The sequence below is a fragment of the Odontesthes bonariensis genome, chromosome 4, assembly GCF_027942865.1.
Source record: "Odontesthes bonariensis isolate fOdoBon6 chromosome 4, fOdoBon6.hap1, whole genome shotgun sequence".
NCBI lineage: Eukaryota > Metazoa > Chordata > Actinopteri > Atheriniformes > Atherinopsidae > Odontesthes > Odontesthes bonariensis.
The window spans coordinates 15,822,036-16,068,209 of NC_134509.1; the positions used below are offsets into that span (position 1 = coordinate 15,822,036).

General features: G+C 40.7%; 8 protein-coding genes and 1 long non-coding RNA gene across 21 annotated transcripts; 2 read left to right on the plus strand and 7 right to left on the minus strand.

Moving 5' to 3' along the window:
• Positions 1 to 24,942: 24,942 nt before the first annotated feature.
• On the minus strand, positions 24,943 to 123,885 carry fbxw7 (F-box and WD repeat domain containing 7). 4 transcript variants are annotated; one of them, XM_075463172.1, is made up of 16 exons: positions 123,750 to 123,885; positions 123,409 to 123,588; positions 115,054 to 115,209; positions 108,266 to 108,342; positions 92,181 to 92,429; positions 91,413 to 91,949; positions 46,682 to 46,764; positions 45,614 to 45,755; positions 41,201 to 41,335; positions 37,745 to 37,868; positions 37,423 to 37,559; positions 36,828 to 36,941; positions 32,580 to 32,761; positions 30,966 to 31,191; positions 30,320 to 30,530; positions 24,943 to 27,491 (listed from the first exon to the last, which is right to left on the minus strand). In XM_075463172.1, the coding sequence occupies exons 5-16, from the start codon at positions 92,358 to 92,360 to the stop codon at positions 27,223 to 27,225; spliced, it is 2,340 nt and encodes a 779-aa protein (XP_075319287.1). In that variant the 5' UTR covers positions 92,361 to 92,429; positions 108,266 to 108,342; positions 115,054 to 115,209; positions 123,409 to 123,588; positions 123,750 to 123,885; the 3' UTR covers positions 24,943 to 27,222. The 4 variants fall into 4 exon arrangements, with proteins under 4 accessions (XP_075319287.1, XP_075319286.1, XP_075319288.1 ...); XM_075463171.1 differs by having other exon boundaries at positions 123,409 to 123,885; XM_075463173.1 differs by lacking the exons at positions 91,413 to 91,949; positions 92,181 to 92,429; positions 108,266 to 108,342; ... (1 more) ...; positions 123,409 to 123,588; positions 123,750 to 123,885 and adding an exon at positions 84,354 to 84,770.
• A 4,710-nt stretch (positions 123,886 to 128,595) lies between these two features.
• Positions 128,596 to 139,107, minus strand: tmem154 (transmembrane protein 154). Of its 3 annotated transcripts, none has more exons than XM_075463177.1 (8): positions 138,949 to 139,107; positions 138,095 to 138,211; positions 136,644 to 136,685; positions 136,511 to 136,555; positions 136,127 to 136,303; positions 135,410 to 135,464; positions 135,068 to 135,144; positions 128,596 to 129,496 (listed from the first exon to the last, which is right to left on the minus strand). In XM_075463177.1, exons 1-8 carry the CDS (start codon positions 139,037 to 139,039, stop codon positions 129,492 to 129,494), a joined length of 609 nt encoding a protein of 202 aa, XP_075319292.1. In that variant the 5' UTR covers positions 139,040 to 139,107; the 3' UTR covers positions 128,596 to 129,491. The 3 variants fall into 3 exon arrangements, with proteins under 3 accessions (XP_075319292.1, XP_075319291.1, XP_075319293.1); XM_075463176.1 differs by having other exon boundaries at positions 136,644 to 136,688; positions 138,949 to 139,104; XM_075463178.1 differs by having other exon boundaries at positions 136,127 to 136,252; positions 136,644 to 136,688; positions 138,949 to 139,103.
• Positions 139,108 to 145,770: 6,663 nt separating this feature from the next.
• Positions 145,771 to 148,644, minus strand: LOC142379304 (uncharacterized). The gene is made up of 3 exons (XM_075464445.1): positions 148,389 to 148,644; positions 147,378 to 147,537; positions 145,771 to 147,126 (listed from the first exon to the last, which is right to left on the minus strand). Exons 2-3 carry the CDS (start codon positions 147,535 to 147,537, stop codon positions 145,832 to 145,834), a joined length of 1,455 nt encoding a protein of 484 aa, XP_075320560.1. The 5' UTR covers positions 148,389 to 148,644; the 3' UTR covers positions 145,771 to 145,831.
• A 1,993-nt stretch (positions 148,645 to 150,637) lies between these two features.
• tma16 (translation machinery associated 16 homolog) lies at positions 150,638 to 155,260 on the plus strand. Its single transcript, XM_075463180.1, has 7 exons — positions 150,638 to 150,711; positions 150,806 to 150,906; positions 151,286 to 151,323; positions 151,413 to 151,497; positions 153,328 to 153,476; positions 153,571 to 153,613; positions 154,796 to 155,260. Exons 1-7 carry the CDS (start codon positions 150,709 to 150,711, stop codon positions 154,968 to 154,970), a joined length of 594 nt encoding a protein of 197 aa, XP_075319295.1. The 5' UTR covers positions 150,638 to 150,708; the 3' UTR covers positions 154,971 to 155,260.
• marchf1 (membrane-associated ring finger (C3HC4) 1) lies at positions 155,166 to 170,544 on the minus strand. Its single transcript, XM_075463179.1, has 7 exons — positions 170,155 to 170,544; positions 162,819 to 162,869; positions 162,212 to 162,285; positions 160,173 to 160,991; positions 159,832 to 160,012; positions 159,588 to 159,732; positions 155,166 to 157,021 (listed from the first exon to the last, which is right to left on the minus strand). The coding sequence occupies exons 1-7, from the start codon at positions 170,239 to 170,241 to the stop codon at positions 156,699 to 156,701; spliced, it is 1,680 nt and encodes a 559-aa protein (XP_075319294.1). The 5' UTR covers positions 170,242 to 170,544; the 3' UTR covers positions 155,166 to 156,698.
• Positions 170,545 to 173,023: 2,479 nt separating this feature from the next.
• On the plus strand, positions 173,024 to 180,345 carry LOC142379305 (uncharacterized). Its single transcript, XR_012769672.1, has 3 exons — positions 173,024 to 173,067; positions 173,153 to 173,287; positions 179,918 to 180,345. It is a non-coding gene; the product is annotated as an uncharacterized LOC142379305 (long non-coding RNA).
• A 10,255-nt stretch (positions 180,346 to 190,600) lies between these two features.
• Positions 190,601 to 201,182, minus strand: tmem192 (transmembrane protein 192). Of its 2 annotated transcripts, none has more exons than XM_075463182.1 (6): positions 201,059 to 201,182; positions 200,385 to 200,537; positions 199,757 to 200,018; positions 199,519 to 199,641; positions 192,139 to 192,244; positions 190,601 to 191,222 (listed from the first exon to the last, which is right to left on the minus strand). In XM_075463182.1, exons 1-6 carry the CDS (start codon positions 201,086 to 201,088, stop codon positions 191,108 to 191,110), a joined length of 789 nt encoding a protein of 262 aa, XP_075319297.1. In that variant the 5' UTR covers positions 201,089 to 201,182; the 3' UTR covers positions 190,601 to 191,107. The 2 variants fall into 2 exon arrangements, with proteins under 2 accessions (XP_075319297.1, XP_075319296.1); XM_075463181.1 differs by having other exon boundaries at positions 200,385 to 200,540.
• Positions 201,183 to 201,825: 643 nt separating this feature from the next.
• Positions 201,826 to 232,939, minus strand: LOC142378556 (uncharacterized). 7 transcript variants are annotated; one of them, XM_075463186.1, is made up of 31 exons: positions 232,538 to 232,939; positions 222,564 to 222,634; positions 222,397 to 222,466; positions 222,190 to 222,296; positions 222,046 to 222,076; positions 221,831 to 221,941; positions 220,235 to 220,362; positions 219,990 to 220,060; positions 218,397 to 218,598; positions 218,075 to 218,281; positions 217,300 to 217,608; positions 216,877 to 217,131; positions 214,646 to 214,903; positions 213,296 to 213,652; positions 212,831 to 213,160; positions 211,252 to 211,587; positions 211,017 to 211,052; positions 210,184 to 210,313; positions 209,955 to 210,103; positions 209,181 to 209,814; positions 208,416 to 208,736; positions 207,584 to 207,683; positions 207,440 to 207,465; positions 207,103 to 207,216; positions 206,845 to 206,937; positions 206,540 to 206,741; positions 206,314 to 206,413; positions 205,801 to 205,875; positions 205,574 to 205,682; positions 203,948 to 204,050; positions 201,826 to 203,202 (listed from the first exon to the last, which is right to left on the minus strand). In XM_075463186.1, exons 1-31 carry the CDS (start codon positions 232,649 to 232,651, stop codon positions 203,177 to 203,179), a joined length of 5,175 nt encoding a protein of 1,724 aa, XP_075319301.1. In that variant the 5' UTR covers positions 232,652 to 232,939; the 3' UTR covers positions 201,826 to 203,176. The 7 variants fall into 7 exon arrangements, with proteins under 7 accessions (XP_075319301.1, XP_075319300.1, XP_075319302.1 ...); XM_075463185.1 differs by having other exon boundaries at positions 211,252 to 211,584; positions 218,075 to 218,305; XM_075463187.1 differs by having other exon boundaries at positions 208,497 to 208,736; positions 218,075 to 218,305.
• Positions 232,940 to 234,316: 1,377 nt separating this feature from the next.
• On the minus strand, positions 234,317 to 239,672 carry uchl1 (ubiquitin carboxyl-terminal esterase L1 (ubiquitin thiolesterase)). Its single transcript, XM_075463191.1, has 8 exons — positions 239,554 to 239,672; positions 238,900 to 239,469; positions 238,275 to 238,416; positions 236,533 to 236,618; positions 236,162 to 236,209; positions 235,738 to 235,807; positions 235,608 to 235,666; positions 234,317 to 235,260 (listed from the first exon to the last, which is right to left on the minus strand). The coding sequence occupies exons 2-8, from the start codon at positions 239,035 to 239,037 to the stop codon at positions 235,177 to 235,179; spliced, it is 627 nt and encodes a 208-aa protein (XP_075319306.1). The 5' UTR covers positions 239,038 to 239,469; positions 239,554 to 239,672; the 3' UTR covers positions 234,317 to 235,176.
• Between the last annotated feature and the right edge of the window lie 6,502 nt (positions 239,673 to 246,174).

The window sequence follows — 246,174 nt, forward strand, 5'->3', positions numbered from 1 at the left end:
ATTGCATTCCTCAGGAGGAAAAACAGTTTGTCTACATATAGATTGGGATCTTCACTCCATATGTATTTCCAGTGCCCAATTCATGAGTGTACAACCCCAATTCCAAAGTAGTTGGTACATTGTATAAAATGTGAATAGGAATTAAAAGCAATTCGCAAATATATTAAATCAATATTTTATTAACAATAACACAAAGAAAACAAATTAAATGTTACATAAATTGTGGAAAAAGAAATGTTGCCATTTCAGGTGAAATATTTGCTCACCTTGAATTGATGGTAGCAACACGTCTCAAAAAAGTTGGGCCATGTTTACGACCGTATAGCGTCCCCTCTTTTTTGAACAGCCTGTAAATGTTTGAGGACTGAGGAGGAAAGCAGTTGTTGGAAGCCAACCAGAAATGTTGTCCCATTCTTGTCTGGTGTAGGATTCTAGTTGCTCAACAGTCCTGGGTCTTTGTTGCGTTTTGCATTATATGATGCATGAAATATTTTCAGTTGGTGAAAGGACTGGGCTGCAGGCAGACTAGTCCAGCCCCAGTACTCTACTACCATGAAGCTATGCGGTAGTAATAAATAACTTTCAGCATTGATGGTGCCTTCTTTTTTAGATTTGTAAGTTTCCACTTCCATAGGCACTAATGCATCCTCATACCAACAGAAATACAGTCCTTTGAACTGAGAGGTGGTAACAAGCTGGATGGTCCCTCTCCATTGAAGAAAATGTGACGTAGGCAATTTCCAAAAGTTTCAGATTTAGATTTTTCTGACTGCAAAACAGTTTCCCACTTTGAATTTTGGCCCAGAGAAGACAGCAGTGTTTCTGGATCATGTTCACATGTGGCTCCTTCTTTGCATGACAGAGCTTTAACCTGCATTTGCGGATGGTATGGTGAACAGTGTTTGCAGACAATGGGCCTCATTCACCAACAGTTCTTAAGAACAAATTTGTTCTCAAGTCCCACTTACACACTTCTGATGAAAAGTCTGGCATTCACCAATGTTTTCTCATCCAGGATTTGTTCTTAGGTAAGAACAAATCGCACGGACACTCAGGAGTACTCTTACAATTAATTAATCAATTAGTGGTTCAACCCTTTCTATATGCCATGTCGTGGCAATAAATCCGCTGGCCACACATTAAATAAAGTTTCCATATACAGCTGAAGAATAAGTCACAGTCAAGAGGGGAATTTATTCTATTGTTGGTCTTGTAACAAAATTCAAACTTCTGCTTCCAACCCCAAAAAACTCTTCCAAACTTTCTCATCCCTCCTCCAACCCCCACCCCCTCTCCCCTCCTCCTCCCTCCTCCCTGACGATTTCGCCGACTTCTTTGACAAGAAGGTTAACGATATCCGATCTTCCTTCCCTCACCTCCCACCTGTCTACACCACCCACACTTGTTGCTCTCCCACTCCTCCCTCTCTACCACCTTCTCCCTCTCCACCTCCCTATCTGTCCCACTTCTCTCCCCTCTCTGCAAATGAGGTCCTTCACCTTGTAACATCCAGCCGCCCCACCACATGTTCACTTGACCCAGTCCCTTCCCCTCTCCTTCATTCTGCTGCACCTGATCTTCTTCCTTACCTGACCCACCTCATTAACACATCTTTGACATCAGGCTCTTGTCCTTCTGCTTTCAAGACTGCCAGAGTCACTTCTCTTCTAAAGCAACCAGCTCTTGACCCTTCAGAGATCAAGAATTACAGACCGGTATCCCTTCTACCCTTTCTGTCCAAAACTCTTGAACGTGCTGTCTTTAAACAACTGTCCTCTTACCTCCACCAGAACAACCTCTTGGATCATACCAGTCCGGGTTCAAGGTGGGCCACTCACCTGAGACGGCCCTCCTAGCAGTAACCGAGTCACTCCAAACTGCTGGAGCTAACTCTCTCTCCTCTGTCCTGATTCTCCTGGACCTGTCTGCAGCATTTGACACAGTGAACCACGGCATCCTTCTCTCTACCCTGGAGGGAATGGGGGTTTCTGGCTTTGCACTCTCCATGTTCTCATCCTACCTGACAGATTGCTTCTACCAGGTCACACTGAGAGGGTCTGTGTCGAAGCCACGTAGGCTCACCACTGGGGTTCCCCAAGGTTCGGTCCTGGGTCCTCTTCTTTTCTCCCTCTACACATCGTCTCTTGGTTCTGTCATCCACTCCCATAACTTTTCCTACCACTGCTATGCAGACGACACCCAGCAGATTCTGTCTTTTCCCCCTTCTGACACCCAAGTGGAAGCACGCGTTGCTGCGTGCCTGGCAGACATCTCGGGGTGGATGTCGATGCACCACCTTAAGCTCAACCTGGACAAGACTGAGCTGGTGTTTCTCCCGGGGAAGGGCTGCCCGTTCCGAGATCTGTCTCCGTGGTGACATCAACCCGGACCGCGAGGAATCTGGGTGTGACCCTGGACGACTAACTGTCGTTCTCGCCAAACATCACATCAGTGACCCGTTCCTGCCGATTCCTCCTCTACAACATCCGGAGGATTCGCCCCTTTACCTGTGCAAAATTAGGAACATGTCATCAATCTGAGAACAAAGATGCAAATAATTTTGAAGTCTAAGAAGGCGTTCATGAGTTTTCTAAAAAAAATTCTTGAGAACAACTTAAGAAAGAATCTTCAGAAGATATTGGTGAATGAGGCCCATTGATTTCTGGCAGTGATCCTCAGCCCACGCAATGATTTCCATGAATCATCAGAATCACGCTGGTTAATGCAGTGTTGCCTGAATACTCAAAGTCTTCAGTTTCACATTGAGGAACATTATTTTGAAATTTCTCAACATTTGTTGATGCATTTTTTTGCAGATTTGCTAAAACTCTACCCATCTTTACTTCTGAGAGACTTTGCCTCTCCAATGTGTTCCTTTTTATGCCAAGTTATGGTACTTTCTTGTTGCCACTTAATGTAACCATAAGCAACATGTTCCTCCAGCTGTTTCTTCTTACTTCCACTTAGTTTTCCAGCCCTTTGTTGCTCTAATCCCAATTTTTTTAAGACATGTTGCTGCCATCAAATTTAGCTGGGGAGTATTTTTCATTCAATGACTGACTTTCAAAATTTGATGTTTTCACTGTTCTGTTGTGAATAAAACTTTGGCTTATTAGCTTAGCAAACCATTAACACCTTACTTAATGTCCTTTTTTGTGGTCAATGTTGCATCTACAACTTTTTTAAGCCTCCAAAATTCGGCAAAAATAAATACAATAATGCAGCTTTAAAAGCTCAAAAGAATCATCATATATACCTCTGAACCTCTCAAATTCTTTTTCTTTTATCATAAAGTTCACTGGTGAAGTTTGAGGCTTTACTTCCAGGTCTTTGCCTATGTTTGACACAGTTCAACAGCCTTAGTTTTTCACCTGACAGTCTATTTGTTCAACAAAAAACCCCACCTTCAATTCTATTTCACTACGGCTTTTAAACTGTCACTAAAATCCATCAGTCTCATGTATGACACACTTTCCTGTCCAACCTCTTTTCTCCTAGTCTTTTTCCTTTGCATTCTTCCACTTTCAGTATTTTTCAACATGCAGTTGAATCAGAGCAATTATCCACCTGTCACCCTGTAATAACAATGGTAAAAACAGAAAAACAAGCCCTTTCCCCTGCCTGCTTTTCAGTTTTCAGTATCAAAGATGACTGGAGAAGATGTGGATGGGAGCAGCTCTGACAGCACCACACACATACAGAAAGCTTGCACTGAAAGCTCTGTACAGTTACCACCCACTGCTGTCTCACAAGGGGAAAATGGCCCGGAAAAGTTCAGTTGGTGCTGGAAAACTGCACCAAAAAAACACCTTGATGACCTCTCAGCTCTCGGAATAGCTTGCTGTCACCTGGCTGGTAATTACCTGCCAATCATGGCAGTGGATGGACCTGCAAAAAGAAGGGAGTGGCAGTCAAAGATCAGGCCCAGTCACCGGGATAAAAAAAAAAAAAAAAAAGAAGAAAATTGAGGGTGACACAGAGAGGCTCATAATGATGCCTGTGAAGCAGACACAGCAGTCACAGCAGCAGGGGGAAACCGAGACAGTTGGGCTGGGAACGCACACCCTTGTTCCTCATCTGTGCCAGTTTGGGAGCTTTTATCTGGGTTCACCATTGTCTTCCATTTTAGGGCTCTTATATGCTTGTTATTGGATAAGACAACTGTAAGACAGTGGTGCTCTCTGCTCTTGAACAGATGCTTCCTACACAAAAGAAGTAGAGCAAGGACAGAAAACGAGATTAGGACTTTGAATAAGGATTTGTGATTGGCATAAGACAATATTTGAAATATTCAGTCGTATCAAGAATGCGTATGGAGGGTTGGTTGGTAGCATCATATTATCTTTATATTTTTCAGAAAAGACATTACAGTTCAACTCCTCATTCTGTTCTTCTGTGGGATTCATTATTTAAGGATCATCATCAATATTGCATTACTCATAGTTCCTGAAGTGTTGAATCTCAACTGCACATCAACTTTGACTTTCAGGCTCTGCCATCGAGTTTGTGTTGGCTCATGTAGACGACGGAAGCTCTCTCCTAAATGTTTTAAATCCAGATCTTTTTTTGGCTGCAAGTGTTGAATTTTGATGTCTGTGTGTAGATGAGCACAAGGGTCTTAAAGCTGCAGTCTGCAACTCTTTTTCAAGCATAATGCCTGGAACTGTCCGGGGATTCTGAAAGTAGTACATCAAATACCCCAATACAAAAAAAAAATGAGTTCTCTAGTTCCCCTATATGTCCCGCTAGGTCCCTCCAAAGCCAGCAGGTTTGTTTACAAAATTGCAGACCGGACCGGTAAGAGGTAACCAATCAGGTTACGAGCTGGGCTCTGCTGCCTGTCAATCACCGATTATGCATGCGCGATACAAGGTAGGCTCGTCCCCACGCTTATTTATCTAGACTATTGAACTTCATTACGGGCTAGTCTACTTACTGTGTCTTCCATGATCGCAAATGACAGGTGAGTTGATGAATGAGGAGTCGTGTACGCGAATCTGGCGTGCACGAGTTCTCATGTGTTTTGATGGGGCGGGACAGGAAGTTGAATAACTTTTTATTTTTCGGTTAAAAAATAAGCATTTCTTGCATTTTGCGACTACGGAGGTCACCGTTTTCAACTTCAAGCGTTCTGATAGATCATGTAAACCCTTAAAATGCCAAAAAATTAGGACTTTACGTATGACAACAACAAATCCTGCAGACTGCAGCTTTAAAGGAGAACTCCGGGGCATTTGAAGCGCAATCCCATTGCTAGAGGTTGTCAAATACTGACAGTAGGACACAGACTGGTGCAAATCGGCGCTCCCTGTGCGGCGATTGCGCTGTTTGCGCAGCCTGTCATGCTAACCAAATATGTGGTGGCCAAAGGGCAAGTGCTAAACCTTCCACGTAAAACAACAACTTGCACACTGCAGAATCGTCACACCACTTTATAAACCATCCGACAATAAAGTCACAAGCCTTACCATCAAAACCATATGCATGGTTCTCACATTACTGGCATGGGGACGTTACAAAACAACTTTATAAACAGCATGTCACTTACCTGTTGTTTGTATGCGCCCACATTTGAAAGCCCAAAAGAGTCAATGGACGATACTCCCATATACAAAGCAATTATCTTCTCTAGAAAAACTGCGTTCAAGTATTTAACAACAATACCATATACTGCTAGGTTAGCATTACTTCAAGTTGTTTCATGCCCAGTAATATTGTTGTAATGTTTTAAATAGTTTATCATGGCTGTTCTAGAGAAGATAATTGCTTCGTATCGTCCATTGACTCTTTTGGGCTTTCACATGCGCGCGCATACCAACAAGAGGTAAGTGACATGCTGTTTATAAAGTTGTTTTGTAACGTCCCCATGCCAGTAATGTGAGAACCATGCATATGGTTTTGATGGTAAGGCTTGTGACTTTATTGTCGGATGGTTTATAAAGTGGTGTTACGTTTCTGCAGTGTGCAAGTTGTTGTTTTACGTGGAAGGTTTAGAATTTGCCCCTTGGCCACCACGTATTTGGCTAGCATGACAGGCTGAGCAAACAGCGCAATCACCGCACAGGGAGCGCCGATTTGCACCAGTCTGTGTCCTACTGTCAGTATTTGACAACCTCTGGCAATGGGATTGCGCTTCAAATGCCCCGGAGTTCTCCTTTAAAATGTGTGGAACCAAAAGACTTTCTTTCCAGCTTTTCTTTTTCTAACAGCATTTAAGAATGAGGAAGACAGTGAGCTTTGAGAAAACCACAGTGCCAAACGCAAGGGGATATGCTGGTTCCTACCATTACGGTGACTGTGACATTAACGCCTATACTCAAAAATCAATTTGTGTAATGGTTCAAAAGGAGCTGAAACATACACAAAAAAAGAAATACTGCAAACACAAAGAAACCTGTCAAAAATAGGTGTAAGCTTTCTCTAAAGGGTGCACTGATGAGCTAAATGTGCTGGGACTTGGCTCTTGAATGTGTTTGATTTTGAGCCATTTATCCACACCTTCTGTAAATCGCCAGCTCTGCAGATCAACTAACAATTCACTGTAATGTTTTCAAAAAAGCACTTGTTGACTGACCACATGATGTCAAAGCCTGTAAAGGTTAGGTCAGAGCTTTGGCCATTGAACAGTCTCACACAGCCAGACCGCTCTGCACGGGGCTGTGTCAGTAGGGGTGAACATTACGACCACAATCATCTGATCTTAAGAGATCCTTGAAAGGGATCACCTCGGCAAATTGCAGTAGAGAACTTGTTTCGGTTGAACTGGTGGGCAAACATGCAAAAAAGTCCCTGTTAGACAGAGAATGCTGTAAAGCACTTTTGAAAAGATGAAGGAAGATGCAGGGGAGGAGAATGCCACTTAAAATGATCCAGCTGGCTGGATTTCAGCAGAGATCAACACGAGTGGACGCTGGAACTGCTTTTACTAGAAAGGAAGAGAGCAGCATTTTGCTCTCTTACCTATTAATGTGATGGAAGGAACAGGTTTGTGTGGGCAGTCTTGAGGGTGTCCAGGCGGGGAGCAGGTGGATGGATGGAGGACCAGTGACCTGTGACGGACTGTGGATGGACCTGCTGGAGCGCCAGGCGGAGCAAACAAAGGTTTGGCGATCGTAAACAATCAGACTGTTCCCCAAAGAGAAGTCATGAGAAGAGTTACTGAAACGGGACGACCACAAGCACAAGTACAGTCTTATCTTATTCCTGTGATACCAGTGTTACAAAAACCAAAAACAGCAACACAAAGAAGTCATTGAGGAACAACGAGGTACATTTAACCTCCAAGTTAATCACTCACTCATCTCTCTAAAGTCCTCTGGACTTGTGGCTTGAACTTAAAGCAAATCACATGTAAAAACAAGTGTCAGAAATATCTTTGAATTCCCATCAGTGCAGCAAATGGCCATGTTTAATTCATGGCTGTCCATCAATTATGCAGAAGCCAGTGCTTGAAACAGCTCTGAACATTGGCAGTTCACTAGAAACGATGGAAAAACCTACTAATCATTGTTTCCTTTGTTTGAAGTTGACGATTTTCTCATCGAAGACTGCTCTCCTGAGAAATGACATTGTTTCATTTTGAGCCATTTGGGTAGTTTAGACGTCTGTTATCATCTATCTCATTATGACCACTCTTCCTGCTTTCTTCTCTGCTCAGCTTGCCGACAAGCTACGTGTAATGGAGATGGGCAGAAGAGGCTTTGAACGTCACCCCCGAGCGCAGTGATATGAGAAAACTGAATAGCTGCATGTGAGAATTATGGTAATAGGTTCATTTGGACTTATGATAGTCTGAACATTGTTTTTCTTTTTTCTTCTTCTTCTTTTCTTTCTCATCTTCTTTGGCAGAATGCCGACAGGATATTGAGGATGGGTTGTTCTTGGAAGAAAATTAGGCTCTGTCTCACTGGTTTTACAGGGAGACGACGTCCCGTGACCCAATGGGGACTGTAAGATGAAATCCTTTTGTAACTACAATGTACAGCTCTGATATAAATTCTATGCAAAGAAGAGGATCCTGACCGTATTGATTAGATGAGTTGGTGCTTCTCAAGAGGCCTTAAACAAAGAAAAAATTCTCAAGCATGAACACTAATCCCCTCCTTCTTCTTCCTGTGTCTTCCCAACGTAATCTCATGACTGCTTGTAAAATAAGTATATTGGTCATTGGAAAAATGTGTGGCAGTTTCACAATAGAGGCTCAAATTTTCTACAATACCTAGACCTATGTTTTGCTCTTGCAGTTCCCTACAGCGATACAGCTCTCATGTTTTCTCTCCCTCAGCACCCAGGGGGGATCATTTCTCAACAAGCTTTAGTTTGCTGCAGACAGCTTTTGGAACACATACATGAAAAAAAGAGAGAGAAATATCCCACATATGTGCAGTCTTCACCGAGTGTTTACAATATCGATCCGCAGAAGAAAAACAACAGGAATAGATACCAGGAAATTAATTTCAGGGCAACACAGGCAAGTGGTAATTGATTGTATGCCTCCTGTGTTGCCGTGACGCTCACAGGAAGGCAGCGAAGTTTTATCTGAGGCACTGCGACATGAACATATATGCACCTAAAGCAGCAAGAAAAGATGTATGAGGAATACCAACAGAGGCTCCCTGGATCTTCAGGTAGAAATTAAAATCATAGAGGCTGACTTACTTGTCTCATTGTATCAAAGATTGCTCAACTCATCCTTTTCATTTTTCTTTCTGAATGGAAAAAATAAAGAGACAGAGAGGAACTCTGCTAGTCGTACAACTGTGATGGATGATTTAACGCATTTCTTGCTCTTAATATTTCTGTGCTGAAATACTGCATAAAAATAAATAGCTCACCACAAGTGTCCACAGCTTTGAAAATAAGCACTGGATTAACATCGTGAGCAATGTTTATGGATCTTTTATTAATGATGCTCCTCCCTAGCTGTCTGCTTCCTAATACAATATGTATGCATTGTTTTTCCTTCGTTTCCTCTGCCACTCTAAACAAACTCCAACTAATTACACTCGTGGCAAAATGAAAAATAAAAAAAACGATTTGGTTCGTTCAATTTGCAGGGAATGTCACTTCACTTTAAGCCTGATCAAAAATCTGAATAAAAGCCTCTCGTGAAGATCTGCCGCCACAGGGTTTGTTTGTGTCAAAATTCAAATGCATTCATGGGGAATCGGAGTCAAGCTGGAGTGCTTTAGCTGAGCTCAGTTCAGCCTCATTATAAGTTTTCAATTAGAGGCTGATTGAAGTCTGGGGCAAATAGAGATTAACAAACTCTTCAGCCAATGCAGGCCCGTTTAATCATTCCCTTTGGTTCTAGGGGAGGCGATGAATGAGAGAGGGTAATAAGTAGGCCTGTGGAATCCTGCAGCAACCGAAAACCCACTGAAATACGATGAAGTTAATCTACATTCCCTTAGTTTTAATAATTATTGACACTGAACTGTAATTACAAAGTTTAGAATACCTTCTAAAGTCAATACAAATAAGCACATTTTGTATAATCTGAACATTTAATGAATAGAATGAAGTCAAAGACTTTCATGAAGGGAAATGAAAAGGATTAATTCTGAACACCTATATGGGCACCTATTCGATAAATGTGAATTAATTCCTCAAACTAAATAAAAAGACTAAGCTGTTTCTTAATTGTTCAGTGTTAAGCGTTTTCTGTATTTTTCACCATATTAAAAGGGACTGATTGTTTCTAGTTTTTTCTCCTCACAGTAACAAATACAAGAGAGCGGTCCGAGAGCATCAGAAGTACTTTCATCAAAAACTGATAAATGCAAAGTCTACAAGGCAGTCATGACAGATTTTGAAATCCCTTTCAACTGTTTGTAATGTTATCAAGCTCTTTCACGGTCATAATAAAAATACGAAGACCCTGTGAAAAGTCTGTAAAAGCTGATGAAGCTTGTGAAAAACGCAAGCTGTATAGGAGTTTCAGACTCATCTAGAGTAGTCCGGAGGGCACTGAGTAGTTCGCACTGCACATGGAACCAAGTTGGAATAAGAGAGCAAATACCAGGTTGAAAGAAAGACATAAAGAAGCAAGACTGATGTTGAAAAACCTTTCTATCACATTTATTCTGGCATAAAGTTCTGAACACCAAAGTAGTGCTCTTTGGGAATTCAGTAGATCAGCTCGGAGGTGATAAAATGAAGACCATAAGGAAAAGAACAACCTATATGCAGTAAAACTTGATAGAGGCTTTTGTCATGCTGTGGTGCTACTTTGCTGCCTCTGAATGAAATGATAAGAGCACAAGACTGAAAAGACATTTTAGGGTACAATGTGTTTTCCATCGTCAGAAAACCAGGTGTGAAAGCAAGACCGCGGATCTCTGAGCTGAACAATGAATGATAAAATGTGCTGAAAAAGAAGAGTTTGACTACTTTAGTTGACCAGCACTGCATTTGTACAGTACTGTGTTTTTGTTGTTGTCATGTTGACCTAAAAACCTTAAGAGCATTTATACTTTATACAAATTCACACATAAATGAACACATCAGAGACGATATAAGGTTCAGTGTCTTGTGTAAGGACACTGAGACACATAGACAGGCAAAGCTGGAGATAAAATCACTGACCTTCTGATACGCAGATTGCTGCTCAATACAGCTGAGCTGTTTCACTTAATGTGTCCATCCATCCATCCATCCATCCATTTTATCTACCCGCCTAATCCAACTCAGGGTTGCAGGAGGGCCTATCCCAGGGCGAGAGTCAGGGTGTCTTCATGTGTGAGGGACTTAAATCCAAGTGAAAACTTTCAGAGAAATCTAAAATCTACCTTTGCAAAACAAGAGACTTTTTCAAACAAAAATGTTTCTACACATATGTTGTTTGTCCATTACAATTCGGTGCTCCATGACTCGACTCCACTCTTCTCTGCTTTGTTGTCTACTGCAGATAGATGTGCGTGCCCTTAGTGTGCGTGGCATCTGCTGTTTATCATCGTGATGCTATGTGACACTGCAGAGTCACAGAGACGGGACACAAAAATTTCTCTGTATGAGCGCAGAGTGATATCGCTTACCCAGCTCACTTCTGGTCAGTGGAGGAGAAAAAGAATGTGTGTAAATCTAAATCCACCTTGTACCGAGGTCCTCATCGCAGCAGGCTAGTTTCCTGTCCTCTCCACTGTAAATAAGAGCCACTAGACACCACAAAAAAAAAGTCTATTGTAATTCATGCAAAGTGAGATTTCTTTTGTGGACACTGATAAGATATCTCATGTTTAGAATGTTTTTCATTCATAACCCACGGTTTTGTAAACTGTGCGTATAGATTTCAAGATTTGTGCGCGTGTCTATTCTCTGTTTCTGCACAGGTAAGCCCAGAGGGGGAACACAGGCCCGGCATTATAACGTTTTTAAACCCCCATCTCCTCCAGGTGTTTAGTCTCTGACAAAAGATTAAAAGAAATGTCTTTTTTTAGGGCTTTGAGACACAGCAAAACTGCTGAAACAGGGTCACCGCTCTGCAGCTTCTCTGATTCAGACAAGATACGGTATGTTTGGTGATGTTAACTTGTCATCGTGTGTGCTGGCAGATCATCTCATTCCTCTCACTGTCTGACTGATGTCCCTCAACACTACCACCTTTCTCATTGGCAATGGCGAGCTGGAAGGAAGTCTAACATTCTATAAGGACGGATGTTTTGCTGTTACATGTGGGTGTTTTTCTTTTCTTTCTTTCTTTCACTTGAGTGAGCCTCGTCTCCTTTCCTCCTGCCCTCCCCTTGTCTGACAGAGCTGTCCTCTGATGCAGTTGGTGTAATAGCCCAGCTCAGACAACTCCCGGCTGCCAACAGCCTGCTGCTGATTCCTCCAATCCTTCTTCACAGTCATCTTATCCCGGTCCTCACCATCCCAAAGCTCTGGCAGTCACCTCCTGCACAGCAAACGTCCGCTGAATCCACGGCGTCTCCAGTATGTGTTTTGCAAACTGATCGCATACATCACGGTTCACCGAGGAGGCGTCCTGTCACCCAGCTTTGAGGGAGTGCTCTTTTGAGAGAAAGGAGCCTATTTCCATAAAATGTCTGATATGTATTCATCTTCTTGTTTTGTTGTTTTTGTGGTGAAGCCTCCACTTTTCTTCCAGCATCTTTTGCTCTGGTTATTTTTCTCACTCTCGTTTCAAACTTTAGTCTTCACATTTCATGTTCAGGGGCTTTGATCAGTTTTGTGTGATGCACATCATCATGCACTGGGTTTCTCACTGCCGGGGGCCACCATCATTATTATCAATGAAATTACACTCCAAAGCCATGAAATGTGCCAACATCCATATGAAATTTTCTTAAATATACATAAAAAACAACGTCCTGCCGGCTTTAAAAGGTGTGAGAGAGTCTTTGGATGATTTGCTTTATCTGGAGGTGAACACTCACCCTGACACTATTTGACAACTTGAGCTCAAACGCCAAACCTTTATATTCTGCTCCATCAGACGCTCTCAGCCTGCTCTCTGTTCTGTGTTACGCCTGCCTGTGTCTGACATCTTTCTCTCTTCTCATTTGCTCTTTTGAAGTCAGCTTCTCTCAACATTCTGATCTCTCCTAGACTTGTCATTAAGAGCAACACTCCCCTCCCTCTACTCTGCAAGTCTCATCTCACCCAGGGGAGTTTAAAACCTCACCCAGCGACAAGCTGAACATTCTCCCTGGGGGACCCGAAGAGTGAGACACTGATGTGATCCAAGCTTCTTGTGTCACTGTGGAGGACAGAAAGCAGCAGTCTTTTTCTACATTAGTGTCTAAATATATTCCCTTATAGAATGAGACCAATCTTTGATGTAAGACTAATTAATTGCAATTTCTAAAGGGGAAAAAGGAAGAACAAGGAAAATACTGTAGCTTTGGAAAATAATTAGCCAAAGCACAGAATTTTTTACGGTTGTGATCATCTGTTCCTCAAAATTGTCTTTTGTCAATTAAGGTAATTAGACCAAAATAAGAACAATGGGAATCAATAATGATTATACAACATTTCAAGGTAAATTAGTCATGGAGGATTTATCACATTGCTGGAGAAATACATCATATTGTGATAGCAGGCATTATATAGCAGAGCCCAATGACTGTAGTTCAGAGCAAGGTTATGAATTGCTTAAGTTAAGATAATCGATTGTCCAGCAGGTCGTAAAGTCACCCACAGCAATCTGTTTAATCAAGTAATTCCACATACTACCAAAGCCTTGTTCTGCAACAACAGATACAAGTTGATCATGACCTAAAGCCAGACTTGATGAAAGAAGATAACAGCAGTGCGACAGCTCTTGACATCCAGATCACAGCCTGTGGGAGTTCCAGTCAGTCGCTTTCAAACTGATTTGAGTTGAACAAACAAATGCACAGAGCGGGCCACCTTTCTTTGATTTCATTAAACAGCTGTAGGTGTCACATGGCAGCGGGATCGATTTGCATTTTCAATTTGAGAAAGAGGCGGCACTCAAATTATGCATGTGGCAGAGTGGAGAGAATTAATTATTTAAACCTTCTGATGTGCCACTGTGATCTTACTGTAGTCTTATTAACCTAAATGCTGCTCTGCACAACCAGCAGGTGATCTGTTGCACACAGATTCTATGGTAACACTGTGGAATCGGTGGGAACAAAGTGGATGCCCTCTGAATAAGCTGGCAATGCTGACACGGTTACCGAAATCACTTTTTTTTTCCTGCCAAGTAAAGAGGATTATTACAAGAAGATTTTGGTTTTACAGCTGTTTTAGTGACACAAAGTAAATAACTTTTCAGTATATCAAAGTAGGGCAACAGTTTAAAAAGAACAGATCATTTGGAGCCAAATATTTATTGCAAACATGCAGGCATGTAAGTATATGCTTTTTGGCAGCTTTAGACTTTAGATACAGGTGGTGGCAGAGTTAGTTAATGAGATGAAATGAGACAGAAAAAGAGGAGGGTTGCACAAAGGATGGTCTGAGAGCCAGCTTAAATGCAAAGCACAAGTAGCACAACAGTAGAAATAACCCTTATTTACCCTACAGACAGAATGGACAGCCCAGAGTCACTGAAGAATGTGCAGATTCATTTTTCCACAGTGTCACATTGTGAAATCAAAATGGTTAACTCTTCCTACTATTTTGTACGGGTAGCATTCACTCTATGTGATGGCTAAAAACAACCCAATTAAAAAAAAAAAAAAAAAAAAAGTAATCTCTAAACTCTGTTATGTTACTCAGAGAAGTGGGGGAATACTCTTGATTTCTGCCTCAATTTTTAAGTAACCCAGGAAAAGTACATCATGTGATATGCTGTAAACAGTGACAAGTAAAAGTACTCTTCCATATTTAGTTGACCCAAAAAGGGGCATGAAGTATACATCGTCCCACATCCTCTGCTGCTTTACATGTGGATGTATGAATCAGTACAATATTAATGGCCTAAAGCCAGAACCTAATCAACTTATTCAGTGAAGATGGCAGGTTGTGTCTAATTCCTTCGTAGAAAATAGACTTGGGGCATGCCACTGAAAGCAATGCAAATCAAAGATTTAGAAGTGGATGTGCTCTAAGATGACTGAAAGAAAAAAAGTGGGTCTACCACAGTTGCATACCACGTAAACACCGTTATGTACAACTATGGTATGTACCATTTTTACCTTATGGAAGACGGAAACTGCCATAATAAGAGATAAATACACAAAACATGGCTCAATAAATGAATTTTTATGTCAATAAGTGCAACTTCAATAAAACAAAATAGAATTTTATCCCATTAAGTTTATAGTTCTGCTTTAATTTTTGAACTGCATTCATTTAATTTTTAATTAATCTATTTATTTATTCTGCCATTTCATTTTAAACCTATTTATTCAATCAGTTTTTTTTTCACTTCTTGATATATATATATTTTTTTATCCCGGTATTAAATTCATATTTATTTCCCTTTACATTTTCTTTTTCCATTCATTGCCCAAAATAATTTACATTTGTATTTAATTTTCTTATTTTGATCATTGTCATTTTTCTTTATTCATATATATATATATATATATATATATTATTTTCGCTTTGAAACATCAAGCCCATGTGTTTCCTCAAGCCCAGTTATCTGCGGGTTCCCTTTTTACATTTCTCTGTCTCCTGTTTTATATATTCTTGTTTGTATTTTTGCTTCATTATGCAAATTATTTGGTGGGAATAGATGGTGAAATAAAATATAAAAGGAGGGTAATACAGAAATCAATACAAGATTTAGAAAAAGAAAGAAAGATGTGTTTTTCTGTTACCATACTGTGCAGTTGGTTGTTTTTAGGTGGATTTTTTAGCATTCTGTTGTTTTTTGCTTTGCTTCAGATAGTTTGCTGCCCACTGAAAACAGGCAGCACTGAGCCCAAATCAGTTAGACTTGTTTGGTAATTGAACAACTGGTGTACAACATTCATCCTTAAAACTGTCTGGAAAGAGACACCCTAACTCTCCATCCCACAAATTCCGAACGCTTTGTCGGCTTTTGCCATCAACAGGTTTTCAACTCATCCAAAGTGCAACCACCTGAACCATGACAGAATAGCTCAATTTTCTTCTTTTTTTAAAAAATTTTTGTATCTTCAACATCTCCATCTGCTTACCTGTGTTAGACACAACTTAGTAAAAGATTCTGCTCCTGGTCTGTGAAGCTGTTAATCGCCGGGAACCTAATTACATCTCTGACATGCTTCCAATTTATCAACCCAACAGCTTTCTCAGGTCACTGGACAGATGTCTCTCTCAAATTCCAAGAGCTCATTCTAAATCTGGCGATAGAAATCAGTGTTAATGCAACCAAAGCTCAGAACAGCCTGTATACTCATCTGAGATTTGCACAAATTCTTCATCAATCTAGCTTTTTATTCCTGCATGAGTTATGCCCATCTTTATCTGTTTTCACCATTTAATTATCTTTTAAAAAAAGCCCATTAAATTACTTTTGTTTCTGATTAGAAGGGTCAAAATAAAATAAAATACGCATACAGAACATATTCACTGATGCTGTCACCTCTAACAAAAATAATGATGTTGTTATTGTGTAAAACTTTACAGAAGCTAATTGCAGACTTGTATTAGTCCCATGTCAGACCGAAGTGTTGCGTCCGGAGGGATGGCGTGATCCTGATGAAAGCCTAACAACATGGCAGTCCTGAGAATCACTGCTGTGCAATATTTTGCAGATGGTGGGTATAATTAGTGTCCCTGTCTCTGGATGATATTTAACCTAGATAGAGTTAACCTTTTTTTTTTTTCAGTCTGTTCACTTAATTTGTGAATCTTGTTCAGTCTCGGGTGGATCCTTATCCTGCGCCACTGCCAGAACACCAAGTGGTTTGCTGAAACTGTGATTTTTCTTTTTTTAAAAAGGGGTGAAAATGGTGACAACTCAAAAAAGGATTGTAAAAATGTCTTCAAATACAATAAGCCAGCAGTCAATATCAGTACTTTCCTTGTATACACAAGCAATGCTTGCACTGTGTCCCACTCCTGTAAGAACTGGGTCAGTTGCGAATATAGCATGCAGGTATGCACACTTCCATGGTTCATTACAAAATTCTGGCACCGCCCACCCAGCAGTTTCAGTCTAGTAGTAGTACAGGGGGAGGGAAGACATTAAGCCCTGTGGGCCATGAGACTTTTGTGTAAGTCTATTTGATGTGTATTGCAGGAATATTCTGCTCAGTCTTTATTAGGGTTTTCTTCTGACAACCTGCTGACAGCTCGACTTGTTAAAAGCACTCATGGGAGTCATTAAACATTAGCGTTAAACATAGAATACTCCAAAGGACCTTTTACAGCCTGCAAATGTCGCTGTGTTGTTTTTTTCAACAGTAATATTTTTGACATCTGCTCAGGACTTTACACAGAAACCTATAAGTATTGTCATCACCTCCCAAACTGACAGTTTCCATCAGGATGGGGCTGGTGCTGGAGAACCTTCCAGCGTTAACTACAAACACCATCTCAGCACATTATATCACTGCTGTTCAACATCCAGTGTTTCAGTTTTGCCACCCACAGAGCTACTTGTGTCTTGTGTGAAGCATTTGTTTCAGTAGTTGCTCTGATTTCTCGTTGGTGCCAGAACTCTCTGCTGATGAGACAAGATCAGTCACTAATTAGATGATTATTTTTCAGGTTTTACACTTTTTAGTCCAACTTGAAAAAAAAAACATCAAATCGCTGAACTGGACAATTATCGCATGAATTTCCATCTCAATTTTAAGACCGATTCTTGCTGTTGGTAATGTTACCATTTTAGGGGTTAATTTGGGGTTCCAAACTCAAATACACCAGTAAAGATAATGTAGCTAAGTTCTGATAAACAGGAATGATCCTTTAAATCTTCAGACTCATTCGGTAGGTCGGGGCATTCGGGATCTGAGCTTTCTTTCTTACATGTCATCAGCATGTTCCAGAAGGGTTTGTCATGCCCAAGCTCTGCCTGTGGCACTCTCTCTCACTTGCCCAGTCAGTATCAGTGTCTCCCTGCCAAGCCACAGCAGGCTAAGACAGGCACTGGGGCCACGACCTCCAAACACACGAACACGAGCGCTTAACTGCTCAAACATGGAAAAAAGGACCACATTTGTCTGACACTGAATCACCTGAAACCTTAAAACTCCTGTTCTGTTTTCAAGCATAACATGAACATATTAGATCTGTCTCTGAGATACTCACACACTCTGTGTCCTCTGTAGCAGAAAATTGACCATATAATTATCACTTGAGGTGAATATGCTTACTCATCTCCACTGCAGATAAATGAGAGCACACACCGTTGCACACCTTGTGCTCATCAGTTACCCGAGTGAGACAGGTGGTGCTGGATAGTCAGCGTGCGCGCCCTCCCCATGGCAGAATGTGCTGGCATCCTCCCCTGCCATACTTTTGCTGCCTACGCACGCGAGCGTTGCAGATGGGCTCTGGGGTGGCGTGAAGCCGAATGATCTTCCACTGTATGAAAACACACTTTCACTGTGAACCATTTAAAGCCTACGGCAGCAAGGTCAAAGAACAGAGACGTGAAACACCGCTGAAGTCACCGTCCAATGAGCCATTTACTCTAGTGAGAGAAACATACGTTTAGGTAATTGATAAGCAAAACATTTCCTCTGAATAAGAGGATTCTCAGTTTTTCTCTGTCATGTCATCGTTGAATAAACCTGTTCTCATGACATGGGGCTGATAGCTAGTAGTGGTGAAATCTAAATGAGCAGTTTTTATCATTTATCAGCAGAATAATCAAAAGTTTAGTTAATAATGACAATAACAACAATGAAACACAGGCATAAATACTGTACATACAACTAATGAGACTACATTAGGACAATTACAGGCAAGGTTAGATTAGGATGTGTAAAACTATGCAGCAACATTCCCGCAGCAGAGATCATGACATAGAGAGAAGGTGGTGTGGAGGATTCAGAAAACAGCTACAAAGAAGAAGTTCAAAAAGAAAAAGAAAAACAGTGAGGCCTGCATGCTGAATTAAAAGGATGTAATAGATGACTTTTCATAGCAAAAAGCCAAAGGTGAACACCTGTAAGTTGAAGTTTGGTTTTGGCCTTATCTCACAAAGCTGACCTTGTCCTCACCTGTTTTCATCTACTGCCACTCAGTGTGATTTTATCTGAGGCGGTGCTCCCACCCCAGAGTTTGTCAAACAACCGCTGCTTTCATTTCTTAGTTTATTTTAAGCGTATGACATGCTGTTGTAGCTGGATATCTTGAAGTTGCATTTTGCACATTTGAGATCTGTGATAGCTCCTCTTAATTGGGAAAGAAAAAAAGAAAAAAGATAGAAATCTGGCTCTCAGTACGTACACTGACTCAATGGCATGACAAACTAACATCTACATCTGTCTGACCAATTTTTGTGCCTAGAGTTCAACGCAAACAAGGTGAAATGACTTGAAGCCATTTTGAACCTAATGCTGCCGTCAGCTCCCTTTAAAAGATACACATTTAATTTGTATTTAATTAATTGCTGCTAAAATGCTCACAGATACGGATCCTCTTTGGAAAAATAACAACAACAACAGTCTTCTACAGTTCACTGTTGAAATGCTGCATGACCTGACTTTCAGCAGGCATCACAACTTTGGACATTTTTTTAAGCTCTCCTGATTCATGTAACCCCAAATATGTCCTTGTTAAGTGTCTACACACTGGTGGGAAGCTGGGTAGCTCCACTGATTGAGTGCCCCAAGTGACTGACCTTTACTGCATGTCATCACTCTCTCTGGGCCTGCTTTCCTGTCAAATAAGTGACCTTAGTTTTCTTTAAATAAAGGTCACAAGTGCCAAAACAAATCCCTCTCTAAAATAAAAGTGCATAATCAAAAAAAAGGCTCCTGTCTTTGAATAGTTTATTTATCAACTTATTTATCAATGTATTCATGTATTTATTGATCCCTTTTTTTTCATTGTAATCTATGTGAGCTCATCCCTTAAGCTCTGTCTACAGTCATTCTTATGACCCCCGCACACCATACAGTAACCAGATTGTTTGGATGTTGTACTGTGAATCCTTTTCACAATCTGTGTGCGTGTGTATGGGGTGTTGAAGTCACATGACTCTCAAGCCTCATGACTGCCCTGCGACCTCAGGACTCAAGTGTGACACAGATGACCCTCAGGCAGCGATAAAAAAAGAGTTCTTAAATTCTATTCTTAAGTTCTATCTTAAAATGTATCAATAATGGAAATACTTATCAATCAGATTGACCACTTTTAATATGTTCAGTGTACTTCAGGACACGGTACAGTAAATATATCTGAAGCACTAGACTGTACCGATTCTGTAACTCGAAGCAAACGTCTTCTCAAAGTTTTACTAATTTTGTTTTTTCAGTGTTATCGCAACACTTGAATGTCAGTATATGAGAAATGTTGAGATCAAATATATATATTTCTTCTTTTTATCTTTGTTGAGGGACAAGTTAAAAACTCAGATTAGCACACGACGACCTTTCCCCAATATGTTGCATCAGATTTAACGGTTTAAAGAAGAAAATAGCCAATTCAACTGCCTTAAAGTAGTCCTTCCATGCACAAGGTTTCGCCTTATAGAGTATTCACTGACTAAAATATCAAAACCCTGAGAGCAATATTTGTTTGACAGCAGCATCAGATCAAACTGAAATCTTTAGAAGTCCTATACATCTTACATGTTTTTTTTAATTCACATTGATAGATTTGTAAATGATTGAGATGGAGATGTTGACTATAATTTGAATTACAAATGCGCTGACTCCTAGAGGCCTGACAATGATATGAATGAATGACCCCTGCAGTTTTACCTCCTGCTGTCAGCTTCTTGATAAGGAAGAAGTGGCAGTCAGGCATGAATCCCATCAGGACGGCCGAAGAGCTTCAGCAGATCTGACGTGCCTTCATGTTCACCTTGATGTTATTAACAGTGCCCAATTTATGAGGAGAAATAGGGAAACTGATATTTCTACTCCTGGTTCTCTCAAACAAGAATGGCTTTGACAGGTCTCATTATAACACAAGATTTCAAATTGATAGTTTTGCCACTGGCAAATTTGGCATTTCAACTGGGTTTTCAGGAGCGTCCTTTTTTTGTGCAAGAAATGCGTAAAGTAGGCAAACGTCACATGTCAAACTGGCACAAACACACAGTCTAAGATACAAGGCAGAGGCTACACGAACCTGCTGATGTGTCAGCCTTAAATGAGTGTGTTTATCCACAGGGCAAGTGTGAAGATTAATGACCAACACAAACATTAGGTCCCCAAAGGAAAAAAGTTGTTTCAGATCTGTATACAGATCAATGGTGCCCCAGCATTGTAACTCCATTCAGCATCATCTACCGACTGAGTGCTTTGGTGATTTAGTCCTCCTTTATCAGATCTCGTTCTGCAACAAATTTTCAAAAAGGGATTAAGTGGAGATGTGGAATCTACCACTGCTAATGCTACGGCCCTTGGAGAATGCGCTGAGGAGAGGAGCTGCGTTGCTGTAGGGCAGGATTACTGAACAAAGAGATGGAGGGATATGGCATGAAGTGCAAGAACGTCCCTCCGCCTCTTTGATCTTGGCATCCAAACCTTTAAATGCTTCCAGTGGCATCAAATTCAGCTCGGTTGGGGACCATCCCTCATTCGTTTCCATCTCTGGCGTGTTGTTTGTGACTGGATGAGTTACTGCTGAGGAGCGCAGCAAACCCTGCTTCATTCGAGCAGTGAGAGCAGAGAGAAGGGCTTTCATTCATCAACAGGCAGAGCAGTGCAATCTCGACAGTAAGGGTAACGTAGATAAATGGCTAATAACCTCAAGGAATGAGATGATTCATCACTTCATAATATTAAGTTCATTTAAGGGCTGCCAGTGCAGATACATCACTGTCTCCTATACGTCCCAACCATGTTGTTACAGATTGTGATCCGTTAATGTTTTTCAAGGAAAGGATATACTGTATAATAAATGTTTATTTAAGTAAGGCTGCAACTGAAATGATTCTTTTGTTAAAGTGTTATTATTTTGTGAGTAAATCAATGGAAAATAGAGTACATTTGTCTTGTTCCATTGTTTTAAAGTAGCTACTTTTACTCATTTGCATTTATACGGCTTCATACTTTTGCTCCTCTCGCCCACATTTGCCGCGTTGTGCCTCCTCATCCTGCTACTTTTTCATGTCAGGTATAGTCATGGTTTGTTTTTGAGCAAATGATTAATATGATAACTTTTGGGTGCTTGTGTAAACGGTTCACTGCTTTCAATGCACCATCGCGGGATTCTGTTGACCACCACTACAACCGGTTGGTTAGCCATCATCAGTTTATCACTCTGGGTCTTGAAGTCCAGCAACACGTTAGCTTTGTTATTCTCCACCACCTTTAGAGGCATCTCCTATTCTGACTTTGGGACTTCTAGCCCATACCAGGAGCAGCTGTTCCTGTACATTATTACAGCCACTCGGTTATAGCGTATGCTGTACCTGCCTGCATCTTACACCCATTTACTGTGTGCTGGACTGTCTCGGGGGGGATCTGTGCACAGCCTGCACCTGGTGTGGTAGAGCTAATATGTCTTTATACATGTTGTATAAATGTGTAGCTGTCAGATAAATATAGTAAGGTAAAAAGTATATGTTCGTCTGAAATATGGTGGAGAGGAAATATTGTAAATCACACGTGCTTCAGTTTCATACTTAAGTGAACTACTTAAATGAAAGTAACTTTTATGATTTAAGCAAGACATTCTGTCAATTTTGTATCCTCCTAAGTTAAAGCTAAACCCAAAGCTAAACCTAAAAACCAGTTGTGGAGCAGAGAAGCTGCATACACGACACGCAGCTCGATCCCAAGATCAAGCACACAGGATAACCTCGCCAACCACGGTGGAAGCTCCACCACGCGTCCATTCACGTGAGGATGTGCAGCACTTGCTGCTTTCACACAACACTGCCAGTGGACACTGAGCTCTATGGCTGGGCCAGAGACCATCCATCGCTAGGCAACAGGCAGGAGAGAATCTGCAGCACAGCACAGACTCAGCCACTGCCGCTGCTCGAGCTGCGTGGCCTCATGACAGATAACGGTCCTGGAAGACAAACAAAAAAAAAAACAGGGTCACATTCAGATTGTTCCCCAGTCACCTTCATGGCGCTTCAAATAAAGCAGAGAAGAGAATAAATGCAACGCGTTTTCTGGCTAAAACAAAAGTGGCGTTAAATTCTCCTTGCGGGTCGAAATCAAGAATTAAACCGAGAACTTAGAGGAAAATATCCCAGTTGACAGTCACACTTGACAGAATTACACCAGGATTAATCCCTGAAGTCTCCTCTGTCTCCCAGTTTGAAAGCTACAAAGACAACATTTCCAAAATGCTAATGTGTTGAATATTGATCTAATGTTATAACAGCAACCATGTACTTAGTCACATGTTTATGACCCAGAGACATTTGCCAATCTCCATTTTTTGTCAGTTTGGAGCAAACCGTGGTTGGTCCTTCTTCTAGATTGGGAACTGTTGTCATTCATCATTGTTCAACATATAATGCCGAGCCACGAGAGGAAAACTGGTCCATTCTATTGTCAACAAAGCCACAAAGTGTCTCGTGTCCATCGGAGTGCTCCTTCACAGCCCATTAACTATTAGGAACATGAAAACAAGAGGACTCATTCATTACATGAACATGAGCTCCGTAGTTTCTCCTTCCATCATCAACTTTAAGTAGAGCTGAAAATAATCACCAACAAATGCACTATTCACTTCTACTTCAGCTGTGTTTCTGGCAGGGGAGAGGAACTCATTAAACCTTCCTAAAAATGTAAATACAAATACAATGTCAAAGATGGAGGAGGCAACGGTGATGTCATCAGTTAGTTTGTTAAATGCAGCCCTTAAGTCAGAAATTAGGTGCACGCAAAGGCTCTGTAAATCAGGACACTTTGGAAGGCTGCTTGGTGGCAGCCAGTCGTCCATCCAAACAGACTCGCTCCGGTATCCATCCTCAAGCAGTTGTTCAAATGCAGCTGAGGCAGCTTGTTGGAAACAGCATATATCATTTTTTTTTCTTCTTTTAAATGCCTTGTTCCGTGCTTTAATTCAAGAAATGTTACTCTGTATTGGTCTGTAAAGATTTGATCTAATGTTCCATCATGTTTTGTCTGCCAGGTTCAAAGTATCATATTTTAAGGGTTGTCCTTCGATGGAATTTCTTCCAGTGTGTAAATAAGTTTAACGACATGACTGCATAGAAGAGGGCTTAAACACGAAGAGACCCACAGGTTTACAATCTGATATTTCGAAAGCCTTGAGTTCAATATTTTTGCTCTCACTTTCTATACTTCGAGCCCAGTTGGTTTTTAATCAGAACACTGCTCACACTGATCAGAATGAGTCAATTAAACAGGTAATACCATGTGAGAAATGCTTTCACCCGGTTTTTACTGGGAGTCGATTACAGCAGGAGATGCTTTAGATCCAGCGGGTTTCTGCCTTACTGTACTTTCGAGAACTTGGATGTCAGCTTAATAACTATGTTCTTCTTTTATATAAAGTCTACAAACTTGGACTCAAGGATGACCCAATTAGATTTCCATGGTCAAACGTTCCTGTGAACTCACAAGCACACCCGAAGCCATAACTCAAGAGCTCATACTCCGTGACGGCACTTCACATAAGCATCTAAAGTGTTTAGCTGATGACCTCACTGGGGTGACAAAGTCAGAGGAAACATTCATTGGCTCTTTTTTTCAAAAAAGAAGGGGGTGATGTGACAGATATTGTGATGCAGAACTGATTCCACCAACCTTGGGACCTGTGGTGACTGTATATTTCTGTTTTGCTGCTTTTTTTGTGTGCAAAGCATCCAGATCTCAGAATTTGGAACATTTGAACTTGAAAACAATGGATTTGGAAGCACTGCCGCATCATCTCATAAAGATGCACACTATCGCATCATCTTTATTTTACATGGCAACGCAAAACATGGCCGCGGTGGACAATGACCCTGAGGAAGACCTGGTCTCTGTGAATTCTTATTTGAATTCCTATGTTGAGCTATTGTCTCCTGCAACTTTGTGTCTCCGACTCTACTTCTCTGGCCAAAGATAAATACCTTTTATTAAATTTATTCCACTGTGATGGACTGGTGGCCTGTCCAGGGTTTACCCCGCCTCTCGCCCATTGACCGCTGGGATAGGCTCCAGCCCCCCCGCGACCCGACCGACGGATTCAGCGGTATAGAAAATGGATGGATGGATGGATAAATTTATTCCAAGTCCTCCTGACACGACTGGTTTCCCGTCATCTCGATCTTCCAATATCAAAGTCAACAAACGGTTACTCGTGAACATAAATAAAGTGAAAACAGTGTGAACACAACGTGAATGTTAAAGGATGACTGATGAATTCGGCCTAGGGAACCTGCAATGTGTGACTGAGGCTAAAATTATTCCCTTGTGGATGTATCAAACCAAATAATTTGCTTTATTGAACATATAAGATGCCTTTCACAGCGGTAACAAAAACAGACAACTGATATGCTTGAAATGAAAAAAGAAAAACCCACATTTTATTGCACTTAAGTTATAAGAAAATAAAATTCTAAGTGAATCAAACAAATACACAATCCCTTTCAGGTTTTTTTGTCTGTTTTCTTTTTTGCCAGGCAGTTTACATGAACTGAACAAAATAAAACACCTGCAACACATCTGATTTCTCAAACCAGATCATAAATTAAAACAGACGAAGAAAACAACAAGAGGAGATAGAGTGAGATTGTTTTTCCTTTTTTTTTTCTTCTTTTTTTAATATACAGTGTTATACCACTTTCACAGTTCAGCTTGAGTTGTGACTCCTGGAGATTGAGACGATTCTTGTTTGGCTACAATGTTTCTGTTCACGTTTGAGGCCTTTTGTGTTTTCCTTTTCCCTCCCCGCTCACAAAAGCCGCAGCCGCCCCGGTGATTTGAACTGCAACACATTAAGTAACACTAAGACTCTCGGCAGCTCTACCTGTCAGTTGATGATGTTCTCCTCTGTTGCTTCAGACATCTTTGAATGGAACAACAATCACACACAGATACGGACAGTTCTTTCATTCAACGTGTTAAAAATCAATACATCTGCTAGTTTGATATTTTTTCCTTTTCTTTTTTTTGCCAGTCCACACAGCATTTGTACATTTCCCCAAAGAACAGGCTGAGAAAGCTTTGTCCCAAGGAATGTGTTTACAAGTTGCCCATTAACACGCTAACACACACACTCATGCACGCACGCACGCACGCACGCCAACAGTGTACATCCCCTCGTTTCCTCTCTGCAAGCGATCCCATCAGTATCTGTCAGACACGCTTCCGCCTCTCAGCCTCGTAGAGGCACGTTTGGCTCAAGTTTCAGTGGCAAAAACAAACAAAATTTAAAAGGAAAAAAAAAAAAAAAAAAAAGTAGGATGTTATCTTGTCATTTTTGTGTTACTTTAAACATACAGAGTTCAACTTGGAATTTCGCCTGGGACTAAAACGTCACAGCAAATATAAGTTCCATCTCTTTTTTTTTCTTTTTTTTTTTCTTCATCTAGCAGCATGAAAACAGTTTGGCCACTCGGGGAAAAACGGTAGAGGGGAAGGGGTTGAGGAGTTCTCGGGGGGAATTAATCCACAGTGCTTAGAGCAAAGAACCTTCCTCTCATCATAGCACTGGTATTAAGGGAAACCACCTGAGCTGGACTCGGAAAAACTCTAAACAGCACTGATGTTCATGTGGAGACAGAGCTCCAAACCCAGGTATGTAGAAAACAGGCAGGAAGGACTAATAACTCATATAAAAACACAACAAACATAGTGACAAAGACAGCATATCTAAACAGAGTGGGTTTCTAATACTGGGATTTGAGCAAAGGAGAAAAAAAACAAAACCCTTTTCATATGATAAATCATAAAGGTATTGAAATTCACAGTTGTGTTTGTGTGCGATGCTGTGGAGAAATCAAACTGAGTGGAGAACAATAAGAACGGAAATGGAGTGAAAAGAAATGAGCCCGATTACAGGCTGAACCCTCCAAACGCTTCCTTTTTCTCCACTACATCAAGCAGCTCTTTAGGAGTAACTGTGTGTGAAAATTCACCTCTAACATCACCCATCTTCCTCAATCTTTACCCACGGCCAATGTTTTCCCACTTGCGAGTTGGCTGTTTGAGCGTTTGTGTGTGTCTGTGGGCGCACGCTGATGGGAGGGGATGTGGGGAGGGGAGAGGGGATTTTTAAAAAATAATATATCTCTGTACATCTCAAAATCTGTCAGGCTTGAGCGAAACCAAGTCTCTGTGTGAAGCCGACCCTGAACCGAAAAGGTGGAGAGTCGCTGCAGAAGAGTTCAGTCGTTCTTTTCTTTTCTCCTCGTCTTCCTCCCAGCCGATACGGGACAGAGCGGTTGTGCCTCCGGGCCCCGTCTCCATCCTGACCCCTCTGTGACTCCACCGCACACAGCTGGGACGGGGTCAAACGCAGGGGCTGAGCACATGAGGATCTGTGTCTTTGTCAGTAACATCTGCCCAAAATATGGGACGTGGGTGATAATAGTAGAAGACAGCAAAGCCCACTTTTTTCATTGTTGTGACTGCAGATTTTCCATGTTTGGGTGAAGAGTTCGGGGTGTTGGCTCTACGGTTTCCAGACACCTCGTCTCCCATTCCCCCTCAGTTCCTTCCTCTCACTCACTTTGTCCTACCCAAACATGTCCTTCTCTCACTTCATGTCCACGTCAAAGTCCAGCACCAGCAGCTTGGTTTCCTCTGTGCCGTTGCGGCTGCCTACTGCGCACACCAGCTTGGTGTTGGAGGCCCGGATGCGCCACACCACACCGCCGCTCCCGCCACTCTCCAAAGTCACCAGGTTGCGGATGAACTCGCCCGTCTTCAAGTCCCACAATTTAACAGTGCCATCATCAGAGCTGGTGATGACAAAGTTCTTGTTGAACTGGAGGCACGTCACTGCACTCTGGTGCTTGTGGGGACCTGAACACAACAACAATCAGATGGTTAAAGGGATGCAACACGAGGAATGAATTTTAATTTTACAGCCAAAACACGTCGGCTCTAAATCAAAATGATCTGCCATAGTTTCTTTCGGTAAATATTAGAGGTGCTGGACAACACCGACTCACCAAACAAGCATCGAGAGCTGCTAAAGCTTTTGTGAGAAGCACCCGAATAAAAAGATTATTTCTCTCTTAAAAGGTCGAAAAGGTTTTCATTAGTGATGGAGGTGTAAAGATGGACTTAAAGCTCTACAAGATGTTGGCCACCTTGCATGAAATGAGGATCACCTTCCAGTTCCATGAGCTAAGTTTAGGTCACAGTGACTTTAAAAAAAAGAAAGAAAAAAAAAATAAATAATTAAAATGGTTCAGCGAGCAAATTGCCTCTAACGAACAGTTTTACGGTGGAAAAACATGTCCTTGAACTCCACAGTACCTGGAGCAATTTGGTCAAAAGTAGCCACTTGTAATAAAGACCCTAATGTGGTGGAGCATTGTGAATCTGGGATTTGATAAAAAGTAGTTGGACCATAAGAGCCCAGAATAAAGGATAAAGAACTGACACCCTGTGAGGCTGTTGTGACAGAACAGCGAGGCTTCTGACTGCAGGCAGGCTTTAGGACGAGCTGCAGTATGATGCTGCGGCTCAGACCCGTCTCTGTCATGGGGGTTTAGCAGCTTCAGCTACACCTCCGCCTGGTCCATTTGTACGCTGGCAGGAGGCCACAGCTGAAGTGAAGAGTGGGTTAGGGGGAGGTTACTGTTGCTTTAGTTGGGACTGTAAATGAGCAGTTCATTGGGATTTCCATAAAAGCTAGAATATAATATTCAAATCAATTAGGCCAACGCAAAACACAAGCACAGAATAGAGTTTTGGAAAATTAACTACTTTTCAATGAGATAAAAAAAAAAAAAGAGAGAAATATTTCCAGATTTTCAGAGAAAATATTTTAAAATCTAACTGCAAGGAAGATTTCACATTTTCCATTTCCGTGTCTGGTTAGTTTAGTGACGGAGTAATTTACCTGAGAATTCAGCAGTGCTCTGCACCAACCCCCACCATGCCTGCATCTCACCTCCCTCGGCTCTACCCGTCACCACAACAAAGAAGCCTGCTCCATCATTACCTATATTCTCTCCAAATGAGTGATGGCCTTGTTGTCGGACTATTGTCTTATCAAAACGCACTAATGAGTGACAGAAATTGTCCGCTGACCTAATTAAATGACCTACAAAGTTCCCCGGGCCCCGGTCCTTTACTACTCGACTCCCTCATCGACGAGACAGGCATTCATCCACCTCCCCCCTCTTCATGTCCCTCCCCCTCGCTCTTCAGGCATCCTTTTGTTCAGCTGCTGTGCATGTTGGGCTTTGAAGAAACCAGCATACGCTGTTGTAATTTGCTAATGAGTGCATTTTGGGGAGGGGTACTACTAGCTGTCTCCCATTCAGCAAAGGATTTTCAACTTCCTGTGAGATACAAAGTATTGCTAATGGTGTTAACTACTCAGTCGCACACAAAAGAAGAGAGACTATAAAAAGGACCAGCGAGCTGACACGGTCTAGCCTCAGAACTACTACATGCACACACTTACAGGTTGTTTACTTTCAGATCAACATTCATACATCTGCACTATAGTTCAATCCATGTCAGGTTCTGCAGTCCGTAACTTGGGTCTGCTTTTCAGAGAATCATAATGATTGCGTCATCAAATAAATAAAAAGCAGCAGTTTTGAAAGCATCCTAATTAACTCCACTTCAACGACTGCAACCCTTCTTCTTTGTCTGACGCAGACAGCAGCTGAGAGGGTGAACCCAGATTACGCGTATCTAAAGTTGGCAGCAACTGCACTTGTAATGTAAGCTTGAGAAAACCAACAAGAATCCTTCAGCACACCACCAGTTCAACAAGGTTAACAATGTGGAAAAGTGATACTTTCAGCTGCTTTTATCCATACCTGCTGTGTTTTACACAGCCGCTGTAACCTTGTTAGGTTTATATACTGTAAAATTCTGGAATATAAGCTGCTACTTTTTTCCCCAGGCTTTGAGCACCACGGCTTATAATACGGCTAATATAAATATATATTTAAATTTATTTATTTATTTTAATGCCGCCAAAAACATTTTGCCTCTTAACATTAGACCAATAAAAATTAACGAATAGTTCAGTGGTCCAATGAAATTGTACGATAAATCAAACACACTTACACTACTGAGCTATTGTAAATTGGTCATTTGGCGATCAATCTGGCTGTTGAGGAAGGAAACAGAGCTGCTGCACGTAATCTTAGCATCAATGAGGCTGTTCAATTCGGACATTGAAGAAGATGACTTTGATGGTTTTAGTGCGCAGGAGGAAGATGCAGAAGGCGATCAATGACTTTTCCTGGTAGGCTTTTTTTTTTTTTTTTTTTTTTTTTTTTTAATTTTAAACCAGCCGTGTTACAGGCACTGTTTGTTTGTTTGTTACACCACGTATTTGTGCGTTACCGATAGGTATTTAAGTTAAAACCATCGGTGTTACAGGCACTGTTCGGGAAAAAACATATCACAATATGGACACCCGTCGCTAATAATCCGGTGTGGCCTATACAAGTAAAAAATGGATTTTCTTTTTAAAATTAGAGGGTGCGGCTTATATTCAGGGGCGCTCTATAGTTCTGAATTTACGGTAAATGGGTATGGTAATAGGACTTCGTTTTCAATTTCTTACCTGATTGTAAGCTGTAAATAAGAGTTTTTCCTCTGGTTCGATTTTTAGAACAAGGCATGAAGCAGCTCTCACACCACAGCAGACTCACCTTGCAGTGTTTGCAGGCACTGGCCCGTCTTGATGTCCCAGATCTTGACAGTGGAGTCTGCATTGCCTGAGACCAGAATGTTGTCTTTGAGCTCCATGCCGCTGGTGAGGGACTGATGTCCCGTTAGCGTGTGGATGCAGTTGCCCGTCTCCACGTCCCAGACCCTTATAGACGTATCCAGCGAGCCACTCACCACATGGATCCCATCAAACTACAGACAGAACAGATCAGCTGTAACAGGCTGATATTCAAGCTGTCAGCTCATGATAACTGCAGCTGTCACCCCAACTTACAGTTGACAGCAACAGCATCTTACTTGACGCGGCATTACCACTACCAAACTTAAGATCAAACTACTTGAAATTAATTCATGTTATTGATCTGTGGAAACTCGTGTTTTTGTCCAAGTTAAACACTTTAAAAGTGTAACAAAGAAGGGCTGCACAATAACCAATCTATCGGTGCAGCTGAGAGCCTCCAATTTAGCTGAAGTGCTCTGTCATAAAACAGTGTGGAAGGAAGACATCCTGAAAAAAAACCCATAATTCTTTTGTTGTGTGCATGTGTGTGTGTGTGTGTGTGTGTGTGTGTGTGTGCGCGTATGTGTGTGTATATCCACGTCGCATGTCTATACGAGGCTGCTCACCTGTAAGGAGTACACTCTGTTGGTGTGGCCCTGCAGTGTGTGGAGGCAGGTCTCTGTTTCTGGGTCCCACACTTTCACCATGAAGTCGTAGGCACCGCTGACCACCCGCCGCCCATCGTACTGCACGCAGCGCACCGCCGCCACATGACCCATGAGGACGTGTAAACACTGACCTGTCTCAATGTCCCAAACGCGAAGCGTAGCATCACGAGAGCCACTGACCACCCTGATAGCAAGCGCAGAAGAAACACAAAGACAACGTTGCTGTGGACGCGTTGCGACACAGAGAGTTTAAGCCGTTGTGATTTCATCGGATGTGTTCAAGTGGAGCTGAACTTCCCTTCTAAGGTCATATTTTTTCTAGCAAGCCGTGTGGAAAGATTAAACTCAACAAGGCCATATTCATACTGTGGCAGCTGCACTGACAGAATAATGAGGCTGTTATGAACATTTTCTTTCTTCTTCCGCGTCACGTTCATGTTCACACTTGAATGTACAGAAAACTCCTCTTTAAGTTGAGACATGTCTCCACTCAAGATGAAGAGGTTTAGGTCACATAAAAGCAAATTCTACTCGGGAGTTACTAGTCTTACATTTTTTCAAAATATTACAATTATAATTTAAAAATAAAAAATAAAAAAAATAGCACCGAATCTGGTTACTGAGGATTCTAGAAAAGCTCAGCAGAAACAGAAACCGTCGTCCATGATACGTCATCTCCCACGGGCTGTTTACACACGATAAAATAATGCTGTAGCCGCGCACAGCTCACGCTCTTTATTTAGTAAATGCCTCACAGCACTACATGGATGTAAATCACCTACATGTTATTCACTGTCTGCTGCTAACAGCCTTTCCGCTGAGTGAGTAATCAAATACTACACAAAAACCTCGGTGGCCCCTAAGGCGAGAGGAGCACTTTGAGTCTCCTGAGTGCGATACTGAGTGAATGAGTGAGCAGCAGTTCACAAGACGGCTCACAGGGTCTATTTAATCACTATGAAACTGCATGCTCACTTTCATAGATACAGTCCACTTTCAGTGCTGCAGTTGCTCTTTTTTCATGATTACGTCACGTGTTATCAATCGTGAGGAACAGTCATAGAAATGGTTCACTTGTTTCTCCTTCTTGTAGGACATTTCGTTTCACACTACAGTTTTTTTGTACTAATTACACAACGGATTGGATTAGCAAAAGAAGTCTTGAAAGAACGACCTTTATAGAGATCGATTATAGCTTCTTCCACTTTCTTTCAGTGTTTGTGCCAAACTATGTGGCTGCTAACTGTAGCTTTATATTTAGCAAGAGTATTCATAAAAATGAGGGGGGCGCAGGGCACATTTTATGATTAATAGAATAATTTTTTTCATTATCTTATTGTCAGGTCATGATTTTGGTCAAAAATGTAAAAGACTTTTAGTTCAATATCTCAGTATACAAAGATGCTCACAGGCAATATAAATGAACCAAGTATCAGTGAAATAGTAGTCTCCGATCATCTCTGAGTTTTCAAGGAAATCTTCAACACATAAAGAACAGCAAAGCCAAAAGCTGTGACAAAAGTGTTCATTCTAAACTTTCTGACAATGCTCGCGAATGAGATTGCTCCATACCTTTTCTCATGTAGGTGCATGCAGCGCACTGTTGAGGTATGCCCATAGAGGGTGTGGATACATTCTCCCGTCTCTGCGTTCCAGACCTTGAGTGTGCGATCAGTGGAGCCGCTGATGATAATGTTGTCTCGCATCTGGGAAGACCACACGCCCCCCGTGTGGCCCACCAACGTCCGCAGACACTGCAGGAGCACAGGAGCAGAGATCAGCGCATTCATCTCTGCTACTTGGTGGTTTGAAAGACATTCAGAGTCACTAAATTCATTCAAACCTCAGCTCAAATCGTCAAAATCTCATTTGGGATTTCATAACTGTATGAACTTATGCTGCCTTCAGGGTGGGGGAAAAGTTAAATTAAATTTATGCAACCTTTTACTGGAAAAAAGAGAGCTCATGCATGCTGCTGCTGTTCCGGGACAAAGTTTCTCTGAGGGCTGCATGAGCTTTTAAATTGCTTTTACTTATCTTATGGCAAAGCAGACGATTCATTCTTGTTGCTAAAAGGGTTGACAACCAGCCACAATAAACCATTGACCATTCATCCTTATTAGGGATGGTAGATTAGCTATTGATTACAGCAGTTATGGAAATCTTTCTGATCAATTGAATTTGCGTCTCCACAGTTTGTCCCACTTGTGGCCCCATTTAATTATCTGAAATGCATTAAATTGAAATTCTCTGGGGAGGGGAGCAAATTGTGGCGGTGGCTCTGGTTATCTGAGGTTCAGAGTGAAGCGTGGAGCTGAAGTGTACAACATGTGATCCCTGACTGCAGCTGATAAGCAACCGAGGAGTGAATGGCAGCGCAGGGAGAGAGGTTTTACTGCAGCCAATGAAGGATGAAGGAAGATGCTGCAGCAAGCCAGTCCTCTCTTCGTTCCGTTTGCGATGAACAGAATCATTAAATGTCAGGACCTTACAATCGATCAGTGATAAAAGTATCCCGTTTTATCATCATCAGCTGTTTGTGTGACGGACATGTTAGATCAGTGAGCAGGAGAATATTGCAAAGTAAGGAAGGAAAATATGTCCAATTTGTAGAATATTGTGATCTGTTATCAGAACGGTTTGAAACACAATTTACATTGAGCAAAGATTCACAAGCTGATTTGCACTTTATTTTACTGCAAATATAAGAATCCCAATTTTTTCTATTGAATCAATGACTTAGAAGTCTCTAGGAACAAGACTAAGTGTGATTAGAGCCTACTCAAACAGAGCGTAGGAAGACACAATGTCTGAAATGAAGGGCTTAAGCATCTTTATCTGTCTGCTCAAAAAATGTAAAATAAGCTTGTCCCCAGGAATGACGGAAGATTAGCACTCCTTTACTGAACCTGTGAAAGCCTATTTTCAACACACGAGGCGTTTCAAACAATGCTTTACATTGAAATCAAATCCTCTCTTTGTTTTGAGGAAAAAAAGAGGAAGAGCATCCGGTTCTGCAGCCATGTAGATGGACACAAAGAGGGACATTACACGAAAGGTTTTCCCTTTGTATGGAAAAATCCTCCTTGCTTGAACTTAGCAAGAAATATCAGAAGATACGGGTCACTGGGGTTAATGTGCTCATGCTTCGGTTAAATCAAACGGCCTTAGGTAAAGCCATCACATAATTACAGACTAACACCACATAATTAAAAAGATTAATGTGAGGATAATCTCACCTCAAAAGGAAATACAGCAAAAAAAAAAAAAAAAAAAAAAAGAGGTTACAGGTGTCACATGACAGTCTGTGGAAAATAACATCTGAGATAAAAATTTAAATCTCACTAGACAAGTACGGTGGCTGAATTTTCTTTTTTCTTTTGCAGCCTCCTTCTTTATTTTCTGTTGTGACACCTGAGCCTGCTGAGTCACCACAACGCTAACGGCCAAAAAAGTGAGAAACGGTGGTAGACGATGGCAGATAAATTAAATTAAGGCCTATGCTGCTTTGACAGCTGTGGCAACCCTTTGCTCTTTTACTTCTCTTGTGCTGCTGAAATGATGACGTGTATGATTTTGTTTGACTCCAGGCTGATGCACATATGTCACAGAAATACAGGTCGTCATGCTCTGCTTTCAGGCATCATCACAGAAGAGAGCCACGTCACAGCCACTGGAGAATAGAAGTCTTGATATAAGGGCATTTTCACCCATCCATGTAAAAATGATCCTTTAATTCAATAGAACTTAATTTCCCAAAACAGCTCAAATCTATAGAGCTTGTTAATTCGGACGCGGGGACGGTAAAGTGTGCGAGTTAGGACACAGCTGAAGCATCTGGCAGAGGACATCTCTCCCTGGATTCAACGGCGGTCCGCAGGTCTGCCATCTTAAATCTGCGTGACAGCCGAGGCTGTTGCTGACAGGCACCACCAAGGACACGCGCCGCACTGTTAAACACCCAGCAGCCACCTTTTGAGGCAGTGAGATCTGTGCGGCTGTTTGTGTGACTGGATGGAAAATTGACAGCTCCGGGGGCTGAAGCAAAGACAAGCAAAGACAAAAAGGTCCATCGACTAAAGACTAAAGCCTCGACAACCGCGATTTCTTAGATCGCAAATTCTGAACTCCATATGCAGGTTCTGTCCACTCGCGTGTTATTTTAATTAAGTTTTTGCAGTGCAATGCATTAGCCATAAAAAAAAAACAAAAAAAAAAACCTCCTACAGTTTTTACAGAGGTGTGATGCATTTACACAAAATGGCCTTGTATAATAATTTCCAAAATTGCCTCGTAGTGTGGGCTGATGAATCAAGGATCAAACATTTATCTGTCTTGGTGGTCGTTTAAGATTTTTAAGTTTTCGGTTCAACAAATAGCTGAACTGTTGGTTTGATGCAAAATTTGGCTAAAAACGCCAAGCGAGTATTCCCCATCATTGGGGAATCTTTCTGAGTTCTCTAAATTGTTCAACACAGGGTTTCTAAGTGTTCTCTGCCTTTCCTCTGGGATAACTCGTCTTCGCTGTAAACAATTTTTTTCTCCATTAATTTAAATCCTCAACCGACGCAGCAAGCTGCTGGAGGAACATTTTAAAGAAAAGGCAGACACATTTTCAGGCTAATGGCATCAAACTTCAAAGACAGAGAATTAAATCCCATTTCTTCATCTACGATGATCACCCTTTTGCCATCTTTTCTCTTATGGAATCAATTCTGACAGGACCTAAGCCCAAGTGTTAGTTGCAGAGCTGGGGAACGAGAAACTACAACTTTTACTGAAATTGGAGGCTGTGTCAGCAAGGTATAAAAATTAGAACAAATTCCTGCTACAGTCTATTGATTATAATCCTGACAACTCACAATATGAAGGTGAAAAAATATGCACTGTGAGCCATGAGGGGTATCATAAACTAACCGAGGGAAAACATAGCAATCGAGTCCGAACAATAAGCTGGCTGAAGACACTAAACAACGCTGACAGCACAGAGGAAATGTAAATGCAGGAGTTGGTAATGTCATTGTATTTTTACTTTAGTTTTACTGGCATCGACAGGCACTCCACCAAAATGGTTGACTGTGCCTAATTGGCTGTTCCTCTCCAGTGATGGATTCACTCGTTGAGAGCCAAGGATAAAGAGAAAAAATCCAAAGAGGGGATGTGTGCTCTGACTCCAGCATCCAAACAAATGGATTGAGGCTTAGCTCTTCTTTACGACCAATGTAAACACTACTACTCTACTCTAAGGCAGATATGCATCGTAGAAAAATCACACAGAATACACTTTGTGTCTGTGACGTCAGTCTGAACGCAGGAGGTTTGAGGCAGAGCAGAGCCTGCTGGTGATGTGACTCATCTCAGACTTCTGTCAGCGATATGGAGCCACTGAGGCTGTAACTTACCAGCCTGTCATCTAGATATTAGTGTTTGGGTTAAGGAGAGCCAGTCTGAGTTCTGTGCCTATTGGATGACCTTGGCAAAAATCTGTTCAGACCAGCAAATGCTGTGACTGATATGCGTGTAATCACAGGGTGGCTAAGAGCCAACCTAGCTTTGTGTTCCTTTCATCAGTGCTAAGGAACATTTCTGCTCTATTATATCATAAAAAAACAACAGAAAACTCGAGCAGAGGGGATTGCAGAATGTGAATTTCTTTAAGGGTTTTAAAGCTTTCTTTACATTTTTTGTCAATACTCCACATGACTTGTCCTTTGCTTTTAAAACCATAGTTGTAAAAAAATAAAAATAAAAATAAATAAATAAAGGAAATGATCTAAAACAGTTCAGAAATCACAAAGTAAAAAATGAGTCGATCTTTACCTTTCCCGTGATAGCTGACCAGACTTTCAGCGTGTTGTCGTCGGAGCCGCTGACTATGCGGTTGCCACAGAACTGGAGGCAGGTGATCACATGGTCATCGTGTCCTTTCAGCACCTTGAGACGAGACATAAGGAGAGATGCAATGAGGAGGCCAAGAAGAGGGCTGAATGTGAGATGACAAAGCAAATGACAAGAGCTGACACTGACAGTGACATGTCGCTGGGGCTTTCTACATCAAAGTGAAAACGAGATAAGAGGAAAATGTCAAAGTGCTGCAGGTGTGCAATGCTTTTGCAGAAGTGCTGAATGCTTCTGTGTTTATATGCAGTCTCTGCTGCTGGGTCACAGGATTGCTAGCTCAGCAAATAACAGAACCCACTGCATATGCAAAGGAGTACAAAGAGCACAGGAACCTAATTTATGCTAGTAATGGCCTAAAACGACCTGCGGCTTTTTCAAAATCAGCCATAGCCTTCATGGTTCATTAGGGATTTGCTTTAGCACGCTGGTCATGATTTATGGCAAACTTCTGCATAGGTGAAACACAAATAGAGACTACAGATGAAGGTGGGGGGGGGGTTGTTAGAAAGCCTACCTTGGGTGATTTGAGGTCCCCTCTCCTCCAGTTAGTGTCTATTCTGTGCTGCCTGATGTAGGCACTCTTCCAGGGGCTGTGAGTGAAGCCAGGTTTTGCAATTTTTCTCTTCTTCAGAAGCAGAGGCTCATCAATACCTTTTGGAGGAGAGAGAGAGAGTAGCTGAGTGGACGAAGAGACCCTTTTTTTCCAAAATAAAAGTTGGATTTTTAAAACTGGTGTAACTTTAAGCTCAACACAGACCACAGCAGTAGCTACAGACTACTGGGTGACAGCACGGTGTCTTTCTACCTTAAATCTGTCACAAAGATTTAAGACTAACCCTCTTCCTTGCATTTCTCCCTCCACAGCAGGTTGTCTTCTGCCAGGATGCGCCAGTAGCGACATGTCTGTGCCGCTTGGAGGAGGTCCTTCGGTTCGAGGAATGACAGCACATACAAAGCCAGCTGTTGACAGACAAGGAACATGTAGTTTGTGTAAAGGCACGCATACTTAAGAAGATGCAAGATGATTCTTTTTTTTTTTAGAACTGGCAAATTTAGGCTACGTGCCCACGACAACGGTAACGACAGATAAACGCAGAACATTTCGACAGATGTGCCTATCTTGCACACGGCGACGGCGTTTTTAGGAGTTCAAAACGGAGAAAACGCAAACGCCCTCCAGAGTGGAGATCTTGAAAACGATCCAACCTCTCGTCGCCGTAGGAGAAAACGCAGAAGTGCCTTTTTTGCACACGTTAAGTGGGTAGTTCTCCATTAACGACTCACATATCTCACTATATTTATTTTGGACACTCTCCCAATCCACATTATCCACTGCCTTCCTGGCTTTGTAGTTCAGTGTCGTGTTCAGGAGCAACTGGACCTCATCATCTGTCCAAACACAGTTTGAAGGCGAACTGTTGTTGATGCCGCGCTTCGCCATTTTCTTCTAACTGACGCGGAGGAAGTAGCCACAAAACAGGCATTTCTCATATTTATTAATATATAACAATATAACTCATAACAATACCAAAGGTATTGTTGCTACTGCCACCTACGTCTGGGGCGTGCATACTACATCGGCAAACTGCGAGTTTTATACGTTTTCCCTGTTCCCATGGGTAGACAGATATCCACCCCAAGACGCTCGTGAGAACGCAGATAAATTGTGGAGGAAAAAAACAGACATCTGCGTTTATGCTTCAGAGCGTTGTCGTGGGCACGTAGCCTGAATAGTATAAAGACCAGATGAAAAAGAACTTCAAGTAACTTAAATCACAACAACCTCAGAAAAAAGCAATCAAAATACACTGGCTGAGCAAAATATGCCCAATGTTCACAGCATCTGTCAAACTCAAGAGCAGAAAGCAACACTGTAAAGCCTGATGCTTACTCGGCGCAACCTCGCTTTGACCCATTCTTACTAGCTGGTCGCAAATGGCGCAAACGGTCACGTGACCCAAAATTCCGCCACGCCCCCCGTCGCAAGCTAAAAAATCCTCGCGCGTCGCAAGGGCGCGCACACAACTTTTTTTCTGACTTCGCGCGAGCTCAACCGGAAACAGCTGACCAAGAGAAAGGAAACATGAACACTGCAGAGACCGCGGTGACCGAGAGGGTGCGCCTCTACAAACATCTGTACGACACGTCTATGAAGTTACACTGGGACAACGTTGTCCCAAAGGACAACGTTTGACAACGTTTGACAAAGTTCGTCTTGTTGCAGCGGACGAACATTCCACCTTCTCTTCTGTTTTTGCCGCAGCCGCTTAGCTCTGAGATACATATACAGTTCTACACCCAGAGTAAATTCATTCCGCATCCGCATCAGATGTGCCAGCCTCTGCTGACGTGACACCACAGGTGGCATTGTGTATGCTTTCTTCGTATGCTTTTCTTCGTCCGGTTCTTTAGCTTGTTTCCTCAACAGTGACGCCCGCTGGTCTGGAGAGAACTGCAAATGTGACGCATACTCGGCGCAAACTGCGCTTATGAGCTGAAGGAACTGTGAAGGGGCTGGCGCTTTCGATGACGTCATTAATGGTTCTCGAGCCAGAACAGTTGCGCGGTTGCGCCGAGTAAGAATCAGGCTTTAGGACTGAGTTGAATTAGTGTTCCTGTCTGGACTAAACTAAATTTATATAAAACAATCTTCAATAAGCAGGTAAAAATGTCAGTGTTACAGTCTCTTAAGATAAACCCATTGAACATAAACAGAAAATCTGCTTTAAGGATTTCAAAATTTGGACTCCGGAATGACTCAAATAGCTACTTTATTTTCCAAGGCTTGTAGCACCCATGAGTCTGCCCATGATACAGACTCAACAACATACTGCAACAAATTCAGGGGTGGCGTCATAAATATCAGAACAGAGCAAAATGTCAAATGTAAAGTCTGCTAGTCAGTCCTCAGGTTCAGTCAGATTTCCTTTGAGGCAATCAGCCACCTGCTGACCAGCCCAAGCAAATGAATTCTTAGAGAGCACGCTACACGCCCTCTATGATTCCCTTTCACTCCTTTGAATTTCAACATTGTATGCTGTTCTTGACTGTGGGAATACAATTTAATGACTGTTTTTATTCAATTTGTGCTTATCTTTCTTTTTTAACATTATTACAACCCCTGCTGAAATGTCTATTTCAAGTGTACACTAATCTGGAGAGCTGGCAGCGAGTGAACATTTTAAGTTAATTTGACACAGAATTCAAAGCAAAGCCAACAAAACGATGGCTAAGTACGTGAAAGATTTATGCAAAAACCGAATTGTATTTCATGTCTGATTATTAATCATAATCCGTTTTACCAAAACTAGCTGGTGGTCTTAAATCATTACACCTTAAACAACAGTAAAGCAAAGGGCTTTCTCATTCCCTGTACATCTATAGGTGACAAATACACATTTATTTCAGAGTTTGAAGGGTTTCCTTTTTTCCTCACTCCTCAGGGTTCTCACTTGTTAAAGTATAGTTTTAGGTTTCCTTGAAGTCACTTGCCCAAGAAAGCCATCCAAAGTGCTATGAAGACACTTCAATAACCTAAAAGCCTGTTTGATCCAGCAATTCGTTACCAGGCTTGAGGATATTTTAGAACTTTGATGGAGACTGCTTTTAAAGTAAGGCACACAGTCTTCAGCAGAAAACTGCAATTCCAACTTTACCTACAATGTGACGACAGGGAGTGTCCTACAAAAAAAAAAAAAAAACACCCTGACACTCTCACCCAATATATCCCCCATCAACTCCAGCAGAGATCAAATGATCAAAAGATGTCAAAGCTAACAATATGTATAAAAACAAAAGAGAAAAGGTACATCTGAATTGGGAGGAGAGTCATTCCTTCTTGTGAGCACACATGAGGTAGTTTGTTTCTTTACCTCTGAATCAAGTGGTTCTGACACCTTGAAATCTTGCATCTTATTGCCTCACTCTATGCTACCGCTACCACCCCCCCCCCCACACACACATTCTCCTACCTGCCAGAAACGGTGTTATGCATTTGATCTGCAACACAACATACAGTTGATAGACGATCATTCTACAAGAATATTTCATGCAAACTAATCCATCAGTCTGACACTTCAGACTATTTGCATTTGTCAGTGATTCTGTAAAGCAGAAGCCAGACCTCAGCTATGGGTGTGTTAAAATGGTGGGGGATTAGAATGCAACAAGACTAAGGCCGAGGGAGTCCCTTGTTTCTGTCAGGTATGTCTGCTCAAGAACAAGCAGAAAGGACTCCTGCGGGAGTTCAGGCCAGGCATCCAGGTGATGCTAAGGAACAGAGCGCTACTCACCTCTTTGGGCAGCAGGGAGATGAAGTCTCGCTGAAACTGAGGCTCTATCACCTGCATCATATGCTTGACTTGTGTGGGCTCACAGCTGTCAATCAACTCATCCAGCGCCAACAGCTTCTCTGGGCCAGTCCAGCTCTGCAATGCACACATCAGAGAAAACGGTTAAAACATTATTTATAAGCCCGTGTTTGATGATCACAGCATAAAACACGACAGCTCTAAAGCTGGAGATAATACACCAGAAAATGCAAAACTGTAGCTGTCGTCAGTCGTGTACAACATATCAAAACTACATATGCTGTCTAAATCATTCAAATATTATGCCAGGAAAAATATGCAAAGCTCATCAGTCATTTCAAATTAAAAATGCGAGTCCTTGTTACACATAGGTAATATTTTTTTGTGCTAAAGATCTAGCAATCAAGTTGAATGCACTTGGCCTTTTTTAAACAGGTGCAAAGCTATTTTTTAGATATAGAAATATATAACACGTGTGCTGGTGAAGACCAAACAGTGACCCAAATGTTAAAAATCAGCTCTGCAGCAGTACCAGCTAGAGCTGTCCCAAACGATTATTTTTCAAACGATTAATCTAGAGATTATTTTTTCGATTAGTCGACTAATCTAACGACTAATTTTACGATTAATCTAACGATTGAGGCTCAACTTAAAAAATGATTTATGTAATTTAAATTGTCAACTTGTAATGCGTGTTTACTACTTGGAACTGGTTGCTACTAGATCGTGGAATTTCGACAGTCAACAGGTAGACTGGAACTACATAATGGCAGAGTATAAAATCCACCATCCGGTGTTAGCAAATAGATAACACAGAAGAAACATGTCGGGACTGGTAGCGCTAACAGCTTTAAACTAGGCAAACACGGGACCTGTTCTAGTCGTAATTAAACGACGTAAATTTTACGTCAGGAATATAACTAGACAACAACTCAACAGTCTAACGTAGCGTTTATTCAGAGAGGATCTTTGGTTTAGCCAACTGCAACTACTGCTACTGCTTGATAAATTAACATAAATGAAATCAACAGAACTTATGGTGTTTTGCTGCCATCCTGAAATAACCATTTAGCTCCTTCTCCGAGGTCGGGTCTTTTCTGGGTTCTATAGAACGCATCTGACGGAGGTGTTTGGTGGTCGGTAGCTACGTCCCATGTCATGCTGTCACGGCTGAAATGTTTCCTCATATGACACAGACACAACCGGCGGGTGTTTAATAAGTTAAACTTACACGTTGTCTCCTTTGTCTGCAGTGCTCTGCTCTCCTTTCTTACTTCATGAAATGAAAAAATTTCGCCTGCGTCTCCTGACTCTCTCTGTTCATGTCGACGAATTTATGACGTCGAATACGTCGACTATTTGACCCAGCTCTAGTATCAGCAGACAAAACTCTTAGTCTACGAGTCTCGTAATTACAGATAAGCCAAAGGAACCGAACTATTGTTAAAATAGTTTGTCAGTCTTCGTATTGTAAGGAAAGGAAATTTCATTTACCAACACATAACAACTCTGCAATCGTAGCGACTCTGTTAAAGGTAGCCGTAGATGATTATAGGCACAGAGTTTGAATTATACAGCAGCATAAACATCTAGCGTTTTTATGAAGCATCTTTTGCTGTCTGTAATTTCTATATCCACTCTGTGCTCCCTCTCTACAGACTTTAAATTAGTAAAATATACGGTATTTGGAAACTGGGCTGTCACAGGTGGCAATGCACTAGCTTGACACTGCCACTAGAATATCCGCTGCACGTCCACATTGCTGCACCCAACACAGGTGTAAATATGTAAAAGCGAACCAATAACAGCACTGGGGTGTTATGGGATGATTGTTCCAGCTCGAAGGCAATCTTTGACTGGAGCACTATGGAAACCTCCTGTCTTGTGCAGTGCGACTAACATATCAAAGTTTCCTCCTGCTCACACAGTAGCAGAGCGGCTTATGGCACCTGCATATTTCAACCAACACATCACTGGAGAAGCTGAACATCAGGACGCAGCATCTATCCAAACTATGAGAAGAACTCTGGGCTTATCTATTCGGCTCCAACATGTAGCTGTTTGACAGTTGGTGCTGAATAATACTCTAACTGCATGGTGAACCTAACAGCTGCAGCTGTTTTGCTCGGCGGAGTGCTCAACTCTAACAATAATTACAGGCTACAACACAGGGTGGAAAATCTGGCTCATGTACACCACCTGTAATTTGGCAGCTATAAGCTTTACCCAGAGGTGCTGGTTGTGACGTTGACCAGGAGGTTCAGCTTAAAAGTGTGAGCCACATCAAATTAAAAGTTAAACACTCTTCACTGATTTCTATGAGGGTGTAATCATTAGAGAATTTTGCACAAGTTCTTTACGGATTCGGAGTTTCCCCAGAGAAATCCGTTTCCCGTAACACAAACCAGCAATTACAGTAACGTACGTGATCTTAATGTCACCACTTGGACATTCAGAGACTTCAGGCCGGCTTATGGATGCACAAGTGTTAAGTTTCTGGTGTGGTGTTATGTTCGCTCTGCATTGGTGTTATGCGGAGGTTTGTTCGTCTACCTGCTAAAGCTGCTTTTAGCCACTGTGGTTAATGTCAAAATAATATGTAGGACAATGAAAAAGGTAAGTTATTCTTGTGTTTTGGGTTGTTGTTTGTCGTCTATCTTTTTACTACCGAGGAACAGACAGAAGTCACTGTGGACAAATGAAATGGGGTAAAAGTTTTTCTTCATCATAACTGCCAACTGCTGCCATTCTCTGACCTCTTCTGCGCATCTTTGTTGTTGTTTTTTTGCATTCTTCTTCTACATCTAATTCACAAATCAATTATAAACCCACCTATAGGGTTATCAAACAAGGGGTTTTGTTATTTTTGGAGGACTGAGTGCAAGTCCATGACGATAGGTTTGGCTTTGCAGCCATTAATCCACGATACTGCCAGAGTTGAGAGCTTTGTTAAAAGTATGAACATAAAACCACAAACCAGCCATTACTCTTTTGACCAACCAATCAATATAATTGGCCACTGACATAACAGACATAACATATAATACAAAGTATGTTCAGAAAACCTCATTTGATTTCATCATAATGTGAAACTCACAGATGTAAAAAAAAAAAAAAAAAAAAAAAAAAACAGTCGTTTCATCTTTTACAATCAAAATTCAACAGAAATGTTTAACTTCAATTCATTTCAAATTCACTTGAGAATTCAGGCATCAAGCTTGTCGTTTCAACACCTTTTACACAGCTTCTCTGCTCAGTCGGTTAGCTTTAGCTATAGATTTTCTAAGGTAGATTTCATTACATTTGGTTGCAGTTCGATTAACCTTTGATTACACTTTTCAATACTAAGCTAAAGTAAGTGGCTGCCGGCTGTATTGATATCTACAAACAACTGGAGAGGCATTAGCTTCCTCATTAAGTTGCCAGTTAACAGGCGAATACACCAATTTCTCCAAATAATGTTTGAATGTAACACAATGTTTCCATCATTATGGGTGTACCATTTCATATTTGAAACCCCCAGCTATTATCTGTACAGTAAGCCCTGCACATTCTTCTAGATGTGCTTCGGTCTATTCCAGAGGCTACATACAGGATGGGACTGGACTGGGGAATGTACAGAATGTAGTCTTGAGGTTTAGCTTCCTGTAACCTGCGGTGTAAGATTAAAGACTGAGGCAGGTCAGGCCTGAGGACGAATATACGCAGAATAAACACTGAAATGTCACAGGTTCAACCAGCCATTCAAAGATAATAAGTTTAAACTGTGTTAGATAATTCAATCTATGGCCACTTATTATCTGGAATCTGGTTTAAATGACATCTCATTTCATTCAGGTCCGAAATCATTAACACTGAAGACTAACAAGACAGACTTTTCAACTTCATGGCATTAGTGACAATATAGATAAATATATATAAAACATGATAACCTGTAATATGGAGACATTTATCCAGAATAATCTTATGTTTTTATCAACCAATGGTCTGTACAGTTATTAAGAGTATTGGTGCAGATCACTGAAGCGGCTCAAAATATGAAAAAATAACAAACATTAATGCCAAATTTGTTCGTCACCGAGATGAACAATACTGAAACTTTTAGGAGATCAGAGAGGACAACCTTTGATACAGAGTTGTAGCTCCACACCAGACTCTTTCTGATCTTAGAACTCTGCTTTTTAGTCTCAACAGGTACAGCTAATTTCAATTCCACGCTACAGTGCCTATGGTAATGTGTAGGGGGGAAACAACAAGGCAGCAATTAGCTCTGAGACTTAGTCAACAGCGATTGGACATAACACCTGCTTTTTGATGAGCTTTTTGCTTATGGGGTTTAGTGTCGCCAAAAGGAGGAAATAAAAGAAAGAAAAAACACAACTCTCAGGCGCTCACCTGAAATGTTCGGAGCCATTCTTGGAGACCCGTGGGTGGCTGGATGGAGGTGATTCGTCGTCTCTGTTGCCCCTGACCATTGGCTGTTCTGATGTGGCCAAATGTGGTGGGTGTGGCTGGACACGGGACAATTCCTGTTGGGCTGTTATGGAAAGGCAAAAACAAAACGCCTTAAAATCAACAGTGATATGAGACCTTTAAAAGCAAAGAGCTCACAGCAGGCATTAGAGGGATGTGTGAAAGCGATAATAAACACTTTGTGGGAGTGTTTCAGTTAGTTTTGCCACAACTTTTGCAAACATTTTAATACAATTGATTTGGACAGACATATCCAAAAGAATGCAAAAAGTTAGATAATTCAATGACGCACTGCTGCTGAGTTGCCTTAGCCTCCAAGATGCTCTTTACATTGGATCAAAACCCCCTTAAGGCTGTTTCAACACAAAACTTTACAAAGACAAGATTGTTTGCAGAGCTGCATACAATTAAGCCGGGCAGACCTAATAAGACTGGCAAACAAGTGTATATTTCTGAATCAGACACTTGGAAATGTGCAGAGTTGCAGATTTTTGTTCAACCACAGACACTCCTCTGGTGTCTGGATGTGAAAAGTGGAGCAACCATCCAGTGGGCACCCTCAATGCTCTGGACTCTGCTTGCTGAAAGCAAAATGGGAAGCTGGGGGTCGATTTCATTATTGATTCATTTTTAATGGGAGAGGAAGCTGAGAAGGAGCCAGTTACATAGCAACATTTACAGTTAAGTGGCTGTGTTCAGTGTGAATGTTAATGTAGCTACATGTGAACACGTGCATTAAATATTCAGCTCAAGAGAAACATCTGGGGCTGCTGGCTTGACGCTGCAGATACAATGGAACATGAAGCGTCCCTTCTGTTTGAGGACATATAAAGCATCTTTGTTGATACCACTTGGCATTTTTTTATTTATTCTCACAATAGGCTCAATTAGTATATGTGTGGGCCAGATGGGACACAAAGGCGGGAAGCTGCAGCACAAGGAAAATTGGTGCGGGGTGAAATGAGTGAAAAGCAGAATATCTTGTGGTACCTCGGATACTCTGGGCCTTTGCAGGGCTTTTTTCCTGAAGAGAAAGATCGGACCTCTGGGCCATGGTCCAACTTTCTCTTCATCTGCGAAAGAAAAGAGAAAAGAAAAAAGATTGGAAAACATCACTACATAACACTGAAAGTCTATTTAGGTCTGAATCGATGTCAAGTCATAGTTAAATAACAAGTTACTTCGTTAAAATTAAGTCTGAAATTCAGCATGTTGAAATACAGGCGACACAGTCTGGTAACTACTTTATGCTAATAGGAAATCAAACTTTAATGCATCAGCTACAGATTCTATTTACTAATATATTCCATAATAAGGCACAAAGAAATGACCCATCTGTCTTTGAGGCAGCTCAATATTATTTAATTATGATATGATAATAGCATACAAAGTAAGTGGATGTTCTACGTCTTTAACTTTAACATGAAAACCACAAGAAAAAACAACTGTGATCCCTGGGCAAGCAGACACACAGTAATATCCTGAGGCAAACAAAGCCATTCACATCCAAACTCCAAGGGTACAGCGTGTCCATGAGCACACCGTAACCACAAAATATGAAGACTCTTGCAGTGAGGGTACAGAGAGCATTCTTCAACAGTGTGACTCATACGATACGTCACAATCAAAAACAAGCAAGTCAGTTCTTTGTTATTCTCCATCACCTGCGTGTGCCTGCACCACCCAGTCCCCGTTACCACCTACCCTACAGTGCAAACAAAGGAGCCTGTGTAAAGGCCCGGGCAAGCCAATTTTCCTCATCCCATGCCTGCCACACTCTCTGGCAAGACTTCTCAACACACATGCAAGTGATCATCTCCCCGCCAGGCTCTGATGAATAAACAAGCAAGCTAAATAAATGAACACCGATTTTTAAATCTCTGGCCAAAATAAGATATACAATGTGACAGTCTGGCTTTGTTTGATTCATTTATCATTGTCGTGTTGAAGTGAAAGCTTTGCTAGGTTAGAAAGCAAAGCAACAGATTCTGCAGAGATAAATGAGAAAGGGAGATGTGTTTTCCCTTTTAAACTGTTGGTTAAAAAGGAGGAAAAGGAGGGGTTTAAAATCACAAAGTGGAGCCATCAGAAAGTCTGTTGTCTTTGAGCAATGGTCCAATACATTAAAATACTTTATTTACCACCTAACAAGACAAGCCACAAATAACAAGGGAAATCAAAGGAAGATGTGGCATTTACACTTAAAACAAAACAGCTGCCATTAGAACAAATTCATCAACAGATTTTTACAGCTCAGATATGATTTGGTCTCTCATGTGGCACATGGCATTTCTCTTCACACACACAATATCGTAGCACTTATGGCAAAGCAGTCTGTGTTCAAAAGCATCCGGCGACTTCTTGTTTACAGTTAAGGTCCGGCCCCATGTGCTGGCAACCTGTGCTAAAAATGTTCTCCTCTTGCCTGTGTACGGTGTAATTAGATGACGGCTTATAGAAACCAGAAACCAGATTCAAATTTAACTTACTTTCCTCCCCCATACAAACAATGCCCTTTTGATGCTCAGGTCTGTTATAGCAGTATTGTATGCTACACACAGGAAAACTGCACTGGACATTCGACTCCACGCTGTCTGGCTCTACAGTGGCATGATTACATGTCTATCTCAAGACGTGTACTTTTTTTTTTCTTTTTCTTTATCACTGTAATTTAGTGAGAGCACTAATCATCCTAAATTGAACGCAAGATTTGTGTGTGTGTGTGTCTGTGTTTGGGCTTCGGTGGCACGCATGAATGTTGAGAACAGCAAATCATAATGCAAGAAAATAGGTTTTGTTCTCTCAGTAACCTCTGAGGAGCTAAATAATAAGCAGGATAGCAGAGGCACCCATGAATTAGTAATCAATACGAGATCCCTATCGTAATATTGGATGAGAATTATAGATTCTGTCCACTAAAACAACCAACGCCTGAGGTTTTACAGCCACGTGTACATGATTAGCCCACCAGTATGCCCTGCAGGTTAAGTGCCCCCTGGACAATAGGCTGTCATCTGACTGATGATTTGTGATCATTTCATTACTATTCTGGTCATGTGTGAAGCTGCCGAGAGCTTCCAGAGAAGAGTCATGAAAAGCTCCAGTAATTCACGAGGAAATGGCATAGAAATGGCACCAGGAAAACAAAAACAATTTGAATCGTCCAAAGATTTCAAGAGCTAGAACACGACTGTTGCTTGTGATGGACTTGTCTCCAGGGAGTTAAGCGATAGTCACGGTTGTTAAGACCCGGCTCTTCAACCCGACGGCCTTGTTCTTAAAGTGGTGATCTCACTCCATTGGCAGTTCAGTAGCCAAGGAGAGCCTGGGTGTGTGTGTATGCATGCTGTGTGTGTGTGTGTGTGTGTGTGTGTGTGTGTGTGTGTGTGTGTGTGTGTGTGTTTCACACTGAAAGACAGGGGGAAAAAAGGTGGAGTACTGGCTTGCTTTTGAGTGTGTGAGCCTCTGTGTGAGAAAAGCTCAAACTATACGTGGGCATGGGGAGGAGAAGAAGAAGTACAACAGGATGTAGCCTCTCCTTGCGTTTCAGCCTGTGAAAAGGTAACCAGAAGACAAAGTGTAAATCACCACCAACGAGTAGTCTCTCCTCTACCCCCCTTGGCTTCCCCTTCCCTTTCTGGCCAAGAGCACGACAGATGGATACGGAGAGGGTTAATGATGTGTTAAAAACAGTGATCATGCTCACATTGTTCTGAGACTGCATTTTGCAGTATCAGTCACTTGAAAAACCTCAGATTTAAAAAAAAAAAAAAAAAATTAAAGCCTTTCAAATGGTCATCAAAGAGACACAAAAACACTTTCAACCTATTAACAGGCCATTTAGAAACGGACTGGCAAGTTGTAGGATATTTATTATTTTTTTTTTTTAAGAACTGAAAATGGCACTCGAACCAGAAGAATTTGTTTTGGATTTGTTCCTAAAAATAACGCTCCTTTTTCCGTTGCTGCCAGAATATGCAAAGAGCGGCACTAAAATATTCAAGCTCTGCAGGACAACTTCAAATCCTTGTTTATTACAATAAGTACATACACAAAACGGAGAGAACACAAAATGAGCACAATCTATAAAACGCTGCCCATCGATTGAGAAGGATAGTTTGTTACTTATTAGGAAAAACTGTTTAAAATCCCCAATCACAAGGGATTGGATTTTGATGATCCAATTTGTTTACATTGCAACTTTCTTAACTATGGCTTCCCTATTATCTTTTTGTTTGCAGTCTACATTCTTATTGAAGGGAACACAACCCAGGATAATGCACCCAACATCCTTGAGGAGATTGTGCTTTACGCTGACTGACACAGTGACCCATTATCTGTGGTTGGAGCCTGAGGCGAGTGCACAATGTCAGGGAAAAGGCTAGTCCAACAGGCAGAGGCAGACTGATAACATGGGAACATCTCAAGGAGTCACTTTGGTCAGTTCAAGAAAACCAGTGCTGCATAATGTAGAATTATAATAACCCTGCAAACTGGGCAGGACTGCAGGGGAACCCGACGGTCTGCGAGCTGGTATTTCCAGAAGTTAAAAGTCTGAACATACAGAAGTGCAAATTTGGGGGTGAAACCAATCATGTAAATACAGAATATATGTTACAGCAAAAGCACTTGTTTATGGGAACAGGGAGGACCCACAGTTGATACAGGTGCAGGGAGCTGAGCACTGCTGAGGCAAAATTGGATTCTTTGCCCTCTAACAAATGGTAAAATTCAACAGAAATGTGAACATATTGATATCTAGCACTGCAGGACGACAGGAGCCAAAGCAGAAAATAATTTACAAATAAAAATGGTAATCCCCGGAAAAAAAACCACACCGGCGGCGTTTATGTACACAGCTGAAGTTACTATGAGGGAAAGGATGCCGGATCTCACCGTGGTATTACAACATTTAACGGTGCGCTAACATAACATTAAGGCCCAGGCAATTAAAGAGCGGTCTCTGGGGGTCTGCTACACTGCTGTTCATCCTCCGCAGTGGCCGCACAATCTGCCGTGAGAGGCGCGTCAAAGATAATGTGGGCGACAGAGCGAGCCAAACATTCAATATTAAGACACGAGGATGTGTTGGAGGTGACACGGAGGTTGGTGCAAGCACAAATCCTACTCACTTTGTAGAAAATCATCTTTAAAGTGCCGTAGAACCCCATCCTTGTAATCCGGTGTTTTCCTTTTTCCTCCTCAGTGACAATCGGTGAAGTCCAAATGTGTGTGCGTGGTGGGGAGATCGCTCCGACAGTGTGAGGGCAGTGCACTCTCAGGTAAATCCGACGCCGTCTCTGATGTGAACATGCTCGGGCACGTCACCGGACTGGCGTGCGTGCAGTAGATTCCCACGGTAAAGGCATTCGAGAAAGGGGTGAAAAAGCTCCGCCGTATCACGTCGACTTGACAGGGGAGGAAGGGAGGGGGGGGGGAGCTAGGTCGACGGGGTGAACAATGCGATGCGACGATCCCGGAGGCTTGTGTGCCGCCGACCAGCCTCGCAGAGCAGGGAGTGATCAGATGAGAGAGGAAGAGGGTGACACTCGGCAGAAAGGGGAGGAGTGGACGGGGGAGCGCGTCAGAGCGCAGAGCAGTGCCCTCTTCCTCTGAAACAGGCTGCACGAAGGATCGGATTACAGCCTCCCCGTTGAAGGCGGCAGGAATGGTGCAGTCCTGCATTCAACACCGTGTGCAGCGCATCCTCTGCGATCAGAGAAACCCGGGGAAATAAATATATATATACATACATAGTATATATGCATGTATGTATGTAGGCGCAACAGCGGACGAGGCGGCACACAGGGACCGGGTGGGGGGGCGCACTTGTCGTAACTTCCGCATCATAGGTGGACCACACTTGTTGCAAAACCAAAATATCCCTCAAGAACAATTACAGCCCTGGTTTCATTCCAAATTCATCTAATTCTCACTTCTAAACTGCACTGCATCAAATACATTTTACTGAAGGGGGTGTACGTAAAGTAGGGGGACACTGCACTGTGCTTTATTGTCTCCAACCTTCATACTCGTGGTGGTTACTTATCTTCACAATAATATTGGATCGCTTTATAAAATATAAAAGCTACAATAAGCTACAAACTACAATACACTGCCGACTAGTCCCGTTGCTTTGTCAATAGAATGATAGAAAATGGTGGTTAAAACTTTTAGTTTGCCACAAATGGCTTCTTTTGAGAATAAACTGTGTGCTTGGCAGCTTCTGCAAACAGTCGTGCGAGAAAAATAAAAGTGAATTCTCTCATTTTGCAAAACTGATCAGAATTCCAAATTTTGAAATCCAACATTTAGTTAATTGCCGTCACCCAAAAGACAAACACAAACTACCGATTACCACCCAGAAGAGAAAATCACTACCTCATTAGTTCAGGTTAGTTCAACCTTAACCAACGACAGTTCAAGTCTCACTAATAATGATGGAGGGATACAACCACTTTAATAGTAAGCAGCAGTTAGCTGGAAACGTTATTCTACCCTTAAATTCAGATCTCTTATTTGCCACAATGTATTTTTGTGATGCGTTTTCGCCACCTTTACCAACAGCATGCAAGTTATCTGAATTTGTTTCCTTCTTTCCATCCCCTGCATCCAACACCATCCGACACACTCTGCTGCATGGAGGACAGTCGACATCCAAGTAAACAGATCACATGACTGAAAGCACGTGAATCGATCCATGTCTGCTGCACCTGCTTATTTGCAGGCCAATATTTGCATTTGCAGGGCTGACCCGCCTTCCCACTCAAGAAGACTGTGCAGCTTCACACGTCACTTTACAGCAGGTAAAAATCACAACCTCAAGATGGCAGCTTGAGTTTGAAAATAGTCTGCGGGTGAACGTAAACTGTCACAACCTTCAAATGTATTTTTCAAGGGAACCATCGAGTAAATCCCCTGTAATGGTGCCGCTTTAACCTTTTTTTTTTTAGCTATGCAAGATTAAAAACACCATGTCTTTGAGACATGGAAAACAAAGTGAAGCATATTTCTCCATGAAAACACCAGCCGCCATTTATAATCACTGATAATCATGCAACTAACACCTGGTTGGCGTCTCGGTTTGCCACAATATTTTTTTCTCTTTCAAAACGTTTTTGATGACCAATGCATACCAGCTGGAACAACGTCAACAGTTTCGAATGACATTCAATATTTGCCTCTCTTAACCTCACAAGACATGAGCATTAAATCAGTGCAGCAACAAAGAGGGCATGGGAAGGGCTGCATTCACTGGTGACGGAGCACTGAGATCTGGCTGCCTCCTGGACCTGGAGTTACTGTGTGACCTGGCACTAGTCAAACGAGGATTAGTAAAAAAAAAAAAAATAAATAAAAAATCTTTCCCAGTCTGATGGAGTGCCGCAGAGTTTTAGGACAAGATAAAAAAATGACTTCTGTGACAAGAGTACCCCTAAGGATCTTTTGCAGGGAGCAAATAAGCAAATAAGTATTTACTATAATTTCCTGAGCAGACATGGTAAGTGTGGTGGGACTTCGGCCCCATCGTCTCTTTCTTGCCCCAGTAACGCACATACAAAATTCAAAATAGACACTGGGCTGAACCAGACAGAGCCGCCGGAGCTTTGTCTGTGTGTGTTTAAGGTGATTCTCAAGAGGTAGGCCCTCATGATGCTCTATGCCGGTGCAACCTCTACACAGCACACTGGAATGCTTGGCATGCAAGAAGGGTTGCACTGTGGACTTTGAATGGGCCATGGCCCCCTTTGTTGCTCTCCATGTGCCCGTTAGTAAAGCATTAACAGACACCCCACCCCCCCACCTCTGCTGCCCTGATGCTGACCCCCTGCTTATCAAAACCAAAATCCTGCTGGTGAGATGTAAAGCTGCTCAAAGCAGGTGTTTTTTTTTTTTTTTTTTAAGCACATTCAATTTAATGAAGAAACACGTTCAGGTAACCCTCCCATCAGACACTGGCTCCTTCAGCTGCAGTATTTGAACAGCTGAGGGTGTATAAAAATACACTCATTACTTTGCAGCCCAGCAGATAGCTTGTGGGGAAATGCAAATGCTATCTCATTCGACTGTGCAAATAAGACAACTTCAATGTCAGTTTCAGCATACTGAATAAGATACTCTAAGTAGAGCATATCTGGATGTGTGCAAAATGCATGAGAACATTTTTTAGATCTTAAATCTTGAATCTTACCTTGAATCCAGCTTATTGATCGCCTATATTTGCATTAATAAACTGAATCCATAAATATCAACATCTGTTGATAGGTTACCAGCCTCACGCAGCAAAAAAAGCTAAATGTAATCACTCCATGGAAAGGTATTTTAAAGCTGAAGATCAAGAAGTAATTGCTAACAAATGACCTTAACAATAGATGAATTTAGAGCTGAAAAAGACAGTTGATGAGTCAGAGATTATTGATCAGCCAGAAGCAATCTATCAATCATAAAAAATGCCAAACAAAGACCGACTGTAGCTTCCTCAAATGTGATCCTCTTCAGGCTTTTCTAGTCTTCTCTAAAGACCAATTTCAGTTTAGGCTTGAGAATGGACTTAAAGGAATGAGCAAATAATCAAGAAACATGCAGATCAACAGAAAATAATGAGCTTTAAATTGTTATGAAACTTGTCTGAATCATTTTTGCTGAGTGACTATCTGAAAAGCCTTTTACGGAGGGGAAATATTTGTTTGACAGCTATCGAAGCAGGACAGGAGAGGTGTGACTGGAGTCATCGGTGGGAAAAAAGCCAAATAACGAGAGAAAGGAGGCTTTCTTGAGCAAATGTTTAATGTGAGGTGGTGAACTTGAAGGAGGCAAATACTTGTTGGGCGGTGATGCATCACTAAATGGGTCTGTGTCATTGTGTGATTATCCTCTGCAGAAAAAAAAAGAGAGCTTGGGGGGGTCTGCTTTGAATAGATTTTTCAGAAACGGTGAAGTGTGATCCAGGCTGGACAGATGCAATGCGTGTGGGGGAGGCTTGATGAAAAAGGAAACCATGGATCACAGCATTCTACGAAGGATAATAACGGCATCATCAGCATAGAGTCAAATTAACATATCCTACAGCCACCCACGCGACAGACATTCAAGTTTGAGGAGGTCGGGTCAAAAACGAAATTAAAGCAAAAAGCAGAGGTTTCTCCCTCGTGACAGCAATGGGGTTCATTGAAAACAAATGGAGAACAGAGGTCAGCATTTGCAATTATTGGCAATTATTTAGAGGTTGGATTTCCAAGCAGATGCTGCATTTTGAGATGTATATGGGGGAGAGGCAATGAGAAAATAGTTCAACGCTGACAGTCTACAAATGATTTTGTAGAAAAATTAATCACAGCTCCAACACAACAGAGAGTAGATGAAAAATTTAATTAAAAAAAAAAAAAAAAGCTAAGCTGACAATTGTACTTTAACAGAATCTAAATGGGCGGTGGTTACATTTTTACATGTGATCACATAACAAAAGCAACGCAGCTTGATTATACAAAGAGTTTACTTTGTGAAGGAACAAACTGGTAAAGCGCAAAATACATTTATATGTTCAGGGCATAGTTACCCTTACGTGCTTGTAATTACAAGAAACTGAAGGGGAGGAGAAAAAAAATCAATGCCCGTCTAATTTCTTCTTAGGCATTGAATGAAACACTTTATATTAATCTACAGCCTTTCTTTTTTTCCCTTATGTTACTGAAGGTGTACCTTATCAAATAAAACCATTCACACACTTAAAATGTAGATGTCCTCACTCATTGAGGCAATAGAACAGCTCTGACGGCAAACCATTAAATTTGCACTGAATCTAGCATGGCTGACATGTCCATGTCCTTGTTTTGTCTCTTCTCATTAAAAAAAAAAAAAAATGCTTTCAATTTGAAATAAGCCTTCATATTTTAAAACTGCACAGTTAAAATTAATAACCGAATCCTAAGTAAGGCAACAGATAACACAAGTGACATTAAAGGGATCTCAGAACTGTAGCATAACCCAGTCTGAGAACGTATACATTTAAAGAAATAGTCAGCAGTTACAATGCAGCATTCAAACTTGGGCACCCCTTGACGAGAGTATATGTGGAAAGTTAAAGACAGATCCTGGAAAGAAAAGTAGCAGAAAATCAAAGAGATAAAACTCAGTTTGCACATTGTTACAGAGCAGTTACTTTCTGAAGCTCAATTAAAAATGCTCAAACAAAAACCTCATGAAAAGGTGCCGCACGGTCAAATTTTGTTTGAAATCTTCCATTCTGTTGCCATATCGTGCATGTGTGCAGCGGAGACGTCTAGTGTGGTGTGACGAAGGACGGCGCAGGTACTTGCACAAATCTCAATGACAGCTGGTAGCGACTCACCTTCTGCACAAAAGCTGCAGTCCAAAAACCTCACAAATATAACGAGGTTCAAAGTAGGATGGGACACGCAGAGTGGAGTGGCTTTATAGACAAATACATCTCTGTGCTATTCTAGTGGGTCATAAGACACGTTTGAAAGGCATTACTTTTGTAGGAGTCTTTAATCTGCCTTTAAAGCCCTGTCTGAACTGAATAACGCTTGTGCTTTCAACTTTTTCAACGTTGTTCATACAAGACAGTCTCAGAATATGCCTCTTCACATTTCTTTTTTTAGCAATGATGATTTCTGCTGCTCGTCACTGCCCTGACACCATTGTAAAAGAAATCTAACATTTTAGGATCATGGTCAAAATAAGAAAAATGTGAATAAACGACCACACTATGCAGTGAGAAGTTTCCTTTAGAACTACACCAGGAGGACACCAGGATATATAATCTTATAATCTTAATCTTGCAGTCTTGCATGGACAGTGCCTCAATGGCTTTCTCAATGTGTTAATTTTTTGGCTGTCGAAGTAATGAAGTGCTCGCAATCAATGACCAAGTTTGTGTCGCTTTGCACTTAAATGATGCTCTCAGTCATTACACTGACCAGTCATAAGCAACATATCAAAGCTGTGAGGAGATCATCAAAGGTCTAAAAGCACACAGCAGCTCAGTGCCAGAAGCTTCCTGGAAACTGTTGTGAGAAAAAGCTTCAAAGAGAAATCTGTTGATCCTTTTTTTTTTTTTTTTTTTAAATTCACAGCCCCGTTCCCTTATAACCTCTCTGCATCTCGCCTACAACACGGAGGCTGAGCTGGGCAGCATTTAAAGGCAGCTTTTATTCAGCAAGTACCTTTTCTGAACCAAACACCTACTCATTCTCATGGTCTGTCCAAAGTAAAGTTAATTCATTTTTCCTAAAATCACAACTGTGTTGCAGCAGACTTTACAGTTTAAGCAATTTGACACTTTCCATCCTGAACTGCTCACTGGCTAAGAAAAGAAACGATGAGGAAAATCTCTCTTCCACAACGAACAGGCACGCATTGTGTGCTGTATGATTAGTGGTGATTGTAAGTCGGGACAATGTGAATTTCTTGAATCAACTTTTGGGTCTCGTCTGCAACTAAAGCCGCATTTCCACTGTAGGAACCTTTTGCAGTTCTTATAACCTTTTCAGGAACGGGGCCGTTTTTTCCCGCATTCGGACATACAGGAACTCAGGACCATCGCCCTCAGTTCCTGGAACCATTTTAGCTCCTTCTCCGAGGCTGGGTCTTTTCAGGGTTCTATAGGAACACATCTGACGTAGGTGTTTGGTGGTCGGTAGCTACGCCCCTTGTCACGTTGTCACGGCTGAAATGTTTACTCATACGACACGGACACAACCTGCGCGTGTTTAATAAGTTAAACTTACACGTTGTCTCCTTTGTCTGCGGCGCTCTGCTCTCCTACCTTCATGAAACCAAGAAGTATTGCCTGCTCTCGATCCTGACTCTCTCTGTGAGCTCTTCCAGCCTCGATGTTAGACGCCCGATGTGATCGTCCATGATTAATATCACCATCATGCAGACCATGAACACGGTGGCCTCCCCGCTCTCCATATTAGCTTCTTGGTGGTGTTTTTTCTTCTCTCCTTACTTTTCGCGGGTTTTGTTTTGTTTTGTTGTTGAATGTATCGCTAAAGGAACACGTCGCTGTCGCAGACGGTTGCATCGCATCAGTCCCTGCCTGGTCCCGACTCATGTGCGAATGCAAACTGAAACAGTTCCCCTGGGGAAGGACAGTTATTAGAACGAAATTCGAGGACCGTTCTTAGAACTGCTCTGTCTGAATGTGGCTTAATACACGAAATGATAAAAGTTTCAGGGAGAGTTATAAGACACATAATCTGTAATGGTTGTATAGGAAATGTAAAGGGGAAAGATTGGAGCAGAAGTATTACCATTTTCCTCGGTTCTAATCCTTTTCCTTTGATAAGCCTGTCTGGTTTTGCATTTGGATGAAGCCTGACCTGTCACATCTCATCCAGGAATGAAAGAGGGTTCTGGAGATGTGTGACGAGCCAGGTGAAACTCGACTGGGGCTGGCAACATTTAAACTGAAACAAATAAACCTCTTTAATCATCAAGAATTACATCTCTACATCCCAAATGAAGCAGAGCAAGCCCATATTTGCCTTCTAGGTGTTGCCCCTTCATCTGTAGATCCCTAAATGTGCTTGAGAGCGTGCTGGAATAGTGTGGGGACATTGTGACAGTGACTTGGGATCTTGCCTCGACATGAACTTGCGACAGAAACTTGCTAATCACCCTTTCCTTTTGGTATTTTTCCATCCTGCGATACTGATCTCATCTGGAACACAATCTACACATACTACCCTTTATCTCTCCGACAAAGAGACCATTTGCATGTTTAGTGCTCTAAATAAAGGCTTTGAAAAAGAAATATGCATGAGAAACCTCTGAACTGAGACTCTGACCTTTATCTGAGAGGATCAATGATCAGGGAAAGCATCTGACGCAGTCTGGTGTAAGCAGTGAAATTTGCAGGTGTATTAATCATTCACCATTCTCTTTGGCAACTAGTACCATGGCTTTATGAATGACAATGATGCTCTAGACCAGTGATACTCACTATTTTTTTCACAAGAGCCACATTGGCAGAGCAAAATCAAGGGAAGAGCCACTTTTACGACAACATACTAAAGTCCCCTTTTGCAAATATGCATTTCTACATATAAAACAACCCACAAAAAAAGAAACAACACAGCCAATACATTTTCAGTTAAGACCACATATACCTTAATATTGGGATGAGTGGAAGCTGGCATGCATGTCCTTGACTTTCTCAATGTTGCATTTGTAGTTTGTTGTTGTAATCATAGTGAGACATTCAAGATGAGCATGGTTTTTGTGCTGGTTTTTGCCCTTTTTTTGATTAAAAACCGATCCATTGTGCCTGCATCTCGCGGTACACCCGACGTTTGCCCGCTCGTCCACTCTCTGGCATCTTCATGCTGATTTTTGTTTGGTTTTTGTGCTGGTTTTTGCCCTTTTTTGATTAAAAACCCATCCATTGTACCTGCATCTCGCGCTGGCTAATGGAGCTAGCGTGCTCTGCGGTCAAGTGTAACGGTGGTTTAAGCAGGCTGCGTTGCCAGGTTTAACAGTGTGCCCCCTTTAAGAAACACCATTAAGCCTCAATTAATACTTAATACTACAAAAACGCAAACTTAATAAAAAATACTTAATACTGTGCAGTATTCGTTGTGTGTTATTTGAAAAAACAATATTGTTATTGTTACCATATTGTTATAAGCTACTATGCGAGTGCGAGCCACCAATTAAAGCTTGAGGAGACGCATTTGGCTCGCGAGCAGCGCAATGAGTATCACTGCTCTAGACACATGGAGAGTAATACACTTTTACACAGACATATTTCCTCAAACATAACCTCTTTGTCTACCACCACCAGGGGGTAAAAAGGTTCACATATCCAGAAAAATCAACAACTTTTAAAAGGATCAAAATTTAATTTTGTGCAGTCATGATTATCAGAAGATATAACTTAAATCTTTGTGGCTTGAGTCAGCATATTGTAAACGTCCAACGTTTCCATGGATCCACCCTGAGTTTGAGCATTTGTGGTTTGGCATGCGACGTCTCAACAACTCCTGGACAACTCCAACAACTCTAATGAAGACAGTTTCTGTACGTTCCCCTCGGAGTGAAATGTAAACTCGTTTTTCAGCAGGTTTAAAATCTGATCTGCACAGTATTTTGGTCAATGATTGAGGACCAATTACTGGTTTCCACTTGTCCTGTTGGGTCTGCAATTTACTAAATATTGTCACGTGCAACAGTCCATAAGAGTCTGCAGAGTTCTCTCCTCAGACGAACACAAGCTGCCCTAAATTTGAGATCACATTCACTACCACGACTGTGCTGACTGCGCATGAGCCCAGACGATACAAATGGTATACTGGTTGATGAAGTACTGCGTGAGGAGATTTTCCAGCATCCACACATTTATTATTCAGGATTAAAGGGGAATGTCTGCAAAAACATTTACGAGATTGATTTTTGGGGGAAAAAATTTAAGCTGCTTTGCCACAATTTCTTCTTTTTCCCTCTTAAAGTGCCAAGATTACACACCAACTCATGTCGTAGTCATTGTATAAACGGAGTCGCATGAGCATTCACAAATCCCAATAGGTCGGAACATGCGGATGTAGAAGAAAAAGAAAAAACTAGTTGTACCTCAGTATCCGTACAACTAAAAGCACTCGTTGACTTTTCAGAGCAACAAACTCCTGCAGGTGAACCTGGCCGACGACATGTGGGTGGAACATCTTCCTGGTTTGTTTAGCCGGAAGCTAAAAACACAGCACGCTCTCAGTCTGGCCAAGTTAAGCAGCACAAATAGCCAGCTAAAAACATGATGGAAGTGTTGAAATACGTGATTCCCATGATGATACGCAATGCAATTTCCTGAAAGTGAAGGGCACTTTTGATCTTGTTTAGATGTGTCCACTGGTCACCCTGTGAAAGCCAGGGCTGTTGTCTAAAGTGTCTGTTTGGGATTATCGTTATCTCTGATGGACCACCAGGAGAGTCTGTGATAGCGACCTTTTTAGTACCCGACTTGACTGCTATCAGCTGCCACATCTGACGGCACAAAGAGAATATCAAATAATGGATAAGTTTTGAAAGAGAGACCACAAAGGCAGCAGAAGAAAGCTCATGCTTTTTTTTTCCTCATTTGGATGTTTGTTGGCAAAGATGAATGATGCAACAGAAGAGCAATGCAACTTGAATGAAGATTGTGACATAAAACAAGGCCAGAGTGTACCACTGACTAAACAATAGGATAGGATTAAAACTGCAGCCTATCATTAAGTCAGAAATGTTGCTGTAATGCGTAAAAAGTAGTGCATATCACATATTAGTGAGAATACTGCAAAAGTATGAACTGAGTATGAACGCAAGTGAATTAAGTTAAGCGTATCATGGTGTAAAAGTCAATTCTGTAGTGTAAATGTGTAAAAGAAATGTCCATTTGAAATTCATTTGCTTAAATCTATATCAGAATAATCAAACTCATCGAGTAGTTAATGGAGATTTGATTACTTTTAAAGTACCTTTGACTGATTAACTTACATACAACTTTAATGAATCCATAATATCACAAAAATTTGTCAAATGTATCCTTGATAATTTTTACTTGTGCGGTAAATATAAAAAGAATACGTTATATTGCCTTTCAATGAGAGAGCAGTGTTTTTTCTACTCAAAGAGGGACATATTCCTCTGAATTAACCTGTTATTGTTTCCATCGAATTCTGCCAAGGTTCCACTGCAATCGAGCATCTCTGGATTGCAGTGGTATATCAATATGATATCAACAAAGTCAGTCACTGAAGAAGTGGTGCACACTGAACACAAAGGATGTGGAACGTTTAATTAACAAAACAGCCTGAGGCTCAAACTCAAAAACTGCTTATTGTTAAAGAATGCATGAGAACAAGATCATAAGTAATGCAGTGATTTGGTTTGTGAAGCGTAAAGAGCCATGGGATCGTATTCATCATCTTTAATCTGTCACAATGGTAGGACCCTGGATCAAGTTGCTAAGAGAAGGAAAATTATTTGAATTTTTTATTATTATTTTTTTAATTTAATTTGAGAGAGAACTCATCTTACTGTTATAAAGATGACGCAGTCATGCTATAATACAGCAGAGACAAAGTATTGAGGGAACTGGGATTCATTTTTAGAGAGCATTGCTGAATAGATGGATCATGCAGTAGAGATGCTAAGAGAGACACATCTCAGAAGATTAAAAAGGCTATAGAGAAAGATGAGGTCAAGCGTCATAAATGTTTAATTCTGAAAGGGCAAAGAAGCAGTGACCCAGGGGTAGCCTTGAAGCGAGTTTGCTTCCCCCCTTCACACTCTCTCACTCATACACAGATGCTTAATTCTACTGCAGTACTTTGAAGCAAAGGATATTTACTGTATTTATTCAGCAAGGTGTGGGAGACTGTAGTCTTCAGCAGATATGCTTTTACTTCAAATGAGGAATATTACAGTCAACTTTAAAAAGGAGGACAGCTATCAAACCAAACTAAAAAGATGCATATTGCACAAATTGGAAATTTAATTCAAAAGCCTCGTCTTCAATCTTAACAGAATCTATAGGGGACGAAGCACGGAACCATCTGACCCAACTAGACCAGCTAGGTCTACGGTAATGATTAGTAAAGCTGCATCATTGAACCCCGAGGTGGAAACACACCTGGGCGGGAGGGCTGGCAGCATGGAGGCTCGAGGAGCTACATTACATGTTTGACAACAAAGAAAACATTACGAACACAAATGAAAAATCCAGATTGAATGGAATGATGTGCACGTCTTGCAAAACGTGTTAATCAAAATTTAACAAAGTGTAAATAATTTTGTGTTTAAGAAAGGCATTGGAAGCGATGGTCGAGGCAGCCTCTGAATCAATTCAGTCTTTGCTGCAGTCTTTTCCTCCTCCCTGCCTCCGACTCACACAGCTTCTGACACATCCTCCTGGAGCCCACCTACACACGACAACTACACAAACAACACCTATCTCCTACTTCCTACCTCGCAGAGAATGGAGAAGGAGAGCGCAGCACATTAGATCAACTGGAAAAGCACCTCTGGAGGCTGTTTGTATTTTTGTTTTCTTTGCTCGTGTTTAGTCTTTTGATGCATAATGAATACCCAACAGATTTCCCCAGAGCCTGACAACAGGAAACTATAATGCAGAGTCACACACTCATACAGCTAGAATTGCAGTGCTAGTCCTGTGTTTGGGTTGATCAATATACCACAAAGTGGCTGAATGACTGAATTCATTCAGTGCATGATTTGGATATATGAGCTACCCTCCATTTTGTTTGGTTAAAAAAACAAACAAAAAAAAAAAAACCCTGCTCACTTTGTGTTGCCTGTGGTATGAAATGCGCTATATAAATAAAGATTGATTGATTGATTGATTGATGATTGACTTTAAAAGGTGAAAAAGACTTTGGTTTGATATCTAATAACACAGAGTGTGTCATTTGACCATGAATTCTGACCATTTTTGTTGCTAGTTCTAAGAGAACTAAACAAACTGAGAACACATACCTAGTTTTTAGAGTAAATGATCTAAACTAAACCGACTGAAACAGTGAGTTTGTCTTCACATTCAGCTTCAGGGGTGTTGAATTAATCTGAAAATGTGTCCATTTGACGCAAAGGTCAAGCTAAGACATGCAAATTCTAACCTTGTAGCGGGAAGTGCTTTGTTGGTTTAATCAGTTAATTGCGCCACTCCATTCTCAAAAATGTCTCTTTTATCTTGATGAGCTGTTTACCTTGGATCAACATCGAGCCTGAGGGCGAGTTAATCGGCATCTGTAGAGTGACTGCAGGCAAAGAAGCAGCAGATGGCATCAGAAGCAGGAAAGCATTTGAATTTAACAAGTACTGGCAAGCACAAAAGTTTAATATATTGGCTCTTATTGTTAAAACTTTGGATGAGAACAGATCAGACATTCGATCATGTCACATAAAAGCGGCCAGTCAATGAAAATAAGCACGAGGGTAAAAAGCGGAAGAGAGCTTGGAACAACTTCCCAAAAATAGACTTTGCTCCACACGAACTGACATACTCTTACACTCCAAATAACACGAGTGGCTTTAAGGTTTTCTGCTCAGAAACCACACCAACTTCTAGAGAGGATGTTGGCTTTTTTCTTTTTTTTTTTAAATAGTGAGACACAGCTCGGAGCTAAATGCTGCACAGAAAGAGGAAAGGAGAGTTTACCCAACCAGAGCTGCTTATTCAAACTTCTGCATCCACACTCTGCTGGAACTCTGCATAAGAGAATACATTTAAGTGGGTGCTGACTGAAAGGGATTAGATTTTTCATGGGAGGTGAAACAGAAATGCGATGGAAATTTGAAAGTGATGAGGTACAGCATTTTACATCGTCTACTCATGAACTCCCAGCTTAACTCAGTATGCTCAGAAGGGGATGTTGAACTCAAAAAGGCAACATTGCTTTCAATCACTTTCTTTTTTACTCTACAATATATCTGACCTTTAAGTCAAACTGCCAGAAAGGTCAAGGACCCGTTTAATACTGGTTGCTAAGGCGTGCCTACACTACTATCAGTTTCATTTTGTTGGTCTTTGACAGTGTTTGCGGTGATCCACATCTGTATTTGTTTTAAATTCAACAGGTGGATGTCTTATGATATTAGTTATGGTCATTTATATATTAAGAATGCTGAATGCAAATGCTGTATCAAAAGTGCACTCAGCGAAACATGTAACCCAACGTTTCTGCTTGCAACCGGCACTCTTATTGCTCAAAATTCCTCACACGTCAAAAAGATATCATTAGCAAAACCTTTACCGGCACAGTTCATAGATGGGAGGAAGGGCTCACCACACCAATTCAGCCTTGACCCTACAGATGACCTTTGAATTTCACAATGGGCAGCGCACAATAGCTGCCATGTGCCTGGTGGTTTAATCTCCACAGCCCATCTGCTGCGGCTGCTGCCTGTGAGCTGAATCTGGGAGAGGAGAGGGAGTGCCCAGCTTCTCTCTGAAGCTCCTGGGTGTCTGTCTCACTACATCCTGTGGGACAGCTGTATGGTAATGTGCACAAGAGGCTGGGGACGACAGCAGTCATTGGGATTGCCAGGCAGGCACAGAACAAGGAACCCCTTTTCAGTGGGTATCCGAAGGCATGAACTTGGCAGATTAGACATTCAGGAAACAAAAAAGGCTCAATCACAGGCGGGCATCAAGAATAAACAACAACCAAACACACACATTTGCAGATACAACCCAAAAGAAAGAACATTTCTAAATAGGAGGGGGGGAAGAACTAAATCAAACTAATTTAGTCAAGAGGCTGAACAAAACGTGCTGCCTTGTGGGTTTTCTTTCTTTCAAAAATTAGATACATGCAGTAAATTGGATCAACAACATTGAGTACACAAATCTCTAAATTCTATCCAGAGGAGACGTTACATAGTAAAAAGAAGAAAAAGCAGAGTTAAGGGGATCAGACTGCAGATCAGTGAGAGATGATGTCAAGGATCTGAGGCAGGACCAGCAGAGTGACACGTTGATGCTTGAGGAAAGTCATACAAAAATAATTCAAGGCCACGCAAGTTGCAGACCTAATCTTGAGTGACGATGACGAAGGGCAGGCAGGCCAGTGGGCAGCCTTGAAGGACCCCGCTACTAGCCTGTCTGTAAAACTGTTGCCAGGCAACAGGCTTCGCTCTCACTGGCCTCCAGCCTGCAGTGTGCTGCCTCTGGCCTTGTCTGGGGATAAGACTCTTTTTTTTTGTCATTAGAATCCACAAACACCCTTTCTAAGGATTGTGACACAATAATCATAACATAGGGCTCAGTGTGTACCAGCCATTTCTTGCCATGAACACAACAATTATTTGCAGACCTCAAGCAGCTACCTACGCCATCAACATCAGTCCAGAGGCACAACAAGCTGGAAACAATCATCTTTATAAGGGGGATAACCCAGCCTACGGGGCTTGTCTTTTTCCATTCCTGCACTCGCTTGCCATATGTCTCTGATGCACTCAGAAATTAAGCTGCTTATTTGTGAAGAACACGTGACAAACTTACAACATATGGATTGTTAGCAAACACTAAGCCAGTCCCCTAAACAGCCATAACTCATATAAAGGTGCCTCATTATAAAAGAAGTGTGCACTGGCAAATGGTTAAAAAAATAAATAAGTTTTTGTAAGATGGAGAACAAGGAAAGGAAAGAATCTTTGAAATCTGTGAGAGAGAGCAAGCTCTGAGCTCACAGTTTAGGTTTGACTGAAGCCCTTCAGTGAATACATCCACAGGCATGTCTTGCTCGTTTGGAGCCAGCGCCTGATCTCGAACCTGTTCCCTGCTTTGAAACAGTGAAAGCACCAGCACCAACTCTTTGTCTGCCTAAATCTCAGATTTCATGTCGGTTTAACATGTCGGACATGTGAATAAACCCAGTGTCTCTCACAGAATATCCCTGCAATTATGGAAATGTGCACTAAACCCAGTAGCACTAATAAAAAAATAAAAAAAAAGCTTATGACGTGTGTTTCATGAAAGGAGCTGACACTTTTTGAACACAAGTCTAATGGAGCCAGAACTTTGCTGAAGCCAGAGCCCAGAGGCTACGATAACACTTCTGCTCTGGCTGCACTTTTGAGACAGATAATTATGTCCATCTTTCATACACACTGTATGAGTGGCAAACACTTTTGAACTGATACTTGTATTTTGATGCAGCGCTTTTTTTTTTTTTTTTTGTTAAATTGAGAAAAAGAAGTTTATACTGAGCATAACAACCTGGTTGGCCATACATCAAGCTATTTGGACTCTCCTTGCCCTCAAGTCTCTGCAGTGTCTGTATCATGAGTTCTCTTTACAGTTCAGGATCAAACCACTGAGGTTAATGACGGTGTGGAATGTATGTTTGGATTTCCTGTCTCTGTCTGACTATTAATACATCACAAGAGTATCAAACGGCACTCAACTGAATCTCCTCCTTTCTGATGTCAGGCTCTCTCTCATTTGCTTTTTAAACAGGGACACCCTGTTCAAGGATATTAAAGGTTATCATAATCATCCTGCTGCTTTACTGCTGTTTTGTAAATATAAATACAATGAAACAAGAGTTTAATATGTACTCACTTTGAAGAAAATATTTCACGAAGCAGTTTGTCGTTTTTCAGTTTGTTAAAGTTGAAGATATGAGATAAAATGCTATAAAGGCCTGGAAGCTTTAAAGGTAGGTGGTTCATAATGAGGTTCATATACTGGCACAGTGCGCTTGACTAGCTAAACGGATGCAAACTTAAACTTCTAATGTTGACTAAGATCTACTGATGTGCACTGGTTATACATGAGGGCAGGATTTCACTTGCAGTCCCGAGAGAAAAAGGGACATTTAACAAACCCCTCCGTGGACATATAAAGGTCATCTCTAAGCTTGCAAATTCTGCTCTGTTTAGAGGAAGTGAGAGCAAGAAAATGAACTTTGTTGCTGGTGCTGACTTGGCAGGTGCATCTACAGCTGGCAAGGGAGATGGAGCGGCAGTACAACCTGGCCATGAGGCGCTCTGCGGCCCCTTGGGGGTCCCGCTCTCCCACGCGCATCACAAATTAAAGAGGCCAGTCAGACCACATCAGCACTTTCTCTTATCCGCTGTAGCATGCTGATGTTAAGAGGATGTGTTAGAGAAGCCCTGAGAAGATCGGATCGGGGGAGGTGAAGCATGAAGTACACTTGAGCTCGGTACATCTGATGTGAAGAGGAACATCATGGCTTTCAGAATATATGCTTTGCAATTCAAAAGCATCTCAAAGCAGACATTTCACATCTGTGAAAACTCAGTAACTGGAGTGTATAGGAATGACTTTTCTTGGAATACAGGGATATTCGAAAAAAAATTGTTTGCCTGTAAAGTCATGGCTGGTATACAAAACCCCATTTTTTATAAGGAGAGTACAATTTTTGCATTTTTGCAGATTATCTACGACAGATGCTGTGGGAGACCATCTTTGTGGACTTGTTCTGTCTATGTACTTAATCAGCAAACACTTCCAGATAGTAGAGGGAAATTAAGGCGGAAAGGGGGGCAAATGTTCGGCATTATTTCACAGCATTTCAGCCTTTCAACTTCCATCTAAGCAATATCTAAAGATGGGGAGATAACCCATTAGTTTTTCACTTGAAAAGTGCCATCTCTAAAGAGTGTCCCACTTTTTTTTAGCACTCAACTCATATCATTGGCTCATAAATTACAATAATTAATGTATTCTTTTTTTTTTTTTTTCTACATATCATTCTTCCCTGTTGAAACTATGAAAGGCAGCAAATTAAGCACACTACTGTTTGGTGGGAGATTTTAGTAGTTGTTACTAAATTTCCCAAATGTCCCAGAGCAATATTTTCCTAGAAGTAATGACTCATGACATAACAGGAACTAGACAAAAAATATAAATAATTTAACAAATAAAACTGGGAAATTGCAGCCTTTAAAAACTTCAAATTTGCTCCAAAGTTGCACAAGTTCTGTTTAGCTTCACCATGGCCCTGATACGTCTGGGTAGTTTTTCCATTGAACTAATGGTGAACAAGTGGGAGGACGAAGCCGGACGCTGACAAGGCCACGCCGAATAAATCAAGATTTCTGTTTCAATGAAAGGCTTCGGATGTCGTCGCCCATTGAGGAGAAATAACTGGAAAATCTAATGTAGCCATAGAATCTCCTTCATTGTCATTCATCACAGTGATGTAACAGAAACAAAAATACAGAAGAAGATGCATGTGTGTGTGTGTTCGTGTGTGTGTGTGCGCATTCATGTCTGGAGCATATAATTGATTTTTCCATTTCGTATAAGTAAATTAATCCCCACAATGTGCCGCCCTTATTCTCATCAGAGAGGAGGATATTGATTGCTTTGTTATACTGCCTTAAGGAAGCCATGAATTGCTAATCAAAATCCACATTCAACAGGGAACTGAATCAGGGTAAATATTCAATTGCTGGCTGTGTAAAAACAAACAAGGCCAAACCGTTGGGCCCCAAGAGAAAACACAGCAGAGTCAAAGTTGTGACACTGTATAATTCGTTTTCAGTATCTTGTCAGCTAAGGACTGGCAAAGGTGATGTACAAAGGCCACGTGTCAACTTTGAGAGGGAGGGAAACATTTTTATATTATAATCAACTGCATTAGCCACAAGCTTAACTTGGGAACGCAAAATACCAAAAGGGGAAACAAGGGCTGAAATTAATGATTATGTTCATTATCAAACATTTTCTAGATTGATTATCCATTGACTCCAGAAAATAATATGAAAGGAGCCCAATTTAAACCACCTATAACTGTTCTCAGGCTAAAATCTTTTTTAATTGACTTTTATCAGCCAAGGCAAAGCTGCGTTAAGGATTTTTTATTTGACCTAGAATATTAATTACCAGAAACTAGTTACATTTACGAGCCTGGTCTCTAATAGTCTGGTAATAATGATGTCAAAACACCTAGCATCAATGGTTTCCTGTTAAAAGTGCTGGTCTTTGAATTAGGGATGGGCATGATTAATCGACAAATTGATAATTGATCGTTGAGAATTTCGTCGATCACGTCATCTTTTTTTAAATTTAATTATTTATTTATTTTTTTTAAATCGATAAAAAACCTCAGAACTTTGAGGGAAACTCCCCCACCCCTACACTGCACTGCTACAGACTGGTGGAAAGCAAATGGAAAAAGGTTCCTCAGGCTGGCCACGTTAGCGGAGGTACCTATGCATCCTGGCAACGTCAGTCCCCTCAGAGCGGGTGTTTTCAGCAGCTGGACTGAAGGTCACCAGGCTGCAGTCGCGTCTGAACCCAGAGCACGTTAACATGCTTATCTTTATCAAAAACAATCAGTCGACTGGTGCTGAAGTTGTATGTGAGTTAGACCTACTACAACCCCTGGCAAAAATGATGGCATCACCGGCCTCGGAGGATCTTCATTCAGTTGTTTCATTTTGTAGGAAAAAAAGCAGATCACAGACATGACACAAAACTAAAGTCATTTCAAATGGCAACTTTCTGGCTTTAAGAAACACTAAAAGAAATCAAGAAAAAAAAATTGTGGCAGTCAGTAACGGTTACTTTTTTAGACCAAGCAGAGGGAAAAAAATATGGAATCACTCAATTCTGAGGAAAAAAATTATGGAATCACCCTGTAAACACCCTGTAGACATCAAAGCGTCAAGACAGAAAACTTAAAGCAATAGGTCTCAAAAACCGAAAATGCACAACAAAACAAATGAGGAACGAATGGGAGGAAACTGGAGTCAACGTCTGTGACCGAACTGTAAGAAACCGCCTAAAGGAAATGGGATTTACATACAGAAAAGCTAAACGAAAGCCATCATTAACACCAAAACAGAAAAAAACAAGGTTACAATGGGCTAAGGAAAAGCAATCGTGGACTGTGGATGAAAGTCATATTCCGTGATGAATCTCGAATCTGCATTGGGCAAGGTGATGATGCTGGAACTTTAGTTTGGTGCCGTTCCAATGAGATTTATAAAGATGACTGCCAGAAGAGAACATGCAAATTTCCAGTCATTGATGATATGGGGCTGCATGTCAGGTAAAGGCACTGGGGAGATGGCTGTCATTACAGCTTCAATAAATGCACAAGTTTACGTTGATATTTTGGAGACTTTTCTTATCCCATCAATTGAAAGGATGTTTGGGGATGATGAAATCATTTTTCAAGATGATAATGCATCTTGCCATAGAGCAAAAACTGTGAAAACATTCCTTGAAAAAAGACACATAAGGTCAATGTCATGGCCTGCAAATAGTCTGGATCTTAATCCAATTGAAAATCTTTGGTGGAAGTTGAAGAAAATGGTCCATGACAAGGCTCCAACCTGCAAAGTTGATCTGGCAACAGCAATCAGAGACAGTTGGAGCCAGATTGATGAAGAGTACTGTTTGTCACTCATTAAGTCCATGCCTCAGAAACTGCAGGCTGTCATAAAAGCCAGAGGTGGTGCAACAAAATACTAGTGATGTGTTGGAGCGTTCTTTTGTTTTTCATGATTCCATAATTTTTTCCTCAGAATTGAGTGATTTCATATTTTTTTCCCTCTGCTTGGTCTAAAAAAAGTAACCGTTACCGACTGCCACAATTTTTTTTCTTGATTTCTTTTAGTGTTTCTTAAAGCCAGAAAGTTGCCATTTGAAATGACTTTAGTTTTGTGTCATGTCTGCAAGAAGTCATAAGGTGCAACAATGCAACTTGGAAATGTGTCAAAGTTTTTTTCTTCCTCCCCTTTAATGTCATCATATGTAATAAAACACCAAAAATTAGTGACAATTTGTGTGCGTGTGTTTGCATGTATGTAATAGGGATTTGTGTGCGTGTGTCTAGGGCGAGAGAAAATGAAGTTTCCATGAACCCGTTGTCATAACAACGTTGTGTTAGGTAAAAGCTGTGAGGGTTGTCATCCACCTGTGCTTGGTCAGTAAGCAGCCAACTCTCGCTCTCATTTCACTCTGCTCTTTAAGCTCAGAGGTGTTGAACTATGGGTCAGTTTTACCAAACAAAACGATAAAAAACTCTCCTCTTACACTACTGTCCCAAATCATAAAGAGGATAAGATGTGGAATCGGTGGGTGATCTTTGGTTTGAAACAGGAAATCAACTCCAGACTTAAAATGTTCGTGCAGTTAATAAGGCAAAGACACTGCAGGACAAAGGAACGCTGTCCATCTTGTGTCAATCACTGCTCTCGTGGCCCAACGTTGGTCTGAAAACGAGTTTGAGCTCCAACTTCAAACATGAGACACTCATCTTGATGGAACTCCAATGAGTCTGTCAGCAGTATTTTAAAGGCCAAAGTCAACTAATCAATAAAATTCTGGGCAACTGACTGTGTTGCAGTGAAAGAGCTGCTGTTCACCACATTCCTGTGTCAAAGCACACTTCAAATTAACCTTACACTAAAAAAAAAGTGACACTCAATTAACGTGCCACTGATGTGTCAGATACTTCACTGAAGTCGATTCGACACATTAACATTTATTCCATCTTGACATCATTGCTTACAAAACAGTTTTATTTCAAAGCAATGTAGTAAAGAAGGGATTGATTAACTGAATCCACATCAAAAAACGAGTTGTTCAACTTGAGGATTTATCCCCAGAAAGCATACTATTCTGACATTTTGTCCTTTAAAATAAATCAGAAGCTTGCTGAATGTTGAAATACGTCCGTTTGTGACCAAATCATTCGTTTTTTAGGTGTTGCAGTGAACACAGAAGACGTGTGGAAAAACGTTGTGCTAAATTTGTTTTGAGCATGATTCAAGATGCACTGCAGCTCCTACAATTTTCAGCAAAGGGTAACAGTGCAACTGGTGGAAAAAGTAAGTTCGGAGCCTTAAATTATTCATTTAAAAAGACGATCTAACATCTTTTGGCTCACCTGCGATGCTGCAGGTTTTCATGGCTGAGAACAAATGTCCTTTTCGATGAAGTGAAAACTATGAATCGCAGTGAACTGTATAAACAGAAAAAACAGCTATACAACACTTACACGCGATTAGCAACTGAACTTGGGCTGAGTAATTCAAAGAGAGATTATACAAATCAAACAGCGACTTGGTGGAGGACTGGCTTTAACGCCACCATTCTATCTTATGACTGAGAAATATGAGGTGGTGATAACACTCAAGAGAACACTGGAGGGTTTGAAGTACTGCTTTTACACACACCTCTTTCAAAATGGCACTCCACTGTTATTAGATCCTTTTGTCGAAACATAATTTTACTCAACGTTGAGATAAAAGTGTGTATACTTTGACGCACACAGTCAGGGAGCCGGATGAATGTAATATTTAATACTGTATGGAAAAGCTGAACTGAGGTTCTTATTCTGTTTGGCATGAACAATGTTTTTATTCAGCGTGAGGTCGGAGCCGTCGTGAGCAACAAGAAAATATCTGGAGAAAAACACTGTCAGAGTTTTTGCGGGAACGAATGCACGCGTGGAAGATAAGTAAGGATAATTCTGCTCTATGTGCTTAGCATCACCTGATGTGCAATTACAGGTGAGCTGACAGCTAACACTTTATTAATGTTTGCAGACTGCAATGGAAAATGTCAACACTTACAGCAGGGAAATTAACTTCAGCTGCGGTGTTGTCTGTTGTTTGGATGATATTTGAAGGATGCTGCATGCACCATCAGGCATATTAGAAGTTTCATTACAGAGGCTTAAGGTCCATAAAGATTCAGGACATACCAAAAGATCAGTAGGTTGGTAGCTGCTGGTGAAAATAAACTTTGGAGTGTGATGCAAGCCGTACCGTTAATTTACTTATGCTTTGAAAGCCATCAAATTAAGCTAAAGGGACACGACTGAAGCTCACAGCTCTTGATTTTTAATGTAAGCCACAAGATCCTTATCCAAAAAGGATGCTACCGTGTTTGCTCTCAGGACTGTATTCATAACACATTTTGATTTTCAGTCCTACACATGCTGCTCTTTTAACTCGTTCAAAGAAATCAGTGCATTTTCAACAGACGGATCGTGTTAATCACTGAAAAAGGTGAGACAACTGAGTGTTATTTCATGTAAGAATGTGATGGCATGGTAGGAAAAATTAGAAGACTACATTTCTGTTGACCAATAAGGACGCAACTAAACAGTCAAAAATGTCTGTGTGGGGGCGGTCGGTGGGTTAAGCAGCCGCCCCATATACAGAGGCTACAGTCCTCGCTGCAGCTGGCTCCGGTTCGACTCCCGCACCGAACGGCCCTGTGCTGCATGTCTTTCCCCTCTCTCTGCCCCCTGCTTCCTGTCTCTCTCAAACTGTCCTAACTTTAAAGGCATAAAAAGCCCCAAAAAATACTTTAAAAAAAAAAAAAAAAAAAAAAAATGTCTGTGTGCTTAGAATAGACACACATGGCAAATCATTACAAGCCGATTTGCTGCCTAAAGTAAAACTTTTGAGAAATGACTGATGCATTTGCAGACAACTTTGCTTTTAAAAGAGTTTCCAAAGTATCAATTCAACATGCATTTGAAGAGATTGCTGCCGTTTTTCTCTACAATCTGGCTGTCACTACAGCTTGTTACAACAACTAAAACTTAAAAGCTCTTCTGCAACATGGTCGATGCTGGAAGACGTTGCTGCGCTGACATTTCCCAATGACTTTTTTTGCACAATCACCACCACATTTATCTATCAGGGATGCACAAAACTGTAACAGCTTCTTCAGCCTCTTAATGCAGTGTTGAGTGCTAAAAATCACAGTCATGACAACCTGAACGTTTACCGAAGCTCTCAGCCAGGACTGTCTGTCTGTGGAAAATGAGTAAACATGGGGAGAGCTGCAGCTTGGAAGACAGCAGATGTGCGTCTGGAGGACATTTGCATTGCTTTTGCATATCAATTCCTGGAAAATTCAGAGATGGAGTTGGAGAAATAAGTCATGATTTCTACAGGCACATCAGAGGTGACGGGCAAGTCTTGATGATATTAGATTCCTACTGATACCAAACAGAGTAAAGCACCAGCACACCAGAGGATCCCTTTCACATTATGACACACAAAACGTACAATGCCAAAGCACGAATAATCAGTCACATGGGACGCACTTAAAGACATGGCTCTGATGCGTTAACCCTTGAGATTTGACAGAGGGGAGGTCCAGGATAGCACAGATCTGAAACAGCCCAATCTTTAGCTCATGCTGCCCCCTGGAGGTGACAGCCGTATTCAGAGCGGCTGCAGACCTCGTGGACAAATCCCCAGCCAAACCAGGGGGATTCTGCTAAGTTGCTCCTGGTGATCATGACTAAAAGTATTCAAACTATAGCGCTATACAATTAAAAAAAAAGAAGTTTTTCTTACCTGTACATTCGCAGCAACCCGTGACAGGATTAATGGACATAGAAGAAGAAAAAGAAAGCTTCAGTTAGAGAAAATCCTTTTTTTTTTTTTTTAAAAGACAAAACGTTTGCTTTTTAGGGTTCAGGGAAACGAGGTGTCAAACATCCACATTGTAAATTCACTGCAGGCACACTCCTAATTTGAGTTTTTCTGTAAATACACCTGCCAAGATTTCCAGTATAATTAGGTTCAGAGAGGTGCAAAGATCACATTTGACCAAAAATCAATAGGATGATTAACTCCGTGATCTCGTTAAGAAAATGTGAGAGTGCAGAGATGTGAAATGAATAAATAAATAAATAAACCTAATAGACATCAGTCCTGGAGAGTCACAACTAGAAGGATCTTGGTTTTAAATGCTCCGAGTAGAATTATTTAGCACCAGTTACTGTTAAACTCCATTTGAACATTCTCAGATGTGTTCTCAGTTTTTTCAGGCAGCAGAGATGGAAATCAGTTCAGGTTTGGGTGAGAGCTGCAGATTCAGAGATGTCCCCTCAAAATCTGCGCAAGTCGAGTCAAAATGTTTGATTCGCTAAATAAAATCGGTGAATAATGGGGGAAAAAAACTACGTTGACTGCAATTTTGGTGAAATGACCCTTTGATGATATCATCACAACAAACTAATTGCTAAACACATTTTGTACAGTAAGGAGTAAGCTAAACACTTCTGAGTATCCATCTAATGTGAGACAGTTACGTATTTACGGTTTGTTTTGTGTCTCAGTTTCTTGACAGATTGTATAGACCGACAGAAAATTATTCTCCCAACGGGCCATTACTGCAAAAACAACTAAAATGGTTATAGGGTCAGAGCTGAGTATCAAAGACTGCTAGTGTAGAGTATTCTGGAAGCAAGGTTTAAAAACACCCACACAGAACTAAGAGGTCCACGTGCTGTGACAAGACGTCGGAGGTGCTGTTATTTTTCCACTTATTCCTTACTTTATTTTCACATATTTCTTTATGTACTTTCTCTTTATCATTTAAAAGTTTGAGGGAAAAAAAATCCTCAAGAAGCTACTTTTGAGCCGAGCTTATTGCTCGGCCTTACAAAAACAGGCCACCATCATGAGCATTTTTGAGGACTCAAATTCTGAATTTTGCCATCACAGTCCTGGTTAAATGCTCATCTTTGAGGCCAAATACACAGCACCAGTCGTTTAAAAGTGAGTGGTTAAGTGTCTCCCAACGTGTAACTTGTACTAACACATTTAAGCATGGGAGAAACAACAGTGTGCTGTTGGAAGAATCAAGACGACATTCATTTTGGATTCCAGAATACATCACATTACAACTTCTTTAATTGTTTTAACATAACAGTAAATAAGCACTGTAGAATTGACTTCTGCCATAAGGTGTATAGATGGTAAACATTTTGAGTTGTCATTATTGGGAAAGCACAGGTGGACTCCAATGCACAACAGGAGGGCCTCCCATAGGTGTAAAGCACAGATTTACACACCTGTGCTCTCCAAACTGGGATAAGGCCACATATGTCCTGTAAAAAATTATTATTGCCTAAACAAAAGTTTAGTTCTCCCACCAGAGTTGTAAACCCGACATTAGCAACAGCCCGCAGGCAACATTTCTCAAGAACACAAATAAATGATGAGCTTCAACATTTTGAGCTCTAACTTTGGTATTCTGTTGTTCTTTTCAGACTCTGTTGGATCCAGTGGGATGAGAGACGCTACTCTCAGCGACACAACAGAGAAAACCGAGAGTTAAAAAGGCGCTTGAACTCGTCAAAATGCTCGTTGCCAGAAGTGCTACTCAGACTTGTTAAAAAAAATAATTTCACAATGTCCGATTTCAGCTGTACTTCCACGTTAAAAACACAGCCAGCTGCTGAGGCTGAATGGCTTCATTTACTCGAGGCCATAAACACATACGAGCGAAGAGTCAAAGTATTTTGAGATAAGACCAGGAATCACTTTACCCGATGCAGGAAATAACTGAATGACTGGGAAATACAAAATTGATACGAGATGATGGCGGGCCAAGAATTGATGTTTAGTGAAACATGAGTCGATCCTCTGCTCGGCAGGCAGCGATCCTGCTCCTGGTCTGTGCCCACAGGGGGCAAACCGAAGCGGAGTTAAAATATCCACTTTGCAGTGCCCGTTAATCACGTGACAGAGATGTCCTTCAGAGAGGAGAGAAACTTCTGTAGAGACAGAATGGATTCATAGTATTTTCATTTTCAATTGAGGGACACAGGCATCTCGAAGTGTTGGCGTACGAAGGCCACGGATAAAAGAAATCAAAGAGACTGGAAACTTTGTTAGGCTACATTTAGAGTGACATCAGCAGAGTCAAAAGAGACGGGGCAAAAAATGCAACCTTAACATTTCTTCTGAGTCACCTGCTACAGAGAGCTATGCCGATAGTCCCAACACAGTCAAGTGCATATTTCCTGTTGGATTTACTCTCTAACATCACCGTTAATGCTATTGTTTACCTCAGGAATGCTCAAAGATTGCCGCCATGATCACACCGGACTTGTAGTTCCCTTCCTCATTGCATTATAAACTGCTGTGCTGCGTTTGAGATGTGATAAGCCTCCGAACTTATTGATGCACATGGATCTTCAAACTAAATACCCTTTGATAATATTTCATCACTGGTACCTGTAGCAATGTTTTTAACAGATTGCTATTTTTGATCTGAACACAGCCCTCCTCCTCAGAACTGGAGGTACAATACACCGCCGCCAAGGTCATTTATAACATGAGCAAATTCTAAGCACGGATGGCAGGGCCTAAACCTGGCAGCCATCCCATCATCTCTCACACTTTACATACTGCTAATCAATGTCAGATGATGAGTTACAGCAGGTCACATGGAGTGAATATGGTCTATTTTCCACTGACAGCTGCAAAAGGAGTTACAGTTCAACAGAGTGGATTTTATGTTGACTTTTTGCACCCAGTCATTTTTTTTTTTTTGTTTATTGAGTTTAACACATTTTTGCTGCTGTCAAAAAGAAATCTTTGTGTGTGTGTGTGTGTGTGTGTGTGTCCTGAATTAACACATGGTTCAGGTATTCTGTAATGGTGTGGTAGAAAAAAGAAAAAATCCTTCTGCTTCAGTAGAGCGAAAATGTCCATTTCCAAGGGTTGAATGTCTTTTTCATCACAGCTGAAATATGCTGCCACATTATTTCTAACTTATGTCCTTGGTCCTTTTCTTTTGAAAAAGCTGCCCGTTCATCAGTGTGAGAGGCCTTGCATTCGTCACAGGGTGTTATCCTCTGGATGACCAAGTATTCAAATATCTTCTGGGCCTGTGTGCAACAGATCTCTGTGGCAGCTGTTTCAATATGCGCATGCATATATTAACCCGCCCTGTGTTTTCTTTAACGAAGTGAACTAATAAAGAGGCACTTGATGCTCCCCACAAGTGCAGCACATTCGAAGTGCGCATTAGAGAGGAGAGGACCACACACTGACTCAGACTGCAGGATTCATACGCAGATTAGACAGACTGTGCACACATCAATGACAGCCAGACAGCTACAAATTCCCATCCAGTCTGCACCGACGACCAGATTATAGCAAGCGGGACAAAGGAGTGGCTTGTGGAAGGTCAGTGGTGGAAAATGCTGATACTCAGATGGGAAGAAGCGACAGACACTTCGTTTCTGAAGGGAAAATCCCAGCCGACGCGTTATATCGTCAGTGATTGTACCAAAACGAATGACCCCGCCGTGTTTACCGCCGTCAACTGAACTGACTGGAAGAGTTTATATACATTTTTTTAAGTCAACAACCAAAAGAAACACAAATTGTGTGGGTGGTAAGATGTGGAGCCTTTACAGACCATTTGCACAATTCACTGAATACAGTGAATCATTTTTTTTTCATGATAGTGTGAACAGCACAAGTCACAATAAATAAGCTTTTTCCATTCCGATTTTTGCCCCTTCAGTATCTGGTCATAAATCAGATACAGATCGGATCATCTGCAATGTGAAATTAGACGTAATAAGCATTTGGGTGTTAGTGACGCCTTTGTTTTTTGCACATGCGGGTCGGTTCAGTATGTTGAGCCGTTCACACTGAAATCTGATACTGGTCACGTTAAAAGGAGTAATGTGAACAGGCCAAAGAAAACAAATCAGACCTGATCAGTACTGAGCATCAAGGCCTGAAGTCTGAGCAGTCCACTACTCTTTCTGCATCTGTACGCCTCTGTGCAGACATCTGCAATGTTGTCGGAACGGTACAAAAGGCCACCATCACCACCTGATGGAAAGCTGCGTGAAAGCACTTCCATCAAGGTGTTGGAGGGCTACAGGTAGCTAGATCTTCAGCTCAACAGCAGGCTGCAATAAACCCTCAAAGTAGCAGCTTAGACTTAACATAAATATTTCAAATACTTATGAACAGCTCATTATTTGCTCACTGACACAGTTGGGCTCTACTTTTTGGGCATCGAGTAGTGCTTCTACATGAAAGGAAATGTGTTTGATTGCTAACTGAGATTAACTGGACAAAGAAGGGGGTTGTCTTTTCCAGGTTTAAATTTGCTCCAAGTATTCAGCTGAAAAAAAAAAAACAGCGTTTAGGAGCTGCGACACTTCTCGAAAGAAAGAGCTCATCTTCTCTCAGCTCCTGTTTTCCACCGTGGGAACACAGTGCCTTCAGGCAGCCTTTTGGCAGGTGGGAGCACATTGCTCTCAAGTATGTGCTGTATGTAAAGTTCCACAGCACCATTAGCCTATACTGTGCGCCACCGGCTTGAACTCGCAAGGTATTTAGATCAGGATTAAGTTTACTGATCAAGTGTCGGCTCTGTCATTAATGGCAGTTTCACACGGATGATCACTGACAACAGAAAATCTATATGAGCAGCCAGTAAAGATATGCACATGGTTACCGTGACACTTATCAAATACCTGTTTTCCCTTGAAACATAGATCAAAGTAAATATAATCTACAAAGGCAAGCAGCTTTTTGGTGAAAACTGCACAGGTTGTTTATCTGCCATAGCTGCTGTTATTTCAGAGGTAAATACAAGTGTTTAGCTGATCTGGGTGCTGGGTAGCTAGCCCACTGGATCTCTATGCTCCCTGGAATGGCACTGCTTCTCAGAATAGCCAATGGCAGATGCCTTCCCTGTGTTATTTGCAGCCCAAGGGCAATGGAATCCACCCTCCTGCAGTGAACTGTGGTGTGGTCCTTACTTCGGGACAGAGAGGGGTTTAAGTTGCGAGGACAAAAATCTGCCGACTTTCAGTCACTGACTCGTGTGGGGAAGCTGTTGAATAATGGGATCCGACAGATCAAAGCAACATCAACAGAGAAAAATATATTCAGAGCTAAAAAAAAAAAAAAAAGATGGGACCGAAAGCAGATTGTCGACTGAACACTGTGCTACACAGATCTTTTTCATAACCGACTAACCTTCTTACATTTTGACAATCAAACCTCACCTTCTCATCACGTATATCAGAATACGTGAAAGGTAAGAAACATCTTCCAGGAGTCAAATCGTTTTGCTATTAAGTGACAAAAAGCAGCTTCTAATCAAACCCTCAAAACTGATGAGCTCAAACTCAACAGTTGGCATTTCTGCTTCGGTTGCCAACAACAAAATTGACACCTCAACCTCTCTTTTCAATTTCAAATGAAAATAAATAACAAATCTTAAATTCTCATCCTCGTTGAACTCTCCGGCGTGTCTGCAGTCCAATTTCTATTTTACTGTGCCTGCCTATAGTAAGTACTTTAACTGTTTTGTGTGAACATGCCTCTAATGTGTTACAACGCATTGCGTCAGTAATAAAAGAAGGAAAAAGGACAACTTGCCATATATGACATGTACGTGTGCTGACATGTGAAGGCAGTGGCTCCACCGCGGCTACCAGCTTATCAGAGAGGACCGCAGCAGAACAATGAAGAAGTCAGAGACAGAGCAGGCGTGAAAGTTAAAAATAAAAACTACAGCATCTATAATGGACGCTCTGTTTTACTTGGGATACATCAACTTAGCGTCGTGCCCTAAAGAGCACATAAAAAATTTCACTGCTGACATTAAGAGACAGCATTTCAAAGTGGTGTTTGTTGTTTAGGGCAATTTCAGTTTTCTTGTGTTACTGTTGTGACTATTTTTTTTTTTCGTCCAAAGCCCTCAAAAACTCCTTTAGTTTTCTTCTTCTTTTTTTTTTACCCAGTTTTAGCCATTCTGTCCCGATGCTGCACTTATACCGTTACATTTTCCAACCAAGGACTCTGGGGTGGCAATTTTTCACAAATCCACATTTAATATTTAATAGAATTTAGACCAAGATTTTAGATTTAGATCAAAGATTCATTTTATCAGGGGTTTTAAAAAGAAAAAAAGATACATGTATAAAAAGCAGTAACAGAAAAAATAAAAAGTTTTGTAATATGAATAGTATAGACAAATAACACTTGAGCCCCTATCAGATCCTCTGACCTCTCGGGAGCAGGATCTGCTGTGGTATCATGTCACCCTGGTTGTCACATACCAGTCAGAAACACGCAACTCGGTTTGAAAGTGAGCATAACTCTCTTCTGTGTATCCAGCCGTATGCTCTCGAAAATAGTCAGCAAAAAGGAACTTTGGATTGCAGTGCATTTGTTTAGAAAATGCTATATTTGACTGATATAAGATTTATTTTATGTCTTTCTGGGGGGAAAAAAAAAACCTTCAGAGTTCATTTGCTGATCTCCCCCCCCCTAAATAAATGTCCACTTCTGCTTCATTTCACTGTTCGGCTGCATCATCTGTTAGAAGCTCTGGGTAACTGAGACAGCAGAGAGCCTGTGGATGGACACACCTCATGTCAGTTGGAAACATTACCAGAGAATTACAACTCAGTCTTAAAACTAACTAAAGAGAGGGCAACAAACAAAAAGCAAACAAAACAAAAAGTACATTCACAGCAGTTCACGTGCCTTTAACAATAGTGTCTGTTGAGAGCGTCAAGAAAACCCAGAGGTTGTAGGGAAGTCGCTAAAGAAAGTTGCAACACACCCACAGCACCTGCTTAAACAGCACATGCATCTTGCTGATAGCTGTTGAAGCAAGACATAGCTACTAAGGGCAAGTCCAGATTGCCTTACTCAACAGGCCTGCAGTGCAGGGTGTGGTGGGTGAGAAAGAGGTATAGCGGCTAACGTGTCCTGCTGTTAATGTTCTATATCTTGATATCCTGCCATCTCCTGCAACAGCCGGATGCCTATTCTGGCTACCAGAAATACAGTGTGGATTTCTTGGATAGCTTTTTGGTCAGTGTTGAAACTCGCCAAGGTTTTCAGAAGACACAAAGATACAAGAAACAGCCTGTTGAAAAGATCCCCGACCCTTTAGTGGGACTTGGATTATCCGGAAACAACGCAAAAACAAAAACCTTGATGAAACGGGATGCAATTCCCCTTCAAGTAATTTAGGACAAAGTGCTGCAAGCTCAAAGGTAGAAAGGTGAAGCATATCTGTTTATACTTTCAATTTAAGTTGCACTTTACCCCCAGAGAGCAAGAACTCCCTGAACTGGCCTTGTGGGACCTTCCGCTTAATTCGCTCAGTAGAGCAAACTTCTGAAAAGAGAGAAAGCTTCCAAACTTTTCACGAATACGGCCAAAATAAACAAGCAGAAGTTTTCATGAAGAGATTACCGTATGCCAACAAAAGTCGATCATTTAACAACAGAGAAATATCACGCAGCAGTGACACTGGAAGGTGGTGAGAGTTTAACACTTCAACCCGAGCCTAAAATTACATCTGTTCTTTTTCTTTTCTTCCCCCTTTAAACAGGAATTGTTCAGTTAAATACCTCAGTAATATCAAAAAAAAAATTTGGAAATCGCAGAAGTATAACACAGACTGTCAGTGGAATGAACGATCCGGTTCTACATCATTTCAGGGAAATAAATTCAAAAGCCACGAGCACCGCGACCAACCAACATCCATGGATGGATAGATGGATAGATAAATACTTTATTCATCCCAATTTGGGAAATTGTTTTGGGAAAGAAAATAACTAAATCTGTAGCCGAAGACAGCAGGCCTGGCAGAATAAAAGCCACCGCTATGTGTAGACATTTCTAACGGTGTTTCACTCTTTGCTCCAACACAAGGCCGCACTTTCGAAAAAGGAAGGTCACCGCAGAAACGTTTGACATTTTTTCATCTGTTGCTGGGTGAGCAAAACAAACCTCCCGCTGCAGTTTATTTCTGCTTATCCTTTAAAAAATATTCCCAAAAATAATAACAGCAACTATTAAAAAGAATCACATGTTGAGAGAAGGGCAAGCCAACACTCTCCAGAAATCATCATTCTTTTTGAGCCTTCAATAGCTCACAACCTCTTTCCTCCCCACACCATCTGAACAGTTTCACATGACTGCTGTTGATGCCAATAAAAAGCATCACTTAAAGAAAGGGGGCAAACACAGCTACCGTCCCTTCCTCCTGGTTTTCACATTCAAAATCAGTTGATTGAAACACACACACACACAAGATAAAAAAAATTAAAAAACATTAAGCCATAAAAGATTGTACAAGCCCCTCCGACACAGAGTAAACAATCTAGGAGCTTAAAATGGAAACAGCAGCTCAGGTATAAAGTTGCATCTCTTAAGGTCTCAGACTGTCCAGGACCAAAGACCAATAAGTGTCAGATGTGTGTTTCAATGTGAGATAGTTTGGTCCTAACAACTAACTGCTTTAAAAAAAAAAAATAAACAAATAAATTATAAAACCAAGTTACAAGCAATTTATTAGATATATGTACAGATGCTTGATTTTCTTTAAGTTCAGTTTGGTGAGATGTAATATAAATGTAAAATAGATATTTTTTAATAATGAAAAAAGGAGCCAGATGAACCAACATCTTGTCTGTGCAAATAGTCGTTGATAGTGTAAATTAAAAAAAACTGCCCCGGATTTATTTCGGTAGCACGTTTCTCAACACAGTAGAATTAATTAATTTCAGGTTGGACTTGCTTTTACATTGGATTAATTCAGCTGGAATGTCAAAGTAAACTTTGAATCGTAATGCAATAAGGTCATAGTAAGAGAGCACCAATGCTTCAACATTCCCAGCCAAATCAAAAGAACTTTTAATTCGAACGCAAACATATTCACCCACCGATAACGCAAATCTGTTTGTTTAGATGGGCACCAACGATAACATCAAAGAGCTTGTGCAACAACAATTATGTGCAATTTAATTTGATCCCATGTACAGATCAATGATAGTCTAAAAAATGACACTAAAAATAGGTTCATTGGTTACAGCCTTTTTAAGGTTATATCTTGGTGTCCGTCATCGGCCGTGGGCGGAGCTGTGGAATGGAAAACCTGCATCTATAAGCAAATAGAAATGACAAACTAGAGGACAAATACGTATTCTCCCGAAGAGCTTCATTCATTTGTATCCATTCTTATTACAAACGTTCAAACAATGTCTGAAATAAAAAGTTTCCAATAAAGGTTATCGTTGATATTCTGTTATTTGTAACACAAACTGCAATAAGCTAAAAACAAGTTTTGTGGGGGGAGAACTGATATTATGAAAAGTTCAATTCCTCATAAAAATGCCTGCTCTGAATGGTGGTGACAATGGAGAAAATGGAATCAATGGAGTTAAGGAACCATGTTAAGATTGTCCATTTGCTGCATTTAAAGAACATCGTCTGAACAAAGCAATAACCGCAAAGGTGAAAAAGGACAAGCGTGTGCGATGAACTTTGACATTTTGCGATCGGCCATTAGACTGAAACCAAACTGCGTAGCTGGCCGATGACGTGCAATACTCACCCGTCTGCGACAGAAAGGTAAACCTTGCGCAATGATGTTGATGCTAAATATCTTGAGTACTTTATGAGGGGGCAGCGACTTGGGGGCGATGTCCTTGGCTTCTGCCAGGTCGAGTGCCTGGCTCTCCAGTGGGACATGCACGGTCTTCTCTTTCCCAAAGGCAACATGTGGCATCTTTCTCTGAGCAGCCGACGACGAGAAACGGGGAATAGGGCAATGCCTCAGCATTGCAAAACGAGCTGTCTAATGGATCATATCTCAGAAGGAGTTCCAAAAGCTGACCAACTTAAGCTGCTGGTAGACGCTTTTTCTTAAATATCTGTGGTGCCTTCTGTGGACCTCTAAACCATAGTGCAGATATACTAAAACTGCACTTGTTGAGCTCCTAACTACTGAGGACTCATCCCCCTGCTGACTGGCACCCTTTAAAGTATCTCTAGGCTGTGAGGTCACTGTTGCGCCCAAGCCAGGCGGAGCAGCTGATGTCAGGGCTGAAAGAGGATGGACCAACGCAGCCTCTCCCCCCTCAGACAGGCACTGTGGAATCTGCTCTCATGACCCCTCCATGGTGGAATGTGCACTAGGACTTGCCCGACACAGCACACATTACCCAGGGAGCTTCCTCATTGTGGTCTTTCTGTGACCCCCCCCCCCCCCCCCCATTTGGTCCTCACAACATCACTGAGCCCAGTTAAGTTTACCCCATGAAAACTGACATCATACAACAAAACAGCAGATGACTACATCCTCGTCTAAATCCAACTGGTCAAGTGAAGTGTTGAAGCTAGGATTTGACATATGCCAACTTTCTCTGACTATTTCATGATCCAAGGTGTTGAGGAATGTTGCTGACTGTCTAGGTCAGCAAAGAGGCTTAGGATATTTCAGGAGGAGATCACAGCTGCCCAAGGTTAGTATGTTCAACACGTACACTTAAACACGGATTTACTTGAAGGGATTCAAGCGGGAGGGCCCTTTAAGTCTATTGAAGCATTTCACATTAAGCAACAAACACAGTAAAAGCAGCAGGGTGTCATTTCCTATTGAAATCAGTCTTGTTACGCGAGACATTTTTAGCAAAGATGTAAAACTATGAAGTTGCTTGGTGGCAACGAATGGTTCAACAGCAGGGGACCTGTATTCATGTAATTTATGCTTAGATCAAAACACTCTCCAGTGCTCTAACACGCCAGTCCAACATTCAGCAGTTAGCCCATAATGTCCAACTGTAAGAACTGTAAGATCAGCATAGTTGGAGCAATTTGGTAACTAATGAACAGGGGTTCAGCCAATTAAGCAAGGTGGACTGATGGCAGAGGTAGCCAGGAGTTAAACAGGGATTTCATCTATTTAAAGAAGTTCTCGTACATTTTACCTTTCTGCCTCTTCACAAGCAAAACATAATCTAAGCAGACATCCCTGTTGCCAAGCCAGGCAAACTGTTACTACGGCTGTTTAATGACTAACACCCTCAATTCTTTTCTGAGCAGTCCGCAAGACAAATCAGATTTGTTAAAAATATAAATAATTGATGAAATAAAAAAAAAAATTTAAATTTAAAAAAAAGAAAAAAAAGAGAGAGAGAGAATCGCTGGTTAATGTTGATTTTTCTTTTTTTCCTGTGATTTTGCAGGATTTCAAATGTACGAGGACATAATTTCTTTTCAACAGATCACTTGTGCTCTGGAGATAAATGATCTGCAGTTGTAAAACAGCTGTGCACGCACAGTTGAGTCGAGCAACAGTGTCAATTCAACTTGGTCACTGTCCCTTACACATGTCAGTGTGGCTGAATTCATGGCACAAACGTCATCTTCGAGCTCCTTTAATGGTCACTTTGTCAGATGACAGAGCAGTTGTAAAATCAGGAAGGTGTGTTGCGTTTAAAATCAATCAGATTTTCTTCTTACTAATACAGAAACGTATTTAATTTCTTAGTGTGGTGTAAACGTGCTGAGTGTACAAGGACAATGTTTCAACAATAACAAATGCAGCTTGGTAATCTATTGAACACAGCAAATATTCTTAAGAAATAACTTTTCCGTTAGCAAACAAAGCCATCATCTGTGATTAATTGATAACTTAAGCAAATCTGCTCCGTCCGACTTGTTGAAGGTAAACTGTGACCCAGCTGTCAGGACAGCAAAGCGGGATGTTCAGCCTTGAATCAATGCACTCACTGAAAATGAGCAGGTATGCATGTCCTGACTTCTGACATTTAGCACGAGCTGCAATATTCAAGTGTCCAACTTTTAAAAGTTAAGATCAAGGTGGCCTGAGGTAAAGATCTGTGTGAGTGTGTGTGTGCTTCAAGCCACTGCTGCCCTGCAACACAATGTATACAAAGTCTGTCTTGCAAAAAAACAATTTCAAAGACTGAAATGTATATGCTACAAAGAAATTCAAAACTCCACTCCTTCAAAAACAAACAAAAAAAAAAAAAACCTTTTCTGATGTTGTCTGCAGGCCGTTTTGAAATTAGACATTTCTGACTGACTGAATGTTAACTTTTTAATCGAAGAATTAAAAAGAAGATTAATTATTCCCCTCAGTCGTGGCGTGTGAAATATCCAATGAGTCGACACTGACTGGCTACTTGTTTCCGACATGTTCCAGACCTTGTCGAGGTTACTTGAGCTTTCAGACTAATCTTAGGCCATCAAGCCATGTGAAAGACGCACTCAGTCCAGTTCCAGTTCCAGTCTGCTACAACATGATCACTCCCAATCTAACTTATTACATCGAAAGTATACCTTTTCCAACCATGTTTTCTGTTAAAGGAGATAGTATGTCCTACGATGACAAAGCAGAAATCAGAGTATCTTCTGAACAAAGGCACAACCCCGCAGAGCATTTATGAATATTATCTGACTTCTTTCTTCTGATACTGTCCATCTGCATAATTGCTTGGTCACCCACTTTGCAATCCCACATTAGACATACAAATACTACTGGAGGCAAGAAGTCAAGAATGCTCGGCTTCACACAGTACACTGTCAAATCACTTCCAGCACTGAGGCGACTGGTATAAACTCAGACGCAGGTTCTGTGGGAGGGAGAAACTGGGGGCCTTGCGTGTGTGATGCTGTATTCAGTTACAGTATTTAACACTTTCATAATCGTTAACTCTGTGAACAAAGCTAAGCAAAAACTAAAGTGATCCAACACATCTTCTGTAAGGCAGCCCCTCCTCGCAGAGTTATGGAGACAAATTCATCAGCTTGACGCCAGCAACCATCGCACATGCTTTTTCAACAGAGCATAAATGCTGACATCTGCTGTCATATTCCACCATAGCAGCTCTTTAAAAAAAAAAAAAAAAAAAAAAAACATGAGATGAGATGACTCTGACGGAGTTTTTAAATACTCAATCGTGTAAAATAAGAATGAAATGTCTTTCCACTGTGCACTAAAGAGACAGAGCAATGTGATGGCGTATTCTGCGACTATAACGCATAACATAGAAAGTAGCAGAGTGTGTTTTTATAACATTTTAACATCTGACAGAAGATGCTTCACTACAAAACGCAAGAGAAGCTCAATTCCAGCTCGTGTGGCTGGACAGCAACAGGTCTCCTCAGTGAAGCTTATGATGCAGTCTGAGCTGAGCTGCAAAACAAATAAATAAATCAACGACAAACCATGAACCTTGGATTATTGATTATTATATGTGCACTATATTCAGACTACTGCCTCCCTCTGGTGTCAGAGACTGGAACAACCGTGCAACACAGCAGGCAAAAGGGTTCAATCATCTAATGTGGTACCGACAAATTCCTTTTATCATTTCCGTTTAAAACTTCAACAATAACATACCTGCACAATATACCCTTATCTTTCCCAAATCTAATCATTGATTAGTCATAGTTGCATAAAGCAATTCATTCAATGATAGAAACTTTATTTTTTTTTTATATATATATATATAAAAACAAGCTCCTGAATAAAAACTGTAACTCGGACATGTGACCGCACACATCTGTAGTATAACATTATGTTCTAATGAAAGGCAAAGTGCCCATGCCCATTTATTCCTGTGCTTACTCTCTTAAAGGGAAAAAGTGTTCATATAGTAAATGTCTAAAAAGATTTTGACATGTGGGGAAAAGGAGTTTTACTGCCTGCAGTTTGATTGTTTATCCAGCCATTTATTTATTTTTGTTGGAGATACCTCCTGATGTCCACACAGATATACAAAAGGATCTACCATAAGTTACCAAATATAATCATTTTGTTCTAATTCAAGGAATGTATATTAAGTTGAAATGAAAAATGAAATCCTTTGCCATGGCAAATAGTGGCATGTTTACCCTTAAAGCTTTGGTATGATCCAAAAACTACCTCGACCTCCCAGGGTGCAGGCATGTCGCTTCAACATGAGGGGATGGCATTCAGCGCCACTCTGCGGGCTGCATTGGACCACAGTTTCTGACAATCGTGATCCTGAGGACTTTACTATTTTTGACTCAACTGCAAACATCAGCCCCAAACAGCAGGACTGAGTGAGCAGCTAGCCGTATAAGACAAGTCAAACCGAACAATCTCTTCTCCTTTCGTTAGCCGTTAGTGTACGACACTCAATATGAAACACTACGGTCGGTCGCTACGTTTCTATACAAAGAAAAAGGAGAGCTGTCCCCACTCCTGTAGTCCTGCCCGCAGCATTCTCACTGAACACTAGCGTGTACACCTGAGTGCTGTGTTCCCATCAGCGCCATGCTGAGCTGGAGTCAATAAAACCTGCAACTACTCGAGAATCAGCGATCAAACACCTTCACATTGCAGTCAAAGCCTGATATTAGCAGGTGTTGGTGCGTATCTTGACTAGTGTACATCGTCTGGAAAACCATCTTCATTAGCCGTACCCCTTAAATCTCCTTACCCAAAGCAGATAAGGAATTGCAATAAGATCATTGTTAACTGAGACCTGAGGAAGAAAACTGGAAAAAAAAATAAATAAATGATGAGTATTCACAATGGCAGCAACTAGTTGCTTTCAAATGGGAGTCTGAAAACAGTGGATCCTTTATGGCTCAACTGCCTGTGTGAAAAGGCCAGTGTGTGGGAGAAGCCACCTACAAACAGCAGGCTGCCTTTTCTTTGCAATTATATCTAATTGGTGCCAATAAACTGAAATGTGTGAGTCAAAGTGATGCTTTGCAATGAAGTTTTCTTTTTGATGAACTTTGCACAACTTTTTAAATCAGGCAGCTTACCTGAGGTGTTGTACAGGTACAGTAGTGTGTTATTGCAGAGTTTTATTCCTCCACAGTTGATGTCAGAGAATTCTGCCCTTATTAAACACCCCCCCCCCCACTTAGCAAATGGATCCACAGAGCTGTGATAATGCCATCGAGGTCTCTGATGAGTCATCAAATCCAGTAAGATCACATAATGCCTTTGTTATGAGTGACTGAACTCCAAAATGGGAGGCATAAAAGGTGTCATCATCTTAAGTGCCATGCATATAACGTCTGCAAAATGTGCACGTTCAATGTGAAAGCTAGACGTTCCCCCGCAGTCACTGCGATCCTCACAACATATCTTAAAGCTTTATTTGATAGTTAGAGGCGTTCTGTGACTATCTGCTGTACGAAGAACAGCATGAGAAATGGCAATATGTGAATAAAGGTTCCAGCACAAAACATCACACTAAACTGAGTCAAAGGAATGACATAATAAAGGAGAAACGGGTGCCAGTCAAAAAGACAAGTACTCTTCAACACCAATAATAAAACTTCTTTACAGCCAAGGCTCTCACTGCAAGAAGAGAGTCAGTGATGAGAGCTGTGGTAACTACAGACTGTTGAGATGTGAGCGTTATCTGTATTTTCCTTTATGGTCTATTCAAGAAAAGATCAAACATCAGATAAAAAAAACATTGGGCCAAAACTAAAACAAGATCATTTTATCCAGAACACAAACACGCACGTTTTAAATGAGGATTTTATCATACGTTATAGTGTTGTGATGAGTGGTTATTTTCACCTGGTGAACGAATTCTGCCACTGTAATAGCTCAGGCTGTCAACACAACGATGTAAGTGTGGATCCATGTAATTCATACTGATTATTTTACCCTGTTTAAAGAAAATGTTGAGCTCAATTTCCACCTTTTAAAGATGGTGTCATGATAGTTATAGTATTTAAGCATACTCATTCACATCAGCCATCTGTGAAACAAGACACCAAATGTGAGAATAGATCCGCTCCATTACTACACAAACAAGAATTTCTGACCTTATATGTCGATCAATGTTGCTTGCGAGGTAAAAACTATATATTTATAAATAAAAGATAAATCTGACTACCAATGCTGAAATGGTTAACGATGCACCTCCAAATCTCCATGCTTGAACTACTTTGGGTTTTGTATGAGTCTGTACAGCACAGAATCATCACAAAATAATTCTGGAAAGTGACTAAACTCACGAGAAAACATGCTCAGGAAATGGCATTCTTCAGAGGTCTCTAAAAACTTTCATCTTGCCCTTCAGTATAGTGAGCATATAAAATGATGGAAAACTATAACAAAGAGGGGTGTTATCCTTTCTTTAAAAAACAAGGCCAGCATCCATTCTTTTCTAATGTCAGCCTGAAAGCCACATGTCACCCTTCCCCCCCTTCCTGAGATGCCCAAAGGTAAAATGTTTTTCTTTTACTCCATATCCACAATGATTAAATTCTGGCATATATAATTTACATTATATTGCAGTTCCAAATTCCTAAAACTCCACTGTGAAGATATGGCTATGGCTTGAAGTCCAGCGCAGTGTAGGATCATTTGGTCCACAAGGTGGAGCTGCTGTCATTTTTACAGCTCATGTACTACCAGTGAACTATGTTGTCAGGAGATTTAAGTAGTGATGTATGTGTGATCTTAGCACTGTCTTGCGGTAACTTTTTCTAGATTGAATCCATTCCTTCAGGGTCATCTCACCAAAATCACATTAAAATAATCTTCACACATTCCAACTCCTTGCCGAAACATTTCTTGAACAGTTCACACGGGGAATATTTTCATAACGAGAAAGTGGCCAGCTCAAACAGCTGTGCTTACCTTCTTGTTGGAAGAGCTTTGGTGTGTACATCCCGAGTCCTGATTATTATTGGGGGCAGACACATTGTTCCTGAGAGAGGGAGAGTGCAACCCTTCCTCCCCTTCTCCGTCCTCCTCTTCCTCCTCCCTCCCACTCTCTGCTGAATGTTCAAATTCATCACTCTCTTGGTCCATCTCCTCCTCATCCTCCTCTTCCTCCTCACCCTCTTCCCTCTCCTCCTCCTCCCTTCCTTGCTCCTCCCCACCCTCTGTCCTTTCCTCTGTCTCCTCTTCCTCTGGGTGGCTGCTGCTGTTGTTGTTCTCCTCCTCCTCTTCCTCCTCATCCTCGTCCTCTTCCAGCGGCGGCTGGCCTCGCAGCCGTCTCTGCTCCGCCCCCCACATCCATCGGGCTCCTTTCTCTTCCCCGTTCAGTTCATTTCGTGGGCCACCCTCATCGTCCTCCCCCTCTTCATCTCCCTGAGGGCCGTTGCTGGCTCCCGACTCGCTGGGCGCCCATGGGGGCTCTCCCTCACCATCAACCTGTGATGCCTCCGGCTGCTAAAATCCAGAGAAAAGAATATTTGTGAGCAATGATCTCATGAGCAAATCAATTTCTTGTACTTCATACTGCAAAGACATTCCTGTTGAATCTGAAGAAAACTTGAACTTCTTAGTTTTCACCTGACAGTTTGAGTCAAAAATCTGACATCTCCAACACATCTTCAGACACTTTGTTTCCTAAGCTTTCACATGAAACAAAGCAATATCATAAAAGTCAGTCGGTCTCACCCTCTGCTGCAGCTGCTCATCCTCCTCGACTACCCGGTTAATGTGCTCATCCTCATCGCCCTCCTCTGCCGCCTGCTGGGTTGCCCGGGCCGTAGAGGAGGCGTTACCTCGCACTGCCGGACCCCCGGGCCCCCGACTCCGCCTGCTGCTGCTGCCCCCCGACAGCAGATCCTGGTTCATTTCCAAAAGCCAGCTTGCTACCTCCTGGACCTTCGCTAGGCTGTCTGAGGAGGGGAAGGGCTTGGCATTCTGCAAAAACACAAAAGGAAGCATAATCAACCCAGATGATAAACATTGTTCTTTTCTTCCATCCTCTCTTAGATTGTGTTTTGAAAGAAATAAAATTTTGGTGAACATTCATGGGAAGGACTGTTGAGTTATCACTCCTTGCTATTCTCCCATTTTTTCCACCTAAAGTAACTATTACTGACATTCAGAATTTGCTCTTGAACATAAACTTAAGACTAGGAAAAAATTTGAGGCAGTGCTTGGCGTCAGATCACAGGACTGGATGCTTCGCCTCAAATGTGAACGAGTGAGCAGAACAGCCTTGAGAGCTCCTCAAGTTCTAACAAAGCCAATAGACAGAGTCCAGTCTGAAAAAATACAAAAAGAGAATCACTGCTTAAATCTACCAGAAGCTTCTGAAGTAAAGGCCTGAATGTACCTTTTCATTCTGGAAAGCATATTGAGCATATACAGCTTAAATGTCACTTCTGAAGTACCTCACCAACAAACACCAACACCACACAATACAACAAAAGTGTACACATCCCTGTGTAATTTCCCTGAAATGTAAAAGTATTAAAAATAGTACAAATTAGCCCTTTTAATTAAGTGTAACATCTTTCATTTGTGTGTAATTAAAATCAAACAAACTGGTATACACGCCCTCAAGTAGAGCTTTAATGCAGTTAAACTGAATTCACATCCAACTTTTTAATTGAAGCTAGTGACATGAATAAAGTTATGAAAGAAGAAAGAAAACATGCCAATTTTTCTCCGTTTTGGTCTGGGTTATTTCTTTTTCTAAAGCAATAACATAGCTCCACATGTTAAGAATAAGTCAGGAAAGGGATGGACCGACTTGCATCCTGAAAGCATCCTGCATACATTTACACCTGCCCGCTTTGAATCAGATGATCCAGAAGCATGTTACAACCAGGTGTAGGTGGGGTCTACAAAGACATACAGAGACAAAACAACAAGTGTATGGTCGACTCAAGAGGACGTCACTACCTCTTTACTGGACGCACCAATCACATTTCCGATCTTTGAACTCAAGATTCTATTCAGATAAATGTGGTACACACAAAATGTGTGTAAGGGCAAGTCAACAGCGCACAACACGCCGATCTAATCAGCAATGCTGTCATCGTTCAGTTGGTTCCTTGAAGGCATGTGTGAATTACCAAAGAGCAACAGTGACGGGTTAACGAAGATGTCCCCCTTTTGCGATAAGGTGCAACAGATCAGGACCACAAATATCTGGTCTCATCTCATGGTTAACTGGGTTAACCAGTGAGGTTAGAATGCGACCAACAATGACCTAACTGGACGTCCTCTGCATGAAGCCAACGAGTCAAATGTTGCGGATATTTGCATTTTCATAAGCAGTTAATGAAAATTACCGATGAATTCAGAATAAATTCTGAAAGATGAGAGCTCCAATGTCACACCTTTAAGAACTCACCAGCATGATGCAAAACATTTGCTCTGAAGCAAAGATTTATGTGAATATTAGTGAGAGGAACGTGAGTTGAGTAGGTAGTAGATGGTATCGATGGCCATTTTCATAGAATGTGCAGGCCGTTTGGTCAGGGCTTTTTCCACAGCCGATGTTCAAACATGTGCATATAGCTATGGGAGGTTTTTTCTAAGACCAAATAAACAAAAACTGCAAGTTAGAAACAGATTTGGCGTAACAGTGTTCCGCTTTAACAGGCGAAATAAACTCCTTTAAATCCACTTTTGCAAAAGGCGGTATCATATACAAATACAAATGATACAAATGCCCGTCTGAAACACAACTCAGGACATGAAGATCACAACTGGCTTGTTATAAATTTACTGATAATTAATTTAATCTAAACAAATGAAAGAGCCAAAGGAACATCGACACATCCTTTTCAGCTCAACCTTTCAGGAATAAAAAAACAATCTTTCAGGTTTTAGCTTCTTTTACGAGTCATGTGGGAGTCGATTATTGAAAACAAGAATGAGGTCAACATTTCCATACTGGTTACACTGTCAAAAAGAAGTTTATTTTTGTCCGTTAGATTACAAATGATCTTTATTCAGGCAGCTTTAAGTGTGCCAATAGATATTTTAAACCCCCATAAAAGGTCTTTAACTAATCTTAACTGTGACAAATTGAGAATCAGCTATGCAGACTCCAGTTCCCCCATCTCTACAATCCACTTCACAAGAAATTAAAAATATCTAGAGGAAGCTCACAAACATTTATCTACTTCAGTTCATACCAAGTTCCTTGACCTTGAGGGAAAAGTCACTGGTCCCTTTGTAAAGCTCTTCTTCCTCTATGCTGTATAGTCCCGGTGCTGCTGTGGTGGGAAGCATTAGACCCATCTCAAATTGCACAGCCCTCCCCTCTGGGGACTACCAGTCCATTGCTGTGAGCCTAGAAAAGGAAAGCTATGAATAGCTAATATTTGCCAGCCTTTTACTGGAACGACTAGGATTCTGCAATTAGTGTCATTAACACATCTCAAGATGTGCTTGTTAATATTACTGCACAGAGTGTGAGAAAAAGAGACTAAATAGAGGCCTCGTGCTGATGAGATTGTTGAAAAGTATCTCAGATCTGATTTTTTTTTAAGCCAGCAGTTTAATGTCAAGTTAAATGACAAGCAGAACATTTAAAGAAGAGCAGGTTCTACGGTTACAGAAACAGTTTCTCTCTTCAAGCACATAAAGGGGCCGAAATGGCGTTTTGGTGCAGCTTGCATGTATAAAGACTCAATTCCAGCTACAAATGGCCCTTAGCATGCATACACAAGTTTCATTCATCAGCCTCTATTCTTAGTCCAGGAGGAACCGTGAAGTAGGCAGAAATAGCTTTAGGAAACTGGGGAGGGCAGGTGTGAATATGTGTCTCTTAACAGAAAGCCTCTGAGAGCAAACATGAAAAACAAAATGAGAGTTGTTGTAAGATCAGGATCGCAAGAACACGCGCTTAGTTTAGAGTCAAACAGGCAGCTTTGTTCATCATTTGGATATAGAAGGAAAAAGAAATATGCTGCGACTATCTGAAAAACAAGATGAAGAGAATCAAACTCATTCCATTAACCTGTCATGACAAAATATCATAAAGCCACTCTAAACATATGCCTTGATAAAAGAAGACATAATCAATAATTTTGCTTTAAGGCGAGTCAATCAGTCAACCAGGAAATAAACTGCAAGGAATATTTCTAGATCGCAAGGATGGGCAGTATAGAGCGATGTTTATGTCTCTTTAGAACAAAATATGACATACAATAAACATCTTGATATTTATTTTGCATATTTACGTTAATAATTCTGATAGTATTACACAACACTAAATATTTGCATGCCAGCATCAGTCCTTAACATGTTTGCTTTAATAACATCAGCAGCTTTTTAACCATCACTGCCAGAATCAAAGGAATAGTGTCTAAACCAGACTTAGACTGATCCATGCGTTTGTCTCCAGCAGGTTAGACTACTGTAACGGCCTGCTCACTGGGCTCTCTAAACGGGCTGTAAGACAGCTGCAGTACATCCAGAACGCTGCTGCTCGAGTCCTGACTAGAACCAGGAAATACGACCATATTAGTCCAGTGCTCAGGTCTCTGCACTGGCTTCCTGTCGCTCAGAGAATAGACTTTAAAACAGCTCTGCTTGTGTACAAGTCTCTTCATGGTCAAGCGCCAAAGTACATCTCTGACATGTTAAAGCCATATGAACCAACTCGGGCTCTGAGAACCTCAAGTGCCCAGAGTCAGGACTAAACAAGGTGAGGCTGCGTTTCAGTTTTATGCTCCTAAAATCTGGAACAGTCTTCCAGAGGATGTGAGACTCTGACAATGTTTAAATCCAGGCTGAAAACAGCTCTGAAAGTATTTTACCTGCACTCTTTGCTTTTAATTGAATGAATTAATGATTATTTTTAGGTTTTATGGAATGATTTTATTTGCCTTCTTGTGATTTTATGTAGCTGTAAAGCACTTTGAATTGCCTTGTGTACGAATTGTGCTCTATAAATAAACTTGCCTTGCTTCTCATATACTGTCTGAGCTCTCGTGTAGTATATCTATCGAAACAAAATGTACTTCTTTCCGTTCGATATCAGACGCTGCTAAAAAAAATAACTGAATGTGTCCATTAAGTCAACAGATTAACCAGCAGACATTGCATTTTTTGCCACATCATCGGACAGAATCACCACAGATGGCTCTCAAAGTAACGAATGTCACAATATTTGTGATTTTTGAATTATTTTACGATAAAAATCTCTCAACAAAGCTATTCAATTAGCAAACAATGAGGTAAAGTTCGCTACTTTGTGGAAGAAGAAAACAGTAGTCACCAATACATGGGAAAAGTTAAGAGTTCCAAATAATCATTTCATATGTTAAGTATCTTTTATTTCATTGGTTAATAACAAATTATTGACAATTTTCAACATTTTTGTTGCCTTATCCAGCGTGCAACTTAACCATGCATTTCAGAAAATGCTGCAAAATTAAAAAAAAAAGAAAAGAATTAAACTAAAGATAAATCTAAATAAAAGGAGCAACCAATATGTGGAACCGCAAGTGTGACAGTCTCACTTAAATCTGCCCTTAAGAGTACTACTTTACAGCTTACTGAGAAAAAGATTTTTCAGTCTGCGAGAATAAGAAAATGTAGGCTACAATGTGTGCCCGCTGCCAACGGCATGGCAGTGCAGCATACACCCATACAGTTCCTGCTATAGCTGCTGATGAGGAGGGATGGGGATTTCTTCAGGGTGAGTTGCCAAGTTGGCACTTCACAAATAAAGCCACAGCTGTGGCGCTCACAGACATTACTTGAGCCTTGTGCACAGTCTCAACAGGGGGCACTTCAGCAAGCATATGCCGTTTTCTCTCCGATGGATTCCGACACAATCTGTGGTGGAACTTAAACAGGTACGAAAAACATAAACTTTCTGACGACAGCTCAAGACCTGCAGTAAACGTGTCTGCCTCACCTAACATCTGGCACTAAATCTTATTTTCTTTTGCTGTAGAGGTAAACAAAAGAGACACAAATCAGCAAGGCCTCGTTTATGAGCTATACTATTATAGCTCTACGTTGTTTGTTAAAGCACAATAGCAAGCACTCACTACTGACCCGAACAAACCCTAAGGCAGTCTAGGATACAATCTAATCATAGCTATAATGTTCTTGTGCCGCAAGGAAGCAATTTCACATTAGCTGTAAATGTCTTTTCAAGGGGCATCGTAACCCAATGTGAAGAACCAGGGTGGGTAAAGCATTGTAACTGTTCAGTCTCAATCAGAAGTCCTGATCTATTTGTGGTTCAAGTAGCATTACCCTCAAGAGCCATGCTGAACATGTTATATAAGAGGGGCGTATTTCTGCTACCGCACAGTTTTCACATCTATAAAGCAAAAGCTAATAAATGGGAAATATTTATTTCAAATCGGTCAAGACCTAAATTAGTTCATTTCCGGTTTTGAAATAGATGAAATCTGACGCACAGGAGGCTTAACAATCTCGAAACTACTCAATATTTCTAGCACATGAACCTTGTTGAGTGTAAGAGAAGAAAATTAGAGGATTGAGCCCAACAGCCCCAACTGGCAGCAATAAATCACATCAATGTGACCTTAAACAGAACGGTTGGAGAGAGCGAAGAAAACGTTTGGCGTTAAAAGCAGATAGCCACATATGAAGGGCTTCACTTAAATTCCACAGTATCAACAGGGGGGGAACTATTGAAGACTGAACAAAACCAATACGAGTCATTAAAAGCTGAAAGACAACAATTTCCTTTTAAAGTTGTTTCCACTTTTGAACGAGTTTTTTTTTTTTTCCTTTAGCCAAAAATGTGATACTAGCAATGAGTGTCGAGGTTTCTTTCAAATTTTAGTAAAACTATAAATACAGAAACATCTGTGCCTATGGTTCTGTGTAGAGGCCATTAATCGATGCGTCTATTTTGAGGTGGTGCCCTGTGATGTCTCAAAGGAAGAAAGTGAAACATAAATCCTTGAGCTGCTTGGCAGAAGAACAACATTTTCCCCCATATCTTCAGACAGGAAAACTCTGGAAAGCAATTCTATTAAACATAAATTGACATGAAGGTTTTGTCTAAGCAGTACGCCTTTTCTAAAACAGTCGCTTATCATCTCTTTTCCTTTTAAGTGTTGCTATGCAACCACTCAAAGCCAAAACATTTTCCTTTGTGAGTTTCTATTATTGCTCGTGACAGCTAATAAATCTGCTTCAAAACCAGGAGAATTGAGTCTCTTCTGCTCGGAGAATCTTCAGAACTTTCAGTGGAAATCTGGAGGTGGTGGAAAACCTTTCAGTGCCAGTTTACTACTGAAAAAGTCATGTGCACAACAAGCAGTGGGGAAAAGGGAACCCTCGGAGCTACAACCATGCTAGAGACCCCAGTGTTAGAGCCAAGTCATACTCATTCACGCAGTGGCACATGCACACACACACAATCTTGTTTGGTTTGAATTTGCTCCATTAGAAAAAGCTTTCTCCTTTAAACAGAAATCACTGTGAACCACAAGCAGACTAAAGGTATCCATTTAAGTGACTACAAACTGAAAGCAAGTCACTGTTGTCAAGGCAGCAAGACAGCCATTAAATCACCTGGTTCCATTAAAGGATCAATTACTGTACTTCTCTCCAGGGTGCACGGTTTAATACCAGAAAAAATGTTTCAGACAACCAAAGCAGAAAAACAAGAACTCACAGGTAGTGCTTTCTGCATTATACTCTCAGGGACCAGTTTACTTGCGTTGCGCACACATATCATTTCTACTGATCAAGAGAGACTAAAGTGATGCGTGTCCGTGTCATTGGGAGCTAAGCATCATTACCTTTGGACGAGGTGGGCAGCCGGTGGCCAGACGCTGCAGCTGTTCTGAAGTATGGCTGCAGGAGAGGAGATCTGAGCAGCAAGCTGTGCAGCCCAGTCTCTTCATCAGGGAAGAGATGATGCTGCAGCCACAGCCACACATCGACTTGCTCATTAGTAGCCTGGCTGTTCTGGGGTTAGAAGAAGTGGGGAGAAAATGACTAGCTGCGATCTGCAGCCACTTCCTGGTCCTTACTGAATACCCTCAGTTGTCCTTAAAGCTGTAACGTATTCCACAAGGTGCTGATCCACGGGTACTCCATCAGAGATTGGGCTAGTTTTATTTACAGTGAGTACAATACAGATGCCGATGCTCACCTTAATCCAGTCAAGGTACTTGAGAGGTAGTCAGTCCATTTCCCTAGCAATTGCTTACCACTTTCTCCAATCCTCTAGATATACTACTGTAGCTCCTCCTCTATTGCCAAACTCACTTGCATCCACAAAACACCACACTTTTGTTGTTTAAAAAAAAAAACAAAAAAAAAAAACAAGACACGGTGTCTGCCAGCATTCCCTTCCGTCTCCTACTATTTCCATCCGTTTCTTTCCTCTCCCTCCACTCCCTTCGGCTGCTGTGTAATGAGGATGCTTTCCCTGCGAGTGCTGCTGCTGCCACCACTACACACCCCACCACCAGCAGCTGCAACAGTAAACCACTCAGACTGAGCTCCTGCAACTTGCCGACAAAAGTGCTTTTTCTCAAATGAAATTTGAGCTCCGAGCAGCTCCGTTAATTGAGGAAGCAGTGGCACAATATCATAAGAAATCCAAGCCACTCTGCACGCCACCAAAGGACCGATAAGGATACTGTGAGGATACTGTGGGGGAGGTGTCCCATAATAATTTAAGAGACATAGAGCACAGAGATCATCATGATAATAATCTGTCTCCGTGGTTAAAATGTCACTGTTGATCACTATAATAATCTTTTTGCAGCAGCAGCACTGGCTATATAGATGTACAGACTGTACATAAGAATCACATCAATTACACACACACAGACACACATATTTACATATATATACACACACACACACACACACACACACACACACACACACACATACATACATACGAGTGCATTTTGGAGCAGCAGTGTCTAGTGGTATTGAACTTTAAGGGTACAGGTGCACTGTTCTCCTATGTAACAAGTGATATGTAACGATGCAGTTAAACCAACTGTACGTCTTGTAGGTACAGGACAGCGTTCGAACAGAATCAGTAACGTATAAAATGGCAGCAGCAACAGGTTGGTATGAGGGGGTGGCAGAAGGAGCTGTGTCGAAAGAGAACATGAGCTTCAGTTGAATGACCGAGGTCAAGCAATAGAGCAAAGAACTGGTATGCAAATAGTGTCAAAGTTCAAAGACAAGCACCCAGATCTGTACACTGTCCACGCATTAGGTTCAAACGCTAACATTATCTTTGTTAGGTCAGCATAGATATAGCTCCGTCTGTGACCTTGTTGCTGCCGTCATTGCCCTTCAGTCTGTCAGAGTATGAGGATGTACCATTTTGTGCTGGTACTTTTTGGTATTTATAATCATGGGTTTTTAAGATGGTATCGTTGTGGACAACCAAATTTAGACATCAGGACATTACTACAAAGTAATAATCAACCTGTAATCAACCTGTAATCAATAATCAACCACAACCTGCCCTATGGGGCAGCCGTGGCCTAGTGGTTAGGGAGGTGGACTTAAGATCAGAGGGTTGAAAGTTCAAATCCCGCCATTACCTCTCCCTACACCTCTATCCATGGCTGAAGTGACCTTGAGCAAGGCACCTAACCCCACATTGCTCCAGGGGCTGTAACCAATACCCTGTATCTAAATAGCTGTAAGTCGCTTTGGATAAAAAGCGTCAGCTAAGTGTAATGTAATGTAATGTAATGTAACCTCAAATAAGTCACTTTGATTTGTTTATCCAGTACTTGCAGTGCTCTCTTACAATACTCTAAAGCTTTAATATTGCAGTTTTGTAACAACAAGCATAACATCTGTTTTTGGTCATTAATTATTTCTTTCAGGTAAAATCTCTTGCTGTAAAGATCAGTTCTGATTATGTACACACCAATAAATCTTTAAAGATAATTTTTTTTAATTGCTTTTGTTCGAATAAAGCATATTTTTTGTAAAAACAAAACTACAGTGTATAAAATCATTTAAGCCAAACTGAATTGTAACATTGGTGAAGCTAACCTTTTTTTAATTGATCATTCAGTCGTCCATATAGGGACAGAATCTAGTGAAAACTCATATTCATATAAAATGTACTGAAACTAGAACATTGGCAGTTAAACCAACATGTTGCCTCAATTCTGCTTTCTTAATTCCACTTGTAGCTCCATGGTCTGATTTATGCATAAAAATGCTTTGACTGATAAAACTTCAACAAGCTTCCCTCACCAGGCACTCGTGCCGTTTTATCCTCCAGCCCAAACCATATCCAACTTAAGTCTTTGCATCAACTTACTTTATTTTAAATGCAATCACCTCTAAAACTTGTATGGTGTTCTATTTGCATACTGTTTGAATGGATAGACTGAAAGAAAAAAAAAGTCTCCGCATCTGGACTGCCCAATCTGTTAAGTTCAAAAAGCAGGCTTCATTTTACTACTGCAAAGGCTTTACAATCAACTGCCATCATTCTCCTCTCAGAGTGATGCTGCAAAAGCGACAAACCTTTATTCCTCCATCTCTTCGTGTTCTGTTGTGCATCTGTGACCAACAGTGACATCAGCTGCGCTCGAAACAAAAGCTGGCGGAAAGAATGATGCAGCACTCAAAAGCTGCTCTTCGTACTCACTGGCACATCGTTGTGCTCTTGATGAGAGAGAGAGATACTAAAGGAGGAAGATCACTGAGACTCAGAGCCACAGAGATTTCCTGAAACACCAGGAGTGCCACCTTCCCAGAACAAACACAACAAAACAGCTAAAACAGAGACCTCAATCTATGATGTTCATAGAGACATTTCAGTGGGAGGCAGGAGAACATTTTAGAGGTCATTCTCTTACCTAATGCAAGCAGTAGTTTACACTACAGCCACATTGGACGAAATGCTTTGTGTTAAATCCGGAGGCAACGAAAGGCACGTTCATCGTTTTGTTCTTTTCTTGCCCAGGACTGCAAGACAGAGCAGGGTGAGAGGGTGCCCCATTCATTATTTATAAATATTGCTTTTCACTGTGTCAGCTCACTTCTTCAGTATTGATCCATAAAGTGGAGACTCGCTGCACTATGGCACGGGGTCTCTCGGGAGGACGCAACACAAATCTAACGTGCTGCAGCTAGAGGGCGCAACAAAATCAAACTGTGAGGAGGAGACTCACAGCAGTGAGTAGCTTTAGTATATGACATCGCACTAATTCCACCGCCATTTTTGTCTTGTTAATAAATTACTGAACCATTCTTTACACAAGTCCGACATTCAACAGTGCACTTAAGTTATTACTACCGTACTACTAACATTGGATAAATCATTTGACCATAAACGATTCATGTTTTCATCTTCTGCTCGGTTGCTCGGCCTTTTTTATGTCAATTTCTGTTAGGCCCCATAGGGTCCCCGTGCAGTTTGTAACCAAGTGGTCAAAGTGTGACGACGCGTGCAGTCGGACCAATGTCCATTCAGGAAAAAACACACAAGGAAGACAAGAAGCAGGTGAGGGGGAAAAAAGCATGGATGCTTGTTTTAAAGGGAGACTTTGCAGAGAATCTAGATGTCCACACCTCTACAGTTTGCAGTAGAATCATTCCTTTCCAATGAAACCACAAGCATCTGAAGAGTCCCAATCGGTTCTCATATGTGCAAGCCTCGACCCCGCCTAACTTTATAAGGACAATAGAACACAGATTCAATTTAACTTCATCAATATCTGTTTTTATCATTCACAATATTTTCAAACAAAATATGAAAGTGTAATATTAAGAATTGCATTGTGCGAGCAAACGTACAAGACTCTCTGCCGCTCCTAACTTTCTCTATGGGGGATCATCCAACATCTTAATATAGCTGAAATCAGTGCATAGATGTTTTCTTTAAGTTTCTTGAATGCCAATTGTGTCAAAAGATGTTGCGGCTGTAAAAATCTGGATTTTATTAGGGCAGAGCTACAGTCTTGAATTTTATGGGTGTGTCTTGAGAGGTTTTGAGACGCTAGAATTCATACAATTTTGGTCAGACTAACACCTTACATGTTTATTGAAGAGCCTGGTTTTAGTCAGACAAACACAGTAAGTTAGTTTTTTTTCCAGTGCCATGTAAATGTGCTTAGTAACTTCATAAAAATGTTGAAAGAATGAATGAACAATCTTTTACAATGTGAGAAAAGGAAGGTGAAAGTCTTTTGCTGTTTAAAATGGTCTGTTGAGAAGTTAAGCAGCCCTAAGAGCACCAGCTGTTGAGGAAGATCTAAATTTCAAGTGGTTTAACATTCGAGATTCTATTCAAGTTGAAATATAAATAGTAACTACATATATAATAACAAAAAGGTTATTTCAGTAGTAAAATCAAACTTGTAAGTGAACAAAAAATAAATAAAGATTTGTCCACAACAATTAAACATTTTTAGTCATTGCCCTTTGATTCAAGACTCCATTCAATTGTCATTTCCTATTAAGGAATAATATGTTGATTATTAGTCAAGTTGTCATGACCCAACAGTCCAAAGTGACAAACTGAATGTATCAATTTTGCCTGATTACCAGCGCAAACCTTAAACCAGTATGTATGTGTACTATACCATTATTTTCCTGTAAAAAAAAGCTACAAATTAACCAGTTAGCATATACAATGCTTTAACCCAAAGCCAAGTTGTGTAAAAATCTGCCATTATCAAAGAGGAAAAAAAAGAAAAAGAAAATAATAATAATAATTAAAAATCAACAATCGTGCACATAGTGGGTGAACATTCTTAATACTAAACTTTTGCACTTAAAATTGTCCTTAATATTGATTCCGCAATAAGTACTTAAAGTCCACTGAGAGGCCTCATGTGTTAATCGTTGACAGTTAATACTTTAAATCGTTGCTTTTCAGACATGAAAGATGACACCTAACCCACTCTGCAGGCTACGTGGGATACACTAATTGACTTTTTCTCTTCCAGTATTGATTCTAACAGACACCAAATGCTAATCTGGTGCACATCTTGATCAATTTGAAGGAAAAGAGGAAAAAGATTACAAAAAAACCAAAATGTCTTGAACATTTCGGTCAAAAAAACTGCACTACACATCATGATGTCCGTGTAGTCCTCAAAAGCCCACTTCCCTCTGTATACTTGATCTATAACTTTAAAGTCGTGATCGCTTGCCTGCTATATGGTCAAGTGTCCCGTGAAGATTGGTGCCGCCATGACTGACACCATAACAGACACAAACAGCATCTATAAGTACAGACTCCATTAAAAAACTCCCCAAGTTCTATATCAAAATTTTGGTGGGGAAAAAAAAAACATACATTTATCACATATCAATATTGGTTATTGACTCAAGTCAAATCTGTACAGCACAGATCCTCGATGCGTCTACTGAATATGAGTCCAGCAAAAATGATGATAACAAAGGACTTTCACGGTCATTTAAAAGAAGTCCTCAACATGAGCACATGTGACTGAGCTTGCATATGGATTTCTCTGAGTAGGCTGCACTCTAGTGGACAAAGTCTGAAAACGGCAGCGTGTGCCAGTTTCAGTAGCAATTATTATGAAAAGCATCCTTGTGTACTTTTAGCAACCTGTAAGTGAGGCTAAATAGTATTGGCTAAATCTGGAGATTATTAAAGACAGAAACGATACGCAGGTATGGTAAAACATTAAAGAGATTTATTCAAATGAATCAATTCGACCATCATCAGAGCTCCTTCGGCAAAGCAAGCAGGACCAGTAAAGTTACAACTGCTAGTCCTCCAAAACACCACCACATTCTTATGTGTAGCTCATCCAGATCATGTCTAGACAGTTTCAATACAGCAAGCGTGCATGAAAAAGGCTTTAAGGTGTGTTTTCTAGGAAAAATCCACAAATACATTAAACCTAAAGTTAATCACCTGCTAAATGTGTCAACTAGAACATGCCGTTAAAGCCGTTTAAACTATGTTAACTTCTAATATCCGCATTTGTGGCAAATTGTGTTGTCCCTATCCACTATCAATGGTGTACATGCTCATCGCAGTTTTAAATTATTTACAGAAAATGAGTGGGTGAGAGGTGTGGGACTGATTACTGAGTGACACAGAGAATAACTAAATCTCTGTGGCTTCCAACACTGTGCTTGGGAAGCAGCTTCAAATTCAAATCTAAAGGACTTTTCTAGAGAATGACAGCTGTGCATTTCCTCCCACATGAACTCTGCAGTAGAATATCACCTTCTCTGTATATGACATTCTTTTCTCTAATCTGAAAGAAATGAGCAAAGCTACACAAAGATAACTGAACAACAAGACAGATAATCACGGCCATCTATTTTGATGGTTCTCGCTGGTTTGTTTCCACTACTTTAAGCTGAGAAGTAGTTTGAATAAGATACATAGCTTTTAAAACACTTGTGCTTTTTAAATGGGCTTGAAAATAAATCGACGTGACTTGAGTACAACAAACAACAGCTTATAATATACTTTTTCACGGTACAAACGCCAGTCGTTTCAGAGTTCATCATTTCAAGAATTTAGGTCTGGAACAATACGAGAAAGTACGAAGACACAAGTGAGGAAGCTGCACTTAAACGAAAATTAAATCCCAAGCCATCACCCTAAATTATTCATACTCCATATCAAATGTCCACGTTCCGGTCCCTGAGACTACTAGATGAACACTTTTCGGTTAGAAGGCAACGTTTACATTTTGACATCCGAGTGCCAGGCCACAGTTTAAAATGCAGCAGCAAGCCAAGCAAGACAATGCTTTGTGCTATCACTTTACTTCTAATTCACCAGCGCGTGCCTGGAATGAATTATTCAGGACTTTCACCACACACTTGGCTTTAAAAAATAGTCCCTTTTACGGCGCTGAACACTAAGTGTACAGAAAACCCCCGTAAGTGCATGTACACTGCTAAACAATCGCTTTTGACAACCAGACATCCATAAATGTTTACTACTCAAATGTTCCTTTACTTTAAGGAATGTTTTGCATAATAGTCTTTTGAAAAACTAAACGCCAATATATTCTACAAGGTTTACAAACACCAAAACAATCAACCGACAGCATAAAGCTGAAAATCAAATGCATTCAGCAACGTTGAATTGTCTTTTCGCTTCCTTGTTTTGACACACACACCAGAAGATAATCGGACCACCCCGTTTGCTCTTAACGACTCCAACAACTTCCACTTTGTCTCGTGCGCAAGTGTGAAAAGGTCTGCATCCTGCCTGAGATGTTGACAATGAAACACAGGGTGCGGCCTTCCGTACAGGCACCAGAGCAATCATTTTCCTCGTCTCTTGATGTCTAACCCCCCCCTCTTCCATTAAATGAAACATTATTTGCGCACCAGTCTGGCTAATTAAAAGGTGTCACGACTTTTGTTACCATATAGCTTGTTCAAATCCTGAAATAACAGGTCAAATCCACTTTGATAATCAATCTCCTTCTCTTCTCTTACTTTAATCACAAGCTGAATGTACATACAGGGGAACAAATGGAAGGAAAAGACAGAATAAATGTCTCAGAGAGGTGTTGGGCCAACACATGCCACCAGAACATCTTCAGTGCATCTTTGCATTGACTCTATAAAAGTGGGACTGGCCGAGCAAAAAGACCTCCACAGCATAACGGAGCCACCAGACCACTGATATGTAGGGGCCAAGAGATATGGTTTGGCATTTAATTGTGACCCACAGCATTCAAAAAAGTGCTGATCAGATAAAAAAGTTTCACGGTCAATTAGACCTTTAAATGTGACCAGATGATCTTTAATCTTGATTGTGAAACTACTGCGCTCATATGTGATAGAAAACAAACCTGCAAAAGTTTTTGACTTATAAAGACAATGAAATTCAAGACTGTCAAGTCGTCAAGTTACTTTACTACTGCAAAGGACTACTGTATAAACTTTTTTAAGTGCCCCTTTTAGAACCGTTTACCCAAAAGTAATTAGACCTTTATAATAAATGTTCTGATGCAGCATCTTCCCTCTCATGGGGGGAGCTTTCTTTCCTCTACAGAAAGTAACTTGAGTTTATTCCGAGGTTGCTTAATTTTTTATTAAGTGCTTCCTTAGGGGAAAAAAAACAAACAAAAAAACAGTAGAAATCCTGTTGCTTGGTAACAGGAGGGCTCAAGACAACATCTTATTAGCTGTTCACAATTCCAGGTAAACACAAGAAACTTGTGCTAAACGGAAAAAAAACCAGACGCAGTGAATAATTCCCTACACTCCCTATATATACCAGTGAGCAGTGCTGAATAACATGTCATTGGGATCATCAGGTGGGAACCTCCTTTCATCAGTGTTTCGTCTAGTTGGGCCCACGACACCTCCAGGAGGCTAGACAATGACCACTGGCGTCCCAGAGTCACCCCCCTAATGCCAGCAAACACTGCTCCTCACACCACAACCACCATCTATTTTTTTTTTTTTTTTTTTTTTTTTTTTTTTTTTACAGCCACGAGCTACCTCAGCCTCTCACCAACTGCACACCAGTCACAGCGGGGTGGGGATTCAAACCCTGGTTCAGGTAGGGGTTAATGAAAATATAGAGGGTGCCAGAGGTGTAAAAACAAACACTGATATGTTATAAACCTCATTATGGCTATAATGTTTGTGAAAATGATCAATATATTGGCAAAAGGACTTCTTAGAAATATTATCATACTTTTTCCAACAACACAGTCAACCCAGTGCTGTTCACTGGAGCGGAAACAACCTCACCGATAAGCGCGTCACTGAGCAGAAGTTAAAACTTTCCGGGCCCTTGACAAGTTTACACAACTGCGCCGTTTACTTACAGTTCTCTTTTTATTTCTTTGCTCAGGCCACGATTAATCTTTTCCACTCCGGGTCCTAATCCAAGAGTTGATTCTTTCTGTGGACAAAGAGTGAAAAAACAGTCAGTGCAGCAATCTCAGAGCTCATCAATGAGTTAAAAAAGCCACAGAGCCGACTGGAGCACGAGGAGAAAGCAGCAGGGTCAGACAAGTGAGATAAGAGGGAAGGGATTTCAGAGTTCATCTTTCCAACCCCTGATAGAACGGATGCTTTCGGTTTGTCTACAACAGAACAATATAACAACCTGGCACACCCTGCAACACCTGCAACAGCATGTAGTAATGACTCAACATCACAGATGTGTCAGTTTCTCCTCTGCATCATCAAATTACACATGAACTATGAGCAAGTGCTTGCAAACAACAATATGCTTTACCTTCTTCAACTGTGAACTATAATTTCTAATGTTCCTCTGTTCATCTAAAACCTTTTAACTCTTAACGATGAGGATGTTTCCATTAAGGAACCATGAATTTTATCTATTCATTTATTGATTTTGCCATTTGTATTTCCCATTTCTTTGGGATGTTTTTGTGGGAGACTGGTTGCGCGTTTCTCCTGATAAATATCTAAGAAAAATCATTAGTCACACAATGTCTTTCTTGGAAAAGTGGCACATTGACAACGTGTCTGCACAGTAAAAGGTTGTAGAATATACTGTGCAACGATATGTAGCTCATCTGCTGTTTTGAAGTATTGAGAATGACTTTTGCTGCATATGTAGAACAGAAGAGGTGAACAGATGCGCTTCATGTCCCCGGTAGTATCAATGAAATGTTTATTGTTGTTGTCGTTACGCTTTTGTAGTTGTGTGCTACTGGCAAGGGCAATTGTTATGGTTCTGGCCAGAAAAGCAAAATCTCTTTATCAACAGCAATCGATTCCGTCTTTCTTTAAAATAACTATCCATATATAGAAGAAATCTCGCACTTCATAATCTATCCCGGTTGCCAGAAAGACTGGCTTAATGACAACAGATTCCAAAGCATTTCCACCAGGTGACATAAAATGTTTTCAGTGAGGAGTTCAAACATTATAAAAAGGTAAAGTGTCTAGCAACCACAATTTTTCTGTCTCACCTCTTTAGGATATAAGTTTCAAAACCACAGCAGTGATTGTTGGTGCACAAACACTGCACTAATCAGTCAGTATCAACATGGACTGGATTAGCAATAAAAAGTCTAAGACCTTGGAGTACATCAATGTCAACAGTGCTATTACCAAAGAGTAGTTACTGAAACTTTTCAAAGTTTCATTTTAAACTCATTTAATCATTTGACAACTCATTTAACTTGCCACCTCTATGAAACCATTTTCTAACTAACAGTTTATACAAGCATAGCTACAGGCCTCTCTGTATCAGAATCCCTGTGATCCTTCTTACTCTTCTGTTGAAATTCTCAACCTCAGGTCAAAACCACACTAATTGTCTGATTGTGATTAGCCTTCCTCTGGCCCTTAAAGTATAACCAGCTTAACAAAAAGGTCAAAACACTTAAATATGAGAAATGTAGCTGTTGGTTTTATGAAAGCCCCCAAAAAGCATAATTAGGCCCACGAGACTCTCCAGCAGCGCAAAGGAGCTGGTTTGTGTGGAGAGACAGGAATAGCTGGCATAAACAAAAGTGGATATCAGCACCGAGTTGTGGGAAATGAACAGATGCCCAGACAGGCTTTCCAGCTGCGTAACATTTGATAACTGTGAGAAAGATATTGGACAGACGAGCTTCAAATTTCAGATTCTTACAGGCTTTATTTGTAATTAAGTACAGCACTGATGTTGTAAAGAAGACAGTCATTGTGTAAGGGTGTTGCATAAAGCTACTGTTGGATGCTTCCAGATGTGGTGAGAGGTTCCCAGGATAGAAAGTTTCAGTATTCAGTTAAGAGTTAACACTTTAAGTAGAATTTAAAGTATTCAGCAGATCTAGACAAAGAAAAGGGACTCTTCAACAGAAAGATGAATTAAGTTAGAAATGTTACAAAATGGCGGCGAATAATTTCACATGTATTCCGTCTCATGTTCCGTTTGTCGGTATACGATGGAGCATGGAATAACTATTCAACTGACAAGTATGAGACCATCTTGCAATAATGTGCCTCTCAATGATGGTTCTGCTCCCAAACCGAGTCCAGCAACATTGTGCTATCTGCTGATTCCAAGTCTAAAAGTATTCATTTAAAAAATATGTATCGCAACAAACTGACAGATATATGCCTCTGAATTTGGCTTGTGTTATTTTTCACAAACTACTTGATCCAAATAACTGACTAATAAGCCAGACTAAATTAAGTTTATGAACATCTCACATTATCACCAAGCATACGAGGCAAAAAGAATATTAGGTACAGAGGAAAATGTCTCCAAAAGTTAACGGGCATATAAAAAATACAAGACAAAAACAACTGCTTTCTGTTGGCTTCTGAAAAGGAAAACTGAAGCTCTGAGTGGTGGTTTGGAGGCCTTGCGGTTGGGATATTTGCCATGTGGAAATGGGATATCAGGGCAGTTCCGGGGCAACGACTTTTTATGTTGAGTCTCTCCTCGTTATTTCTTTTGAGCATCTGCTCTGTCCCTGAGCAATAAGAGCATAATTCTAACGTCTGGGTCATAAAGAACAGGTCAGACTCACTCTGCCTTAAAAGCAAAGAACTAACGACACATTTATGGAGGATGGGGGATATACCATTTAGTTTACTTTCCAATTCCTAATTTGGACCCAAAGGTTTGCCACTTCTGTTCTATCCACCCCGATCTTAGCAAAACAAAATAAAAGATTTTCTTAACTCTGATCACTGGAATAATCCAGAGCTTTCAAGGAAAATAAGTTTCTAACGTCTCTCAGAGTTCAGAGAGAACAGAGGTTATGAATGATTTCAGTCTGGGTCAGCTCTGCATGGATGTGCCAGATAAAATGAGTCCACTTGAAGGAATGCAAATGCTGTGTTCCCCAGCCCGTGTGCAGTGAGAGCAACTCTGGCCAAAAATATAAAGGCACGAGTTATGCAACAGTCTGAAGTGAGTAAAAATCACTGTCCTATTTCATATTACAAAAAAAGTCTTCCTCTTACAAAGAAGAGAATATAAACTGAAAGCATTTAAATTTGTGTCGGTGCGTGTACTCATTCGATGCAATGAGCCTCTCTTTGAGTTATCTAATGGCATGATTGTATTAGAAGCCAGGATTTTTGCTCTTCATTCTTTCGCATCACGTCATTTCATTACATCATAAATTAGCAAATAAAAAGCACAAGTTACATAATGAGAATACGTTTGAGTTGTAACAAATCACATTAAATTAATCTGATAACATTATTCATTAACAGTCATCCCCTTTTTTTCCCCCAAAGTTCTGCTCAATTTTATTCAATGTTTGATTTAAACAAGGGTAAAAAAGGAAAAGAAAAGGCCGTCTTAGCTTATTTCAACACTTATATAACGCTTCGATGACTTTTCATTAAATATTTTGAAGGAAAAAACTAATAAGACAAAAAGTAATAACCCTAAAACGTGAATATATTTGGGTTTTTTTTAAATTGATAATGAAATTTTAGGTCACAAAACAGTTGCAATGGTGTCTAATGAAATCCTAAACAAATATGGCAAATAATTGGCTTTATTTTGCATTTACATACCTGATGGGATTAAAAACCATGTCTCTAATTTGTTGCTGGTGTGAACTTTGAGCCTTGTCTGCTCAAAAACATTTTCGCACAGGACTGCGGGAGTCTCGCGCAGATTATTAATATGAAACGGTCTCGTCCGATCCCACTGGACCCAGGACGAAGATGTGACTCATACTGAAGTTTGTCAGCATTTAGTTTTGTTTGCAAGCTCCACTTTCCACAAGAGAGCTTTGTTCAGAGTATTTATTTGGTGAAATAAAAATACAAATGCATTAGTAACGGGCAAAGGAGCAGAGGGCATTTTGTCACCATTTATACTAAAATGATTCTAACAATACTGAAGTTAGTAAATTCTGAAGCAGCTGCAAACAAGCCAGTAGTACAAAAACAAATGAAAGACACTTCATAAATCACTGCTGGAATGCAGCACTTTCCTCTGTGGCTCCACCTTCTCAACAGCTTCTTCCTTCAAGTCCAGAAGCTTTCTACACTGAGCAGCTGAAACAACTGTGAGACAATTTGCAGCTGAAACCATCGGCAAACAAGTTCTCATTTCAGTCAAGCAGAACAGGTTGTACAGAACATAATCTGATGAAAGGAGGCAGAATTAGCTCAAAGTTCAAGCACATCTGGTTCAACCCCATTGTAACTACGACACTATTTACACGAGTTAAAATCCATTACTACTAGATTTATTCAAGGGTGGCCCAAACCATCTGCCCCATGGCTTTTTCACATACCACCTTCAAGCTGGGAATGATGCACCTTCATTAGCATTGGTCACACATGTTAAAGTAAAAAGGGGGGCCGGAGCCATCACACCTCCAAGCTAGCAAAAGAGGTAGTCAGAGACGCGAAACAGTCTTAAGGCCTCGGTATGCTACTCCGTAGCTATCGGCCAATCTGACTCCGTGATCACACAGAGGCTATAAATCCTTTCGAAGTTTTCCATCGGGATGTCGGATACGCAAGGCAATTCACCTCCCGATCAGTAGGCGTCGCTACGCTAGACGACCCAATCTCGCGACGTCTATCGTGAAAGTGGTTGATTGATTGTTCACCTTCAGACTCCGTTCCGCTCCTCACAGTGAACGATGGCGACCGAGAGAGAAAGACTGTTGTTGGAGTTGGAGCTTATTGATATTGAAATGCGAATAATTTTGACCAAATGTTGACCGGCACACAGTAAACTCTTTTAAAAATGGCGGTGTTGTTGTTGTGAGAGGAAGGAGCTAAACCGGAAAAGTGATTCCGGAAATGATGTTGTTAGTTGACCAATCACAACCCTTGTGGTCTCCGCGAGTCTCCGTGTCCTCGACGGATAGATAGGAATTTTGGCTGACGCACGCAAGCAACGAGAGCGTCTCCGGGACGGTTTCCGACGACGGAGAGGGCTCTTTGTGGCCTTTACCGGACGACTGTCAATCAGGCTTTAGCCTGCAAAGAAAAGTAGCCCTTGTGGAACACAGCAGTCTAACCAACGACACTGTCAGTTGATTCTGCAACTCGGGCTTACTGTGCAGAAGCACACACTGATAAGGCGCTGCGCAATTTCTGTTTGGTATGTCTACATTACCAAATAGGAACAGCAGCAGGTTAAAGGCATATTTTTGTGCAACAATGTGTGAAAAGAACAGCAGATCACCACTGGCCAAATTTCTGGCAATCAGTTCATTCGACTGTTGGTCACTATGAAGGAGAGCTGCGCAGAACATTTCAGGTGTAGTTTAAGATGGTGGAAAATGTTGCATTCCAATATCTACTTCTTTGTATCTGAATTTGATACACCGATTCAGAAAAACAGAATCACTAACTGAGAAACATGGTGGACACATCGTACATTTCTTCAACATATATATACATACACACACACACACACACACACAATAAAATTTGTGATTTGAAAACCCTGTCTGAAACCTGTTACATTAACTGGACATAAACCTTTCAAATATGTACTGATTCTCAGATCAGCAGCAAAGCCGCAGAGGAATGGCTCAAAAATAATGGTCAAGTCAGCCATCGTATGCTTGTGAGCAGATCTGAAACGAGCATTTCACAGCAAAAGTCACACACACTGATCTTGATCAGCATCCCCATACATTAGTCATACTAATGTTTCAGTCCTCCTGGACTGTGTGAGCTGACTGCATGATGTTCTCTATTACTTGGAACCCTAGTGATAAGGTCCTACACACCTACGCAGACATTTTGATGTGCAAAAGTCTTCTTGAAGGAAGTAAGCAGTTTGTGAATGAAAGCCCTCTAGTGTTTTGCAAGTGATGACATTTGCTTCATAGATAAGAGATATTAAGAGACAAGAGAGCTTAAGATCTGTGTCAATGAGTTGTGGCCAATTATGCTCAACTATGCTGAGAGTGGACTCAACGTTTACACAAAAGAATATCAAATCCATTCATGTTTAATTGATAAATGACTGAAGAGATAATGTGACATCAGTGCATGTGGAGGATGGATAATATGTTCAGTTGATTTCATCTTCATGTATCAACAGCATGATGCAAGCATATAAATAAAATTTCCTTTATAAAACACAAGCATCAATACTACAGTGAAATGAGGAAACACTCATCAACCACATAATCAACACCCAAAAAGAAGAAAGATTTGGGATTAGAAGAGGATCTCTTGTTCCTAGCCACAGTGTTTGAGTGTTAAAAAAGACATTCATTTCTTGCATAGAAGTGTTACAATAAAGAGTTGAAGTATTAGTACTGAATATCTTCTCATCTCCTGCCAAGAGCATCCCCCGAACAAAACATATATGGGTCTAATGTAATATTAAGCAGGAAAAAAAAAAAGTCAAACTCCTCCTCTGCAACAGGTAATGCCCAAACTAACAAAATGAACAGAAGTTACTTAAGTTTCACAGCAGCATAAAAATGCTGTAACACAACCAACAAAGCATTTTAAAGTGCTAGTGTAGTACAGTTAAGTCTGGAGCTCTGCAGAACATTGGAGACATTGCAGTCTCAAAGGTAATCAAGAGGAAAACAAAGGGAAAGGGGGGGGGGCGGGGGCGGCGGGGGGGGGGGGGCGGGGGGGGGGGGCATAAAAGAGAAACAAACAGTTTTCAACAAGACAGTGAGGGGGGCCATACCTGTCAGTCAGGGGACAGCAAAGGGGCTGGGGAAAAGCTTGCCAGTGCTTGGGAAGCTGAGGTACAAAACCTTATCTGCAACGCTGCACACCTTCCCTTTGAAGTGTTGTTGTGCTGTCGACTGAGCCAGGGACAGTGAAGATGGCAGGCAGGAGTCTAGAAAAAAATATAGAGAGGAAGCAACAGGGGTGAGAAAAAAACTAGAGATCAAGAATGAGGCATGTGTAAAAAAAAAAAAAAAAAAAAAAAGGCATTTGCAGCAATTTAGGTTTGATTAAAAGTTTATACTTTGAAGTTACACAGTACATGTCACTGTTTGTCTTCCACTTCTAATGTCTTGTTCAGTGCAGCCATCTTTCCACCTATGGCAGCCATGTGTATTTAAGAACGAATGGCAGAAAGGTCTGAGGAATGGGTGGACACGGGAGACAATTGGAGGGCAAGGAAAGTGAAGTCAAAGACAGTTTTACCTGCTACCTCTGTTCACTGAAACTATCCCTCAAGGATTATCCTCTCTAATAGACTTAAAGGCACTTTAACTGAGCTGCCAGCTGCCTGTATGCCCCGGCGGAAAGCCACCCAGGTCAAGCCTGAAGGAGGATATCCTTCCATGACAAACCAACACATTCCTACAGTGCCTCTAAAGCACAATATAATAATATCATTCCAAATTATAACCTCTCACTTTTAGCCCTGTTTGCGTTTAAATCAAAGCCCATTATTAAGTTCATCCAATAGAAACAATGAAATAAATAACTTTGAATTAATTTATATTCAAATTGAATCGGGGAAATAATCAAATCGGAGCTCAGACAGAAAAAAGAAAAGGAAAAAAAAGATAATATAAACCACTATGGATATCAAATATTTCCTTTTTCATTTGAAAAGAAAACATATTTACCCGTTGCTCAAACAAGACATGAATCCTATAGACTGAATAGTTACATTTGGGTCCTAAAAAAAAGAAAATAAAATTAATTAATACTCAATTAAATTACTCTCAACTTGCATTGAAGTCACACAATGTACTGTGCCTGAGCAGTGCACAGATAGACTTCACACCTACTTTAATTTTGATAAACAGTAAATAATTAATCCATTAGGAAGAGAAAGTGGGACAGAGAACTAATCTGCATAACTTTGAATTGCAGTTTAAATCAGTTTCTGTGTCATGCAGCACTATGTGGGAAAAGGATTTTCACTAAACAAAATGTGGTGCATTTACCAATTACTTGCAGCAAAATGTTTGAAAAGATGAAGAAACTGCATATCTTAAGGAAAAGTCTACCATAAAGTACACATTCATGGATAAAACCCATTTCTGTGCACACTGATATGGTCCAATATGACACCTAACTGCCACGGGATGCTGCAGTGGACTGGATTTGGAAATTAATAATTAGCTCAGCAGGTCTCCTTCAGTCCTGTAGATTTTCAACTAATTATTAAAATCATAAACATTATTTCATGACTGCGTTAAGTTGAACTATGTTTACCTTTCGGGCTGATGCCATGTTTGCTGATTATAAAATAAGTAGTTAAAATCTGATTAACTACTGCAATAACTGGATATAAAAGTCATTTAGATCTCATTACTATAAACCTACATTACAAAGCTATTTTGTCCTCTTTGTTAGGTTAATTGTTGCCTTCAGGAAAGTCTCCCAAACAACTTCAATTAATAAACACTAATATTTGCTCATAGTAATGAAGATCATGTAGCTGATGAAACACTACTACTAATACTGGTAACCTAATAAGCCAAGGCAACACAGCACTAATTGTGATGATCTCACACAGTCAATGTACAGAAGCAGTGCAAATGATTCTGTGCTCGATTTCACTCGTCAGAAAATCTATGGTAGAATTTTGCATAATCTCAAACGCCAGACCTAAACTTAAGAAATATTAACATCGACGAGCAGAAAAAACGATAAACTGTGTGACAAGAGCTATCATAACATGACTTAAAACCAAGCAAATTGAACTTTTAAAGAGATCCAAGTTCTCTTGGACCATGAGGCATGAGGAGATCTCCGTGGGCAACCAGGCATGTAAGAGAAGCCTACATTGACAAAAGCAGCCGTTTCCATGTCAACGGGACCTCTGCTGGGAGAGACCTCCTTTCAAACGGTTTTGGTGCTACACCTCTGCTGCAGTGTCACTGACAGAGTGCTACACATTTGAGAGCGAATGAGTTGTGAATGTCAGGGAAGAGGTGTATCTGTGTATAGGCGGGCTGGAAAAAGTCTGAGCTGAAAGCTCCAAAATATATGTGTGGTTTATGGTTTGAAAGAACGGTAAAGGTGGGTGGCTTTGAGCGCCCAGAACTCATATATCCCCCCTTTGAAACCGACATTTTGGTTAAAATTTTCATTTGTATTGACAAACTACATTATAAAGTTGTAACGTGTCAGCTAAAGATTTAGCAACAATAACTATAAATGTAATATGTTATGGTGTAGTAGACCACAAAATAAGTAAAACATTACTGCAAAGCAGTCTTGCTGATCGTTTGTAACAAAAAAAAAGAGGAGAGCTGTTAAAAGTGTGTGTGTGTTCAACTTAAAAGAAAAGAAGAAACTAGGAAAATGTTCCTCCTAATAGAGTACAAAGAGATTATTCCTCTGTATTACAACATAAATTGGGTAGCTTAGAACTTTAAATTGAAACTTTATGGAGTATTTTATGGAGGCACCAGCAGAGAATATCATCAGATGATGGATGAAAGAGATACAATAGGCGGACATAGATGATAATAATATCCTAATGCCATGAATTGAGCAAGATAACATTAATCTTAAAAGATGGAGTTTTTCCATATGGGAGAAAAAGGAAAATAAATGTCAAGCAGGGCAGTAAAGATAGTTTTTAAGTATACCCAAACTGAAATTTTGATTCACATACATTAGACATGAACCAGTTATGTTACGACACACACAGTACTGTTCAGATAATACCTTTACTATGCTCACTAAGAGTACGGCGTATGTTAAGTTGAGAGGCCAACACAGATTTCATTCTACAGAATTATCCCATAAATCCCCTTAAAACTGTCACAACACACACAGTTTCCCTCTTAAACGAAGGATTTCCTTAATGTTTCAATGATCCTATTGCTAACTAAATGCTATGTGCACAACTAAGAGCAGTTCAGACCTTACATTTGCAATTATATGCATTTCCCATTGCTTCAAATTGCCATTACTGACTCTGGGGCATTATCCTGCCTCCCTCACGGCTCCGTATCAATCTGGCTAGCTGCAGCTAATGCTGGGAACCTAGCATTTGATGCCAGGCTGCAAGAAAACAATATGATTGGAAAAAAGAAAAGAAATACCCCCAGTGTGCTGGGCTTTTAAACACTCTTGAAACTACCCAGCTAAGAAGCTAGATCTTAAGCTGAAAAGAGGAGCTGTCGGTGGCAATAAAAGCTCTGATGTGGGTTGTAATATCAAAGTGTGTGAAGTATTTATAGCCTGGCTTTTATTTCGGTTGCATCCTGTTGTCTTTGTTGCCGCAGCTTGTCCAGCTTGACGCCTCTCTTAAGTTACAGTGAGTCTTCTAGTAAGTTGCTGGAGACAGGAGATCCCTGTCGGACCTTCCCGCAGAAAAGCCCTTTGATTTCCACTTTCCTTGATCTTGCTTTCTCTCTAGTGCTGCAGCCCACACAAAACATTAATGGAAAATGACCCCCCCCCCCCCCCCCCTCTTTTCCGTTTGCTCCCTCCCTCCATGCTTAAAACAGCTTGGAACAGTTTTGCTTTCATCTTTAAATAAGTCTATGCTAACTATACAACATATCTTTTCCATGTTCACGCCTACTGTCTCCATCTAGTTTCCACCACATTCAACTTTAACTGAACGTGAACTTATTTCACATCTGACTCTATTTGGACCATTTGTCCTGTCTCCTCAATCCTGTCCATCTGTGCTCAACAACCTCATGAGTGTCTGAATTTGTTTTATTGGATGTAAATGACTCAAGCGGCAGAGCTACTCATGCACTAAAATACCTCTTCTAGTGTGAGTTTAACCAATAAATGCAGCTACAAAATGTGTTCACCTAAAAGAAGTAGCCCCTTCTTATTCTCTCACAAGCCTCTCTACCAGCAAGAAGTCCTTAAAACTCATCTTGACCAGTTGTGAAAAATGCCATTGATTCGTTTGTTCAACTTCTGACCAAATGTCACAGCACTCTGGGCCCCAAAAAATCCTGGAGATTTGCCCACTCTCATTAGACTGCTCTCACTGCCCTACTAAAGCGCTCCACTTCAACATAAATGCTTCTACATACTTCTGGTCCTTTTCACCTTCAATCAGGTGGTCCATGTCATCATTTTTACCTGAGAATTTACCAGCACATCAAGTACTATTCTCTAGCTAAGGCATGCTCTACAAAGAAAGCTGTCTTTTCTGCAGAGATATCACTTTGAGTAGCCTAAAACACAGATACTCTTTATACCACAAGAGTCACAGTGAAAACAGCCCTGTATTTAACCAACGCACGAGGCAGCAAGAATGACAGCAGTGGAAGGTTACCATGGTGATATTTTATATTTTGACACATAAAGATGCATCCATTGAAACTTTGTTGGCCAGTGCTTATTTTCATCGCTTTGGAAAAGTATTACCGGCACAAACATTTTTCAAAATGGAGAGTTTCAACATGGATGCCCATGAATAACAAAAATACACCAGTTTACAGCATCTTCTAAATAGATGGGCCCAGATTGCTAGGTAGAGTGTTTTTCAGTACAAATAAAATTCTAATTCTGTATCTAATACGCAGGTTAGCAGATCCTGCTGCTCGTTTCTGCATTGAAACCTTCGCACTTGGAAAACAGACATTGCCGGTCACAATCTTATCAATCGCGGCATCTCTAGATACTACGAATGTGACAAAAACTGTGAGATCCCAGAGTTTGTGGTACAATGTTAGAAACTAAGAACACACCTTCAACATACCTGGATTTTATTTATTTATTTATTTTCAAATATTGTGCACTTGGTAAGGCAATGCAAGGCCCAGCCAGCCAAACATCATCTTCCTTTGTGAAATGTTGACTTTAGTGCGAGGGAAAATACTTTTTCTTTTTAGGCTGAAACTCTTCGCAGCGCGCAGATTATGCTTCATGTTTTACCTCCTGCTAACTGGATGCCGCCAATGGTTATTATTACAATAACAACAATAGACCGGTTGTTCTCATCTCAAGGCGGATTATAGTCATGCATATTGACTGCATAGTTCTCATCTGTCGCCACCTTCAACAATCAATAAAAGGACAAAATTCCAATTAATAAAAAGCTAAATACAAAACTCTAGATTGACCTAGACACTGAAAAGAACAGCGTTGGTAGTGATAAGGTCTGCAGATGAAAGGAAACGGTGCATTACAGATGAAAAATGAAACCCCCACAAGACCATAACAAAAATGTCATAACTTGGAAAACATTCAGAGGGACAGACATTCTTTAAATTGTTCAAATAACATAAAGAAATATCAAGAGTAGACTTACAAAGATCATTGTCACCTTCAGACACATAATACCACTTGAACGCTGCCCACTACCTTCATGTTTTGTCAACACAGGCTTCAAAAGACAGGAAATCTCACTGTCCACATGAGAATGGGTTTAGGAAAGCCCTGGGGTCTGTAACACAGCAGAAGTCTGGAGTGTGGGAATGGGAGGCTTTGTGCAAACAAAGTCTAAGATACTCTTTGAATCTCACTTCTCAAGACCTTGCAGCAACAATCAGGCAGAAAATCGTATTTCATCATCGTGATTCCCATGTGAACTGAAAACATGCCATTCTTGTCTTGACACTGTAGGCCTATCTCTGTACTCACATTCTCATTTGACCAAGTCACACTGCCTCAAACATAAAGACAGTGAGGAAAGCATATTTCAAACAATGGCATACACACAACTGAAGGGTTCAGTGATTCCTCATGGTGCAAGTACTTTGTGGATGTGGATTTTTCCAATTTGTGATTTAAATTAAAAAAAAAAAAAAAAAAGGCCCATCTTACACAGTTAAAACACTGAAGACTGGTTATTCTCCTTTTCAAAAAAGGCGCACGCTGTGACAAAAAAAAAGGAAGCTCTCATGTACGCCAACTTGAGCTTGAACATTAAGCAGCAGCTCTTATGTCTCATCTGCTGCTACAGCAACAAGAGAACACTTGTCTTCCATCACATCTAGCCTCACTTGCATCTAGCTTTGAATCCAAAACACAGCTGAGCTGCCACTTGATGCCAACAACGAACAGCCATGCTAACTCACTCTTAATCGCAGAGTACAAAATACATGTGTGCCAGCCATAGGCAGTCAGTTGTATTACTGCATGTGTTGATGTATACTGAGAAACATCACAATGTGTATCAATCTAACCAGGACAAAATCCGATATATCGGAGATCTATTCACTCACCTGTTACGGACAAAAATATATATTTTTTTTTTCAAAGTAAATTAGTTACTTAGATAATCCTGTTGTTTGGTTAAGTTTACTGAATTTACACCAATGGGTTTGGCTTTCTTTGGACAAAAGGGAATGGGGTCAAACTTAGGTTAAATTCTAATAGTATTGCAGTTACGTTTGGCACTGTTAAACACATCTTGGTGTCAGAAACCTAGATAAGACCATATCCATGTATATCCAAACAGGAGTGTTCAAACAGCAAACCTTGACAATGTGCCCTGTAAATACCATATACAAGTTTTCCCACATGTCAAGGTGGATCTTTGTCAAGTTACAGAGTATTTTGCCAACAAAACCAAAATAATCATGGTAAACACTATGAAATAATGGTGTGAACTAAAAGTCCGACAGCAGTAATGTTGAAGTCAGATTATATTGTAAATCTGGTACATCCTCTGCTGTTGAAGAGACGTCAAAGAATTAAAAAAAAATGTGTTAGTTCTTAGAATGTCATGTCCAATGGATTGACTGCATTTCTGTTACCATCAAAAAATGGAACATTTTGACATTCATAATAGTGGCATATGCAGGACTGTTGAATTAGACTGCAATGGTTTCATTAAACCCTTCCAAACCAAGGCAGTTTCAGTGCTGGTTTGGAGACACCACCCAACAAAGAACCAGTTCTTTCTGTTTCGACTACCAAAGTACCAGCTCCGGGCCAGAGAACCATTACTGAAGTAGCACCAACTCTATGCTCGTCCACAGCAATGGTCCACTGTGACTACCCCCTGACCCCACTGCAGGTAAGGTTATAGACCAACCACACCAACTAAAACTGTGTGTCTGCCATGTTTAAATAACAGCAATAAAGTATTGTCAGCTAAACCCAGACAGAATAATAAAAATATAATCTTCGACATCGACAAAGCAGATGCAATGCTTTAAGTGCATGAGCTCATTGTTCCTCTCATTATCCTGCTGTTTAAATATTGGGAGTGTGCATTTGTGAACGCTGACCACCCACAACAGACCACATTTACAGTCACTATTTTGCACTCAGTCTTTGGGTTAAACTTGAACCTGAAACAGCCTTTCAAACATACTTATAAACACTGTGCGTACAAAAGTCAGCCTATGAGCAAGCAAGAAAATACATTATGGCGTGTGACATCAACTTTACAATCTCTATTTGTACCTGTGTGTGTGAACAGTGTGCATTTTGCTTTTAGTTTGTTTGAGTAAACTGACAGCTAGCCAGGTGGTGTGTAGATTCGGCCCGTGTGCGCAACACTACAGGGTCATTACATGCACACACGTTTACATTCCATCAGTAATATAACATCCACACTGCAAGTTACCTGGTCTATTCTGCACATGCAGCATGTCTGCCTGCTATGAAGTATTTTTCTTTTGCCCATTCGACTGCAGAGGGTGTTAGATTAGAGGGTTTTGGGTGCTGTACAGAGTATAAAGAGCTTCCACCAGGCTAATTTAGCAGTTGTAATATTGTGCATTTACACAGAAGACTGGCTTGACGAAGACGAGGACCAATCATATACAATGTAATTTAGATTATGCACTTTGAAAAGTAACATTTAACATTGACATTACATGCTCTTCAGTGTAGCTTTTGGCTCAGTTTGTTAAGAGAGCTTAGTGTTAGGGAGGGAGTTAACGAAATGCATAACAAACTTGACCAACTCCAAATTGTGAGGTGCGTTTGGCGACAGCACAGTAAATCTGTCAATTTTAACTTCTTTCAGACTGCAAAAATTCCTATTTTTACAAGAATGCGGTAAGTTAGCGTTAGCAATGCTAATAGTTAGCTAACGAATTGTGCGTTAGCTGGCTAATGCTAGGCCCCTCTCTACTGGTCCACTACTGCAATATTGCACAGTTGTGATCTTACACTAAACTATATTTACCCAAGAAATGTGGAGATAAAGGTAGCAGGCCTCTCTGGTGATTCCGTCCGGCCGGGTAACCAAGGCGGGATATCCTTTGGAGCTTGAAGAAAGTAACGCTGAAGGTAAAAGCCCCTTCTTCGCCTCTTGATTTCCCACCAGCAGCAGAAGCAGTAGGAGCAGTAGTCAGTCTGCACCTGACTAACAGAAGCTAACACGTTAGCACAACAGGCTAACTAGCTTCTACATGCCAAGTTCGTGTAATGTTAGCTGGCTAGGAAAACACCGCTAACGTTAGCTGCTCTTTCAAACTAAGTGTACTGGTCAAACAATAGACTGATTTCTTTTACTTAGTCACATACAGTGGCCTCCGGTTGTTACAGGAGGAAAAGGACATCCGCTGAGACCAAGCTGCTTGTCAGTTGTGAGTAAATTGCCGTTCACAAGCTCCTCAACCAGCATCAGGTTTGTTCGACTCCTGGCTCTCTACCGACTGGAGAGAATGGTTGTCGCAACGTGATGACGCCACAGGTTTTTTTTCTTATTATTATTTTTTGCGCTTGAATGTGACGTAATCATATCTTCCAGATGGCAGTCATGGTTATCGAAATTCTGTAAAGTACATTTTTCTAATGCCAATTTAAAAAATGAATATAAGATTATTTTCTTAACACGATTAATTAATAAAGAGTTTTAGGCTAAACATCTCAAACATGAATATTAATTGCCAAAGATATGTGGGAGTTTTTAGCAATTTATCTGATCAAAATTATTTCTATTTAAGTCAAATACAAAAATAGATGTTGATCTAAGAAACAATAAAATAAACAAATGTTTGAACAATAACAAAAACAACAAGTAATGATAATAATGATAATAATGAAAAGAAGAATACATCAAAGAAAAAAATACAGAACAAGGGAGACACACAATGAAAATCTCCATAGTGTTGCAAAAATTGTGAGGGATGAAAATGTACATTCACTTCATCTTAGCATATTGAGGCTCATTCATTTATAGTCTTTTTGGGGGGGAAAGCAATTGTGGATTAGTGTGCAGCTCAAGTTCACCATGCAGTGCCAGCTATGGTTAGTTTTGGCACATAGTCACTTTTATGCCCTGTATCTGCATCCTCTAGGGAGAGTCTGAAACCCTGAGATATCACGAAACACCAAACATGTTACCCTGGGAAGTGTGGAATTGAGACTGGCATCCAGTCAATGAAGTGAAAAGCAGACCCTCAAAACAAAGGACGACTGTTAATATCCTTACTTTGTTCCAAAACACTCTCAAACTAAGGGTTTTCAAGGCTGTTGTAACTGTATGTTCTTTGTGGAAACCACTCATTTAGTGATTCCATCCAAAAATCTGAACTGTGGGCTTTTAGTGTGATTTATTTTCCCGCTGTTGTGGTTGTTTAGTCAGATAACCTTCACACTGCAAGCATAAATTTCCAGGGTCCAGATTTGATAAATACTGCTATATCTCAACATGTTTGCACAGAGCAGCGAATGAACGAGACATCAATAGGTACAATAACTAGTAGAATAAATTATGAAGTCAGGCTTTTTTTTCAGGTATTTATTCACTCAGCTGTTGTGTTTAATCTATATCAACTCTTCCATGTCATTAATCAGTTTCTTGGATCAGTTTCAACTTGAGTAAATGACTGTTTCACTTAAAGTATTTCTCATGTCTACAGAGGTCTACATTATCCTGAAAAGGCAATGGTGTTTCCCCCCTTCGACCAGTTTTTGATTCTGTTTGCCCTCAGGTTGGTTGCTGCTAAGAGTTGTGTTCATACAAGTTTATGCTCTGCTTCAGGAATTAGACTCCTGTTTGACTAAATCCAGAATCACAGCAAAACCTATGTCTGTATGTTGGGAAGCAGAACTGCAAACCAGGAAGACTTCTTAGTAAAGCTGAAGCTGAGGAATATTATTGTTGTTTGAAAAATATATGTTTGTTTTGATGCCGGAAACACTCTTTATGTTCACAAGTAAGGAAGCCAGTTGCTGTAGTTTTGAAAGCAAAATGTTTTCCCATTATTTGTGTTTAAATTTTACACGGCGTCCCAATTTCTTGGAAACTGATGTGATTCTCATTGCCTTGATCTGTCCCAGTCTCCAGTTTCCCATACATGAAAAACAACATGGCATCTTTGTCCTCGGTGGTGGTTAAAACTATTACTGTTGTGATGCTGAAAGGGTTCAATTCAAATCTAAAAGTCCTCTGGAATGACACAAACAGGCACAGATTCTGTGTTTCCCAGTCAAACATTGCCCAACTGTGGCTGAATGTGATGATTGCGACAGACGAACAATGCTTTGTGACTTCCCAGCTCTTGCGTGCAAACAAACAGGGACATTGCCGTGGTTGCAAAATGTAGCTGTTAGAGTGTGACAGGCAGCAACAGTGCCTACTGTGCAGACTGTGATTCAGTCAACAAAACTTGGTAGATTTAGAGACAAACGACCAATAATCCTCTGAGGGTTTGAGTCACATTTTAATTCACAGTGACAGCCCAACACCTGTCATATAGCATTCAAGAAAATATTTCCACAAAGGTGAGATTTACCACTTGGTGGGGTTGAAGTCAGATGACAGTGCTTCAGGTTTTAGCTTTAGCTTTCACAGCCAACACAATGACTATGACATACTGTTTGCTAAAGTCTTGTTTGTTGAGACGCTCTGCTGTGTTATTTACACGTGAACCAGTTTAACCATAATCTCATGCTGCATTCACAGTCTGTCAGGTTATATAACAGCTGTTGCAACACTATGTCAAGCCAAGGGTAGAAGTGATCTTATAATGTCAACAATCTAAGGATTTAGGGACAATGATTACATTTTTAAAACAAGGTAAGAAAGCGCTGTTGTCTGTCGAGTCGAAAGGGAAAGGATTGTGTCTGATCACGTCATAAAAATAAAAGCAGCAAATTGTCACATATGAGAAGCTTGACCTTGAGGAGGTTTTGCAATTTTCTTAAAGAAAGATGCCTAAATATTTGATCCTCTCAGTAGATTGATGGATTATTAAATCCATCATTTTGTTTAGTGAAAAGAAAAAACAATTCCTTTAAAAAAATAAAAATAAGGGTGAAAAAGATAACAATTTAACATAACAAATGACGTCAACTCAATAAGGGGAAAACAACACAGCCAGATTGTGCAGAGACAGAAATAAAGCTGGAGGGAAATTTAAATCAAACAAAATAATGAAAAATAATTTTGTCTGAGAATCACTGCACCGGCCTCGTATTGGTCAGACATGAAGGAAACTGATATACTATGAAGCCCCTCTTATAGCACTTAGAGTAGTGGTGTTGTGTGTCCATAAAGCTGAGGGACTTGTGAGAGCCATTAAGACCGATGGTTAAAAACAGATCCATAAGAGGTAAAAAAAAATATATATATATATATATTGCCTTTAAGCATCCAACAAGCAAGCTCCAAAATCTTGGGCTCCAAAGCAGATCCCATAATGAAATTGTATCACAGTGCAGGGTTGTTTGTCCTTCAAGATTAAGCTCACTGGCTGAATAAACCAGAATGCAACTTTAATGACTCCTTGACCTGTGGGAGTCAGAGTAAAGAAGCTAAAACAGGTCTGATCTGTTTAAACATTCTCTTCTTGAGATATCTGTGTGGTGTGCCTGTGAGGTCTGCACAGTTCATAGTCTGTCAGCAGGTCACCGGTTGAGAAGCTGTAGCAATAATAAAGGTTTGAACACAAGCCTGTAAGATGTAAAATGGTCCCTGTTTTTCTATTACATAAGACACACCTTGATTTAGGAGTTAAAAAAAAAGATGATTACAAAGGCCCTTTGACAAGACTCTCCATACCTCTACCCCCCACTGAATAAAAGGTGAGAATGTTGCAACAGACTTGAAATATCTCATTAAACTGGAATTTAGTATTTCCTTTAGTGTATTAGAAAAATGTCAACATTGTATCAGCACTGCTGCTGTCAGTGCCGATCTGCTCCTTGGGAATTAAATAGGAAATGGAGTGAAAAGGAGGAGAAAATGCAGCCAGAGCCTCATTTCTCATTTGTATTCATTGCTCTGGATTGTCTGTTCTTGCTCCTTCAGACCTTCCTCTGGTATGAATCTAATCAGCTTTTCACAAATGTGCATCAGACGTTCAGAGCTCGAAGAGGAATTCGGGCAAGGCTGAACAGTGGATTCAGAGCAGTAGACAGCTAGAGATGAGCTATAGTGAAAAACATGTCCTATCTTATTTTAACCCTAAAGGTTTATCTATAAAAAAGATCTCAAAACTGCCATCATGAATTCAAATTTAGCTGACTGTTGAAAAAGAGAAATGAGTAGATTCCATATATTCCTTTTATCTTTTCTCACAACGTGAGCTGTGTGAGGCTGTATCAAAGTCTCATTTACAATGGCAGCAAGGTAAAAGAACAAGATATTAGTTTCTCAGATATTTGGGGGTAAAACTAAATGTTTGGAACTTAAACTGTGACCATTTCATACAATAGGATTTGGGCATGAATGTATGTTTCAAATACAAACCCAATTCCTAAAAGAAAAAAATCAGAATGTAATGATGTACAGACTCCATAAACCAATATTTGGTACACAGAATAACACTGAAAACAATAAATGTTAAGAGAGAGACATTTTGCTATTTCATGAAAAAATTTAGCTTGTCTTGAATTTGATGGCAGCGACACATCTCTAGAAAGTTGGGGCAACAAAAATATGAAAAACCAAGTTTTACTAAAAGGAAATAGTCTGTTGCAACAAATGAGGTTCATTTGCAACAGGTCAGTAATACGATCAAGCATAAAACACCTTTGTTGTAAAGTAAAGATGGGCAGAGGCCCAGCAGTCTGCTAATAAATGCATCTACAAGTTGTGGAACAATTTCGGAATAATGTTCCACAATGCAAAATTGAAAATCAATATTGGATGTTCTTGATCTTTGGACCCTCAGGCAGGACTGTGCTGATAACAGACACGATTCTGTCGTGGAAATCACTGCATGGGATCAGGAACACACTCGAAATCATTGTCTGTGAACATAGATCATTGTGCCATCCTGGGCTTGTCTTATGATAAACCGGCTCAAGCGAGTACGGTTTCTCGTGTGGGGACCATGAATCTCTAAATTTGACTGAGACTGGTTTAGTATTTAGTCAAAAATATTTCAGTCTGAAACCAAACACAAAGAAAACAGCACAATTAAAGGAGTTTCTTAAAATTTTATTCAAAGCTCTGTCAGCAAAACAATGCATGATACAAAATATTTACAAAAGGAAATAACATATTTTGGTATTCGGACACTTATATACTTAAAGCCAAAACTAGAAACAAAACATCCGAACGACATCGGCAAATATAAAGTATTCAGTCAGAGATTTCTCTGTTATGTGTGGTGAAATAAAAACCTTACCAGCAGCAGCTTTTGTAAGGCTGTGTCTGTGAAAGGCAATAATTTATCAATACGCTTTAGAAGCATGAGACTTGTCATTTCAGGGATTTAGAGAACTAAAATGAAGACACGTTCTCAATAAAATCCTAAGCTGCTCTGTACAAGAATAAAGCTTTACGTCATGCCTGTTTCCCTCATTAGAACCTACAGCTGGAAAGAGTCACAGTGTAATGTTTGAGCAAATGAAATCAAACACTTATCAACAGGGTGGACTTACAGAAACCTAAGCAGCATTTGGTAGCAACAGCAGTCTGTTTATTGTTAAGTTTAAATGTAATATAAGTAACTCTGTGTGATTTGCTGAAACAAAAAATTCTGCGCATTTGTACCTACAAGCCAAAGATGACAGAAACCTTACACGAACAATGCCACACTGATGAGTGTTCATACCGAAACAGACAGTGACCCGTTCAGCAGCTGCACGCTATGGTCCGCTGAACACTGCCAGGAAGTGTGATGCAAGTTTATTATCATTACTGATTGTTTTAGTTTAGAAATGAAAATAATGTTTCTCAGCGCCGTGTTTCCTTACAGTAGATAAACTCCTCCGGTTGCATGTGTTGCTCAACTTTTGGAGAAAAGTCAAAACATCAGAGCTGGCAACTGTGAGCTGTCGACTGTGCGTCCGCGCATGTCAGAGCGTCCTTTAACCTGCAGTCAGAGGAAGAGACACGTGACAATATCAGTATGAGATCAGACAGGTTAAATCGACAGACTTTTCACTGGCCATTTTCAGGGTTAACTACGTAATTAGAAGAAAAAAAAACACAGATATGGAGCATTGTTATTAAGATGATAGGTTTGATTTAAAAAAAAAAAAAAAAAAAAAAAAAGGTTTGAATTCCAAATCCATTCAACGAAGTAATTCCCCCTTTTCCCTTTTCTGTCACCGTGACTGCAGTGAGGGCAAGTCATTCACACTTCCAGTCATGCCTGAATGTCTGTGAACCCTGCAGTTCTCTTTATTTTACATACTTCCTCAAACATAATTGGATTTTCTCTGATGTCCTGAGAAATGACAATAAAACAATTAAATTATATGAAAAAGTTACACATGTGAATTTCTACATTGAATAAAATGATCTGAGGTTACAAGCTGGTGAGCAGTAAAACTTTGTGTATCTTTGTTGCCAGTGCGTGGCTACGCATAAGACTGGCAGCAGTAACTCCTCCAGTTCTGTTGCTATTGATCAGCCACAGTCTTGAAAGAAGTTTTGTCCATTTCTCTAAACAGAGCAGGCACGACTCTGGTATTTGTTGAACTGCTCACGTAAAGTTATTTCACAATTTTTTAGTTTGATCATAGTCACTTTTTTTGATTAGGCCATTTGTAAAACGTCCTAAAACAAACAACTTGTGTGCTTAAGGATGTGGTTTCCCTGAAGGAACCACTTCCTCTTGATCACCTTATGAACAGATGTCCTGGTATGATACTCATTAATTGTGTTTATAATACTGCCACCACCATGATTTCTGTCCACAAAACATGTCTCTACAACACATCCGTCTGCCTTGTCCATGTGACAAACAAAAATGTTATTAATAAATAGCATAGCTTTGTCCTTACAGTCTTATCATACACACTGATGCTGTTCAGTGTTCTCTTTACGGTGGACTCAACAAGAGCAAGCGTGTAAGAGACCTCAACCTGATCTTCAGTTATTCTGGGTTCCATTATTACACAGATTAATATCACACTGTTGTTGGAGTGATCCTTATTAGTCAACCACTCCTGGAGGGGGTAGCCACATTACTGACTTCCTTCCTTTTGTATACAATATATCTGCCTGTGGACTGAAGGAATTCAAACTATTTATCGACAGTTTGTACCCTCTTTCAGCCTGAAGAACGTAGAAAACTTGTCCTGAAGTTCTCAGGATGTGATACACTCAAAGTAACATATGCACTGAAGATCAGACTTTGACAGATCCTCGTTCTGTAAATAAAGCGGTGTACCCACTCTCAGCCTTATTGTGAACTGAAAATATCCGACTCAAAAAATTACCTTCAAATGAACTGCTAGTCTTAAAGGTTGGTATAGGTTTGCCACTCACAAATATAAAATACTGGACCATGTATGACATTTTGTCTCGCTTTAATCTGGTTCTCTTTCTCTCTGAGCAAAAGTGATGCCATTTTGGACTATGAATTTAGTGGATTATTTTCCACCAATACTCCAACACTCCATTGAGTTTGTTGAAAATTAGCTTGGTGGTTCATTTTGCGTAGAGGACAAACTGGCACGACCAAACCAACCACTTCACAACCTACCTGTTCACCTCTGGTCCCTGTCAGCTGAGCTAACATGCACTGTGTGCACAGCTAAGGCCAGACACACAAGTTAAGTAACACACATAGTTGGTCAGCTATTCAGTCAGACATTTAAAGAAATATTGACAGTAAACTGTAATATTTGATAAGCTTGAACTGGAATTTATCATGATAATGGATATCATCCTTCTTAGTATTATGATTCTCTTGCTTTCTTGTAGTTACCGTTGAACAGAGAATGGGTGAAAAAGTGCACCTGACCTGAAGTAGACCTGAATCTGCCCTTTGGTGAATCTAGATGTTTCTCAGCTAATGTTTTTAACCATTTTCTTTCTGTTTCACTGTCTCTGTGGATGTTGAATGTGTTTAAAAAAAAAAAAACATTTTAAATTTTTTACTCCAATGTTTTTTCTTAGATATTGCCAGAAAAATATCCTCTTATGCAGCATCCTGTGATTAATAGGAAATGTTAATGTAAAGTTAATGTTGCACTAAGCTATTCTTATTATGAGAGACACCAATGTTCAACTCCTTCCAGAGGAAAAGAAAAGCAAGTGGGTTTAAAAACCTGCTTTAAAAGCAGCTTCAGCAACAGCGCATATACTTAATCTCCTCATTCTGAGGCACTATTTCGCCTGAGTTACTGTGGAATTTCACAGGACTAACAAACAGTTCACAGCTGCTGCAGAAGATGGCATGATATTGTGCAAGCGCAGTAGCAGAAACACCACATTTACTTATGTTCTGAGGTGTCTTGTGTAATCCACTTTTTGCAAAGTGCCCCCCTGCTGAATGAAAGTAACCTCTAGCCCTTGTACAGCTTTGGAAATAAAACCCTGAGAAAACCCTGAGCAAAAAGGATGTTGATCAACAGTCGCTGAAGTGGACCTTGACCTCGCCTTCCCAGCCCTTCCAGTCAAGGAGGCTATTCCAGGGTTAAGTTGCACCACACTTCCATGCATGCCTGTCGTAATCACCAGCAGATGTTGGGAGAGTTTCTGCCTTCAGACAGCATCATGCATCATGACAAAAGGTTCCACAGTTCATCAGGCACAGCTACACTGAAACCAGCTGGTATATCATAACAAACAGAGGTTGGCAGAAAAAAAGGAAATTGTTTGGAAAGACAGCTTATTACTTGATCTGTGTTGTGTTAGCTTTATTGTGTAAGGATCTGTTTGTAACTTGTTAAATGGAATAAAGTTGGGACACAATGAGCATGTCAACATTTAGGTGGCTGTTGTCTTTTAAAGGCGGGGTAGGGGATCTTTTTCTGGAACATTTTTTTACATATTGCTTTAAATACTCTTCACACCCCCATTGCAACCAATTAATTAAAAGTTTTGACACAAATATGAAAAGTTTTAGTGGCCTCTAGAACGTACAATCTAGGAAAAACAGTATCCAATCATTGTGAACGGTCCGTTCACAATGATTGGATTCTGATGCCGTCTATCAAATTGCAATCTGCTCCTCCCTCCCCCTCCCCCTCCCCCTCCTCCCCCACCTGTGCGCGTACCCTGCTCCGTGAACGAATTACGCGTCCAGAAGCTTGGCAGGAAGCTAAACTAGAGCCAGCTTGGCTAGCACCTAGCATTATTAAACGTATAGTTAGCATAAACTAAATACTAAATACTAAATACGGCAACGATCGATGCTTGCTGTCAGAACAGCGCTCGTGCACCTTCGTGCTCGTGCGCATTCATGTACTCTAGAGGCGTGCCTTCAGGGGGAAAGTGAAGAAAAGGGTTGGGACTTTTTACCTGTGTATTTTCAAAATGCAGCTTCGCTGGACTCAAAATCCAGGATCTCCTACCCTACCTTTAAGTCAGGTTATGAAAAGGAGGCTACGCTCAAACAGTAGCGTGCCATAAAATCTTGCTTGACGTACGAGATGATTTCTCACCCTGTGGCTGTGACTCAACATTGCCAAACGAGCTCTAAAGACTTACAGAAAAGGAGCCGAGAGCCTATTTGAAAAAGTTGACACTTGAGACTTCTATCTACACATGTCTATGCGTACACCTTTGAATACTTGTGTTTATAACTTAAAAACATACTCTTGAGAGAAATTAATATATACTAAGTTGTTAAATTCACTTTAGAAAAAAACTTTGATATCAGTATATAGCTATGAACTCAGTTGTATAAAATTGTGTTCATCCCAAGAACAGCTCGACATGTTTAGAGCCCTTTCAGGTTTCCTTTACAGCAAATCGGGCATGAGATTATTTAGATTTTCCTGAGTCTTCTTCAGTGTGCTCAGCTATGTCTAAAAAAAATGCAAACAGAGGTTTCATAAGCTATGAAGTAAAAAGTGATAGCAAAGTGGCATCTGATAGAATGGAGATATTGGGAGCGCTGGCGCAGTAGCGCGATTTACCGGGCAACAGCGACCTCTGCTGGATAAACTCTCATATTGCTGTGTAAAGGACAAGACAGAAAAGTTCAACTAACACACGTCCATCCATCCGTTTTCCATTTGCGCTCACTCCTACAGTCAAATTGAATCACTAATTAACCTAACATGTGTGCTTTTGGACTGTGGGATGAAACTGGAGCACCGAGAGAGAACCCACAGTTGCACAAGGAGAACATGCAAACTCCACACCGAAAAGAGGAAAGGCATAAACTGTGATCTTAGAGAAGCAAATGTTGCTTCCTATTGTTCTGGGAAGGGATATAAGACCATTTCCAAACAATTTGGAGTCCATCATTCTACCGTTGGAAAGATTACTAACAAGTGTAAAAATATTCAAGACATTCAACAATCTTCCCAGCAGTGGACGTCTCAGTAAGTAGACTGGGCAAAGCTCAGAGTCAGAGATATGAAAAAAAACTTGAGAGCTACATCTCAGACTCTACAGGCCTCGGTTAGCATGTTAAATGTCAAAGTTCATGACAGCATAGTTAAGAAAAAGACTTTACAAGTACAGCTTGTTTGGAAGGTTTGGAAGGGAAAGCCTCTTCTCTCAAAAAAAGACACGGCAGCACATTTTAGGATCTGATCAAAACGCAGGACTTCTGGAACAATGTCCTCAGGACAGACAAGACTAGCATGTTTGGTAATAAAGGACAGCACCATGTTTGGTGAAAACAGACACAGCATATCAGCACAAACACCTCATAGCAACTGTCAGCGTGGCGGCAGGCGAGATGCATTTGACCATGAACTCCTTTGTGTAACAAAGAATTTCAGAGTCAAATGTGAGGTCATCTGTCCAACAGATAAAGCTTAGCTGAACTGGGTCATGTAACAGGACAATGATCCCAAACACATCAGCACATCTACAACAGAATGTCTGAAAAAGAAAAGAATCAAGGTGTTGCAATGGTCCTGTCAAAAGTCCAGACCTCAGTCTGACTAAAATGCCGTGGCAAGACTTTGAGAGAGCTGTATGCATAAATTAATGCCAGCAAACCTCAATTAACTGAGGAAACGTGAAGACGAACCGGGCAAACCTCCTCCACAGTCATGTGAGAGACTGATAACATCGTACAGAAAACAGCTTCCAGTTACTGCAGCCACCAGCTATTGAATCATGTGATGTACTGCTTTTTTTGTTAAATAAATAATGTGTTGTTCATCTGTGGATGTTTTTTTATTTGATTTGAAGACCTGGCAAACACCAGATGACTTTTTCATTTAAAACAGTCTGATTTAAAGTGGGCTACTTTCTTTTTCACATATCGGTAAATCAGTCTTAAACGAAAACAGTAGTTAAATATATTCTAGAGGGAAGCTAACACTCCAAAACTGAGCTCTATGCATTTTTAAGGTACGATATTGCATGCGTCTGCATGTTTCTTGAGAGTTTTGATCAACTATGTGTGTTCTGTGCATTTCTGTTAAATTATGAGACACAAACGTTCAAACTGATAAGCTTTTTTAGTGTCATTATCATTAATATTGTCATTATATCTTGCTTTGGTTTGCTCAGTGAAACCTACTGTCTTTTTTCATCCATTGATCCAACTCTTCCATTTCGAGCTCCAGTACAGAGGGCACGTCTTCCTCAAACATGGGCCTGGAAGACACACACAAACCCGTAAGAGGAGGTCAGCGGCAATGCAGCACACTCAGGGGGATGCTGAGAAATGTTTCAAATGTTGTTTCCGTTGTAAGGAACAAGATTAAAGAGAGAGACACCACAAGATTTGCCTTTCACACCAGTTGGGTTTTAAACAGGAAGTTGCAGAGTGAGGGTAAAGTCTTGCTAATCTTTGGACAAGCTGATTGCCAAAAGTTCTTCAAATTAGCAGCTGAGAAAACCTGATTAGATTGGAACTTACATTGGCACTTTCTCTGTGCTGGATCCCTCCAAATATGGATCTTCTTTTGACATCCCTGAGACAAGAGAACAGACTGCAGTCATTTTTAATAGCACAATAGTGATTCAATTTGTAACTTAAAACTACCAAAAGCTAAATAAGTGAGCTCCAATGCAGTTACGCGTATCAATGACAGACTCTGATAGAGTTAACAGTTTCACCCAAACCCGTCTACCACAAGTCAGTTCTATTGCCCAGGATGCAGTGTGCGGTTTTGCTTTGTCTTGCTGAAATTTGCTAAAACCTGTATAGACACTTTAGCACTGATGGTGCCTTTTCAGATGCACCATTAACCTCCCTCAGTACATTATGTACTGTAGATGATGTCAAAGCTTTTGCAATTTTACTCAAACGAACCTTATTCCGTCTTTGTATACTCCTCTTTTTTATAAAACGGGTCGTAGATTATTCAAGTCAATCTGAGAAATCCACTTGTCTGGCCTCACTGACAATTGAAGTATTAATCATCTATCAACATTTGGGATGTTTTTTAAGTTGACAAATTTATGCGATGAACAGAAACTTCGACATCTAAATGCTGTTATAGATGCTTTGAGCCACACAAACAAAACAATCAATTTGCAATGAGTATTGAGATTGAGTATCGAGTGTTTTCACAGTAGTTCCTAATTATTTAGGGGAGCTACCAATTTAGGCGTTCCCTCCTTGGACATGTACCTTGATTTATCACTTTCTTGTTCCTATTGCGCTGGATGAAAATCCCACAAACTATCATGCCAACAATTGCGACCACGAGACCCACAGGAATGAGGATGGTGGTGAGACCGAAACCGTCGTCCTCATCTATTTGAGGGGTTGAAAGCACACTCTTGTAATCTTGACTTGTTGGATTTTCTGCAGGGGTGCAGCAACAGATTAGTGATTGAAAAACCTAATCTAGACTTGCCACTTGTGATCCTGTGCTTAACATGTAACATGGATTGTTGTCACTATTTTTTTTTATCAACCCAATGATTCTTATATAGTATAGCATAGTATAAAAGTGACCGCTATTAAATACATAGAAATCTGTATTATTGTGCCACAGTTAGTCTGACTTACCTTCAGTGGAAGGGTCACCTGAGCCATTTTCTTCACCTTCCTCAACTAAAAGTGAACAGAAAAACATCTGTTTAAAAGAGTCGTGTTGGAGACAGAAACCGTTTTCTACGATGGAAAAACCCTGTTGATTTACCTGCGTCTGGAGTTACATTATCTGTGGGGGAGAGTTCAGCGTCTTCTGAAACAGATAGCACCAACAGAAATGATGTTTTCCAAGTTAGTTTGTATCAGACAGCAAAAAGCAAATGGACATCAAAACACAAAATGGTTGTTGAATATGATTCCAAAGCCAAGGCTTTGGGGCATTCAGACATCACAGATTCAAATGTATCAAAGAAATAAATCATTCATCGACTCATAAACAGAGCCAAATCCCAGAGGAGGTAGAAACACTCTGATCATTCTGAAAAATCATCAGTCACAAGTAGAATTCTGCTTTCTGATGTGTACACAAAATGTGCTTTATATATCAAAAGTAAAAGCATTGTTTCTTGGGCCCGTGACATTGTCAGGTGATATTCCGTAAATCTAAACATTTATGTTGTCATAGTGCAACATGTACAGATATTAACAATATATATATATTTTTAAATCAAAAAACAATCACCGTTACTTCATAGTATTTAATTACATGGCTTTCGGTACGTGTTCCAACATCTCCTGTCCATCTGCATATGATCAAGTGAAGTAAAGGACCAAAATAAAGATGGAAAAAAGAAATGGCTCTTCATTCACCCAAATGCTTAAAAAAAAGTAATCTTGGCTCTAAATTACTTTTAAATGGTTTCGGAATTTACACTTATAGCTTCTAGTTGACTTGGCCACTGTGTGCTGTAATAATTTTAGTTCTTACTTCTTCTTATTCCCAGGAAACAGCAGGTAAAGAAATGAAACATCCAAATAAAACACAAGATCTTTCCGGTTTGTAATGATGGATTTAATGGAGCTTCGGGGACTTTCCTGTAACTCAACCTTGCTCTGTATTTCTACAGAACTTTGTCCCCGACATGTTCAGAGAGCTCCTTGGTCTTTATTGTGCTACCTTCTTCGTGTTGTTGCAGAGTCTGGAACCTTTCATAGCAGGTGTTTAAAAAGGATCCATATATATATAAGTGAAGTGTGTGTATATATATGTATATATATATATATATATATATATATATATATATATATATATATATATACACACACATATATATATGGGATTCTTCTCAATACCACCGCCCATGACAAAAGGTCTCACAAATGAATTTCTTATATACATACATGCTTTTTCTTACTCAGTTTGGACTAGTTTGTGGAAATACACCATGTAAAATCTCAGAACGCATTCAGTTAAATTGCAGGTTACAATGCAACAAAATGTGTCATATGAAATATACTGAAGGGGGTAAATATTCTAAGGTACTCTCCTGACCAAAAGTCAGGATTTTTTTAATGCGTCTTCATTAGAATCAAGTTCATTAGAAATATGTTAAGACCATAAAAGCAACCCATTAAATATGATTACACAACTGTCCATATAACTCTCGCTAACATGAGATTTTATTGCTTCTACAACGCATTTCCTTATCCAGTTCTCACCTGGGGTGCCTGAGGTGTCTGGGGTGTCTGGGGTGTCTGGATCACCATCAGCTTCTGGCTCGTTGTCAGGTGCTTGAGTTGTTTGATCGTCACCAGTGTGACTGTCTTGACAAAATGCTGAAAAACAACACCTCATTTTACTTTAGGCGAAGTCATTATATGATTGAAAAGAAGAGGTTGAAGCTTAAGGAAAGACAACGAACACTCATATTGAAAGAAAAACCGATACATGAAGGAAGGAACTCAACTCTGCTGGGGCTTTGATGCAGGCTCTCGTAAAGAACATCACCAGCGAAACTGTTTCAGATTACACAGGAACTGTACACTTCCATCTTAATTGTTGCAAACTGTTAAAAAAAAAATCGATTGCAAAATTCCCACCCTTGACAGAACAGAGGGGTGGAGATATAAAAACATTTCTCCACAGAGGTGAGTCATGCAGATTTACTTATCTCATCTCTGAGATTGGTTTAAACGAAAGCCAAATGTTAAAATTGCTCATTTGACATTTGACTAGTATTCCAAGTGTATATAGTGAAATTGTAGGTTACATAGGCTGAGCTTATCATAGCGTTACAGATTCCACTGAAATGCAACAGGTCTTAATTCCCCACGATGGCAAAGTTTCGACTGGAAGAAAAACAGAACTGGAACACGTTTTAATACGTTTAGGTCCGCGTGCTCTTCGATGTAACTATTCTGGTGTTCCAAACTCTAATAATTTTATAACGCTCTTAACTTTCCACCAAGAGGCGATTCTAACAGTCCCACAGTCAGGGAAGCAGACTACAGCACAAAAGGTAAAGTAGGGTGGAGACAGGAGAGAAAAAAAAAACGACTGTTCTTTGTCCTACCTGTCCCAGTCAAACTGGTGAGTAGCAGCAACAGCAGCAGAGGGGTCTTCACTTGGGGGCCTCTCATGTTAGCACGCAGAGAGGCAGACATAGTGCCATTGTGCGCCTGCTTCCAACTGTCACAGCATCACACTTCCTGATCTGACTTAACACAATCAGTGAAGTGAAAAAAAAAAAAAAAAGCCACCCACGCCCACAGACTCACTCAAAAAAACTTACTCAGATGTGATGCAATCATCTGTGCGCTTGTAGCTACAAGTCTGACGGCTCTTCAGCTGCGGTACAGTCACATTCCTGTCGGTTAAGTATGCAGTCCAACAGAGTGAGGGGGAAGCTGAACAAACTTTGAGGAAGCAAATACTCTTTCTAAAGAACCCACAGTGGGTGCCAGCTCGTCAGGTGTCTCTCGTCATCCACATAACATAACTCTCTCCAAAGCTGTGAATTCACTGTGTATTTGTTTGGTGATCCACCTCTTGATTTGAGCTCGTGCAGGATCCTCAGCCCCACTGTGTGGTAAATTAGTGATCATGAATCCGAGGGTCATGCTGCTATGATTATCTCTGGGCTGGCTCTTTTGGGCTGGTGGCCTACTTTCTCAAGACTCTAGAATGTTTTCTTCACTCAACGGTGGAGACAAGATGAGAGTGTGTTTCAACATGAAGGCTGCGGTATCTGTCAGTTTTCTGTCTCATCTGTACATCAAAGGTGGTTTAAAAAGCATTACAGACTACTGAGTTAGACAATGGGGCATGACTCCTACATGAGAAAAGACACCAAATTAACCATAGAGAACAGCCACTCAAAAACAAACAAAAAAATCTACATTAGAATTGGAAGTGCTATGAGATATGAGCAGGACACCCATCACATCAGCAGTGCTAATAGGTGTATTTTTCACCCTATTCAGTGTCTTCGTTTAGTAAGTTCGTACATCAACATTTGCCAGCTAGGAATAACACAAAGTTAAGCACAGGCTGATGAGAACAAAATATTTGGTTCTCTGGATTTGATCATGAACTAAACCATTTTGACATGCAGACAACGCTACGGAAAAAAAAAAGTTTCAGGCCTTTCCAAATTAGTGCAGCTGATGCTAAGGATGAACAACAATAATGTCAACCTCAAGCTGACAACAAAAATAGAAGTCTAGAAATCACCAAAGTGAGAGATAAGCATGAATGTCTGAGTTAAATTTCTCAGCAGTCTGTGGTGTGGTGCTGCTGGCACTGTAAACCGTCAGTGCCTCCAAGAAGGAATTCTTAATACTTGCATCAAAAGAGCAGAATAAATGTATAATCTTTGGAAAATGAATAATTAATTGGTGATTTAGATGTGATTCAAGGCATATAAGAACAAACTTTGTCATGAAAAGTCCTCCTGACGTGATTATCTTTTCTAATAGGTGACATGCTGTTAGGATTGCCTGGAAAGCATTAATTAGCTCTTGAGGCTATTGTTATAGAGGTTTATAACCGCAAAATGAATTTTAGTCCAAGTCGACCACAGATCAGATGATCCAACAAAGGGAGTTGTCACAACCTGGCAACCCAAATGGTCTGATTAAATGCTCATTAGTGATCCATAACTCTGTGAGTCTGTCGTGATAAACCTAACAGGGACTTGTTGTAAAGTGACACCGATATTATGCTCATTTCCGAGGTCTATAACGTTTAAAAGACGAAAAATGTCTTAAAAATATCTTAAACAATGTCTGTCCATTTGTGGAAAAAAAGAATAGAAGCTCTGTCACAAAACTTTTAAATTATTTAAGATGATAATAACAACAAAAAAAACCTGTCAAATCTTGCAAAACCTACTTCCTCAGAGGGGTGAATGTGGTAAATTGTAGAAATTAAAATGACAGTTATTTCGAGGAACCTAAATATTTTTAGCTCAGAGAAAACCAAAGCTAACGGGGTTAGGGTTAAGGGTAAAAGGCTTTAAAGGATTTCCATATCCATGACCGTTACCCCTGTATGCTTAACTTGGTCATATGATATGAGTTAGCCTGTGGAAGCCATAATTCAATTTGGTGAACACACACTTGATTTATTTAATAAAACTTTAAATTCCAATGTACTTGGAAGACCACATCTTTTTGTTACTCCTTCCAAAAAGTGATCTGCAACATAAAAGGTGTCAAGGTCTGGAGTTTTGTGTTCCGTTTGCTCTGGTCCTTAGCTGCTCTGACACACCTGTCTTCCTCAGTATATCCCATTGGTTTCCTTCAGTCCTTGCCAGATCCTCGCTGTATCATTTCATGGATTAAGCTCTTGTCACTTTCTTTGGTCTGGTACTCCTGTTCATCAGGGTTTTTTGCTGTTTAGATTTCCGGCTCAACCTGCCCCTTTTGCTACAGTCTGAATAAATCAGTTTAGTTTCTCCTCGACCTCCTGCCTCTGCCCGCACTTTGGATCCCTCTTTTCTCAACACCACCGCCCGTGACAAAAGGTCTCCCCCCACAGAATAAGACGATACAGTTTTTCATAGCCAGTGGCGGCTGCTGACTTTTACAACAGGGGAAGCCCATATTACGCGTTCAGGGTTGTAGTGGCTCGTGCCATCCCAAAGCAGAAGATAGCAAAGTTAAAAAAGAATTAGTTATAACATAGCTGTGTCTAGTATGACAAGTATGCCCAGCAAATACACAGAAAGAAGGTATAGACTTTGAAAATTCACACAGCGAGGCCAAAATCAAGTATGATCGAACCTAATGGCTGGATCTGTGGCTGGATCAGAATCTGTGGAGCATTTTTCCCTGTCATAATGAATACTTAGAGTTTGATGGTGGTGGTAAGTATTCTTAAAAAAGGTAACATTTGTGAATGGGCAGCATGAATTCTGGAAAGAAACAACTAAAAGTATTACAGCACTTTCACAGACAACCAGTCTCTTTCGTATCCGCTTTGGGACTGAAGTTCCAGCGTGCTTCTCCCCGCTTAAAAATTCGGCTGCCACAGAATCTCTCACGACGGACAAACACGAACTCCAATCATCACGACACAGCCCCTCATATTGACACGCCCACGTCTAATCTACCCCCAGAGACGCCGAGCAGCCTCGGAAGTGATGAGTTTTTGTCGATTTAGCCAATGATGACCTAGAATTGTAGAAAAAAACTTGACCCTCCCGCCCCCTCCTGAAGCCGGGCAGCCCTCGGCTCGGAAGCCTGGCTGACAGTGGCGGCTTCATAACATGATTTCCTCAGTGAACGGCGGCGATTTCAGAACAAATCACTTCATTAAGCTACAGGACAACATGTTGTAGTTATGAAAGTAAATGCAGTTTTGGGCATATCTTGTGTTTTGTGAATAACTGTTTTATCTTTAATTTAACATTGAAGATGTAGCAATTTCGCCAGAGAATGGGAGAGGCTGCCCGGCTTCCCGTGTTGTCTCTGAATAGCCGCGGCTGTTCATAGCAGAGCAGCAATTAGATGAAAGCAAAAAAAAAACTTACTCTTTCTTTTCTCCCCCATTTCTCACCTCATAACCTCCAGAATTATTCTTGTTACGTCTTGGAACTCGCCATGCCTTTGTTTGAGAACTGTTCAAATGCTTCATCTTGTGGCAGTAATGCACTCCAGCATATCTTAAAGACCTCATTGCTAAGGATTTTCCCAACACAGCACCTCCTTCTCAGACTGCAGGCTTACTTGAGATTTCTAGATTGTCTAAAAGATAGAGCCTTCAGGGATCAGCCTTCTTTCTTGAGGAGCCAGCAGACGTCCGTTAAGCTCAGAACTGTGACGGGCTGTACAACTCAAAAGCTTCCCCTCACAACACACCGCCTATTCAGCAGGCCTTTCGATATAAAGTCAAGCAGCGCCGCCCGGTCGATAGAGCAAGTTATCCAGTAACTAGGTGTAGGGAGTTATTCTTTCGGCAAACATCCTTTTTATTGAGAAAGCATTTCGAAATACTACTGACAGTGCTAGCATAGCGGTCTAATGATATAAATCTAAAAATTGAATATAATTGCCTCACTGTTCGAGCTACTTTTCTTACTGCCACAAGATGGTGTGGCCCCCTGGGCGCTTTAGGGTTAATATTGTTTGAAAAAAAAATCTTTATGATAGTTTTTGTGCCATTCTGGTTCATAGATTTTTACAACCACAATGATCGTAATCACAATGATAACCAGAGATGCTCTTCTGGGTAACAAACCACCTGCTTACCAAAGTAGTTTTTTTTAATGATGTTTGTGTTTGCGACTGGATGGCAGTAGCGATTTTTTGCTATGTCAGTAATTTGGAAAACTTGATGGTGATTTCCCTCCAGAGCAAACTAAATCATTTCAGAGATGACACTCAAAACTTTCCTAAATAATGACCTTGCAAAGTCAGTGAAAACAGGGTTATAACCCCAGACAAAAACAATCATCACCATTAACATTCATTTCTACAGTTCAAGGAGCCAGAGTGTCTTGTTTATGCACCAAGTCAAACAGAACAACTGCCAAGGTTCAGTGAGTCCAGGGGTAAGTCCAGATGGACATGTGGCATCTCTCTTGGTCTGGCCTGCCACAATGCACCGATATAACGTCCTAACATCAGTATCAGCCAATATTCAGCTTGTTGATGGCAATCGGTCTGTTAACAAAAAAGATCACAGCAACAGATGGTTACAGCTGACTGGACTTATAGATCCGGTGTGTCATGGTGAGTCGGACACATTTGCCTTGAAACCGGCAAGAATGATTGATGTTTAGTGTGTCGTGCACCAAGGAATAAATAGATGAGATGAAATCAAATTCAACTCAGTTGAAAATGAAATGTTGGGCCATCCAAACACTGAAAAGGAAGTGAGCTGGCAGTGGTTTCACTGGCTGAAAGATCTTTTGAAACGGTTTTTATTTTTTATGGGTTTCTTTTCTTTCTTTTTACCTCCAGTGTGACAGGTTATAATGAAGTTTAGAACCGATGTAAAATTATAGAATCATAATGAAGTTTATTAAGCATTTGGGTGAATGAATTTGTGTTCAGAGAGCGTGATGAAAGGCTGAAATACTTTTCACTGTTCAGTAATTATTTATGATGCAAATGTTAATGTTTCCCTGACATTCAAGGGAAAATAAATAACAAAAACTAACTGTATCAGCTAACAGTAACTGGCCAAAATATCATTTACTTTTATATCGCTACCAGTCTCTGTCCAGAATTTGAGAATGGGTAAGTCCCTTCTTAAAATCTGCCATTTTTTCTCTTATTTGTTTTTGGTAAAGCTTGGTGACCCGGAACCATCCCTTAGTTATGCTGCTATAGTCCAGGCTACTGGATGACCTCCCATGATGCGTTTTTCTGTACACTCTATGTCAATCTATGTCAATGAAGCTCCATCCATGCTCAGGATGAGGATTGATTGATTGAATCGACTTAATGAGATTTGTTGGTTCCCTTATCCGCACAACATTTCATGAATTGGCATTTTATAAATACAATTATACTGAATTAAATTGGACGTAATTGGATTGCATTTAATTGAACATGTTTGCTTTCTCTGCAAAGCATCCTGCGATTACTTTAGTTTTTAAATAAAAACTGAATCGAGTTAAAAAACTAACTTCACATTTTTAACCAGCTTTTTACAGCAAACTGCTTTCGAGTGACTGATGCAGCACCCTGAACCATTAAATAAAAATAACTCATTTAAAAAGCAGCAGCATCTTAGGAGCGCTGAGGCCTGACGCCGTTTGGGATGTTTCTAACAAATGCAGGAGCTGCAGGAGCAGCCCGACTGGTCTCAACTGGTCCCACTGAACAAGCTTGAACTGGACTGATGAGTATCCTTCTCTAAAAGCACATGTGGACACGTTCATCTTTAAAAAAGGGGAAAAAAAACAAAAAAAAAACAGGGTTGTTTTATGTCACTTTTAACTCAGACAAAAAACGCTCCTTTATAGGTTTGTCCATCAAATTACTGTTATAATTTCTTCCTCCTTGATTTTGGAAAATTATCACCCAAAACTAGTTGGATAGAGAGCCTGGCAGAAGGAAATGTCTACAGTTAAAGGACAAGACCGTTTTTTTGACATTGGGCCCTTGATTTCACATTATAACATGATGTTCTACTCACCCCTGCTTGTTGTTGGTAATTTGGAGCTGTTCCGAAGATATTCGAGAGGCGTCTGGCTGCTCTCTTGAGATATTCGGCCATGAAACGGTTTCCTATGGGCAAGTTTATACAGGCACAAACTATGCTGTTTATAATTTATTAATTACTCTACACTAGCACTGATAACGTGGAGGTGCGTCGCTTACTTAAAAAAATCCGGGTTACTGTAATTTTGAATTTTTGTCGTAAAGTCTGTGTGTGTTTGTCTGTGGGCTGTCTGTGGTAGTAGCACGATGATGACGTCACACCCACTTTACGACAAAAATTCAAAATTACAGTAACCCGGATTTTTTTAAGTAAGCGACGCACCTCCACGTTATCAGTGCTAGTGTACAGTAATTAATAAATTATAAACAGCATAGTTTGTGCCTGTATAAACTTGCCCATAGGAAACCGTTTCATGGCCGAATATCTCAAGAGAGCAGCCAGACGCCTCTCGAATATCTTCGGAACAGCTCCAAATTACCAACAACAAGCAGGGGTGAGTAGAACATCATGTTATAATGTGAAATCAAGGGCCCAATGTCAAAAAAACGGTCTTGTCCTTTAACAGGAAATAAAAGCAAATTTGACTTCTTGTTTTTTTTCTTCAAGGGAACAGCAGGATTTGTTGTTCGTATTAAAAACGTAGGTTTGTAGCTGAACACAGAAATTAGAACCTCGAATCAAAAGTGTTTTTTTTTTTTTTTTTTTCCAATCTGGAGTGTTGCCCTACTGTACATCTCATAAGACTGGCTCAAAAGACACAGGTGAGATTCGCAATATGTTTATTTTTCATTCATGTTCAAACTCTCCTCCTCTGTCGGGGAGTCTTCGTGAGTAGTCTCTGGTATGTGTTCTCCTTCATAAACGTATCTCTTATTTCTCTTCATCTCCAAAGCAGGAGGAAAAAAGGGAGGAGATTCTGGTGAGGTTTCACTGCTGAATGGTTCAGTCACAAAGAGTTCCCTCCTGGTTTGGAAAAGGCTCCATTTAGCAACGTTCTTGTGCCCGCATGATTTACTCGTCTTTGCAAAGGGGCAATGGAAGGTGTTTTCTCTCGTCTTGTACGTCACCATAACTCTGCCAAAACAACAGAAGGGGCATACTTTGGGCTCGTGTACGGAAAAACAAATCAGGTCTCCGACTTCTAACCAAAGTGACAAGGGTGCATGAGCTTCCTCTGCTGCTTTTAGCCTCATTTTACAAGCTGCCACCTTAGATTCTCTCAAAATACCTAATTTCAGCATTTCTTCTAGAACCTCGTGCTTAAGTGGTCCCTCATAAGCAGTTCTGCTAAAGCATTCAAGTGAAGAGGCATGCTCACAGAGGCCGTGACTGAGACTCTGCTGTGCAGCCGACTGAATCTGGCTCAGCGCCTTTGATTCACATTTCTCCACAGGTCGGTTATCCTGCGATTTGCTTTGAACATATGCTGGCACACATATGCCATTTCGGCCTTGTGGGAGTGCAAACGGACAGCGGCCGTTTTGGACACCTTCACTTTGAAGACGAGGCGCAGCTTTATCGTCTTCCGGCCTTGGATGTTTTCGTTGGACGTGTACGAGCAAGTTCTTCTTGTACAGAACCAGAGAGCAGTGAGGGCACTTCACCGACTTTAAATATAGCACACGTGAAGGCCACTCTGCCGCTTCAGACTGTTCAGCCGTACTGGCTTCCTCCTCGTTTGACTCCATCCTTTCACACGGTTCAACGGCACCGACAGCCCCCTCGAGCGACTCCGCCTCTGAAGGTGAAGACGGGGGCGGCTGACAGGACTGTGGTGTGACTGTAGGGGACTCAAGAGTAGCTGAGGGGGGGAGTGTGTAAGAATGGTCAGCACTCATTACTGATACACCAGATTTGGCTGAAATCTCTTGGGGGGTAGAGGGGATGAAGAGAAATAAAGAGACTGGGCTGATTTCAGTTGAACTTGGGACCGGCTGCCCCACATTGTGCTTCTTTTGGCATCCAGACACGTGTAACGCAATATCCTCCCTCTGCATGACGGTTTTTGCACAGTATGGACAGTGGTAATGACCTGTGTGCCGACAGGACAGGTTGCATCTGCAAATGAGGATGTCTGCAAGAGAACAGTCATCAAACTTTAAACGAAAACATCTACGAAATTGCAACAAAACAACAACAAAATGCACTCTTTGGATCCATTATATGACATACAATCAGGGATTTTGTCCATGTCCATGGAGTGCTACTCAAAACATTTTTACCTCACAAATTCCAACCTTTTCTACACAAAACACCAACAAACCTCTTAGCATTCAGGTTCAATGTAATAGTATATCGCTTTTCAGCAGATGCTTGTCATCATACCTCGGAAATGCACCGCTCGTTTGATGTGGTTATCCAGATGCCTCTCCATTGCCTTCCCACGTCTGGTTTTGAATTTCGGACAAAGTGGACAACTCAGCTGAGAACTGCGTGAGGACGCGCTCTCTAACTGACCTCCAGTCTTTATTATGGATGGGTGCATCTGAAAAATAGCATTGTGCCTATTTTTGTTATTGGTTGACTCATATTCGTGCAGTTTGGTTCAAGATGATCATAACAGGCGATGAGTACAAAGAGATATAAATAAAATACAGACACATGGCAACTGGAAAGAGATCATGTGAGAATACAAAGATACACAGTTCAGAAAAACTGTTTTTTCATGCAATGAATCCTTTTTCTTTTGTAACTCATCTTGGGGGAAAGTTTACAAGCAAGCTGAGCTCATAGCGTGATGTGAAAACGCAGTCAGCCAGAATATTATGACCACCAGCCTCCCTCCTCCTAATGCTGCCAAAAGAGTGCTGTCCTGTCAGAGTGTCCGGTACCAGGTCTTTACCTATAGATTATTTGGCCCCTGTGGCCCACATATGCCATCTGATCGGATAAGATTGGTATCTGGGGAGTAATGAGGCCGGGTGAAAATAATGGGCTCTTGGCACGTGTGACTGGTCTGGATAAATGTTTAGATTCTACATCTTTGTAGGAAAAAAGGTGGGGACCTGTTTTTTTTTTTTGTTGTCGTTTTACCTGAGCCCAAGGACCCATCGTTTAAAAAAAATCTGTCCAGGTCTGCTGTCCAAACAGCGAATTAATGTAAGGTGACACAACGTGGCTCAAGACTCAATAAAGCCACATAATTTTTTTTTTTAAATATCTCTAAGACCCACGGCAATTTCGAACATTACATGTTTAAGACATTTATTCAAGTGTGTGTCCTTTACGTTGCTGTCATATTTATTCAATAAATTAAATCCGACAAACAACACCGAGTCAAACCTTGGAGAAGGCAAAAAAGGGGAAACTTTAAAATGATCTTCTCTATATCTTTACCTCTTTAAGGTCGGTCTTCTTCTCCTTCTTCTTCTTCTTCTAAGATTTAATGCCGGTGGTTAGCAACAACGATGCTGTGCTACTGCCACCCTCAGTTTTTACTTTCCATCCAGTGTCCCTTAACTTTAAAGCCGTAATTGCAGTCCATTCGTCATTAAAAATCACACACTTTTAATGTCTCTAAATTGTAGTAAACTTTCAGCAGCGCCGGTAGAAAAGTCTCAAGATTTGTATTCGTTACAGTTGGACGTTGAACATGCGCAGTATCCAATTTCCGGTCAAGTCAATACAAACTTCCGCTGCTGATGCGCAAGTTTAAGGTTGCCATTTTGTCTGCATCCCGCTCCTTCTTCCTATCGTCTTTCCACGTTATGCGCCTTCAAAATGGTTTAATCCAACTCATAAAGTACCGTACATATATACACTGCTCGTCCAAAATAAAAGTCACCACCTGGGGTCCGTTTCACAAAGCAGGTTCAACAAACTCTGAGTCTATTCCTGAACTCTGAGTTGATCTGCTCTGAGATAGAAAACTCTTGAGTTTTCGGTTCCAGAAACGCTGATTTGAGTGAGATTAATCAACTCTGAGTAGGTTCACCTTGAGTTTTGTGTGTGCGCCACAACTTTAACCCTTTGATGCGCAACATATGCACACCCCCTCTAATGCACAACATGGGTAAAACATGACCAGCATTCATTTCCCAGGTTATTTCATGCTGGCTGAGTTTCTCTTTGTTCTATCTTTTGAAATCAATTTAATTTATGATTGAATATTCCAAGTATTCTTTAAATATCTTGTTTTTGATCACCACTGATCGTTATTTTCATTTTTACTTTCATACTTTATAAGCAAAAGTAGTTATTATATTACTACATCGAATTTACACACATGGGTCAAAAATTCATCCAAGTGTGACATAAAATAAAGTAACTTTATACTATTTAACTTGTTTCAAGTAGTTACTTTAGCAGTGAGTGGGGTCAAACACTTATTTAGTATTTGCAACATATTTGTCATTTTTTCCATACACACATACTGTCAGGTGTTTGGGGTGGCAAAGCAGGTGGACCCGAATGCAGACACTGCAGGCTGAGGGACTTTGAACAAAGCATCTTTAATTTCTCCAAAATGATACAGTGAATATGCCTGATACTGAGTGAGTGAACAGTCAGGATGTTCGAGTTCAAGTGTACACACCTCTGTCAGAAATTATGGATCAAAGGGATTTTACAGTATCGTAAATATCGTACATAATGCCTTTTTCACTTCAAATGAATGACCTTTGAGGCTGAATTTCTCCAAAATGATACAGTGAATGAGCTTGATACTGAGTGAGTGAACAGTCAGGATGGTCCTGAGTTCAAGTGTATCAACCTTTTTCAGAAATTATGGATCAAAAGGATTTTACAGTTGAATAAAATATTTGCACGCCCCGTGTCATGGACAAATTCTGTAAATACGGGCGCACTTTAAATCAGGGAAAGACGGACGTCTGCTCACTTGACCGCAGTTGGGACGGGCGGGCATACTCCAAGATGACAATGCCCGAATTCATTGGGCTCAAACTGTGAAAAAGTGGTTCAGGGAGCATGAGACAATGAGACAATTTCACACATGGACTTACCACGGAGTCCAGCCACTAACCCCATTGAGAATCTGTGCTGAAAAAGACTTTGCGCAGCGGCCCGACTCTCCCGTCACCAACACAACATCTTGGCAAAAATGTATGCTTGTCTGACTGGAAATAAATGTTATGAAATTGCAGAAGCTTGTCGAAACGATGCCAAGGCCAGTGCGTGCCGTAATCAGAGCTAAAGGCGGTCCAACGAAATATTAGAGTGTGTGATATATATTTTTGTTTTGTTATGTTTAATTGGTTTCATAATATGATTCCGTTTTTCTAATAAGATGTAATCTGTTTCTATGAAACCCTGGAAAAGTGAATTTCCTGAAGAGAATTCGTGATCTTTACAAATGTGCCTCCATGATTTCATTTATCGGGGATATGAGGTAGTATCCATACCTTTTTTTTACAATGAATATTGGAAGCTACGTAAGCCCAAGGTAGAAAACAAACAAACAAAAACCTCGTTTACTGTGATGTGACAACTTATTAATAAATGGTTTTTAGATGTTAGATGTTAACAGAGTCAAACACCTGAGCCTTCGCTGCTTCTTGGGTACAAACGTGTTTGAAGCATATGGGAAATAGAACCCCAGCTATTTGCCTCGCAACGGATCCGGACATGATTAACTGACGGACCGTTTCCGGTTCACTTGTCAACAGAGTAGTTCCACGCGTGTTTTGGTGCTGTGAAGATGGTAAGTCTGTTTATATCATAAGTAACGACAGTCACCAATTGCTGTGGAAATAATTAAGCTGCAGCTGTTATTTTTGTGTGTTTATATTTTTCAGCCGAAGACTCAGAAGACGAAAGGCGAGAAAGTTTGTCATCCGTTCAGTAGAAAGGCTGCATATCTGGCTCGAGAGGAAATCAGACTGAAAAAGAAAGAAAGGTGTGTATACGAAAAAAATAAAACACAAAATACATCGAGTTTCTGTCGTGTAAAGAATTTATCGGTGTTTAAATGATCAACTTTACTTCGTGTGTATTGCAACAGAAGAGCCATGCAACTCTAACCATTTAAAAACACAGACATTTTTGAAGATTTTTCTCCATTAAAGAACATAGTAATGGAGAGAAATTAAGCTTGAGCCAGAAATATAAAAGAGATGAAAATATAGAAGGTTGCACTCTTGTTTCCTTTTTCATGAAAGCTGTTTGTGTAGCCACTTAATATACTGCTGACATATACATTAATGAATGTTCCTCAGGCAGACATTTTTTCAAATGTTTGGACATCTTTCATTTAACTGGCTCCTCTAATGTTTTAGGCAGAAGAATGAAAAAGCAACACGATTGAGCAACACCGGTAAGCAGCTTTATCGCTCATTTGAGTAAAACGGCAAAATCACAGGTTGATAAACTCTTCTGTTGTTGCGTTTGGGTGTCAAATCACAGGCGAGAAGCTGTTGTGGTTTCAGAGTCAATTGGATCCCACAAAGACAAGTTACACGCGGAAGGATGCCTGTGACATTATTGAAAGGTCAGAGGCAGTTTTTATTCATTGCTTTTATTCATCTGTTCATCTGTTTTTTTTTCCAACTACTCATAGTTTTCATTTTGAAAATCATAGAAATGTCTCCAAAATACCTTCAGAGACGCACAGAAGATGCTGAATGACCAAAATGTTCCACGAAACGGATCAAAGTTGGGCCACCAAAGAGATTTATAAATATAGCTGCAAGCAGCGATGTGGGGGTCCTAGCAGAATGGCACAATAGGCAAGGCTTGGGCTGCTCAGGAAGGCGTCGTGAGTCCATGCGCCAAGTTTGGCATCGATACATCAATGCATCGCAGAGATGCGGCCAAATGTCCCGTTTGCGCGTCGGCGTAGAGTTTGATTGGCTGCCGCGGTGAAACGGAAGTGAAATAAAAAAAATCCACATGATAACTTATGTGCGGCTTGGTCTGAAGATTCTATGTGCCAAGTCCCGTGGAGATTGGACAATCTCAGTGGCCTGAAATACTTTTTGAAGGTTTTCGATTAAATTCAAAATGGCGGAAAATCCAAGATGGCGCTGATGATGTCATGATGTGCGTTGACCTCGTCTTTATCCAGGGATTCCATCGGTACCTCATTTGTGAAATTTGGACCAAGGGGTCCAAAGATATGAGCAAAAATGCATTTTTGCTACATATAGCGCCACCTATTGGCCAAACGTCACCAAACTTCTTGGGCCTCTTACGGCCTTGGTCTTGAGTCTTTGTTAGAAGTTTGACGTCATAACATCAAATGGTTGCCAAGATATGGCCTCACTTCCGGTTTGGCGGCGTCAACCTCGAGTTTGATTGGCTTTTATTGGAAAACGGAAGCCTAATTAAAAATTCCACACGATAACTTTTGTGCGGCTTGGTCTTAAGAGTCTATGTGCCAAGTTTCGTGAAAATTGGACAATCTCTGTGACCTGAAATGCTTTTTTAAGCTTTTTGATTAAATTCAAAATGGCGGAAAATCTAGGCATACGCAAATTGACGTCATAGGGTGCGTTGGACTCGTCATGATCCAAGGATTCCAACGATGCCTCATTTGTGAAATTTGGACCAAGTAGTCAAAAGTTATTAGGCTGAATGCACTTTGAACTTTGACGTGTTGGTGGCGCTAGAGAGTAGACTCTTGGGCCATGAAAATTCTTGAGTTTGTGATTGGCACTTGGCTGATTACGTGTGCCAAATTTCACAACTTTCTCGCATTACGTTCATGGGGCTGCCATAGACTTCAATTGCAGCAGAAACTGAACAATAATAATAGGAAAAGCTACTATTCCAATGGGTTCCTGCAGCTTCGCTGCTAGGACCCCCAATAAACAAAAGTGAGACGTAATGATAAAAGTAATCCATAAGCATCCATAAGCACATGCAAAATTATGCAGGACATCTGCAAATGACATGGTTGCAACCACAAATCTAATACGCGTTGTGTGTAGTTATTTGTGTTGAGCCTTTTTCACATGTGTACCACATGGTTCAGGTGATAGAGTTATTGTCTTCTAAACAGAAGTTTGGTGATTTGATTCCAAGCCACTCTATGTATGGACGCGTCCTCGGTCAAAAAACCCAGCCACACCATCCCTGATAAGCTCATCTCTGTGTGATGGCAGAGGAATAAACATGTTGAATACCATATGTAGAGAGCAAATATATGATAAGAGACACTCTGTGAGAGAGTGGGCAACACAAAGTGAAGCAGTTTGTAGAGCCCAGGTAAGTTTATATAAACATGCACCAGTTAGCATTTCTTTTATAATCCACACAAGAGAGCCTGTGGTATATTGGTGCTTAGTGACCCGACATGCTTTTCTGTGCATGTGTTCAGTTACCTCTGTAGATTTGACGCAGAACTTGAGCAGATCGAGATAGCAAATGGGATCAAGGGTCGGCAGGGTCGTCTCCATGGCGCCAGAGAGGCCGTCATCAAACAGACGATAGAGCGGGAGCGGGTGCAGTACGAGAGTATCGGGTTAGGTGAGTCCCCTTTATCGTCTTTCACGTATATGCTGCGCATGCAGGCATCCAAAGCTGAAAAATACTCCTTTATCAAATGTTGTGTCGTTCACAGAGATCCCAGACGTCATCAATGCAAAGCATCTGAAAACATTCAGGTGAGTTGACAAACTGTGTGCCATGGCAAGGAGGGTTCCGCCTTCTGTTGTTTGACAGAATTTGATTGGGCAAGTTTATTTCCTTTTCATACATAATGTCCATTCAAAGGGTTTTATGTGAAGATTAGAAAGAGAAAACTTGCATAAAACCATTAAATGACTGAAGAGTGTCAAAATGCATAATGTATAAAAAGTCATTTTCATAAACATTTGTAGTAAAAGGGGATTTAAACGAGTTGATGGAAAAGAAATTGCACAGGAAAATGCATAAAAGCAAAAACATGTCTGAGAGAAGTGTGCAGTTGTAAAAACTACTAAGTTCTGGGTCGAAGTGGTTCCAGCAGAGGGCGGCAGAATAACACACATAATTTCACCTTGTTTGTTCTGAGCGCTCTGCTCCACCAGCTGACCAGTCACTGAAGGTCCGAGACTCTTTCCAGGGTTGTATTTCGTTAACATGTCTGAGATATATTGGGACCTGACCACTCAGAGTCCTGTGAACGATAACCAGGGTCTTAGATTCTGTTGTATATTCAGTTGGAAGCCAGTCCTAAGATCTTAGAGCAGGAGTGATGTGTGATCTTCCCCTGGTGCTTGTCAGCATTTTAAATTGGTCACAGATGTCTCATGTTCTTGGTTTGAAGCCCACTAAGAGTTTTGACACTTAGTTAAGACTTAAGTGTTTTGCAGTGATCAACCTTACAAGAAATAATGAGCGTTAGCTGGCTGGATAACTGGCGACAGCTCAGTTATCTCCCTGACAGACGAGTCGGCAACAGTTGGAGTCTTTGACATTCTTACATGCTCGTTTATCCCCAATCAAAGCTTATTAGATTTTGGGATTTGTGATGTCTCCTCTGGTATTATCAAGGTGTTTTGGTTAGTGTTGCAGAAAAAAATGTATCATCTGGTCTTCTTGGAGCCTCCACTGCTAACCCCGTGTCTTTATGTTCTATCCTGGGAATCAGTTTGTCCACCATTGGATGTTTCTCATTTGATGAAGTCATTTGCTCACTCTTGTGTATGATGCAGTGCTGATAAAATCAAGTCCTTAACACAACATATTGTGTAAATCATCTTCTTCCAGGAATCCGTTTCTTTTAAAGGAAGCCTAAAAGTGCAGACATCCAGGATTTGAGCATGGATGTTTGAATATCTGTAAATATTTCTTTGTTTTGGCAGAGAGTGGACCGGAGATCTGAAGAAACTTCCAAATATTAAAATGCGGAAAGTGTCAAATAAAGGTCTGGATGCAAAGAATGAAGCAGAAGAGGAAGATGATGATCTTGAGGAAGATGAGGATGATTTGGATGATGAGCAGGTAGATGAGAAGGTGCAGATGTCAGAAACTCACTGACATTTTTCTTCTATGGAGCTGGGACGTCAGACCCTCAGCAAAGATTTGGAAACTGTATAAAAAGTGTGGGAGGACGCTGCTTTTCCATGACCGTCCAGAAGATGGCGTTGAACACCAAGATTGGAAAGTAAAATGTTACCATTCCAACCGTTTAAAGCGTATCGGTCAATGACTTCACACCAGCATCTTTAGGGGTTCTACATTCACTGTTTATTGCACAAACGAAATAGTGTTGTATGTAACCTTCATCGAGTCCAATAAGAGCTAAAAAATAAATAGTTTTAACAAAACTGCTGTTGAGGGTTTAAGTTGGAGGAAACTGTATTATTTATTTTTTTTGTGACATGCTAGTAATGCCGGTTAATTAAACCTGTATAAAAATGGACAGGGATAAACAACAGTCCCTTTTAGTAATCTAATCTAATGTAAAACATGAACGAATGGCAACCATGAACGTTCTAGTTACATTCACATAAATAACTGATCTCCAGAGGAAGATCACGTACAGCTGCAAACTGTCAAAACAAAACATCATAAACAAAGGGCTACGTGATGTTCTATTTCAACAAATTTCCCTATGATCATAGCTTTTTTCCAAAATATTACATGTTAGATTTCAGACTGAGATAAAGATTTAGTTTGAATGATTCTTTCTCTACTTGCAGTATCTGACTCTTTGGTGTCTAAAGACCTGATTGTCTAGAGGGAGTGCTTAGGCCTCAGTATGCTTCAGACAAAGACGACCTCAAAAGCATCTGAATTATGGGTTACTCATCATTCTGCCTACAAATGCCCTTTCCACCTGTCTCACACCAACATAAATGCTGTCAGGGAGAGAGTATGTATCCTTGACAGCACAACACCATGAGCAGATGAAGTCATTCGTGGGTCCACGTCTCTCTTTCACTCACCAACAAAGAAAGTCTCTACTGGTTAAGTATATATTATAGCGTGTATTTAAAAAAAAAAAAAAAAAAAAGAAAAGTGGGGTGGTATCACTTTTATTTATTTGTTGCTTATTTAATGGAAAAATAGAAAAGACTAAACTAGATATGGCTGTACTGCGGTATGCTGACATCTGGGATGTGCCACAGTATGAAGTCCAATGTGTTGCATCTGCAGGGCGTCGACTCTCACACGGCAGCACAGGGATTCTTGTTGTTTCTTAATCAACCTTCCCTTCATCTACCATTGATTTTTACAGCTCATCGTGCCTCACTTCTGTGGGTCATTTGGAACAACTAAAACATTTCTGAATTTAGACGTGGTCACGAGCTGTGCTGTGTGAGGTTTGCTTGAAGCATACTGAGACCTTCAACCGATAGTTTCCGCGGGATTTTCACATCTTAAGTCATTGCAGGTTTACAAAGTGCATACAAATAAAATGGCATCAGTATACCATTTATCCACTGTCTTCATATACAGTACGTTCTTGGTTGCTGGCTTTATTTTCTGTCTCCTTTGCACCTCTTTTCTCGTTTCATTCTTTAATTTTTTTGTACATTCACATCAATGCAGCCCTTCTGCCTTCAGTTTTCCTGAATCACTGAAGGACTGGGTCAGTTCTTACGCTTTAAACCTGTCCGTTCAATCCCGAGATCCAGCAAGCACCGGAGCTGAAAAGAACATTAAAACGCTGCGTGAGTCTAAATCCCACCGTGCTCACACCGGCTGGTTTTTGTCGGGTGAGCAGGGTGCGATTCAACATTCAGGAGGATGGGGTCTTGCTCAGACGGGGTTTTGCTCCGGCGCTACTGCAGCCTCCATAGACTGATCTGAGTCCATCTGAGCCTCAGGAGCCGGCACAGGGCCCGGGGTATCTGGAACCTCCACAGTTTCATGCTTGCCGTTGGCGAGGACACTGGGCCGGGCCTGAGGGTTGTGCAGGTTTTTCTCCGGGCAGTTCTGCACGGTGATAATGCGGTTGAAGGCCTTGAGGCGGCGCCACAGCTGCAGGTAGACTTTACACTGGATGTACATGAAGATGAGGCCACCTGTAGAGCCAATGGCCACCACAATCAGCTTGGTCCAGAAGGGCCATTCCAGCACACCTGTGGACACACAAACGCACAGCTGCCATCAGTCAACCTGCAGAAAGTGTGAGGGATCGTGATGGTGGTGTGTGCAGAGCTGTGCTTACCCTGCAGCGAATAGTACTTCACAAGAGAAACTCTCCATAATTCGTCTGCAATCAAGATTGGGTGTAATTCTTTAAAGTTTTTCTGATCGCTGGATTAAATTGTTCTACATGATCATTCACGACGTACATCGATGTAACCTGCTGTATCTAATTTTATGTCCTAAATCATCACAACACGCCACACTGAACACAACATTTAGGGTACAGAAGCACTGAGGGGTCTATTTTCAATTTGGTAATGATGTGAAGAACAAATTTAGGTCAAAATATGAATCCGTCTGTGACCAGTTTGTCAAGCTGTGCTGCAGCTGTGCTTTACAGGTCGGGGACCTCATACAATTTTTTTTTATTCCTTCATAAATGTGACCAAAATCAACATCATAGTTTTAGCACGACTCCTAAAAGTAGATGAGAACAACCCAACCAAGATTAGATTTCTAAGTTTTGGAAAATGTTCTCGTATTTCATAGCTGTGAGTGGCAACAGGTTGTAGAACTTTGTTTTCAGTGACTGAAAGTTGACTTTTCCAGCCGATCATTCCTGCACATCAGCTCAGAGGAATTTCAGCCCACAAAGAACAGTTTCAACCCCGTTGTTGGGTTTCCTGCTCGCCCCAGGTGGTTCCCCAACATTTCTATTGGATTGATGTCAGAACTATGTCAAAATTCCAAAACGTTAGCTTCATTCTTCTTCAGATTCGTTCTGTGACGAAGGTTTCTTTTTAGATTCTTATTAACAAACTGCAGATGAGGATGAGCATGACTTTTCTTTTTGGAGAGCAGTGGACATTTTCTCACAGCTCTGACATGCACATCGATGAGGGACTCGTAAACATTACCATAGCCAAAGTTAGAGATGTCTTCAGTTGCTTAGATGTAAGTCTAGGTTCCTTTTTTGTTCCGTTGATACCAACAGCAGTCCTAACTTTCTTCCATTTGTGCAAAAGCCTGAATTCCAAAGTCCAACCTTTGAATACATGGTTTTATAACCTTTTCCCTTCTGATGAGCTCCAACAACTCTTTTCCTGAGGTCTTCACAATTCCTGCTATTGTGCTGTGATACACGTAAACAAGCATTTGTCATGATCAGACTTTGATAAATGTAAGTTTGAGTATATGTTCAAATCAGTAAGTCTGGCCTTTTGAGAGCATTGGTGTTAATGATGCATTGAAGGTTAACATTCAAGACCTTGAATGCATTTACATGTTAACTAATCAAAACGACAACAGACTGCTTTAGTACCTCTACAAATCTGCAAAACACCAAATATCTAAAACTGCTGAAACTTCCCTCTAGGATAAATACAGAGCAGAGGGACACCTATAGATGACCACCACGAGACATTTACAGTACCAGTCAAAAGATTTTTGAGCCATTCAAATGGATAGGTACAGTACACACCTACCATGTGTCCAAACCTTTGGTGACTGGCACTGAATACTCTACACTACACACACATTCCACTAGATTTAGAGGAAACGCATAAACACAGAGCAACTGCAAAGAAAAAAACACATCTCCAGAGTCACACAGCCAGAGTCAGACAGGTGTAAAGATCAACAGGTGAAAGGTTGCAGGGACCCTGTGGAGTATTGACCACGCGTTCTACTGTTCTTGGACAATTTAGAACGTCCTCCGACATCCACATGGAGGTGAAGCTGATAAACAGTTGCATCAGGATTTTGTTCTACTTAAGCATCTTGAGTACTGCGTGTCTTTAACTCTTCAACATCAACAGTCAATGCCAGCTATAATTAGAATGTCATGTCAAAGGTTAAGGAGAACCTTTGCAGGTCTGCGGGCTTAAGACTCTTACACACATTTAGGAGCTGGCACGCACTTCTTTAAAAATATAACTGTCTGGGATACAGCATCAACAAATACAGTACCCTGTAGTTTCTGCCTTGATCGACGGCTTTTAGCTGCACATTTCTGATGCTGAAATTAACGAAAGACTCAAGTCATCTTACTAACAGATATCAAAGCAATCACTCTGCAAACCCTCTGCTGTCCGTTTGAATTAATAAACACAACCGTTGCACAGTGGACAATATAAGAGAGGCTAGTCCTAAGCACAAAAAACATCCAGTGTTGGAGAGGTGGTCGCAGCAACGCTATAATGGCGCTCAACTTTAAATCAAAAAATCCCCCCACAGCAGAATTCCTGTTAACAGCTTGTGTGGACAAAAACTCAAAACCCAAACACTACCACTTTTAGCAATAATAATAATAATAATAATAATAATAATAATAATAATAATGAATTCGAAAGCGTCTAAGAAACTGCATCCAACATGTCATGTTAGTCAGATGATAGTTTTAAATTAGTGAGTTTAAAAAAAAGAATATAAAAAAAAACACTGCCGGGTACCTTGAAGCTGCTACAGTCTTTATTAAGATCTAAAAGCTATTGAAGGTTACACATTTCTCTCTGTGTGTCTCTGGTATGTGAGATGGGGAGATAAAAAAGTACTGACCGTTCTTCCCAAGTCTGATCTCGTCAGTGGTTCTCTTGATCAGAATGAGGATAGACCACAACATAAACACTATTGCTATCAGGTGAAAAAACACTGAACAGAAGATCTTTCTCCTCTCACTCTTCGTCATGTGTAGCTTCTCCCACTGGAAAACAGAGGGGTGGAGACAAAGATGAGGAAACAGTGCCGAGAACTGCACCTCCTGTCTTGATGTTTACAACTCTCAGTAAGCATGTCTGCATACCTTGCTCAAAGGTTTGAGCTTTGTCTCCATGATGAAGTCATATTTGCAGAGTTCACAGCAGCGAGTGTCTGAGGATTTGATCCACTGGTTGAGACACGACTGGTGGACAAAACTCAGGCTTCCCGTGCAGCGACATGGCATTATCAGTGGGCAATCGTCATCCCCCTCACAGTGACAGATCCTACACACACACACACACACACACAGAATAAGCGCATACAGGTCAGGAATAATAATAATATGGGGCCTCTACAAGTTTTATAAATCCTCCCTCTTTTTCTCTCCACTGATTTTTTTGGATAAGCTTTATGGTGTTACATGTTTGGTACTCAGAAACTAACCTGCAGACCTCCAGCTCAGAATCATCCGAACAAGGTTGCCCTGCGCCCCCATTCATACTGCAGTGTTTCTGTTGTGTGGGTGCTGACATGTCCCCACCTCCTGACCCCTTCTCCTGGTATTTCTTGGTAATGAGCTCCTCGACGTCTTCTGCCAATGAAGAACTGCCTTTTGGGCTCCTTGACTTGCAGTTCTTCTTCTCGTTTTCTTTGCTGCGTGATCTCTCCCTCTGTGAAACATCGCTGTCTCTCTTGATTGAGCTCCTGATGTTGTGGCGCTTCTTAAGGCCACTATCTTCCACCAGAGGATGATTCTCCTTCCCTTCATCTGAGTCCACTGACTGCAGCTCCATTATCTCTGCTTTGTCTTCACCTCCTTTACGCCCATTTGTTGCGTCCCTCTCTCGACTGCTTACACTGCGGCGGCGCGCTCTTCTGGCTTTCTCCTTGCTCCAGCTGCGGGCCTCACGCCACGCCTCGTCCTCAGTGGAGGATTCAGACTGTGGGGCACCTGAGCAGCGGAGCCGGGGAGGGAGCTCCTTGCGGTTCTTGAAGGAGCGCTCCCTCTTCTCCCCCAGCTCATTGCGGTCAGAACTGAGACTGCGGTCGCTCTGTTCCTGTTTGCCGTTTGATTCCACGCAGTCCAAGGTGGTGCAGCTGCTCCTTTTGCGGCGGTGACGCCTCTTGACCTGCTTTTTCAGGGCCTGAGCCGATGAGCTCAGAGCTGTGCCGGTGACTGTCATTGCAGGGGTATTGTGTGCGGGCTTTCTGTGTTGGTGTGACTCAGAAGTATCCTCCTGTAAACGGGTCAGCTGTCCAGAACTAAACACACACACACACACACACACACACACACACACACAGATACACGTAGATGGAGATGAGCATACATATGTGAAAAAGAATGTGAATGTGAAGTCAAATAAATGAGAATGACAGTAAATTTGATTGGATGCACTCAAATGGTTCATTCAAATAACAAAAACTGAACTACAGGTTTATTTTCAATTACTCTGGTTTTGAGTTGTCGATTTGTTGAATTTCTTCCATTACAAAACTAGGAAAATACAATTTTGTTGTGTGAGCACTGATAAGTAACCTTTAGAACTCAACAGCACCATCACCTCTAAGCCCAGTTGCTCTGAAAGAATGTGTTTTCAAGGCAAAGAAAAGTCTTACGATTAACAAGATATCTACAATTTCTAAACAGATTAATCTAGCTGAATTTCTTAAATGTGATTCTTTTGTTTTTGGGGGGAATTCAGTTCAAGTCCATCCTGAAATGAGGCATAAATACCTCAAAAACCTTGGTAAATAAAACCTCTGCTTCCTGCAATTGTGGATACAAATAAAAACACATAACTTGGTTGCTTTTGGAATTTTATTTCTTCTGTTAAGCCTCGTCACGTAATTATTTTTATGTGAAGTGGAAACAGTTTGTGATCACTGAAGTCTACTTGCCATTTTATTAATGTGAACAACATAATGTTTAACGTTCATAGTGCATCTTTTGTGGACGATGACACAGGATGTCAACCATGACTGACTGTTCCTACCAAACAGATAATGAATAATGTGACACAAAAATAGAAACTGAGTCAGTGATACCAGTACTCAATTAATATGAAATGAGAAGAGAATGATAAGTGACAAATGGAGGCTCAGACGCTCACAAACATCACGCGCCAATGTTCCTAATGAACACAGTGTTCTTTCAGCCTTGAAGCCAAAGGACTGAGCGTTACAGACGCCATCGCTGCTTCATTTCCTGAAAGATTCTATTTCTGGAATCAATTATCCTCCTCTTATTTACTGCACTGTGGGAACATCCATTTTCACTTTGTTGTGCCCTGAAGGTTGCAGTGGGCCATACTAATTGAACGTCCCACTCACTAGAGAGTAGTTCTTAAACAGTGCATGTTAATATCACAGAAATCTCCATCTGTTTTCGGCTTTAACAAAGATATTTGTTTGCATATTTGACATGTACGCCAGTATTTCCTCTCAGTCGCTTTAATTCTTTAAAAAGAGAGCTTTCTTACCTGCATATGTCCTGAGTAGATGGACTTAGTGATGTCCTTGAGGCTGTAGTATGTCCAGCTGTAGAGTTGCTGGCCTGAAACATCAAACACCCTCTATTTAGCACTATTCAGAATTCACTTGGGTTTTTTCAACTGGGTTTGTTAGTCTGGCTAAAAAAATTGGTAACGTACAATTTCTGTGAGACCAACTAACAGTCTATACATATGTGTGTGTGTGTGTATTTTCTTATCTGATGTCATGTAAATGACATGTTATGACAGATACATTCAGTTTATTTGCTGGTTTCCAGTTCAAAACAATAAACTAGAATATACAAAAACTCAAGGGATCCGTTTAGTTTTTGACTCTTTGACAGAGCTGCTAGAATAATTGAGCCTCCCATGTAGAGCAAAGTGTTTTGATTCATAGTTGACTTTAAAAATGTAAATTAGTAATGCTTACAACTTCGTTAAAAATCCCTTGAGTCATACAACAGTGTGTACTCGGAGCACTAAGAGCTGCCTCACACTATGTGTTTAAACAGTGTTTCATCAAAAGAAGACATATCATATCCTGTGAACTGTGACCTTGGTTTTGGCCCTTTAAGCTTAAATATTTGATGGTTACCTTGGAGATGTTGCTGGATCGACTTCCTGAGCGCCCAGGTGCTTTCCTCCCCTGCAGGGAGAAATTGAGGCAGAAAATCATTAGAGCCAAAGAACACAAAAAACGAATGTGATGCTTTAATGATATCTGGCAGCTCTGTAGCCTGAGATTGAATTACTCTGGCACACAACACCAGGAATAATAATAAAAGAATGACGAAACAATACTTTCCTGCGCTTATGTCCGTTAAAGTTAAGGGCTGCAGTGACTGACAAAGCAATCTGCGGAAATTCGAAAATGTAATCTGCCGATGCTTCCACTTTGATAGGTGAGAAATTTCAGAAATTTAAGTTCATTTTTTAAATAATAATTTAGTTTCAAGTAGCCAAAAACAGACACATTGGAATAGCTTCTGTTCTGAATCTGGTGTAAAGACACCAAAAAAAAAAGAGTTACTTACACTAAGCAGCTTTTAACACCTCTCGTGTCTACAGCACTCGGTGTTGCATGATCCTGCTGCATTTACAGTTTATAATCCAGCGTCAGAGGTCACATGTTCTTGCTATTTCACTGTGACCTGAGCTAAAGCCAGCAATCCTATTACCTGGTTGGCCTGCTTCATGAGCATGATGGTGCTCTGCAATGTGTTGCTATTTAAAGTCAACTTAAGGCACATTTTCCAGAACTTGCCAGGGTGCTGATCGTCTCAACTCAGCTGTTACGCCACAGACTTAATCATCACTGTCTGTGGCCACAGTCCCTCCTTGCATCACTTTAGGAGATTGCAATGAACCAAGTTATTTTCCCCACACCAACACAGTTTCAAACCTTGCCTGCCAGGGGCTGGAAGATAGTCTTCTATAGTACATGTGGGTCTTGATTTAATTCAAGATTTTTTATATCCTCTGGTTGCAATTTTTTTGAGAATTCAGCAAGTAAATTCACGAGAAACTAATGTAATTTGTCATCTAAATATAGAAATATCAACTATATATATATAAAAATCAGAATTTGCTCTGATCAGCCAGTTGTTAACTCTGGAGGCAAAACACCAGTACACTTTGAGACAAATTTCTGGCATCTGTCTGCATGTAAACCATCAAAGCCCACAAACAACGGTCAGCATTGCCTCTGCATTCACATAAGTTAATTAATGTTTTAAATCCTAAAACAACTGGATGAATGGCAAGCCTATGGCTGCTGAAGGGATTTGCATCCACTGTTATTTGAAAAGAAGAAATACAGATGAACCGAAGAAAACCTTTCTCGAAATGCTTTTATCTGTCTCATCTTTCTTACATTTGATCTACATGAATACTTCTTTGGCTTCCATCCCTAACCCTACACCATTGATGATAAGAAAGCTATCTCCACGACCTCTGTGAACACCTTGGTCTTTTTATGCCCTCAGTTAAATAACCCCACTCAGAATGCACATTATTATGCACATTACTTGTCCTTCCTGTGGTGTGCATTCACTCACTGCTTCTGTGTGTCTGTAAATTTTGACTAAATAGCTAATCAGAGAGCAGTCCTTTCATTAGTGTGACCACCTGCCCCTGCATGCAGTTTTAACACACTATACTAGACAAGTGGAGAAATCCTTCAAAATGGGTCCTTTACACAAAGATTCTCACCGACACTGAACGTGCCTGGGGACACCCTAATGTCTTTGTTCCAACACAGTCACCAATGTATCCACGACGGGTGATTCTAAAACTACCCAGATCCACAATACAAACAACCATAGAATTTTTCACTGTTGTGAATCCCCAAAATGATCAAGATTATAGTATAGCCGGTAGTAAAAAGAATTATAACAAAACCTTGTCTCATGAATTAAGATGAGAACCAAACCATGGAATCCTTACATCCCCAGTTTGACTCATAAATCACATCAGGTTTTAATGGCCCAAACAATGGTGACAATCACAGTGACACAGCCCACAATATTTTACAATTAAAGACTAAACACACCTTCCAGGCTTAATTGTCCAGGAAGCTATTAAGAGCAAATATTAAAATGTACTTTTGACATATAATAAAAAGGGTTTGCTTGATCTTTTCAGTCATAGCCCTGCTGGGGAAACATTTTCAACAACAGGCAGGAGGAGGAACCTTTATCCCTCTTGAAGTTATTGGAAAATTTTGTTAAGCTCGTGGTGGAAAAGAAGCGATAGGTGATGGTGGCTTTGATAATATATGAGAAAAAAAATTCAATACAAATATCGTTCTGGAAGGCCAGTGACAATGAGTACAAGTACCAGTAGGGCAGGATAAATGCTCTCATTCATTTCTTTTTCTCTCTTTTAATATTGATGTAAAAGAGCTCGTGTGTTTCCGCCCCCATGAGGACATCGTTGCAGGGACACTGCAAATCAGGAGTGAGGCCGACAAGCAGAAGACTGAATCTAAGCTGATCAAGGGATTTTCCTATAGCCACGTTTAAATCAGTAGTCGTGTTTAGAGTCAAACACTCCTCTCTACTGTCTCCTCTATGTGTTACGGCAGATCAACACATGTACTGGATCTTGTGCACATGTTTGTATTTTCATGGTGTTTATTTCAAATAGACAGAACGGTTATGAGTCATTATGAGTCATAAGACCAAATGTCTTTTATGTTAAAATCCCCTTTAAAACTTTCATTTTGAATGAACTGAAACTTCCGTGTTTAAGCATGTTGGTTTCTTATATTTTGCACAAACTGAAAATTTAATTTTAAATGCATTTGGCAAGCATGGATATTTTTTAATTGTGGGAGCACCCTCTTTTAACAAAACAATCCCCAGTGGGATCAGCTTCACATGGAGGCCAGCGGCAGACTTTTCAAACTAGTTTTTTTCTGTTAATTACAAAGCTGCTGTTTTCTGTCATTATTCTCATTATTATGTGGGAAATCATTAAATTTGTGGGAAAACAGACAAGAGCATTGTTAGAGATCTTTCTTGGGCGACAAGGTATTGACCACTGCAGAGAACATGGACTGAAAGCATCAGAAGACGCAGATCAGATACTTGCACTCCATGTAAAAACATCTGTATTTTCTTTAGACACAACAAACTGAAAAAAGTTGCCAGGTTTCACATAAAGGTTACTGAAACAACATCTTCATAGGACAGCTGACGGAGTTTCCGCCTGCTTCCAGTCTTTGAGAACACTTTTGTAAGCAAACCACTGATAACGCAAGCGTTTATGGGATATAAATCTATAATGACAGCTTGCTGTCCCTGCATTTCCATTCAGTCATGCTACCATCATGGGGTAATAAAGCCAAAATGAAATGTTCAAGCAAACATCTATGCTGGACAAAGATGTTTGCATTCATTTTGCCCACCAAACATACATGTAAATACTATGTTGAACATTAGAGGTGTCTGAAAACACACACACACACTCACACAATACATCACAGATGTGTGTGTTCATAGAACATACAACACCTATATTTCTACAACTCATTCTCACTCTCCCGACAGGTTTTCATGTTATTGAGCCTATATTTCAAGCCCCGAAGTCATGCAACTGAATTTGAATTTTAGATCCAAAGTGACCTATATTAAGAGGACAAGTGGTGTAAGATGCAAGCAAGGGCCTGCAGCTGCCAATTCTGAACAACCACAGCAGAACAATGCAAGAAATAAACAAAATAAATCCTGATCACAAAATCCCATAACCCAATGTTCATCATGCTAAATCCTGTTTTAACTGACTCAGCAGTTATAAAGTAACATATCTGAGCGACGGTTTAACAGTCACTTACCTTAGCCTCTGCCCTTCTGCTGAAACTCTGACTAAGGAGAGCAGAGACTCCAGTGAGTGTGTGTGAAGAACATGTGCATGTTTCTGCAGAGGAGATTAAGTGGTGTGGCGTGGATTGAGGGATATATTTTGGTTCTGTACCCTGGCACATAATCAGAAAAACCTACAGCCACATTTAGAAAAACAATCATGATGCTGCAGCTTCACACTTTCTACTTGGTCTTTAATGGGATGACAATAAGCCGCAATAAGCCGCAATCAATTGAAAAAAAGAGTCACAACTGTTACACTGAATCATCGTTTGCTGTGGGTTTTTTTTGTTGACATTTGCATCTCCATGGCAACAAAACAAAACGACAGATTCTGTCTCTGACAGTCAATCTTCATTGCTCCAGCTTTGACATCTAATATTGTGTTTGTGAAAGACACATCACTAAAATGTTAATACATACAGAAGATATAAAAAGGATGTCAGGCCTTTAGGAGAACAACTCAAGATGCTCAAAACATGGAAATCCATAATGTTATTTCAGTGAATTTTCAGAGGCCATACCAGCATGACTGGAAAGCATCTTTTTTGTCTACAAATCAAGTATTACAGGGCTCTTATAGTATTAGATTTTCAGTACATCAAGAAAATAATGTATTTGATTCTTGGCAAATAAATTGATTTGATTGTATAACGATTGTATAATCATTTATAACAATATGATTGTAGTCAGGTGGAGAGAGAAAGTGTAAGAATAACAACTATCACAGTTTATGGACAACGTAAAAAGGCAGTCAGATTAACTTCCAAAGGTCTGACATATGTCATCAGTTCAATGTCACAACAAAATCCTTCATGATATTATCGTAATTATATTATCAATACAATATCAATATTGATCATTTTAATATTTCTTTTTCCACTCCCATATATTGCAACACCCAATGTAAACTTGTACACTCTTTCATATAAAAAATCCAAGCTGTACTTTTAGTCTGTTTTAGAATGATTTTCTTTTTTTCCAGGTGCAGAAAGCCATTTATCTTAAATCCTGGAAACATGGTCAGAATCTGTACCACAGTTGTAAAATGTGTTTGAGCTGAAAATCAAGGTTTAGCTTGCTGACAGCCTGTAAAGTTCATTAGATCATATCTACATAAATGAAACTGACTTAACTGTGGATTTCCTGTGGTTTTGTGGGCTGAGATTTCTCCATCACAATATTGGTCTTTCAAAGTAAAAAATGATGTTTAAGAGATGGTTCTGAGAGAGAACCTTAGTCCTAATACAAACAGGTGAGCTGCTTACAGAACAGGGATATTATCTATCAAGGCTCCAGAATTTGACTGATTTGGTGTGTGACTAACTTTTTTTGTTGATTGCACTTGTGTGCCTAAAATGCTGATCATAGACCTCTGTATACTCTGCATTGGTGCCTTAAAAACATATGTCCACGTGTTCAAACATTTGCTGCTACTTGGGGGCAGTCTCATAAATACATGTAACTATTTAAGCTTTGGGCTGCTCTTGGTGTTGTTAACACTGTTGTTGTTCATTTAGCTTTGCTCTGCTGTGGAGACTAATTATGAGAAATGAAAAAAAAAGTTTTGCTTTGTGGTGGAGTGAAAGTAAATGTTTATAGATAATGTTAATTAGAATTGACCAGTGCAGCTGTTGCTTGAGCTTTTCTCTTGTGATTTGGTTTTTATGGTTTTCAGCACTTCATCCTCTTTGTTGTAAAATTGGCTCAAGCTAACTTTAAATCAATCAGCATTTGATCAACGCAGAGCATCATCTACAGAGTCTATGCATTGTCAGGAAGGAAGGAAGGACAGAAAGACCCGTCAAGATTCTTTTTGGCTGATTTGTATGCTATTTAAACGTGAAACTGAGGGGGACACATGCAAGCAGCTAGTAAGACAAAAACATGCTAGCCAGCGGTAACTCATGATGAAGAGAAGGATTGATAGTGTTTTAGTGTTGACAGTGAAAGTTTCAGTGTTGCATAACTATCTCTGAGCCCAGCTCTGAAAGCAGCCGAGACTTAAGTAGGGGAGGTCCCTGATAAGATGCCAAACATTTACTCATGCCAAGCTTCAAAGGTAGCACGAGACAAACGGAGCAAGACCCAACTGAAAATAAAAAGCCCAAAATACATATATTTGGGAAATACTTGTTAGCCCGATTTCCGTGCCTTAGGTAGGATAAGATGTTTTTTGTGATGTGTTGCATCAGTTGCAAAGATGGAGAAAACAATGCTTTTTATGTCGAAGCATCAACGTGCAGAATTATAACACAAAAAAAAGTAGGTTCTCCTCTTGAAAAAGATCGAGAGATAGATGGAAGGAAGGACAAGATTATTACAGCTGTAAATTTCTTACCATGGTAATTGAGGAATTGCAGCTTTAGACACTTGTAAATTGGCTTGCTTTTCAGCCTTAGGAGTTTTCAGACAGATAATTACAACAGATTTACAAAGGCTGCAATGTTTACCGTTGAAAAAAGAACATTGATGCGGTAAATCTGTTCATGTACTAGAGGTCCATTTATTGCCTTCTTACAGACTGCAAACAGCAGAGAGATGTCAGCTAATAAGGTGGAGAAGGCAGGACTCAAAACAGGAAATCTTCTGCTGGGTGTGAGTCGTCTTAGCTCATTTAAAAATACATCGTGATCTCTGAAAAACACAATTTGGGAACTGAACTAGGGCCAGTTATTCTAAGTAGCTGTGTTGCTTGTATCTAACTTTGTTTGCTTATTCAGAGTAATTCTGGAAATAAGTATTCAAAGCCTGCGGATATCACAGCCAAATGCTACGTGAGTGTCAGAAAAAGGATTGATAGACATTTCAAAAAGTCTAACTGCCAATTAGACGCTATTTAAATTCCCAGTTTCAGAAGTATATCTGAATCTAGATTAAGATAATACAACCATTCAACCTCTTCCATGAAATCATAACTATACAGATTTAAAGAACCCAACGTTTTAGTTCCAGTATATAACATCATGACCTCAGATCTCGTCTTGGGATCTAGATTAGATCCTCCCTACCGCCACAGAAAAACACTCTGCAAAAAACATTCAGGCACTTTTTATGTAGTTTGGGAGGCATTACGTGAGGTTGTTTAAAAAATGTGTTATGACATTATGATATGATGCGACATAAACTGGTATAAACTTTTGTCTACAGTATGATATGGTGGGATGAATAAAAGGCAACTGAAAGCACCAAACTTTCCTAAATAGAGGGAACTGTCGTGGAGGGCAATCAAGCACATATAGAAGATAAAACTGAAGACTGATATAAAGACACACATATATACATATATATATATATATATATGTATATATATATATATATATATATATATATATATATATATACAGATATATGCAACCTCTTCTGAAGCAATCAAGATCAACACTTAAGGACCAATCAAATGACTTCTGCCAACACAAATAACTTATCTGGAATCTTAAACCTCTGAAAACTGATCACCTTTTCACTAATTTTTAAGCTTTAATGGAAAATAAGACATAAACAAATGCACACAGCATTCACGGGAACTCATGAGTTTTGAGAACAGTTTTGAGGTCAGAAACTCACCTCGTTCTTGTCTTTGGAGCGAGGTGCGCTCTTGCCATTACTAGCTGTCTCCCTTGCTGGAACCACAGTTATCTGTTGTACTGGCATGCTGCTGTTTCCAAGCAACGCTCCAGTACTACTCCCGCAGCATTCCCAGCCCGCTACGCCTTCCTGTCCTCGAATCCGTGTCCCTGTGTGGGATCCGCTGTCCCATTCAAAAGCTGTTTTTAGAGAAATAAGACGCCACTCCTGGACTGCTCTACTTTATCAGCTCAATCCGGATCACGAAGAGCAACAGAGATGGAATGGGATCAGGTCACCGTGGCAACACGGGAACAGCTCTGAAGATGGTGGGGTGTGAGGTCGTCATGGCGACTGGGAAACTACTCAACAGTGCGCACCACTTCCTCTTCTTCTCTCCGTTCCTCCTCCCTCATGCTAAGAGACAGACAGACAAGTTGAGATGGCCTGAACAGTAAACAAGGAGGCAGGGAAAAGGTGTGTTGTTGTGATGAACGCTTCTATGTATGTGTGTTTCTCTCTTGAAGGGGCGGAGCCAGGATTTTGTTGCACTTGCTGTATAACAAGCATAAAGTCCACAAGGATTAGGGCTTAGACTAACCTCAATCTCCTCCTCTGACCAGTGGTGTAGCTAATAAGCTTACGCAACTTGTGCACATGGACATCACTCACTCAATCAAGCACACACATCACCCAATTGTTGCAGACACCCTGATATGAAACAAAGTGTTGATTGATGTTTAAATACCCCTTTTCTTCTGTCATGCTAAAGCAATAGAGGCCCATTGCTTTTCTGACTGGAGCCAACTACAAGCCACTTAAGCGTCTGTGGGTGGTGAGGGCGTAATCCTATTGTAAACTGTCTCAGCTCAGGAGGATTATGATTGATATAACTGGAAAATGGGGGAGCTAAAGTTATCACTAAAGAGCAGAGGTGGACTGAACGTTGTTCTTGTTGGTTTGCTTGGGTGGTTTTGTTTAAAAAATGTTATCTATCTTAAAAAAAAAATACATCATTACACCATTTTAAATTAGATTTACAAAAACATTTGGTGTCAAAAGCCTGGAAAAGCTATATTCAGATTTATTCATATAGTGCCAAATCACAACAAATGTCATCTCAAAGCACTTCAAAGAATCAATACAATTCATTGTAATCCAATCACATCCAATCCATTAAATTTCCAAATTAATCCAATTCATCCATCCATCCATCCATTTTCTATACCCACTGAATCTGTCGGTCGGGTCGCGGGGGGGCTGGAGCCTATCCCAGCGGTCAAGAGGCGGGGTACACCCTGGACAGGCTGCCAGTCCATCACAGGGCCACACAGAGACAAACGAGACGCATACACCACACAGAAAGGCCTCAGCCGGGAGTTGAACATGGAACCCTCTTACTGTGAGGCGACGGTGCTAACCACCACACCACCGTGCAGCCCCTCCTATTCATACAAAAGCCAATTAAAGAGAAAGTAGCTGAGCTAAAATATCGCACTATGAGATCTTCAAGGTATAATGGATTGTCCACAACAACAAACAGGAGTTAGAAATAAACCTGGGTCTAGGACCGATTAATAACCCTGATTTGAAGATAGCTGACACTCCTCCTTCTCTGCCTGTGGTTCCAGGAATGTGAAAATTAAGAAAATTAGAGGGAGTTGATCAATTCATGCTAGCATGATCCTCCTGCTGCAGCCAGGTGTCTGCAAGACAAAATCTATCAATATAATGCAATTTACAAACAGACTCGTAAAGGAGAAATCTAAAATTCACTAAACCGTGTTTAATAGTTTTATGTTTTTGTCCAGTTTAATCTTTTGTCTTGTTTTTTTTTTTTAGGTTTTCAGGATTAGTTCCTCTTGTACTTATTGATTTATCACATTTGGGTGGTCTGCAGGAAGCTGCAGAAAAGCGCAAGACTGCAACTCTGCATCCTGGTCTCAACCCTGGGTTGTCATGTTTTTGGATGACTAAAGAAATCCAGCCATATATCTAGATATGAGAGCTGCAGCTTCCAAAGCGCATCTCTCCTAGTCGGATCAGGTTTTCCCCAGACAGATTGCTAATTATCTGTGTTGCCCGCATGAACTGTAATTTGCACTTAATGTAAGGTCAGCAAGCCATGAACCTCTTCTGATATATGGTATGTATTTCACTTAAACGCTATTTCCTGATTTTCTTGTAACGTGCAGATGAGGAGCAACACATTTTCAGCAACAACAACTTTTCTGGGTGAGTACAACTTCTAAAGTGAGAAGTGGTTGCAACAGTGACCTAGATATAAATGGGCTCTAACATCCTCTTCAAACTTTCACACATCACAGCAATACCACTTGATCGCAATGGAAATTAGGAAGTCAACCCACACTTTCATGGTTTAGTGAAAAGAAAAAAATAATTCCATCTACATGGTAAATAAGGTCTCACTTCTCTAACATTCACAGAGTGAAGATGTATGTGTGTGTGTTTTTTTTTTTGTATCTTTGGGATGAAGCCAAAACCAAAGGACTGGTTGATCTGCATAAGTTTAAATTCCAGAGCAAGGTCAGAATCGGGGGGTACAAACATTCTTAAACACTTAACTCATAGCATTTAGACAAAATGCCCAAGAGCAGTCGTAAATCTTATGTGGGGTGTTTTTAATTGCAAACACACACACACACACACACACACACACACACGCACGGAGGCCCAGGGCCCATCAATAATTACCGTTAATATGATCTCACTTGAACTTGAGAGGGGATATCAGCTCTTCACAGCTTTTACAAGAGTGTGACAAAGAGAGAGAGAGACAGAAAGATAGAGCGAAAGAGAGAGAGCGTGGTAAAGAGAGAACACAGTGGGTTTGACATGTGCTATGACACCGTTGTGTGAATGTCAGCATCTAAATGCTCCGGGAAACACTAGGTGAGTGTTCAACCTTGATTTTAATGCAGCATGGGATGAGGTCTAACCTTTGGAGATAAGGTAATCTTACTGATTTGACTTACAGCTGTGGCAGCGGATTAAAAGTAGATGGCCACTACTATAACTGAGCTCGAGAGTTTAACCATCATGTTCTCCATTCTGGTTTTTGCCCTCTTCACACTCATTGGGATGATTAACCAGGACTGCCCTTGCTTGAACGGTATGGCTGCAAAACACACAAACTCAAAAGTCTAGTTCATATTTGATGTTTTTTTGTAATTTCCCTTTAGCTTTGTTACAATAATAAAGTATCTAGAACCAGATGTGATATATGAGAACATGACCTCATGATGAATTATGATGAACTTTTTGATCAAAAACTTGTATTCCACAGAAGGTAATACGAAAGTAACAAATCAAATGTTAACATTATCTTTTCATAATTAGATGGATGTCAGCGACAGGTTTAAAAAAAGCTGGGGCAGGAGCATTTTAACCGTTGCTCCGTATGAACTCTTCTTTTAACAACTGAGGGAGTAGAGGAGACCAATCGCTGTTGTTTTGAAAGTGAAATATTTTCCCATTGTTGCTTGATGTAAGATTTCAGCTACTCAGCGGTTAGAGAATTCCTTTGTCATATGTTTCTTTTCAATCCGCCAAATGTTTTCAGCAGGTCACAAGTCAGGTGACTGCAGGCAGAGCAGTTCAGCACCTAGATTATTTACTGCAGTCGTCTAATACACATTTGGGGAAAAATACACGTTTCGAGTTTTCGAGTTTGGTGTAGCATTTCTTCCTAAAATAAGCAAGACCTTCCCCCAAAGAAGATGCCACAGGACAGATTTCCACTTCATCTCAGACAATCTAAAAGGAATTTAGGTCCAGAGAAAGCAGAAGCATTTCCAGATGTTATTTTCATATTGTATGCTTTTTCTTTTGCGTGATCAAGTTTTGACTTGCATTTGTGCGGGCGGCAATAACCTATGTTCACCGGAAAATAGTTGAATTGTGTTAGTTTCCAATGTAGTGCTGTCTGAGGTTGATTGTATCAAATACAGCACTGAGATCCAACAGAACAAGCACAGACACAAGTCCGCTATTAGAGACCAAGAGGACATTAGGCGCATTCCCATTGTAGGAACCTTTTGCAGTTTCCTATAACCTTTTCAGGAACGGGGCCGTTTTTTCCCCGCATTCGGACATACAGGAATTAAGCCTGATTTATACTCAGAAACCAGGTCGTCTGCGTGTGTGTCGCAGTTAACGCAGACACTACGCAGACACTACGCAGACACTACGCAGACACTCTGGTGCACCTCCTCAAAATTGTAACTCACCGCAGACAGTGCCGCAGACATCGCCGCAGGGAGGAGAGAAAGGAGGCCTCTGATTGGTCAACTCTACATCCGCTCTACACTATGCGTATTTCCGGTTTGCTAACCGGCTGACGCTAACCGTGCTAACCGTGACGATTCTTTCGCCTCTCTGCCAGCTCCAGTAGTGGCAATATTTCTTCTATTTCTAGATCGATCAGCTGCATCTCAATCAAAGTGCGCATTCGTCCAGTCGCCATTGTTGTTGAATGACCTCCGTAACCGTAACACCCACAATCCTAGCTTGTTCATGATTGTCCCTCTTGCGTTGTGGCGTGGGATTAACATAGCGCAGACAGCGCTTCAAGGCATAAATCAAAAATAACTGCGTCGTGTCTGCGACAAGCTCACTGCGACACACTGCTGCAAAGTATACACGAGCCTTTAGGGACCATGGCCCTCAGTTCCTGTAGTCATTTTAGCTCCTTCTCCGAGGCTGGGTCTTTTCTGGGTTCTATAGGAACACATCTGACGTAGGTGTTTGGTGGTTGGTAGCTACGCCCCATGTCAGATTTCCACTTCTTCATGTTCCTAATCTGCTCAACGCAAACAGTAGAATAAAGGCTGAAATGTTTACTCATACGACAGACTCAACCTGCGCGTGTTTAATAAGTTAAACTTACACGTCGTCTCCTTTGTCTGCGGCGCTCTGCTCTCCTTCCTGCATGAAACGAAGAAGTATCGCCTGAGCTCGATTCTTCGTCTCCTGACTCTCTCTGTGAGCTCTTCCAGCCTCGATGTTAGACGCCCGATGTGATCGTCCATGATTAATATCACCATCATGCAGACCATGAATACGATAGCTTCTTGGTGGTGTTTTTTTCTTCTCTCCTTACTTTTCGCGGATTTTGTTTTGTTTTGTTTTCTTGTTGAATGTGGCGCTAAAGTAACACGTCACTGTCGCAGACGGTTGCGTCGCATCAGTCCCTATCAAGGTCCCTACTCATGTGCGAATGCAAACTGAAACAGTTCCCCTGGGGAAGGGCAGTGATCAGAACGGAATTCGAGGTGGACCGTTCTTAGAACTGCTCTGTCCGAATGCGGCTATAGGTAACTTTAACCAGTGCTGCTTCTGTGCTATGATGCACTGAATCCTGACTGAAACTCTTCAAACAGATTATTTCTGTGTAAATGATCAAAAGTATTTTATCAAGAACTTTAGACATAAAAGGGAGATTGGATATAGGTCGATAGTTAGCTAACACTTCTGAATCAAGAGTTGTTTTTTTTAAGTAAAGGTTTAATTACAGCAACCAGAAACAAAGACTGATTAAATCCAATATATAAATACTGATTAAGGAAAATCTCCTTGAACAATCTGGTTGGGATTGAGCCTAAACTACATGTTTATGGTTTAGAAGAGACTATTGCTGTTTTTAGCTCAGAGAGTTCGACTGGACAACAGTCTAAATACAAATCAGGTTCTAAAGATACTTCTAAAGCTGCTATACTTGATTATACGTCAGGGATTAAAGCAATACTATGTAACATTTCTACCTTAAAATAACAGCTTGAAAAAAATTGTGCCGCTAGAATGAGTTTTAATATTACGAAAGCGAAAGATTGACAAAAAAAATCAATTTGAAACGTATACTGCTCTCTGGTGGAACATATATAATTCATCACCGTTGGAGATATTTCTGAGGTCATGGTAGATAGATCAATTAATCAGGACTTGTTTCAAGGCTGAAACAAGTAATCATTAACAATTAACAATTATCCCGCTTTATGACATTTGAGAGCAGAGATTAGGCCTACTGTTGATTTACAACAATGTAAACATACTGTATATAATCCTGGATTATGAAACTAAAGCGAAAGATTGATAAAAAAAAAAACAATTTGAAACGTATACTGCTCTCTGGTGGAACATGTATGTAATGATAATCGAGACAATATGTTCTTTTAAATTGTTAAAAATCTAATTTAGCTTTTAAAGGGAAGTTTGTATGAAATGACTTCCAGATACCGATTCTTGAGTATAACAGAACCGGACTGTTAACACACACATGCCAAGTGTGAAATTGATTTGATGGAAAGTCTTTATCAAGTCAAGAGAGTCATTTAAAGCAATACTTTGTAACATTTCTACCTTAAAATAACAGCTTGAAAAAAATTGTGCGGCTAGAATGAGTTTTAATATTACGATTGGCCTGTCTCCTATGCCCTTCGGGGGTCTGAGTTGGAAAAACTGCGCTATGTAACTTTGCTGGACCGGCCCGGGAGCTGAGCGGAAGTACTTCGACTTGCTTTCTGGCACACCTACCGCAAAAACAAATAGACCCTCTCACGCTCCCAGGTATAAGGCTAAGCTAGCGCAACATTGTCAGTATGATCATCATGGCAGAGGCACCGAAGAAACAGAAGAAGTTGACTGATGAAGCAAGGAAGAGAAAGAGAGAGGCCGACAAAGCAAGAGACCGAACTAGAGTTGCTCTCGGAACAGCCTGTAGGGGGAGCTCCATAATGGGCTTTTTGAGGAGTTACATTGTATTGCTTTAAAGGGACACTATGTAATAAATTAAGTCATTTATTAGCTCAAATCAACATATTCATTCATAAGTTAGTCCTCATTGGTGTAAAATGATCTCTGTCAAAAATCTCACTTATCCTCCTGAGTGAAGAATAACTAGTCTGTATCTACATAGAGCAGGTAAGCTCTATGGAGGCTGCCATGTCCTTCCGGTCTATGAAAAATGACGAAGTGCCGAGAGGGACATAAAGCACTTCGAATCGCGATTTCCCCACCAGGCCTACAAGCAGAAATGACGTCATTGTGACGTCATTTCCGCCAAATGGCTTATTACAGCCGCTAATGCTAAATAGATTTTATTCCTTGGCACATATGTCTTTGTGTTCATTAGCTTTCTTTTTGTAAGTGCATCATCTTCTTTTTATTATTATTCCTATGCTCCCCCTGGATATCTTCTTTTTGGCGTTATGCTCACATTTGTAAACTGTTATTTTGTTGGGCTCGGGCACACGCGTTGCATTCTGGGATATGGTCGCCATATTGGAGGCACAATCTCGTAAACAAACCCTGAGGCAAGACAGAGATCAAGGAACAAACAGTGAGAGAAAAGCGAGAGAAAAGCATGTTAAAATCGAAGAAAGGATGTGGGATATACCGGGATACATTACAGAAGGAAGCCAGAGATCGGTACATACAGAAGATTGGCGTTATAAACGGACTGGACCCTTATGAAATACCGAGCAAGGAATGGATTGTCGACGAAGATTTACTGCCTAAATTCACCCTTTCGGACATAATTGCGTATGTAGTATGTGGTGTCAGTGCTTATACTTTGCAACAGTTTCAATTATAATGACACTTTACACTTTTGTCATGTTACTCTACTTGTAAATAAATAATGAAACACACACACTTGGCTGTATCTCAAAGCATATTTATTTCAGACGACTTCAACTTTGCACAACACTCCTGCTCATGGTGGTCAGAGTACAACATACAGACACAATCTTGTCAAAGAATGTTTTGTCTTCACCTTCGCATGGCAAAACTATGTTGATGGGTACTTTAGCTGACAAAAAGGTGTATTGTTTCTGACAGTTCCAATCGCCCTTTTCATGTGAATTTGGAGATGGGCAATTTTCCTTGTATTTTCCACATTAAATTAAGATTAAGATCAGATTTATTGTCATGTATACATGCATACACACGAAATTTGTCCTCCGCTTTTAACCCATTGAGACGTCCCTTGCTTCCAACTGACAGTGTCCTCTTGTGAAGGCGGGGATCTTTACCTCAGCACACAAAAGTCTGTAACTTACCAGAATGAAAATGCAGAGAACACACTCTCATCGACACCGGGATTGAGTGGAAAGTTATGCTTGGTTGTCTTACAGCAGCGATCCATGCTAGTTGACGACGCTTTGTTATCTCGGACACTTGGTCTCCGTGGGTGCGCCTCCAAGCAGGAAACCGGTAAAAAGATAAACCATTTACGATTTCCCCCCCATTCCTGTCACGGCTTACGCTATTGCACCCCACGACACAGCAACGTGCGACCATAGTGGCAAAGACAATAAGTAAAATAGATAAACCAACGAAGAAAGTTCCGAGACCAGGCGGGAGTACGTCTGCGCGCAGTGGAAAACAATGTAAACAAAACAGTTCTGAGCCTCCAGTATGGCCGCCGCTCACGTAGTGACGTCACGTGCCCGAGCCCTATTTACTAATAAAGTTTAAAAAAAAAAAAAAAATGCTAAATAGATTTTATCTCGTAAATGATCCCACTAATAATGCATTGATTGTTACCAAACTTCTGCCGTAGTACACATAGGCTCTTAACTCACAAAACGAGGCATTAGAAAGTTTGTAAGTTTACCGGGAGTTTATTTACCGCTGCTAATGCTCCTATTGCTAACGCAGGCTAATGCTAACGCTGCGTCGACGTCACTTCCGGTAACTCCCGGAATATGACTAATTGCATTGCTTGCACACCAAAGGAGATGTTATGTTATCTGACATGTTATCTGTCATCTGTATTCATAGTGTTGTTGTATGTGTGTTATATAATCCTTTGTACTGTGTGTCTTGATTTCTTTTTGTTTGTATGGACCTTGAGTCTGAAGCTATAGCTTCTTGAATCTTGACACATTCCGCTTGCCGTAGTTCAAGAAGTTGCAGCGCACATTTGAAAACGTGAGGCGCTAGAGAGCAAATTCATTCAACCTTGCAAAATAAAATTGCACCACTAGATGGGGGAAGAAATTACATAGTGTCCCTTTAATAGTGGGTCCATTAATCTTCTCTCTAACAGAAACTATTTTATTGGTGAAGAAGCTCATGAAATGATCCCCGCTGAGAGTTAAAGGAATACACGGCACAACAGTGCTCAGACCCCTTGTCAGCTTGACTACAGTGCTGAAAAGAAACCTGGGATTGTTCTTATTCTCTATCAATGATGAATAATAAGCAGTTCTAGCTTAGCAAAGGGCTTTTTTCGTTGTTATAAGACTATATCTCCAGACTAATTGAGATTCCTCCAAGTTAGGGGAACTCCATTTTCTTTACATCTTCTTTTTGTAAACTGCTTCAGATTCTACTTTTAGCATCTGTGAATTAAACCAAGGAGCCCGCCTCTTCTGAGCAATTAACATCTTAAATGAACAGCAGCTCAAAATAATTGATCATCATTAACTTAACCACACTTAACCATAACCATATACATGAAGGTCTATTTGTGACCTTTGCAACAGCCTGAATGAATGAGCCTACAATCAGTGAGAAATAAATAAACCATTCATAAAACAGAACTCTGTAAATAATTTATTTCTATACACTAATCTTTGCATTATGATTATTAATGACATCCTGAATAAAAATTACTTATTTTTCATCATCTACACTATTTTTTTAAAAACATGTAACGTTGTTTTAATGGCACTTGATTTGTGGGGAAAAAAAGAACAGTAAATTATCTTCTTCTGTAATGTCATTTTATCTTCTGCAGAATCGAATGTAAAACCACAAAATGAGGAGCTGTTGGTGTGACGAGGCTGATGACTAAGACTGACACTTCAGTGGGCAACAGTGTAATCTTATATTGGTGTCTTTTGAGAAAGCTTTGTGTGTCACACTCGGTTTCTATTAGATCCCTGAACAGAGTCTTACAGGCTGACCTCTGAACATATGTGTGTGTATGCTGTGTTATAGAATGTAGTGTTACAGTACATGCTTCAAGGCACAAAGAGGCACAAAGGAGTGGCCTACATTGTAAAAATAAGATCAATAAAGAAAGACCTGTTTCAACAAACTGCCACACGACAGTACCTCGTGCCTGACATCTTTCACTCCTCTTTGTTTGGATATAAAAACACAAAGAAGTGCTTTTCTTTTTTTTAACTTCAAACTTGGGAACAGCTTCTGTTATTCTACCTCCGGTAAGTCTTAAAACCTCAGACCTGTTAAAAACTAGGTCAGAAACAAAAAGGTGCGCTGGTAGGATTAGGGCGAGCTTTTAAATTACTGTGCCAGTATGAGACGTGTGACTCACTATAGTCAGGGATCAAAGGTTGGAGCTATATAAACTATTACATACAGCAGCAAGAAAAGTGTGTTAAAAACAGGCCATCAATGTTTGACCATAATCAAATGAAACAGTGAAACATTTATTTCAAACAGACATGAAAATCAGTCAAAAGATCATGTTTATTCACACTACAGTTCTCCTAAACATTTGTCTTGTTATCATAAGATTGCTTATATAGGATTTCACACTTAGGTGACTCCATGCTACAAACTAAAAACTGATTTCGATTTTGAGTGCAGAGGGTTTGTACCATGAAAAAAATGAAGGATTTATTGATTTATTCATAAAGTTTGCAAAATGTTTCCAAGAAGTCGTGCGCCTTCTCTTCCTTCTTTGATTTCATCACTGTTTAATTCATGTGAGCCCATCCTTCAGTTTCAGCTTGTCTCTAACACTGTGATACCACTGCACATTTCTGAACTTCGCTATAATTCATCACCGTTGGAGATATTTCTGAGGTCATGGTAGATAGATCAATTAATCAGGACTTGTTTCAAGGCTGAAACAAGTAATCATTAACAATTAACAATTATCCCGCTTTATGACATTTGAGAGCAGAGATTAGGCCTACTGTTGATTTACAACAATGTAAACATACTGTATATAATCCTGGATTATGAAACTAAAGCGAAAGATTGATAAAAAAAAAAACAATTTGAAACGTATACTGCTCTCTGGTGGAACATGTATGTAATGATAATCGAGACAATATATTCTTTTAAATTGTTAAAAATCTAATTTAGCTTTTAAAGGGAAGTTTGTATGAAATGACTTCCAGATACCGATTCTTGAGTATAACAGAACCGGACTGTTAACACACACATGCCAAGTGTGAAATTGATTGGATGGAAAGTCTTTATCAAGTCAAGAGAGTCATTTAATGTGCCTTGATATGACTTTTGTTGCAATTTGGGTACTATATAAACAAATTAAACTGAGACAAATTCTAATAAATGTGTTTTGAACACATCATAGACAAAAAATAAAAATGAAGTGTTCATGTTCCAACAGTATCTTATATCTTGTATATCCTGTATTTGCAGATGTAAAATATCTTTTTTGTGAGGTGGTGAAAAGATAACGTTTTGCAATTTGTTAGCAAATTGTCATTTCTGGATCTTAATGTGGGGATGTTACACTCTTTACCTGCATGCTTTGTGTTGGATAGTTGTGTAGATGGAAGTGCCATTCAATGGCTTTGAGCTGACCTTCATCATCATAGCCTTCGTCATCTTCTCCCTCTTCAGTCTGGCCTCAGTCTGCATTCAGCCACAAGATGCCCAGCCAGGTACAGTAAACCGTCATCCTCTGTTTCCAGACATGCAGCGACATATGTCTGCATCTCTAATGCAGCTTGTGTTTTTACTCTTTTAGAGGAAGCTGATTATGACGTCATGAAGTCACGACCATCAAACAGGAAGCAGAGAGTGATCAACAAACAAGCCAGACAGAAAACATAAAGGCAGAAATCTGTTATCAGCTGGGTGAACTGAGATCTAAACTGCTTCTCATACTGTTCCTCTACACAGTCTTGAGGCAATATCAATAACATTTGGTTTACTCGATAAAATCAAGGTTAACTTAACCCCAATCAACAATTAGGTATTCTCATTGTGGAGCATGTTCTTTAGTCTGGTGAATAAAGAATAAATCAGTGAATAAATGGACAAGAAAACTAAAAGTTGTTGTCAATCAACTTTGGATAGCAGTTTGTCAGGAATTAACCCTTAACAAAGTTAAGCTGTGGAAGAACATGTAAATCTGTGAACAAGTTAATCCGTTTAGGAATTTAAGAGTGTTTTGATTGTTCATTAATTAATTCAAAGTGAAGTTAATTTTCTCATTTCTTTTACTTGTTTTCCAATATTTCTTGACTACCTCCTCTGATCTCGTTGACCTTCTGACTCAAGATGTTGTGCCACCACAAATTCCCTTTCAAGGATAATGAAAATTTTGCTCATTAGCTCCATCTACAGTTATAATAACATATCACCTCAACTGAAAAGAACCCTAACTGATGGATAGCTTTAAATAAGGTAAAGTGAAGCTCAAATTGTGGCAGAAACTTCACTATTGTCAGTGTATAGTTCTGTTATTAGCAAGTGACTGTTTGGTCAAGAACTAGAGAGATCCGTACGCTGATCTTCTTCAAAACAATCAAACCACACCCTGCCCGGAGAAGCCGCTGTGTCTGAGTTGGGGTTTAACAATCTAAGTAACTTTTGCCCCTGAAGTCCTTGTGGGGCATCATCCCGGAGGTTAGAGGCCGCTCCCTGTTGAGTTTGCCCCTCGACCTCTGAGCCTTCCGTCACTCCTCTGCAGTCAGCCGTCTGGCTGTTGACAGAGAGGAGGAGAAGCTGTGGAATAAAGACAAAGTTAATCAACTGTTAGATTTGAACGTTTTAAAGAAATTGAAGGGAAAAAAGGTCTGACTAATGGTCCAATTAACGTGTATATATTGGGCGTACACAGCGGTGTATAAGTGTCCTTTGGGTTCTGCATTGGACAATTAGAGATAAAGGGTATTTAGAGTAATTAAGGTCTGGCTGGCTGATTAACACTGACGACTACATGGTGTATGACAACAGACGTGCTATCAATCTAACGATGGAAAACGAACTGACCCATCAGATCACAATCAACGCTTGCACACATACATACGCACACACAGTGACTGCAGGACTACACCCAAAAGCATTCAGACTCCATGACACAATTGTATCACTTGATAGTCACTCTGCCAACTAACTTCTCCTCTCTGTCAACCTGAATGAGTGTTTGAAAGTAAAAATGACTGTAAGTAAAACTTAAAAAGGTTAAGATAGTCACAACTTCCGAAATATATATATATAGACGGACAGGGCACAAAGGGTTGCAATCATTTTTTAAACGCATCGTTAATGTGATCCCTGCTTTTTCTGTTAATTGATGTAGGTTTGTCACTACAATGATAGAGAATGGTTAAAAATTAGGAGTCTGATCCCAGGTACAAACAAAAAAAAAATGGAACTGTGCAGGAAGCAGTGGTTAAAAGCTCATATCAGAGACTAGTAGAGGATAATGAAACGAATGCGGGGAAAGGCTACAGCTGAGCTAACTTTTCATAGAGAAGAATATGCATTTATTTCTAAGTGAATAGTGTTTCAAAGAGGATAAAATGTCTGTTTGTTCACACAAATAAAAAAGTCAACACTGTGCTGACAAGTATTGTGGCCCTACTGCTAATATTTATTTCAGATGATTGTATCATTCTTCTAGTAAGGTCCAAAATATTTAGAGAACATATCCCAAGGGATCGAAGTGTATTCCTTGGAATAGAACAGATCAGGTCCTGAGGTTTGTGGTTGACAATGCCTCTATGTCACTTATGTACACAGATATCTGCATTAGTTAAGTGCACATGCAGTAATGCTCACTTGGGTGGAAAAATAACATTTTATGAGGCACTGTTGCTCTTAACGAGTTTTATCAGAGAGGAAGTTCCTTATCTGTGGAACCTGGTCAGGAGATGATGGGAGAGGAAGAAGAAGCAGGTGAAAATTCAGGAGGGAAGCAGAGGTTGAAGTTTCCATTATAGTAATAAAGATGAAGCTCATGAATGCTGTTACACCCCCCCCCCCCCCCCCCCCCCAAAAAAAAATCAATTTGAAATGTGAACAACATACTAAACAGGTTGAAAAGAAATCAATCTTAAATGGTTCCTTACATAAAGTACGTTATTGATTTCATGTAACTATTCTCATTACTGCTGAGTTCAACTACATATTTAAGTGGGAGGGTCTTTGGGAAATTGTGTGCACTGATAGATGTTTGCATGGTTTATTCAAAAACTTTCCTGAAAGACTGTGTTTAAGGTTGCAACAGATGATTTTTTTTTTGCAACAACTGCCTGCTTTTCCCTTAAATAACCTTTTACCTTCTCAACTGATCAAGGGTGAGATCTCTAAAACTTTAAAGTCGTGTTCGACAACCTGTCAAAACCCAAAGATATTCACTTTACCAAGATACCAAACAAAATACTGGTTATTTGAAAAGCTGGAACCACTCTTCAAATGTTTATCATGGAAAAAGTCATTTGAACAGATTACTGTAGACTAAATCAATTAAAGGGCTAAAAGCTGTGACTCGAAAGATACAAAATAACCTCTTTTTGGCTACAGAAATTCAACTGACAATTCCTCAAATATAAAACAGTGCCTGAACATAAACAGCTGTACAAAAGTAGAGTGAAACTACCAAAACTTTGATTAATATCAGGAACAGTATTGGAGCGGCAGAAGAAGTGAGGCAAAATTTGACTACAAATCGCCGCAGACTTACGTATTTCATTACCAATACAGGCCTCTATGGACACAATGAACCGATAGCAAAGAGAAGTAGCTGGAGAGAACTTATCTGGAGCAATTTTGAGCATGTCCGAAACATTTAAGTAATTTATGAAGCAAGGACATCACCTGCAAACTGAGAGTGGGCTTTCTCTTTCACATCAACGTAAAGAGATAATCTTTAGAGTCTACAATGTTTAAATGATTAACAATTTTTATCATTTCAAGACCTTTGAAAGAGTGAAAAACAAGTCGGCTACATTGAAGATACAGGAAATGTCCACAGTCACGTATCCGAACCTAAATCGCACATACTAAAAGTTCTAGACTGAGTTTAGTATATTGGTTGCGGTCTAATAAGAGTTTAGCCTGTCTGTTTGAGTCTGTGTGCCCCTCTCATGGGGGAGTGTTTGAGAAGGCTGGGTAATCCTTGTAAAGATGTATAATCCCCAGGAAGAGCAAATATTACAACATGCTCTAATCAGTCACACAGAAAACCTGGTGGGAGAATTTGGCAGGACTCTCTTGCTTCTGTTATGAAGAGCAGACAAACTGAGAGACACAGTGAAACAGAGGTCTGGCAGCAGATAGAAGGCAGAGAGTACCAGGTGGCTGTGAATGACAATTGAGACTGAATTAGCATATTCAAATTGGGAAAATTAAAGTTTTTTAAAAGACAATAGCAGCTGATATGCTAAGAGCAGCTCGCCAAAGGAACAAACTACATACCTCAGCTGAGTGTTTGCGGCACGATGAATGTGTGTGCACCACAGTGTGTGCGCGTCTGTGCACTGGTCAAATCCACGAGGAATCTGCCGTTTCGAGCTGCATTTTTGCAAACACCATAAAGCAATAAAAGTGACATTTCAAAAGACGTAATGACACTGACGCACACACACACACACACACACACACACACACACACACACACACACACACACACCACGACAATAATGATGATAATAAAAAGAAAAAACATGACCTTGGTGTTTTTTTGTCTGTTTTTTTAGGGCCAAAAGAGTTGATGGTCCAGATGCTTGTTCAAAGTCTCTGCGACTATTTTGAGCTCTGTGGTCCATTAGTGTCCTGCTGCTTCTCTAATCCTCATTCACATGTAATGGCTGACATTTCATCTTAATGTGTTAATTCATTAGCTGGGTGTTGAATAGAGCATCTCAGTCCACAGAGACAACCATCGGCAGACACACTAATGAGTCCTCACATCACCGGCTAATGCCAAATGAAGTTGTTACCTGCTGCAGGCACATCCCCCTGGTATTCCACCAGCTGACAACATGGATGACATGCAGGGAAAGTTTTTATTTTTGAAAATAACAGTGCTGTTACAATGCAGACTCTCAGTGGAAAGATTTATATATATATATATACCTCCCTTTGAGCAACTTTTTTTTTCTCCACCAAAACTGATCCAGAATGAGCCAGGTTGCAGAGCAAACAAAAGTCAAATATACTACAAACTAAACTATAAAGACACTCACTGCCTCATAGTAACACAAGTTAAATAGTTCCAAATGTTTAGAGATTCAGCTCCCAGCACCAGCAAGAGGATCCAAACAAAGGCCAGTAAACTAGAACAGGGCACTCCACTCAATTTGGAGGGCTACATCAATGCTTCATCTTTACAGAAACTCAGAGTAACTTAACTCTCCCAAAACAAAGGCAGCTCAAGGAGCGTAGACAGTAGACAGCATCCAAGACAGACGATCAGACTTCTTTGACTGGTCCAGTGCATCTCTGGATTTCATGGATTTTCAGTGAGGGCTGCTGCCCCCTAAATGCTTGATGCAAATAGCCCCCCCCCCCCCCCCCCCCCCCCAACTCCTCCAAATGCCCCAGATGTGTGTCCTTGTCAGTGCGGGGGCAGGGGAGAACTGGAGGGATCTGGTTCACGAAGGACCTGCTTCTTAATACTATGCTGTGATGTTGTAGGTGATAAATCAACTCTACCTCCCTTTCCGCTCTCTTTGAATATATCAGTCACCATACACATACATGTACAAAATGCAGCACCAGAGTGTGCACACAAGGAGCAGTAAGGGTGCAGGGAGGGCACTTCCTGTCACTTGAATTACCCTCTACATGTGGGGTCAATATGTGCAATGCTTGATGTTGTGTGTGTGTGCTGGGGAGAGAAACACGGTGTGTGTGTGTGTGTGTGTGTGTGTGTGTGTCAGGAGTTGAGATGGGGGCTGTAGTGGGGGGGAGACACCCCCTCCCCTCTAAAAGGCTATATAAAGGAGATGGGGGCAGAGGTACCTTTTGTCACTTTGGAGCCAATCGCTCTCTTGCAGGACACACAGACACTCCGGACAAAGATTCCTCTTGGACATACATTATCCCCAGGAAAGGGGTAGTTTGTGTGTACTGGACTCTCGCCGTGGTGGGCTCTTTGGACTGAAAACAGAAAAGGACGACAAGACACTCTGAGCATCATCAGTCCAGCTCATCAGCCCAGATCAGAACCAGAAGGCCTTTCAAAGCGTTTGGGGGGATAAAAAAAATCATCATCTAACCCACTCTGAGGCCAACTGCGGCACAGCCATGAGGGTTTTCAACCTGTTCTATCTGTTCCTGCTGATCGTAGCTACTGCAGCACCCATCTTCTCGGCCAGGCCAGGTAAGCGTCCTAAAACTTCTTCGTAAAGGCAGGTGTCCCTTACAAAGACAGAAAAAATAACCAAAGTGTCACCAAGGTTCTCCTTTAAAAAGTCGGCTGCACAATTTACTTATACTTATGACAGAGAGGACTTAGTCATGATAAATAACTTAAACAGACTTCAAGGATCACTGCGCATATTCCGTTAAACTGTTTGTAACCATAGCAACAAGATAACGTTTCTTCCCAGGAAGACTTACACTTTTAATTGTAAAAAAAAAAAAGAAAAGATTTTCGCAGAAAAGCGGGTAAACCTGGCTTTAACTGTAAATTCAAATTAAAAATACATTTTTACCCTTGCTTTCAGTAAATGTAAAGGGCAAAAAAATACCGAGGAAAAGTAACGGTTCCTCAACCGTTGCGTTGCGCGTCTTGTCGTAGAAACGGCAAAACTGCAAAGTGTTATCAATTTAAAAATACAGTTTTCATTACATTTCATTAAACCCTAATGAAAGGCAAATTAAATTTACGCAGATGCGGGATTTTGTTTCCCTTTAATACGGAAGAGTATTAGGGCCAGGCATAAGAAAACATATTTATATTTTGCCTGTCGAGAATAAAGTAATAGATGATGGACCAGAGGAGTTGACTTTTTTCTCGACATGTGGACTTTATTCTCGACATGTGGACTTTATTCTCGACATGTGGACTTTATTCTCGACATGTGGACTTTAATCTCGACAGGCAAAATTTTATTATTTTTTCTTATGCCTGGCCCTAATACTCTTCCGTAGGCCTACTTTAAATAAAGAATAATGAATTTATTTATTTTTTTGCCTAAATCCAGGGTGGCTCGTGATTATCTCCAAGACAAACAGCTGTTGTTCACGAGGGAGGGTTTAGGCACGATGTGATGCGTTATACGTGATGTTGGTGAGGAGAGGATGAAGGGAGGCAGAGAGGAAGGGAGGCAGAGAGGACGGGAGGTGACGGCAGCAGAGCGCCGCCGGGGATCGCACAGCAACCACAGGACGACCCCTTTGTCCACGGCTAGAAGGCGCTCCGGCGGGCTTTTGTTAAACACGGTGTTAAAACGCCATGCAAATACCGAGGTTTATTAACATGACATGGAGCAGTGGTGCCAAGTGTAAAGAAGCGTACCTCCAGGCGTGGGGGGCAGAGGAACCCGGGGTGGCCCGGAGGGGGTCATAAAGTCATCTGGCAGTTTATCTCTTCCTGGGCTTTGCTAGTATGTGAACGGGAGTCAAGGGTGGATTTATTGGGGGTCGATTAAAAATAATCATGTGTTAGGTTCGTGTGTCCCGGTCTGTCCCAGCTGTTTGTAAATGGGACCAAACAATAAAACTTGAAAGTGGTCAAGGGAGGTTAAGCAGCGCCGTAATTAAGATATAGTTATATCACAGGAGGTAGCTTTATCTCCACCACCCCCCCATACCAAAGGATAGTTTTATTTCATGTTAGTAATGTTAATCTCTCCTTTTTGATCAATTAGGTCTGCCCCATAATGTGTGTGCCCCCACCGGGGAACATAAAATCCTGCTTTGAAGAACTTTTGCATCTAAAGCTTCACTAATCAGCAGCCAATATGTCTGATAGCAGTCTAATTTAGGTCGCCATAATCTATGTTTTGTAAACCACAATGTACTAATTACAACCTGTCTTCATTTCAGATTTCTTGAATCTGAGGAGAAAATACCACAGACATTCCTGCCCACACAGACGTTGCTTGCCCCTTCACTCAAGAGTACCCTTCCCCTAAGGTAAAATCTGTCTACATGTACATGTGTTTTTGTGTTAACAGGTTACAAGCCAAGCCGCTTGATGCGTGTAACAAAAACCGGGTTATAGAGTCGGCAGGTGGCGGTTAAGAGGGTGTGTGTGATAAAGAGCAGAGGTGGATGGTCCTGCAGAACAGGGGCAGAAGGGGGGAATGGTTCAGACATAAATCTCGCTAATGATGAACAGGATGGCTTTAGTGCCATGGGGGGGTAACTACAGGTAACTCCTGTGCCGTTGTTTTGAACTTGTGGCTGAGGTCAACTTAGCAGGAAAACAATTAAAATGTTGTTTTCCCATTACAGGCAGACACACAACAATGAGGGTTTTGCACAAAGGAAAATGTGAATCTAAATTGCAGTGGACGGATTCCAGGTGGACACGGAAGTGGAAAGGAGAATCTGGGACTCCTTGAAAGGACCTGAAGACCATCTTGCAAATGTAGCTGCTCAGGCACATCCTTCTGAAAAGCTTCATGTGACTGATACAAATGTATCCCAGCCTGAGATTATGGATGAAGAACTTTTCATTCACAGCTAAATATAAATCATTAAATGTTACAGCAGCCTCATGGACACATGTGAATTCAAAGACTTGCAATCTTCATCCCATGCTCCCGCGCAGGAGAAGGGAAGCCAGAAGTATGTTCAAGATTGAACAGAAAAACCTGTGGACCAAAGAGCCGGAATATGTCTTCACAGCTTTCTCACCAATTGTTTATAATGTATGTATGCACTTCAAATGTTTATTAAATTACATTTTTGAATTTTTTTTAAATAAAAACCTACACATGCATATCGTTTATTGTGATCTTGTGCTTAAGTGTGTGTGATTTAATCAGTTGAATCAAAAACATATATTACAAGTTTTGAGAGTCGCAGTTAATGGTTAAGGCCCTGATCTTTTTTTGTCAGCCTTTATCTAAATTTTGGATACCTTCTGAGAGAACAGATTAGGTGTAAGATCAAGCGGGGATCCTGATACCTGTGGGACTCTTGTTAACTCTGGGCTCTGAGCTGAAGCTGCATGGGACAGGAGTCGTAAACACCGCACTCCCTGTTGAGTTACAGACGCCAGAATCACAAAAAGGGAGCAAACAACGAGGGCTCAAATGACAGCCTAAATATTTTGTAGATTCTCAGGACTCTTGAAATTTAACCGACAGGAGGTAAAAAGGCATAAACAGCAGCTACTGTTGACACAGCAACGCTTCATGAGTTTAGATGTCCTGTAGCTCTCACATGACCATACAACGATAAAACGGATGTAAAAAGAACAAACAGCAGCAATTTACTTGGGTTTGCTCAAATACTACGTCTGCTCTCATCCTGAACAATCTAAAAACAAAAAGACAACAACGCACAGTAATAATACCAAAGATTTTATTGGGATCGAATCAGAAAAACACAAAATCAACAACAGAAAAGTAAAATGAACTTTCACAAAATAGCATTCACGCAGATAAAATAGAACGCTCATTTGTTTGACTCAGATAAGTGATAACCTCTCCTTCCTTTGTGCGGATGATCTTACGGCTCTGATTCTTTCAGAGAAACAAAAGCGGCAGCATACACGGGTCACCGGAGGTCGTAACGCAGTGATAAAAACTCCTCACCTCTGATCTGTGACCCACGACTCCACCCCCCAACCTCCCATTTTCCTCTTCAACTGCCCTCCACTTTCAGGCCACCTCCTCGTGCGTTATCTGTCCATCTCAGGTGAGGATGCCTCACAGAGGAGCCGTTTCTGTCTGTGTGCTCAGGTGCATTTGCTTACTTTAGTCTTTAAGATCTTCACTCAAAAGCTGTAAAATGATCAGGTCCTGAGCATTTGGTGTAGCTGATTGGTGTAGAGGAAGAGTCTCGACTGTCGTTAGTGCTGAGCAGTTAGGTTGAGCAGCCTCCTGCTTAGCAATGTGTTGTGCTGTTTCAGGTACTCTATCAGGTCGGCCTGCTTCTCCACCACCTCCTCCAGACTGGAGGACCCTCTGTAAAGTAAATAAAAGCACATACGAGTGATGCAAGCAGTTATGGACACTAATGCACAATGCTCAGCCTCACATTTGCAACTGTGCAGATGTATTCGGTTCTCTAAATGAAGTTCAACAAATGTGTTTTTCTTATGCTGGAGACGTAAACCAGAGCAAATCATTGTTGCTTTCAACTGTGATTAGTTGAAATATACAGTGAGAGTTGGGGTTAGGCCGTCATTTGCCGACCGAATGCCACCATACAAGCGCAGCAGGGGAATCAAAATATTAAACATAGGACATCCAACGTTTAATGTTCTGGACTGTGTGAGAAAAGAAGTCTGACACACTGTGACGCTCTAACCTTCTCTGTGCACTGCTCAGACATCGTCTTTAAGATACTCGAACAGTGATTTTGTCAGATCACACTGCAATGAGAACTTTAAGATTTTAATTAGAGCAGAGTGACAATGTAACCGCCTGGAAACGCTTCTGCCGACAATGAGTTGACGCCTCGTCTCAATAGGCTGATGATTTTCAGCCACAATTTCTGAGCAAAATCTCACGCAGTTGCTCAGCTGAGACTGTGAGAGCCCTAGCTTATGATTCCCATCCTTTTCACGCTTGTGAAATTATTCAGTCGACGTGTTTTCGTTTGTCTGTTCTAGTAGAAACAAGCTAATGAGAATTAGACCAAATCTAGCCAGTTTAGGTTCGGAAAACAATACTTCATGATGGCACTGAATTGATTGATTTAAAAAAAGATGCTGGCTAAAAGGCAAAATTATCGAGGACACTTAAGATCTCAGTGTTTTAATGGCGTGTTGCTGAAGCTGTACTGTTAAAGCTACTGAACTTAGAGGTTTGCAGAAAGAAAACAAATCAAACAATGGCTAAACTTTTGTTGATGGACTCTTTCGGTAAATTAGTGTACCTGAAGCCGGTCTCAGTTGGTACGCTGGTGACACTGTAGGTGTGTGAAAGCTCTTCTTGGCTCACGTCGGGTGCAGCTCTCGCTCTGTTGAACTGCATCACTTTGACTGGAAAGACACACAGACACACTGGCTCTTATTTTACAAAATCATCAAATACAGGTTTTAGGTAGATGGTGGCGCATAAATACACACAGACACTATGGAGTAGTGAAAGCTTTCGACCAATTGTATTCACCAAGGTGAGAAATGGCACACGTTTGTTTTTTTTTTGTTTTTTTAACTGTTTTCCATCCCTCTCCCTCTCCTAAACACACACACAAGCAGTTATATCCTCCACTCAGTGCTCGAGGCTGCCATATCCTGCACTCAAACCTTTAATTCTCACACCTTAAACATACACCTTTACACATGGGGTGGGGCTGGCAGCAAAGTGTGTGTGTGTGTGGGCTGTTGCAGCAAGATGAGTCAGAGTCAGAACACATCCTGGCTCTGTCTGCACTGTAATGAGGCCATGGATTTCGGATACTGGGTAAGTGTGTGAGGAAGAGCTGAGGGAGTCGCTGCCTCAGTGTTGATAAGACTCGAGTGTCATTAGCCAGAGGAAATTGTCAGGGAGGCTCTAAGAAGTGCCGTCTTTACTTTGCTACAGTTCAGCATCCAAGCCTCCACACACTCACACAATCCAAAGAAATACTGCACATTCCTGCATAATGAGGCCCTAAATCTGTGTGTGTTTGTGTGTGTGTAAATAAAGCAATAGCAGGCAAGTATGTGTGAGAAAGAAACATTCCTGGAAAGCAGTGAAATTGAGTAAAGCAGAAAAGGATGAGCCTGTTTGAATAGTGTTTGTTGTAGAAAATGACAAGTCAAAAAGGCATATTACTATATATATATATATATATATATATATATATATATATATATATATATATATATGTGTGTGTGTGTGTGTGTAAATATAACCATGGAGAGTTGGACCCCCGCTCTGAGCCCGTCATACACTAAGTTTCTTAGAAAAGAAACGCTGAATGTAAAGTTAAAACATTTTGAGCATTTTTGTCAATAAATGTTCTTCCAAAGAACTTGAGTTTACATTGTTTAAGAAAAATGAGCACTACCAGCTTACTGATTCACATCAACACTTTTACACTCCCCATAACTGCGTTATCCAGTACAGTGACAACATTAGTTACTGAAGTGAAAAAATCCATCTTTTCTCAGATATTACTTCTCAGTTATATTTCTGAAAGAAACTCGTATATAATTTAAGTTGTAAATCCTTAAATATCAATTAATCTATTATGTTCCTTGAATTCTGATTAGCGAATCCAAATGAATCCTAATATATATTTTTCATATCCCTATTCTATGTCATGTTAATTTCTAGTCATATTGATAACTTAGTTGTTATATGATATCATATGTGCAGTATCTTAGTCCAGTTAGAGGGGAAACAGGTAGTAGAATTACCATCGAATGTTTTCACTGAGCAATCTCTCAGTCCAAGCTGGAACAAGTGGAGCCTTTTTCAATCCAGTCACAAAATCGACAAACACGGTGTGCAATGTGAACTGTGAGAAAAAAAACGTTCAAGACCTTCCCGTTCAATGCTCAAGGCTCCCACTGTCACGTGTGGGAGGTGGCGAGGAAGGAGGACCCAGGTGCAGACACAGCTTGAGAGCCAGGAGGTAAAATGAAAAGAAACTATTTATTTTAAACAAAAGGCAAAGCCCGATGACCGTTTCCAAAAAGAACACTAGAAAACAAAAAAGCAGACCAAACTGGTAAACCCTAGTTTCTGAAAAAAATGAAATCTGAAAAAAGACAGGGAGGACAACCTGAAGAGAACAGAGGATCCGACAAAGAGTGAATGGAACCAGGAGTTTAAATCTAGAAGAGGGTGGTTGGTGAGTGAAGACAACTGAGGGAAATAACACAGGTGAAGGGAGTGAGGCAGATGAAAGGACGAGAGAGACACTTGAGGAAACAAGTGAGGAAGTGAACAGAACTGAGACAAGAAAAAAAAAAGAAAAAAACAAAAAACAACAGAATAGAGATACACAACATGGAAAAAAAAAAAGGTAGTGTTGGTGCCAATAGTGCTGTATATTTTGTTAAAAGGTTACATCATCCATCCACAGGATGTCAAAGTAGTTTTTCACAAATCTGACTTTTTTTCTTTCTTTCTGAAGAGCAGTGGTGGCTTTCATGGCCTCCGTGTGAAACAGAAAAATTGACTTGTGCCGACTCCTGGATCGCTGAGCTCTGTGTTCTCCGTAAAAATGAGCTTGTGGAACAGATTTTGAGTTTCGGCTGACTATTTGGAGTAGCCTGCAGTTACTGCAGAGTCATTTGACGTGGGACTGAATAACGATTGAAAACTTAAAAAAGATGGCAGCATGTTTAGACTTCAAAGCAGAAATCATAGTAATTTTTGCTGTACATGCCTCACACTGGTTCAAATCAAACGTACATGATTGTCAAAAGTACATAAGGTTAGTCATAATGTGACTTAATATTACAGCAGAGTTCAAACCAGATGCGTGCATGAGGATTGATGATGGAAGGAGCGTTATAAAGGAAGTGACGCATTTCACACGTTCCTGTTAAGAGACCCTCACATGGATGGACAGACAGTGCTCAGACCAGGTCTGCTCCCTTCTGAGAAGCTTCAATCACCCACCCAGAAGTGCACATTTCCAGGTGATAACAGGGAAGCTGCGGAGGTGCCAACAACTAATGGCACAACATCCTAAATACTGCCTGTTGTGAAGTGAAAGAAGTGAAAGTAAATTGATCCCAGGGACTACATGGGACCATAGAATGATTCTTAAGTCTGAACAAAACCACCTAAAGACAACGGAGAAAAGGGGTGCTAAAGGCTTCTGGGTGTAATGCATGCAGTACAAAGTAATATTATGAGAGCCTACAAGAAAATTGACTCTGCTCATTAAACTGTGTTATGCGTGGGAGCTGTGAAATAGAAAAGGAAGGATTGGAAAGGGATGCAAACACAAAGGAAATGTACCCAAACTAATTTGTCCACAGCTATTTACAGCTCACAGAGAAAGATACCGGCTCTGCTCTCAGGCTGTAGAAAAAGACAAAAGATGGTGCGAGATATTTCTTGTTTAGATCCACAGCTCTGACGCGAAGCATGTTTGAAGCATTTTCTATACTAATATTAAGCTTTTTTATTATTATTGGCTATGTCAAGCATGTTGTGTTGGATTAAGCTCCACTCGCATGCACATGTAACCGTGCTAACTGGCCTGTTGTGAGCGCCGAACCATGAGCTCACAATGTAAGCAAAGTTACAGTTCCTTTAAACTCTAGTCTAGTGAAATGCCGAATTAGAACAAATTCATAGTTCTGGTACAGTATTTCTTAAGGATTTGAGCATATCTAAACACATTTACCTTATGACACATCCTCCACATATTTGTTATGCAACCAAAGTGTCATATTGAGATGTTCTGTTCACAGTTGCCATGTGCACATACGTTTGGACAACAGGCTTCTTGGTTGAGAGACGTCTCTTACTTTATTGAGGATTGTATTTATTCAGAAAACAGCACTAATATTTCATTCTACAGGTAAAACTGTGATTCTTAGTCCAACATCCATCTCCTGCTCTGAGCATAAAACAGGGTAGATGTCAATAATGAGGGATTAGTGCTCAGTAAGGTAGGCTGACACAGACATGACGTCAATCTTTCTCACACGTCTTATAGTAGAATGGGTTGTGTGTGGGATCTAGTATCAGCATATGTGTGTGTGTGTGTGTGTGTGTGTGTGTGTGTGTGTGTGTGTGTGTGTGTGTGTGTGTGTGTGTGTGTGTGTGTGTGCTATGTGCCCTGCAGTGCTTACACTAAGTTCTGGCCAGGCAGCAGAGAAAGATGTATTCTAAGTTGAGCCTTTGAAGGCCATGGCATGGCTTTGATGTGCATGGAGCTCTATAGAGGACAGTGTATTCATGTTGAAATGAGAGGCAGAAACATACAGAAAACCTCAAAGACACACACACACACACACAAGCACAGACACACACTTGCAATCAGTATGCACTTCAAAGAGAAGTTGAACGAGGCCTTCCTGTATGGACTTCATAGCTGCAGGCATTACATCTCCCTCTGTGTCCCTAAAAATAATTTATTTTCCTGACATCACCAATGTCAACTTGACTCTGCATCTGCAGTGGGTGTGTGTGAGTGTCTGTGCTGGGTTTATATTGCGAGGCGTCGCTCGGTTTGCGTCGTGCCTGACTGAGCTGATCTGAGCAGGAATGCAACAAGCGAACAGAGATACCCCCCCACTCGCACTGGATCACCAGCACTGTAAACACAGGGACAATGCACGCGTGTCTCCCTCGTGGAGGGGGCAGAGGGCTACCCTTTGGCTAAGTTAAATCCTTGTGCTTCTTATCTCCTTCGCCCTCCGGTATCTCCTCCTGCAATCTGTGCCCTTTAGCTGCCAAACACACCTTCAATATGGATTTCCTTTCAATACAGATTCTTCAATATCAATATCCTCTGTTCCAGCATCTTTAACAGCGGTTTTCCTTCATGAGGAGGGCTGATGTGTTAGTTGCCACTGGCCAACGCAGAAATTTTCTTTACTATCTGCCCCCACACAAATATTTTACACATAACAACACCTAAGGACCTGTACTAATGTGCTTTTAATACCCCACCTTTTCAAGAACCTGCCTTATTTCAGAGCATTCAAACTTGTTTTTCGTCAAAACTTTCATTCTCTGCTTTCAGCTTCTCAAATATCTAAATATTGGTGTGGTCAAAAATCTGCATTATTAGGACTTTATATCATCCGGTTGTTTGTCATTCACAGTCACATACTGAGGTCGTACTATGTGCGAGGTTGGTATCATGTTTTAGTACAACTCAAAACTGAAGCTGGGCTTCTGGGACTTTTTACGGGATTTTCTGATTGGAACATACAAGGCTCATGAAGGTATTAACTTATTCATTCCTTTTGCTGTTATCATTTTAGGATGTCTGTGGGAATCTAAGATTACCGAAAAGCAGCAACTTTGTCCGAGGACATCTACTGACTGCAAAAGCAGTGAATAGACCATTAACTTGTCTTTTCTAACACGCTAAATTATTGTGACCATGCTTGTAATGTATTTGCACACCTGTCAGAGGAGTGTTTAAAAAAAGATAACTAAAAATTTTTTTTTAAAAGTATAACTTCAAAGGAAAAGCAGGAGTTTCCTATCAGAAAGTCGAGAAAAGCAGCTGATGAACAAATGTTTACAGCATCTGGAAAATGTTGCAGAAATTACACTTAGTCATAACGTTCACGTCACGATTCTGGCTGAGAGCCCATGTGCTTGGCTGGCACGAACAAACGAACAACAGGACGCTGACTTATGTTCACTCATAAAGTCAACAGTCGACCTGAAGGCGCTCCTTTCTGGTTCCTGTTCTCTATCGGCCTTGTAACTTTTTTAGGTTTCCCGTCGCTCATTCATGAACTTTCTTGGTTGTCCTGACCTTGCAGTGCCTAAAGACTTCTGTGTGTCCCGTATTTTGGTCCGGTCTTCTTCAACCCCACATTGTTACAATTACAGGACAAATTCAGAGTGAGTTTAACAAAAAAAGTCTGAACCAGTTCAGTAAAACCATCCTCCCACAACGGTGCCAGTGACTTGTAATATAGCAAGCCAATATAGATATTTTAAGACATCATGGCAACCACAGTTTGACTAATGTCTAAGCATCCGATGGCAATCCTGTTTTGTTCAATGCATGCATAAGAAGTGTTTTATGCATGTCTTGACTTTTACAACCCACCCTCTACTTCTCACAACTATTTCTAGTTCTATGAACTGTAATAGCCAGACGGTTAAGTCATGACAGCGGCTTTTCCACTGCCTCATACCATGACTTAAAACTAAAGTGAACAAGGGCAACAATAAGGGTTTTAAACCATGAACAGCATCACAAAAGGAGATTTTTTTTTCTCTCCAGCCAATGCATGTTACTTCATGTCAGTTGCAACAAAGCGACTCAACCGCAGCATCGTACCGCATAGAGTTAAACTAAACTTCACCAATTCGTTCTCGAGCTGTAAAACACAGGAAAAAGACGGACAATAGACACATAGACAGGCATGGTTATCATTCAGAAAAGTTTGCATGCTGCTTGTGTCAGAAGCAAAGAATCAGCAGATAGGCAGAGAGAGGGAGGATGGACGGGGAGCTGAATGGTTGATTGTCATGCTGTCGAGTCTGAAAAGGGCAGGGCAGGTATTGTAATGCAAATATGCTCAGACACAGAGTGGGGGTAGTGTGTGTGTGTGTGTGTGTGTGTGTGTATAAAGTGTAAAGTAATCTGCAAGGTGTGTCTCTCTGTGTAAGACAGCTGATATTACAGCCAATATTGACAGGAAAATCAAACAATAGGTGGGACTGCAACACTGGAATGATGAACACAATCAGCTTCTTAAATTAGCTACTGAATGTGAACTGACTGAAAAATAGTCCATAATATTAGTCCCAAAGTGGAAAAGGGAACCTGGTAATGCGACAAAGAAACTTAAGGTCGTTTCAAAGTTGGGTTTTTTTGTGAAGCCAACACAAACGTCAATAATCTAGGTTAGCTTCAAGGAAAAAAAAGCACTGTGCATCCTCAATCTGGGGGGCAAAAAACACATCTCAAAAGCTGAACGTGGGCCATGTTTTGGGGCATATGTGGATCAAATACAGACCTCATTGGGCACCACCAATGTGTAGTTTTGCCTATTATAGTATAGAGAGTCTGCTTGGAAAACATGTCCCCTACGTGTGTGTTATAAGAGTGTTTACAGAAAGAGGTATTCTGCTCTAGCCCATACATTTTAAGCACATACTGCCATTACAAAATACTGATTAACTTGACATACAATGTCAATGGAATGAATGTTTAGGAAGTCAAATTAAGTTCTAGCTTTTCCTTTGTTTATCTTTCTTTTTCCCCCATCTGCTTTAGATCTGTCAGAGAGCAGCTAAATATGGTTTTTAAATTAATAAAATTTATTCAGAAGGTAACGTCTTCACTCAAATTTTAGTGTGAATCTATTCAGAAGGTATTGTGGCGAAAGAGGATTTACGAGTGGGTAAAATTGATTACATGTATATAGAATGCTGCATGGGGAGGTAGATGTGTGCCTTGATAAGATGGAAACTGGGGACGGGGTGAGGGTCCCCTTTGATGCTTTTGGGAGGGCAATCCTTTGCATATGTGTGCTTTTTTTTTTCAAAATTTCTATCTTTACACATGCTTTCAATCCTTACCTCAGTCTGCAGTCTTTCAAAAGAGCCAAGCTTCAGTTCCTGAGTTAGATTGTCTTAAAAGTAATAAGTGTCATGAGTGTACCTGTGTAATAGAGCAGGCATGGTACAGCCACCAAGAGCTCCAACCCGAGAACGATGAGCAGTGCATAGGTGCGTACAGTCTGTGATAATTTTGTGGCCAGAAGAACCAGTATCAGGACATTTCCTGTTCACATAAAAAAGAAAAAATACAAACACTTTACTGCCACCTTGTGGAGAACACTAACCTCGACATGAACAGTAAATTCTTACACACTTTCCCAATATGTGAGCTGCTCTACCTGCAGAGTGAATGGTGAGTGGCACATGTTTCAGCCCCTGTGTCTGTCTGTAAAATCTCAGGTATCCTCTGCTTCGTACTCTGTTGTGGTGGTGCTGCACGCAGCCAGTGAATATCAGCACCAGCATCCACAAACCGGCCTTCCCGAACACGATGACACTGTCGCCCTTCACATTATTCAAAATACTCATACACATCTCCTCTTGGCCAAACTTCAGCACACACAGCACAGCCACACATATCGACAACACGACATACAGAACCTAAAAAGAAACAGAGAAAGCAGAGGAAGTGAGACAGACGTATCCTGGGATTTTGTCACAGACAAAGACATATTTTGACCATTATCGTAAACAAACAAAAAAAAATTGACCAGGATTAGAAGCTAGAGTGGAAAAATGCATTCAGATGTGCCGCACTAGTCGGAGCACGCTTCAAAAGCAGAGCAAAAAGTACCTAACAACAACGATTCTGCTGACTATTTTCTTGAAAGATCAATGACAAAGCAATGTCTTATGGCGGCTATAATTGAAGGTACTGTGGCAAAAGTACGTCATAACATCGAACAGAAATAAGATTCACAGAAAAATGTTGTTAATAAGGTGTGATTGCATATGTGCATATCATACATGCAGTAGAGACAGCAGAGTGGCATGGCAGGGTGTTGGCACAGCCTGAAACTCTCTCCTGATAGCAGAGTGGAGGGCATCAGCAGAGATCAGCGGTCCATCCACCAAGGAGTCTTCCTCTAAGCTTCGGTTCACATCTGCTGATGAACCTGCCTGCTAAAATGAAGAGATCTTCACAGTGAGAATTTATTCTAAAAGGGGATGAGGGGGTCTACCCTCTTCCCTTTGGGACAATATTAACAACTGAATCACCACTTTTTTTTAAATTACCTACTGAGCAGAGTATGACTTAGATAGAGGGACATTTGTCCCTTTTTTTAAAAACTATATAACGTTGCGTCTGTCTGGACAGTTTCTTGAATTCATAATTTTATGTCCAGTTTCACCACCCGATGGCACACAAATGCAGTCATAGAGAGTAAAAAAATGACTATATATAGTTTATGTGCAAGTAAATGAAAGAGAAACTGATATACATGACCACAAAGATAAGTCTTAGCAGACGCGAGATCGGTTTAGAGCTGACATTTTGCTAAAATGCATATGTACAACAGACACAACAGACGCAGTTGTTGGTACGCAACAAAAGAGAGTAGCGCTAGCTAGTTCCCATGCTAGCTGGCTAGTTAGCCGTTGACATGACAACCAGTTAACGTTAAATGATAGGTACATACGGTATAAACCGATGGTCCTTTTGGATCCATTTCTTTCAGGCTTTTAAAGAGCAAGTGTAACAACAAACAACATAAGTTAACATATCTGTTGCAAGGGCGGTAAACGTAAACTTCCGGTTCCCCCTTTTTCTTTGTCCGTTCTCTGTTAACATTCTTTTCCTAGCTTGATAGTTCCGATGTAACAGCAAATTCTCTGATCTGATAAAGATTTGTAATCACTTGAAATAATTTATTGAACTTTTTGCATTCATTTTGCATGCCAGTTATTTAACTCTGGGTGTTGTTTGTGGAATTGACGTTTGTCAATATCTAACGGTGGAATGAAAATAATCTGAAAAAATTGTTCCACACAAATACATTTTTGACAAAATTCGTGATCTTCTCCCTTTTCTGAGAATATTTCAGGATCACAATTTTTGGCCACCGGCTATCAGTTGTGAGCATATCTAAATACTCTAAAGTTTAAAGGAGTTTTTAGAGCATAGCTCATACATGAGAGTATGAAATAAGGTAGGACAAAGTATGTATGCAATTGTCATACCGGTGGGCCACTCCTTCAGTATTTGGGTCACATAATCTAACAGGTCATTGAATTTGTTTTTACACCTCTGATTTTCTTCCAAAACATAAAGTTATTGTATAAAAAAATTGAAACAGTAATGTACATGTTGATCAAAGTAGGGACATTTCTTAAATAAATTCATAGAAATTATTGCTTAAGGTTAATTTGGGTTGAGTAAAGAAAGAAAGTAAATAAAAAACTCATTTAAAATATTTTATTGATAAACATACAGTTGCTATAAAATACAACAAACTGCGCTTTGTTCCTCGGTGGGATGAAGACGCTGTTGGATGTCTTGATGGATATAAGACAGAGGAAAGAGTGAGTCAGCTCGTACTCTAAGGAGGCAACGTTTGTGATAGAGGCAGATGAGGAGAGATTTTAGGACACTGAATTGTCAAAAAAGTTGGAATAACAGGGAAGCAGCAAATAACTTTGTGCCATTGGTTTTAGTTCATCAGGCGAGCTGGAAGGGACAGAAAAAGATTAGGAAAGGCTGATACATTGAACATTTTTCTGCTGGTATGGAACTGTGTTTCAAGTCAAATCACACAATGCATTCACATCAATAAATGCACACACTAATAACGGACACCCACAGACACACCCACACACAATGTGCCTAGACCCAGAGGTCAGTGTGTGTGTGTGTGTGTGTGTGTGTGTGAAATACTCTCGCCTTTCCATTCATTACATAAGGCACTGATTCAAATGCAGACTGTCTATGAGATGAAAGAACAGCTAAAACATCCTAAAGGGAACATATTCAAAATGCAGAGAGTATGTATTATTACTTAATAACATGCATTCTTATTTAGATAAAAATGAATAATAAAGAAAAAGCTTGCGTAAGTTAGCCAGATTCCCAAATCTTCAAAATTATTATAAAGATGTACAACATAGAAGAAGACAGTTTAAGTTCCAACGCTGAGAAAGTAACTACTCATTGTCCATCTGAGCAATACTCAGAATAACTTAAATATGTTCCTGTTTCATGCAAAATTGTAAACCCAAAACCCCAAATTAATGAAAAGGTATGCGTAAGGCATTACAATAGTCAAGCTACCTCAGGTTATCCAACCCAACCACTTTGCATCACAATTAGAGAGTGGAGTACATGATCAGCACATAATCAGAGCACAAGCAGGAGTTGATGAGTCAAGACTGAGGGACCAAGTAGTGTTCAGCTTTCAGTGTAATATATGTTGCTTGTGACAGAGGAGATCCTGGTATTGATGTGCAAAGGCCTAAACATACTGTTTTCTTTATAACATCCATGCTACACACCTTAAAAATAAGTGTATAGATGTGTACAGTTAAGAAGTACATCAATTGTATTGCGTCATTAAATCCACACGTCAGCTCAGCTTCTCTGTCATGAACATCTATCCAAGCTGTTTGTGCATTTCATGGGAGGAACAAAGCAGAATGTTTGCAAAGCTCGGATGATTCCACGACTATTCCAGAATGTCCAGAATGTGACCTAAGGCTCTGGAATTGTTCCCCCTTCCAATAACCGCCTGTGATGATGAGGCTCCAGTTCCAAAACATGGTCATCATAGTGTGGTGGGCTGACCTCTGCCTGCAAACAAACACAAAGACGTGTGTTTGAAACATTAGGCTGTTTTCAGAAGGTTTGTCAGTTCTCAGTGATGTTGGAGCCAATTTGTTAGAAGAAAGAATGTGAGCTGAAGTTAGCGTAGAAAGTAGGCTTTGATTTAAAGGCTGTTTTAAGATTAGAATAGTGAGGGTGACGTAATGGTCAGGAAGCGTTTAAAGGTTTGAAAACTAAATTTCTATCAAGCCAAGCTGTTATATGAATGAAAGGTATGTGTTTGAGTTTTAAAGGTCTTTTCAGTTATGTTCTGAATCATTTGCTGTGTGTTAATGACGTCATTCCCATTAAATCCTTTCAGAGATGTACAAATTTAGAACGCTGTTCAGTACAGCTGTACAGTTTAAATCAGAACGCTGTTTTGAGCGACGGTTGGTACAAACAATTCAGATAAATACACGTTTGAATGAGGACAAAATACAACAGGAAATGCTCTTAACTGTGTGGACCTGTTGACATTTTCTTTTTTCAATCAGACACACCTTTCCCTTTACAGTCGCTCCACATTATGATAGCAGCTTCTTGATAAACACTGAGGTGCGTGGCTGGTCTCTCTTCTTCTTATCAAGTACATAATAGTGTAATTTTTGCTCTGTACCACAAACACCTTAACAGACTTTTTTCCCGAAAATATACAAACGTGGTCAACCTAATGGCTGGTTTTTACAACTAATGTAAAACTAAGTACGTGTATCAGTCTTGTATATCTCACCCCGAGATGCAATGTAGCATTCGTGACAGTTCAGCTGTCCACTGCGGATCCGCACGTCAGTCCCTGCTGTGGCGTCCCCCAGCTGCCCTTTGCACACTCCACACTGAAGCAAAGAATATGATTTACAAACATTAAACACAAGAGTTATGGTTTAAGACATTTCACATCTTTTTACACATGCCTTCTACTTTGGAGGTAATCATGATGTACAAAGGCTTTACTCATTTTTGCACTGCCACAAGTTAAAAGGTTGTCAAATAATGTGCATAATGTGTTTGAAGTGGAGTGTGTAACATACAACTGCGAACCCAAATAGACTGAAGTTGGTTGGGGTCATAATCCACCGGAATAAAATCTTCAACAATAATCTCTTAAATGGTGCTTTCTGTAGAATAATTCCAGAATTCCTTCAACTCCCCAACATTTGTAGAGAAATACATTGTTCTCTTAACCTCACCTCATTTACCTGACTGACTTAATTACTTTTTAAATAAGATTTTCACATGAATTAGGTGCGAAAGTTATAAGAAATCCTGAATCTATAAAAATATTAAATCTTACATAAAAGCAAAGCTGACATGCTAATAAGAAACCACTTTTTTAAATAGTTTAATTCATTTCTTTTGTAAAAAAAACAAAACAAACAAACAACATTTTAAAAGCTATGAACTTGCTGCCATTTTTCTGTTAGAGATCTGAACAAAGCAAACATTATGATGGCGTCTCTTTGTGCTCAGAGAATATTTTCTGACATTCTGAGTAAATCAAATGAGAAAAATATCAGCAGATTAATAACCAGAAGTTACAGCCTGATATCTAATAATATCAATGAACTTAACCCCCATCTACTACTCTTAAATTGTTACATGGACATTATAATGATGTACAGTAGTCACATGGGATAGTTTCCATCAAATAAAATGTGAAGGAGTATTTGCACAGTGTTTTGTGAGTAATACTTTTGCTTTAGTAATTCCTCATAATGCTTCTTCCTCCACTGACAAAGAGACTTAAAATAACACTAACTAGACTGACTGGCACAGCAAAGCGATTTCACTGTTTGCTGAGTGATGCCAGCAGAGACTCTTATATACATGTATGCGGAACCTGATGATTGAAGAGCAATCATACTAAGCTTTGCTGAGAGTGAGGACACAATTGAAATCTGCCCTTTATCGCTGTAATCTCTCGCTCGAATGCAAGGAATATGCCGACATAACTCCAAAGCTAAGGGAATTGGGAAAAGGTTTTGAGCTACACGATAGGTCCAAAAATCAACTTCACGTAAGCATGAAAAGATTAATCATCAATGGACGAACAGCGGTTTAAAACCTGGGACAAAAAGTCAGTTGCCAATCACAACTACAACTCACTGGAATAGAAAATATATACTGAACCCCCGAATTATAAGAGGTGCATGTTTTGAATCATTCTAATTCTGCTCAGTGTGCGCCACTGTTTGTAAGACTTACAGAAAGTTTATTTGAGCTGCAACTATAAATGTAACAGACACTTTGAATCCCTGCGTTTCTTCAGCAACTCTTGTGAATTTTTGTTTTTATGAACTATCAAGCGTCATCTTCTTAAATGGACGAGCTGCTCCTCGTGTCCCACTATAAACAGTACCTTGAAACACTGTATGTGGAAAAACAGTCCCAGAGTATCAATGATCATTGCAGCTCCTTTTCCCAGGGGTGTGGAACACCCAGAACACAGTCGCTTCCCACTTACACACCTACACAAAGAAAACAAACAGGACAACACAGTTTTTCATGTATGGGCTCTGCCTTCTCAACTCAAATCCATAGATTTCTGTTTTTTTTAAATATTTATTTGTGTGTCAGTATCACTACCTGCTGGGTGAGGGAGGCTGAGGTGTTGAAGGGGAGCACTGCTGTTTACTCGTCACAACGTCATGTGATCCTGATCTGATGTACATTAAAAAAAAAAAGAAGAAATGTTAGAAGCTCCTTTGGTAAAATGAGATGTAAATATATAATATGTACCTGTCATCTATCAACGTTAAAGTAAAACATTGTAACGCTTCCTGATAAGTTCATATTTTGCTCATTATGTACTGTATGTGTTTGTTTATGACTGAATGACATTGAGTCATATTATACTATGCATCTTTGAGGAATGTATCAGTTTTTGTTGACGCTCCACATCTAAAGTTGTTGTTCATCATGAAAACATGTCTTACTGCATATCCACAGATCTACACTTTGTCCTCTTTTAAGACGGGCTCACACATTATGGTGAAGTCTGAAGCGAGGATATACTTATAGAAATAAAACATATAAATGTAGTATTTCCTGTAATTTAACTCAATGAGTGCACACTGTAAAATCCTCATGTACACTCACCTTTTAACACTCTGTGTCTGGTTCAGCTGAGAGTTGCGGTCCAGGGAAGATGTTTTCCACGCTTCCTGATTCACTGAAGGTTCACCATCACATGCAGAATCTACAAAAATATACATAAAAAATAAAGAATGATGTGGAAAAAACTCTGATCCTGGACAATGTGTGAGCTGTGCATCCAAACATCTGCACTCCCTCTACACATCAGTGACTCTTAGTTCTTCCTCACCCTGGAAAAAATGCAGCTTTGAAGCATGCTGATCCTCGTTGCCAGTGGGGAGTTTTTGCCCATTCTCCTGCACAAACACATTTCTTCCTCTTATGTTGTCGTCTTCTGTCGCAGACAAAGTAGTCGCTGTGTGTCCTGGCGGCTGGTGCAACAAACCGGGGGGACTGAGAGGCGTGACAGTTTCTTCTAGAATACGTCTCTCCTGGAAGAAACAAGGACGTAACAATCAAACAAAGGAAAATACAAGACAAACAAAGCAAGAAAAAATGTTTTCTTATTTTCAGACTGTCTGGAAGGGTTTGTACCTCTTCGTTGTGTTTTCTCTCCTCCTCCTGCACCTCTAGCTGTGCTTTCTCCCATTCCTTCTTCAGCTTCTCTTGTTCTCTCTGGTATTCTTCCTAATGACAAAACACTGTTTGTGTTAAATACAACACGTATAACAGCACATACGACACACACACATAAAACGTACACATATACACACGCATCCAGTGCGAGTGTGTCGCCTGTTTCTGCAAAGCATTTGCAGAACCATGCACATACACGGCATTACTCCACAGTACCTGTAGGAGGCGTTCCTGCTCCTGTTGCCACCTTTCCAATCGTTTACGCTCCTCATTGGGGTCCCAGACCCAGTGATTAACACGTTTAGCCAAGTTCAACATGGGGGTCTCAATCTACCCAGACCCGACATACGATCCCACACACATACACACACAAACACACACGCCAAAAACATACATATATACGGAGCAAAAGGACAGAGAGAGAGGAAAGGTGAAAATACAAGTCTGACGACAGCAACTACAGTGACCAATGAAGACAAAGGATCAGGATAGGATCAAATTTAAGGATGGAAGGAGGAAAAAAAAGAAACTGGAGCCATTCAGAGATACTCACAGTCACATTGCTCTCCTCAAGTCCTTCTGTGGAACAGGACAAATGCACACAGAAAAAAATATTACAACTGATAAAATATCAGCAGGTCAAGATGAAGCGGTGAGTGAAATTTGTCTCTATGAGTGACAAAGAAGAATGTTTTACCTGTGACAGTGGGGGAATATTCCTGCCTGCTGCGTGGTGATGCAGTTGGCTGAGCAGTTTTCTCCTCCATCGGAGTCTCAAACAACCCAGTAGTCCCAGCCTGTAGGTCGAATTTGAATTAAACATGAGCAGGAAAAAGATTCAGATTTGTTCTGTCTCTGTGGGTCTCCAAAACTAAATGGGTCTATAAGGCTTTGGATGTTGTTGTCAAATTAAGCTAAAATGATACAACACTAAAAATAACAGGTCTGCTGACCATTCAGCAGGTCTTTTAAATGCATTGCTCTTTGTGCTGCAGGCAGTCGCTGGCTTCTGTTCATGTAAATGTCTAGTAAAATTCACCAGTAGAAACCAGAAACTTGCTTTACATAAAAGATCCATCGCAGGGAACCAATTAAAGAAAGTTTGAGACCAGGCTCATGTTCCTTACTTTGGCCGAATAACTAAAAAAGGCAGAACTCTTTGGTACTTAAACTTGTTGGTCTTCTCAAACACGAAAGGTTGCACATGCATCTTGATTGATAGTTTGTGCTGCAGTTTTTTTTTTTCTCTGCTCTCACTTTTGTGTTGGTGGTTTTGTTTTGTGCTAATGAACATAAACGTAATCTCTGAGAGAAAAGAGCATCCAAGATCACTGCCTTAATGCTTCCCTGCAATCTTTTCATTGAATAGTTGGTTAGAGTTAATAAACACTAACTAATATCTGCAAAACATATTCAACGATTTAAAATTGAACCAGCTCAGTAGGAATAAAACGAAAATGCAGTGTCGGCAAATGGCAAAAACCACCAGAAAAAGGTGCCCTCTTTTTACATGTCACTTATTCTGTTACCTTTCCACTGCTTTGGATATCTGGCTGAACTGGCTCAACATGAGTTTCAGTGAGTTCTGTCACTATGGTGGTTGTGATTACACAGTTGCGGCCTCCAATCAGGGAGCTGATGGCAGAGCCTGAACATGGTGCTGATTTTTCCATCTGCGGAGGAGCCTGCTGCTCTGCAGTCTTTGGATTTTCCACCGGCTCCTCAGGAGGAACATCTTTCTCTGTCTGTTTGGAGGAAACATCTTTGTTTTCCTGCTGCGAGTCCCGCAGAGAGGAAACAGTGAACTCTTCTGTCGTTGCTTCTCCATTCACTCGCACTAACCTGTCCATCTGGACAGGATACAGACAAAAAAAATAAGCAACTTTATCTTCCTTTAGCATTTATAAAAATATTTTAAAAAATGGTTTAAAACAGTGTAGTTTGAAGCAATTTTAGGAACTCGCGTGTTTATTAATATAAAACATTTGTTAAAATTATAATTTCTCTGTACTCTGTATTTTTACACTAACCTTATGTCGTAGAAGCCTTAAGTGGGAATTGAATGATTATACATTTCCTATTTTATTTGAGAGAAGTTGAGACTTGAATACTTTCCCTCCAAACTGCATGAGGATTAGTACAAAAAAAAGTATAAGTAAAATATTAGCCAAAAAAAAAGTTTCAAGACAAGTGAAAGTAAAACTGCCTCAAAGCTGCAATCGACTCTTGTGAACTTGAGCTCGGGTGATATGAAGTTCTGATCTGTAAGATGATTGATGACATGGAGTACTTACCTTGACGGGCTTGTGTCCAGAGAGTGTGCCCCTGGGTTGACAGTAGGGTTTGGCCACCAGCAGAGGGACAGGTCTGGAGGGCGCAGGTGTCGGGGAGAGGGGCGTGTGTGCTGGCTGAAGCTTAGCTTGAGTAACCTGAGGGAAAGTTTGTTTAGTTTGGGGCTGTTCTTCCCTTGTTTGTGGGTGTTCCTGGTGTGTGGGCGGAGACTCTGTCACATGGGTCAGTGTTTCGTGAAGCTGTAGTGACTGAGGTGGCACATTTTGTGAGTTTGTGTCCACAGAGAGAGGATTGCTTGGTGTTGTGGAGATGGCACCTGAGTTCTCTTGTTCGCGAGCTGCATCTTTCTCTTTGTCTTCGGGTTTCGTGTGTGTCTGATTTATTAAGATAGTCGAGTCTGGTTTGTGCAGATGGTCCAACATCTCTGCGTTATTAACCGATGAGGTTGCTCTGTGCTTCTGCTCAGCCTGATTCTGGTCCTGTTTGGGTTTTAGAGTGGATCTGGGCAGTTTTAAGCTGTCAAGTGTCGCATCGCTGATGGTGAAGCGGAGAGCGTAACGCTGTAAAACCAAGGCAGCATCTTCTGGAGTCGCTGCATTTCTGTAGGCTTTACACAACTCTGCCTCTCTGCGCTCCCTGGAACAGAAGAGCAAGTAAAGAGACACAAAGCATGTGGCGTCTGTTAATTCACTCTAAATTATGTTTGTTTTGGTTCTAAAATACTGTAAACCTTTTTTGTCTTATCTGAAAGGCAACAATTGAAATAACGTCCTTACTTTTCCTCCACGATCTCTTTGTAAGTCTTAATGCTTTTCCTCTTATCACTTTCCTCCTTCATCCTTTTCTCCATTCTCTTCCTCTCCTCCTCTTTTTTGATTAGCTCCTGTGAGGCACTGCGGCGGCGATTTTTCCAACGAGCCAAGTCCTGTCAAACATTCACAGAGTTGATCTGAGTTAACTCCTTATACGCGGTTTCACTCTGTTTCAGTAACGTGAGTCCCTTACATCTTGCCAGTGGTCCTCGTCCTCTAGGAGACTGTTGTACTGCTCATGCATGCGCTCATATCGGGATTGGCTCATTGTTGGTAAGTGTCCCACCTCTTCCTCATTAACCATGTCACTCATACTTGCGCTCCTAGAAAATTACACATCAGAAATGTTATATTTGGCCAATCTGATACCATTATTCAACATGTATATCAATCACTGTAATAATAAAATTTCCAAAAGCAGGTGCACTTTTAAAATAATATACACAAAACATGATCAAATAGCAGGAGAAATAAAAAGGAAAAATAAATTAGGTCAACAAAAATGGTTTCCAAGTTTTTGATTATAAACACGCACATATACAGCACGACATATACAGCCAATAACAGTTGGCTAAATCTGAAAATAGTGATTTATTTCTTTTTCTATATGTGGTGGATTTATATTAGGCACGTCGGTGTTGCCCCACATGCAAAAAGCAATAAAAGTTACTGTTTCTAATCACAACCCAACAAACAATTTATCAAAAACAATGAGACAAACACATTCATTTAAAGTATTTGGTAATTAATGAAATGTCTATGTTTGTGTGTATTTCAGTGGGGAACTATTTCAAACGGACAAAAAACAACAACAATTAGAATCAAAAAGCAACGTCTGATGATAAAAAAAGCTTTCCTTAGAAATGAGTTATGACATGACAAAGCACACGAAGGAACATCATGTCAGCATCTTTGTGGTTGCTGCATTCGGTATAAAAAAACAGTTTCGAACTTAAACTCTTAAAATGTGGCGTGCAAAGCATGAACACACTGTCATGCAGAAGCTCGTACAGATTCAACACTTACTCATTGTCTAACAGAAAAGCGACTCGTCGGCTCACCCTAAAACAACAGCAGATTTAAGAGAGTGAGGATGAGTGACATCTTATTTCAACGGTGGGACACACGTCTTTCAACTCATTTCCATTCACAGAAGAGAAGTTAAATCAAAAGAAGCAGGTTGGATGGCCGATTAACTGTCCTGTATATGAAATCAGATATGAGACGTTACGGTGACTCATGCAAAAAGAAATCATCTCACATCATTGGAGGCAGTTCGTCCTCAAGCCAAAAGGGTTTCTGTTGCGGTTTCTCATTCTCATCCCTCTCCTCCACCTCATCTTTCTCCTCCACCCTCTGCCTCTCCAACTCCTCATCCTCTCTACAGATCTGGGTAGGAGCAGGACCGGGTGGAGGTGTGAGTGATGGAGAAGAGGGGGGTTCAGAAACACCACTGACAGTGGTGTTAGGGATCATCATCATGTGTCCCTTTTCTCGCTCTTCGTCCTCTTGCCTCTTCTTAAGCCCTTGACATGTAGGGCTGATTGGGGCTTTGGAGGGCAGGGCCGGATGTTCTGCTGCCATGGTAACAATACTGCTGAAACAACGATCCAGTGACAGGGCCAGGATTAACAGGAAATATGCTTAAAGGGTAAATCCAAACCGCTTCACAGAAAGAAACTGCAGCTGATCTGCTCTACTGTGAGGAATAAGCACAAAGGGCTTACCCAATGAGTTCACTCCAATTTTTCTAAATTATTGTCTCCCTTATCTTTCTCTTGTCTGTAATATGTAGTAATGTAGTAGAAAAATGTCATGTTCATTAATCAATCCATTTTTTTCAAACACAAAGAACACACTGTGGTTAATCCCCCCCCCACCTCATCGGTAAAGTGCGAAACTACCATCTGAGAAACAGCCATCATCAAGGAGCATTATTATATGACAGGGTTATTGATTCTAGAGTATGTGTCTGGTGTCTGCTGTTTGGTCTCTACAGTTCCCCGGGACGTGAACATTTCCTGTAGTTTCAGCGTTAAATTGTCCTGTATTTGACATTGTCGTTTAATACGCTGTTATAAAACAAATCAAGCTGATTTAGCTCATATTTACTTCATCTCATGTAACTTGATGTATACCTGAAACTGCCATCACAAATATTATTTGAACTTTCTTAAAGAATAATGTGGTTTATCATAGGAATATTAATATTTGATTAGGTTTAACTGAGTTTAAAAGTAGTGTATAAATATATAAGAACAAAATGAAATAGTTCATAATGTATGAGGTTATATTTTAAATAATCACAGACTTTTTATAGGGTCTGTTTTTATGTCATTTGAGTAAACCAACCCATTAAACATTTCAAGCACTTCAGAGTAGAACAGCAGCAGTTTATTTTTGGACTGGCCCTGATTTATGCTTAAAATACACACTTAACACATTTTCATACTCAACGGGAAATCAACAACTACACTCCAAGCCAAAGTTAAACGTCACAAACCTTGGAAAATACCAAAGTAATCCAAACGAAACACAAACTCAGCAAAGCCATATCCCAAATAACTCACAATAACAGCAAATGTAAGTCAACCTTTCCTATCGCACGGCTGAACCTACATCAGGCATTCAGTCAGAGGAACTGAGATCAAACATGCTGGCAGAGAAAACAAGAACACAAGTCAGTCAAGTCAGGATCAACTCTAAATCACCACAGACCTGCCCCACTGATGTTAGTACTTCTGTGATCAAAACCCAATTGCTGGCTGTAAAATCTGCTTTATTAGTTGCATTAGTTGACCAACATCACACCCTCGTCGCCATTCCAACACAGTAAATACCTGTCTCTGTCCATCTTTTCTGTGAGTTTGGGTCTGCTGTGTAGCTGCTTCATTGCAGAAACCGGGCTGATGTTGTATTTGACTGATCCGGGTACGGGTAGGAACTGGTTGAAGGACTGATTTGTTTTGACCACACTTGTTTTTTGGCATGATCCAGTCCTTCGAGCCATCATGTCATCTTTCCCCAGGTTAGGCACAGGCTCGTTTTCATCATACTCATCCTTATTTTCAGCACATTCTCCTTCGATGTGAGACGTTGCTTGGATCGCTGTTGACTCGGGTTGCTGTTGAGGTGTTTCCATGGGATTACTGGGACGCTGATGCTCCACTCTAAGGCAGAAAATTCTATGACTGAAATAACTATACACAAGGCAGGAAAACCTCTCTTAAGAAGCAAACAACGCCAAGCTTGTTAGTGGCTTCGGCACCATGATTAGACACAGTAAAAGTCAAATCTCAGCCCACCTGGCGCTCAGTTTCGTGCTTTTGTGTGCCTGCACTTTCTTTTTGTTCCGTGGAGCAGCATCTGTGGTGACCTCGCCTTGAGTGGAGCGATTTGATCCAGGCAGTGGCAGGAAACGGTTGTAAGTCACCTGAGTGGTGCTTTGCTTATGGGAAACTCCTGTTCTCCTTGCCATCATGTCATCTTTCTGAAGATCTGGGATTCTCCCCTCTTCCTCCTCTTCTTCCTCATCTGTTCTCTGTTCATATTGAGCTAGAGGAGCATCTAGCTCAGCGGCGGTGGGGGTGGCTTCGGGGGTCCAGGGTTGGAGGTCCGCAGAGGGAGGGGTAGCTTGATTGGGCTCAGCTCCATCTATGTGGCTGTTGGAGCATTACAGAAAGCACAAACCACAGCAGCAGAGGTGGCTAATCAATACCCATATATTGTTGTAACTATGGTGGTAACATCCAGGCATAAGCATGCTGAAAACCAGGCCAGCAGCAGTATAGAATACAGGTGGTGAATGAATTCCAAGTGAAACATTCAAGTTGCGTGAAAACTAAATTAAAATGTCAAAGAGAAAAAAAAGAGAAACAAATCAATGCACAAATCATGCATTTATTACGGCTTAACTATACCTCAAGCAGAATTTCTAAAGCTTGAAACAATGTTGAGGGGATTAAATAGCTTTGTGAGGGAATTCTATGCCACTATTTGATAGCAAGCAGTGGAGAAATTATGGGAAATAAGAAGGGAACCAGGGATGCATGTTTATAGTTGGTAGCAAGGCCTAATATTTGATTAAAGCTACATGGAGTATATCAATCTAAATTCATTTAAATCTGAACACTTTAACAGACATTTATATAAGGCTGACAAAACTTTGTCATTAAATAAATAAATAAATTGTAACCATACGTCTGAAGCTAAACATTTTGTTTCCAGTGCTCTTTTGCTAAGAATGGTTTAAAAGCACCAGAAGCTGGAATTTTCTATACAACCATTTGTTGTTACAAGTGATATATCTACAATAAGCTCAGATCAGGTAGTTTGTCGACGATTTGTCATGCTCTTCTTGTTGCAGAGTTTTTGCAAGTCTGCGTGTGCGCATGTTTGTTTTCCATTGAAACTACAAGCAAATCAGTGCATTGCAGTGCAACAGAGAACTGCATTCATACTAACTAGCATACTAATTCAAATAGAAGCAATAAGGGCTTGAAATGTAAAGAAGTAACAGGCAACGCGATTATCTAATTCAATAAGTAATTCAACAGAAAAGGAGCAATTGTTCCTCAGTGCAGTCCAGACTAATGCAGGCGGATTTGGATTTGAGCCACTGCTGTATGTTGTCTTGCATTTGGCCTCGTCCATACCTGCTTTCCCACTCTGAAAGCTGGGAGCCCAGGCCAATGGTAGGCATGGCTACTGTTGCCTTGGAAAGGAGTCGTCTAAGAAACTCCGTCTCCTCCCCTTCACTTGACATGACTGTGTCTATAGGCTGCTCGATCTCAGTCACGCCCCCAAAGGTCACAACTTTGCTGTGACCTCGTCCAGCCTTTGCTGATCCGCTGAAAGGGCTTCCATAATTTTTCTCCAGACAAGCCTGACACACAGGGGCTGGCCTATCCTCACTGTAAATACAGCCTCACACATGAAGACAGGCCCACAAACAAACACACAGTCAAAAGAACCAGGACAACCAGCAAGAGAGCAGGGAGAAAAGAAACAGGGGAGAAAATAAATCATGAGCAAGAACATCAGACTGTGAAGACAAAAGAACGATGAGGTTGAAATGTTGAGTCAGACAGGAAGTATGGATGGACAGAAGAGGACAAAGCATGGGGTTGTGTATTTGGATCACTCCAACACACATGCACATTCTCAAGAACACACTTAGCATTTTATCTTCTCCTCAGTAGGTAGCCACATTTTCCTACTTGGTGCCGCTTTGAGAACACAAACAACTCTTTATCCTTTCCCTCATGTCCTAATGACATCAGCACAGGGAAAAACAAAGCCGAAGCAGTGCTCACAGCCAACAGTCGCCTCTTTTTTTTGGTCTCTCTCACACACACACACACACACACACACACAAGGTCTTGCGCACACCGGCTATTTCCCTGCTCTAATTCATTGTCACTCAAAGAGGAACGAAAAGGACTAAAATAATGAGGGGAATTAACAAGGAGATGAGAACATGGGGAACAACGCAGAAAAAGAGAAGAGAACCCGAGTATTGGGAGATGAAAGCTGATTTATGTCTGGAACATAGTTGCAACACTTGTCAACTTTAAACTTTACCAATCACTGTCTTGATAACAGCATAATCAGTAGAAAATACACATCTTGTATGTAAATATTTTTGTGTAAATATCTCTTCAATAAATTTATATTTTTTTTGGGTTTGGGGCCGAGCAAGATATTTAAGAACGTCATCCGAGGACAGATTTTGGAAACACTGATAGACGCATAATTTTTAATTACATTTTAGTGAAACTAACTGATTAATAATCAAGAAAAGGACAAACTGATCAATTAACCCTGAAAAAATCTTAAATTGCAGCTTTTATTTAAAAGCTATATGTAGCTTTTACATTTGATATAATTTAGCAGTAGAAGATTTGGTCAATACTGAGGCCATGATTGTTTGACATAATTACTCGCTGACTGCGCAAACATTGGGTATATTCTTTGTATTTATAAAAATGTCTTGTATTTCTTTTCATGTTTGTCCTAGCTGTATTCCATACATTGTCTGCTGGACAAATTGCCATTACGAGTTCACATGGCTCAAGAAAATTTCTTCAAACTGCTGACAGACAGTCAGTCAACAAAAGACGACTGGATTTCATGAATAATTGTAAAATTATGCCCAGTTAGCTTATCTTGGTACAAAGAGTTTGCTTATGTTTAGCCGAGAGAAACTAAATCTGTGTAATATTAAAGTCTAATCTGCTCTGAGCAATGATCCGAACATAAGACTTTGAATTGTTGTTTTTGCATTTCTGGTTTAATCTATTCTTATCGTTTTAGCTACACTTCCTTATGATCTATGGTATAGATAATTGGACAACATTGGACATCTCCTTTTGATTCTTTTGCACGCATCCCATTTGGTTCCCAACCTCCTACATCTAATGATATACCCCTAAATAAGTGATCAGTATTCCCACACTCTTGATTACAGATAAAGATTTTCTTTAAGCCAATCAGCAGAACCTTCTCCTCATTTCCCTGTTCTTTCCTGGACTCTTATACCCCTGTTGCGAAAATACTGCCACATATTTGCAATTTATAATGTCAGGCTGAGAACAGAACTAGTAAAAAAGGTGTTAAACCCTCCTTATTTCAAGCTGATATTTACTAAAGGTTTAAAATGTACAACAAACACCACTTTAGTTGTAGTTTTGGATGAGGTTAGAGGTTTTCTGTATAGATTTATGACTCTTATGACCAAAGCATGCACACACACACACACACACACACACACACACACTTATACTGCACGCTTTCATCAGTATCTAAACATACAACACGCCGTCATACAGCAGCATTTAAGTGCACTGTACTGCATGTGTGCTCAGAATGAGAGTGTGTTGGGCACCTTGGTTCAGTCATCTTAAGTCTCTCCCACTTCAGCATATCTGCCTGGCTCATGGAGGAAGAAACAAAGCTCATTGGGCCGTCCCTTTGAGGGAGGGGTCTACTCTGAGCCCGCCTAAGAGCCAGGTCATCCTTCTGCTTATTGGGAACCGTCTTAATATTTCCCTTTTCTCTCTCATCCTCCTCTTCCTCCTCTTCCTTTAGGAAGGAGTTGTATCTGCGAGTAATGATGTCAGGTGGTGATGCTTCTTTCTCACTGTCCAATCACAAAGACAGCGAAGAGGTGTCATGTGGCGCATGTTTTATATACAGTATATATATCAAGCCACAAGTGACAATACCCAGAAAGAGAAAAAGCAGGAACATGAGAAATCTTAAAATGAGTTAGAGAAATAGAATAAAAACTGCAGCGCACACGGCTAACCTGATGTCCTTCTCCTGCAGTGTTTGTTGTGAGGCTCGTCTGATGCCTTCCCAGCGCTCTCTGTCTTTGTTGGTACACACAGGAGGAGGGATGAATTGGTGCGCTTTGGGAACAGTGGGGCCGTGATGAGTTCGTCTGGACGCTAAGTCGTCTCTACGAACATCAGGAACTTTCCGTTTCTCTGCTTCCTCTTCCCCATCAGAGGAGGAATCCCATGCAGATTTATTAGTGTTCAAAAAATCATTATCACAGCGAAGGATGATGCTTGGGGACGGTGACCTCACTTCTTTTTCCTCCATAATAGGAGGGCTGGGGTTGGAGACAGGAGGCCGTAGCAAGGTCATTTAAAAAGGGATTATAAGTCCAAGGTGCTATTTTTAGAACAGAAGCAGTGCTGTGTAGGTTTGATATGACATGCAACCCAAAATATAATATGCAAGTCTTGTTAGTCAAAGGTCCCTTTGATTTTTCACACAATCCAAAGCAGATACTCAATCAGACAGCATTCCTGTCCACTGAAACCTCAGTCACAATACAAATATCAACCAACCTCTCCAGTACATTCGTCTAACACAACACCGGCAATCAAATCTGTTAGTTATCATTCTCTTCACAAATATCATCACAAAGAAGCAAGACAGCTTCACAAAGCCAGATGTCAATCCTCAGCATCAAATAAAGCCCAAACCCCAAATTCGTCAACACATCTTGTTAGTAAATGCAAACAAAACTGCTGAGCCACCACAGCAGCAGCTCTCATGCCGTCCTCCCTGACCTGTTGTAGCAAACGGCAGCAGGAAGAACTTTAATTCCTGCCTTCTTTAACTTCTGCAGCTTCCTCTGCTCCATCACTTCCTGGGTGACCATCTCCTCTTCCTGTTTTAGTTTTTCACCATTGTTCTCAGGTGCCCAAGTGACAGTCTTGGAAGTTTTGTGGAGCAGTCCCATTCTTTGACTTTGTTCTGAAGTGGCTTGAGGGTGACTGGGAAATGGTGTTTGATTGCAGCTAAAGATTAGGGATCTTTATGTGTTTTAAATGTTTTGTCAGCTCAGATTTTGCGTTCCTGTGAAGGTGTTATACAAATACAAAAAATTACCTCCGCTGCTCTCCCTCCTCTGTATTTTTTTTTCGTCGCGGAGTCGGGATGTAAGAGCTGGCGTTGGTTCGATTAGGAAGAAACTGGTTAAAGGGAATGGAGCTTCTTGATTCAGAGCTGGCAGTCCGTCTGGCCAACATGTCATCCTTCCGCACATCTGGCTTCCTGCCGGAGGCATCAGCCTCCGAGTCGCTGCCTCGTCCTTAGCAACGAAGCACAGAAAAATAAGATTTCTAACTGTTTTTGCAAACCACATCAGATATATAGATTTTAAATCACATCTGGCATGAGTATGCAGACTTCAGCATTAGCATCAACAGAATGCACTGTTTTTAAAAATGTGACTGAACTGGCTTGTTTTGTGTCCACACCTCAACACGAAGTACAACCACATTATTAAAGTTCTCTTCCAGACACATATGTAATAATTCATTTAATATGTCTTTTTAAAAAGTAAGAACAATCACTGAAAAGAAGCAGGGAAAACATCCACCCATAATGTTAAACATCAAGATGTATACATCAGAGAGTCGAGTCAGACCCAGAATCAGTTGAAGAATTAGTTTGCTTGCAATTCGCAGGGGCTGACATAGCACAAGTGCTGTGAACTTTCACAGAGCTTAGGGAAACTAGCTCTCAGTACTCATCCTGTGATGGAGGTTTCACATGTGTTATCTGCACTGGACAATGTTAAGCTTCTGTATTTTTGAATGGTGGGGGTAAAAAAAAAAGCTTACTGACACTGACAACAAAAAAAGGCAGGCTGAAGATAAGAAGAGTAATATCAATCATTAATAAAAGTTGGATCAAATGTTGTGGTGCAAATAAAATCATACTCATATACAGATCACACGGTATTACCATTTTAAAATTTTAGATTAGAATGAAATGGTACATGACAACTGTAGGCACGTTTAGGATCTGATCTATTCACTGCAACATCAAATAATAACTGAGATTATGACCCATGTATAAACTGCTTAGTTGATGGTGGCCCACATCCTTTGTGGCCTGCGGGGAACGTAGGGAATTAGTCTATCCCTAGCTCTGGGACAGCTTTTTTTGTCACTATGCTGCACACATGTTATACTGTCAACATAAAAGACCCAAACAGGATGCCTTTGATAACCTCCCTCTAACACAAACGGTGACATTTAACCAGTAGGTTGTTAACCTTAGTCTGTGTTTCCCAGGTCCAAATTTCTAATTATTGCTACATGTAACTGCATCTGGGAGGCAACACACACACACACACACACACACACACACACACACACACACACACACACACACACACACACACACACATATATATATATATATATATATATATATATATATATGATGTGATGTTCAGCTGTTGTCCACAGTCTCCATGAGAGGTCATCTTATGCCAAGGTTGAAGCCTCAACAGGCTTGCAAGAAGCATTCTGTCTATTTATGGAGGAATAGTTTTGTATTTAAAGGAATAGTTTACTACTTTTGTTATTTCTTTCTGAGAGCTTGAGAGGAATATCACATGTACTATGTTTAAGGAGGCCATGAGAGTGGCATGAAGACTAAAAATAAAAAAAATTATTTATCAGAACCAACCATCACCGTTGCCTCGATTCACCACATCAGGAGAAGGGCTGTTCTGTGAGTGGGAGCCAAACGAATCCAGACTGTAAAAACATATTAGAGTTTGAAGCCAGCAACTAAATTCATGGAACAATTATTTTAATGCAAATGTAAACTTTGTGTCAGCAGGTGTATTGAGTTCCTCTTAAGTGATATTAAACACCCTCCACAGTGCAGCCTCATCTGTGTGTGTGCATGTGTTGACAGATGTCTCTCACCTGTCAAGGGAGTTGTCACGTGTGTGTTGCGGTGGAGAGAGTGACTCGCTCCTCTCTGAGTCCCAGCAGTCGTAGCCGCTGTCTCGGACGCTGCGCTTTTGAGGACTGTCCCCTCCTTCCTCGCTCTCCTACACACACAGAGCACATCAGACAACAGCGTGATATACAGACAACTGTGTAAAGTGAAATGGCGGAAAAAGAAGTTACTTTATGTCGCATGACATAACTTTTTTTTAAACAGTTGTAAAGCCAGTGGATGTGCAGAGTCAGTCTGTCTAAACTCACATCCTGTTTGCGTTAGTTGTGCTGTAACAAAAATGTGTTTGTGCCCATATGCTTTCTTACACCCCTGTTAAGACAAGAACCTAGGCTAACTTATCTATCCCCTTCACCTCCCCCACTACCATATCTGTCTCTTTGTTTGTTTCTCTATCTCCTTCTCCTGCTCCCCATCTTTTTTTCTCTTGGTGCCTCTCAAACACACGTCTACATATTACAGCGTATTGCCTATGGGTTTTAATTAGGGCTGGGACTTTAGCTCGTTAATTTCGATTAATTAACCACACGCATTTTAATCGCACACTATAATTTTATTTTATTTTATTTTTTTTATTTTTTTTAAATACAGACGGATGGAAGCGTCGACAAGAGCGTGGTTGTGTGCAGATTATGCAACAAGGTATTCGCGTATCACCGCAGCGTATCAAGCCTCAAATATCACCTCAACGCTAAACATGTAGCAGCTAGCGTGGAAGCTAACGGGGGCCCAACGCAGCTTAACATCCAAGATTCTATATACTGTGTTTTCATGCATGCTACATTCAGATTTCAAATAGGGATATGTTCTGTGTTTGTTGAAATATTGTTGAAAATGTTAATTTTCTAAAGGATAAAGTATATGTGATTAAAATGCGATTAATTTCGATTAATTAATTTCAAAGCCTGTAGTTAACACGATTAAAAATTTTAATCGAGTCACAGCCCTAGTTTTAATGCTTCACCCTCTTAGTTATGGAATTGGTTACTGTAAGCCCCTCCCAGCTCCAGCTAACTTTCAACCTATCATAATTTGATCAACGTGTAGCGTTCTTTCTGGAGCCTTTGCATCATAAGCACTTGGGAGGATTTAATGTATGTCAGTCGGCGTTGGAAAAATGGCCGTCTGTGGAGGCTGGGAGCACCACTGATATCTCTATGAAGGTATAAAACACTTCTGACAATGTCTGAAGTATCAGGTCTGGATTTTGAGCACAGCTGCCTTTTACACATGTAAAGGAGACAGGAAACAGTCTTCTATTGGAAATACCTTTGAGTGGCACCAGGGTAGTGCTGACAATAAGGAGGGCATGATTCAAGATTTCTTATGCAGCAGAAATAACAATTATTACCAGCACATGAAAAATGGTGTATGACGCTGTTCATGTATCAATGATAATAACTGCCACAAATATTCAGGTGTATTTCCCAGTACAAACATGCAATATTGGAAGTAAAATGCATGACACCAGGGCTCCCACACATCTGCTCAAGGAACTGGCAGGCTAAAGTCGGGATAGTGTCTGGATATGTGAAAATTGTTTCAGAGAGTTCACTCACCACCTTCATTTGAGCAAGAAGCCCTTCAAACTCCTTTAGGTTGAGTGTCGGGCCAGTGTACGAGGCACACCCACTGGCAGCCTTCCCAAGCCAGAATACAGTGTTCAACACCTGAAATACACGCACACAAAGTTTGCTGCATCTTTTTAAATACCAAATATACTAACAGTGAAGCTACTGCAAGAGAAAAAGAAGAAATGGCAATAAGAACTCACATTTTTCAATTTGCGGTTACAGTCAGAGTCCCTAATAAGAGAGAGATATGTTATTCATTCTGCAATATTCCATTAAAGTGGACAATACATACGAATAAAAAGCCACAAACAGTTTTATATATTCACTCAGGAAGGCTCATTTACTTCAGGTTAGCTCGTATGGATGTGTCTTGCAAGTCTCCTGGGTCAAACAGCTGGGAGCCCTTCAGACCCAACTCCTCGCATCCCCGCAGGAAGACTGACAGGTTGTCCTAAAGCAAACAGCAGGAGCCCAAAGGGCAGTCAACGTTACACTCTGATGAGCAACATGGTTCACTGAGCTAAATGTCACATTGGAGAGTGTCTTCTTACCAGCCCAGCGATCGGGGTAGGCAGTCTGTTGATCTTCTTGACCAGCCCTGGTTTGATTGCACTCAGCAGCCTGCGTGGAGGAGCAGAGATTTATTGAGTCTTAGACGAGTTTATGCGTGTTGTCGCTATGTCAGCCATCAGAAGCTGAAATGATGTCACAGGCTTACTCGCATAACAGGATGCCGTTCTCCAATGCACTGCGGAAGTCCTTGTCACCAAAGCTCTTCCCTGTTACTGCCTAAGGAAGGAGGACAGGAAGAGACAGATGTAAAGGAGGTGCGCTGGAAGTAGCACAGGCAGTAAAAAAATACTGACTTGGTATTTCTAAAATGCCAAAAAAAAAGAAGGTAATACTCATCACAACATCTCAAAGTCCACACTGTCATTCCTTAAAAATGCTGAAGGATATTTACTAGACTTACAAGAACGTAAAAGCAAGAGGAGCAACAATTTGTTGTGCTTGAGACAAGGATTCAAGAAAATAATGAGTAGGCAAGGCAAGGCAAGGCAAGACAATTTTATTTATAGAGCACAATTCGTACACAAGGTAATTCAAAGTGCTTTACAGCTACATAAAATCACAAGAAGGCAATAAAATCATTAAAAAGAAATAAATAAAAAAAAAACATTAAAAATAATCATTAATTAATTAATTTAAAAGTGAAGAGTGCAGATAAAATACTTTCAGGTGTCATATGCACAGCTAAATAGAACTGTTTTCAGCCTGGATTTAAACGTTGTCAGAGTTGAGGCCTGTCTCACATCTTCTGGAAGACTGTTCCATATTTTAGGAGCATAAAACTGAAACGCAGCCTCACCTTGTTTAGTCCTGACTCTGGGCACCAGCAGGAGACCCCTCCCTGAGGTTCTCAGAGCCCGAGTTGGTTCATATGGCTCTAACATGTCAGAGATGTACTTTGGCGCTTGACCGTGAAGAGACTTGTACACAAGCAGAGCTGTTTTAAAGTCTATTCTCTGAGCGACAGGAAGCCAGTGCAGAGACCTGAGCACTGGACTAATATGGTCGTATTTCCTGGTTCTAGTCAGGACTCGAGCAGCAGCGTTCTGGATGTACTGCAGCTGTCTTACAGCCCGTATCATCTGTAACATCTCTCCATCAGTTCATCAACAGATTAAGGACCACAATATTCTGTTTATTACTCCAGGATTTGAAAGTTGTCAGTCAGTTCATACACTAATCAAACAAAAATACCAAACTTTCTTCAGTCTATGTTGCCCTGATAACATTCCTTTTTATCTCATACTGTATCATATTGCTGACGAAACAGTGCCTCGCTGACGTACGAACCTGCTGCTCCCCAGTCACCCTTCCCCCCACATTTTGTTTCAGTAGCAACCAAATTAGAGTGATTTCAGGTCAGCGACACACTGCTTTGTGTCCTCATTCCACTCTATCAAAATGCCACCGCAAGTCTCAATGATAGCCTCAATCTTTAAACGGGGACTACAATCTGCTTTCTTTGCTGTTCAGGCAGGAGAGGAGAGAATCAGTAAGATAACACTGATATAAAGCCATAAAACACCAACCCACACACACAGAGAGTGATGTCAGTAGATGTTGTATAATCAGTAGCCAAAGATTAAAGGAAAAGAAGAGTGGGTTGACTGATGCTGTTTAGACCTTTAATCCAGATTAGCACAAATTACAGTTAACACTCAAACTGTAAAATGTGGGCCCATACTTTGCTGCTCGTATACATATTAGTGGTCAACAAATACGAGTCCTTCATGACCCCAGCCAACTATCTGGACAGCCTAGAACCAGCATCTGTATTCATTCTGTTTGCTGAAGCAGATCTATTCCTTCCTACACTCTGTCTGCAATGTATTTATTTTTTAAAAATGTACCAATGAATCGTTGTTCCACAACAGCAACTACAACAAATAGTTTGCAAATATCGATTCCTCCAAAGGGCAAATTTCAGTTATCCAATTAATACATAAATATGAAAAGAGCCCTTAAACATGTTTAAATTTGAGTATTTGCTCAGCTGCATACTTAAAACGCATTTACATTTGTAACCCAAAGTATTTCAGTCTTTGCTTTTCTTTTTTTACTCTGTATTGCTCTTGATCTTATGATTTATATTAGATTCTTTATATACAGATCTTCAGCACATGTTCCATATGTGTTTAAGGAAAACGCAAACACATATTAACGGTGCATCTGTAGCATCAAAGCAGACTATTGTTTTTTGTTACATAAGTGATGAGCAGATGTTTCCCATTGGCATTGCCTCCTTTTTCTTGTCTTTCATCACACACACACACACACACACACACACACACACACACACACACACACACACACACGCACACACAGAGTTTGTCGGTCTTTGTGAGGTCCCTCAACAACTAAATGCCAAACCCTGATCCTTACTCCTAAAACCAATTCTTCCATCCCAAGAAAGTAAAGGCCAGCCAAAATGTCCTCATGTTCATAAAATGTTCCCACTCCTGAGATCTAGAACTCAAATTGGTACCCCTCAACCATTCATGAACTCCAAGTCTTTAAAACATTTACAGCACCACCGTGCATAATTTACAAACAGAGGAGAGGACTGTTTTGAGGTGAGATAAGAGCTAGTGTTTGTGTTTTGTGTAGGTAGGGTGTGCGCTGCATGCAGGATACAGACGGTGGGAGGGAGCTGGAGGTGGTTAACGACTGCTTATGTGTGCGGAAACTGACATCCAGCCAAAGGTTATCTGTCTGAGTGTGCATGTACTTCATATGTGCGTTCATGAAAATTTAAACAGAAGAAAATAAGGTTCCCATGGATGTGTGTTAAAAGAAGCGACAAAGTGTTTGTGTTAAGCTATGTCTGCTTCAAAAACCGAGCCAAAGGCCTTGGGGGTATTTCAACGCCAGTAACAGTAATTTGAGCTGCGTGGCTCCTGCTCAGCCCTCAGGGTGGATTGCTATACTCAGCCTGGCTGAAAGGCAGCAGCAGCTACCATTTAAACACAGAGGTGGGAGTGTGTGTGTGTGTGTGTGTGTGTGTGTGTGTGTGTGTGTGTGTGTGTGTGTGTGTGTGTGTGTGCGTGTGTGTGTGTGTGTGTGTGTGTGTGTGTATGTACTTGCTTTTGTTAACTCATTGGGATGATTTCTGTACCAAAACCTGGTTCTAATGAGGCTAAACATAATTTCTTATGATTAGTAATAAGGTACTGAATAAACTGAGTTCAGGTTAGGGTTAGGGTTTGGCATCAACTAATAATGGGGAGGTATACAATAAATGGAGGTCAATGCAGTGTCCTACCAAATATAGCTGCGCAAGCTAGTGCGAGTGTGGAGGGGCTGGGAAGTAGCAGAAATAGGCCAAAATAGCCTTCATTTTAACAACTGCAAAAGTGGAAAGAATTAGAGGCTAAAAACAGAAAGCAGAAGGAAAAACATGCAGTACATCAAGTTTGCAGAGTCATTGAAAAACATCAGATTCATTCTTGTTATTTAAAGTGGTAAAAAAAAAGTTTTAAGGGATCAGACCTAAAGAGAAAATAATTTAAGTTCTTACTGCAGCTGAGACAATCTCCCGAGTTAAATTAATGGCTTATCTTCTTTATCAGTCTGTATGATACAAAAAATATATCAAGTCTTTTACTATCAAAAGTAGTTAAGATAATTCAAAGTAAACAAAACAAAAAAACACTAATGGTAACACTTAAATGAGCAGAGACATACAGTATAATATTGTTAGCATCTCTGTATTAGGAAATTGAGTCAAAACGTAAAGAGTTCAAATCTAAAGACAGGATTAGAAATATTTCCATTGCTTGGTGGAGAATTTTTCTTCCTTGGGAATCCAGATGCTCACTTTAACGTTGGCTGGTTCTTTAAATGTTGTGTTTGCAAACAGCAACAAAGAGGAAAAAAAGAAGCTGAAGCCTTTTTCATATTGCCTGTTTATAGTGGGAATGACGCATTGCTCTGTTTGTACAGATACAGAGATAGAAAGCGGGGGGATGGGGGGGGGGGGGGGTGCTCTTCTTAGCAGCAGTGTAGGTGATCACTGAGCACAATCAAAGCTTGCGTGTATAAGAGAGTCAGCATGCTGCCCAGACACTGGCTGTGTCGTCACTCCTCTGATTTGCCAACATTAGCCTTTATTCAGCCAGTGTGAAGAAACAAAGGTACCAAAGGCCTCGTTAAAAACAGGAGTCCCGTATTCTTAAATGCTAGTGTGTAATGGATTTTAAATGACCCATCAGATTCTTTAGAAAGGATAATAATCACTCGTTATGGTAGAGTAATACAAGAGATGCACATCCTGGAACTAGCTTAAATGTCTGTTTGCTTACAGTAAAACCAGTCTTGAATTTGAATGCATTATTTTGCAGTCAGAGATGTCTACATTAACTGAGTGCCTGTGCTGTAATGACAGCGGAGAGAAATGGATGTTTGATTTGTTGGAGCTGCTGGTACATCAGCCTTATAATGTCATAACGTCCCGAAGGCCATTTACTCTCTAAAGGTCATGATGCATCCAAAGAAGCAGAGATAGATAGATTTATCAGGCTGATTAAAAGATTAAAAGCTGTTCTGAGGTACTCTGCAATCATGTCACCACTTCAGCTGCCAGTTTTCTCTAAAACAAAAGAAGCTTTTGTTTAGTGTCAGGGGAATCATACTTTTTGATAACTTGTGGACATTACACTACGACTGTATTTGTTTTGTTTTCTCTTAAAATCTATAATCTATGAAATTAACTGTGGAGGGTTTGATGAGTAAACCCTGTTCACACAGGGCAATTCTTCGACGTTCTAATCACAAATCCACAGCTCAGTGTGCATGAATGAATGCAACCAGGATGGACTGAGTGAGGGTCAAGTTTTAGGACTGACATTGACAGGTAGAGATAGATTGTAACAGGCAATAGGTCAATTGCAGCACTAAGCTATGTGGGTCCCTGCTAAAGCTGCCAGGACCACCTCTGTTTGCAGAGATCAAACAGAAATGGTCCTGGTAGCTTTAATTTCTGTTTGATCTCTGCAAACAGAACTCGTGTTGTGCATGTGTTTAAAAGCAAGTGTTTTCTGTCTTATCTGCCACATTAAAATGATGACGTAATATCACCTTAAACATCAACAGCCTTGACAACTACCATTCCCTTGTATGGTCGTTTTCTCCAGCCAGTCCATAAGAGCCGGAGCGTGCACGTCATCCACTGCGACCATTTTAGAAGGACCAGGTGATTTAATGTCTCTGAGAAAATGTGTTTTTGGTTGCAAGGACAATTTGACCCTTTTCAGCTTCCCCAAAGAGCCAGCAAACTTGGTTGTTTTTTTCCTGGCCAGCAACATGAACCCAAAAATGTTCGGATTTGTTCGCTACACTTCACAAACAACTGTATGATGAAAAAGGTCCAATATAACCCTGGCTTTGCAGGGAGACTTGAGCTCAAAGTGGAAGCCTTTCCAACAGTAAAAGAGCACAAGTCTGAACCACAAGCGGTGAGTGAAACAGTTTCAAATTACTGTGTTGCGTTGGCATTGGGCATATGAATGGATTTTTGTGCAAACATTATGGTTTAATCAAGTCAAAAGGCAGCTGCGGGTTAACAGTACTTTGTGTCAATGCTTTTGCTCACTTGGCAACAGAAAGTCTCCACTTGAGGGTCCTTTAACCGCTCAGAAACATAAACTTACTCACGTAAGGTTTACTCAAGTAAACCTAATTTGCATTTACCAAATTTGCACATTTTTATATATATATAATGTAAAAAACATTTATTTTAGATCTAAACACAATTTAAATATATAGGTTGTAGATAAAAATGTACATACTAATTGACCTGGAGCTCCTTTTTCCTGTTCTTTTGTAGTTTATCTCATTTGGGTCTAATCTATACATTTTTGTACACTGAAATAAATATATTTAATCGTCACGTCACCAACATTTCAATACATGTTGAGGGGATGCAGCTGCAGAACAACTGTCAAGCCAAACAGCCAAGTTTGAGTCTCATCCCAGTCACTAAAGATTTACTGTAGCTTTACTTTGAGACGTGATTTTAGGACTCAGTCACTGTTTCCTGCCTCTTACATTACGGTCATTTAGACCATTTATGTTCCAGTCATTGCTTCATCGCCATTTTACACATTACAAACTATTTGGCTGAGCTTAGCCATTACAAATTGTTGGTTAAGGTCAGGAAAAAGTCATGGTTTCCTTTAAAACAGACACTGTAAGGATGCATCACATCAAAATATAATTTCCTGTTGAGTTCTACCTCCTTAGTTAAATACACAAAACATTTTGCAAACTCGAACCAGACGTTCAGCTGAAATATGCCACTTTGAAAACTGCACTGAATAGCACGAGAAGAGAGATTTTGTGTGCATCAGCACAAAGTTTGCTGTTTTGTAGCAATTTCATATTTTTCCATAAAATCAGGCTGAACAGTCAGTTAAGATCACCATGAGTCTGTTTGCATGACAACTCAGCGTACTTTGCAACCTAAAATGTAAAATTAACTGAGCGTAACGCAGCTGAGTGTCACACTTAATACAGCGTGGAATCCTAGAGGAAACATCTGCACATTGCTAACCACCTCTGATCCTAACTTTTATCAAAAAACAAAATCAACTGCTTGTTGTGTGCAATTTTCTCAAATTTCACAAAAAGTATCCCACAACATATTTAACTCTGTCTGTGGCTAAATGCGACTATCCGAAATCACCGGGGCGTGAAAACGTCTTCGCCAACAGCAAATCGGTGTCATCATTGTTTCACATTCTTTCATTCAGCATTTGATGCGTGGAAAATCCACGAGTCCCCGCTCTCACACTCTCTGTCTCTTGTGCAGACACAGCTGTCTGAGACTACAGGAGTTAATCCGCCTAGGACAGCTGTGACATCTGGCACACACACACACACACACACACACACACACACACACACACACTCAGCCACACGCATTCTTCTTTTATTCCTATGAGTCCGACCTGATTCTTGACATGTGCTGTACGTCAGTAATATCAGATATTAACTGCACAAAACTAACTTTGAGTTTCTCCATGTCTGCCCAACTTCAACCTGCTAAATTGCACCTTTAAAGCATCTCTGACAGTGAGTTTAAGCTTTGAGACGCTCCAAGCCAGCCTCGTCTCGTCTATAAACAGATAGAATGATTCTGACGGTGCCAGTCCAATTTTTCTGCTCAGGTCATTTGATGATATATAGCCTGTTGCTCTTCTGCCCCCCTGGAAACAGTGACACCTGAGAACCTGCCCATGTTACGTTCCCATAGTGACCAGTGTCACCCAACCGGGGTGTGCCCAAAGTGTGTGCCAGTCATGCATTGCTGACTGTCATGTGTGAGTGTGCATACACTTTGCATTCTTTATAGACATGACATACACACACGAGAGCGTGCACGGAGCACAGGGCAACTTGGTTAACCCTGAATCGTCCACACCTGTGAGACCGTATAAATACACCACTAGAAATAGAATCAGCCTGACCAGACTGAAAATAACTGAGGAATTAGGAGTCAGGAAAACACAAAGCAAAGACACAGCAGGGGAGATTAAGACTTAGAGGTCAGCATTAGCACAGACTAGACAATGCTCACTAATGATGGAATACATTGCAGCCTTTTTTTGTCCAAACTGAAATCTGTCCGTGGCCCAGAGCCAAAAACTGACGTCCACTGTAGGTCTTAAAGTTGCCACTGCTATAACTGTACGGCTATCAACATCTGACAAGCAACTTTTGGGATTCAGACAGGAAGCAGACATGCTGTCTTCTTCTTCTTCTTCCTCTTGACTTTATACGGAGGCAGAAAATTATACCATGCATAACCAACACCTTCAGGAGTGGGATGATTGTTGCAGTGTTACATGTCATCTTTTCTTGATGTTAGAAAACGACCGGTCAGCTTCACAAAGTGTGCAAATTGCCAGTGAATATTTCCAATTTCTCCTTAAACTGTCATTACCCTTCACAAAATAATACAATAATAATAGTATGATTTCTCCTTTTCGGATATATAAATACATTTTTCTATTTAACTGGATTCATTTTTGTAAGTTACACTGACTTCATCCTTTGTGGGGTGGCAGGGTCACCTCTTGTGCCGAGAATACCCAGGACAGGTGTGCCAACAGAGGAAGAATCATTCACACTCACACCCACGATCTTCCCAGATTAACCCATTAACCTGACATGCGTCCCTTCAGAGTGTGTGTGTGTGTGTGTGTGTGTGTGTGTGTGTGTGTAAGAAAGCGCACACAAGTACAGGGAAACCATGCAGAAAGGCCGCAGCAAACTGAAACATTTGAACCCAGATCTCTTTTACCATGAGGTGACGGTGGACTACCATTGCCACCAGCCACAGTGCTATTTCAAACAAAAAAGTGATTCTAGGAAAACTTAGGACCAAAACTTGGCACTTTAGGTTTCTATCCCGTTTTCCTTTTACTGCAGCCGCTGTGTAGAGTACTGGCTGCAGATTAGGGACAGTTTTCTTAAGCAGACCACTTTAAAAATGTTCTGGATCCGTGTTTAGTCTCAGACTGGATTCATCTTATCTGTATGCATTGACTGAAGGCCTGTTCACATCAGCGGGCCATGAAACAGAGCAGTAATCCCACTTCTCGGCAAAGAAGCAATCAATATTAGGTTCTTTTTGTACATCTTGTACAACTTTTTTGTTTTCTTCAGCTTTGCACGTCTTAACCTTTTCCATCATCTCTGCAATCGAGATATAACCCAACGTCCTTTGAGAAGGTTGCAGAGTAAAGCGTGCTCGATGAAGACGTCGCCAACAGTAGCCTTGCACTACTACGACTATAACTACATGGGACGTGTGTGTTGCATTGTTGAACTTAATTCATGTTGCATCCGATTTGGCATAGATACAGTTGATCAGTTTCAGCTCAGACTGGTTTAGTTTGTAGACTTATTGTTACAAGGCTGTTTGCTACTTTCTGGGTTTGCAGTTTCGATCAAGTTAAGGTTTAAAAAATTTTTTTAAATTGCTTTAGACATTTTCCCCTCTAACTTTGACATGGTGATAGGGACAAGGGGGCCTCTGGTATGTCAACGTTCTTGCAAATATATCATATCCATAGAGCCCTAAATGGTTCATTGTGACCTTACAATTGTGGAGCTGGAGATATTTTTCCAAATACAATTTAGAAAGCAATACCCGAGGGCCTGTTTGTCATCCTACTCATTTTCTAACAAGTACAACATTCGAAATAAAGATTGATCTCTGTCGGCTTTTAACCAGGATAGTGTTAATTGCATGTTTGGTCTGAATGTTTGCAGTAAATGAATCATCTCCTCCTCCATCAATCAGAACTTGGCTATTGACAGGATAGCCAGCACAGTCTGTGGGAATCCTGCAAAAATACAGAAATATGAGGCCGAGGCCAGAACCTCAATACAAAAATAATTTCGTTGTACCCCCGAGGCTTAATTTTCTCAGATTCTAGTTGGCAGGTATCTAGGCTGAAGCGGGGACAGAGGAAAAAAACGAGGTGATGAGAGAGAGAAAATAGGTCATAACGCAGCTCCACGGGCAAATCATGATTCACCGCTTATTCGCGGCTTATGGAGAGAGGCGGTTTAGCCGGGCAGATGATGGTGGAAGCGATGCGGCAAACCACAGATGATAATCTCATCCTATGCGACCAAATGTTGGTAAATGTGGCATCTCGTGCGTGAATACTGGCCCGGTTTTATAACCATGGCAACCGGAATCCCCTCTCCACTGACAAAAAAAAAAAAAAAGGAGGCGTTCTTCTTTCGAGCAAGTAAAACACATTATCTACATTGAAGCTGAACAAACGGTTACAATGCAGACTGGTGTTCATCGTTTGTGATTTATTTTCTTGTTTGAACCAAGTCTCCACAGTGCTCAGTTTATCTGAGAGCCGGGCATTCGTCAAAACTTTTAACATGCACAGCTGCTCCTGCAGGCAGGAGAGCCGCTGTCCCACACGGTAACCGGACACTGCACAGTCCCTCCAACAGGTGACGGTGCACCGGTGCTGGGAGACTGTATTTATATCCCCGGTCACAGTGTGTGTCAGTATGACTCATATCTGTCCCCGGTGTGCTGTTGCAGCAGCATGGCGCCGGACAGTGTCTCCTGATGGTCCTCTCACTTACCTCTATCCATTTCTGAGCCTCCAGGCAGGCTGGTTCGGGATGGTTCGGCTCCATAGGCTCCTGCTCCCGCGGCGGGGCACTCGCTAAATTTCTACATGCTGCGGGACTGGCCATCTCCGGGCAGGCCGTCCAACCACGACTGAAGTCGGACGGGGATGATACGCTGATATGTGTTCTCCCCTCCCCGATGTCTGTCCGTTATCTCCCTCCTCTCTTTCTATAACCCCACGCGCAGTCACGGCGTCACTTAGCTCTGTTGTGCCCCGCGCGACTTCTGCTCAAGCTGTGGCGCAGAGACTGAGAGGGAGCTTCTCGCAACTGCGAGGCTGCAACACGAACCAGGCGCTAAAAATATCGATTCCTGCACCCCGAACTGTGTTAAGCTGACGATACTTTGCTGTCCTCACCCACCGCCGCTGCCGCGCATTTCAGGGGGGCGTGAACGCGCAGGCAGGAATCTCTGCGGGGGAGGTCGAGAGAGATAGGAAATACAGGAATATATATATGAGAGAGAGAGAGGGATGAGGGGGCTGCAGAAGAGGTCCCGTTATGTCACAGCCTCCCAACGGTGCAAATTACCTGCCAGGTGACACGAATCAAGTTCGCAAACATATGGGACATAGTTTGGAGCATATTTTCTGTTCACTTCATGAGGTCACATGAAAGATCAAAATAGATTTCTTTGGGTTATAATAGGCAAGGTCTGACACATTCCAACAAATTATTCCTGTATATAAATGTGGATATCAGTTCACACGGTCCTCTGATATTGTGCTGTACTTACTATATAAAGTGGACGTTTACTTGCTATTGAAGAACAAATCTAAACAACTCGGGCTGTTTTATTGGAGCATTCAGCTGTGTTCCTAGTGCACGGAGCAGTCTGCAGATTCTCCAAATCTTTTGATAATATGTACTTTAGATGATTGATTATTCAAGGTCTTCACAATTTTACACCGAGGGAGATTATTCAGAAATACATTTACAGTCTGTGCGTAGTTTTTGCTGAGACTTTGCCTCTTTGGTGCTCTTTTTATGCCCAATGTTGGCGTGTAACCCAACTGATTGTCACATGGTCGTCTGGGCAGGCAGTAAAATGTGTCATTTTTCTAATGTGAATTTAAAAAAAAAAAAAAATAAGATTGAGTTTTTTTTTTTAAATAAACATTTTACACAACAGCCAAACTATAGTAATCAGGGTTGTACTTTTTGTCTAAGTTTAACATAAATTAAAATTGAGCCACAGATAGTTGTGCCACGTCCCCACTCAGTCCCTTCCTTTGTAGTATAGTCTCAGTTCTGCATCTCTGAAAGGATCTATGCAAGCTACTGTTTTTACCTCCACAAAGTTCTTTGTTGCCCTCCCTTTTGTCTTCATCATTAATATAAAAAAGTCCTATTGTTCTGGTCAGTATAATGTATGTTGCTTGCCCAACACAGAGCCAAGTTTTGTGTCAGCACCCAGAGTAGAGGGTCATGCTGTTGACCACTCCATTATTCTCCTCGTTTCAGCCTTCTGTAGCTGGAAAGCAGCCAAGCTTAGTAAGGAGAAGTCACAGAGCCTAAGGGCACTTAACACTTCATCACCCCATGTAACAAAAGTCTGACTTGGGTGTCACCTACAATGTAGAGTGGTGACCAAGAGTCAAGGTTTTAAAAGCAAGATATACTAAATCTTTAGAGTTAAAAACTAAATAAATAAACTCTTGATCCAGATAAAGAGGAAGATTTCCCAGCAGGACTTTGATTTTTCTGATATACAAAGGGGGGACACATACACACATTTAACGTTTGCTTTATTAAATTCCCACAGCTGTACTACAGCAACATAGGATTTGGAAAGTGCAGAAATTTGAACACAGCTAGAAATACAACTCACCCTTCACGACACAAAAACCCAACATACAAAAGCACGTCATTAGGATTATGGTCCCAATAACTGAAAGGTTTGTATAATTTGTGCACATCAGTGAAAAGCTCATTTCAAATAAAGTGTGTTTCTCAATTTCTGAAAAACAGTGAATTAAGAGAAAGCAAACAATCCGGTAGGGCTTCACACTTCTCAAAGAAGACCTTAGTTTGCCGGAGAAATGTCAAAATGTCACCCAAGAACTCCAAACATTCGAGCCTTCTCTGAACAATGGTTAAATTATTCCTACAGATGCATTTGGGCTGCTTGGAGAAGTGTCAGATGTTTGTAAACCCAACCACAGCAGCTGAAGGCTGCAGAGGAACAGACGGAGAACTCTTGGCACAAAAAGGTATTTAAATGATCTGAATTTCACACCAATGCACCAACATACAAAGGAAACAGCTAAATAACATGCATGCAGAGGTGAGATCTACCCATGTTTTACAATTTTCACAGCTGAATGCGGATATCCCAAAAACAGTTTGGACAAGCTTGTAGTAGCTAAAGTTAGCAAAGCAAAAGGCTTTGATCAGAGTTTGTATGTGCTAATGTTGAAGAACGCCCTGTTCATAAGTTGAGAAAGCAACAGCGTCCTTTATAGTGCATAGTGTCTGCAGATGTATGTGCACACAAATCACTGTGGGTACCTGTTGATTGTGTTTGGCATGTGAGTGTTCCAAAAACATTTTGGTTAACAATCTGCCCGATTTGGCATCTTGCCGAACATCTAACTCTGACAAAGAGCCACCGCTGAGAAACGGACTTCCCCTTGCTCTCTCTGCATGAATCCACGGCACACTTTGGCTGCATCCTAGGTGTGAGCGACAGAACAAAAGTGTCACTTGGGCTGAGATTTGATGCACATTTGAATTCATTTTCAGAATGTCTGATATAATAAAAAAATGGTTCAAACATGCAAAATGTTTATTTCCAGTTTTGCTGGAAATATTTCAAATCACTTGAATAGCAATGATTTTTGTCCAATGCTGGCAGTCAGAGTAGAGCTTTAAATACAATTAGTAATTCATGAAGCCATTTTTCTAGTCATCACTGAGGAGTGTTTTGATTTTTAAATCAATTTTACTCTTCAGTAGATATGCAAATGCAAATTTTAAAAAGCACCAACAAAATGTTGAACAACAAATCAGTTTTACTTACCACGACAAAGGAGTCATCCTTAGTCGCTCCATGGTTCACGGGTCCATTCAGTTTCCCATCTTCAAAGCAAATACCACACTTATTCACAATGTAAACGTATACAAACTTATGAGCGCATTTGCACACTTACCAAATTCAAAAAGCTGTTCGTTTATGTTGACAAAGGCAATGAAGTGAAAGTTGACTTTGTCAGCTTCTGGCTGTGAACATTAGATAAAGAATTAATACAGGAGTAAAAGCGGCTGCAGCCCTACACTTTATACTATGAGGTTTCAAAGCAGAGTTTCTCATCTCTCAGATATCTGATGTGCCAACTCACAAACTATACAGACAGTGGGAGCTAATAAGTGCTGAAAGAGAATTCATTCATTAAATCAGTACAAGTCTGAGGTGAATTTAAGTAAATATAAACAGCAGAAGGAAACAAGCAGGCTAATCATTGTTGCAAATTAATGACTAAAAGTTAAGTTATTTGGAGAACCCCTGTCATATGCACACCTGATGAGGCTAAAGATGTTAGTTACAGATGCTGATATTGTACCCAAGTATCTTACCCGACATTGTCCCTGCGCAGCAACCTCATTGTGAGCATCATAGATTGCCTGGGAGGGAAAAAAAAAAAAAAAAAAAAAAGTGAAATTAAGATTCAGATAATTATTTATAGTAAAATCTACATGTAAAGTTGCAATGTAGCCTTGACAACCAGTACTTTCAACATAATATGATAGGATTTAATAGTGTGTGGTGCCCCCTAGTGGCTACAACAAGGCTTGTTGGTTATTCATCACAATTTGAATTGTGATCCATCAGGAGTTTATTGTCAACACTAAATGCGATCTAGTACTAAATGGAAGCTATGCATGACCCAATACTGTAGATATGCTAGTTTAGCATCTGCTAGCATTCACTCTAAAATATTTCTTACCTTGTTCTTCTCCAGATGTTTTGCACGGTCATCAGGAGACATGTTCGCAGTCTCATTCAGAAACTTCTTTAAGGCGGAGTCACTATCTGAAAACACCAATGATAGCCTGGTGAGCTGGTTCATATTTAGGAACCCGTCTCATTAAACTTCCTTCACAGATTATATATTGTAGGGATTAACATTTTGTTTCTCTGTCCAGAACAATTCAATAAGTGCTTCATTCAAAAAAGTATTCCCTGTATCTGACTTTAAGAACATGTAAAACCATCTGCTAGTCTGGTGATCTTCTCTCAAGTTATGCAAAGATATTCAAGTGCCCTAAATTGGCACAAATTCTTTTTTACCCCCATTAATGACCCACTAAATGGAATAACTCAAAGGAAATAAAAAAGAATATATTAAAAAAAAAACCTGACAAACACATTCTCCTAAATCTACTGCCGCCCTCTTTGACAAGCCCCCCCCCACTCATTTGAATTGGCAGAGTGAGAGGTCTGCGAACGCTGAACCATTGATACTGGCCAATATTATATATTTAAAAATAGAAAGAAAGTTTCAACACACAACTCAAATGAAAACTTGCTTTTTAGAAAAAAAAAAAAATGTAAAGAACTATTGATGGGCTGAGGGTTGACACTTAACACCTGTCAGGCTTCAGCTAGTCAGCATACACGAACAAGTGACAGTCAGGCAAACCAGCTTAAAATTGTCTCGTATACAAAAATGAGGGCTTGAAAAGAGGATCAAAACCCCATTTGAGGCAAGTTTAGGCATGTACTCTTTTCTCAAAGTTACCAAGTTGCATAATCAAATGGTTTTCTCACAAGCCATCCATCTTCGTGTGCAGGTTGCAGCCTACTCAGCACAACAAAAAACCCAACATGGCTGTAGGAGCTGTTGTTTTCTTACAGCTTTAACTTGCAGGTTTAATCCCATTTTCACCACAGGCAGCGGCGCCGAGACACATCACCTTTAGATGGCATCTAACGACGCGTGGCTGGCGGGTCGATTGCATGCTTTGCAACTGCTTGTTGGACCCCTAGCTGTAGGCATGCGTGCTTTTAAATGTTTGCGTCAAGCAGATCGTCAACATTTATTGATCGTAGGAATAAATGGGAATGTCACCCAATGGAGAAGATTTCTGATTATCTGAAGCACATCAGAGCGGGTCTCTTCCCCCGAGACCCGATCTAGCTGAATAAATTCAGCTAGTCACAAAAATGGCTCTAAACTCGATGCCTCATTTCAATCCATCCACAACATGAATGAGATAAGGCAAGTCAGTTGCAGATGCCCTGAACCACAGTTGAACTGAGAACAGTGTTTGTGCATAGTTTAATGCATTGGAAATCAACTGGCACCTCTTCGTGCTTATGGTGTAAATTTTAATGAGTCGATGACTTGAAGGCCATGTTTGTTTCGTTTTCAGAGCTGAAAATGCTTGCAAAGAAACTGCCAGAAGACAAAGCATGAATGCAGTTTTGAGTTTTGAGGAGGAACAAAGCACTTGTCTGCACTTCGCTTCCTGGTGTGACTCCGTTTTAAACACATCACTTCTGTGCAAAGGACAGCATTAAGATGAACATGATGGTAATAGGAGCTTTGGTCCATTAATATTCAATCACAGATTTAAAAAGAAATTCGCTAAACAAGCACAAACATTTAAAAAAAAAAAAAATAAAAAAAATAACACTCAGTAGTAACTCCCCATTGGAAAAGGTGCTCATTTCAGGTACACTCACCAAAAGTCAACTTGTCTTTATTGTTGGCCACAGCGTGCACCAGGGCAATGGTGCCACAAGAATTGACTGCCGTCTGTTTCAGGAAATAAAGCTCAGAGCCTCCTGAAATCTTGTCCGCCTGCTGAGCCCTGAAAGACTCGTGCTGCCATGCACACAGACAAAGAGCTTAGTCATTGTCCAAAGACTTGCATCATGTGCATCCAATTCAGCCACTTAATATGTGTGTGCAGATTTAGAAATAATCCCATCAAGATCAATAACTAATCTTGTGTTCAAGTCAGTTGAAGATGTCATCTTGGATTTAGGGAAACCAACATTTAAGTAAAATGAAAGTTAAAAACATTAATTCAAGATTAAAACCTTGCAAATATAGTTGTTTTTTTTAAAATCCTGAAGACAAGGTGTGATTTCTGGTTATGGATATAAGATTGCCAGGTTACTCCACACGTAAGGTGGGGGGGTAAATATTTGCTGATTCACCATCCCAGACTCACACCAGCTTCTTCCTGCATGCCCTCCCTGCATCTCAGAGTCACCCCACCCCAGACAGCCCGTTTCTCTGGCACACCCTAACCTCATTCCATCCCAATCCAGGAAGTAGTCAACACCGTCCCCCGATTATTACCTGTTGCGTAAGGGGGAAGAGCAGCATCAAGGCACAGCATGGTTTTGGGACGGCGGACAGTTGCTCACCCTCCAGCCCCAGCACGTCAACGAAGCGCCAGCTTTCACCCGCGCCTAGTTTGTTCATGATCTGAAACATGTAGAAATCCAGGTTTACTGAATCAACAACAAACCAGTGAGCAATTATAAGTCGGTAGAAGAAGCCCCTTTGAAGACGTTGAAAGATGCTGCGTTGCGCTGGTCCAGTCAGACCACACCCTGTAGCCCAGACACAGAGGGGCGCGCTGGGGAGGATGCTGCCGCTCCTTGGAGCAGATCTACGCTTCTCCTGCTCACTGTCGTGTGTTCTTTCAGTAATATCCAACCACTTTTACCGGCCCATATGCCAATTTAAAGAGAAATCTACACCGATATGCCGTTTGGTGGCCTGGTGGTGTTTTAGCCTTTGTTTCAGTTACGGTTTAACGGCTGCACTGACTGACTAGCCTCACCGAAACTTACCTGGCAGTTGCATATAACTGTTACTAACGGTTCTCTGCGCCCAACGTTTGATACCCACCTTGTTCAGCATCTGAAACGACATAAACAGAGATGCGAAAGTGAGTTCGCTGCCTGTGAAAGTGTTACGATATAAATTAAGTAGTTATCTATCCACCTCGGGATTAATCTCCATCGGTGTCCACTCCATTTTCGCAGTGACTTTGCAGGTTGTTGAGGCTGCGTGGTCGCTTGTTATTTTTTTTTTTTTAACTGTCGGTGGAAGTTCACGGCGCACCCGCACTTTATTCAGTCGACCATACCACTTACTAGCAGACCCAGGGGTGTGTGCTCAGATCAGAGAACCGTTAGTGTGCAGATTTGCTGTGATTCCTTGGAAATATCAGTTGTATTTAAATGTCAGATTTACCTTATAACGTGTTCAACCAGAGGAACACCCAAGAAAGTAACGCATCGTTATTAACAAAATTAGATGGAAGAGAAATATCCCCGCAAAATACGAGAACTCCGTGTTTAAACACGTAATTTCTAGAAACGAAGGCGTGCCGTATTGATTGCTCCTTATCAACATCTGCGTCTGGTTAAAGAGACAGACAGTTGTGGAATAAAAATAATTATAACAATAATCTGTCCATCTTATTGCCAACTGCATTTCAGTTCAGCTCAAATTCAGTTTATTTATATAAGACCAGTTCCTAACAAAAAGTCTTCTCGTGACACTTCACAGAGAAAGCAAAAAAAAAAAAAAAAAAAGAACGATGCAATGTTGCAAAGAGAATATTCTGGAAAACTGTTATTTCATAGGATTTATGTGTCTTACTGAAGATATGCAGGTACTCTTCTGGTATAATTTCTTTGTATTTTTGCCCTTTATCATATTGTGCAGTTTGATCTTTGTCATTTTCCCTCATAGGACTCGTAATCAGGTGTTTTAATAAGATACCAGATGTCATCCAGTACAGGGCAATTATTGTAATTGGTTATTCAATGACAACTTCCCTATTATTAAATTTAAAAACTAAATCATGGGGGGAAATTACTGCTCTCCTCTGTATATCTTTTCCAGTGATGAAATTGTGGGGTTTGGCACTAGATACTAGATTTGATCATTTCTGCAGTTATCCATAAATTAATCCATAAGCCTCAGTAACTGCTCCCTTTTCTTTAGATTTAGATGACATTTGTACTGAAACTGTTTATGCCTGATTGTTCTTATCAATGTATCTGGTTCCCTATGAGAATAATCCACTTAATAAATCAGTGTCTCGTGTTTATGAGAGTCTGTCTCTGTCTTCGTGGCAGGTCGTTTTAATATGTGGATCTTGTCTCCTTGTGCCACTTGGTGGCACTATAACCCACACTGATTCAACTATGAACAGTGAAAAATAAATCAGTGTCTCGTGTTTATGAGAGTCTGTCTCTGTCTTCTGGCAGGTCGTTTTAATATGTGGATCTTGTCTCTTCGTTCCACTTGGTGGCACTATAACCCACAACGATTCAACTATGAACAGTGAAAAACAACATTCATTGAAAATGTATTGTAATTCTTTTTCTCAAACTGAGCACTTAGATGCATGTCTGACATATCTAAAATAAGGATGTTCTTGTTCATTTTTAAGGTTTTCAGTCCAAGAAAATGTTCAAGAGATATACTGTCACACAAAGGACTTTTAAATAAAACCTCATTTTACAGTGTTTTTATTCACATTTATTTTCTTACAAATTCTAAGTTAAGATTTGTTGGAGTTACAACTACGTTAGTGCCTTACTCTAAATGATACAGCAGACTTTTTATAGACCTTAATAATGCGTGTCAGATGCACTGCATCTACATACTTCATCATACAAGTTTCATTCATGCGGTATGGGTGTCACAAATATGTTTTAATTTGACGAGAAGGTGATAAACCCCAGAGGTTTCAGCTGCAGGGTGTACAGAGGTTAGTGAGGCAGAGAAAGAGGGTGGGATATACTAAGTGCGGGTTTATTGGTTCAGAGGTCAAACTGAAATGAGTAGCTAGGAGTTGACAATGTTTATGATTGTTTGTTTAACTGCCTGTTTGAATTATTAATCTATTGGTGAGTGGGAAGCAACAATGAGATAGCTGTCTAGAAAAAACACCAGGTGAAGAAGAAAAAAAGAAAAACTAGAAAGCTGCAAGCAGCTGTAGGCGGGACCGAGGTGTGCGTACGTTGGGATGTGCAAACGTTGGGCATGCGCTGGACGCCGTAGTCGCGCAGCTCTGCCCACACGCACGATACCCTCTGCGTACGTACGAGCACATAATAACCCCAATGCGGAGGGGTTTTTGAAAATTTCTAGGGGGCGCCACTGAGCCATTTTGATCCGCCCACACACGATACCCTTTACATACGTACGAGGTTGACAGGGTGGACGTGTGTGCCAAGTTTCTTGACCTTGAGATGATGGATGATGATAAGGCTTTCAAATCACAAACGCCATCACACGATTTTCACCGCCTGGCCACGCCCACACCATTCAGAGTTTGGAAAAGATTCTCAAGATTTTTATTCCCCCCATGTCTTAAGAATAACCTGGCCAAGTTTGGAGTTTGTAGCATTAAATATGTAGGAGGAGTCCAATCAAATGCGGTGTGGAAAAAAAAGACGTTTCCAACCACCAGCAGGTGGCGCTATAGGTGGATGTCACTATGATAATATGTACACGTTCAGGCTGGGTCCAGCATTCACCGTATGAAGTTTGGGACAGATTGGATAATGTATGTGGGAGTTATAAGCGACTTCATTTTTTGTGGCGAGTGACTCTGAGTCATCAAACTTTGAGAAGTCACCATGGCCACGCCCTTTAAGTTTTGAAAAAGTTGTCCAATGATTTTTTTCCCCCCATGTCTTAAAGGCGGGGTAGGAGATCTTTTTCTGGAACATTTTTTTACATATTGCTTGAAATACTCTTCACACCCCCATTGCAACCAATTAATTAAATGTTTTGACACAAATATGAAAAGTTTTAGTGGCCTCTAGAACGTACAATCTAGGAAAAACAGTATCCAATCATTGTGAACGGTCCGTTCACAATGACAGTCTATCAAACTGCAATCTGCTCCTCCCTCCCCCTCCTTCCCCCTGTGCGCGCACCCTGCTCCGTGAACGAATTACACGTTCAGAAGCTTGGCAGGAAGCTAAACTAGAGCCAGCTTGGCTAGCACCTAGCATTATTAAACGTATAGTTAGCATATCCTAAATACTAAAATACGGCAACGATCGATGCTTGCTGTCAGAACAGTGCTCATGCACCTTCGTGCTCGTGCACGTTCATGTACTCTAGAGGCGTGCCTTCGGGGGGAAAGTGAAGAAAAGGGTTGGGACTTTTTACCTGTGTAGTTTCAAAATGCAGCTTCGCTGGACTCAAAATCCAGGATCTCCTACCCTACCTTTAAGAGTAACCTGGTCAAGTTTGAAGTCTGTCGCATTAAATCTGTAGGACAAGTTCGATCATATGCAAGGCGTGGAATCGGGCAAAAATGGCACCAAAATGCACCTTCCATCCAAAATGGCCGCCTCCCTGTGGACGTGGGACCATGGCGGCCTGAGACTTTTTTGTGCGTCTGGGCATGATGAGCAACAATAAGAAACAGTACAGATACAATAGGGTCCTTGCAGTTTCACTGCTCGGTCCCGAATTAAATCTGTAGGAGGAGTTAGATAAAATGCGAGTTGTGGAAAAAAAAGACGTTTCCGACCACCAGCAGGTGGCGCTGTAGGTGGATATCACTATTTTATATGTGCGTGTTCAGGCTGGGTCCAGCAATCACCGTATGAAGTTTGGGACAGATTGGATAATGTATGTGGGAGTTATAAGCGACTTAATTTTTTGTGGCGAGTGATGGCGAGTCATCAAACTTTGAGGTGTCGCCACGCCCACACCCTTTAAGTTTTGAAAGAGTTTCCCCATGAATTTTTCCTCCCATGTCTGACGAGTAACCTGGCCAAGTTTGAAGTCTGTAGCATTAAATCTGTAGGACGAGTTTGATCTTATGCAAGGCGTGGAATCGGGCAAAAATGGCACCAAAACTAGCCTGGCGACGCCATCCTACGTACTTCCGCCCAAAGATTTTGGCTCCGCACATAGTCTGGCCAAATCCCCCTACCTCGGTTCGCTCAGTGTTTTGCCAATCAGCAAACAGTTGCGAGTGGTGACGCAGAACTCACGCGCGGAATCCATTGTAGTCCATATTATTGTAGTTCAACCGCAGCGGAAATAAACATGGCGACGGAAGAACGCTAGAAGCTATCCATGAAGTTGTCTCAACTCTGGAGAGCATTATACAATTAAAACGAGAGCAAGAGGAATGCCTCGTCAATTTTGTTAGTGGCAAGGATGTCGTAGCTCTCCTTCCAACTGGCTTTGGGAAAAGTTTGATTTATCAAATGGTACCGGTATAATGAAAGCGGATGTGGGAAGCGTGATTCGCGAGCTAGAGCCTCGCGAGAGTAAGCATGAACCTCGGCGCATAACCTACGTCCTTTCTAAACATTACTGATTGGTTAAGGGAACTCCAATGAATTTAAGTTGCTGAGTAAGGTCCCACCCTCCATGGAAACAGATTCCTATTGGGTTTTTCCAGACTGTTTGACGGAGTCAACAGTCGGCTTTCGCCCAGGCTACACCAAAACGCACCTTCCATCCAAAATGGCCACCTTCCTGTGGACGTGGGACCATGGCGGCATGAGACTTTTTTGTGCGTCTGGGCATGATGAATGAGTGTACCGAATTTCGTCATCCCACGTGAAACTAATCCTATTGCGGGGACCATTTTTAAGCATTATAGGGGGCGCTACAGAGTCAATGAGCGACTCCCAAAAATATAAAGTTTAGATTCTTTCATGTCGTCAACTGGCAGGTGGCGCTCGCAAAATTTCCTGAGTTTTCGCATACCTTTTGCAAAGAATAAGAAAGAAGAAGAAACCTTACAGATACAATAGGGTCCTTGCAGTTTCACTGCTCGGTCCCTAATAATAAACCTTACAGATACAATAGGGTCCTTACAGTTTCACTGCTCGGTCCCTAACTAGTCATCCACATATTTTGAGAGGTGACATCCTGTGATGCAGCCCTCTGTCTTAAAATGCTCAACGGTAAACTCATCCTCACAATATTATCCCCTGTGGGCACAAAGACGACTTTCCTTGAACATTCCTTTAAGTGCATATTTGTTAGTCTATAAACTGCTTCTTGTGCACTAACATCTCTGTTATGCAAGTACACAGTACCTAGATTTTTTAAGGCCTCCTTTGCACTAAGATTGCCCTCTTTGAATGCCTCTCTTTGGGCATTGCTCAACAGCAGCCCCATCTCCCTTTCTGCCTTAGAAATATAGGAGATGATGTACACAACACATGCATATGCATCCACAACGTACTGGATGTCTATTAGCATTCCAGCATTTCAAGAGGGACTTACGATACTGATTAATCCACGACTCCTTAACATCCCTTTTTAAAACAACTTCTGTCTTCTTGCCAAGACGTTTATACGCCGACTCAAAAATGTCCTGATTCATGCGTAAAGCATCAAACAACTGCTGTACACTTTCAAAACTACCATCGTTCAATGCCTTCTTAACGCTTGTTAAAATGTCATCAGCATGCTCTGCCTTCATCTCCCACCTGTTCTCTCCATGCTTTTCACATGTTGCATCCGTCGCATTTTCCTGACACTTGCAGACTGGTTCTACTCGCTTACGACTGATGAACGTGCGTGCAGATACTGGTCGAGGAAAATTGAAACGACACGTTGTATTCCTCTTTTTGCACGACTTTGAGTGGCGAGTGGAATGTTGTTGTACAGATGTGATAATGTCCAATAATGTGTCATCATCTGCTGGTAGTTCACATGTTACATATTTGTCAATAAACTGAACTCTTCGTCACTGTTCCTGTCAATTAACGGAGCGTTCTCGATCCAGAACAAACAATGGACATGTGGGGAACCACGCTGCTGAAACTCGACCCTATAAAAGTAGTCAATTATTTTACCCATCGGATTGCATGGAGACATCAACACCTTTAAAAAACAATGCCACCAAAAGTCAAACATCCTAGCTGCAGTTACTGGATTCTGCCGCAACAGCTCACACTTATCAGCCCACTCCAACTCTTCAGCTGTCGGCGTTCTTCCAGCCTGTCGCAAAGCGCTATCAAGCAGATTTTGCCAACGCAGATCAGCTGAAGAAAAGGAACAAAACCAAGTGGGAACGCCTAACTGACGAACACAAGCTAACAGGTTACTCTGCGCTCCCTGCCAGTACACTGGGGTTCCTCTAATAGGTTTCAAAAACCGATAGCCATCATCACATGCCAACAACTGTTTCAACCCATCGTCTTTATTCGTTTGAACAATGTTTGCTGGAACACATGTCACTGGGCCATGTACTCCATTTTGTCCACCTTTGGGCAAAGCTAACATCTTCATAAACGGTATATGTAGCGCAATCAAATGCTGTTCTAAACTCTTCAAACAGGCCAGTTCTGCTGGAATGGGACACACAGTCAAATTGTTTCCTGCAGATTCAGCCGGTTCCTGTCCTCTGAGTATCTTACTTTGACAGGTGTAACAGATCGAAAGCTTCCCTCTAGGTATGTCAACCAAGTGACACGGCATCTCACAACTGGCATCACATTTGTGCAGATAATGGTCAGTAATGCACTTTGCAGCTACAGCACCTACAGCTCCAGTTTTATTATAATCTTCCCTTTTACAGGTTAAAACCTGATGCCTAAACAGCAATCTGTGGCA

Excerpts from the sequence above, each read along its gene's own strand:
- fbxw7 (XM_075463172.1), bottom strand. The coding sequence starts at position 92,360 with ATGAACCAGGATCTGCTGTCGGGGGGCAGCAGCAGCAGGCGGAGTCGG. Across the intron at positions 41,336-45,613 it reads AATGGCTCCGAACATTTCAG|AGCTGGACTGGCCCAGAGAA; the intron begins GTGAGCGCCTGA and ends TGTGCATTGCAG. Across the intron at positions 36,942-37,422 it reads GGGACCTCAAATCACCCAAG|GTGCTGAAAGGACACGATGA; the intron begins GTAGGCTTTCTA and ends TCTCGTCTCAAG.
- tmem154 (XM_075463176.1), bottom strand. The coding sequence starts at position 139,039 with ATGTCTGCCTCTCTGCGTGCTAACATGAGAGGCCCCCAAGTGAAGACC. Across the intron at positions 138,212-138,948 it reads CACCAGTTTGACTGGGACAG|CATTTTGTCAAGACAGTCAC; the intron begins GTAGGACAAAGA and ends GTTGTTTTTCAG. Across the intron at positions 136,304-136,510 it reads AGGTGACCCTTCCACTGAAG|AAAATCCAACAAGTCAAGAT; the intron begins GTAAGTCAGACT and ends GCACCCCTGCAG.
- LOC142379304 (XM_075464445.1), bottom strand. The coding sequence starts at position 147,537 with ATGCACCCATCCATAATAAAGACTGGAGGTCAGTTAGAGAGCGCGTCC. Across the intron at positions 147,127-147,377 it reads ACGAGCGGTGCATTTCCGAG|ACATCCTCATTTGCAGATGC; the intron begins GTATGATGACAA and ends GTTCTCTTGCAG.
- tma16 (XM_075463180.1), top strand. Across the intron at positions 151,498-153,327 it reads GCCTGTGACATTATTGAAAG|TTACCTCTGTAGATTTGACG; the intron begins GTCAGAGGCAGT and ends GCATGTGTTCAG. Across the intron at positions 153,614-154,795 it reads AAGCATCTGAAAACATTCAG|AGAGTGGACCGGAGATCTGA; the intron begins GTGAGTTGACAA and ends TTGTTTTGGCAG.
- marchf1 (XM_075463179.1), bottom strand. The coding sequence starts at position 170,241 with ATGCCAGTACAACAGATAACTGTGGTTCCAGCAAGGGAGACAGCTAGT. Across the intron at positions 160,992-162,211 it reads TCTACTCAGGACATATGCAG|TTCTGGACAGCTGACCCGTT; the intron begins GTAAGAAAGCTC and ends GTGTGTGTTTAG. Across the intron at positions 160,013-160,172 it reads TCTGAGCTGGAGGTCTGCAG|GATCTGTCACTGTGAGGGGG; the intron begins GTTAGTTTCTGA and ends GTGTGTGTGTAG.
- tmem192 (XM_075463181.1), bottom strand. The coding sequence starts at position 201,088 with ATGGATCCAAAAGGACCATCGGTTTATACC. Across the intron at positions 200,541-201,058 it reads AAGGACCATCGGTTTATACC|CAGGCAGGTTCATCAGCAGA; the intron begins GTATGTACCTAT and ends TCTTCATTTTAG. Across the intron at positions 200,019-200,384 it reads CTCTGCTGTCTCTACTGCAT|GTTCTGTATGTCGTGTTGTC; the intron begins GTATGATATGCA and ends GTTTCTTTTTAG.
- LOC142378556 (XM_075463183.1), bottom strand. The coding sequence starts at position 232,651 with ATGGCCAGTCCCGCAGCATGTAGAAATTTAGCGAGTGCCCCGCCGCGG. Across the intron at positions 217,132-217,299 it reads CTGCAGGAGAAGGACATCAG|TGAGAAAGAAGCATCACCAC; the intron begins GTTAGCCGTGTG and ends GTGATTGGACAG. Across the intron at positions 213,653-214,645 it reads CTTTCAGAGTGGGAAAGCAG|CCACATAGATGGAGCTGAGC; the intron begins GTATGGACGAGG and ends ATGCTCCAACAG.
- uchl1 (XM_075463191.1), bottom strand. The coding sequence starts at position 239,037 with ATGTTTCAGATCATGAACAAACTAGGCGCGGGTGAAAGCTGGCGCTTC. Across the intron at positions 236,210-236,532 it reads AACATCTGGAGAAGAACAAG|GCAATCTATGATGCTCACAA; the intron begins GTAAGAAATATT and ends TTTCCCTCCCAG. Across the intron at positions 235,808-236,161 it reads CTGCGCAGGGACAATGTCGG|CCAGAAGCTGACAAAGTCAA; the intron begins GTAAGATACTTG and ends TAATGTTCACAG.